Source organism: Leuresthes tenuis, unplaced genomic scaffold (assembly GCF_036924035.1).
Source record: "Leuresthes tenuis unplaced genomic scaffold, fLeuTen1.0.hap1 SCAF_13, whole genome shotgun sequence".
NCBI lineage: Eukaryota > Metazoa > Chordata > Actinopteri > Atheriniformes > Atherinopsidae > Leuresthes > Leuresthes tenuis.
In genome coordinates this window covers 32,485,361-32,773,718 of record NW_027325367.1, presented here as the reverse complement: position 1 = coordinate 32,773,718, position 288,358 = coordinate 32,485,361, and the positions used below count along the sequence as shown (strand labels likewise).

Here is a 288,358-nt window from a genome sequence, read left to right as displayed (position 1 = left end):
TGCCCAACAGCAATCTCCAATATAATCGTATTGACCGGAATTATTTATTTTTTCTTTTTTTGTTAAAACTGACTAAAACTAGACTAAAACTTTTTTGAGTTTTCATCAACTAAAACTGGACTAAAACTATCACATATAGAAGTGACTAAAACTAATAAGCATTTTAGTCCAAAAGACTAAGACAAAACAACAAAAAAACAACACTGACTCACACACACGTTGTTCATCACAGCCAAACAACATGACGAAGACGGTGGTTGGCCTGCTCATGTCACTAAAATCTGGCCAATTATAAATATAAATATGAAGTGTCTACGGATTTCAGGGCTCGGGCTGACGGATTTCCTGCGAGAGCTCTGTCACTCTGACTCCAGCAGTTACATGCTGCCATTCCGACATGGGTCTCCAACTTTTTTCCTCCTATGGTCGGAATGGCGGTATGTTTTTTTTTTTTTTTTTTTTAACATACCGCCATTCCGACAGTTCCTTTTAATAGCCTATTTTTTACCCAAAACATTTTGCACTAATGATATGCCGGTGCAAATACGCCCTAAAGTTTGGCGCATAAATTCTGCACATGCAGAGGCCACAGCCTCGCAAACAAACTTTAATAATCTATTTTCAAAATCCCCTGAATTTCAAATATAAAAATACAGATATTAATGTAACTCTGGCGAGACTGAAACTGATTAAGCAGAAATACAGTGTCAGTGAGCTGTCACAGCAGCCAGCTGGAGCGGAGCTCTCCATAGAGCCAATGCGTCTTTTGCACGCTCATCATATGCAAAAGTAATAATTGCAATTACAGATATCACGTCTACTACACAGGACACAGTTGCGAGCACTCTGCCTTGCCTTGCCAATAGGAGAAGAGAGAAATGACAGCATAGAACGTATAAAACACAACAAAATGCAGTAAAAACGTTTATTCATGTTATTCTCGTGATTTATGAATACTCGCTCCAATTATGGGAAGCGCGGATGGGCTTTGCGCATTTGGCACAAACACACAGCTGTTGCGCAAGGCTTTATACAGCCTGTTGATATCTTAAGGACCTAACTGGTCACACCTGGGAGTAAATGTCATGTAGAGATTGTTTTTACATGACATTACAGCTGAACATATAGCTTTCATCCACAAACCAACGTGGGAGAGCCCGAAGACGCATGTGCCAGACGCACATAGGCATGCGTAAAACCGATTTTGACCACTTCATGCTGTTTATTTGCTTTCTTTTAGTTAACTTTCGTTTCTTTTGGATTCTTGTGCGTGTTATGGAGCCGTTTCGGTCCATGTTTGTAAGCCTTTTTTTCCTGGATTAAATTTTCGGAAGTTGAAACAAGTGGCATTGGACTGCTTCTCCTACTCCAGTTGCCGAGACTTTGTGTTTTTAATAACGCTTGTCTGTAAACATGTGTTAAACATATAAATTGCATGAACAGAAAGAAGGAACTCACCTGTTGAGTAACGCACATTTCCTTATACGGAAAGCCTTGTCGGAATGGTGGGACGTTTGAATGTCGGAATAGCGGGATGTCGGAATGGTGGGATGTCGGAATGGTGGGACGTTTGCATGTCGGAATGGTGGGATGTTGGAATAGCGGGATGTCGGAATGGCGGGATTTCGGAATGGGTGTTGCCACCCGAGTCCAGCGCTGCCATACTTTACCTGTGACCACTAATAAATTCCAATGAAAGAAACGGTCAAACAACATCAATTTGGTGGACAGCAACATCGAGTTCACAGGGGAGGATGCAAAAGACCAGAAGCTCTCTTTTTTGGACTGTGCCATGCACATTGAAGAGGACGTAAATCTGAGGTTAAAAAGGTTTACAAGAAACCCACACATCAGCACTCCAAGAAAGCTCTTCAAACCTGTGGATATCCAAACTGGGTCTTCAAATCAGCAAAGACAAATTGACCAAACCACACTGGTAGAGACACTAAGAAGAACAGTTGCATATAAATTGTAAGTCTATATGTGGCAGGAGTAGTGCACCTACTCAGCAGTGCACCTACATCTCAAGGAAAAGGGACACTCTTTTTATAGTAATTTACACATTCTGGACAGAGGAGAAAGATGGTTTGGAGTCTGGGAAGCCATCTATGTTAAACTGGAAAAAACATCTTTGAACAGAGGACGTGGTCTCAGGTATCACCTTCCCAGCATCTACAATGCAGCATTGACCCTCCTCACCAAGCAGTTTCACAATTATTCACACCTTGGATCCTGCAACCAAAATTCGCCCTTTCAGGCAGGTAGTAAATTCAGGGGTGAAAATAACTCTATTGACATGCACATTGGTCAGGGGGTTCAGTGACACATGTGACTGTAATGACCCTCTCTGCTTATAAGCTGATGATCCCCACCATCAAGTTCAGAACTGAAGAAACCTTTCGGATAAGAGGTGAAGAGATCCACGAAGAAGTCCAGTTGCCCTTATTCTTAAGTCTTACTCTTAAGACTAGGGATGGGAATCGAGAACGAGTTTTCAAAGAGAGCAGGCTCCCAGTAGTTCGATTCCGTAGAATCGTTAATCCGCCTGCCTAATGATCCCGTTTATAGGTTCAACGTCTAACGTCTGACACATTTGCACGATGACGTCATGTTCACGCTTTGTATTTTGGCTCAGAATGTTTCCAACACGGAAACACTCCAAAGTTTGGTTATATTTCACCAAAAAGGACAATACTAGGGCCAGTCACACGAAACGTGATCACATCAAAGGGGGAAATACCTCCAACATGCTGAAACATTTGACCACACAGCATGCAATTACTTTTTCACGAATGTGAAGTCTTTGACACCCTGCTAAGCGATGGCACCGACTCTCACGGGGGAGCTTGCAGGACAGCGCTTTCTGTCTCAAAAGTCCCTGGTAACACAGAGCAAGTCTCACGCATTGAGCGTGACAGTCACGCTTTTTTTTACTTTTGCCACGCACTCCCACCACACATTGTATTTCTCACAATGAAAAAAAAATTAGAATATAAATTTCTACGGCGCGCCGCTATCACTATGGAAACGGCATGAAACAAGCATGTCTCCCATAAGTCTGAGCAGAGCAGTTTTAGCTTTAGCAGGAGGGATGTCACTCTTACCTGCATTTAAAACTTGAGAGCCCTGTAATGTAAAACTTCCAGGTCCTGTTGATTGTAATAATGTTAGCGACATACTGTATGAATAATTTCCATCTGATTTTAACATTTAGTTGACGAGGACTGCAAGAGTGAAGCAGGCTCAGAGGCAGGGTACCTGTAGCTACCCTTTTCATCGAGACAGGGAAAAGTAAAATGACAGAGGCGAAAATGGATAAAATGTTGGTGCATACTTGAAATTAAAGTGTTACTGCAACCAAAACCATTTGTACTATATACAACTGGATGAGAATCGATAAGAGAAACAATAAGGAACCGAATTGATAAGCGTAATTGATAATGGAACCAGAATTGCTAAATTTTTAACAATTTCCATCCCTACTTAAGACTGCATCTTTCTAGTATAAAAAGTACAGTTCATGCATTATACTAAAAGAGCACAATAAAGATAGCAAGTGACACGTTGAATATGTCGAACGTAATTGATATGATCAGTTAATATTCAGATTGATTTTACAATTTGCCCCATATAAACATGGCCCTTTGCAAAGTAGAAAAAGCTTTTATAATTCAGCTCATGCTCTTAACACAGATCTTTGTCACCATATGTACAGTAAATTTTGACTGCTATCTAATCACAGAGGGTCCTGCAGGCAAATCTTCAGATACCTATTTGTTAGCTGACGCAGGAGCCAACTGGACGGGAAGCTGGCATATTGGTTGGTTAATATGAGGTAAGCAATGAGGCAAAGGAAGAAAAAGTGGGACTTTGTGATTAAAGGCAGGAGCTCCTGACATGCATGATAGCCCTGTGACCTGGCCCAGGAAAGATGAAGTGATGGCTTCTCTTCTTCCCTTCTGTTGCATCCTCAGCTGCAGTTGTAATTCACCATCCTCTTGTGATATCTGTTAACAGCTTTCCTGCAGTCTCTGCACTTCATCCCAGCTTCATCATTCAACTTACTGGACAAGTGTGCATGATGCAATATGTAAAACATATGTAAAAACAAAAAAGTATATTATGATGGATGCCTTCACTGAGGAGAGCGAAGCAATCGGGGTCTGTTTGAGCTGTGCTCCTAACAGAAGAATTGAAATCAAATAAGGAGTTCATTATGTTCCGAAAACAATTGTGTTCCCTCCTGTTCAGATTTTTACCTGGAAATACAACTGTTTATGCATTCAACTCTTTCACACAAGAAGGTTTACTGTGTGCAAAGTAACAACTCATGCATATCTTTCAAGGCTTGTCCTCAATTCAGATGCAGTTCAGGAAATGAATCGCACTGTAAATGTTGTTCAACATGAACAGTCACTACCTCAGAGGGACCATCAGTAAGCCATTTATTATTGAATCCACTAGCCCACTCCACTTATCAGATCTTTGCATCATTACTGCTCTGCAGTTGAATTGAGGACCTAAGTACTGGCAGTGTGCTATTTAATACAGTGTGTATACTGTTAAATATTAAGTCATTTTGACCTTACATCTGTTTAATTAATTCGGGTACACAAATAAGGAATTCTGACAACACTAATATCAGTTTAGTTTAAATCTGAGAATGATAGCCTTGCTTTACGATATGTTGCATTTGTACACTGCAAAAGCTAAAAATTTTAAATAAATTGTAAAAATGGTAAATTGACTGTACTCATATAATACTTTTCTTTTGCTTTTTTCTCACACACTGATGGACGCATTGGAGGCAATGTAGGGTTCAGTGTCTTGCCCAAGGACACTGACATGTGGTCACGGGATGCCAGGACTCGTGCCACTGACCTTCCGGCTGGCAGACAACTGATCTTCCTCCCACAGTAAAGTACAGTTACAAACAATTTTTTTCCAATTCTTTTTAAATATATATATAATATATAAATATATTATATTTATTGCCTGTTACACTGCTACCATTATTTATGGATGTTCTCCTATGTATTCTTTGGTGTCCAAGGCTTGATTTCAGTTTAAGTGACAGAACAGAAATAAAAAAAAAACTTTGTTAGAGGGGAGAGAGAAAGCCCCACCAAAGTCCATCGTTTTCTTGGAAATCATGGCATGAACATGTGAAAATGGATCACACCACTGGTTTTTGCTCTTTAGAGAAGCATTTAGCACAATGTTAGTAACACAATCATCTTGTTCTTGTGTTCTTTATGCAGGAGACATTTATTTTGGAAATTAAATTAAAGTGGGTTGATTAATCACAAGATGCAGTTAAAGCTCATACATACCCTTAATTCCTCACCTGGTGCCAGGAACTTCCTGCCACACCCTATCAGTTTGGCTATTGAATAGCCTTTGACCGATTAGGGGAAAATCGAAGGAAAAACATCAGTAATGGTATTTTGATTAGTCAAAGCTGTTGGTTGCATTGTCTCTCCCCAACTAACCCCACCATCATTCCTCTGTATGTGGCAGTTATAAATGAGAGCCTGACCAAGCCTGGATATGACCTACACTAGGGAATAGCACATCTGTAACAACTGACAGGATAATAAAAGCCCAATGTCCAATTATCAGCAGCAGTAAAGGAAGCGTGAGGAAAATAGTGATGGAAGTGTCAGACGAGGCAGTAAAGTCCAGTCAGTGGATTTGGATTAGAAGAAGCAATAATAGCTGGGGGCCCAGCAGGGGGAGCACTTAGGGTAAACAGAGTTCTGGAAGAAACAAGGAAGAAATCCAGGATATATTCAAGTGGAGGGTGTGGCCCATGTCAAATTCCAAGTCAAATGTATTTGTATAGCACATTTCATGTACAAAACAATTCAAAGTGCTTTACATAAAATAAAATATTACATTAAAAATATGTAAAAGAATATAAATAGAAATAAATAAAATAATTAAAATGAATATGAGCCTTTTGAAACCAGGCGGCCATTTTAGGTGAGTTGGCCCGTATGGCCTTAGTTTTGCTGGCATTTTTAGTGACTGTAGGACTGTTTAGGTGAGTTTGTCTGCTAAATCTGCTAGTGTGTCTTGTCCTGCCTCCACCTCTGGCACCCTCTATACTTTCATTACCCCCTACCCAAATCATGGTTTAAATCCCATTCCTACTTATCTTTACCTCTTCTATTTCTACCCCCTACCCAAACCAGGGTTTGTATTCCCACCCCGCTATGACTGGTGTGTAGTTGGTGAGAGGCTGGGGTAGCTTGTGGTTAGAGAAAAAAAAGATGGTTGTTGTGATGAAAGGAGGTTCCGACTTGACGACCCCAATGAAATGTTGGTCAGCTCTGCTCACTTGTCTATACAGGGATTATAGGGATTATTCACTGAGTCTGGTCCATTTTCTTTTGTAGCACAAGTTTCTTGTGTTTACTTTGAATACCAATGACTATATTATGAACATTATCAGAAGATCCCATTATATATCAGAGAAATCAGGAGCAAAGAGCAGCAATCAGCAGCAAAAAAATGCACCATGAAATTATTATTAGTCTTTCTCTTCTGTAGTGATGTCCTATCATTTATAGAGCAGTAGGTGTGAGAGCCACATATTGTTTAGGGTCAGGGTGTTCTCTGGTAAGGTCAGTAACAGAAGAGGTTTGTGGAAATGTAAGACACAGTGACATAGAGATTGGGTTTTGGCCATGTACACACAGAACATTATCAGAAAGCATAAGAGAATACCACAATGTACTGTCTTTGGGAATTCCATGTATGCTGCCATGTAATATGTTTCTATGCTGTTCCTGTTAATAAATTCCCCATTAGAGGCTGCCAAGGTGACTCTGACTACTCTGGTCTTTTCTCCACAACATAGATAACAAAATGCTATGACGGTGGAGATTTCAAGTACCATACTTAAATATGAAAATGAGAGATGTAAATCAAGAATCAACAAAGAAATTATTCAGCACCACTAAAGAAAACAATTTTCTGCACTATACTGAAATCATCCCCATACATTTCCATAATTTTTGGTTCTTTGTTTATTTCTGCAATCTGGTTGGGATATCTGTAGATTTGGTAAGAATTGCCCATCTTTTTATGTTTATGTTATGTTTATGCATTTAGCAGACACTTTTATCCAAAGCGACTTACAAATGAGGATACAACATTACAGCTAAAATCAAAGCTAACAATAAGCTACATAGAAGGAAACCAATAGTCGGACTCTGTCAGAGGCAACAGGGGTGACAGTGTGTAGATAGAGTGCCGGCATAGAGGGAAGTACAGAAAGATAAAGTGCAATAGAGGAAGTAGGGAAGTGACTGTAGGAGCAATGGATTGGAGTAGATTAGTGGGAACAGGGTCCAGTGGGCATGTAGTAGGACAGCTACATGTGAGAAGTTTAGATACACAGCTCTCAGTGAGAGAGGTGAATGAAGAAAATGATGCAGTAGGACTTCTGCTTGCCGATTTTTGTGGTACAAGGTTCGGGTGTGGGCAGTTCGGTAAACTGTTTGCTCATAGCTGCTACTTTCAATAAAGAATGAGGCAAAGGTGTCTGCCGTCAGTAAATCTTGTTTTCTTTGTATGATTTATGCTTGGACTTTAACAACAATATTATACAGTACAAATTACAAAGTTATGAAGAATTTTGTGAATTTTGTTCTCAAATTTGTGGTTTAAGCTTTTTAGTTGGAAAAAGCCCATCATGTTTGTATTTGATCACTGTCATCAACAGCCAGGCTTTCTCATTTATAGACAAACCTTCTTTGACGGAATAGAGCTGTATAGAAAAATTGTGAAAATCCCCATATCTTGATGTGGTTTAAACTAAACTATGATTTGCTTTATAATTACAGTGAAAAAATTAGGATGGTTGTGGCTTTAAAACTAATCCAGTAGGCCATTAAAAAAAAAAAAAAACAACAGAAAGTAGAAAAATTAATCAAGGTAACACTAAGGGAGAGAAATAGGCTCATAATCTCTTCTGAAATAGACTCCAGGTCACCTTGGTGGTCTCTCACTACACACAGAATTGCCTAGATCTGCAAGAGTGCTCTTTCACAGGTGGTACAGATCTGTTATGGTTCTGTTATGATGAGAAACTAGCCTTGAGGAGAAGGTCACTTGGAGTGGATTCTTTGGGTAGTAATGCTAAAATAATATTACAGAGGACATTAAATTGAACTGGATTGAAATTAAGACTCTATTAATGAAGAAAATCATATTTAGAATCAAAATAGTTATTAGTTATTGGCTTAGAGTGCACAATCCAAACACAGACTGAACACAGAGCACAATCATGAACTGGAGTGTAGCATGCCACAATAATTGTATTAGATCTGCTGTTCCAGCCTTGAGTCCTCCTGCCATAGTTCCTTCTGTCGCTCCTGATCTTTCTGGGATTCCTCCTTGCTATCATAACTTGGCTGAGGTATTTAGCAAACATCAAGCTCTCTCTCTCCCACCACACCGTCCCTATGACTGCCACATAGATTTATTGCCTGGGTCCCCTCTCCCCTCCAGCCGTCTTTACAACCTCTCCCGTCCTGAGAGAGAGACTATGGAGAGGTATGTACAGGAGTCATTGGCAACAGGTATCATTCGCCCCTCTTCCTCCCCTGTAGGTGCAGGGGTTTATTTGTGGCAAAGAAAGACAAGACCTTGCGCCCCTGCATTGACTATCGTGGTTTGAACACTATCACTGTCAAGAATAAATATCCCCTGCCACTATTGGATTCAACTTTCCACTCCCTTCACCAAGCCACTGTCTTTTCTAAGCTAGATCTTCGGAATACATACATACATTCAACACACCTCTTGGCCATTTCGAGTACTTGGTCATGCCTTTTGGGTTAACTAATGCACCGGCAGTTTTTCAATCCTTAGTTAATGATGTACTCCGTGACATGCTCAACCGTTTTGTTTTTGTTTATCTGGACGACATTTTAGTTTTTTCTCGCACACTTGAGGAACATAGCAAGCATGTCAGACTAGTTCTCCAAAGGTTGCTTGAGAACAGACTATTTGTCAAGGCTGAGAAGTGTGAATTTTGTGTCCAGTCAATCTCTTTATTTGGGCTTTGTCATTGAAAAGGGACAGATTCATTCTGATCCAGCCAAGGTAAGGGCGGTGATGAATGGCCAGTACCTGAAAACCGCAAGAAACTTCAGCGTTTCCTTGGTTTTTACTGGCGCTTTATTAGGAATTTTAGTAAGGTAGCTGCACCACTCACCCAACTTACCTCCACCTCCAGCCCTTTTACCTGGACTTCTGAAGCTGCTCAGGCAATCTTAACACTTAAAGAGCTGTTTTCCTCTGCACCCGTTCTCATCCACCCTGATGCCTCTAAGCAGTTCATAGTGGAGGTGGATACCTCTGACAGTGGTGTGGGAGCGGTGCTCTCGCAAAACTCAAAACAGAAATTGCATCCTTGTGCTTATTTTTCTCGCCGGCTGTCTCCAGCTGAACGCAACTATGGAGGTAACTGGGAGCTTTTAGCAGTCGTTCTGGCATTAGAAGAGTGGAGACACTGGCTGGAAGGGGCAGACCTGGTTCCCATAATTTAAAGCCTGATGCCCTTTCCCGCCAGACAGAGAGACAGCCATTGACTGATCCATCTGAGTCTGTGCTCCCTCCAAGCTGTTTTGTGGGGGCAGCCCATTGGGAGGTTGAGCAGAGGGTTAAAAGGGCCCTCTCCTGTTGTCCCTGTCCAGAGATCAGACCACCTAACTGTTTGTTCGTTCCCGAGGATGTTAGATTTCAGGTGCTGCAGTGGGGGCACTCCTCCAAATTGGCCTGCCATCCTGGGGCAGCACGCACACTTGAGCTTATTCGACAGTGGTTCTGGTGGCCCATGCTGGTCTATGACACCAATCAGTTTGTGGCAGCTTGCTCCGCTTTCGCCCGAGGGAAGGCCTCTCGCCAATGGCCCGCTGGCTTACTGAACCCTCTCCCCATCCCCTCAAGACCTTGGTCTCACATCGTGATGGATTTTGTCTCTGGTCTGCCTCCTTCTGCAGGTAACTCTGTCATCCTTACTATTATTGATCGTTTTTCTAAGGCTGTGCATTTTGTACCATTGTCGAAGCTCTTGTCTGCTCTGGAGACTGCTGAGCTCTTAGGTCTCCATGGTATCCCCATGGACATAGTTTCTGATCGGGGACCCCAGTTTTCTTCCCAGGATTGGCGAGCATTCTGTGGAGCATTGGGGGCGAGGGTTAGTTTATCGTCTGTGTACCATCCTCAGTCTAACGGCCAGACAGAACGAATAGACAAACCAGGAACTGGAGGCCGCTTTAAGATGTGTGTGTGCACGTAACCCATCCTCCTGGAGTGTTCAGTTACCGTGGGTGGAGTATGCTCATAACAGTCTCTCCACATCTGCTACTTGTATGTCGCCATTCATGGTAATGTATGGTTTTCAACCCCCTTTGTTCCCTTCCCAGGAGGATGATGTGGCCATTTCCTCTATACAGGAACACTTGCGACGGGTTCACAGAGTGTGGTGGGAGGCTCGGGCTGCTTTAGTTAGGTCCGCTGCCAGGAACCAACGGTTGGCTGACCGTCAGAGTTCACCCGCTCTTAATTATCAGCCTGGATAGATGGTGTGGGTATTCACCAGGGACCTGCCTTTGCAGGTAGACTCCCGTAAGCTGGCTCCTCGTTTCATTGGTCCTTTCCCAGTGGTCAGAATCATTAATCCCTCGGCTGTACGTCTTAAGCTCCCTGACTCCCTTAAGGTACAGCCCACTTTTCATGTATCCCTCTTAAAGCCAGTCACCTCTTGTGCACTTGGCCCTCCAGCTGAACCTCCTCCCTCCTCCTTGTGGATGGCTATCCTGCTTCTCTGCCATTCTTCGCTCGTGTGTTAATGTTTTGTTATGCCGGTTTGGTTTATAACCTGGATCTTGACCTTTAATGTTTTTTTGGATTATTTTCAGTTCTTGGAGTACCTTGGTTTTTTGTTCTGATCCTGCTGGCCGACTTCTCTGCTCACCAGGCCAGGTTTTTCTCTGTGTGAGAGTTTCTGTTCTCCAATAAACTTTTGTTTGAACTAAGAGTTTTGTTTCTCCTGACTCTGTGGCCGCACCGGGGTCCGCACTTTATTAGGGTGTGACATAAAAGCAGGTAATTCTGGGTCTTCATATATTATCCAAGTCTTCTGGAAATGTTATGGCCAAATCAATGAGTCAAAGGTTCCTACTTAGAAAAAATATTTTATGTGATCCATCCATCACCACCATCTCTAATCAAAGTAATAAGACCAAGTCCAATATTGTTTCTTAAATGAAGAACTAATTAAAAGAAAAACTACCATCAACCTTGATGTTCGCCATTGTGGTCATGATTCCTGCCTCAGAATAAAGCTTTCTAAGAGTAATTCTTCAGGTGATGTGAATTACAGTACTGAGTTAGTCAATCTACTGTTTCAGTGAAGATACTGTTAGTCCAGCTTTAAAAATTATTGCCCATTATATGCAAATCCAGCAAAGTCCAAGACTATACTGAATTACTACTGTTCACTGTATTACATATTACCAGCAATTACACAAGATTAAACCGGAATGTAAATACAAAGATCTATGCACAAACATAAATGTGTGAAAAAGGGGTAATAAAATTAAATGAAAAATAAAAATCCACAGAGATACATTTGAAATTAAAAAGAGGATGAGTGAAACAGAAAGCATCATTTAAATGTAAAGTAAAAATCACGTAGGGGATCACTACTACATGGATTTGTTGAGAAAAGGTAAAAAGGTTTTTTTCCTCTTAAAAAATTATTGATGCTTATGTTAAATAACAGTTCTAATTACAGTTTTACAATTTGAACATTTGACTATCACCACTGCGAGCAAAAACCTTGTTTCATTATACATCTCTGAATGCAAAAAGTAAGGGAAAACATATAATTTTGAGGGGGTCCAGTCAATGGAAATGAAATGATAGAAGGCATAGTGCACTACAGCACTCAAACTCCTGAATCACTGTATCCATCCATTACTGTCTGCTCATCTTCCAGTTAGGTTGCAGAGGCAACAGGTCCAAGAGGGAAACCCAGACATCCCTCTCCCCAGTGACCCTCTCCAGTTCCTCCTGGGGGATCAAAAGATGTTTCCAGGCCAGAAGGGATGCATTCAGCGTCTTCTGGGTCTGTCCTGGGGCCTCCTACCAGTAACATGTGGCTGAAAAACCTCCACAGGGAAGCAACCAGGAGGTATGCAAACAGATGCCTGAACTACCTCAGCTGACTCCTTTCAATGCACAAGACCAGCAGCTCTACTCCGAGCTCCCTCCCGATGGTCAAGCTCCCAACCCTTTTCCTAAAGCTGAGCCTCGCCATCTTTAGAGGGAAAATAATTTCAGTCACTTGTATCCACATCATCTTGAGCCACTCTTCATTTCATTGAACACTACTGTTAAGAAAATTGTAATTAGGTTCAGCAATCTATTGAAAGATGCACATAAATGTAATAAATTCGGTAGATAGGGCAAACAGAGTTTGTACAATTCTAATGAGCTTGAAAGTCAATATTTGGTCTAAGTACCTTTATTCTTCAGCACAGCCTGAACTCTCAAGCTTTCTGTCATTTCTTTGAGTAGTCTTCAGGAATAGTTCTCCAGGCTTCTTGAAGGACATCCCAAAGCTCTTCTTTGGATGTGGGCTGCCTTTTGTTCCGTTCTCTGTCAGATGATCCCACACTGCTTCAATAATGTTGAGGTCCGGGCTCTGGGGAGGATTCATCCCTCCATAAGACCTGTTGCCACTGATTTTCAGTCCACTTCTTGTGTCATTTGGCACAGCTCAGCCTTTTCTCCCTGTTTGCCTTCCTTAAGGGCTTCTTGACAGCCACCCTTCCATGGAGACCATTTCTGATGAGGCTTGGGCCAACAGTAGATGGTCCAGATGCATCTCTCAGGTCCTGTGTCACGTCTTTGCTGGATTTTTTCCTCTTTCATGTTCAGATACTGTAGATATATATATATTTTTTGGCATAACACTTCTTCTTTTGTCCTCCACTTGTCCAGCTTCCTCAAATGTTTTAAGGACACACTGCACACCATGCTGATATATGCCAAAAATTTAGGCTAACAGCTCTTTTGGAATTGCTGCATAAATACTATATTATGTCTGTTTAACTGTGTCATTTTTCTGGAAACCAATTTTTTTAATATTTTTTTCAAAGCACTGCTAGTAACAAAGTGCACTAATATTGAGTTTTTGTACATCTCTGCATAGCACCAACACAGACTGAAAATGGTATGTGTTGGGACCCTAATCTAGACTCATTTCATGAGAAAAGAAAGAAAAAATGTCAAGTCATTATTCAAACTGTTATAATTGTCATGGCCTGGTAACTAGCTGTCTGAAAATATGAACTCAAGAGCAGACAGAATGAGTCAAGGTAAAATAATTTATCAGTCATCAGTGTAGGTGGAAAGTTAAGGGCTGAATCCAGGCTGACTAGGAACTCTGCAGGGGGAGGGAGAAGGTTAGAGGGTACTTCCAGGATTGTGGAATTATCCAAAATAGGTTGGCTTGTCCTTACTTGTCCAGAGGGGATCCAAGTTGGAGGGGAGAGTGCTTGCTGTGTTGCTTGGTTCCAAGTTGGCAGCGGGACGAGCAGGCAGGTAAGTGATACAGGCGGAAGAAGGAATCCAACCATGGATGGCAAAACAGGCATGAGGAAACCAGGGCACGGAGAGTGGACGAGGGAGACGAGCACTGGAGGAGACAGGTTAAGGTAAGATTTTCACAGAAGGTAAACTCGCAATGGAATCACTTGAGTCAGCTGTCAGTACCAGAGAGGGATTCAGGATGCAGATGCAGGGTCGTGGTTTCAAAAGGGTTTTATTATAATAAACACAGGACAGATGACGGCACTGCAGGGCGATCTCCCGCAGCGCAAACGAAAAGGGCTATAAAACGCCTAAGCGCTCTCCTCTGTTAATTTTCATAGCCGCGCTCCTCCTCCCCTTTAGTTACAAACGTAAAATCTCTCCACAACGGGAGGAAAACCAAAAGCTATGAACACTTAACAAAGCAAAGTCACGCTCTCAAAATGAGGCGGATAAAACAAAGGCGCACTCTTTCAAAACAGAGGCTCTATGAAACTTTAAGTTAAACGCTCTCCTTTAACGGAGGCGACCATGACAAGAAACAACGAAAAATCACTCCGTGAAAATGGAGGAAAAACAAAGCTATGAAACTTACCGTTCAATAAATAGACTAAGACTATGGACGTAGAATAAATTACACAAGGCAAGGTGCGCTGCAGGAGAGTCGCTCACTGCAGGCTCCTGGGATCATGGAGACAAGACAAGGTGGCTGGTAGTGACGCTCACGCTGAGACAACATACTGGCACAAGACAAGGGAAACGCAGACTATTTGAGCACACGAGGGACCAAGGGGAACAGGTGAAAACACTTGGAATCAGGGAAGACAATCAGACTCTTGACACGGGAGGAAGGGCAAGTCACCTGAAACGAGAGGACAAAATTAGTGCTTTTTCAAAATAAAACAGGAAATGACGAGACAAGACATGGAACGGAAAATAAACCGTGACATCAGCTTAATTATCACAATGAATGTGAGACAATCTGGCAAAGACTGGTTGCTCTCGCATCTCCAATACAGGTGTCCTGATGAGGACAGATGAAGAGCAGATGTGATGGCAGGAGAAATCCAGTCTCCGCCCAAGACTCATAGGAAACCTTCTCAGCCCTGCCTAAGAAACAGAAACCAAAACAACAACAACAACAGCCAACATGATCGTGACAATAATGTCACCGTATCACATTCTGTCATCACAGAGGAAAGTTTTATGAACTATTTCATTAATCAAGACAGTCTAAATACAGTCATTATAAAACACAACAGGTTACATTTAAATTCTGACCTAACTGCTACAGACTGCAGTTGCATGCACATGACTTTCCAATGCAGTGGGAGATTATTTGTGACTTTTCAGCTGAGTTATCTATCCTATGGTGGTTTGAATAATCTGGCTGGACGGCTGGCTTGTTTACAACCTCCAGACTGACTGCTTGGCTTTCTGGCCCTGAAACTACAGAAATGTTTGCAGTCAGTACATCATTGACTCTAGCTGCACTGACAGAAGGGACCAAACTACAGAAATAAGACCAACATTATAAAACAAAATCTCCCAATAACAAGAATTCTTCCCACAGCCTCTTAAAGCTTAAGATTCCCACATTAGTTGTAAGATGTGCTGTGCTGAAAGTGTATAGAAATGAAAAAATGATAATTGCAGCTTTGACCAGGCCAATGCAGGTGACAGATGATTGTGTTGTTGGCTATAACCTAGTTTCACTTCTGTATGAAACAATTCCGTTTTATAACTGTGTTTTAGCTGTGGAGAGTTCCACATCATAGCTTTTGTCATAACAGGGTTAGAAGCAGTAAATTTGCACATATATTCAAGTCGCACTCTTAGAGAATGGGAACAGGTGATGAGAAGAGGAAAGCCACAGCAGTAAGTTTGTCTTGTCTGTCAGCAAGGTTCTACCCAGGCAGGATCCCCCCAAAACGCCTTCTTCCCCCTTTCATATCCTTTATCTTATCCTCTCTTGGCTTTTTGCCATCAGAATGCTTTGCTTCTGGCCAGCCCTCCATATTTGACCTCCCTACCAGCTTATCAGCCCCCTGCTCTCCAGACCATCTAATTGTGCACAACAGAAGAAGCAAGTGGGAAGCTTGAGATGTGTGTGAACAGGAGGTTGCGATATCTGAAGTCTCTAGACACAGAGTGTTGTTTATTAATGACAAGTCTTTTTTGTGTTTAGCCAAAAGAGCTTTGCTGCAGGTTTCTCTTGTCATTGTTCTTAACCTTTCAAATTATTTCTACATGTGTTTCTTCCGTATAATCTGCTCATAGTTAAAAAGACTGACTTTGAATCAAAATGTGCTCTTAACTGTTAAAAGGAGGAGATATTTTGACATATTTGAGAATTAGACACAGCAAACCCTCTTGACCTAATTGATTGCACAATTAACAGAGACATAAACTGATGTAATTTTTAGCTGTAAAAATCGTACATTTTAGTAAAGTGCCACTATGCCAAATATGTTAATTGCATTTGGGGGATCATGATTAAAGATTATTATTGGCATTAAATGACACTTCCTCTATAGCTCTCACAAAATGTGTAACCTTGCCATTATAAAATTCAATTACATTGAAAAGAATAGCAGAAAAATAGTTTCCGTAACATGCAACCTAAGTTCTGGCTTGATCCATTTTTTTCTTTTGTTAAGAGCTAGATGTCTGCAGGAGGCGGTTGAATTGAAAAATTTATCAAAAGCTTAATCTTGTGTGTAAATCTGCCACATTGTGCACGCTGATTACTAGGTACAAGAATTATGTTGTAAACGTTGTAAAAGTAATGGAAGTGAAGCGTTAAATCAGAATTCTGCAAGAGAAAACCACAGAGAAAATAAAATAAAAATATGTCGGAAAAGAAGACATTCAGAAATCCGATATGTAGCTACTATATGTGTAAAGAGCAGGAAAACAGCTTGAATCATACCAATTCCAGCCCATTTTCACTTAGATGCTGTGACATATTGCTTACTCTACGTCCTGAAAATGATATGAAAACACACCTCAGGTCCCATTCACCGTCAGTGTAAATATTAAACATTTTAAATTTGGGAATGTATGTCCTGTCAGATTCAAATGACCAAAGAACCAGCACAGTCATTTGAAAAAGATTTTTGGCATCATATATTTTCTCAATGTATACATGCATATAGTCTCAGCATTTCTTAATCAAAACAGTATGTTTTCACTCCCAACTTGTCAAATATCAAATCTCTTTCAGGACCCTTGGTCTATCACTTGGCATGTTTTGGATACCAAATGGTGTTATTTATCTAAATGAGAAAAAAATCATCTTTAATCTCTCTTTGAACAATGATATCTGACAGAACTTAAAATAAACTAGAATGGATGTTCCTGCAAAACAGCTGTGTGAATGCTGATAAATGAATGCAACTGAGTTTGCAGAAAACAGAAATGTTTAAAATTCTTCATGTGGGTAAAAAAGCTTTTTTAAGGCAACAAGAGAAAAAAGATGTTACATTTACAGATGTAGTGGCATTTACCCTGCCATTTACATGGCTACACAGTGATCCTACACATTTACAGAGATTTGAGGCCTCTCACATTCAAATGCATTAGCCACCATTAGCCACCTGCTTAAACAGGTGAGCTACACAGTCTGCCTCTAGAAGAATTCATTCTGAAGTTTTCATCCCATCATTCTACTGTTTTACAACAAATATAAGTGAGCCTTATAATTAAACAAGTAAAAGCATTCAGAATGTATCACAGCATCCCACTTTATATAATGTTTAGGGGCAAACTACAAATTGCTTTTACATTAGTATCTTAAGAAAGATTGTTAATATGCCTGGCTTATTCTGCAATAAACTTTCAGGGACACATAAACAAGGTGCAAAAAGTCTCCACCCACAAATCAAGTCCAATCATTTTAATGCTTCATAATAAAAGCAAAACCTGCACCCCCGTAGAGAAATGAGGAAATGAAGAAACTGTAGGAGTGCTGAAAGGAGATGGAGAAAATCAAAACTAACCATTCACAACCAAATCTTACGCCAACAACTCAAAACTTACAATAATACAATCAAACAGGCAAGAATTTCCCATTTCAAAAAACTAATCTCTGACTATAAAAACAATACCAAATTCCTCTTCTCCACCTTTGATATTTTAACGAACAGTCATTTTAGCAGATTCTCTGTGATGACTTTGCAGACCACTTCAGAAGTAAAACTTATGACATCAGATCCAGTCTATTATCTCAACAGCTTTTAGCCGTCACCATGCCTGGATCATTGCTTTTACCTGAGGAAACACTGGAGAGTTTTGCCCTGGTTGATGCGAGGACATTTGGTCGAGTCTTCTCCCAGGTAAACCTTGGAACAAAAACATCGTTTTTAAAAAAATTTTATGGATTCTTTGAGGAACAGCTTTTAAACATTGTGAATTGCTCTCTCCAGACGGGTGTCTTCCCCACCTCTTTTAAAACAGCAGAGGTGAAGCCCCTTCTGAAGAAGAGCAATTCATACCCAAACACTCTTAACAATTATCCAAGTATCCAACTTACCATTTTTAAGTAAAATATTGGAAAAACTGGTTTTTAACCAAGTAAATGATTTTTTTAAACATGAACAACATTTTAGAGAAGTATCAGTCTGGTTTCAGGATGAACCACAATACTGAGACAGCCCTTATGAAGATTTTAAATGATACCAGGTGTAACTTAGATAATCAGAAACTCACAGTCCTGGTACAACTGGATCTTACAGATCCTGCGATACAGTAGACCATCACATTTTATTAAACAGACTAAGGAACCTGGTCGACCTCTCTGGTACTGTTTTTAACTGATTTGCTTCCTACCTCACAGATCGACACTTCTTTGTAAGTATGTATACATGTTCTTCAGGAACCCATGAGATTAAGTGTGGGGCTCCCCAGGGGTCAATTTTAGGTCCAATTCTTATCTTTACATCTTATCTTCAGTCTTTACATGCTTCCCCTCGGGGATGTCATCAAGAGGCACGGCATCAGCTTTCATAGTTATGCTGACGATACGCAACTGTACATTGCCGTGTCTCCTGATGACACAGGGCCGCTTGATGCCCTTTTTAACCGCATTTTAGATATCAAGTAATGGATGGCAGCAAAATTCCTACAGCTCAACCAGGACAAAACCGAGGTTTTAGTCATTGGACATGAAGGCCAGAGAGAGAAACTTTTAACAAATTTACAAGATCTTAAACCATCACAAACTGTAAAAAATCTAGGCGTGATTTTTGACTTTGAGCTTAGTTTTATTCCACATGTCAAAAACATAACAAAGTTAGGTTTTTACCATCTTAAGAATATAGCCAGAGTCCGCCCGTTTCTCTCTCAGGCCAGCACGAAGGTGCTGATGCATGCTTTTATCTCGTCATTTAGACTATTGTAATGCCCTGCTCTCTGGTCTTCCAAAAAAGAGTATCTGTTCAGCGGCACGAGTGCTGACCAGAGCTGACCAACCCTCAAGGACCCTGAAGTCTTCCGGCACTGGCCTTTTAACCAAACCATGTGTTCGATTGAAAAGACACGTGGAGGCGGCTTTTAGTTATTATGGCCCCCGACTGTGGAACAGCCTGCTGGAGAACCTCAGGGCTGCAGAGACTGTTGATGTTTTTAAAAAGAGGCTCAAGACTCACCTTTTTATAAGGTTTTAATTAAACTTTTTATATTTAATTTGTGTTCTATATCATTTTAATTATGTTTTAAACTCCATGTTTAGTTAGACAATTTAACTATATGAGCTGAAAAGCATTTTATCTATTTTTATCTTATTTTACTGTTTTAGTCTTTCAGTTTTTAGCTCCAGTGTTTCCTCATGGGGGGCCTATCACACTGGGAGCTGCTTTTGGTCCACTGACGGGGGTGCTGTTCTGTGGACTGCTCTGGCCCGGGTGGCTGCAGGACTCTGCACCTTGGTGTGGGGTCTCTTGTCTGCCCGGGTCGGGACTGTCTCTGTGGCGGCGCTCCCTGTGGTCGTGGGCCAGGAGCCCTCTCAGTGTGGTCGGACCACAAGGGTGTTTTTTTTCTTGCCCTAGGTCTTGGTGCCCGGCCATGTCTCTGTCTGATAGGTGCAGTGGGTCTGAGCTTGTGCGTGTGTGTGTCTATTTGTCTCTGTGTCTCTGGGTATTTATGGGGGTGGGGGGGTGGCTTGGTATGCTCTATCATTGTTGTTTTTAGCCTCTGTGAGGCACTTTGTGTTGCATGAAAGGTTCCATATAAATAAAATTTGATTTGATTTTATTTGTAGCCCCGCCCATTGAAGCTGAAAGCAAACCAGAATAAACTTTCTGGGTGAAGTGGAACACTAAAGAAGGCGTCTGAAAGGTCGACCACTGAAAATAATTTTGCATTATTTGGAACCTGAGACAAGATGGTATAAGGGTTTGTAACATTTGGGGCTCTGGGTTGGACTGCTGCCTTAACTGCTGGCAGATCCTGAACAAAACGGCATACTGTTGGTTGATCTTTATCTCAGATTTTTTTGAAAGGGAACAAAGGCATGTGTACTGGGGAATCATTACAGGGAACAATTACTCCTGTTGTCTTAAGAGACTCTAAGACTGGTGTTATACCATTGATGGCTTCTTGTTTAAATGGATATTGAGCCTTGCAAGGTCTATAGTTAGATTTTGGAGTGATGACAACAGTTTTACAATCTTTGATGAAGCCAACATCCTCCTTTATCGACAGTCTTAGGGATTTCCTGTAGGGCTGTGATAGGTGCACTTTGTTCTTTGGACAAACAAGAAAACGTTTTAGGAGTGCTTTTGGGTATTTTTTGAGTAGTGCTGCACTGTAGGTGAAAAAATAATAGATCGATCAGATGTTTCTTGCCAATCAGGTGTGCGCTTACATGATATTCTTCAGATGAAAATGTATGAAAATGAAAATGAAGATGAAAATTCTATCCGATGTGTGTTTTGCGAGTGGGATGTGTGGCACTGAAGGTCCATGGTGTACATGTCACATTGAGCTGGCGTGAGAGAGACTGACACAGCACATTTCTGTTGTGTCCAATAAATGTGTGTCAATGTGAGTTTGTCAAACCTCTTCCTTAACCAACCTTCTTCGTGTGATTTGTCAGTTTCCTGCAACACATGACACATTGCAGGAAACTGTTGCCATGAAGTCTGCTGTAGCTGCTTTTGCTGAAACAAACTCAGGAAAAGTTGTTAATGGTTGCAATTGCCACTCAGTGGGTTTACATGATGAGATTAACTGTCTGTCAACTCTCTCCCTGAACCAACCTTCCTCATATGGCTCATCAGGTCCCGGTGACACCTGAGAGGTGCAATGCAGGTCCTCTGGTGCCATGAAGTCTTTTGCAGCTGTTGAAATTGTTTTCCTAGCTGAAACAAACTCAGGAAAGGTTGTTGATGGTTGAAATTACCATTGATATGCATATGTCAGGTTCAGGGTGTGGAAAATCTGGTGCCAGATCAGATAATCTGAGAATTTTGACATCTTTGACATTGAGATTAGATAAAGGCCTAATTTACACATCAAGTCCCTGCCCATCAGGTTAATGGGACATACTTCAGAGGGAAAGAAGCCCTCTACTCCTACTTAATTCCTACTCCCCATTCCAAATGTGTAGGTCGTCACAACTATTCAATACAGACGTCTCTGCAAGGATCACTTTTTTCAAATGCTAAGTAATAAAAGCAGACCACTTCGTTTAAAGGCTACAAGTAGTGGAAAAAAGCAGACTACTTTGTTTAAATGTAAGTAGTAAAAAGCTGGCCAACTGTGGAGATCATGACTGCTGGGATAGGCTCCAGCCCACCCGCTACCCGACCGACGGATTGACGGTATAGAAAATGGATGGATGGATGGATGTTTTGTTTGCTATCAGAGAACATCAGCCTCATCCTAAATGATTTGCAAATGAGTTACAATGAGAAACTGGAGAATGAATTTCATCAAGTCATGGATTAGGAATAAAAAGGAATGAATTGTCCTGGGACAGAGGGATAATATATACAAATGCTTCGTATTTCCTTCAGTATTTAAATTAGATACCCAAGCCCTATTATACTATCATGTTGATGATAGTGTCTAATCTGCTAATCTCTTGTTAAGGAAAACCAGCTTTTGAACACATTTCAATTATAATCTTACACAATACTTCAGTTATCCTGCATTATACATCTGACTTTTAAAACGTATGCAGTTCTGTTATAGTCTCTTCCTTTTATAGTACCTGCTCTCCCTCTATCACTGCTCCTCTTCTTGCTGCTTGGCCCAAAGATGAGCTTGGTTTGGCTCAGCCTTTTCCTCCCTATCCTGTTTTCCCTTTACTGAAGAATATAAAAAAATGGACTATCTCACTCACCTGCACCTTAATGCTAACCTCAATAATATTGTTAATATTGTAAATTTTTACACTTATATTTAATTACCCTACACTCAACACTTTTTTACTGAAGCATTTTTCTTATTTTGTGTGGAATTATTGTGCCATGGTTTTTTGTATTTGACATATTAATATTTAAATTCTTATCCTTAATTCTTGGTAGCAGGTAAAAAGAAAATTTCACTGCACATTGTACTATGTATGATTATGTATGTGACAAATAAAACTCTTGAATCTATAAACACAGTCAAATACTAAACTGATAGAAATTAAAACAAGACGCCATTTCAACATCATATTTTCAGATTTGTCAGAAATCTTAAAAAACCTTGAGGATGAAATTTTTTTATTTGAGGTAAAAATGGGGCATTCTGAGGCTTTTTGAAGGACCATTATGTTGACTCATGAAGTAAGGGCAAGTTACTACAGAAAATTATTTATTATTATTTTGAAAATTAACCGGTGTTTTATTTTGTTTCTGCGCAGGACTTCCTGTCCCGTAGGATCTGCTCTGTGCCGTGTTTCTGGGTTGTGCTCCGGCATCCGGCAGAAATATATAACAGGTTCAGCATCCAACATTGAGAAATCAACACTGAACCGGTGGAAATTGATTGATGACCGGTACTGACGGAGTTAAACAAAATTAAACTTTGATTCATGTTTCCTTCTATCTGAGTAGTACGCTGGGCTGCAATAAAAATATCTCCACATTAAAATGCATTTTCTTCTAACAGTCATCTACCACTTAAACTGCTCTCCACCTGCATTTTTAGCTTGATGTGCTCCTCTTCCAGTGACTGGTGTGACTGACTGACTCACGCGCAGCACGTATGCCCAAACTGAGCCACTGTTTTATTAAACTGTCGTGCTACTCTTGGCTCTTCAAATATAAAATCACAATTTAAGCAAAAAATAAATAAATACAGAGGACACGACCTCGGTGTCCTCTATGGTAGTTACGGCCTTGTTCGCATTCCTCGAACCACAGGCAGAGGAGGAGGAGTGGCAGCTATCTTCAGATCATTGTTTGTGTATTCATTTTGTGTTTGCAAATCACACATATGTCCACCGCCATTCATTGGAATCAACTGTTCGGAGTGCGACCTTTGATACTGAGTGAGTGATTAAGCAGTCGCCAGGTGGAGATGGGGCCATAGGAGAATTTTCCCGTAGATACAACAAATGGGTTTTTCGCTCCTATGCACTGCGAACAGTGGAAAATTTCAATGTTAATGATTTAAAATGATTCAATGTTAATTGTACAAGATGCAGAGTTTTTTGGTGTTTAATCCCTTTTTCCTCATAGCATAAACAGGAGGGAAATTATTTAGTTATACTATGAGAAAAGCTGCCAGAATAAGATAACATATTTTTTTTCTGTTGATCATTGTTGATTCATTGTTTTGAGATACCATGGATTTTTGAGCAGTTTTGCACTTCAGCAAGAGGTTTGCAGGTGTAACTTGGTGGTCCACAACAGAATTCTATATTCTTGCCAATAAAAACGGCCACTGCTTTCATTTTCTAATGCAGAGATAGGCTCCGCGCACCCAGAAACTCAATAACAGATGACAGTGTCCAGTTTCCAGTCATGTGGAAAATTAAGGCTGCCTGTAGAAGTGAGAAGAATCCGCTGGCTGTCCCCTGAGTGCATTGTGCTGGGTAGGGACTGGAGGGTGTTGTTACTGTTGCGCCTGAGCATTTGCATAGCGACAGGTTCCTCTTCAGTTCTGCCTCTCTAGCTGTCTCCTCTCTGTCTGTCAGTCTGAGACTGCCTTCTGAGACTGCAAGTCAAGGCCTCCCCCAAGGGCACAAGTAAGAAGATGGACTTGACAGACATTGATGGTTTATATTTTTTTATTTTTGCAGATTTTGAAATGTTTCCAAGATGCATGGTCCTGCCAGCTGCTGTGATTGAGAGAGGACACCATTTCTTCCCCTCGGTATAATAAGCTGAATTTATTTCTGAACAGGCCTGACTTGTGTGTAATTTCAAAGATCGATAAGCAAGTGACCCCTTTCACAAACTCTTTTTGGAAGAGAGGAAAGAATGTCGCTGAAGGGAAGGTCAAACATGCTCCCCCATCTTGTCTGTTTTTTTCCATCCTTCCGATGTCTGGGATGGCTGCAGTGTCCTTGCATGATGGAGTAATGGACTCACAGAAGTAAGTGGAGGATTTATCAGTAGGTAGCTGTTTGGTACTGCCTGCTGTACTCTGATATTCATCTCATGGAGACAGTAATGCTGTCTTGATCCTACATCAAATAACATACAAATAATTTTAAGATCAAAGGAAAAATGAAAAGACACAATCGCAGCAAGAGACAAGACTTTAAAGATGACTACAAAATGTCAATAATAATAGTAATAAAGTCCTTAATTTTGCACAAAGACTAAAAATGACAAAATATAAGCATTTCTAACTGAGTTAGATCAACTACAAAGACAAATGTTCTACAAATCAACCCAACGTGCATAAAGACTGCCCACAAAAAACTAAAGAGATTAAATAACAACAAAGTGACAAAATCCTGCTGCTGGCAGGAAATGTCTCCATTACCATTCTGTGTTACATTAGAGCTGAAGAAGCTTCTGAATGGACACACTCCACAGTTTGTTCAGTTTATTTGAGTCTCTGGCTCCGATGTTGCTACCCCAGCAGACTGCACACACTGAAGGACCTAGGTTTGCTTAAGGAATACAGTCTGTTCTGTCTCCTGTCTGTTGTAAAGGTGAACTCCAAGATATCTGTAGTCCTCCACCACCTCTACCTGCTCTCCCAAGATGGAAAAAATCCTGGTCCTTCTATGATCCATAATCATCTCTTTGTTTTTGTTCTTGTCCATTTGCATAGGATAAATCCAGCTTTTTATTTCCTCTGGTAGAGCAGTGGACAAACTGTTAAAAGTTAGGATGTGTAGCATTAAGGGAGACGTGGTTAAAACTGCCATCAATGTTTTGGGATGGTGAGTTTGTAGCCTTGCAACAGCTGAGCTTATGATGTCAGAGACTCTGTTGGATGCGGCACTAGGTAATATATACACTGCTATCAGAATAACACTGGGGGACTGCTTCGGTAGATAATATGAGGGTAAACCCACAGCTAGTAGTTTAATGTCGCAGCTACAGATCATCTCCTTCACAGTAACATATCCAGGACTATACCATCTCTTGTTAACAAGCACTGCAATACCTCTACTTTTGTTTTTGCCACTGCTCCTGATGTCTTTGGCGGTCCATATCATCTGAAAGCTTGGTGAAGTGACATTGAAGTCCAATATATGCTCCTGCAGTCATGTCTCAGTGAAATACATTTCCTACATGTGCTAATGAATGCTCCAGGATCTCCATTTTATTTAATAGTGATTTGACATTTTGCATCAGTATAAAGGGAACACGTGGTTCAAACTTCCTCCACCTATTTCTGCATCTTGCTTCTGCCAGACATCCAGTGTTTCATCTGTGTTTTTTCTGGCTTTGGTTTGCATTTGGATAGTTCAATAACCTTCTTCCATTTCTAAACAACTCTCCCGTTAACATGGTAACATAGCTTAATGGATGTTGAAAAGCATCAGACATATGTGGAAAATCTACTCATGCAACAGAGCTTACAAACCAGAGCATAAAAATCTCTCAAAAATCAATGGTTTGTGAAAAAAAAAATACACACATTATGGCAATTTCCTGGAACTATGGTGTGATACATTCTAGAGCATTTGTGTCTATACCCAGGATCAACTGTTCAATAATGTCTATAGGATTATGATTAATTTTACCGTCATGCAGACCATCAACACGGTGGCCTCCTCGCTCTCCATATTAGCTTCTTGGTGGTGTTGTTTTGTTTTCTCCTTACTTATCACGAGTTTTGTTTTGTTTTGTTGTTGAGTGGCGCTAAAGTAACACGTCACTATTGCAGACGGTTGCATCCCTGTCACGGTCCCTGACTCATGTGTGAATGCAAAATTAAACAGTTCCCCTGGGGAAGGGCAGTGCTTATAACTAAATTCGAGGTGGACAGTTCTTAGAACTGCGTTCTTAGAACGTCTCTGTCCGAATGCGACAAATGACAGTGTTTCTCTCTGGGAAGTTTACTGGCTTTAAATCTTTCTTTTTTTAAATTTATTTTGACATTGTAAATGCATGGTTCAGATATTAAGTGAATCCAGCTGATATCTGCTGTTAAATTAATGTCAGCAGTTTTCAGGTAACATTACCCACTGTAATAGCTTACCAAGTAGCTGTTACTTCACTGCAAATGAAGAAATCATTCACTTTGTTCCTTTTCCACAGACAATGTATTGTCCATATTGTGGGACTAGTGGGTGTTTTAGGAGGTTTTGCGGCTCCTGTGGCAGCAACATTGAATGTTTGGCTTCCTTTCTCGAAGATGGTAAGTTCCTCTGTAAAAGTCAAGAATTTCACCAGTGCTTAAGCATTAATGTCTTAATTGTGTATGATTTGGTGACATTTTAATGTATGGAATACACATATTATTGTCAGTCATGGGAATTTCTACATTATGTAGCTATATATATGTAACTACTGATAAAAAAATCAGGTGAAATACCAAAGTTAGCCAATTATGTGCTCCCTCATGTGCTGGGAGTTGAGCCTTCTGATGCGTTTATGCACAAATAAAGGGTACCTTTTTGTTGGCTACCTCTAGATGGATATGCATTTTAATCCTTACCAATTATGTAAGCATCCCAATATTTGGTATGCACATTTCTGTGGTTTTTGAATCATCATATAACCTCCTCTCCTTTGCCTGCTTATTTCTCTTTTTTTTCTTTTTTTTTCATTTTTCATCCTAGACCTCATCTTTGTCTTAAAAAGGCAATCTTACCTGCCAGTATTATTCTTTTTCAGTCAGTTTTTATTTTTGCTCCTCATGTCTGGAGTTGTTCACACATTGAGCATACGGAAAACATACACGTATGCATCAAACAGTTCAGGTATTTTCCTCATCACTAATACATTTTAATTTTTTTTCTGCGTAGGGTTTTTCTTATTAGGTTTCATTCCTAATGACACTTGTCTTTTCCCTTCAGTCCCAGAATCTGATGAAGGAATTGAGGCAGGTCTCATCCACAAGTATTTCACGGAGGTACTCACTTATGAAGTAATACTTGATTTTCTGGAAAAAAGACAACATTTTTCTTAGTTTGAGGACCTTAAAGATGAGGCTACAGAAAACAGGCCTAACAAGGAGGACAGACTATACTCTCATTGGCACTGTGCACCAAACTGTTGCACATGAGCTGAGAGGCTCGGTTGGGCTATTGGGTTACAGAGCTGTGTGGCAGACCTTGAAACAAAAGTATCACCTGACAGTAAAAAGGGAGGATGTTAGAAAAGGCAATTTCCAGACTGGATCCATCTGGTGTTCAATTTCGTTCCAGGTACTATATAGGTGCCATATGTCAAAGCAGGACCAAACGAAGTGTGGCACGCTGATGGATATGACAAACTGAAACCCTTTAGTATTGCCATCAGTGGCTGCATTGACGGCTTTTCAAGGAAAGTTATGTGGCTCAGGAGTGACAGCACTAATAACGATCCGGGCAGCATTACCTGCAGTGAATCAGAGTTTGGACTACTTCCAGTCCGCCTTCGCACTGACTGTGGAACTGAAAACTGCACTATGGCAGCCATTAACTGCACATTACAATCTCAACACATGATTTTGCAGGAGCCCTAAGTCACATGTATGGTACCTCAACTGAAAATCAGCATATCAAGAGTTGGTGTTCTTTCTTCAGCAAGCAAAGGCATAACCTTTAAGTTCAGGTCCAAGAATGTATGTGTGTGTGTATAGTACAGAGGAGCCCAAATACTTTAAAATTATCCAGATGTAGGGCTGCGGGCCAAACAAAAAAAAAGTAGTTTATGTGAAATTACATTAGAGCTGTACAATAACATTTTTCCAAGGGACTTTATGTGCTTCCAAATTAAAAATTTTAGAAGCGCACCAAGAAATTTACATTTCTAGAAATTTTGTGACTTTTTACTTGAAGTTGTCTTTTTTTTCATGAAATACAATAGTTTTTTTCATTCCATCATTAGGTTTCAGTTCTGGATCAACCTCTTCAGTGACCTTAGAGAGAGGCACATTTTCAACAGGAGTCATGAGAACAAGTGTCTGCTGCGATATGTGTGTTTTGGGCATCTTACAAAAGACCTCTGAGTACAGACAGCTGTGGAACCTAATACTTTAGGACAGCTGCTGTTAAGAGTGACTTCATAATCCTCCTTGTCATCTGAAACTGGTCATCTTCATGACCTTACAGAAGATTTTTGGATCATTCTCCATTACAAATTACAAATTTATACAAAACATTTATATTTTTTTATTTTCCATTGATCCGTCATCAGCCGCTTCTCTGGGGATCGGGTCGCAGTGGCAACAGTTTGAGCAGAAAAACCCAGACGTCCCTGCCCCGGCCACTTCCTCCAGCTCTTCCGGGGGGACCCCAAGGAGTTCCCAGGCCAGCCAAGAGACAGTCTCTCCAACGTGTCCTGGGTCTTCCCCGGGGTCTCCTCCCAGTGGGACGTGGCTGGAAAACCAGGGAGGCATCCAAGAGGCATCCTAACCAATTCAATTCAATTCAATTCAATTTTATTTATATAGCGCCAGATTACAACAATTGTCATCTCAAGGCACTTAAGTAATATAGTCCAATTCAAGCCAATTGGAATTCAATTCATTGTAATCATGATCCAATTAATTCTTATAGAGCCAATTCAAAAAATTTATATCCTAGCTAAGGAAACCAACAGATTGCACCGAAACGTGTCTTCAGTCCAATCTCCTGTCCTGAGCGTGCCTGTGGCGACTGTGGAAAGGAACGACTCCCTTTTAACAGGAAGAAACCTCTGGCAGAACCAGACTCAGGAAGGGTGGCCATCCGCCTCGACCAGCTGGGGTTTGAGAAGACAGAAAAGAGGGAAAAGAGGGGGGAAAAACACCATAACTCCATAACTCCATAACCATAACTCCTCCACTTGGGGAAGGATCTCATTCCCAACCCGGAGAAGGCATTTCACCCTTTTTCGGATTTGGAGGTGCTGTTTCCTACCCAGCTGCTTCACACTCAGCTGCGAACTGCTCCTGTGAGAGCTGAAGGTCACAGCCCGACGACGCTAACAGAACCACATCATCCGCAAAAAGCAGAGACCCGATTCTGAGGTTGTCAGACCCACTTAACGCTCTGGCTGCATCTAAAAATTCTGACCATAAACATGAACAGAATCGGTGACACAGGGCAGCCCTGACGGAGTCTAACCCTCACCAGAAACACATCCGACTTACTCCCGGAAATGCGGACCAAACTTTGACACTGGTTATACAGAGACCGAACGGCCCCTATCAAAGGGTCCGTTTGTCCGGCACTCCATACTCCCGGAGCATCCCCCACCTGACTCCCTGAGGGACACGGTCGGATGCCCTCTCCAAGTCCACAAAACACATGTTGACCGGTTGGGTGAACTCCCATGCACCCTCCAGGACCCTTCTCAGGGTGTGGAGCTGGTCCACTGTTTCACGGCCAGGACGAAAACCACACTGCACCTCCTTTTATTTTTTTGAGGAAAAAAGTTTTTTTTTTAAATGTGAAAACAGTGTAAAAATGTCAGCACAATGTCAAATGTATTTATTTGGATGACACTATTATGTACAGTGGGCATTGTTTACCTACTCAGGTGTTTTCCTTATGAAGAGGCTCCTCACCCTGACATGGATGGCTATGTAGGAATAAATATAATGGAAAGTAGTCAGAGGAAATCACGATAAAGGCATCAATATGGTGTTTTAGGGACCAGTTTTATTCAAAATATCTGAACACAGCTTCAGTCAAACTTTAAGTAAGAGATAGGGTTAGAAAAACAGTATTTGTATTTAAATGCGTGGTTGTACACTCTCCTTTCGTATCTCCTTGTAATTGAATAATGGATAATTAAGTGAATGTGGTCTTAGGACTTGATTTTGGAAAGTTGAAAATGTGGTTTGAGATAGATCACAGATTTTGATGGGAAAAGATATTTAGGCAATTACAATTGAACAAGTAATTGATTTGAGTCGTATCCATGTCTTAGAAACAAAGCATACTTTTGACCCAACATTGTAATACCAAACAAGGCATTAGCACAAATCAGACCGGGGCAAAGTCCTGACCTCTTGCTTCACTGTGAAGATGTGTTGAAAGCCAATGTACTGGTTACTCTATCACCACAGAATTGATACATAATGTACTACCAAAAAGGGTGAAATGGAATAAGGCACAATCACCCTATAGTGTAATTTGTGTTTGGACTGTTCTAATCAGATGTTTTTTCAATATTCTCTCATGTGCTTTTTGTCCTGTGAAATCGTGTGCAGCTTGGGACTGTTTGTTTTAATGATGTGTAAAGAAAGACAAAGATGGAAAAAAATCTAGTTTGTTACTGCTTTCTTTGTAATTCTCTCAAGTAGAGTAAATAAGTATACCTTGTAGGCAATCTGCATTTCTCTCCTTAAGTGATGAATCATACCATGAAAGACTCTCCTTTCACTGTTAATAGCCAGTGAGATATGACTAAGGAGAATGAGAATTTTATTTATTCCTGTTTTATTGTCTGTGTCTGTCCTTTGCACTGCTTCTGAATGGGGCTTGTAAGAAAGGCTTTTCAAGCAGAACAAAGCTGTGCATTAATCATTCAGAAATGGCTTTTGGTGTCCTTAGGGATCCAATGGAGCTTGATGCAAAAATTGTTAAAAGAAATGGCTTTTGAGACTCTACCAAAGGTCGAACAGATGGATTAAGAGATAAAAATCTGATGAGACACAGTGACGATATATCTGGTGTGGAGGCCTTAATTATTCTTGACCTTTATGTAGTCCCTCTAGAAAATACAATTCAGTGGGAATTTACCAAAATATTATTGTAACTATTTTTTGCTTATCAGTCAGAGACTAGATTATCTCGTAATTACATTTACTAATTTAGATTATGCTTCTATTCCAAAGCAACATTTAAATATTCAAGCTACAATACCCTAGTACTATTCAAAAGAACCATTTACATATAGAAAAACTAAAGATGTGTTAATGTGAGTATCTAAAATATTTAAAGCTGCTTTTGGACAACAACTTTTCTAGAGATTCATGAAAGATTGAGAAATAGCTAATATATGATAGTTTACTATACCATCCTGAAAAGGCCAATGAGAACAATCTACACCAAGAGACACCCTGTGTAGGCAAGGCAGTTCCAGACAATCTTCCTTATAGGAATACAGTGGTCAAGAAGGGCAACAAGCTGTTTGACTGAGTTGAAGTAGCTGGGTACAGATTCAGATATCACTCAATAAAATAGCTTAAATGCCTTTAAGTCAAGGGTTAGTAGAGTGAAATGGTCCATTACATTATACATTGCCGTTTTATTTTAAACCATCTGTAGGGGTAGACTTTGTTTACAGCCTGTATTTTCTGTTGTAAAATTCTTTGTGCCATGACCAAGTGCAACAGAATATGGCAACAGAAGGTTGCTTATAATCTTGGTTGTTGACAGAGATGATGAGGTATTTTCATATTACTGGATGAACTGATTGGTTGAGATTAAAGATAGTTCAGTCTCTGAGAGTTTTAACTCAAAGTGGCATTCGTTCATCCATGTGGATATATCTGGGAAAAAGAATCAGGGTTAGGGTTGGAAATCAGCTGTGAAACAAGCTGTGCAAGCAGATTTCCATAAGATGGGACCCCAACATCAAGTCTTGGGGCACACCTCTAGAGAGGTAATAAAATGTGGATGTTTGTCCTTGCCATGAAACAATAAAATAAAGCCCAATGAGGTAAGATTCAAACCAGTAATGGCGTTGTCCTAGATGTCCATGTCACAGTACAGGTCATTGGATCTGGTGGTATAGCGTGTGAAAAGCTGATAATAAGGCTTGCATGATGATTAGAAATTAAGATTTTGCTGGAACTCTAGCTGCTTTTAGGGCCTTTGTCATGTGCATTATGGTTGTTTCAACTTTTTGCAGCAATTCCTAAGGCTAGACTAATTTGAATCAAGGAGGTCATTCGATATGTGGATATCTCAGCCCTGTTTGGAAACTACTCTTTTGATAGCCTTAGAGAGGAATGGAAGTAGCGAGATAAGCCTCTATGATTCAGCAGCTTAATTTGGTGGGGGATTTGAGTGTCACTGCTGATGACTATACCTCCCAAGATCACAAAGGTATCCCTCAAGTGAAAAGTGGAGCTGTAAACTGATCACCACCTGGTGTCTGCATTAAAGGAAGGGAAGGACAGCCTTGGTGCACCCAAGTGCCTTAAAAGGCACCAGTCTAGGAGATTCTCCACTCCCATCTCTTCTCCAGCTTTGCGAGGGTGGCTAGGATTATTAAGACCAAGTAGGATGTGTTCCTAGCTGCATATGCTGATTTGACTGCGTGGAGCTGCAGTCAGTCTACTCTTATTTATTTTGTTTTTACTGTTCTCATTATCGCTTATTGCCTTTTTGATGGCTGCCAATTTTATTGAGTGCACTTTGGACAAGTGTTTTAAGTGTTGCTTTGCCAAAACAGTTGCATTACATTGGCAAAGGGGTGTTAATGAGCTCAACCGACTATATAGTCCAGCAGTGAAGGGAATGCTTTAAGGATACACCCTATGTTATGGAAAGAAGGCGTTTAAGATGAGACTAGGGCAGAGGTCATTGAGGTAGTTAAACAATTCCATGGTGGCAGGTCTCCAAGATTAGATAAGATTGGCCCTGAGTTCCTTAAGGTATTGACTGCATCAAGTGGAAGTTGAGAAAATATCATTTGCATTGGAAAAGAGGGGTGGTCCCAAACCAAGGCTCAGAAATCAAAATAGTGATGATTTGATGAATTCCAGGATGACAAGCAAACTTAGCGGTATGAGTCCAATGGATGACAGTGGAGCAGTCTGCTGAGGGTATGAACTGACAACAAGGGGGTCCATTGCCAGGATCTGGGTCTGCGGCTAACTCCTGGTGGTTCTGGTTCTCAATCTGTAATGAGACCCCATCCATTTGACAGGTCGAGGGAAGAATCCAGTCTGGTTCTTCTGACTCTTCTTCGGATGTGAACTGTCAGGACATCTGGTTTGACATAACGAGTGTCTGGGTGGTAGGTAATGAAGAAGGCGAATCGTCCAAAAAACTAAGACCAACTGTATTGACGGGAGATTAGCCTCTTTTAGAGGTAAGTGAGATTCTTATGGTCAGTCCACATAATAAATGGCTGTTTAGCTCCTTCCAACTCGTGCCTCCATTCCTCCAAAGCAAGTTTAATGGCTAATAGCTCCCGGTTACCAACATCATAATTTGGTTTCACTGCTGACAATTGCCGAGAGAAAAATACACAGGGGTATAGCTTACCCTCAGAATCTGATCTCTGCAATAATACTGCCCCCACACCTGAGTCCGAAGCATCCACTTTCAGTTGTTGGAACGCTAGGTCAGCTTCAGGGGCCCATTGAAAGAGGGTTTTCACAGAGGTTAGTTTGGTTAGTGAAGATGCAACAATGCTGTAGTTACAGAGTCAAAGATAAAAATTCATAAAAACAAGAAACCTTTGGAGTTGCTTACGATTTGACGAAGTTGGCTAGTCTGCCACAGCCTAAACCTTGTCTGGGCCCGTCTTCACCTGTATGCCCTGACAGATATAACCGAGGAGGATTACAGAGGATGCGTGGAACTCATACTCATACAAAATAATTGTTTTAACCTCCTGTTTCTTTATTATCATCAAGACTGCATCGAACATTTAAATTTTTTTCATGGTTGGCCAGCTTTTTGCCACTTGTAGCGTTGAGACGAAGTGGCCACGTTTTTATTACTTGTAGCAATTAAAACTTTTATAATTTTTTTTAGTAATTTTTACAGTGCTTGGCTAAACAGGTAACGGGGCTTCTTATTATTACAAACACGTAATAATTAATTCTACTGCTTGTATCCTTTGAACAAAGAAAAAAAAAGAAGTGTTTTTTTACTGCTTGTAGCCTAAATACGAAGCAGTTAGCTTTGGTGACTTTGCATTTGAAAAAAGCACCCAGGAGCAGAGATGCATGGACTGGATTTGTCGTACAGCCTCCCCATTCGGCATGGGGAGTAGATTTTCTGTTGAGGTGGTTGAGCCTCCGAAGGAGCCCATCGTGGAAATCAAGAAAAACAAATATGGGGATAAGAGTCTAAATTATTTAAATATATGGATAAATGAGCTCGGATTCCCAATAGGGGGATCCTTTAGTTTAGAGAATATAGAAATGCAAAAAGAACAAGAAATGAGAAGAAAAAAATTTCTGTCAAGAAATTAGAAATTATGGAAGGTCAAAAGGAATGTTTAGAGATATGGAAAGCAGAAGCAGAGACACAAAGTAAAAGATCAATGCAGAAACAACTTCCCTTTGCATGCAAAACACTGGAGGCGTGATTGTCACAGAAACATCAGAAGCCAAACCACCTTAATGATAAGGAAAGAGGTGCTGTTCTTTTCAAATGTGTAAACAGGTTCAAATATGCATTTTGCTCTCTAAAATCTGTCCCAGTAACCTGACGAGCAGGAACTGGATGTGCAAATTAAGCCTTTGTCTAATCCTTACCCCAGAAGGTGCCACAGTTCTGACGACCTGACCTGGCACCAAATTCTTCAGTCCTTTGTCTTCCACACCTCGAACATGACATATGCATATCAGTCAGTGCGGTTACATGCATGCAATCGGATCGGAATAATGGCTAAATTACAATAAGATTGAGTTATTCAGCTCATGTAACAAGCTTAATCCGACAAGAAATCGAATCGGATCGGGTTACTTGTGATCGAATTAAGACCCCGGTATAACGATTGAGCGTTCTGCGCATGCTCACGATTTTTTCCCGCGATCGTCACTCAGAAGTCGAAGGAGACGATATTACTGTTGCTTCATCTCGCTCTGCGTCCGCCATCTTTCTGAATGCCTGAGTTTGTTGTTGTTGTTGGTGAAGACATCAACAGGAAGTGGCTCTATTAGCAATAGTTGAAATGGGTACAGCGCCACTTATCTACTGTGGTATTGCATGCTTTGTGCTAGTGATTCGATTAATTCACCACTATGTAACAAAGGATAATTACCCTCAGATAAAGAGCATAACCCAACTATAGCTATAATGCAGTTAATCTCATCATGTAAACCCACTGAGTGGCAATTGCAACCATTAACAACTTTTCCTGAGTTTGTTTCAGCAAAAGCAGCTACAGCAGACTTCATGGCAACAGTTTCCTGCAATGTGTCATGTGTTGCAGGAAACTGACAAATCACACGAAGAAGGTTGGTTAAGGAAGAGGTTTGACAAACTCACATTGACACACATTTATTGGACACAACATAAATGTGCTGTGTCAGTGTCTTTCACACCAGCTCAATGGAACATGTACATCATAGACTATTCAGTGCCACACATCCCACTAGCAAAACACACATCCGATAGCTGGGAACATTTGAGCCCAGTTATGAAATCATGTAAGCGGGTGGCAGAAAGGCAACAAACATCTGATAGATCTATTATTTTTTCACCTTCACTGCAGTGCAACTCAAAAAAGGTGACATCTTTTGTGCTCACACAAAGAACAGTCCAGCTGGTACCTAAAAGCACTTTTAAAACTTTTTGTTATTTGTCCAAAGAACACACTGTGTCTGTCACAGCCTTACAGGAAAGCCCTAAGACACTGTGGGCTGTTGCTAAATATGATGTTTACTTTGTCAAAGATTGTGAAAATGTTGTCATCACTCCAAAATCAGACTTTAAACCTTGCAAGGCTCAATATTCACTTAAACAAAAAGCCATTGATAGTATACCACCATTCTTTGAGTCTCTTAAGGCAGCGGGAGTAATTGTTCCATGTAATGATTCTCCAAAATGCACGCCTTTGTTTCCTGTCAAAAAATAAATAAATCAGAGGCAAAGATCAACCAACAGAATGGCGTTTTATTCAGGATCTGCAAGCAGGTAATGCAAAATTCTTTTCAGTAGTCAAACTTTTAGACACCTTCAGCATTCCAGGTCACCCAGGAAGCTAATTCTGGTTTGCTTTCAACTTCAATAGGAGGGGCTACAGATTCACACGTCTGTGCAAAGGATACTGTGAAAGTCCCACCATTTGCATTGAAGCTTTCAGACAGTCTTGAATTCCTTGTGCTCTCCCCAGGCACTGCTTTGTTACAGTATGTTGATGACCTCATGATCTGCAGTCCGACCAATGAGCAGCCAACACAGTCAAACCCTTGAAACATCTGCCTAAAACTGGTCACAAAGCCAGCTTGTCTAAACTTAAATTTGTCCAGGGAAAAGTTGTCTTCTTAGGTCATGTCATCACTTCTGAAAGGAAGACTACATTAGGTCACCAAAAGGAGTTGATGCAATTCAAAACCTTTCAAAACCCATCACAATTTTCTTGGTATGTGCTCTTACTGTAGACAGTTAATTTCTAACTATGCCATTCTTGAAGCTCTGTTCGCCTCCCTCATTCATGGCAAAGGCCTGCAAGCAAAACATAAGATCACATGGATTCTTGAAGCGGAACAATCTTTCACTGAACTAAAACTTGCCTTACAAAGCACTCCAACTTTGGGCCTGTCTGACCCTACCAGACCGTTCACTCAAACAGTAGATGGAAAACATGGATGCATGACTTCTGTTTTGTTGCAGAACCATGGAAATAAGCTGCGCCCTATAGCTTATTTTTCTTCAAAACTGGATTCCGTGGCTTCAGGTCTGCCAAGATATATTCAGATCTGTGGCGGCAGCTGAAAAGGCAGTTATGGCCTCCAGAGATATTGAGGCATATTATGATCCAACTCTCCTGGTCCCACATGCTGTGTCCACGATTTTACTTGAACAAAAGACTTCTCACCAGCACGATGGCTATGATACAACACAATACTTTTAGAAATGTCTAACATCACTGTCAAACACCCTGTGTTAAAACCTGCCACCCTCCTCCCCACACCAAATGACGGAACACAACATAACTGTGTTGCTGTCCTCCAACAGGTTTGCTCGCCAAGACCTTCAAGAAACAGCATTAACAAACCCTGATTTGGTTCTCTTTGCAGATGGATCAGCTTCACGTGACCCACAAACGGGTCACAACAGAGTTGGTTTTGCTGTTGTCACTAATCATGAAACTCTTCTCTCCAGTTCACTCCCCCCTCACTATTCTGTACAGGCGGCAGAACTGATAGCTTTGACAGAGGCATGCATACTAGCTAACAACAAAGCAGTAACCATCTACACTGATTCCAGATATGCTTTTGGTGTTGTACATGATTTTGGCACTCTGTGGAAACACAGACAATTCCTAAAATCTAACAGCAAACAAAGTCGCTGCTCTTCTCGATGCCATTTTACTCCCAAAGTCAATTTCTGTTCATAAATGCTTTGTTCACACTAACAACACAGATCATGTCTCTCTAACGAATGCAAGCATGGATGCCACTGAAACAGAAGCTACACTCCAACCCACTATAACTGATCCTTTGTTTGTATCAATTTCTGTCACTATTCCCACCTCGCTTACAGCAGTACAGTCCTTTGCCACACCACAAGAAAAGGCACTGTGGAGATGCTGCAGTGCCACACTAAAGGAAGCTACATAATGTCGAAGACCCATCTCTGAGAACAAAAATCTGTAAACAGGTCACTCCCCTCCACTGGCCTATGTGAGGATAAAATGCTACAATATTGCAAAAACTTATTCTCTCTCTCTCTGCAGACTTCCAACCTGGGTGGTGAGAAATGACTTCAGAAGGAAGCACTGGAATTCCAAACGGTGACGACGTCCATTCTGACGACGTATACCATTGCGAAGATAGCCAAGAGGGCAACATTGGTTCACGCCATCCACTGCCAGAAGATCCCCGAGCCAACGGAGGATTCGAGTTGCCAACCTGATCGACACGAGGACGGACGGTGCGAGGACGAACAGAGGCCAAGAAGGATAGTGACGGACGACACAAGGACGAGCAGAGGCCAAGGAGGATAGTGACGGACGACACAAAGGACGAGCAGAGGCCAAAGAGGACGGTGCAAGGACGCACACACACCAAAGAGGATGGTGCACGGATGCACAGACACCAAAGAGGACGACGCGAGGACACAACAACACGAGGGCGCAGACGCCAAAGAGGACGACACATGGAATTAGCCCTGTGGATTCAACAGGACTGTCACTTTGACAGAAAGACAAAGTGCAACATTCACCTGCCTCGTTTACCCTGAAAATTGGCGATCAGGACGGGTTCAGGTGTGTTATGCCAGATATGACAAGTACCTATGCAGAGACCCCTGCGGCCCACATGATTGGCACTTGATCGTTGCTACCACTGACAAATCCATTGCTCCAAACAGAAATCCCCGCTTCACAATAACAAAACTTCCAAATTCCAACGGAGCCCAGATCACCATCTCTGATGTCAAACTCAATGATGCAGGCACGTATTGGTGTGGAATTGAATATCCAAGCTCTGATATGTACAGACAACTCACAGTCATAGTCAATGGGCCACCAGACCCACATAACGCCCTACTTAACATGCCGTCAGATGTTAACAATGTCACGTTGACCACTGGAATTGAAGACAACCACTCCGACGAATATGAGAACATTACCAAAATTAATTAAACATATGCAAGATGCCATTCAACTCCCTCCTGTAATAAATGACTCAAGGTTCTCTTGGCTGAAATCTTTGGGCCAAGGATGACCAGCATGGTTTTTAACAATAATAATCCCATATGTAATGATTTTGTTTTTCTTCTGCACCTTAATTCCATGTGTATTGAAATGGCTGTCTAATGTGCTTATGAAAAAGATGATTCATTCCTCCATATATGTTCAGGTGAACGCCAATAATGCTGATCAAAATTCAACTTCTCTTCACATTCCTGACCCCGATCATTACCCCAGCTCAGACTCTGACTCTGATGATGACATTTTGCAAATGTTTTTATTTTTGTTTTGTTTTTTATGTTGTTTTTCATTGTTTCATTTTAGGTTGATTACTTGACTACGTCCCCCCCCCCCTTTAATTTAGTTTTCTTCATTTATTTTCTGTTAGTAATTAATTAATAATCAAAAGGGAGAATTGTGATGGTAAATTTTATGTCTCAGAACTAACAAACTCTCCAATCCACATTAACCATTTGTCTCACCCAGACACCTCAAATTAGACACCTGCAAACAAGCAAAAAAAAAAAAGGGGGGGACAATCTGAAAAATAAATACAAGGTAATCTTGTTAATTAAGTTATCTTATTCTGTCTACAGAATCTTCATCTGATTTGGCATCAAATCTGACTTCCACGTCAGGTGGCACAGTCACTACCCTGGCCTCATCATATGTATGCTTTCTGGGTGGAGCCCAAGTGCAACATATGAAGTCTGGGGTAGATTGGTTAATGTATGTGGGAGTTATAAGCTTCTTTGTTTTTCATGGCGAGCAATGGCCAGTCATCGAACTTTGAGGTTTCGCCACGGCCACACCCTATAAGGTTTGAGAAAGATTTCCATAACTTTTAGTCGCCCATGGCTGAAGAGTAACATGGCCAAATTTGAAGCTTGTAGCATGAAATGTGTAGGAGGAATTCAATCAAATGCGAGGTGTGGAAACGGGCAAAAAATGGCACCAAAAGGCAATTTCCACTCAAAATGGCTGACTTCCTGTGGACCTGGCACCATGGTGTCCATAGGTGTTTTTTTTTTTTTTTTTGCGTCTGGGTATGACAAAGGTGTGTACCGAGTTTCGTCAGGGTACGGCAAAATGACCCCATTTGTCTGGCGTAATTGCAATGTTGTAGGTGGCACTACAGAGCCATTTTGCACCGCCAATGTTTGCAAACGCCACACATGCACGTGTTTGCCTCAGAAGTTCCTAACAGTAGGTGGCCTCCAGGCTTCATGATTTGGCTCATTAGTTCCCACTTGTCATTGTTTACGGGGACATTCTAACGCAAATGTGGGGTTGTTGATGCAAAGCGGTGAGGGCCTGTTAGACGCTATTCAACACGAGAGTGACTGAAGCGCATCAATAGACTTGTTATTTTGGTTATGACGGGTGTACGATAATTTCCCTCAAAATACGATAATTTTATGTCTCTGGTACGATAATACTACATTTCCCACCTGGCAACACTGTCGGGATGTAGCCTATGTCAATAAATGATGTGGAAAGGAAGCTCAAATAAGGACTTTACAGCACAAAGACAAAGCAAAGCAAGTCTGACATTTGGACACGTTTCTCAATTGTCCATGAATCTCTTTATTAATAACCTATAAAATGACGTGTTTTTTCCTGCGGGACGGGAGAAGACACAAAATCAATGCATTTCTATTATTGTGCGGGCATAAATGCTCAAACTTTTGCTGGAGCGGGCGGGAGTGTAACACACATGTTGTGGGTGCGGGCGGTAATGGTCAGAAATTCAGCGGGAGCAGGTGGGAGCGGGATGACGAAAACAGTACAGCGCAGGGTACTTTACATTGAAACACACAGGCTGCTCTGCAGAGGCAGAAACTTGGGCTGCAAGCCTGACTCGGAAGAAACTGCCTGCCACGTGCTGGTGACCAGCATCTTCATTTGGATCCTCCCCTCCATCATCATCGCCTTGGTCCTCCTCAACCTCCACTTCTGGCTGGTGACCAGCATCTTCATTTGGATCCTCCCTCCATAATCATCGCCTTGGTCCTCCTCAACCTCCACTTCTGGCTGGTGACCAGCATCTTCATTTGGATCCTCCCCTCCATCATCATCGCCTTGGCCCTCCTCATCCTCCACTTCTGGATCCCAGATGTCATCTGCTGCTACACAGATGTTATGGAGGATGCAACAGGCTACTACAACCTTTGGAACAAAGATGGGCCGAATCGCTAGCGCACGAAGGAAAATGGATCTCCAGCTTGTCTTTAGCATGCCAAAGGTGCGCTCAATGTTGTTTCTGGCCTTAGCATGGGATCTGTTGAACCTTTCCTCCACTTGTCATAAATGTAAAAAAAATAAGTTGAATATATCTGAGTCACAATAATCAATGTAGCAGTATCTTGTGTGTGATTGGAGGCAAAATGACCACTTACTTGCTACAGGCCTTCGGTGTGGGGTGATGACACAGACAGGATGCTGTAAGCAGGGGTATCCACCGTCTCCCAGCAGAAAGAATCCAGATGGTGGATAAAGGGCCTTTTTGTACTTGGGCGATCGTCGTAGGACAATTGCATCACTGAGCCTGGGTTGCCGATGTACACATCAAGAAGGGTTCCTTTAGCATCACACACACACACTGCATTATTATGTAGGGGAAAAGCTTTCTGTTTATGTAGCTTTTCTTTTGTGGCTCTGCAGGAGAAACAATTCTGATGTGACATCCATCAATGGCACCAACAGCACGGCAGAACCACTCATGGCCAGCAAGGCTTGAAAATCCTGCACCCACTTCCTCCAGCTCTTATGGTTTGGGAAAATGAATGACTCTGTGGTGGATAGTCACCATTTCTTCCACAACATTGTGGACAATCCAGCAGACAGTGGCAGTTGACATAGAAAAAATTTCTGCCATTACCCTGTAGGAGGCCCCACCGGCAAGTCAGTAAATGGTGACCAAGACCTCAATCTCATTGCTCCATCCATGCATTTTTTGTTCGGGGCAACATTTGGACCAACATATTAATGCTGGTCCTAGATAACCTAAAAGCTGGCTTTAGGTCAGCGCCAAAAAAAAAAAAAAAACAGGTCCAGGACTGGCACATTGCTATTCAGACTGTGAAGGGTCTTGCTCCTGTTGGAAGGAAAAAATTGAGAGACTTAGAATAATACTAATTTTATAACTAAAAGATTAATTTATTTAATTTAATATTTTTTACAATATTTTTTCTGCTAGCTGATGTGATATGTGTTCATGTATTCATGTTTGTGTATTAAATAATTTAGTTTAAATGTCGAGCTTGTTCATTATTATCCTGAGATGTAAAGTTGTAAAAGTATACAAACAGTACAAAAAGTACTTGATTTCTACTGTTTGTATAATTATTAAATAGTAAAAAAGAGATGTGGGGGTGGGAAACGTACCATAGTTGACAGGTATGCTATCTCTAGCTTAGCATGGCTACCAGTTCTCTTCCTCTATCTCCTGATTTCACCTGCTCCGTGTGTCAGATGTTTAGTTACTCCTCTGCCTCCTTTAGTGGTAATGGTACATGTAACAAATGTAGTCTTTTTGTAGTTTTGGAGGCAAGGTTATCTGAATTGGAAGCTCGGCTCTGCACTGTTGAAAACCATCTGATAGCGAGCCAGGCCCCTTTAGTCAGTGCGGAGCCACCTAGCGTAGCTAGCTCTGTTAGTCGTCCCCGAGCAGATCCCGAGCAGCCGGGACTTAAGAGTGGCTGGGTGACTGTCAGGAAGAGGAGTCATAGTCCTAAAGTCAAGCCCGTGGTTCACCATCAACCTGTCCACGTTTCAAATAGATTTTCCCCACTCAGCGACACACCCGCTGAGGAGAAAACCCTGGTAATTGGCAGCTCTATAGTCAGAAACGTGGCATTAGCGACACCAGCGACCACAGTCAAATGTATTCCAGGGGCCAGAGCGGGCGACATAGAATCCTATTTAAAACTGCTGGCTAAGGATAAACGTAAATACGGTAAAATAGTTATTCACGTCGGCGGTAATGACACCCGGTTACGCCAATCGGAGGTCACTAAAATTAATGTTGCATCGGTGTGTAATTTTGCCAAAACAATGTCGGACACCGTAGTTTTCTCTGGACCCCTGCCAAATCTGACCAGTGATGACATGTTTAGCCGCATGTCCTCATTCAATCGCTGGTTGTCTAGATGGTGTATTAGATCTCTCCCTTTGAAGTCTCTGTTAGTGAATGATTTGATTTGTGATCATTATATTGATATATTTTGTCTTACAGAAACCTGGCTGCAGCAGGAGGATCATGTTAGCATTAATGAATCAACTCCCTCTGACTATTTAAATGTTCACGTTCCTCGAACCACAAGTAGAGGAGGAGGAGTGGCAGCTATCTTCAGATCAGGGTTACTAATCAGTCCTAGACCCAAGATTAGTTTTAGCTCCTTTGAATCTCTGATTCTCAGTTTTTCCCAAAGTGGAAATCACAAAAACCTCTTGTGTTTGTTGTTGTGTATCGTCCACCTGGCCCTTATTCTGAGTTTCTATCTGAATTCTCAGAGTTTTTATCCCAGTTAGTGCTGAGTACAGATAAAGTCATTGTAGTGGGTGACTTTAATATTCATGTAGATGTTGAAAATGACAGCCTAAATATTAACTTTAATTCTATATTAGACTCTATTGGATTTTCTCAAAGTGTTCACAGACCTACTCACTGCCTTAATCATACCCTTGACCTTGTGCTGACTTATGGCATTGAGAGTGAACAGTTAACAGTGTTCCCTCATAACCCTGTCTTGTCTGACCATTTTTTAATAACTTTTGAATTTACATTACTTGACTACACGGTTTCTGAGAAGAATTCTACATATAGAAGGTATCTATCAGAGAATGCTGTAACCAGATTTAAAGAGTTGATTTCATCATCCTTTTCTTCACTGCCATGTGCTGATATGACAGAGGACGGCTACCTAAATTTTACTCCAGTAGAACTTGACTCTCTTGTTGACAGCACTATAGCTTCAATGCGTACAACACTGGACAATGTTGCCCCTCTGAAAAGGAAGGTAATCAGTCAGAAGAGGTTGGCTCCTTGGTATAATTCACAGCTGCGTGTGTTAAAGCAGACTGCAAGAAAGCTGGAGAGACAGTGGCGTTCCTCTAATTTAGAAGAGTCTCAATTAGTCTGGAAAGATAGTTTAATAACGTATAAGAAAGCACTTCGTAAAGCTAGAACTGCTTATTATTCATCATTGATAGAAGAGAATAAGAATAATCCCAGGTTTCTTTTCAGCACTGTTGCCAGGCTGACAAAGAGTCCGAGCTCTGTTGAGCCATGTATTCCTTTAACTCTCAGCAGTGATGATTTCATGAGATTCTTCATCAATAAAATTGTTTCTATCAGAGAGAAGATTAATGGAATCCTTCCCATTATTATCACTGATGTATCATCAAGTAGAGCAGCTTTAGAAGTATCTTTCGAACCTGAATTGTATTTAGACAGCTTCTGTCCAGTTGATCTTTCTGAGCTAACAACAGCAATAGTCTCTTCTAAACCATCAACTTGTATGTTAGACCCAATCCCAACCAGACTGTTCAAGGAGGTTTTCCCCTTAATTGACACTTCCATATTGGATTTGATCAATCTGTCTTTGTTGAAAGGATATGTACCTCAGACTTTTAAGGTTGCTGTAATTAAACCTTTACTTAAAAAACCTACTCTTGATTCAGAAGTGTTGGCTAATTATCGACCTATATCCAATCTCCCTTTTTTGTCTAAAGTTCTTGAAAAAATAGTTGCAGTTCAACTTTGTGATCATTTACATAGAAATAATCTGTTTGAAGAGTTTCAGTCAGGATTCAGAGTGCATCATAGCACAGAAACGGCACTGGTGAAAGTTACCAATGATCTCCTGTTAGCTTCTGATAGCGGACTTGTTTCTGTGCTTGTCCTGTTGGATCTCAGTGCTGCATTTGATACGATCGATCACAGCATTCTGTTACAGAGACTTGAACATGTTATTGGGATTAAAGGAACTGCATTAGGCTGGTTTAAGTCATATTTATCTGATAGATTCCAGTTTGTTCTTGTAAATGAAGAATCTTCCTCACACGTTGGAGTCATGGAGTTCCTCAGGGTTCTGTGCTTGGACCGATTCTTTTTACTTTATACATGCTTCCATTAGGTAACATTATCAGACAGCATGGCATAAATTTCCATTGTTATGCTGATGATACTCAGCTGTACTTATCTATGAAACCAGATGAAACCAATAGGTTGGTCAGACTACAAGCCTGTCTTAAAGACATAAAGACCTGGATGACTCAGAACTGTCTGCTTTTAAATTCAGACAAAACTGAAGTTGTTCTCTTTGGAACTGAGCGCTTCAGGGAGAAATTGTCTAGTTATATAGTTACTCTAGATGGTATTTCCTTGGCTTCTAGTTCTACAGTGAGGAACCTTGGAGTTATTTTTGACCAGAATTTATCATTTGACGCACATATAAAACTGGTTTCTAGGACTGCCTTCTTTCACCTTCGTAATATTGCTAAAATCAGGAACATCCTGTCTCAGGGTGATGCAGAGAAACTAGTTCATGCATTTGTTACTTCAAGATTGGACTACTGTAATTCCTTATCATTGGGCTGTCCCACATATTCTCTGAAAAGCCTCCAGCTGATCCAAAATGCTGCAGCCAGAGTTCTGATGAGAACTAACAGGAGAGATCATGTTTCTCCAGTTTTAGCTTCTCTTCATTGGCTCCCTGTTAAATTCAGAATAGAATCTAAGATTCTTCTTCTCACATATAAAGTTCTTAATGACCGAGCTCCATCATATCTTAAAGATTTAATTGTAAGGTATTTTCCTAACAGAGCACTTCGCTCCCAAACTGCAGGTTTACTTGTTGTTCCCAGAGTTTCTAAAAGTAGAATGGGAGGTAGAGCCTTCAGTTATCAGGCCCCTCTCTAGTGGAATAAGCTGCCAGTAAATGTCCGGGAAGCAGACACCCTTTCCACTTTTAAGTTAGGCTTAAAACTTTCCTTTTCGATAAAGCTTATAGTTAGGGATGGCTCAGGTAATCCTGAAACATCCCATAGTTAAGCTGCTATAGGCTTAGACTGCTGGGGGATCTCATCTGTCACACCTTTCCTCACTTTGCTATCTTTTTCCCCCTGTTTAATTTCACAATTGATTTTATGTACATGTGACATTATTGTGGTTATTAACATATGTTTCCCTGTTCCAACAGATATCCTTTGAATGGCGTTATGGTGTTTTTTCCCCTTCTTTTCTGTCTTCTCAAACCCCAGCTGGTCAAGGCGGATGGCCACCCTTCCTGAGTCTGGTTCTGCCAGAGGTTTCTTCCTGTTAAAAGGGAGTCGTTCCTTTCCACAGTCGCCACAGGCACGCTCAGGACGGGAGACTGGACTGAAGACAAGTTTCGGTGCAATCTGTTGGTATCCTTAGCTAGGATATTAATTTTTTGAATTGGCTCTATATGAATTAATTAGATTATGATTACAATGAATTGAATTCCAATTGGCTTGAATTGGACTATATTACTTAAGTGCCTTGAGATGACAATTGTTGTAATCTGGCGCTATATAAATAAAATTGAATTGAATTGAATTGAATTAGCCTCCTGCTCCTCCGCATCCTGGCTCTTTGCTCCCGTATCTCCCGTATCTCCCTCCTCAGCCTCACCGCTTCCTCTTCAGCTTTAAAATAAAAAAAAAAAAAGCATTCCAACAGCAACTGCAAATTCAAGCACAACTTGGTCCATTTTCAATATATCCTCAATGTTTTGAGTTTTCTTTGCTGTTGCGCTGTTGCTGAATTTTGGACCGATTTCCAAACATGTTGATTTGTTAAAATGGTCACACGTAGCTATGATACAGGGTGCTTGGATATTTTAAATGGTTTTCTTCCAGTGGACATGCCTCAGCATTTCCCTGAAGCTGAACCTCATTCTTATATTTTTGTATTTGCATATAATTGTAGCGCCCGTGCACTCTATGAAGGATCTGCCCGAGAATGGTGGGTGCTTGGGTTCCTTTAGACAGGTGGATACCACACAGGTGCACCCGAGTTGATGAAAACTGTACCAACCTATTACCTCGGTGAATCATTGGTTTAAAAAAAAAAAATAGTATTTAGACCCAGAGATGGTATTTAGCTTAGGCCACACTACCACCAGCCTTATTTAGTCAATGAACAGGGATATAAATGAACAACCACAGTTTGAGTACCGGTTTCTGAATACATTGAGAGCATAATACCCTCCAAACCTCACAGTGGAAAAATAACAACTCTTATCAACAAATATCAAACAAAATAACGTGCTAACAATATCATAGTCTTAGCCATCTCTAAACACCACGGCCGTGGTGATGGTGGGCCTACTCACTCAAGCACGCGCCACACCCACAGTACTCACATGTCCAAAGCTCAAGGCCTGTTTGGTCGCTCAAAAACATTGAGTTGCAATAAGGTGCAAAACATTGAGTGCGTTGCAATGGGTTACATGCGGCTGTAGGTCAGGAGGAAGAACAGTCGCCCACCAATCGGAAGGTCGGTGGTTCGACTATGGCTTCCCCAGGATACATGTCGAAGCGTCCTTGGGCAAGACACTGAACCCCACGTTGCCCCCCCAGTGTATCTTTGGGGGTATGAATGTGTGTGAATGATTAGAAAGCACGTAGTTATGTGTATCTTAAGACGTGCGGATTTATGAATACTCGCTCCAATTATGGGAAGCGCGGATGGGCTTTGCGCATTTGGCACAAACACACAGCCGTTGCGCAAGGCTTTATACAGCCTGTTGATATCTTAAGGACCTAACTGGTCACACCTGGGAGTAAATGTCATGTAGAGATTGTTTTTACATGACATTACAGCTGAACATATAGCTTTCATCCACAAACCAACGTGGGGGAGCCCGAAGACGCATGTGCCAGACGCACATAGGCATGCGTAAAACCAATTTTGACCACTTTATTTGCTTTCTTTTAGTTAACTTTCGTTTCTTTTGGATTCTTGTGCGTGTTATGGAGCAGTTTCGGTCCATGTTTGTAAGCCTTTTTTTCCTGGATTAAATTTTCGGAAGTTGAATAGGAATAGCGGGATGTCGGAATGGTGGGATGTCGGAATGGTGGGATGTCGGAATAGCGGGATGTCGGAATGGCGGGATTTCGGAATGGGTGTTGCCACTCGTTGCAATGTCACGGCCCAGAAGCTGGTGAGCGTTGCCCAGAAGATGGCCTTAGCTCAGCCACCGCCGGCACGTGCAGCTAGTCGCACGCTCTCGTCCACGGTTCCTCTCCCGATCCGTCTTTTCTTTCGGCCTTGAAACTTCAAACGGCCAGTCCCTCACGGAGTTTCCGTCAATTTTCCCCAAGCCTCTTACTGGGGTTCTTCCAACTGACTTGGTCCTGTTGTCGCTTTGTCTCCGTTCCTACGGCCTATTTTCTCCGCTTCCCCACCACATCTCTCCTTCCTCCTCACCCCCAGGTCAAGCGCAAAAAAAACCCCTTCCGCCCAAACTACCAATCATAATCAGTAGTTGTGGAATATTACATACTGTCCAATAAAATTAAGGAGCACAGCGGAAAATAATAGCCCAAACACTGAAGGATAATTATTTAGGATAAATAAACTATTCTCTGCATAATCCTTAAAATTTTACCAGAAAAGAAACTTGAGTGAAATACACTTAAATCACAAAATACTTATTCCCATCTAGTAATCAGAAATACATACTTAATTAAAAGGAAAACTTTACTTTTGATGTGATAACCCAATTTACCATCGCGCTACAACATATTTTTCAAACACGAGAGCATCATGAGAACTGGAGGGTGTAGGTTAAAAAGTGATAATGGACACCCAGGAAAGACATTCTGATCAAATTGCCTGATGACTGATCTAAATTATTGCACTGGCTCAAACGCTAGTTGGCAACAGAGACTCAACATTACTTCACAGTTTATTTATCACGGCAAGACAGACAAAAATATGAGTGATTCTTTCATTTATTTTAACTTATTTGGTGAACTTTGAAGTCTGAATGTCTTCGTGGCGTTCTTCTCGTTTTGTCAATGTCTGTCTGTCTGTCTGACGTTTGACAAACTCACCTCGTGAAAGTAGCTTTACAACTGAGTGTGTCAAAACACCATTCCTCCATAGATGTAATGTAGGAGCGAGTGACACTGTACCAAGATGACCAACCTGTAGGTACGCCTCTCTAGTGAGTGGCAGCAGTCAATATGTCTATGTATATATGTCTAGATTGGTGTAAACAGAGAGTGGTGACACTCCCATAGACTTCTATAGAAAGAAAAGAATGCAGAATAATAATAATAATCAGCTTGCAAGGCACTAATCTCTGCAGTCAGCCTTGAAGGCAGCTGACTGAATATTGAAAAAATATGGCGCTCAATGGGTGCCGGTAAGCTGATTGATTGTGCTGTAGCTCGCGATCTGATTGGTTATTGTTGGGTGCTTGTGCAGCCTCCCAGGCTAAGCAGCCTTACCAAACTTCTGGTCAAAACCCGACCAATTATATATTAAAATGAAATTCTGTCCTGGTGCCGTTTTTCCATTTCATATTTTTGATCTGAGCCTAAAAGTGAAATATGAAAAACCAGGCATCTTTTCGTTTTTGGTGTTATATTGAAAAACAAAGTAACCAGTCAATTTTTTCATTATTTGATTTTTGATTGGCAACTAAAAATGGAAAGAACGAATGATACCCTGAGCCTTGTGAGTGTTCTCCTAAAGAGAGGGAAATTGATATAAATTTAATTTCATTCATATTTTTATTTAATTTTTCCATTTACAATCAAAACTAATTTCTTCATTAAGTAAATAATTGAGAATTAACTTTCTAAAAACCTGAGTCCTCTGCTTTCATTATACTTACTTGCTAACAACGAATAATTTAATTCTAAAAGGACAATACAGATATGCTTGGTTAAAGATCTTAATTAAAACTTTAAATGGTAAGTTTATTGTATGTAGGTGTGACAGTAAAAAACAGAGATCCAAGCTGATACTTAAAACTGAGTTAATCAGGGTTAAAACATACATAATAAATACATTGAAAGAACCCAATAGTCTGCCTTTATTAATATGACTACTGAGGAGAGGACTACAATAAGTTAATCTATCTGGTTTTCTTAAAAAATCTGACCTTTGTTTCCGTCATCACATTTTTTTTGTGAAGCAGACAGACATTTTTGACAGAATATCAAAAATACATCCATCCTTGGTTAATGCAGTGCTTCATTATTTTGACAATGGGTCTGCACTTGGGTCCACTTCTTCCATAAATCCTGACAACTCACCTTCACGACATATATAGAAATCTGTTATCGTGACAAAATGAGTTTTGGTTTCTTAGTACTCAGGGTGATTCTGCTGATCTGTGTTAACACCCATTGCTAATTATTGCTGTCACGACAGTTGATTGGCTGTTGGCTATTACATTACATTAAGTCAAGGCATGCACTTGTAATTCTGTTTTGTGCAGTTTAATAAATGTCTGCTCACGAACCCAGACAGTAGTGTCTCTGGGCTCAGATTCTAATCATCTCAGTATGCTGCAGCCAGTAACTGGTCTTCAGGTGATCTCACTGTTTGCAGTGATGGGAAAACAAACTTGACTGAGCCAAATGAAGAAGATATATAAATCCATTGCCTCGAGAAAACGAGCCTTGTCATCTTGAAATAATGACAAAATTAACCTGTTATCACTATGAATCCAGTTTCATTATCTCGAGGTAATGAGTTATTTAACTCAATGTCACTGCTTCTCTCTGCATCTCTACCTTTGGTGCCAATAGAAAATGTTTTTGGATCAATGACATTGAATTTAAATCATAGATCCATGGTCTGTACAACTATCTTTTGACTTCTGTTTGCTTTGTAATTGTGATTCTATTTGGATAAAGCGTTTTAATGGCCCTACCTATCCCCTACCCTTCCCTCTTAATGAATGCTTTCCATAAGGAATGGGCTGTCTAGCAATAAATTCATGGGCCATTTTTCTTCCATACACCAGGAACCAGTATTACATTTAGGGGTTAGAAATGACTCTGATAGTTTATTGAACATCATTTCTTCACCCTTCTTTGAAGAAACAGTGCTACATTCAACTATTTCCTGCACAACCCAAGCTATGATAAGGCAGGATTATCAGATATGATTCAGCGAGCAATACTGTCATATTTTGAGAAACAGCTCAAACAAGTTGAAGTACAGTATATTCACTGTGAAAAAAGCATTTCTGCAAGTTTGCAGTGACCTTGCCTTGTCTGTTTTCCAGTTTGTCATCTGAAATGGGCTTTACATAGATCATTAAGAAGCTTATACTGTTTTTAATGGTCTTCTTTGCAAAAAAAGTTTTTCCATGTGATTTACACTGTTCCCGTTCAATTTGTCTGGGTCTGGAATTTAACAAAACACTCCCGGACTCATTTTACAGTGTGTTCATGCATGAGCATGAGACAATGACTCTCTAGAGTCTCCTGTTTCCCACTCATGTCTGCTAATTAATACCGTTGGAATCACGCGCTCTAATGGAATTACACTTTTATGATGTTTGCTGTTTTTATGACGGTAATTAATTAGATCAGTGTAATCTCTTCCAAAATCCCTCTCACACAAAAACCATAAGCACTGAATGGTGTGACTTCCTCCAAAGCATATCATAAACTGTAATGAAGCCATTTCTCTGAATAAAGCTCCCTTTCTAAATGAAGTCAGAACAGAAATGCATAGAGCAGCTCACAAATCATCTGCTTTGGATGTTCATTCATTTAGTGCCTGACTTTTATCTATCCATACTTGTACCCCCCTTCACACTCACAGCTGCGGTCAATTTAGACTGAACTATTAACCTCACCCACACGTTTATGATTTATGAATCATGAGAGGAAACTGAAGAAGCCAAGATTTGGGGTGGGGAACTTTTTGATGTGCTCAAAGGTTATGATTGACTAACCTAAAAGCAAGATACAGCAATGTCCTTAACTGTACTATTTGAATTTTCAGACACATAAGTAATGATGAGCTATATAATGGTGGCAACCCATGCCCTCTAGAGTGTGTAAGTAGCACATCTGTCTGATTACATAGGTACCAAAGACTATTTTACTCCAACAAGCTGGCTTTATAGAGTTGTTGGCCTTTTGTGTATATTGACAAATGTTGTGTGTGCGCTTTTCTTGAGACACTTGAAGATCATATGTGAACTTTGGCCAAGATAGTCTGCTCAGCAGAACAAAGAACCATGTTGTTGTACTTTAGAAATCTTTGTTTTAATTTTTGCTTTGGCTGTTTGTTATTATGCATTTGTGTTATTGTACAAAGGCATTGTATATATTTCTGTGTCAGAGCAATTGGAATGATTGTATTTGTTGTTGTTGAATTGAAGAAATATTACTTTCATAGTTTGATTAATAATTGATTCTCATGGTTTGTTCTTGTAGGAGGAGCTACCAGTATATAAGCGCTGGGAAAGGGGTCCTCTAAAAGCTAATTTCAGAGTTGTACATGGATGAAGTTGTAGTAGTAACAAGTTGTCCCCTTTCAGTACATACTTGTGCTAGCATTTGTTTACCCACTGAACAAATCACCCCTGGTTGATTTTGCTTTAATTTCCTGCATTGCTAACTTTTCATTTATTTCCATCAATATTGCCTTCATTATCACAGATGCAAAGATGAGTAACTTGGCTGTGTTGCTCCCATCACAGTTATTGTTTAAAGCCAAAGAGAATTAGTAAAAATAATCCACTCAGTTTCTTTAAAATTTGTTTTAGTGGTGAGGCGGCTTTTAGTTATTATGGCCCCCGATTGTGGAACAGCCTGCCGGTGAACCTCAGGGCCGCAGAGACTGTTGATGTTTTTAAAAAGAGGCTCAAGACTCACCTTTTTAATCAGGCTTTTATTCGATTTTATTGATTTTCTTTATTCCTTTTAATCAAACTTTTTATCAAATTCAATTTTTGTTCTATATTATTTTAATTATGTTCTAAAGTCCATGTTTTAGACGTTTTAACTATATGAGCTGAAAAGCTTTTTATCTATTTTGTTCATTTTACACCTTTTTATCTTATTTTACTGTTTTAGTCTTTCAGTTTTTAGCTCCAGTGTTTCCTCATGGGGGACCTACCACACTGGGAGCTGCTTTTTGTCCACTGATGGGGGGCTGTTCTGTGGACTCCGGGTGGCTGGAGGACTCTACACCTTGGTGTGGGGTCTCTTGTCTGCCCGGGTCGGGACTGTCTCTGTGGCGGCGCTCCCTGTGGTCGTGGGCCAGGAGCCCTCTCAGTGTGGTCGGTCCCCCCCCCCAAGGTGGCTTTTCCCCTGCCTCAGGTCTGGGTGCCCGGCCATGTCTCTCTGAAGTAGGTGCAGTGGGTCTGAGCTTGTGCATGTGTGTGGGTCTGTCTGTTTGTCTCTGTTTCTCTCTGGGTATTCATGGGGGTGGGTGGGTTGGTATGTTCTATCATTGTTGTTTTTAGCCTCTGTGAGGCACTTTGTGTTGCTTTTAAAGTATGAAAGGTGCCATATAATTAAAATTTGATTTGATTCCATAAGCAGTTTTGTAGCCAGGTGATTGCTCCAGCTATCACTACTAAACTTCTTCTGCAGTTTGGTGACCATCATATCCAGTTGGTTCGCCATCCCCAGTTTATGAGACTCTCTCTGTCAGCACCATTGGATCAAATCTCTGTCATTCTCCACCCCCTTTGGAGTTATCTCCACTTTGACTTTGGGACTTTCAATCCATAAATAGTACAGGTGTTACTGTACATTATTTCAGCCACTTGGTGATAGCACTCTATATGTTCTGTACCTGCCTGCATCTTATCTTGTACTGGACTGTCTCAGAGGGCTCCTTGCACAGCCAACACCTGGGGTCCCGTCTGGTGTGGTAGACCCTGGCTTCTTTTGCAATTGTGCTCAATGCCGTGTGCTTCCATGATTGGTGCCTCCATGCTCTTTCTCAAGCTGTTCTTTTCTAGCCACTGATAGGACTTCTCAACATCAGTCACCCCTCTTTTTTCTCCCCCCATATTGGTGGTATATGCTGCACAGGAGCTTATCCTTCCAGGACATCTCCTCCTTTTTCGTCTCCCGTTTGCTGTGTTAAGCTGCTTGAGGCACTCACTTAGTTCTTCATCACTGGGGACCATCTTCTAGATGTAGTCTTGGAACTTTCTTGTTTCGACCTTGATCATGGCTCTGATGCTCTCTATCCCCTGGCCACTCTCCTTTTGCTTATTATACAGTCCAGTCCCATGGTGTGGGACTTGGGGTGAAACCAATGCATTGTGGGGAGTTTTGTTCTGTTGATATTGTAGATTTTCAAGCATTCAGTTATCCATGTGTAAGGCATTAAGTTATAGGCTTTCTTGTCATCAATCCAGGCTGTACAAAGATTCAGATGTCTTAAAGTCTCAGGTGACGGTTCTGTCAATCAGTTGCTGGTGTTCGGCTCTTCTATTGTCACTAGGGCGGCTAGTCGCCCACCAATCGGAAGGTCGGTGGTTCGAGTCTGGCTTCCCCGGCCTACATGTCAAAGCGTCTTTGGGCAAGACACTGAATCCCACGTTGCCTCCCAGTGTATCACTGGGGTACTGTGTGAATGATTAGAAAGCACGTAGTTACGGATTAAGACATACTGTATGGGGTGAATGTGGCATGTAGTGAAGCTTACCATTTACTCAAAATTCCCCTCGGCCCAAACATGTATTGAGCAATGTGTCTACTCATCTTTACAGCTATGATGCATGACAAGAGCTTGCTTGTTGTACAGCAAATTGTAATTGGCTTTAGTCACCCCCTTCTGGGGATCTTTCATGATTAAGACCGTTTGACCTTGGGTTGAACTGTATGGGTGGGTCCATATGCTATCCATATATTGCTGATTCATTTGTTCTGCTCAAAATTCATGGAGTGCAGTTTATTTATCTTGGTGTATCGTGGTATTTGTTCTTGTTTTGGAAGATTGCTGTAGTCCGCTCTCAAACCCACTTGCCATTGAGGGTTTGTGTTTTGTGATGTCTCTTTGCTCATCCCAGTAATGTTCAGTCTCAGTCCAGGGTGGGTCTAGTTTCCACTTTGGATGGCTCAGTGGAGGACATTTTAGTTCCTCTCTTGCATTCTGCTTCTCAAGGTGTGTAGTCAGCGATATGAGTCTTATATTGGCAGTTTCCAAGCCACTGGTATGGACAGTTTGGTGTCTTTCTTACGGGGTTCTTTATTCATTGCACCTTTGTGCTGCTCCAATGACTGGCTAACCTCTCTTTGTTTTGCCTTGATCTTGGCCTTCAACTTTGTTCTCCATGGGGGATACTGCTCCTTTACGGTAATTTTGCCCAATGGTCTCAGCTAGTCGATAGAGTATGTAGTGCATCATTCATATCTTATATTAGACCTTCAGAAAGGTGTTATATGTGATATTATGGTTAAGAATATCACATCGTTGGAATGCAACTATACAAACCCAGAGTAAGGTGACTTACAGAGAGGATGTGGGACCAATGGTCGCCAAATATGTTGTTCCAGTCTCCAATTTTTCTCAGTCTGTCCTGGTCCACCAACATCTGATGCGGACCTAGTTATACATGTTAATTCTGAGGTTGCTGGATCTAATCTTTTGTTCTGTTCTGAATATAACTTGTATAAAACTACCACTTCTCATGGCAGGAAATGTGTTGTTTTTCACCTTTGTTTGGTCAGGTTTTACACTTTAATTTCTTGATACTTACTTTCTTTGAATTTGTGTTGGTTTGCTTCAGTCTTCAAGCAGAGCACCCTGAGGTTCCTATCAGCTTTCCAGATCATAATTAAGAGGCTTCTGTTAAGTCACTGAAATCAAACCATATCCGCCTTTATCCCCAAGCATGGCAAGACAACAAGAGCATAAGGGTCTATAAATATTACATTATACTGCAGGCCTGTTCTGAAAGAGAAAAACACTGAGCAATTGGTGGTAAACAGATATCGGTACATCTTAAATCTGTAATTTACCTCAAATTCACCCTAATATTCCTAGTTTCAGTCCTATCAGATGAGATTATGAGATCTACTGGTAGCGCATCTTTTCTGTGCAGAGAAAGTTTTGCTTCATTCAGACAAGAGCAACAACCTTGTCGTCCTGCTGTTCATTCATTTCTCCTGTTAAAACAGGTTATTGTAATCTGCCCACTTGTCTTTTCACCTGGGACCTGCAACACTCTTTAGGAGCTGAATTTCCATGATACACATTTTTTTTCAATACTTTCACGAATACCTGAGTTGTAGCTGACAATTACTAACTCCTGAAAGGTGTTCAAACAAACTACAGGACTTGATCACTCCAGCCACATACTAATAATTGCCCCTCCTACATGCAAAACCGTTTTGAGGATAGTTGATTGAAGCATGCCTTAAAGATGAAATATGTTTGGGAGGAAAAAAAGATAGAGTTACACCTCTCTCCAGCAAGGAGTTGCTGTTGTTTTTGTCTTGATCCACCCAAGTGGCACTTTTGTGTCTTCGCTTGTCTGTCTCGGTACTTGGACATCAAAGCAATGAAGTCCAAGATCCCTGGCAAATGGCCAAGCCTATTAAGTGCAGGACATTAGTATAGCTAGGGTGAGCAGTCAGTCTGGTGACATGTAAACAGGACAGCGAGCAGTTAACCTGACATCAAAACAGACAGGCAGATGATCCGTGGGCTTTAAAACTGCAGCTGTAGGAAACTGTAATGCTGAAACTCGAGAGGAGGCTCCCTGGACAACCTCGAAGACTGGGAAAGGTTTCGGTGAGACGTGTCAAGGCTGTGGTGGACCTCTGCGGGAGATGAAATGAGTGCCAACTGTAGGGTTGCTGAAGGCCCTCCATGGGATGCGAACTGGAGAGGCATCCTATGGAGTGACTGTGAGTGAATGGGTGTATGTGGTATTACCCTCCTGACTTAGGGGTGTCAGGGAGGGTCTCGATAGCCTTTGCTGCGATGTCCGTAAGCTGTATGTAAATACAAAAAGGCAGGGCGATATCGGCCTTTATACAGCAGGATGGCAGGATTTATTCTGCAGAATCCAACAATGCACATTAGTAATTATTACAAACCGTGCATAAATGTGACTCTTCTGTCCGTCACCACAACAAAACAACACAAAACAAACCTTTGCTCCGTACAATCCCACATAAGATCTTTACTCCCATACAGCAGGCCTACCTGTGTTACTTAAGGTCAGGGAAGCAGAAATTTTAATTTTCTTGCTCCTCTTTTGTGGAACCAGCTGCAGGTTTAGCTAACATTGTTCAGGTTCCTCACTGCTTGTGTCAGGATACAATACAATTCTTGTTCAGGTTCCTCATTGATTGGTTAAGAGTGTTCCTCCCACTGTACTTGCAGCAGTTTCTTTTTTTTTTTTTTTAAATAAATGGCATTAACAAACTAACCCCCGACCTGCCATCTGCAGTCCTTACAATGTGGTGGTGGGTGAAAAGGGAAGTGTGGGAAGAGATCCATTGTGTATAGTTCCAGTTCAAGATAGCTTGTAACTTTAATTCTGGTCAGATTATAACATAATTAGGCTCACTGACTATTTGAAATAGATAATATTGTGCTGAACAGGGTCAGATGATGGGGTGCTAACAACAGACATCTGTTATGTACACAACATGCAGCTGAGCAATGTCATTACAGTGTTGCCTGACTCAACGCCTCATTTCTGTATGAGGTCAGAAATTATTTCATGCTTCCTGTGACTAAGCTTCATATCCATTATTTGTAGGCACTTTTCAATTCCCAGTTTTGTGTATTTTGGTTATAATAAGACCCGTAGTTAACAAGCACTTGCTGCATGATGGGTAACCTTTGTTATGTTGTGTGATGAGCATAGCCATGTGATAGTACGTTATGCCGCGTAAATAAACCTTTAATATTACATCATGGTCCGAGAAATGATTGCTATATGGAGTAACAGAAAGATGAAAGATATAACACCCAGTCTTCCATGAAATGTATAGTCACACTCATGTTGGGAATTGGGAATCATTTAAAGAGATTATTGTAGCACTAATCCTGATCATTAAAAAAAATTAAAAAATTCTCATCATTTGCTCCATCTCAGTGCCACAGGAGAACAGATGTGCTTACCACTGTGTTATCATTCTGGAAGGAAATCATAAAGCATGGTGTGGAAGGAAGCAGCAGGAATATTCCAAAAGTCAAATAATTAATTTGATCCATCCCGAGCCATTTGTCTCTGTCAGAGTTTATACGATCATTCCAAACACTTTTCCTAGCTTCCCAACTTCCCTGTCTCCCATCCTTGAAAGCCAAATCAGTCAAGCTTCCTCATGTAGGAAAGGGCTGAAATAAAGAGACAATGTAGTGGAATGAGCGAAGGCAGGATTGATAGTATTAAGTGAATTTGGGACAGCTTGAGAGAAACTTTTGGGCAACAGTCTTCTTTGGGTCAAGTCGCACATTCCAGTTCACTCTGCTGAATAGGGAATAAGTAGATAAATGGAGTCAAAGCAAAGTAATCATATGTGCTGGCTTTGGGAAGCAACTGCATGCTCTGCCCTGATGGATGAGTACCTATTTTCATTTCGAGGTGCTTGAAAGACAAAGGTCTGCTGCATAATGTAATCAATCATTTTTCTCAGTGCTTTCAGGGTGAGTCAGAGATGCTGACTAGCTCAGAATACATATTGTCAATTGTCATTTTCTTAATCATGCTTTGGGTGAAGATTACTTGGAATGTATGTGTTTAAGCTTTTAATAAAGCAGACAGAGTTGAAAAGCTGTCAGAACAAGATTTCATCTCTAATACCGTGTTCATCACTCAAATGTAAGCACATATTCAATGACGTTCTTCCTGTTCCTGTTAGGCTCTTCTAAGCAGAAGGTAGTGGTGGGGGTCCAAGTTTAGGGGCAAGCACTTGGACCCATGGCAGAGCAGAAAATCTAAGTGCTTTCTTGGCCAGCATCAGCAGTGGTCACACTCATTAAACAACATTTGATGGACTTGGACATTTGGACAAATGTCAACAAGTACTTGGCAAAGTAGATACTTTATTGTTCAGAGGTGAGAAGGGAAATTTCTGGCTGTTGTTCAGGCATTTTAGTTCTGTGAGAAACACAAGCATCTGTTGTCAAGCTCGTTTTTCAAATTGGTTGAAACAGAATAGCACTGCAGAGAGCCAGAGCATCTAAAGCTCCAGCAGGCTTACTCTGTTTGGCTAAAATATATTTACATGGGCATTATTTACATGGGTTAATGATCATGGTGATGTTAGCCATAAAGAAAAGATCTTTAATAGATATTATGTCACTCTATTTTCTTCACTTTTGAGCACAATCTGGTTCACTGACTAAACAAAGTTTGGCTAATCTTAGTCTGTTTTCTGCACTGCAGAAATTGACTTCTGTTTGCAAAACTTTTGCCTTTTGCTCTCCAGTAGTTAGCAGTAGACTGCTCCTCAGCATTAGCCTCTGACAAAGGTGAAGCTCATGGTCACTTAGTGGGATTCAAGGTAATTCACTCCCCTTCACAACGATCTCTCTGTATGTGAATGAAGCCCAGAAATAATAGGTGAGAACTCTGCGCTGAACCCAAACAACTTCTTACATTGTTATTACTGACTAAGACAGCTAAGCTACAACACAATGGATGCAGTTTGTTGAACCCTGTGACAGTACTTTTATATACAGTTTAAACTTGAACAAAGCCCATACTATGTAAAAGTGTTTTGCCAGCTGACCGGCAGGCAGAGTGACCTGAGTGCTGTGGTGTTGGAGACAGGCAGGCAGGTGAGACAGTGACTCTTCCAGGGCGTCAAGAGCCTGACAGGCGAAGCAGGAGCAGTTCAGGAGGTCAGTCAGCAGGGACATATGATCCATTAGGACTGGACAACAGGCAAACCTGAGATCCCTTCAGGGTTCATGGGACAGGCAGGGTGTCCTCTGAAACAAGTTCTGGCTGTAGAGCCACATCTGCAGAGCCCTGGGCAGGAGCTGGCAGCAGGGCGATGTCAGTTCATTAGGCTTAGTATGCTCAGATAGTGAGGTCTCTGATGGCTGAGGTGAAGGTGTCGAGAAAAAGCTTCTTGGAGCCTTGCTTCCTTCTGGAGCAGCTGCCAGTGGACCGCATTAGGACTGGCTCCAACTGAGACTGGTGGAGCTGGTCTCTCTCCGACCTAACTGCCTGTGTGTAGACAAGATCAAACAGGTTGACTTCTCTCCTTGTCAGCCTCAGAATGTGGTTCCAGAGAATGGTGACCCATTGTGAATAATATATTGAAATTTAAACTGTTTAAACAACTGGTTGAGGGCATCACACCAGACCTCTTCGGAAAATGTGACACAGAACAGCGCCAAGACTGAGCCATGCTCAAGATTGAAGATGACGGCTAAAGTTACACTATGCTCTGCCTTAGCTTCTCCTAATATATCTGCCACGTCTGGAGATCAGAAAAGAAAAGGCGTCGCATATCCAAAAGCTTGCCTACTACCCTAAATTTTGCCCATGGTCCAGAGTGTTTAGTCACACAGTTCACAAAAGCCCTAACGGCCAAATGTACCTTGATAAATTCCTCCAGGGAAAGCAGGGCCACTGGGCTCTGACTTAGGTGGTTCAAACGGTTGTGATCCGTGGTCAAAAAGATGAAGGTGAACCCAAATGCAGACTGACTGGAGGCAAACTAACGATGAAACAAAGTCTTTATCAATTAAACCAAGGGCACTGCAGAACAGCAAAATCCAAATGAATGAAAACTATAATTGACTGAAAAAGCTAAGCACAAAGAAAATAAGTAACTGGAAAACCATGGAGAAAGTGACAATGATGAACTAGCAAATGAGAGAGGGAACTGCAGAGCTATAAGTACTACGAGGTAGGACTGGGCGATGTATCGAGTTTTTAAGAAATGTCGATATATTTGTTTTATATGAGATATAAGATAAGACAGTATCATTTATATCAATATAGTCTATGTTGACTCTCTCTCCCTCACAAAACTCCGTACAGGCAGCGACAGCATGAACATGACTAAAGACACGAAATAAGCTAACGGGAGCTGGTTTATAAAAAGAAAAATGACTTTGTTATTTGGAGAAGGTTCGGATTCAAAGTATCAGATGAGCAGCAGAATAATGTATTCTGCAGAGAATGCCGTAGACAAGTTACGACAAAAAGTTAGAGCACTACTAATCTTTTCCACCATTTACAACAGCGTCATAAAGTGCAATATGAAGAATGTGTGAAACTGCATGCTGCAGCCCAGATCGTGAGGCTTTCCCAGATAAAGACAAACCCCATTAAAATACTCATATACCTGTGCTGTACTTTATGACAGAAAAAGTGAGAAGTGGGGTGCCATTACTAAAGCAGTGGCATATCATATCACTAAAAACATGGTCCCCATCTAAACTGTAGAACAAGGGCTTTATGCAACTGCTAAAAACCCTTGACCGAAGATACAAGTTACCTAGTCGGAATTACTTTGAGAGAAGTACTGCCAAATGTGTATACAGAAGTTAGAGAGAGTCTCGCCTCCTGACTTGCCAAAGTGTCTCACTTCGCATTGACTACCGATATGTGGTCCAGCAGGACCAGCGAGGCATACATGAGTGTGACTATACATTTCATGGAAGACTGGGTGTTATATCTTTCATCTTTCTGTTACTCCATATTGCAATCATTTCTCGGACCATGATGTAATATTAAAGGTTTATTTACGCGGCATAACGTACTATCACATGGCTATGCTCATCACACAACATAACAAAGGTTACCCATCATGCAGCAAGTGCTTGTCAACTACGGGTCTTATTATAACCAAAATACACAAAACTGGGAATTGAAAAGTGCCTGTCTCCAGACCAACTACTTTCCCCAGGACCACGCATATATCCGAAGCTCTGCTGGATGCACGCACAAGCTGAGAGCTCAACCCGAAGGGACTGGTTGCTATAACTATTGACAACAGGGCTAATGTCGTCAAGTCGGTGCAACTGAACAGGTGGCTGAGGATGCAGTGTTTTGGATAGATTTCATCTGGCCATTGGTGAGTGAAATATTCAATCAGTTGATTGTAGATAATAACAAAATACGCTCGGATGGATCCTGTTAACTAAAACGTTTATAGTATCACTTACAGATACTATATTTATATATATTTCGATATATTGTATTAGGCTGATAGTGACATTGAATGAGGACACCAGATGAGAAAAAACAGATGAATTTTAAAGTGTTTGAGATTGAAAAGAGCTAAAAAATATCTATATTGGTTTCACTCATTTGCTGGTGATTTCACCAAGATAATTTAACTAAAACCATTTTAGGTTATATGTTACACAATGTAGTTTACAAATGTAGTTAAATTATGCATCCTTACTAAACATATGAATGTTAATTTAATGACTTCCGTCTTTTGTATAAAAATTTACTTTTATATAAGTGATTTTTATAAAAGGTTTTTCTTTTGTGTGTTACAGGTAGGGATGTATCGATACCACTTTTTTTTTTTTTTAAACCGAGTACAAGTACTTACCTTTTAGTACTTGCCGATACGAGTACTAATCAGGACCATTACAGTTCTTACAATTAAACACATTTTATTTTCTTTAGGCATATTCAACCCAACTACAGCTGCACTTTGTGGATTTTGGTAATATAAAACTACTCTTAGTGCAACATATTGTTTGAACATTTTAACTTGCAAACACATTGCAGGAAAATTAAGCTCCTGTCACACTGGTATCGGTTCTGTAGTATCGGAACACTTTAATGAATACTGAGTACGAGTACACGCACATGGTATCGATATCGGTGCATCCCTAGTCACAGGACATGGTATGGATGATGCCCACATCACCCGGGCCATTTCTCTTTGTAATATGCTGCTCGGTCTTCCAAGTCACCAGCTCATCACAGAAACAACCACTCGCTGGGGATCAAGGCTGCTAATGATAGAGAGGGTTCGGGTGCAGGAAAGAGCACTTTCCAAAGTCCTGTGTGTTGATGTGAAAACCAGGCCTCTTGTCCTTACCTGGCAGGACATAAAGGTCCTGGAGGCACTTCAGAAAGCTCTGAAACTCCTTCAGGACTTCACTGATGCTCTTTCGGGAGGAGAGTATGTGACCTTGTCCTATGTTAGACCTCTTCTACACCTGTTTAATACTAGTCTTTAATAATAGTCTCTTGACACCTGGAGAAGAGGATACTGAGCTGTGGAAATCCATCAAGACCAAAACTGTGGATTACCTCAACAATAAATATACAGACCCATCCACCAGTCACTTGTTGGACATAGCTTCTTTTGTGGCTCCATGGTTCAGGGCCAAATACACCCTGAGTGAGAGAATGGATTCGCTAAAACATAAAGTCATCTTGGAGGTGTAGTCTCTGCTCAGGACAGATGTTTGTCTGATCTGCCTGAGTCTGCAGACCAAGAAGAAGTAGCAGTGGCACACACAGCTAAAAAGAACAGATCACTAGCAAGCTTCTTCCAGCATAGCACAGCCACCAGCACTGCTTTGAGACAGAGGGAGGCAATAGAAAATTAACTTTCTAGCTATCTGTTGTCAGTTTGTGTGGAGAGTGATGCTGATCCTCTCAAATGGTGGAAGGAACATGAAGTTGCCTATCCAGCACAAAGCTGCCTGGCCAAGAAATACCTTTGTGTGCCAAACACCAGCTCCACTTCTGAAAGGATTTTCAGTTGCAGTGGAAACATTGTCACCTGCCACAGGGTATCCTTGAAGCCTGACAATGTTGACCAACTAGTTTTCCGTGCACAAAATCTTTAAGATGTGTAGTAGTTGGCCTGGCTTGTTGTTGTGTTCTCATTAGGTGAGAGTGGGGTAAGTAGTGCCCATTTTTTACTTAAAGTGCCCTTAAAGCAAGGGGATAACAGTAATGCCTCCAACTAAGATATGTATATATAGTTTAGGATGTTGTACATCCCTGGGAACAATTACTTTGGATCTTAAACAAACTGTTTGAGAAATATAGATTTTGGAAAAAAAAGTGGTCTTGTGGCACAACTTGCCCCCGGTACGGGATAAGTTAACGTTTATTTAAAGTTTTAATAACATCAAAGGCCACTTTTCTATAACAAGGTCTATACCGTCACTTGAACACCTAATTGACTCTTCGGACTACTACTGAACATCCCAATTGTCAATGCTACAGGGGAATGTGAATTTATGGCTGTAGCCTACAAAAGTTTTTGTGGTGTAGGTAGTTTCTTGAGCACATCACCTCTAGGGATGACTCCATCTTTCTCTCTAAATGTGAAGATGGGCTTTCCATCAACAGACCTCTTACAGCTTTGCTTCAGAAACTTTGCACTGATCTTGTCACCTTAAACATTCTCCACGAATCCAACATAGTTATAGGATTTGGATTTTTTACCTACAAACTTCACAATAACTTTCACTGCTTATTCCTACTCCTCAAGAGGAGTTGAAACCCTGTCTGTCTTCCATTTGTATTTACGTGGCATGATGGTCTAAAATAAGAACATCACATAGGTTTAGTGATCAAATGGAAGAATACAATGTACAATAACAATAAAATACAATAAAGTAACATATAGTAAAAAATCATAAGTGCCAGTGGTACAACTTAACCCAGGCCCACCATTTAGAAAAAAAAAAAAAGCATCCCCCTGCTGTTTTGAGCTGGCATCATGCTAACTGTATAGACTGTGTAGACTCATGCTGTAGCTTCTTGAAGCACTAAAACATGTTTAAAAATGTTTTAAAATGTTCAAACACGGCAATAAAAAAAACCTTGATCATAGAAATGTTACTTTTGAGGACAAAAGTTTTGGTTTTTTTTACTTAAATGTGCTTACCTCTCTATCCATTTGTCTCCCTTCTTTGCAGGATGAGTGCAATGGATGCCCCTTCAAAAATATGTGGTCACATGACTAACTTCTTCTATGGTTTTCTAGATTACAGGGGTGCCACTACTTGCCCCTTGGCACAAATTACCCCACTCTCCCCTATACCTTTATTTTTATTTGAGATTTTCATAAAAGAGGCACTAACGGAAGGATGGAATGTTGATTTCATTCAGTCTGTTATTTTGTTATTTGCACAAAGTACCAGATGTACAGGAGTACACACAGGATGAAGCACTTCACTTGAAATTTACTTTTTAAAGAACAAGTCAGCCTTTTGCCATTTTTACTCTGTATCTTTTCTGTTTAAATTTTAATAGCACAGTTGTGAGTCTTTTGTTATGCAGGAAAAGAACATTATTTTATTTGAGGAGCATTATTTTTCATAAATGTCAGCAGTTTATTTTTAAGCAATTTCTCATGTACCTCTACAGTCAACTGTTAATAAAAGTGTCTGTGTGACATTTGGGACATGTAGCTTTGACTCTGAAGTGCCTTTTTGTTATTACCTTTATGGGAAGAAATAATATTGAAAAAATATCACCTAAAATTTAGCAAAAAAATATTAAGATATTAGTTTTAGTCCATATCGCCTAGCCCTACTAGGAGGGTTCATAAGTAGAGAGACAACAGGCTAGTTATTAACAGAAAATGTGAATTGAGAAAAAGCGACAAGACCAAGACAACTGAGAACATCTAGGAGTAATGACAGGAATGGGAAACTTAAATTAAACCAATGACTGAAAGGAACTAGAAACTAAATAAAGCCTAGATGGAGTACAAACTCAAGTAAAACATAAACGTGTACAAAAACAAACTAACAGCAACGTCTTCCGGCGGAGGCCGGTTCCGCAGATGCCAGGATTCAGGGAGATCTGGGAGATGGCGAGAAGGGTCCACTGGGCGGCAATGGTGGACACTTTTGGCACAGAATCTGCCGAGGTATCGGCTGTGCTCCTCTGTACCCTCATCTTTCCTTTTACCTCCCCAGTGCCGTCGTTTCCAGTGTTGCCGTCCCCACAGCCTGCTGACAAGCCACAGCCTGCTGCCAAGCCACAGCCTGCCGCCTCATCAATCCTTGCTCCCTCCCACCCTGATTTGGGGATGTCTGGGAGCCATTCCTCGAGGGGGGGACTGGGGCCTTCGCCAGGGGGCACTGGGCAGGTTCGCCTCTCTACTTGCCTTCGCCTTTGCCAGTGGAAGCCCGGACAGGCTCGTCGCTGCCTTCGTCCTCTCCTTTGCCAGTGTGTGCCTGGGCGGGCTCATCACTGCCTTCGTTTCTCTCCGCTGCTGCTCTGGAGGGGGCCCGGTCAGATGGACGGCTTCCACATCGCCAGAAGTCTGGCCGTACGCCAGACAGACTCCAGCCACATCGTCGGACGTCTGGCCATCCACCAGACAGGATCCGGTCCTAAGCCCTTTCAGAGTCCCTCCCTCCCTTCCCTCTGGAAGCCATCCTTGAGGCATTCCGTCACGTCACATTTTGAGTTCTGTTTTGTTTTGTTTCCAGGTTTTAGGTTCAGTACTGGTCATGTTTTTTTTCCCTGTCACGTTAGTTTCACTCAAGTCACTTGTTTTTGTTCACAGCTGCACTCCATCTCCAATCACCTCCCCACAGTATTTAGTTTCCAGGTTTCTCTCTGTTCAATGCTGAATCCTTACCTCACCTTCCATGGTTCACGGTCATGTTTGTCAGGTCAGGTTATTGCCTCTGAGTTTTCATAGTCTCATCTTGTTTTGTCACAGTTTAAGATTGATTATTGGTTGATCCGGCTCAGCCGTGCCTTTTGTTCTTGCCTTTTTGTTTGTTTTGTAATAAATCAAGTTTTGCTTGAAGTTCTGCATCAGGGTCCTCCCTCCCACACCACACGCCATGACACATAGACAGCCTATAACACCACACAGACAAACAGCTGTAAACAATAGACTCTGAATAGGTTGGTCTAAATGACATTTAGATTTTTTAGGGGACCAGTTGTTTAAAATATTCAAATGTCAAGATATTATTCACAATGGACTTAATATAATGCCATCTGACACATTTTTGAGCCCAGTTTGAAATGCTATTATAATAAGCTCTTCCTCCTGGAGTTGTATTTTTTTCTAGGTCAGTCTCATTGCAAGCAAATTAAGGTGCTGTTTGTAGAAACAAATTTTCAAAAACAGGTACTACTGCTACCTGCCAAGTTGGAAAAAGCAGCAGCATCTATGACATAATAGAAAAATAATGGGTAGCTTGTGTTGCAAACAAACTGTTGCTGACAGAGATGAGGAGAAAAGACCAACATTTACAGTCATGGCATTATTACCTTCAACAGCAACCCCTCACATAAATCTAAAGACTTAAATCATTTGATTTTAATTTAAACTTTGATCTTTGAGGATGTTTTGTGAAAGGAACATAAGTGTCATATGCTTAGAGTGAGATTTTGTGGATAAGAGGACTTCAGGAAAAAAAAAAACTTGAAAGCTTCTGGAAAGTGTAGTTTTTTTTTTAATGCTAGGTTTTACATTAGAAAGCATATATGTAATTATTGAGTGGTAATTGGGCTCAAAGATAACTGACAGAGGAGGTGAGTTCAAAAACGTTTATTGGTGCTGGTAGGTGGCAGGTGAGGGGGTCCCAATACTGGGGAGCCAAAGTTCCTTTAGCCAAAAAAAAAAAGAAAGCACATGAGTCCAATTCCACACTGAATTGGAGAAAATTAACCAGTTCAGGGAGCAAACAAGAATCAAAATCCAGGTCCAGTCTGAGGTCAGGTCCAAAGTTTCCATAAAAATCCAAACATGCAATCCAAGAGGTATAATCCAAAAGGCAAAAATCTGAGAGGCAGAAAAAAAAAAGTCAAGACAGGGCAGACAGGTCAAAAAATTAACAGCCGATCAGGGGTTCATGCAGAGATCAGGGTTAAAAATAGCTCCAGGGTCTGGTACACCAGATAGTAAGACAGGTTAACGCTAGAGAGTGAATTTGCAAGAAGTTGGCACAACCTGGAAACAGGCAAGAGCTGTAGATCTGTATATGAATTGGAGAGGACAGGTGAAAATGAATAGCGATTGCTAAAAAGTATCCCCCATGACAGCACCCCCAGGTTGACCTGGGTGTCGGCGATGGAAGTCAGTAATCAGAGTGGGGTCCACAATGAACTGGGAGGGAATCCACGAGCGCGACTCAGGCCCATACCCCTCCGAGTCAACCAGGTACCAGAGCCAATGGCCACAAAGATGGGAATGAAGCCGTCGACGAACAGAATAGGCCGGCCCACCATCCACAATCCGGGGGGGGGGGGGGGTACATTTGCAGCATGTACGTGCTGCAAATGCTCAGTCTCAGCTCAGGATTAGGTCATCCAGATATATACAAACACAAATTTCTTCAGCATATCTCCCAAAACATCATTGACTAGGTTCTGGAACACAGCAAGGGCATTGGTTAAACCAACGCCATGACTAGATATTCAAAATGGGTGTGTTGAAGGCAGTTTTCCACTGATCGCTCGCTCTGATTCTGACTAAATGATATGCGTTACGGAGATCAAGTTTAGTAAAAATGATTGAACCTTGTACCAAATCACAGGCGGAGGAGATGAGTGGAAGTGGGTGTTGGGTTTTTTTTCTTTATAGTAATGCTGTTCAAACCCCTATAATCAATACATGGGCAGAGACCACCATCCTTATTCACAAAGAAAAACCCTGCTCCTGCTGGTGAAGAGGGGCAGATCAGACCAGTAGCCAGGGCTTCATCCAAATACTTCTTCATGGCCTCTCTCAGGAGCTGACAGAGAGTAGAGCTGACCATGTGGGGGGAGTCATTCCTCTGGGAACAGGTCAATACCACAATTACATGGTCTGTGATGAGGTAGCGAAATGGCCCTGGTCTCACTAAAATATATATATATATATATATATATATATATATATCCACATATTGCTGGAACTCTAGTGAGATCTGGATTTTCATCCTCTTGTTTGACAGTGGCATCTGTGGGCAGAGAAGAGGCAACACGGAGATAGGTGATTAACCACCTGCACCCCCCTTACTAGCGGAAGCGAGGGGAGGCGGAAACAGGAACAGGCTCGACCGGCTGAGCTCCCTCTGAAGCAGGATCAGGAACAAAAGGCGGGCTATCCTGGGCTCCTCTGGAGTAGGAACAAGAGGAAGCCAGCCCGGCTGGGCAACCTCAGAAGCCGGCGCAGGAAGAGGTGAGTCCGACTGGGCACCCTCTGTAGTGGAACCAGGAACTGGAGGCAATTTTGGCTGGACAACCTAAGAAGCCGGTGCAGGAAGAGGAGAGCGGCCAGGGCACAGGAGGCTGAGGCGCTGGAGGTAGCACGAGGACAAGCAGACTGGAGAGGCAAACGGTGAGACAAAGATGAAAGCATACATTGCGGCAACCTGTGCAGGCGCCAACCCAAATATCTCCACTGTGGCTGCATGGTGCACCACTTTAGCTCCCTCCCACAGCTCTGTCAAACCAGGAAACACGACTGGCTTCACCTGGAACGTGTCCAGCAATTCCCTTGCCACTCACAGTCTCACCCAAGGGCCGGCCTTCTCCGCCAAGCAGTCATGAAAATTCTTTACTGTCTTTTGGACTGCCTGAAAGTGTGCTGGGTCCATGGTCTGGCCAGATTGTACTGTCACAAATTTGAGGCAGAGCTCAGGCAGGATGAGGACCTAAATGCACAACTTGCAGGACAACAATAAAAGTTCAGAGTATTTAATAAACAAGAGGTGTCCACAGGAGTAACTAAAAATCACAGCGATGCTGGGAAAACTGATTGGCAAAGAAACAGAAAAACACTGCACAGTGGCAGGGAAAAAAAAAAACAAAAGTAACAAGTAAACTTACACAAAACTGTCAGAGTTCAATGGTGCAGGAGAAGGGAGGATCCAGATGCAGACTTCCAAAGTAACAAGGTTTATTAACAAAAGCAAAAAGCACAGGGCAAGAACAACAGGCCGGATATGTGTATAAGCCGGATATAAAAAAATAAAAAAACTAACTGTGAGAACAAGACACGACTACGAAGCAAGACTATGACTAAATGAGACTGTGAAACAAACAAGACTATGAAGTTCTATGGGCCACAAACCTAAATTGACAATCATGCCATGAACATGGAAGGTTAAGTGAGAATTTCGCAATGAATGATGGAAACCTGGAAGCTATATACTGTGGGGAGGTGATTTGTGATGAGGTGCAGCTGACAAAACAGATGACAGGGTAAAAAACATGACCTGGAAACCTAGAAACATAACAAAGAACCTGAAAACAAGATAATCAAAACATAAAATGTGACAGAGTTAAGTTCAATAAAATCCATGTGTATTTCTTGGAAAGGATACTTTGGTTTAGGAAATTGACCTCTTCGTAGTCTCGTGTTTCCCTGTAGATTATGTTTTCTGCAAATCTGACATTGTGCACAAAAAATAAGTAGTTAGTATAAGTAGTAGTTTTTGAATAAGTAGTAAAACCATAATGTGTATCATGTTGTTCTATTATACTGCTCATCCCTCCTGTTGACACATGGCAAGGCCCATGTGCCACAATTGCTGCCCATTTATACATGGACTTTGGCAGGATCAGTTTTCCTGGTGGTCAAGTGTAGATGTCATCTTTCAAAACTGCTCTTTTGTTGCACCACATAGTTCTTTCGCCATCTGGTGCTTGTTGTTGCATGTCTTTTAAAACATAATTTTGCACATCATAGTTAAAAACATGTGACATTGCAGCTTATTGCAGCTTTATCTACAAAATATTGCTTTTATAAAATCTTGTAGCAGTTCTTTGTGAGTTACTGGCTTTCCAGTGGAGGTTTGGTTGCCTCTATTTTTCCATTGTTGACAATATTCGTGTACTGTAGCAAAAGCATATTGACTATCTGTATATATTGTGACCTCTTTTCCTTTATACAGCTTACATGCCTCAGTCAATGCAATCAGTTCAGCTGCTTGTGCTGAAAGGTGTCCAGGTAGCGGGCCAACTTTTACCAGTTTTGAGTCTGTGGTTACAGCATAACCCACACAATTTTTTTTCCTTTTTCATCAATTTTAGCTGACCCATCTACAAATAAAACTTCTCCTTCTAAGGCTACATCTTTTAGGTCAGGTCTAGGTTTGTAAACCTTTTCTGCCTCTGCTATACAGTTATGGGGTGTGCCATCTTTTGTCAGTTGATATCAGAGTGGAGGGATTTAAACAAGTACAGCGTTCAACCGTCAGGTCATGTTGTCATGAAATACTTTGGGAGTCTTTGGGATAGGGATGATGGTAACTGATTTCAGGCACTAGGGCAGTGGTTCCCAACCGTTTTTGGCTTGTGACCCCATTTTGGCATGATAAATTTCTGGCGACCCCAGAAACAATTTTTTTTCTATAATTAGTTCTTTATCATGTTTGTTATTCTGTGTTGCAAATACAAAGTAGCCAGATTAGTGCACAAAGTGACATTTCATTTTCCCTGATCAGGAAATATATGTATAACATATGTATAACAGTTAATTACAAAGCTTAAAATTAATAATAAACAAACAAACTCTCAAACAAGGAATTATGGAAATAGAACTACTGCCACATGTTAAACTGGCCACAGTAAAGCTTTGAAATAATACTCACCACATTTAATGGGATGACTGAGCTTGCACACATCACTGCAGCCTTTCAAAGTCAGGTGCTGTAGTAGACAGGGCGCATCTCATCTCTGACGTAACATCCAATCGGGAACGGTACTTTGACTTCATACACACAAGGGCGCTAAATCCAGCTTCACACAGATATGTGCTTCCAAAAGGAACCCTCACCCGGGAATGTAACACTAACGTTGCGGGGGCGGGCGGTAATGGTCAGAAATTCAGCGGGAGCGGGATGAAGAAAACAGTCCCGCGCAGGGCTCTACTCTGTAGCCCCTGCCACACCAGCCATCGTTCTTAACGAGATGTCCACCTTCCTCTTATGAGCCGCCTTAGCAGCTCTGATGCCTCTCCGCAGCTCTGTTCTCGCCACACTGTACTGTTCTGTCATCTGACTTGAAGGCAGAATTTCGGGTTCTAAGGAGTGTCCGGACATCCGTTGTCATCCATGGTTTTTGATTGGGATAGATCTGTATGCGCTTCTCCACTGTAACACTGTCAGTGCAGTTCTTTATGTGGAACAGAACAGTCTCGGTGTGCCCCTGTAGGTCAAGAGGTTCAAATATGCTTCACTCAGTGCACTCAAAGCAATCTTGAGGCTGGGAGAGTGCTCCTTCAGGCCAGGTTTTAATGTTCTTTGTGACAGGTTCTGATTTCTTTCTGATAATTTCCCGGGCAATTACAATGCAGTTAGCCCTAGGCTGTTCAGAGTCAACTTTACCTGAATGAGTTTTTTGATGTACTCATATAGAGCAGATAAGGTGTTGATCCACATGCTGTATGTTGAATTCATGCCTACTGAAGCATTATTGTTCTTGTGTCTATTACTACTTGTGATTTCTGCCAGAATACAATGATGGAATACGAGAATGAGAGATACATGTTCAGTGTATTGTCTGTAAATTGTCTGTCATGTCACTCAAAGTAAATAAGTGCACAGTTTCTGAAGGTGATTATTACATTAGAAGATGCTCAGCTGTTCTTTATGATGCTCATCTTTGACAGTGAATGTAAAAAAACCTTCTGGCTCAATGATCTGGTAAAAGCTAGATGATTGTCTCCTGTTCCGCAATGTATTTCAGTGTACTGGTCCACTATGATGTGCACGCATACAACAATACTAACACTGATCAGCCACAACAATGCACTGACAGATAAAGTGAGTAACACTTTGCCTAGCCTCCAAACTCGTTTGATCCAAATCTGATGGGATTGGTGAGTGAAGAGCCCAGTCCACAAAGACTCTAAAAGTCTTTGTGGACTGGGCTTGAGAATTTATTGAGCTTAAAATTATCATTGATATGCAGGTTATAAAATGATGATATCAAAACATGTCAATTAATAATCCTTTTTATTGAATAATATAGGCTGTATCAAATTAAATGAGGGCCAACCACATCAATTCTAAAATAAATATTGCACAAGCCTGCGCTCATAGCCTACATAAAGAACATAAAGAATCTGAAGGCCTATTCTCAGATACAACAATTTGCAAACATAAAACACATCTGGACTGGCTCATTTCATTATAACGCGGCGTGCTGGCAACTTGATATATTAATAATAAAAAGTCTGCTGCTTTGCAATAAAAACTCTACAAACAAACTGAAAAAAAAACTTTTTTCTTTTACTTTTTACGTATTTTCGCGTATGTGAAATGTGCTGCAGATGTTTTAAAATCAAATGTGTGCAGTGTCTCCGTGCAGCTTGAAATGCGCATCAGTCGTGTTACGTTGCTCTCCCCCAGGCGACTTTGCTGTGCAGTTTTGTTGCGATTCCACAGAGAGAAGCCTTGCCATGTTTCTCACTGGAGACGGGGATCACGGAGGCTATCTATAGATGTCACTGAAATCTCTGAGAACTTCCCTGGCTCTTGAGAAGTTTAAGCCTCCATAACCGCAGAGCGCTGTCATTACAGCAATGGCGCCTCCTTGAACACTTTTGTGGCATTGATGAGCGGGGCAGTAGCTGCAGCCAACTCGTTCTCGCTTGTATATTGTATATTCATAAAAAATAAGATTCAGTTTTGCTTTGTGTGTGTGCGTGTTTTTTAAAAATTAATTAAAACATTTTTTTTCATAAAATTCAAATTGTGCTCGGACTCTGAGGGAATTTTGACCGATTAGAAAATACCGGACCTCAGTAGAGTGCCTGTGTAGAAATCCCTCCGTTAGCTCTCCTATAGCCGCAAGTAGCCACATAACAGCACCTATGACCTAACAGAGCTATAGTACACGTTCATTCATTCATTCTTCAAGTATTGGTGAAATAAAGACAGATAATGCCTTATTTAGAGGCTGCATCGTCCCTGCCCTGTTCCCTCCGTTATATGGATATATGCCGATCGCGAGTTATCTAAATATCTTCCGAAGGACGCCGACTTTCACCAAACTGTTCTCGGTGAGTAGATGAAAGTATTCCATGCCAGAAATAAGGTCTAGGTTTAAAAATACCGGAGTTCCCTTTAAAAATACTGGCGTTCCCCTTTAAAACCCCAAGTGTTTTTTATGGTAAATAGACATAAAACTAATAATGTCAGGCTTACGCTTGACCTTATTGATTATGCTGATTTTTGCAATAATAACATTCCTTTTTTTTGTGAGATAATAGTGAATACCCTTTACAGAGAATGCTGTAACCAGATTTAAAGAGTTCCATCATCATTTTCTTCTCTGCCATGTGCAAATATTACAGAGGACAGCCATCTAGATTTTACACAGTGCATACAACACTGGACAATGTTGCCCCTCTGAAAAGGAAGGTAATCAGTCAGAAGAGGTTGGGTCCTTGGTATAATCCACAGCTGCTTTAAAGCAGACTGCAAGAAAGCTGGAGAGACAGTGGCGTTCCTCTAATTTAATTAGAGGAAATCTAAATTAGTCTGGAAAGATAGTTTTAATAACATAAGAAAGCAATTTATGAAGCTAGAACTGCATTTTATTCATCATTGATAGAGAATAATAAGAATAAGAACAATCCCAGGTTTCTTTTCAGCACTGTTGCCAGGCTGACAAAGAGTCTGAGCTCTGTTGAGCCATTTATTCCTTTAACTCTCAGCAGTGATGTTTTCATGAGATTCTTTATCAATAAAATTGTTTCTATCAGAGAGAAGATTAATGGAATCCTTCCCACTATTATCACTGATGTATCATCAAGTAGAACAGCTTTAGAAGTATCTTTAGAACCTGATTTGTATTTAGACGGCTTCTGTCCAGTTGATCTCTCTGATTTAGCAATCTTGTCTCGTCTTGTCTCGTCTATCCTATAACCCCCGGAGGGTCGTTGGGGCACCACAGATGATCTGTTGACCAGCTGTCTCCATCCCTCTCTGTCCTCGGCGTCTCTCATTGCCTCACTGAGTTTCAAGTGAGTCCATTCTCCGATGTTATCTTCCCATCTTTTCTTTTGTCATCTCCTGCCACCTTTTACGGTTCCTTGTAGGATGGTCTTCGCAAGGCCTGAGGATCTGGTGATGTGTCTGTACCACCTCAGTTTCCGCTTAATAACAGTGCTAAGCAGATCATCTTCTGCCGGACTTCCGTGTTTGTGACATGTTGAGTGTAGGAGATATCCATGAGTCTTCTGTAGCATCTCATCTCCATTCTCTGTATTCTTTCCTGTAAGGGTCAGCTGTAAGGGTCCAAGTTTCACAAGCATATAGAAAGATTGAGATGACAAGTGATCGCAGCAGTCTCAGTCTCGGGAAGTGGCATCAAGCCTTTCAACTAGGCCGGCAAGTTTGCTTTCATCTCCAGCTAGCCCGTCAATGTCATCCGCAAAACGGAGGTTTGTAATTGGTCTGCCTCCTATACTGACGGTTCCTTCATGGTGTGCCAGGGCATCCGTCATGATACGCTCCAAAAAAGATGTTAAAGAGAATAGGGGAGAGAAGGCATCCTTGGTGCACTCCAATTGTTGTCCTGAACCAGTCTCCGATAGCTCCATTGTAGAGAAGTGCACTGGTGGCTTTGTTGTACAGGTGTTGAATCACTCTGACAAGGTTAGGGCTACTGTTGTACTTCCTCATAGTTGCCCATAGTGCAGCATGCCATACCTGGTCGAAGGCTTTCTTGAAGTCTACAAACACGTGGTAAAGGTGTTGTTGATGCTGCAGGTATCTCTTACAGATGATTCTTAAGTTGAAAATCTGTCCTGTGGTGCTCTACCCCGCCCTAAATCCGGCCTGTTCTTCAGCTATGATCAGTTCATCTTAAGGTTTTAACCTGTTCAGTGTTGTTTTCAGAAGGACTTTGCTGGGATGGCTGATAAGACTGATGCTGCGGTGGTCTTGGCACAGTTGGAGATTGCCTTTTTCCGGAAGTGTGATGATGAGTGACTGGGTCCATGATATGGGCTACTCACCACTCTGCCAGATTTTATTGCACAGGATGGTGAGAGTGTCGATCATGGCTTCTCCCCCTGCTTTGTACGAGCTCTGCTGTGATGTTGTCCACTCCAGCTGTTTTTCCTTTTTTCAGTGCTCGGAATGCTGTCTCAACTTCTTCACGGAGGATGGGGAGCTTGTCCTCTTCCTCAATGACTTCAGGACATGTCAGGACTGATGGATCAAACTTCACTCTAGTGCACTTAGAGCTTTTGATCTTCTTTAAGCATAGGCAATAAGACATCGGGACAAGGTCGTGGTCGCTCCCAATGTCCTCACTGCGTGTCCTCCAAGTGTTAACGCTTGAGTGAAAGCTCTTCTTAACCATGATGTAATCGATCTGATAGTGATACTCTCCACTGGGGCTGTGCCAGGTCCATCGCCTGGAGGCCTTATAGGGGCCAAGTGTGCTCACCAGCAGCAGGTTGTTGTAACTGGCAAACTCCAACAGCCTTAGGCCTCTGTCGTTGGTCTCGGTGTTGCCGTATGGACAACATGTGTAGGCATCCTCTCCAATCTTTGCATTCTAGTCTCCTTGTACCATCATTATGTCTTTCTTTGGAGTTTGATCTAGGACTGCTTGTAGTTGGTCATAAAAATCTTCCACCTCACTGTCCTCATACGTGGATGTTGGGGCATAGACCTGGATGATGTTGATGTTAAATGAGGTTGCTTTCAAGGAGGTTTTCCCCTTAATCAATACTTCCATATTGGATTTGATCAATCTGTCTATGTTGACAGAATATGTACCTCTGACTTTTAAGGTTACTGTAATTAAGCCTTTACTTAAAAAAAACCTACTCTTGATTCAGAAGCGTTAGCTAATTATCGACCTATATCCAATTTCCCTTTTTTCAGCTCAACTTTGTGATCATTTACACAGAAATACTCTGTTTTAAGAGTTTCAGTCAGGATTCAGAGTGCATCATAGCACAGAAACAGCACTGGTGAAAGTTACCAATGATCTCCTCTTAGCCTCTGATAGCGGACTTGTTTCTGTGCTTGTCCTGTTGGATCTCAGTGCTGCATTTGATACGATCGATCACAGCATTCTGTTACAGAGACTTGAACATGTTGTTGGGATTAAAGGAACTACATTAGGCTGGTTTAAGTCATATTTATCTGATAGATTCCCATTTGTTCTTGTAAATGAAGAATCTTCCTTACACATCTGAGTAAGTCATGGAGTTCCTCAGGGTTCTGTGCTTGGACCGATTCTTTTTACTATATACATACTTCCATTGGGTAACATTATTAGACAGCATGGCATAAATTTCCATTGCTATGCTGATGATACTCAGCTGTACTTATCTATGAAACCAGATGAAACCAATAGGTTGGTCAGACTACAAGCCTGTCTTAATTCAATTCAATTCAATTCAATTTTATTTATATAGCGCCAGATTACAACAATTGTCATCTCAAGGCACTTAAGTAATATAGTCCAATTCAAGCCAATTGGAATTCAATTCATTGTAATCATAATCCAATTAATTCATATAGAGCTAATTAAAAAAATTAATATCCTAGCTAAGGAAACCAACAGATTGCACCGAAATGTGTCTTCAGTCCAATCTCCCGTCCTGAGCGTGCCTGTGGCAACTGTGGAAAGGAACGACTCCCTTTTAACAGGAAGAAACCTCTGGCAGAACCAGACTCAGGAAGGGTGGCCATCCGCCTCGACCAGCTGGGGTTTGAGAAGACAGAAAAGAGGGAAAAGAGGGGGGAAAAACACCATAACGCCATTCAAAGGATATCTGTTGGAACAGGGAAACATAGGTTAATAACCACAATAATGTCACATGTACATAAAATCAATTTTGAAATTAAACAGGGGGAAAAAGAGAGCAAAGTGAGGAAAGGTGTGACAGATGAGGTCCCCCAGCAGTCTAAGCCTATAGCAGCTTAACTATGGGATGTTTCAGGATTACCTGAGCCATCCCTAACTATAAGCTTTATCGAAAAGAAAAGTTTTAAGCCTAATCTTAAAAGTGGAAAGGGTGTCTGCTTCCCGGACATTTACTGGCAGCTTATTCCACAAGAGAGGGGCCTGATAACTGAAGGCTCTACCTCCCATTCTACTTTTAGAAACTCTGGGAACAACAAGTAAACCTGCAGTTTGGGAGCGAAGTGCTCTGTTAGGAAAATATTGTACAATGAGATCTTTAAGATATGATGGAGTTCGGTCAGTAAGAGCTTTATATGTGAGGAGAAGAATCTTAAATTCTATTCTGAATTTAACAGGGAGCCAATGAAGAGAAGCTAAAACTGGAGAAACATGATCTCTCCTGTTAGTTCTCATCAGAACTCTGGCTGCAGCATTTTGGATCAGCTGGAGGCTTTTCAGAGAATATGTGGGACAGCCCAATAATAAGGAATTACAGTAGTCCAATCTTGAAGTAACAAATGCATGAACTAGTTTCTCTGCATCACCTTGAGACAGGATGTTCCTGATTTTGGCAATATTACGAAGGTGAAAGAAGGCAGTCCTAGAAACCAGTTTTATATGTGCGTCAAATGATAAATTCTGGTCAAAAATAACTCCAAGGTTCCTCACTGTAGAACTAGAAGCCAAGGAAATACCATCTAGAGTAACTATATAACTAGACAATTTCTCCCTGAAGCGCTCAGGTCCAAAGAGAACAACTTCAGTTTTGTCTGAATTTAAAAGCAGACAGTTCTGAGTCATCCAGGTCTTTATGTCTTTAAGACAGGCTTGTAGCCTGACCAACCTGTAGGTTTCATCTGGTTTCATAGATAAGTACAGCTGAGTATCATCAGCATAACAATGGAAATTTATGCCATGCTGTCTGATAATGTTACCTAATGGAAGCATGTATAAAGTAAAAAGAATCGGTCCAAGCACAGAACCCTGAGGAACTCCATGACTTACTCCAACGTGTGAGGAAGATTCCTCATTTACAAGAACAAACTGGAATCTATCAGATAAATATGACTTAAACCAGCCTAATGCAGTTCCTTTAATCCCAATAACATGTTCAAGTCTCTGTAACAGAATGCTGTGATCGATCGTATCAAATGCAGCACTGAGATCCAACAGGACAAGCACAGAAACAAGTCCGCTATCAGAAGCTAACAGGAGATCATTGGTAACTTTCACCAGTGCCGTTTCTGTGCTATGATGCACTCTGAATCCTGACTGAAACTCTTCAAACAGATTATTTCTATGTAAATGATCACAAAGTTGAACTGCAACTATTTTTTCAAGAACTTTGGACAAAAAAGGGAGATTGGATATAGGTCGATAATTAGCCAACACTTAAAGACATAAAGACCTGGATGACTCAGAACGGTCTGCTTCTAAGTTCAGACAAACTGAGGTTGATATCTTTGGACCTGAGCGCTTCAGGAAGAAATTGTCTAGTTATATAGTTACTCTAGTTGTATTTCCTTGGCTTCTGGTCCTACAGTGGAGAACCTTGGAGTTATTCAGAATTTATCATTTGATGCACATATAAAACTGGTTTCTAGGACTGCCTTCTTTCACCTTCGTAATATTGTTAAAATCAGGAACATCCTGTCTCATAGTGATGCAGAAAAACTCCTCCATGGATTTGTTACTTCAGGATTGTACTAATCTACTGTACTGTATTACTGTACTAAACTAGTTAGGGATGGCTCAGGTGAGCCTGAAACATCCCACAGTTATGCTGCTAGACTGCTGGGGGGCCTCTTATGTCGCACCTTTCCTAATTTTGCTCTCTTTTTTCCCCATTTATTTTCTCAAATTACATTATGTACATTTTGCATTAACTTGTGTTTCCCTGTTCCAACAGGTATCCTTTGAATGGTGTTATGGTGTTTCCCCCCCCTCTTTTCCTTCTTTTCTGTCTTCTCAAACCCCAGCTGGTCGAGATGGATGGCCACCCTTCCTGAGTCTGGTTCTGCCAGAGGTTTCTCTCCATTTCTCTCATTTCTCTCCACAGTCGCCTCAAGCGTGCTCAGGACGGCAGATTGGAACGAAGAGAACTTTCGCTGCAATCTGTTGAATTTGAATTTAATTTAATTGAATTTTTACGATTCCGTTAGTGGTAACTGTAGCCTTTGGTGAATTATTAAATTCTAATTTAAAATTTTAATTCAATCAATAAATATATTTCCAAAACCAAATTTATGAAGAGCAGCAAAAAGGAAGGACCAGCTCATTTTGTCCAAGGCTTTTTCTGCGTCAAGTGACATTACTATTGCTTTTGTGTTGCAACGCTGTGGCCGGCTAATGAGATTAAGTAGCCTTCTAACATTGTTGGCAGAATTTCAGATTTAGGAAGGGAGAACTGTTTCTAATCTTGGTGCGAGTGCTTTAGCAATCATTTTTATGTCGGTATAAATCAATGGCAGAGGCCAATAACTAGATGGAAGAGTAGGGTCTTCATCTGGTTTAAATAATAGTTTTATTATTGCTGGTTTCGGGATGCTGAGGGCATTTCCCATCTGACCTATGCAGCCTCGTCTCTTGCTGTGAATAAACAGGTCGCTGGTTCCATTGATAACATGCTTTATAAATTTGTGAGGAAGAATGGGATGTATTAAATTAGGAAATCAATTTTAATGAACTCTCATGAACATGGTGGCCTGAATTTTCTTGATTTATTGAACAATACATTTAAAATAAATTGGATTAAACAGTTCAATCTGGAACTTTGTCATCAGTTACTTGAATTACTTTGCAGTTATCTAATTTCCATAAAGAAATGCTTATTTCCTGGTCTGTAATCTATAAACACAATGCCAGATGGATATTTATGTAAGCTGCTCATTTTGGAAACAATCTGCAGAAGATCTGTCCTGCGTCTACTTCAGATGCAGATGTGTTGTTTGGTTCTCTTTCTTTTGCCCCCAACAGATCAGGTCAATATTACAACAACCTTAAATTTAAATTCTCTAGTCCCAAACCTTTTTTAATTTTTGAAAAGGAAATTACACATAATACAACACTTGGGAACAGGAAAGCCATCAACACCACTGAACATTTATTTATAATAATTTATCATGCTGCTGTCTGAGCCCCTGGCATTATTTGTTATTCATTTGTTCATATATTCTTCTCCTTTGTACGGACCAACATTCAGATAAAGTTTTTCATGATTAAAATAATGCCCCCCCTTAAAGACCTCGCTCCCTCTCCTGTTGCCTGTTATTAACCTAGCTGTCCACAGTTCTTTCCTCTGGCTCTTCATGTCACCACCTGTATGTCATTTTTCACTTCCTGTCCCAACCACCCCTCCCAGTTTATTTCCTTCCTGGTTTCTGTTCCTCTCCAGATCCTGGTTAGAACATTAGAATTTTTCTTTTGGATAATTCTTGGATTTTTGTGCCCTGCAGAGCTTTACTCCTTTATTTTGGAAATCCCTTTGTTCTTCACATCTGACTGCCTCCTGCCTCAGTTTGTTTTGGTCCTTCACCTTTTCCAACATGACAGTTTTTATATTATGATCGGGAATCACAGCAGAAAAATTCTACAGTATTCACTTTCAATAGATGAATTAATGTTGGGGAAAATTACAGATTGACTTTTGGATTGCAGTTTCATGCGTTCCAGCTGCACTGTTCAGCTTTATTGTGCTTCCAACATAACGGCACCAGCGCCACATCAAGCAGCATGTCACTCAATGCCACGCTCCAAGTGGTGGATTAAGAGACTACAACATAGACGATGGAAACTTCTCACAAAAAACTAGCTGGTTGTGAAATGACACCATCAGTGGTGCAACGGAAACAGAGCAGTTTTCAGCAGGGACGGACCTGTGCTCACCCTCCTCTCTGTCCGACATGGGCTGATGGCAAACATTTCACAGTCTGAAGCTGAGCCACCTTCGATGTCACTGCGTCAAGGAAACACTTCCATAAATTGCAGGCTGGAGGAAAATATCAGGAGGTCATGGGCAGGAGTGTCAGCACCACCGTGTGGCTACATTGTCAAATTACAACAGAGACTAAATGACAAACAGCTGACAGCAGTTATATTTTCACTAAAACAAACATTCAATGAAGGACAGTAGCAGAAGAGTTGTGCAACAAATGCTTCTGGAATCACACCGTTGACAGTAATGTGTTACATCTCTGAACCACACCAGGAAATCTGACAGCAATATCTCTGAGATTCAGAAAAAGTTTCTGCAATTTCTGCAACAATGTTGGAAAAAAACAAAAAAAAAAACATACAAAGAATAAAGAAAGTAGCTACATCTCTTACAGTACAGACAGACAAGCCATTGGTGTAAACACAGAAGACAGAATAAGAGCTGGCAGTGAATTACAATCAAAGGAATAACAGATAAAGTGCATACATGAGGAGACTGGAGAAGCGCTGGCATTGCAGTGACATCAGAAACGCTGCTAAAAACCCAGGTGCATAGCTAAAAGGACTCAACAGAGCACTTCAGTCATGAAGTGGGTTTAATTCAAAGCAGCTGAGCTCCAAATCAAACTAACCAAACCATGTCACACTATAGTTTTCATTTAATCATGTTAAGCATAAAGGATAATTAACTTTAAATTCAAAAGACTTTCATGGTTATATTGTACAAATAAGAATGTGTTAATGACATTAAAAACATTAGCTCATGAGATAAAACCATCAGGTTCAACTAGTCAGACATCTGACCACAGATCTGAGAGCAGCCTGCCTAGAATTCACATAAAAGAAGCCACGGAGTCATGGTCAACATTGTTCAGTCATTAGGTCATTATTCTGTAGGAAGATGGAAAGAATAAGAAGAAAAATAGCAAAGAGCCGCAAGTATGCTTTAACTTTAGACAGTGCTGCTTGGGGTGGGTCATTTAGGGGCTGTAGAGATGACAGTGAGGGGGGGCCAAGGCCTGGCAAATCTGCCAAGCAGGTGTCAAACAGAAAAACAAAACCCTGCATGCAAATTAATCGTCTTCATATTCCCTGCAGAGCCACAACTTCTGGGACACCTGACATCTTTGATTTCATTTGTCTACTGTGCCAAAAATCTAACCAAACTGTACAGAAGTAGCTCATTTTGTATAGTATTAACATTCTGTGCGGCTTGAAAGCCACTTTGAGCTGAAACTAGGTAAATGAGTCTAATAATTGCCGTGTAGGTCACTTCATGACAGTGAAGCACAAATAGAGTCCCTGAGCAACAACATCTGATGCTTGCTAGAATTTCTTACAATATCTTTGAGGCATCAACACCTGTGTGAAGCTATTACATCTTCTACAAGCACATTCTGTGCACCTTTAGCAGTTTGACATGAATCAGTGATTCTGGTGTAAACTGAATTCATTTGCTTGCACAGACTGTTTTTGGTTAGATTCATTTTTCCTCAGTTTGTGAGTAGCAGCTGTCATAGATGTCCAAAACAAAAAAAAAAAAAAACATTGGCCACCGTCTTCAGCATTATTGACTTCAGCTTAAAATTATGACCACTTCTGAGCCTGCTGGCCACTTCAAGAAACAAAACTGTTATCAAAGTAGACTGAGCTTTTGATGTCAACATGACTCAAATCTTCTCAGGTGCCGTCTGGTTGGAGCTCAAAAGGTAGTCAGTGGAAAGAATGTGCGCTATGCTTGGATCAAGCACAACCGGTTGCTCAAGACTGACATAACTCTGCTGAAAGAAGCCTCTCAGTCTCGTGTGCTTTCAGTAATTAGGTGTGACACACAAGCTGCCTGTCTGAAAGTGCATTCAGTTGTCTAAGAGTTCAAGACCAGGAGTGTTGCCATCATAAAGCCTCTCTCTGCTAGTCGGTTACGGTCAACATTTTACATACTTCATTTGATCACAATAAGTGGAAAATCTGAACTACATTTGAATTTGTTGTAAATTCAAGTGATTCTGATTTGGTTTAAAGAAGTTTTTTTGGTTTCTAATCACAGCCGGCTGTTCTAATACCGGGCAGCATCATCGTAGGAGCTCACATCCTCCTCGAAGAAATCCTCCAGCTTCCACTGCAGGGTCTCAAATGTGGGCCGGTCCTGTTCGTTTTCCTTCCAACAGTCCATCATAATGCCATATAAGACTTTGGGGCAGTTGGGGGGGCACGCCATCCTGTAGCCCTGCGGAACCTGGTGGATCACCTGATAGTTTGTCATGGCTGGAAGAATCACAGGAAGACATGATTACTGATCCAACAGAAAACATTCTGAGCCAAACTATTTGTCTGGGTGGTTTACATCTATCTCACCTGGGTAGGGCATCTGGCCAAATGTCATGATTTCATACAGTAAAATTCCAAAGGACCAAACATCAGATTTGCTAGTGAACTTATTGTTGTGGATGGCCTCTGGAGCAGTCCACTTCACAGGGAATTTAGTTCCTTCTTTGGCCTCGTACACATTTTCATTTTCCCTCTAAAAACAAAAGATTTTCCCTGTCAGTCTGTCATTGTTGCTGGAAACATTAAACAGATGCTTTTCTGACACGGTTCACACTAATATGGACTGCAGAGGGCAACCGGACACATTTGGGCGTCACTGTTGTTAATAATACCCACAGTGAAACCAATTCTGTTGCCTTGGGGAGTATTACGACTCTACCTTTGAATTAACACAACTCATTTAATTAGCTGAGAATGCAGCCTTGTTCTAGACTCATTTATAGGCAGCAGTACAAAGCACTGATGTGCTGTTAAAGAAGAAGTTAATAGTGAAAAGAGTTGACTTTTTGCATACAACTTAAAAATGCCAAACCCACCATGAAAACCCTGGCAAGGCCAAAATCTGCCACCTTGCAGATGTTGTTCTCACCCACAAGGACATTCCTGGCTGCCAGGTCTCTGTGGATGTAGTTCTGAATCTCCAGGAAAGACATGCCTGCTGCCACCTGGGCAGCCATCTCAATCTGGTCCTTGATGCGCAAAGTTCTGCCTTTATCCTCTGTAATCCAATTATAAATGTACATATCAGTCAAAGTCTCACTGTTTGAAGTTTCATGTTTAGCCTAGCAATTATTAAGCCTTTTTAATTTCAACCAAGCCTGAGCCATCCCACCAGCTCTTTGTGAGCAGTGGATGGACTTAACCAGTCACAATCATGGGCGACACCAAGTCTAACCAGAAAACATGAAAGAACATCACTGTTCAACTGAAACAGTCACAAATATCCTTCTTGATCTTTTAAACTAGTCACCAATAGCCGGCTTCTATGACAAATACCACATATCCATCTCAAGAGTCAAATTAGTTGAAGGAAACTTAACGATTTAAATTCAGTTAGTTTGTTGGATTTCTAATTTACTTCATTAAAAACATCCATCCATCCATCATCTACCGGTTATCTGGGGGTCGGGTCGCGGGGGCAGCAGCTTGAGCAGAGAAACCCAGGCGTCCCTGTCCCCGGCCACTTCCTCCAGCTCTTCCGGGGGGACCCCGAGGCGTTCCCAGGCCAGCCGAGAGACATAGTCTCTCCAACGTGTCCTGGGTCTCCCCCGGGGTCTCCTCCCAGTGGGACGGGCCCGGAACACCTCCACCGGGAGGCGTCCAGGGGGCATCCTAACCAGATGCCACCTCATCTGACTCCTCTCAATGCGGAGGAGCAGCGGTTCTACTCCGAGCCCCTCCCGGATCACTGAGCTTCTCACCCTACCTCTGAGGGAGGCCCAGACACCCTGCGGAGGAAGCCCATTTCGGCCGCTTGTATTCACGATCTCAATTAAAAATATATAAACCAATATTGCAGAAGACATGCAGTGTAACTGCGTTGTAGTATCCAGTTAGTCATCTTTAAAGAACCTTCTTTAAGTACGTTTGCTGACACAGGACCTGAAAAACAGAACAAGTACAGCTGGTTTCCGTCCACACCCATCTGCCCACAGTAGCAGTCATGCTAACGAACAGAGCAGCATAGAGCTGAGAAAGAGTCTGGCTTTAGCTCAAACTCATGTCAGAAGCGCTTTCTTAACATTTCCTAAGCCTGGAGAGGACTGTTGGACGATAAGAGTCGTGCTTTTTCTGCCTGTGTTCAGGAGCAGTTTGACTTTAATAACAGGATTCCAACTAATTCACAATAGATTCACGGACTGAAAACATGCCTGATGATCTGATAAGAACCCTCTCGCATTTTCAAACTAGGCTTTAATGTCATCTGTTAAAACCATCTTGTGTGACTTTGAACACACCTCACTTACTCACTGACCATCTCACGCCTGTAGAGATGAATTCCACACACGCCCCTGAAAGTGACCACCAGCCTCAAACTGCAGCCAAGTCATTTGACAGATCCTGATAAAGCAAAAGCAACATTTCACAGCATATTTGTATTCCAGGAGTTTCTGAACTTCTTGACCTCAGACAGTAGAGACTTGACTCGGGTCTCTCAGAGGTCTGTCTTTAAACACATTCTACATGTAGGAAAATAACTGCTGAATTCATGCGAGAAGACTGAAGTATGTTCTCCTGAACTGTGAAGTTAGATTTGTTAAACTGTGTTCTAAACTGCCTGCTTCAGTACCTCTGGACATATGCCTTTCTGTGTTTTTCATTTTGAAAAACCTTTTCAAACATCTGCTCTGCTAGTGGAATGATTTCTGCTGGTAATTCTTGTGCTTTTTAACATCAGTTGTGATGCATTAGCATAACAGTGGGAAAACTGTTTACATGAGGGAGGCAGCTGATTGAGCGTTTCAAACAACTAATGCCTGGACTAAAAATCTCAAATGGATATAAACCGAAGAGCAGACATCTAGGATGTAGGGCAGGAGGAGGTGTAAACCTTTTATTCTCTTGATTGTCACTGTGAATGAGAGATTAATAGCAGATAAAATTAATTAATTAGTTTGGAACACCACCAAGAACAGAGAATCCATGCTTTCCTGATATTCCTGCTTTTGTAGGTTTATATATTTTAAGCCTCAAAGGAAAATTGGAAAAAAGGATTGATCCTCAAAGTGGAAAAAAAAAAAACAACAACTTTGCTTTGATCAGTTGTTAGAACAAAAGCCAGGTAGCGCGTCATGGCAGGGGCCACAATGCCCAGTGGTACAACTAAACCTTTTACACTAAAAGACTAATCTGCTGTGGATTACAACACGTTTACGTCCATCATACAATACAGGGCGGCTGTAGCTCAGGAGGAAGAGCAGTCGCCCACCAATCGGAAGGTCGGTGGTTTGACTCTGGCTTCCCCGGCAAGACACTGAACCCCACGTTGCCCCCCCAGTGTATCATTGGGGGTATGAATGTGTGTGAATGACTAGAAAAAGCACGTAGTTATGTCCTAAGACATGCTGTGTGAATGTGTGTGAATGATTAGATGATTAGAAAGCACGTAGTTATGTGTATCTTAAGACGTGCTGTGTGAATGTGTGTGAGTGGGGTGAATGCGGCATGTAGTGAAGCGCTTTGAGTGGTCAGCTAGACTAGAAAAGCGCTATACAAGTACAAGTCCATTTACCATTTACAGGCTTGCTCCCATCTTATCAGGCTAAAACCAGCTCAGCTGACTCCTTTTATTGCAGACGAAGGTCATTTTAGCTGCAAACTCATGACCATATGTGAGGCTTGCAGAAAAGATGGCCTAATAAATCAAAAGCTTTGCCTTTAGGTTCAGCTCCCCGTTTACAACAGACCACTCTCCTTCATCTTCTTATTAACATCCAAAGACAGAGATAATGGGCCATACTGGTCAAATAAAATGGAACAGTGGCATTGAACTCTGACCCTTCAGTACAGTAATGGTCAGGTGTGTATGAAGAAAAGAGTGGCAGTTTTACTCTGGAGATACTCGAGCAGGCTGCCATTCTTCATCAGCTCTGTGATGATGTAGATGGGTTCCTCCATGGTGCAGACAGCGTACAACTGGATCAGCTTAGGGTGCCGCAGTCGCTTCATGAGCTGAGCCTCTCTCAGGAAGTCTTGGGGGTCCATTGTTCCTAGGAGAGAACATAAGATTATTTGGATTTCATATTAAATATACAATCTGTTGATTCATTCTTGTGCATTTGTTTTTCTTAAATGGGTAAAATCTGTTTATCTGAGGTTGGGTCACGCAGACAGCAGGTCCAGGAGGGAAACCCAGATATCCCCCTCTACAGCAACACTCTCCAGCTCTTCCTGGGGGATCCTGGGACATTCCCAGACAAGATGGGACATGTATGTTCTGGGTCTCTTCCCGGCACCTCCTCCCAGTTGGACGTACCCTAAAAACCTTCAAAGGAAGGTTGGAGGCAGGAGGCATCCTAACCAGAGGAACCACCTCAGCTGACTCCTTTCATTGTGGAGGAGCAGCGGCTCTACTCCGAGCTCCCTCTGGATGAGCCCAGCCCCCCCCTGAAGGAAACTCATTTCAGCCGCTTGTATCCATGACCTCATTCTTTGGGTCAGAACCCAGATCTGTGAGCACAGGTGAGGGTTGGAACAACGATAACCCTAACCCTTTGTTCAAAACTGTGATAAATTAGCCCATAATGACTACTATGAGCCGTTTCCAAGTGCTCTGTAAACCACTTCCACTTGTGTATCAGTGCAGCATAAAATGCAACACAAGCTCAGATATTTCCTAAGACAGGTAGTCGTATGTAGGAAAGATTATCACATCTGAAGTTCCTTATTGTGTGCATGTGATAACACCCTTCCATAAAAACTGAACAAAGTCCATTACATTGATTTATTTGAATATTCATGCTTCCTTTTAAAAGGGATTTTTATGATTTCTTTCTGGAAATCTTTATGACGCTATAGTTATATAGTATATATATATATATAGTGACATTATACACTCAAATCCAGGAATCAACTCTGTCAGAGCATTTGGAACAAACATTTCAATAAACAAAAACTTGAATCCATGTACCAGTATTTTTGACATTACACCACTGTAATTTCATGTTGAGAAAAATACTATATTTATGTGTACCAGGTTTGAGGGTCTTCACTGCTACTGATGTCGTGTCATTCCACAGTCCCTCAAACACTTCGCCAAACTGTCCAGCTCCCAGCTTCCTCTGTAGTTTGATGGTTGTGCGATCAATTTCCCATTGGTCCACTGTGTTGTAGGACAGACCATAGGTCTGTGGAACCTCCATCTGCATTTAAAAGAAGAGTCACAGTTCAAATAAATGGTAATAATAGAATTTAGAAAACAAACCGAATTTGTTCCAGTTAGTGTGCTTAGTTGCACTTTACCTTTCTGCATGGCTGACCCAGACGCACACAGAGACCATCAGACTGTCTGGAGTAATACTCAACCAACTCCTTCAGTGTTGGAAAGGATCTGGTTTTCGACACGAAGTAGTGACCAGTCTCATTTTTTTTTAGCTTGTAATGCTTCACCTTCCCATTGTCCAGCACTGAAAGACAGAACAGAACAGAACAGAATGATATTTCCATTAATCTTCCAAAGGGAAATTATATTGTTGCACTTAGAATGAAAATGAATACACTTTTAAAAAAAAAAACAGATATCCTATTGAATCTCAGAGCTGCATTTGATACGATCGATCACAGCATTCAGTTACAGAGACTTGAACATGTTGTTGGGATTAAAGGAACTGCATTAGGCTGGTTTAAGTCATATTTATCTGATAGATTCCAGTTTGTTCTTGTAAATGAAGAATCTTCCTCACACATTCGAGTAAGTCATGGAGTTCCTCAGGGTTCTGTGCTTGGACCGATTCTTTTTACTTTATACATGCTTCCATTAGGTAACATTATTAGACAGCATGGCATAAATTTCCATTGTTATGCTGATGATACTCAGCTGTACTTATCTATGAAACCAGATGAAACCAATAGGTTGGTCAGACTACAAGCCTGTCTTAAAGACATAAAGACCTGGATGACTCAGAACTTTCTGCTTCTAAAATCAGACAAAACTGAAGTTGTTCTCTTTGGACCTGAGCGCTTCAGGGAGAAATTGTCTAGTTATATAGTTACTCTAGATGGTATTTCCTTGGCTTCTAGTTCTACAGTGAGGAACCTTGGAGTTATTTTTGACCAGAATTTATCATTTGACTCACATATAAAACTGGTTTCTAGGACTGCCTTCTTTCACCTTCGTAACATTGCTAAAATCAGGAACATCCTGTCTCAGGGTGATGCAGAGAAACTAGTTCATGCATTTGTTACTTCAAGATTGGACTACTGTAATTCCTTATTATTGGGCTGTCCCACATATTCTCTGCCAGAGTTCTGATGAGAACTAACAGGAGAGATCATGTTTCTCCAGTTTTAGCTTCTCTTCATTGGCTCCCTGGTAAATTCAGAATAGAATTTAAGATTCTTCTCCTCACATATAAAGCTCTTAATGACTGAGTTCCATCATATCTTAAAGATCTCATTGTAAGATATTTTCCTAACAGAGCACTTTGCTCTCAGTCTGCAGATTTACTTATGGTTCCTTTCAGCTTTTGCCTGCTGGAGCCCATGAAGCAGACACAGATTTATTTTGAAACAGTTTTGTCAGGACAGTCAAAAAGTTAACCAGTGAGTTAACCAATTTAAATTCTGGAGGTTTTTGAGCTTGTTTATCAAACAAGCTTCCAATAAAGTCCTCCACCTTTTTGCTCTCCTGTAACATTCAGTCATTATTGTTGAAGCAGCATGTTGGATGTGTTTTTTTTTCTCTTCTTTTTTTAGTGACTGTTGGGAAATTCAGCAAGATTGACATTTTACTTTCTCGATGGGCTATAGTTAATAGGTTGGCAAAAAAAGGGGAGTTATTCATTTGAAGTCATGTTTCTTAGCAATACCAATCTCGTATTCTTTCAAATTTAATAATAACCAGCAATTTTGTAAAATATCTGACAGATATTCTTTTTTGCCACACAAATGTGTGACCCAACCAGAAGCCAGTGGCTGTGAAATTAACTCGGTCATGAGCTGGTTTTAATAAATGAGCCACAAGAGACTTTAACAAATGGACAGATTAGAACAGAGAGAGATAAACTTATCACAGCTTTTCTGGGTGAAAAAGCCTGGATTTATTCACCTTGATGACCTCCAAACTATCAGTCACTGAAATCAATGCCAGTGAACAAAGCCAGAGGGGCAGATTTTTCCGTGTCATGAGGGTGGTTCTGTTAATCTGGCTTGATTTGCATGGTAACCTAGACTCAACTAAAAACTTGTTCGGGAGCAATTGATGGTCAAAGTTTTGGACAAAAGTATCTCAACTTTCACACATCTTTCAGTATCTAATCTATAAAACATACATTTAAATCATAAACATTTTAACATCTTGTCTGATTTGCCAACAAACGCATTCAATACAGTCTTGATGGTGTTTGAGGTCACACAAACTATGAAATAAAAGAGTCTCGGCCTACATATTGAAGTCTGATTAGGTCAATGACTTGTGTGATTTCCACGTAAATGACACGCTGTCAGAGCTAAAAAGCAGCTGTCATGACACAAACAGCAGGCTGGTAGCGTTCCTGCCATGTCTTAATAGCAACTGTGTTTTTCCTACGATTTTAAAACATCCAGAACGCTCACAGAGCCCGACGGAGTGTCCGAGTTAAAGAGAGATCACAGTCTCTGAGTGAAGTGCACAGGCAGCATGACTCACTGAAAAAGCGATATCATTATGGTGGAATTACACAACCAAAGTCTACTGGCTGCGTCATTATTTGTGGAGAAGGTTCTTTAGTCGTTACATGCTAATAATTATTCAGCTATATAATTCAGTGTTTTCCTTTAATTCGGTTTTAGAGGAACAAACTAAATTCAGTCCTTGTTTTGTTAAATTCATTCCTACAATGCATGAACTCCTCCCTGCACTTCTTCCAGTCTGGGTGCATTTTTGTGCTAAACATTCAAGCTTCCTCAGCAGAGCCTGGGATAAAACGTAGTTCCTTCCAAATGACTTGTGTGGAGCAATGACGAACATAATCTCTGAAAAAGGTTGGTAACAAAGGTATCATTTCCTCTAATTTACAACTTCTTTCAACAACCGGTGTGATCCGTTCATTCAGCTTTGCATCGTCAGGTACTGCCTCATCTTGAGCTGGGGACGAGTGTTTAGTGTTTGCAAACCGTCACCAAAGATGACTGCTTCATGGACCTGAGAGCCTGTATGCTCAAACTAAATGTGTCGATATTGCTCATGAAATCAAACTATCAGTGTGGGGTATGAGGTTGACTTTATGGGTTTGGTTTCAGAAATAAGTATCTGCAGCTGCTTCTTCTTACTTTACTGACCTGAAAGAGAACGCTCCCCCCTCTGACTTTCACAGTTTCTGATGAGGAAAGCACCTTGCTGGTTCCCGTCGGCCAGCAGCATCTTCTCTGCATCCAACCTCTTTGTGTCTGGGAAATACCATCTGTGAAAACACAATGAACAAACCTCAGTCTTAGACACAAACTAACCACAATCGTCTTGGCCAATTCAAATTAAACTCAAATAACTGGCAGGACACAAATGCATACATTTTTGTTTTAATAGATAATTTAACTTTGTGATCATAAAAAATAAATCAATTTAAAAAACCTGACAAATAACAGCTTCAGGGCCTCTTCACTCCGTCAGTGACAGCTTTGGTAACGCCTTCATTACGCCATGTGTGAAGTATGAAAGAAGATTATACACACAATTATAAAAAGGGCTGCTTTTTCTAATGCTTTCAGTTTTGTCAACACCAATAAATATTAGAATATAAATATTAGGGTTGGTTTAAAGCAAACACCCAACGCACTGATGGTAAAATTGGTCGATCATGAAATACTCTGGCATCATCTTCATCTCCTCCTGTTGAGCTGCCAGCTGCAACCACTGAGTCTTTGCAAAAGTACCAGTACAAAAAGATGCAAGTCAATCGAACTCCATTTATTTTCTTTAATCCTTATAATACATCTAATGAAACACTACAAGTGAGCAAATGCGTGTACACACCAATCTTGAGTGACAGTAGGTAGAGCCCATCTTACAGTCAACCTGACACAGGATGAGCAGGTCGTCATGTGTTGTGTGGTACACAACTAACTGTAGCTCTCCCTTCCCTCGGCCCTAACAAGTACGCATCAGAAACAATAAATACATTCTTAACATGACTTTTCTGACAGTCCTAAATCAATAAGGAGGATAATATGTGGAATCGGCAGGCAGGTACAGTCTCCTTATGAGAACACGTCAGTTTAAAAGGAAAAGATCTGATCAGCATTTGCTGGAACAGCCAGTTTTACAGACTCAACCACAATCTTTAAACATGAGTGTGTTGTCACTCACCAGCGCAACAACAGAAGAAGAGACTGCAGAAACGAATGCCGTCTGCAGCAGAGACTGAACTGACGTTAACATTCAGCCCATCCACCTCTATACTGAAGAAAGAGCTGCTATGCACCACATGAAGAAGTTTACGTGACAGTCTGACTGGTGTGCATGTTTCAGTCAAATAACTATAAGATTTCTATTTATGGTCAAAAATGTTCTGTCTATTCATTTTCTACACCCACTGAATTCTGTACAAGGTTGCAGGGGTCTGGAGCCTATCCTAAACCTCCAATGAGTCTACCAGTCCATCACAGGGCCAGCACAGAGACTTACTACCATGAAGCCAAATTAGAATCACAGATCAACCTAACGTGCATATTTTGGACTGTGGGACAATGCTGGAGAAGCCAGAGAGAAGCCATCCATGCGCAGGGAGAACATGCAAAGTCCACATCAAAAGGTGCCTGCAGAGATTGGAGTCCAGAACCTTCCTGCTGTGAGGTGACACTGCTAACCAGCGTGTAACTTGCCAAATCATTAAGCAGTAATGCAATCAGGCGTAAAAAGAAAACATGACAGCGTTGGACTGAAGTTGATTAAGAGATGCTCATTTTGTTCGTTTGATCAAATTGGGCACGTATCTGCATGGTCACAATCTTAAACAGCTTATTACAAATGAGGGGAATCTGATGTATGGATGCATTTATGTTGTCAATTCAACACAACAGGAAACGTTCAAATCCTAAGATGATGAAAAACTTCAGCCTTTAACATTCCATGAGTCACTGATGGAATGCGAAACTGTTGACGTGCAGCATAACTCATGAAAAAAAGCCCATCTACCAGCTTTGTAACTTGGTGACACAAATGATGCCCAAAGTGAATGAGGAAACACTGAGCTATTCATTCTTAAAGACAAGTCAGGAAAAACTGGATTACAGCTGAGAGGACACAGGCGGGACTTTTCTTTGAGGTTTTTTTTCCTCCACACTTCAACTACAAGAGGCAATAAAAGGAAACGTTACACCTCCGGATAGATTAATAACCACACTACGTCATCTAAAAGATTAATCACCTGCATCTAAATGAACATTTGTTGAAACACTGTCTTTATTCACAGAGATATGGTGAAATAGTATTTGTAGATTGTAAATATCCAAAAACAAAAAAAATGATGCAGAACTCTCGTTTTCGTGTGTTAGGCCTTCCATGGGAATGATTAACCTGAAAGAAAAGCCACACTTCCTGGTCTCAGATAATGGTTAACAGAGTTCAAGACAAGAGTTCAGACAGATTTCTGACCTAAAGCTCGGAAAACATGAGCCCTTATCACACTTTCACGCCCTGTGTGCTGAAGCCGAGGTAACATGGCTGAGACCTGCCAGTGACAACAGTAAAAACTGAAATCACAGACTTTAACGTGAAATTAAGTTCATTTTTCAAAGAAAATAAACCATCAGCTTCCTTTTTCTAGAAACAACTTCAGTACCATCCCTTCACCAGAAAGTTGTGAGAACATTAACTTTGTAATTTTAAATGTTTGCTGCTGCGAAAGTAAAAAAAAAAAAAAAAAAAAAACCAACAACATTCCATAAGACTTGTGGAAGTCTTTTTGTTTCCTTTAATATAGACTACACTTTTCAGGAGGCACTTTTCTCACAACCACAACAAAGATGGCCGCCTGCGGGCGAGCTGCACGGAGGACCGTCAGGTGGACAGAACACTGCCTGCGTCAGCCTGGCGTATCAGGAAAGCCGTTCAGGGGTCTTGATATCTCTGAGGTTCTCTAACATCCCCGTAAGTTCTCTTTAGAAAACAAATGGTGAGCACTGATAATATGGTGAAAAGAAAAATCTCTTGGAAATCCTAATTCTTTTTTAAAAAACGGGTTACCGCAAACAGAAACTATACTTACGGCTGTGCATCGATGCTCTCCACAAGTGCCACATAGTTAGCGGGAATATATCCCTGTTTGAAGGCCGAAACCCCGGTCAGGGCTTTTGCAATCCACCAATCAGTGCTTTTGTCAAGCGCCTCTAAAGTGTCGCCGGTATTGAAGCTCAGGTCCTCCTCGGTTCGGGCAGAGTAGTCGTACAGGGCAACGTAAATCTCCCTGTTTGGACTCACTGGTGGCGGCGGTAAAGGCTTCTTTGGAGCTGAGCCAGGTTCGGAACTTTCTCTAGCGAAGGGGTTTTCAATAACCGTAGTGGGCTTGTCCCCAGACTTGGTCTCGCCTCCGGACTGGTCAGATTTCTTAACACACGCCAAACAACTCTGCCAACACGAAGAAAACCTCTTTTGGATCTCCATGGTTTCGCTGGTCAGTCACCACTACTCATTCTGTGCTAAGACAGATGTGGAAATCTTTCATCCTCTTGCTCTACATGCCAGAAAATACAAATCAACTTTAAAAGTCCCTGTATGGGACATCAACATCAGTGAGAGACTGTAGTTTAAATGAGGTGTTTCCTGGTAGCAGAGCAGGTTCATAGTTCAGGTTGAATCACATGCACCTGCTGAGGAATGAGGAGCGGCTCGCGCTCAGCACCTTGTTGACGTCATACAACCGCTGAGTCTCAATCTGGGTTAATTACGTAACTTCCTTTTGACTTAGACAGAATGGAACCATAACATCAAGGTGGAAAATGTCCATATGTTTTTTTTTTTTATTCAGAGAACATCGATATGGAGGCCTTAGTGTGCTTCCACATAAGATAACATTATGAGGAAAGTGTGTTCACTTTAAGCAGTGAGACAAACAGGCTACTTCATGTCAAACAACCATTCTTTTTTTTTGTTTCTTTTTGTTCTTTTTCTTCTAGTGAAAGTTGAAACTCTTAATATCATGAATACATGAGGATTATTTACTAAGTGTGTGTGAAATTACCATTTTTTAAAAATGAAATTGAATGAGCAACAGGGATTTATAAAATCAATGCAGTCATTTTGCTAAACTACAAGTGTACAGGGTAACATATGGAAATCAATGTGAAACTTCCACAGTTGATTTCTAACGTTAAAACAAAAATTCTGATCGTGTCAAAGAAAAGTAAAATAAACAGTAATATGTATTTAAAACACAATCACTGTAAGCTGTGCATGCTTACTGCTTCTGGTAGGAATGAGTAGGCAGTGTTGCTCAATATGTTCATCAACTTGTGCAGAGTTCTTCTTTCTGTAATTAAGTCATTCTATTTGGCTTATTCTTGGTCCACCTAAAATCAACAGTCATCTCTTGTTTCCTTCACGTTTAAGCTGGTTTCCACACTATTCCACAAAGTTCCCTGTACTCAGCCTCTCGTCCATCGCTGACACCCAACAACTGCAGAGTCATCAGAATATTCCCAGAGATGAGCTATACAAGAAGTCTGAGGTGTACAGACTGAAGAGAAATGGTGAGAGTACAGTGCTCCTGTGACCACCCTCTCAGACACACAACCCTTAGGTCCCAAAACTGTGGTATGTTTGTTAGATGCCAATAATCCAACAGCCCCTGGCTCCACCCCTTTTAAAAATCAATAAAAATGTTGATCACAAAAGGAAAAACAAAACAGGTGATTGTGGAAGCATCCACTTGGATTTTCTGTAACATTCTCATATAACAGTGCCAATTCTTAAATGTGTGATGTTTAAAATGTGCAGAAGAGATCTTACTCTCTCCAGTTCTTAAATCCTGACGTGAATAATTAGAACAAATAAATATGGTAATAATGCAAATAGATGCCATATGCTCAGTGAAATGGTAGCTGGACTGTAGTTGATTTGTCATTTTCAAAGTTAGTTGATCACTCACAGTGCTTTTACACTTCAAGCCACATTCATCCATTAACACACACTCATATATCACAGCTACAGTGCTTATTTCTCCATCACACACATTCATATGGACACAGCTGTAGGCAATGTAGGGTTCAGTGCTTTGCCCAAGGACGGTTTGACATTCGACATGGGAAGCCAGGAGTCATATCGCCAAACGACTGATTCTGACATACAGCTGCTTCTCCCCCCAAAACAACAACAAAAAAAAAGAGTCACTGGAGAGGAGACGGGAGAAAATTCTGTTTATTTTTAGGATGGCTCTGCAGAAACACAATAAATTGGAGAAGTTAAAGAAAGTTGGTTTCATATTTCAGGGCTATAGACTGTTTGAGACCTATATCCATTCATTTCTTAATTGTGACCTGTTGCCTAATTTTGTGCTTTTGATCATGTAAGCAGCAGTTCTTATTTGACCACGCAGATCTGATTTTTTTTATTTTTTTACCGACTTTAACACTGAATGCGCAGACCAACTTGACCCTGCGCGGCCCCCATACTTTAAGTGTTACGGTTTCGTCATCCGGAGGCTGAACGCTGTCGTCTCTTTGCCGCCATCTTCTGGTACACGACTTTAACTTCTGCTTCCAACTGGGGAAGTTACCGACGTTAAGCGTTCAGCGAGCAGCCGTTGGTGTTCCGGGTGAACAGGCTGCCACATTTGTTTTGGTGGTACTCTTCACTCTTCTTCACAGAGGTCGAGCGGAGCGGCTCCAGAGCCCGTCGCGCGCTGGCTATCACTGTCGCAGAAGGAGTGCTGTGTTTCCGCGCTTCTCCCCGCACTTCACCCGGCCTCAGCCACGATGAGCGAATATTTCAGCCTATCGGACTGTGATGTTATCGGCTTCGACCTGGACCACACACTCTGTCGGTATCATCTGAAGGAGACCTCCAGGGTGAGTGTCTCCAGCGCGTGCAGCTTTGCTCTCATACATAACAGTACGGTGGCCGTGACGCTTCGATCAGCTTCACGTTTGGATCAAAAATGGCTCGAAGAGGCAAACGCGCTCAGTGGTCAGTAGTTTGTTCTGCACCCCCCTTTGAAAATGTGTGCCAGTGCAGCTGGTGGTTGGATCTGGCGTAGAGATGTGTGCACGGTGAAGCGATGCTGCATCACTCTGCATGACTCACAGGTTGAACGTCGGCGGCGACGCTCGTGCACACTCATCTTTCAGTCCCCTCTGCGCCCAGCTGACGGTCACATACTGTCGTCGTTGTGAAGCTGTGGTGGATTTGCTGGTGCTTGGGGGCAGACTCGCGTGGTCTTCCTTGCTTCTGTTACTCTCCGGATAAGTCAAACCCTGCTGCTCTGTATGGGCTGCAGTTTACCAGGCCTGAGCTTCAGCTATGTCTTCCCTTGTCCCACCAATGCTTCACCATCAGGCAAAAAACGGATGCGAGGCAGATATTCTCAGTGCAGAAACAGTGTTAATGACAACACTGACACGGTTAACATCTTAACTAAGAATTCAAAACTAAACCGGAAGAAGAATGAATAATAGAATTAGATTTCTGTGAACAACAAGTAGATTGAAGCTATAGGTAAACGTTTTTAAGATATTACTGATATAAAGACGATGAAAACACGTTCTGTTTGAAGATGGCATACATAGCTGCATTTTGATTCATATCAGCCCACTTTGTGATGTTTACAGCTCATCTATGAGAGTTTTACCAGGTATCTGGTGGAGCATAAGGGATATGACAAAGACCTGCTGGATCTGACTCCTGCAACATGGGATTTCTGGTGAGTCTGCAACAGCATATTTCAACCTTTGAGGGAAACTGTCACTGAAACACATATAATTAATACCTTATGAGCCTTCAGAGCTTTCATGACTTTATTAATCTAATAGAGCAGGTAAAGTGGATGTCATGCGCCAGCTTGTTTGAATGCCATATTGTTTTCTAGCTTGCTCTGATGCTGTCTTTTGCTGCACAGACCTTGAATTTTAACTTCAGAATAGTATTTCTATGTCTCATGTCTCCGTTAATCTCTAATCCTCTTCACCAAATGTTAAACATTACTAGACACAGCAAGTTGGAAAAAAACAGATCAAATTAGTTTCAACATGAGAGCTCCTCTTTATTCACAATATAAAGACTCAGCAGTCTGCTGCACATGACTCCATAGAATTAACATATGACTGAATGAATTTGGTAATAGTATAATTGGTTTACTTGGATGAAGTAGCCAAAAAACGGGTCAGATTTTGGCACAATAACGGTGTGTTAATTAGCAGATCTTGCATAATGCAGTGCACTTCTAGTACTAATGGTAAGATCCATCTTTTTCCTCCTTTTTCATTCCCATCTCTTCTCTTGGTCATCTTTAGCCAAACAAAATGAAATATAATCAGGCAACAATGATCTTTGCAATGGTAACAGGAGACTACTCATCTTTAGATGGTGCTAACGTCCCAGCATGTAACACTTTCTCTTTGTCAGTGTTCACAGTGAAATCTTTGTGTACAAGCCACACTTCATCAGTCACACAGTCACAGTACAGATATGTTGGTTCCTTTGCCTTGTCTTAAGTTAGTGGCCACAGGTAGAATTAGTATTCACATTCTGATGTCACCGTACATCCCAGACTTGACTTTTTTTAGGCATCTAAAGTTAAAAAGGAGAATGGAGGAAGACTTTGGCCATTGATACACAAATGACTACATTCATATATATATATATATATATATATATAGTCATACCAGAAAGGCCCTAGTTTGCTAACTCAACCAGAACTTTTTGTTCGTCTTAGTTATTTTTTTTCTTTTTGCGGTATTGAAAACAGTTTTGATTATTGAGTACTTTTCCAGGTATTGCTATCAAATTTTAATTTCAATTATCTTGACAACCTATAGTGTAGCGTACAATGTAATGGAACTATCTGTTTAAACTTATCAAAGTTTCTGAGTTTTTCCAAATGTTCATTTTTCACTTTGTTGTTGGTGTGTGAAAACGTGCAGCACTTGCCTCCAAACTACACTTTAAACTAAGCTGAAATGACTGTTAATGTCCCTCCAATTAAATCATGTGCTGAACTAAATTTTCATCACATGGTGAACAGATCTTTTTTTAGTTAAAAAAAAAAGATCTGCAGTGGCCCAGACACAACGTGTTATTGGTTTATAGTCGTTTTACAACACCCTGACTTTTGTGTCCAGTTTTAAAGGGTTAGTTGTGGATCTGGAGGATGGAAACCTTGTGAAGTTAGCTGAGGATGGAACTGTCTTACGGTAAGCTTTTTCCTCTCAAAAACTTTGAGGTCACAGATCTTGAAAAAGTAATCATACATTGATTATGTTTTATTCTTTCCTTAACTAGAGCGACACATGGAACCAATGACCTTAGTACAGAAGAAATCATCAAACACTATGGCCCAAAACGGGAGTGGAAGCACTTCAACAGCCTCAGTACCTCCTTCACAAGATCTGGTATGGTGTTAACATCCATGTGTATTACCTAAGAATGGTATGCTGTTGGTTGTTATTTGCAATTATGTGTATTTTTTAGGATTTTCCACCTTCACCTTTAAATGTGTTTAATTGCTTTATTGTTTTCTTTTGACAGCAAAATACTATTTCTATGACAATTACTTTGATCTACCAGGGGCTCTGCTCTGTGGAAGAGTTGTGGATATGTTGCACAAGGTGATGGATTTCTTTTGGCTTTCATATTGATTGTTTATGTTTTCTACAGGAGAACTGAAATTATGACACATTACCTTTTTTTTTTTTTTCGACAGCGAGGGAATGAAGTGAATTCTGATTTTTGGAAAGACATGGTGGCTGCCATCGACCACAATTACAATACATCTGCATTTAAAGGTATATATTTCCCTCCAAACACACACTTTTAAATGTTTTGTCTTTTATTGAAGAGCAAAATAAACTTCACAGGCCAAAACATTTTTTCAAAGTCAAACTTTTATTCCATGTTATGGTCAGTAAGTGGTACATAACTTAACACATCCAAAGGGACATAGTTAAAAAAAAAAAAACATTTTTAATTTCTCATAATATCGTTTTTTTTTGCTTGTCAAAGTGCTTTTGAAAATGTGTTGATCTCTTAATATATTACAACAGTTATGCCTATCTTTTGTATGTATATTACAGGAACATCCTTTAAGAACAGACATTTTATAAAAACACAAATAGAAAAAAATCATGCTGTAAATGTTCCAGGCAGTTGTAGAGCACCACTTAAGATATCTTCCATTATGTTTCCATGTAGGTTAAAATTGCTATGACACAAGGTGAACAGGGGACAGGTATTAATGTGAGCCCAAAAAATTTTGGCATCACATACATGTCAGTTAATCGAGTAATTTGTTAGCAAATTGAGGACCTTTGAAGATTTTAATGAGGCATTTAAACTTTTAAAAGTTGTAAAAAGCCAATTTACAATCCTAATTAAGAATGTTGAAAACTTATCTATTCCTCTGAGTTGTTCAATGTTTTTTATGGTTTTGAGATTTATTGGGATTTCCAAAATCACGTTGAGGCAATTAAGAACCCAGAGAAAGCACAGTGCACATTATCTGCAGCAAATATACCGTTGCTCTCCTCATCAGGGACCTGGACGAAGACACGGTCACCTGCATGCAGCATAAGAACAGCACTGCCTGACATCTGATCCAGGAAACCCTGGTTGTACTCATCATAGATGAAAACAACTGGTGCCTCATTTTTATATAGGGCCACCAAAGCATTGGCACCGTTCACATGCATATGAAAGCTGAAATAGTAAATGCCTGGGATTTGGCAGGTAAACACACCAGTGTGGGGGTCATAATGTTGCTCCCCATTGTACAGAACCTGGCTGAACTGAATAGGGGTTCCGGCTGGGGGATAGGCCACAGTCAGCACAGCACTAAAGGCAGACACAGGGGCCTTCATCATCTCATGAGGCATCATAACCTCATGGGACTTGATTGGCATGCTCTTCTCATGGTGGTAGACCACCTGTCCTGGTGGACCTGGTTGACCAGGTGGACCAGCCGGACCAGGGAGACCATCTTGGCCTCTCTCACCTGGAAATCCAGGGGGACCTTGAGGACCAGAAATTCCTTTGCTTGTCTGGCCAGCTGGACCTGGTGGACCAGGAAGACCTGGGTGGCCCTTGAGTCCAGCGGGTCCTGATTGACCAGGGGGACCAACTGGTCCCATAGGTCCTGGCATTCCAGATTCACCACTTTTACCTGGTGCTCCAGGAGAACCTGTGTGTCCTTTTAGTCCAGGGGCACCATTTGCACCAGGAGAGCCTGGGGCACCAGCATTGCCTTGTGAACCTTTTGGACCTTGAGCACCATTATGACCTGGTATTCCTGGAGGACCTACTGCCCCAGGAGTACCTGGTTTTCCAGAGGAACCGTGAGCTCCCTGCTCACCCTTGGATCCTCTTGGGCCTGGTGCACCTACCATACCAATATCACCTTTGGGTCCCACTGGACCTGGCTCACCCTGAAATCCTCTTGCACCCTGTGGACCAGCTGGGCCAATAGGACCAGAAGCACCCGGCTGACCAGTAAATCCAGTTGGGCCCGGCTCTCCTTTTTGACCAGTTGTTCCTGGAGTACCAGGGGCTCCCCTGCCTCCTGGTATTCCTGGTTCACCAGTTTTGCCAACACCTGGCATGCCAGGGGAGCCTGGCTGACCAGCAGGACCCTGGGGACCTTTGGCACCCATTGGTCCAGGCGTACCTGGGGTACCATTCTGGCCTGCTTTCCCTGGTGCTCCTACGCCGGGAGATCCAGTGTGACCCTTATGTCCTGGCAGACCCATTGGCCCTGGAGATCCATCTCTTCCCGGCATGCCAGCCTTACCAGGTTCCCCAGGATATCCGTTGGCACCAGGCTTGCCAACCCCTGGTTTACCTGGCATACCAGCTGGGCCCATTGCTCCAGTTGGGCCTTGTGGTCCTTGGGCCCCAGGAGCTCCAATGCCTCTTTCTCCCTTGGGACCAGGGAGACCGGGGATACCAGGATGCCCCTTCAAACCAGCCTCTCCTCTTGGACCCATTGCACCATGGATCCCAGCTGGTCCAGGTTTTCCTACAGCAGAATGTCCAGCAGGTCCAGGGGTTCCAGGTGTACCAGGTGCACCTCTAGGACCCATTGGTCCACTTGCACCAGGTGAACCTCTCTCCCCAGGAAGCCCCGAGCTACCTGGTTTTCCGGGGCTACCTGGGGTACCAGGTTTACCCATTTGAGAGTGGCCTGGGGTTCCTGGAGGTCCTGGAGGGCCCCGTGGTCCTGTGTGTCCAAAACCCTTTTCTCCAGGAGGTCCAGGTGGTCCCATTGGTCCTTGCTCACCTGGAGGACCCGCAGGACCTGGCTGCCCTGCAACAGCTAGGGAATAAAAAATGCAGTATGTGATGGAATTATTCAGGTAAAATTGTACACGTCATATTGTCAAATGTATCTCATTTAGTTATCCTTACTTCAGTTTGATGTCTAGAATTGGAATTATTGAACTGTTAGGCTGATGTTCTATGTCACAATGTGTAATGCAAAAATGCTGCATCATGAGTTCTGGCCAAGGTATTAACAAACTGAAACTATGTTGTTTTCTAGAAGTAACTTCATTTCAATCAGCTCATGACTTTTCAGTGTAATATGTAAAATGCTTGATCCTTGAATAACCCGAGCTTTGGTGTTGAACTCCATCACAACCTGACTTAAAACACTGCTCTCTATGATTGTGGTGTGGGTTTTGCTGATAGCAGTTGTGTTTTTTCTGCCTTAGTCTTCTCAGGAATTGTGATCTGAAGTGACATTCTCACCAAACGGATGTGTGCTGGTACAGTAACCAGCACACCAGTTAACGTGCCTTCTTTCCTGCTGTGCGGTGAATGTATAGTTAGTACTTTCCACCATCAACATCACCTTGATGCATTTATTTCCTTATTGTGTAGTGTATAAGGGAAAGGTTACATTAGTACATGTATATGCACTGGAGTGACATATAATATTAGTTTATCTTTCTGGAGGGTATTGTGTACTAATGTGTACTTTTCACAAAGTAAGAATAAAGATGAACATTTCCTATCAAACAAATGTAAGAATGAATGCTCGCTGTCCTCTGCTATATTGAAAATGTTCATCCCTGTATAGCATTTGGCAGTAATGCAGATGAGGAGCCTAATAGATGGGGAATGATGAAAAATAATGTCCCCTGTAAACCATAGTTCATGAGGGTATCCAAGTGTTTTTACCCTTGATTTTTTTATTTTATTTAGATTTTTCTTTGTTTGATTTAATCAGTGAGGGGTTTCTCACAAACTGAACATTTATATTGCCACTTGATGTATTGGACTACTTTGTAACTGGTTAGTTTAAAACTAGTATAGCTTTGCCTATAAATGTGTAAAATTGAACTATAGTTTAAGTTTTGAGTTGGCTCTAATGCTAAAATGGGATTAAGCATCTAGAAATCTCCTCATTTTTGGATTAAACGAGAACAGCTGTAATACTACATTTCTGTGAAACTGCTGGAAGGGAAGAAGGACTCATAAGTCAGGCACAACAGGACTTGCCTCTCTTTTGAAATGTGTTGAAACCACTCTAACAAAGCTGTCATTTTCCTGCCACATAAGGGCTGAGCCTGCATCCCACAGAGGATGTTTGCGCCAGAACCGGACCTTTTGGCAGGCAGTAACACCACAAAGTGAAGGTGACGATGACCTTGGACCTGAACTTTATGAATATGCATTCAGTGTTAAGTTGCTTGAGTAAACAGCCCCACTGTCTGAGTGTTGATTTGTAATTTAGTCACAGATTGTTATTCTTTTAGTTTTACAGTGGAAAGTCTGTTCTGCAGAGTGAGGCTCCAGTAAATGTGCTGTGGCTTCTTTGTTAGATTCACTGTTTGAACTTGTGAGAGCATTTTTCTGCAGCTTCTGTTAAGTTCAGGGTTAAGTGGTGGGATTTTGGTGCCACATAGCAGTTGGTGAGGATGTGCCTGCAACATGGTACCAGCATCTGTTTTGGATATTAGTCAGTTATGAGCTCCCATTGTTTTTATGTGCGTTCTAAATTCATATAGAGGGATGAAGGCATCAGAACCTCTTCAATACGAAAAAGAAAAATTCTTTACAGCTGAATGCAAAAAATCAGTCATTTCCTATTTGGAGTATAACATGAAATGTTGATATATTCTCCTTGCAGTAACATCATGACCACTTCTTTGATACTTTTTGTTATTATGACTCATGCGGTACCGATGGCTTTCAGGATCAACTGTTATTTATCCACTACACAAGAACTCTTCTACAGCTACACCCCAACTCAACCCCTCCAATGCACAATTCTACACATACACAGCAGTTCAGTGTACCTGCTTGATAGCACTTAATTAAGGAGGGTGGTGCTCTACAGCTTTCACTTACTGACACGTAAGAGCCAGTGGTTCAACTGGGTGTGTGACAGGGGATATTACCTAGTGGTTAGGGTAATGATGATAATAATGTTGGGTTAATGATCTGAATTTTCAGCTATTTGAGAAGTTTACAGTCTGTAAAAAAATCAACAAAAAAACAGCTGTTTTCAGGCTTCATGCAGGTTATCAGGATTAAGGATTTAACATTATGGTTTTATTTTGCAGCAATAATCCAGCACAGTGACTTTCTCCTAGTTTCTCAGCAAATTTAAGGTCCACTGTAGACTGTCCATATGATTTAATCTGTGTTCGATGTTTTATGCCTTTAGTCGGCAGCATAAGTGGAGAGAAGCAACCTCACAACACCCCAGCAACTTTAATTTGACATCCTCAAAACTACTCGCTCTATTTTTTGACCACTTCCATTTTCTGTTAAAAAGGCAAAAACATGCAACAAATGCCAGCACATCACCGAGCCTTAGCTGTGGTTTTCTACCAGTATAATTAGTTTGAGCTGTTAAAAAAACAAACCTCATGGAGTGTGGAGTTGATGCAGTTTTGCAGCACAGCTCACAGTCATTTGAAATGACAATAAGCTGGACTTATTTTCATAGTTCGACTAAAGATGAAAATATTGGTCTTATTTTAGCCGTCTTGCTGATTGCAGCATAGCCTCCCACACAACCACTACACTGTAATAACTGATGTGAAAAGAAGCGGACTCACCGTGGCTCTTGACGGGGTAGGGAACCTTGGTCACTTTTGGTGCATAGTACCTCTCAGGGGTCGCCTCAGCCAACGCCAGGAGGACGAGTAGAAGGCTTGTTACCCTCAAGTCCATCTTGTGAAGCTAAACCTTCAAAAAAGATGATTAATGAGAAGAAGGTATGATATTATTATCAATCACATGTAGTATAAGATCTTTGACTTGTGTCACTCCACAAGCGCTCATGACTGAAAATTTTGGAACTATTCAAAAGTTCTAAAGTAGCGACCAAAGTGTTTTATTTCCTAAACTTCATGAATGTAGATTTTTTTGTTTTAAAATTCTCTCACAATGAGGACAACCTGCTTTTTAAGTGTATTTCTTCGGGTAAACAGTCACAGGCACAACTTCTCTCCCAGAGTAACCTCAGCTTTTGTATATGGACCACAACACTTGTTATACCTGCAACCCCCGACTCCCCCCCTCCCCTTCGTTCAGAGCCAGACTGCAGTCTGGAGTTTCCCCTCATGTACTTCACTGAAAACAGGCAACAACCAACTTACCGTGAAGGTTTACGCTCCAAAGAAACAGTAAGGGGAGTCGGGAGGCTGCTGTCCCAGTACGGTGCTCGTATATCCTTAGTTGTTGAGTCTATCTGCCTATCTGAGTGGCAGCTGCTGCTTCACAGGGCACTGGGCTTAAGGTATTTATACTGAGCTGGTCTCCAGCATCATGGAGGATCTACGTTGCATGAAGGCCCTCCCTGCTCTGATGTCATCTTTAATGATGGGTGCTATGTCCCAGGGACGCCTGTCTCTTCAGAGTGATGGTCCTCCCTTCTCTCCTTGTCTCCCCTTTCTCCATCTGGTTCTCTCTGTCTGTGTGGAGCAGCAGGGAGGGGATTCCTGCCACTCCCTCTCCTTCTGGATGACATTTTCACTGATTGTGTGTTGATTAGTCTCATTGGGGGGGGGTCAGGAGATAGTGACTGTGCAGATCAGAAACAGCTTTCATTTGTTTCTTGTGCTACATGTCATTTGTCTGTTTGTGCTTTTTTTCCCCTAAGGATGACTGGTAAACTCCCAACATCAGTTTCCTGATTCTTAATAGCAAATGTGGGTGTTTTTAGTTTTTATGTATTAAAATGTCAAGTTATTGACCATGTGGCTTGTTACAGGATGTTTTTCTGGAACAGTAATGACTGTAAGTTTGACAGTATTTTCCTCATGTAAGAAGACTCTGTGCAGTGCAAAGCTACTATATTCAGTCAGCTTTGGATAAATCTAAAATTGATATGTTTTCTTTTTAAACTTTAATTTATATGCTTTAAATGTCTTTCAGGCAGCATGCACTACTTTGGATGCATTACCAGTCTGATGTTGATTTGTGTGTGGGTTTTAAATTCACCACTGTTAAGCCTGTCAGGGTGTGTATTGTCCTGGTGTTTGTAAAGTGTTCTGAGGTGAGATCTACTATGCAGCTTTCAGACACCAGGGGGCAGAAGTGAGATTTTGTTCTCAGCTGCTTCATCCTGTGAGAATCCTGTTGGAACACTACATGATTTAATTTCAAACACACATCTATCTATCGATCTATCGATCAATATATATATATATATATATATACACACTCACCAGCCACTTTATTAGGTACCTTGCTAGTAAAACGTATACCATTGGAGTACAGTGAACCCATTGGCCAAGAAACCAGTTTGAGATGATATGAGCTTTGTGGCATGATGCATTATCCTGCTAGCCATTAGAAGATGATACACTGTGGTCATAAAGGGTCAGCAACAATACGCAGGTAGGCTGTGGCATTTAAACGATACTCAATTGGTACTAAGGGGCCCAAAGTGTGCCAAGAAAATATCGCCCACACCATTCCACCACCACCACCAGCCTGGACCGTTGATACAAGGCAGGATGGATCCATGCTTTCATGTTGTTTACACCAAATTCTGACCCGACCATCTGAATATCTGCTATTGTCCAATTTTGGTGAGCCTGTGCGAATTGTAGTCTCAGTTTCCTGAAGTTTAATATGATATTGGCCCACCCTTTGCAGCTATAACAGCTTCAACTCTCCTGGGAAAGCTTTCCACAAGGTTTAGGAGTGTGTTTATGGGAGTTTTTGACCATTCTTCCAGAAGCACATTCGTGAGGTCAGACACTGATGTTGGACAGAAGGCTCTCAGTCTGCTCTAATTCATCCCAAAGGTGTTCTATCGGGTTGAGGTCAGGACTCTGTGCAGGCCAGTCAGGTTCTTCCTCAACAAACTGGCTCATCCATGTCTTTATGGACCTTGCTTTGGATCATGTTGGAACAGGAAGGGTCCATCCCCAAACTGTTTCCACAAAGTTGGGAGCATGAAATTGTCCAAAATCTCTTGGTATGCTGAAGCATTCAGAGTTCCTTTCACTGGAACTAACGGGCCAAGCCCAGCTCCTGAAAAACAACCCCACACCATAATCCCCCCTCCACCAAACTTTACACTTGGCACAATGCAGTCAGACAAGTACCGTTCCCCTGGCAACCGCCAAACCCAGATGCAGCTGCTCAGCCATGGTAACCCATTCCATTAATCTCTCTACGCTCTGTTCTTGAGCCAATCTGAAGGCCACATAAAGTTTGGATGGACTCTGCAGAAAGTTGGCCACCTCTGCGTACTATGTGCCTCAGCATCCGCTGACCCCACTCTGTCATTTTACGTGGCCGACCACTCTGTTATAATACCACTGACAGCTGACTGTGGAATATTTAGCAGCGAGGACATTTCACGACTGGACTTGTTGCACAGGTGGCATCCTGTCACGGTACCACGCTGGAATCCACTGAGCTCCTGAGAGCGAGCCATTCTTTCACAGATGTTTGTAGAAGCAGTCTGCATGCCTAGGTGCTTGAATTTCTACACCTGTGGCCATGGAAGTGATTGGAACACCTGAATTAAATTATTTGGATGGGTGAGTGAATACTTTTGGCAATATAGTGTCTCTCTCTCTCTCATATAGAGAGAGTATATATAGAGAAATGTATGTAACTGATAGATAGATAGATACTTTATTAATCCCGAAGGAAATTCAAAGTTGTGTGTAAGAGCCCTGAGTGGTCCAGCCACTGTGTAGACCGTCTTCTGACCGTCTCATTTAAACTACCAACATCCCAGCAGCAGCAGATGAGCGCTCTGTGAGCCGTAGGCATCCGTGGTAAACTCCTTGAATGAAATGACAGAGTAGTGTGGGCGTGGAGTCGACCTTTAACAACTTTCTACGCTGCAGATATGGCAGTGCATCTCACCATGAAAGTGGCTTTGACCACAGGCTGCTTTTTGTTTCAATGGGATCTTTTTTTGATCGTGTGTCAGAATTATTACCTCTGAATCTAAATCTGTTCTGTGTGAGGTTTAATGTAAAGGAATACTTAGATCCACATGCTGTTTTTGGGTAAATTCACACGTTGCATGGTAGAAGTTAGTCACTGAACATAAACATGCAATTATGAGGTAAGTTGAACTGTATGGAAAGGACTTCTGACACAGATCTTATGCTCCTGATAGGGGGGTGGGAAGGGTCTGCTGTACCCATTGTTTTGCCCCTCGAAACAGCTTCACACCAGACATGACTTCATGTTGCTTCAGTGACTTTGAATAAACTAATGATGACAGAACTCCTACATGCTCCAACACAACTTTCCACATTGTCTGCTGATAATTGTTTTCTGCACATTTCTGAAGAAACAGTTTGCACTGTTGTCATCTGGGTAAAGCTGAACTAATACCCCTAAGAGTATTTATCCTACCATGCAAACCTTTTTATTGTTTTTTACAGCTTGTGCCAGTTTTTGAAGTTCATATTGCAAGTGAGTGCTTTTATATCTTCTATTCCTGAAGATTAGAGCTGACCAGGTGTTTATCCTGTTTTCGGGTTTCATTGTGTTGTTGTTTTAAGCAAATACCTAAATAAAGCTGCTCTATGCATTCTACAATTACAACTATTTAACTATCTACTACAATTCTACTATTCTAGAAGACACGCTTAGAAATTCAAACAGTGAGGAACACATTGGTGCCACTTCAGGTTCAATGTGAAAGAAACAACACTCTCAAATGGCACATACAGCATGCACTGGATTAATTAATGACTTTTACTGAGCTTAAAAAATATCAGCAATATTTCAGCTGGCATTCATTTTGCGTTTTTATTTTTGCCTTTTGTTTCCCAGTAAATTTGCAAATTTGGTCAATTTTTCAAATGACAAAAATTTTGATACAGATTCTTTATGAAGGAATTTGTTCATTTATTTTACGTTTATCTATGATGTAGCACCCTCTGAAGCAGAAAAAATAGGTCCACAAAGAAGTGCGTGTCTCTTCCAGGTGAATCCTGGAGGAGACACGGATCTCCACAGACTCTCCCCATCCCCAAATGTCTTTGCTCAGGACAGCTAAACTGACTGTAAAGTTTTATGTAACACACCCATTTAAGTTGTCTTCTGACTAAAAGTTATGTACTATCAAGTTTATAATCATGAATGAAGTTATTTTCCTTGCATGTCACTTTTGCCCCTATAAGCAAAAGACAGCAATGGTGGGTTCACCATGCCGTCGTGGCAGCTGTCTGTGTTCAGATAAAGTGAATGATAGAGACCAGGGTCCATCTGGAGCTTTTAATATGGTGGACAAACAGTCCAGCAGAGATGCATGTTAGCATTTCTGTTCTGCACTTTCCTCTTACCTGCAGGCTGAAATACAATTATGGGATTTCTCAGTATTGGACTTACATTGGCATATTTGTTAGCCAGGCTTTTTATCAGTTTAATTTCATAGCGGTACACAATAATGACTCCCTTGGCCTTTCGGTCATATTCATTTGTGGAACATCCCCCACGCAAAGTTTCTTAGATTGGACAAAGCTGTGCGAGCTGGGGCAAAGATGATCTTTAAAGTAATTTAAGTTCCAAGTTGGAGCTGCTGTAGTTCAGTCTTGGTCCAACACATCAGCCCAGCACACTGTGGCTGCTCCATAGTTTTTCCTTCCTCGGATCACCACTGGTGCGTGCAGCACTGTTATTGGTGCCTGGAAGCCTTTGACTGTAGCAGATGCTCCAACACAGTTGGCCTTTGTGGGCCATCACTTGTTCTGATGACACAGCATATGAAAGGAACACCTACGATACCCTCCATGATGTTAGGACTTTAGTCACGTTGTTCTTTGAGTTCCCCCTCTGCTCCTGAGTGTAAAATTCTAAATCAGAGAATGTGATGTGATTAAAGTGCACATTTCATTCCATTTTCATACTATTCAGTTCCACCGTGTAGAAATGACACACTTTTTATACATTACATCATCTTATCTGGTTTAACAATTGTGTAATTATTGAATTTGATGGTTTTTTTTTGTATTTTTCTGTCTCTGGGATGTGTTTCCTCCTTCTGGCCCCAGAGATTTAAGGACGTCGGACCCTGAGAAAAAGGAAATAATTGTAGGTTGATGAGCACAAATCAGCAAAGAAGAGTGGAAAGTAGATGCTAAATATAGAGTGAATTTGTAAGTGGCAAAGGCTTATATTTAACATTTTAATAAACCAGATATGCCACTAAGAGGCACTTGGAGCTTTATGAATGAAGACACAGAACCTGGACCTCCTGGTTGCGTGTTGGCCGCAGTTACAGGGATCCAAAGACAAAAACTCATGGTTGGAAGTTTGACCAGCCTGTGGAGAAGTGTAATTCAGAGTAGCAACCAAAAGCCTTCACTGCAATTTTTAGAATTTTCTTGGTTTTTTTGGAGTCATTATGAAATTATGGAAAAGCTTGTCTCGTCTGAGAGATGAACGAAAGCCAGAGATGCTGAGCTCCTCGCCAAATCAGATTTTTCCCTCATTTTAGGATTTACTTTAGGAGCAGGTAATGACTTACTTTAAAGCTAATTATCTCGTTCAAAGCTTTTCATTTTTACTCTAGCCCCCCCTTTCCTCAGATTCAGCAGTTTTTAAAGTGGTTATGTTGCAATTGCTCAGTATTTTACATCATTAACCAAGCAAGTCGACAGTGTATATGAAAACTGATTCCACCTCTTTGTTAAATGATGACAGTTTACTGTCCAAGTAAATATGAAACTTTTCATCAAATAAGGTTTTTCGTTTCCTACCATTTTGATAAAGATTTATTAAAACTTTATTTATGTAACACTCCTGACAATTTCCCCCCAAACTACAGTGCAGTTTCTGCTTTTTAAGGAAGTATGAAGACGTCAAAGAACAAAAGGCTTGTTAGGCGTAGTTTCTGTGAAGCTGTTTTTTGCATGATGGCTAACTTTGCCTTGGTTCGTTTGAACAGGCAGAGAAAACAGTTAATTTTCCACTGTGGTCCAACATGTATTTGTGCAGTTTTACAACAAGAGGTGCCATGCTCACAAACTGAGGGGCTGTTGTATGCTGTTGGCTTGGCCGAAGACTGGGAACTAGTCTGTGTTCTACATGCCACACCTTCTGTAAATGGCCACCAGAAAGAATGTGTTTCCATAGTTCCACACTGGTAACTATAACCAGGATTTCCTCCAGATGGAGCATGTCTGGCAGGCAACCTCACCAAAGAGAGCCCCCCCCCCTCTGATTTAAATAAATCGATCTTTTAAACGCCAAAAATAACGCCAAACTGAAATAAATGTCCACCTCATTTCTACAGTTCCATACTTGATTAAAGGCCAGGGAAAAGTTGTTTCTGTGACAGGGATTCAGACATTTCTCTGAAACTCCTGTTGTGTCTGTTGCATCAGAAGTTCATAGTTATTACAGCCTGCCCTCCCCTGCATCCTTCTGGTCGTCAGTGTCTCTGGGATGCACAGCAGAGTGAGTCTGCTGCCAACTCACTATGGAGGTGGTGTTAGTGGTGAGAAAAGGTGTTGGAGGCCAAACCCAGTGTCTTAAACAGTTCCAGCGCTATTATGTGTGTGTTTTTGTGGAAGGAGCGCTAGTGTTTACCAAATTACGCAGGGCTCGAAATAATTATGGTCCACAAAGACAAAAATAGAAAGAGCGACGACAGCTGGCAGGTCCTGCAAACTTCACAAGCAAACATGTCGAAGAGCTATCTCTGTTTCTAAAATGGATTTAGAGACACTGTGAATGAGAAAAATGATGGAATCCAAAGTCTGGGTGTGGGGTGGAGCCACAGTGACCCATCAATGAACAGGCATACGGAACGTTTCCTTGATTCAGTTGACCTAATCTGATTCTGCATTCTCCAAACATCCATGAAGTTTCTATACCTGCTGAATCCAACTCAGGGTCACGGGGGGCTGCAGCCGTTCCCGGCTGTCATTGGGCGAGAGAATCATTCTTCAAATATGTCATTGAATTTATAAAGAGCAAAATTGTTGGCTGTGTTCGGAGTTCATCAATTCATGAGTACGGATTAAAAAAGAAAATATTTATGTTTCATATTCTATTTCTATCATTTTCAGTGCTCAGAATGTGTTGGTCTGCAGGATTACTTCACTTAGAAGAGCTGCTTCTGAGTGAAATGACTGTCACGGGAGAAGTGCAGCAGTAACATCTGAGCATGCAGAAGGCCATGAGCTTAAGCATTCCATTGTAAGGTTTACGGGTGATTGTTGCTGAGTAACAAATGCTCTCCTCTCACATCTCGACATGCAGGTAAATATGGATCAAACAAGCTGATTATTGCAGTTTCTCTTGTAGTTTAATAAACAACTTTGATCAATAAATTTCAACCCCTACAAAAAACCCATTGAGAATGTGTCCAAACACTATTCCATCAACAGAAATGATCAGCAGCCGGTAGCTTGTGCTGTTCACATGCAGGGAGGATTACCTTGAAAAGGTGTAGGACTGGAACTTCACCAGGGTCCAATGAGAAACGGGTTTCAGAAATCTGTTGATTCTGGAATATGGAAAGCAAAGCTGGTGCCTGGCTGCTGGCTGTTTACTCCCTGTAATTCCCTTTCGGAGGCCTAAGTGCTTTTAATGTAATGTTTATTACAATGTGTGCTAGATACTGTGGAATCTGTGTGGAGTTCCCTCTGCAGGCCACTCTCAGAGCTCACGTTTGTTGTTTTTGTCGGTTTAAGTTTTATTTTAGGTGTTGGGCAGGGAAGAATCCTTGAGAACCATTCTTAGCGCAGTGGGAAGAATGCAAAGACCAAGCACTGGGTTCTCTCTTTTTTCTCCTCTCAAATCCAGAGAAACCAAGCATCCCTCAGCACAAATGAATAAGGAGCAGGTCACGAATAGCAGTTATATAAATGATAAATATAAATATCTCTGGTTTGATTTTCACCACAGCTGATGAATAGATAGTGCAAAGTGATGTGAATTTGGATGTAGTGAAAGCTATTATAGCCATTAGTGAGGTTAGCTTAGTAGTGTTTTTCTTTTTATTTGAGTTTCTACATCACTGGAGAGCCAACATCTGGATTTAGCAAGCGTCAGATGTCTATCTGCTTTATCAAAACTGTTCCAAATAGTGCCATATTCCATTTGACTACAGACAATTAACCTTTTCAAAAAATGTGAAAAACATGAAAGTATATGTTGTTTACAGGGGTGCCTGAGAAAAACTGCGCTGAGGCTGTGGAGGAATGATGGAAAGCTCAGGCACCGCAGTCATTAAGCTGTGCTGAGGCGTGTAAACACAGACGGAAGGTTGCTCCTCTTCCCAAAACCTACGGTAGTTAACACGAGTGCTTTCATTTACCTGGCACACTTTGGTGCACATTTGAAAGATTAAACAGGGATGGATGGACAGACTGAAAAGAGTAAACCTCCTGAGACAGAACCTGCAGCCTTAAGTATGCTTCAAATAGCTTTAGTGTCCATCAACGTCAGAGAGCCACAGTACAAGTTGGGTGACTTCATGGTGCCCCCCTGGTCCCACCACACTGCCTGCCTGATCTGTCGTCCACAACTTTGCTTTTCATTCATGTCTTTTGTTGTTTAAGAGATTCATATGTGGTGATAAGGCTCACACTTGCAGATCTTCTTTTCTTTTAAGCTTCTTAGCTTTACTCTTGGTTGTTGGATTTTTAAAGAGATCGTGGAAGTAGTCATGTGAAGACTGAAAATGAGAAAATGAGAGCTTCACAGTGAAGTTCAGATCTGAGCATTCTGTGTGCCAGTTGATGCGCCCCAGTTATTAGCAAACTGAAGTCTTAGGGGCTTGTTGAAGGAATGAGTAGAACTAAAGCTGAATTTATGGCAGCACAGACCAGTGGTGACACACTCCCTCAGCATTGGGTCTCTCTGTGAAACAGCCATCTATTTCTGTTTGGTTTGAATATTTTTTAATGTCGGTTTATCAAAGCTCATCTGTGGTGCAGATGTCAGGTGTTTGTGCATTAACAGGTGCAGTTACCATGAATTTGGCTTAACTCTTTAGCCTACCTGCTACAGTAACTTGGATAAGTGCCGTAACCAGCAGTTATAAGCCAGCTCGTTTGTCGGTTTCCATGCTACCACAGTGCATCAAGAACTCGCCCAACAAGTAGTGAGCATATTTTCCATAACAACACCTTGCAGTTCTGATAAAGTCTTTAATAGTTTCTTCAGTTCATATGTGGAACATCCTGTTAAAAAGCTATGGCTGGATGGTTGGATGAACAGTTGGTCAGTCTCATCAAGGCTTTTATTTGCTCCCATCTGTCAGCCTTCCTCCTCACCATGACTGATACTGACTCAGTCAGACCCTTTACTTTTTTAGATATGCAGAGCTGCATTGCTTTCTCAGTGAAACAGGGGACAGCCTTGGTGAAGGGACATGTGTGTTTTATGGTAATCCAGCAAATCAAAAATAAACCTGCTTTTAAGTCAGCAATTTCATTTCAAACATGGCATTAAGCTGCAAAAATACCAAAATACTCTCATCAAATCCACCACGTCTCTGACCACTCATTCACCTCAGCGTCCTCTGCTCAATTAACTGCTGACTTTGTGGAGCTCCTCCCTGTTTCTGATAGCCTGGCTGCGTCTTGGATGTGCAGACTGCTTTAACCATAAAACTGTGCTTTATTGTTGGACTCTGCACGCACAGTAGAATCCCACTGCTGTTGGCAAACATCGTTCCTCAGGTCCCTGCTCTAAAGGCCTCTGGCTGTTACAGTTACAGCGTTACCAGTCTGCGGTGTGCACAGGAGCCTAATGTTGTAACAGTACCTACAATAGTTTGGGCTTTATTGCTTTTTGGTTGTCATGATTTTGTTACTATACATCGAATACCTGGCGTCTACTTTTGGCCTCGTCAAAAAGTGAGCATGTGCAGTACAAGTGCTACTTTATGTTGACATAGCAACTGTAGCCATGCTTTTACAGCATTATAAAGATTTAAAATAGACAATGAAGTCATCCATGCCACTTGCAGTTGGCTTAAATTAGACTACAAAGTAGCAAATTGAGTTAAATTGAGGTCTTTGTTTGCAGTTCAAATGTACCCACAGCTCTGCCTTTGAAATATAATAAACACTGTCTGTATTTCTGAGCGAATCTCACATCCTACATCTGGGCACAATCTAGTCTTACTTCATGTGTTAAAATCTATTTTGTAAACAGTTTTTTTTGTTGTCATAGCTGCCATAGAAAACCTTGCGGTGATAGATTTAAGAACTTTAAGATAAAAACTATAGAAGGAGGAAAAGTTCAGCTGTTTGAAACGTAATCTGTGGATGATTTAGGGCTGGACAAAGGCACTGACATATGCATTCAGTTCAATCTCACTTCCCAAGTCCAGAACTCACTTGTTTCTGTTCATTTCAGTTAGTTTTTTTGTGTTTCGATTAATTCAAATACATTTCAGTGTTACAGAAACCACATTAGTTTTATTTCTGGAAATGTCTTTTTCTTCTAGACTCACCAAATAAGCAACACTGCTCTGGATTTCCACAGCTTCATATCTTATAGCTAAAGGTAAAACATGCAATCTGTAGTGCAAGAATCCACCGCCTTTGGTTCATCTCATATTAAACCAGATTGTTGTAAGTCTAAGCAGCTAACATAGTGAACAATTCTCAATGTTACTATTCATCTTAAAATGACTGTAATAAGTTGATTTCCACTCTGCAGGTCACGCAGCCCTTAATGACCCACTCCACATACCCTGTTGTGCAGATTTTACTGAGAACAATCCAAAGACCGATCTTACATTTAAACCTTTAGAAAGCTTCAACGTGTTGCTCACTATCATGCCAGCATTGCAAACCATTTGTCAGTTTCATAAATTTCGAGACATTATGGAAGTAGATGCACAGTATTTATGTTTATGTGTGTGTGTTTCGGAAAGGCATCATTTACCTTCACCCCTCCTGTCTCGGTCTCGAAGGAAACAACCACATGTAAACATTCTGACTCTGCAACTGACACAGAGAAGTCAGTTTTCCTCTGTTAGGGTCAGTAGCAGCTGGTTGGCATTTGCATCTCTCTGTCATTCTATCTCAGCTTTGCAAAGGATGTATACATTTGTTCCACAGTAAGACGTCACCCATCAGGGTGGGGATGTACACTGTTATGTCTGACTTGCAAAATGATTTTGTAGCGACGCCTGTGCTTTGATCTGGCCTGTGATTGCACTCAGATAAGCTAAATATGTGTTTAGCATGCAACATTAACAGTTAAAGCACATTCTGAACAGTAACAAACAACCCATTCCTGATGAATTGGTATGCCGGCTTTGATCAGCTTTCCCTCTGAAGATGAATGGAGCTGTCATATCAAACAAGGATTAACCCATGTACCTCTTTGATAATTATTTGGCTCAATATTAGAGCTTTATCAGCAGTTTTCAGTCTTCAGGACTCAACGATATACTGCAGGTGCAGAACTGCTAATTTGCCATTCATTGTAATGCAGCGAATCCTGATCCAAGTTTATTACTGCAAAGACCTAATGGGTGACCTGACTACAACCTTTAAAGCTTGTCTCCCTTTTAGAGAGAAAAAACGTATTTGTACAGTGATACTTGGAGTCTGATGGACGCTGCTCCCACAGCTATATTTATTTTATGTTCTTAAGATCTCAGGAGAAAATAGTTGCAGTCAGTTTAATAACCTTTCATGGCCAGTCACACAGTTTGTAAAGAGGACAATGGATATGTGTTGATCTGGGTTTGGTAAACTAGAACACTGCAGCATGGTGCTTAAAGACATGTCTTTAAACTCCTTCCACAGAGACATGAGCTGAAATGTTACCACCAGCCACAGATAAAGCAAATAATGGTGATTATTTCATAGCTGTAACTCATGTAAAAGTCTGGCACTTACTAAACAGTAGGAACAGTCTGTTCTTCCAGTCAGCATGTTGGATCCACAGGAAATGCAGAGGTGTGAGGACCTGACTTACTTTAACAACAACCTGATCATGGACAGACATGTGGTTTCACATCTTAGAAATGCTCCCAGTCAGCGGTGATGAGTACACATCAGCTGTGCTGATATCACAGGACACCTTAAGACGTCTTGTCCAGACGTTCACAGTCACAATAGATTTTCCTCAAGCGAAGCTCACTTTTAAGTTGGTATAGCTTTTGGTAAATCTTTCTGGATATTAGGGATTGCACTCCTCTCACAACCCACTCCCCTGTGGTTTCATTGGACTTTTGACCATGTTCCAAATCAGAATTAGCAGTGTGAAAACATGTAAAACGGGATGTGAGAACAGTTTTTTTTTGCCTCTTTATATGGATTCATCTATCAGACCAGTAACAAGAGGTTCCACAAGCCGTTGTCAGCGCTGCTTGGAGAAATTAGCCATAAAGTGGAGCTTTACAGTTTCATTCTCTTTGTGTCACATCCAGGAGCAGTGGATATAAGTCCCGGTAAAACTGATTGGAGACAGTGGTCCTCACTGAATCTACACCCAAATGTATCTACACCTGGAAACCCATCATGTTACCCCACCCCCACATGTATTAAGTGTACACATAATTCACTTTTCTACGGTTATCAGAAGGTTTATATCACCTCTGATCTGATTGAGCAGATTAGTTCGGTCTGGTTTGATTGAGGTGTTTAGATGAGACATTTTAATTCTGATACTTTTAATGTCCATCCATCATCTACCGGTTATCTGGGGGTCGGGTCGCTGGGGCAGCAGCTTGAGCAGAGAAACCCAGGCGTCCCTGTCCCCGGCCACTTCCTCCAGCTCCTCCGGGGGACCCCGAGGCGTTCCCAGGCCAGCCGAGAGACATGGTCTCTCAAACGTGTCCTGGGTCTCCCCCGGGGTCTCCTCCCAGTGGGACGGGCCCGGAACACCTCCCCAGGGAGGCGTCCAGGGGGCATCCTAACCAGATGCCACCTCATCTGACTCCTCTCAATGCGGAGGAGCAGCGGTTCTACTCCGAGCCCCTCCCGGATCACTGAGCTTCTCACCCTACCTCTGAGGGAGAGCCCAGATACTTTTAATGTGACATCTTAAAATATTTTGATAAGTTTGAGCCAGGTTGGTATTCAGAGCTTGGTTTGCAATGGTTGTATGAAACCCTCCTCCTCTAAGAGGTTCCAAAACCTCTTTCAGAAAACTTTGTCCAGCAGTTTAAAAACAACTCAATATTTAGATTATCATGAAAGTTCCAGTTTTTGATTAATACAGAAGTCAAACTTTTGTTTTGTGGTTCAAAAGATGTCAGTAAGGTGGGGCTAAATGTGGAGATGTGCAGTAGATTATTTCCATGTCCATATAAGTGATCTTAAATATATAACATTGAGATCACATACCTCCATGGTAAAGCCAGTACTAATGCGTTTAAAGTTTCTCTAAATCACTCCACATTGAGCATGTAAGAGCATTCCCTCCACTGTATCACATGTCCTACAGTGACCCCAGACTGCAGTAATATACTACGTCACACTGAAACTTGGCCACTGTGACAATATGAAGGCTTATATTGAACATCTGGACTGGATATGGATGTGTTCCTTTTGATTGTAGGCAGCAGCTTCTGTGTGACTGAAAACAAAAGTAAGAAGCAGGACTGATGGAAAAAGGCAGAATAGGGAACAATTAAGCTTTGATTGATGTATTTTGGTTTAGGTGATTTTTATTATCATATATACTTATGCAGCTTTCCTAAGAACAACAGTATCTTACAGTTGGAAGTACAAATGTCAGATTCTGTACTGCATGTCTTTCAACAGCCCTGTACAAAGATGATTCCTGGCATGCCCTTTTGGGCCTGAGGGTGAGCTATTGTTTGTGGAGATTGCACCTTGAGATGGGACGATCATTCATCTCTGAGAGTGCCATAAACTCCCTATGATTAAAAAAAAAACCTGACTGGACTTATTCAGGCTTTTACACATTTTGCTTTCTGAGCTTTTTTTTAATCAGTCAGCAGAACTGTGACTACGCTTAATATTTTTCAATTAAAGGCAGTTTGACTTGTCTATTTACCTTTTGTTTGAAATTCACGAATCTGCCTCTTCCCTGTATATTTAGGATTCTTCTGCACCTATTAAAGTATTTCAGGATGATCGTCCCGAGTTCAGACTTTGAAGCATGAATCCTCACAGTTTTCTTAAGATAGCTTTGACTAAATATAGATCTGGTTTAGCATAATGACAGATTGCAATGTCCCTCACGTTTGCTCTGAGGGGAGAGAGACTATGCAACTGGCGTCACTGTCCCCCACAGTGATCTGCACAAGACTGTCCAAAAACCGCTGTCTTTTTTTTCTTGCCATTGTTCTTTATGTTGCCATTTATCTCCATCTCAGGAGCACTTCTGAACATTTTCAGACAGGACTCGGCCTGTCTCTTCTTAGGGTCTCTCATCATGTTCCATGTGCATCATGATGAACACCCAGTGCAGTACAACAGCTCACAGAGACACCACATGGGACCATTTCAGTGCTTTGGTAAAGGTACTGTATGTGTGTGCTAATCTGTTAGCCTAGCTGGTTTAAATGTACGTAGTTGTGGTGGGTCGTTGGTTGGTTTATGTTTATGAATTTGGCAGATGCTTTCGTCCAGAGCGACTTACAAATGAGGATATAACATTACAGCTAACAATAAGCTGCATAGAAGGAAAACCAATAGTCAGGCTCTGTCGAGGTGACAGTAGAGTGCAGGCATAAAGGGAAGTACAGAAAGATAAAGTGCAGTAGAGGGGGTAGGGAACTACAGTGTAAGTGTTAGGATAGGAGATGCTCTCTGAAGAGCTGAGTTTTCAACAGTTTCTTGAAGACAGACAGGGCACCCCTGTTCTGGTGGCGCTCGGTTAGTCATTCCACCATTGTGGATGAAAAGAGTCTGGATTGTCTTGAGCGTGGTGTAGACACTGCTTGATGACAGTGCTTTGACGACCGGAGTGGCCGAGTTGTGACATAAACCTTTGCAAGAGCATTCAAATAGCTTGGAGCTGTTCCATTAAGCACTTTGTAGCTAACATCAGTGACGTGAATTTGATGTGGGCGGCTAAGGGCAGCCAGTTGAGCTCAATGAACAGAGGGGAGACGTGTGCTCTTTTAGGCTGATCGAAGACCAGATGCACCAGCGCGTTCTGGACCATCTGCAGAGGATTCACAGCACAGGCTGGGAGACCAGTTAGGAGACCAGTTAGGAGACCAGTTAGGAAACCAGTTAGGAAACCAGTTAGGAGAGCATTGCAGTAGTCAAGGCGGGAGATGACCATAGACTGCATCAGGAGCTGGGTGGCGTGTTGGGTTAGGTATGGTCTGATCTTTCTTATGTTTAGTAATGCGAAGCGGCACGATCGAGCGACGGAGGCAACATGATCTATAAAGGTCAGCTAGTCATCAATCATGACACCCAAGTTTCTAGCTACTGTTGATGGAGCAAGAGATACGGATTCAGTTTGGATGCAGATGCTGTGGTATATGGCTGGTTTGGCTGGGAAGACCAGCAGTTCAGTTTTAGTGAGATTTAGTTGGAATTGATGAGAGACAGTCCCGAGATTAGTGCTGAGACCGTGTGGTTGTTAGGTGGGAATAACAGATAGAGCTGGGTATGGTCAGCATAACATTGGTATGAGAAGCCATGTGATCGGATGATCTGGCCCAGTGAGGTAATGTATATGGCAAAGAGAAGAGGTCCCAATACTGAACCTTGGGGGACCCCTTTGGCGAGGTGGTGCAGTGCAGAAGTGTGACCAAGCCAGGATACTTTGAATGACCGACCAGTGAGGTATGTTTCAAACCAGGAGTGTGCTCTCCCTGTGATGCCCATGCTAGACAGTATGGACAAAAGGATACAATGGTTGACAGTGTCAACCATTAGTATAGGTACCTATAGTCGGAGAACACGTCCATCGCTGTCTCTCCGATGTGCAGGGGAGGGGGGAGGGGTCTGCCCCTTCTGAAGTCCACGATCATCTCCTTGGTCTTCTTCACGTTGATGCAGAGGTTGTTCTCTCTGCACCATCTCCTGCCTGTAATCGGACTCATCATTATTGATGATGCATCCAAACACAGCAGTGTCGTCCGCAAAGTTCACAATCAGACGGCTCAGATGTTTCACTGTGCAGTCGTGTGTGAAGGGTGAACAGGAGGGGGCTCAACACACAGCCCTAGGGGGAGCCGGTGCTGAGGGTGATGGGGGAGAAGGAGACATCATGGATTCTCACAGACTGTGACTTGTCTGTTAAAAGTCCAGAACCCAGTTGCAAATGGTGGAGCTTAGTTTGAGTGTGTTGAGTTTTTGAATCAGGGTCTGTGATATGATTGTATTGAATGCTGATGTAAAGTCCACAAAGAGCAGCCAAACATAAGAGTCCATAAGAGTGGGTGAGGGCTGTGTGGATCACAGAAGATATGGCGTCCTCTGTGGATCGGTTCTTCCTGTCAGGACCAGCAGCTTTGCGAGGGTTAATCCCCTGGACGGTCCTCCTCACTTCTGCTGGAGCTCCTCTTCTGGTGAAGGGGTGAGTCTGGCGCTGTGCTTGGGTCCTCAAATTGGGCGTAAAAGTTGTTGAGTGCGTCGGGCAGAGAGGGGTCATTGGGGCTTTGTCCATCCTTGATGTTGTAGTCTGCAACTCTGTAGTCTGGTTTCTGTAGGACTTTTGCATGCTGAGTTATTGGCACACATGATTAGGGAAGGTTTGGGTGTGGGCAGTTTGGTGAACTGTTTGCTTATAGCTGCCACTTTGTCAGTAAAAAATTAGGCAAAGGTGTCTGCCGTCAAATTGGTAGCAGGTGATGGAAGGTTAAGTAGAGTTTTGAAGGTGGAAAATAGTTTCCGGGTGTCAGTAGTACTGTGAATCTTGTCTGTTTCTGTTTATGTATTTAGCAGACGCTTTTATCCAAAGTGACTTACAAATGAAGATATAACAAGCTATATAATATAGTATATAGAAAGCCTTTTTTGCATCATTGACACTGGCTGAGAATGATGACTGTCGTGACTGGAATTTGGTTAGATCTGCAGGATCTTTTGATTTGTGCCATTTCCTTTCTGCAGCTCTGAGGTTGGTGTGCAGCTAAATGGGTATCATTATGCCAAGGGTGGGACTGGGAGGATCGAACGGGTTTGGTGGGCAGTTGGCGAGGCCGGAGCGACATATGGCAAGTAGGACAGGTTTAGTTTAGAGGCCTTGCTCAGTGGACACGCACAGGTAGACACGCGAGTCTTTACCCAAGAATGTCTTCACACGAGAATGGCTGAACAAGAGGACTGACGCTTCAGCCGTAACCCCATATTTTATGCTGTGCTCACAATTGGACGCGACAGTTCACGTGTTAGCTGATTACACTTGGCTGAGACCGCCCACCGAGAGTTCACCAAGGAGTGGTGAACTAGCTGTTCACAGCCGCCGATTACTCTGACTGATTTCTGAAGGTCCAACCGAGGCTACTAGAAAACCGGTTTCACCCATCGATAGGTTTAAGTCACTTTCTCAACAGCAGATATTAAATGAATAAAAAAGCTAAGAAAAACTTACACTAGCATTACGGTCTCTGATCCTAGTAGATCCTATGTTTGAGTTTGAGTGCTTCGCTTGTTTTGTATCCTGTCTAAACAGAAGTTTGATGAGAGGGCTAGTATCAAACTTATATATGCATCAATCCACCAACTATCATGCAGGGGGAAAAAGTTTGAGTGGATGGATTATTGTTGTTATTATTGTTATTATTATTATCATTATTAGCAGCAGTTTTGCTTAGCAGATCCATCGCTAAAGCACATTCTCAGGCCTATTTCATTATATTGACTATCCCACAGTGACAATTGGACAGTCTGACTATAGAAAATATTCCATCAAGTAAGTCCGTCATCTTTGCAATGCTGAGTCTCCATCCCAATTTCATCCCTACCATGGACAGTCAGACCTGTGACACCTGATAACAGTACAGCTCAGAGGAGAGGCAGCACGGGGCTTCTAAAGCTTTGTTAGCTGTTGATGGACAGTAAATGCAGACAGAGGCAAATATGACATGTTATCCATAATTTAAGTCTATGGTGGACTGACAGTGTCTGCTTTTTGACAGGTCTACTATAGCTACTCTGCATTTGTCTTATGATCAGTGTTATTTTAAGATTTTGTCCTCTGTGACTCACCAAAGACATGAAAAAAAACTGTGCACCATGAGGGACATGATGCAGCAATTTGTGGTCTACTAAAAATGGAAAGTACACAGACAAAATGGCCTGGCCAGTGTTTTCCACGTGGTTCAGACAGGTGCTGGGAAACACTGTATGTCTGGATGCTGCACAAGACAAAGCACTGCAGATTACAGCCTCCTCTCAGAGACTGTACCCTTGTGTTTTATACACTATATACAGAGATTGATGCTTATTATGTATAATAAGGAAATGCGAAATGCACATTTTTCTGTATTTATTTTTCTAACTTTCATCTTCCCTGTTGATTTACAAGGATACCAAGAAAATAAATGTCCCATCACTTTTGGTGTGGCTCTCGACCCTATTTTGCACTGTAACTGTTGAGTTGTGTATCCTGTCAGGCTACTTTGATGTGTGAAAGAGATTGAGCTGCTGCCTGTAGTGGTTCCCTCTCTGAAGCCGGGCAGTGGTCCGGGTTTGGCACCAGGCCTGAACTGTGGTGCCCAGCCACAGGCCTGCGGGCCCTTAGGGCACATCGGTCCTAGATTCACAGCCAGGGCTGCACTCATGCACACACACACACACACACACACACACACACAAGCATGTTTGATCACATGCTTCTGTACAGTACTGTTTTAGCCGGAGTGCTTCATCAGTCAAAAATAAAAAAGAGAGATAACAGATGACCTGGCAGCATTCTTTCAGGAAGGAAGTTCCTTTCAAAGTTTATACTGAGACTTTATGTCTGGAGTCACCCAAATAAAAAAATGCAATCTGAGAAGCCCACCTGCTGCAGTCTGACGATACATCAGGGGGGCAAATAAGTGAGAACAGATATCAGGACCCAGACTTCCTGTCCTTGTGCTGGGTGTTAGAGAAAAGAATGAATAAATCTGAAATCTGAATTCTTCAAACAAAAGCCACTTATTTCTACATTTCATTTTTTGCAAACATGTTTGCAACTTATGTGCTTTCATTCAAACCCTGATCAGACAACATTGGTGAGTAATTTTCAGAATTCAAGAGGGATGCAGGGAAACTGGCAGCTGTTTCAACAGCCTCGTTTCCCATTTCAACATGCGGTGAAAGTTTTCACTTTTCAGAGGTTTTAGACAGTAATACAGATTGGCCTGTTGAATTAACTGGCCACTCTTTTGTACTAAAATCTGTAAGATGTGTAAGTGGGTGGTAAATTCCTACTGCAGAACTGAAGTGCTCCTGTTGCGTCTCTTCATAATGGCATTTAATCAAATGTAAGACAGACTAGAGGGGTGAGGTCTGTTTTTGTTTACCCTCTCACACACTGTGATATGGGATTTAGTGGTAGAAGATTTGTTATCCTCCCTCAGCTGACCTCCCTGGCTGTGGGTAATGAGGCAGGTCCTGCTCTCTGTTGCAGCATCTCAGAGAAGGGGCAGCTCTCATCCTGCGGCTCAAACGTTGTTCAGCCCTTCTTCTGCTTCACTGACGGGGTAATGATCCAAGGGCACAATTAAGACTTCAGAGGAAATGTATTCATCATCAGATATTTACATCTGAAATGTTTTCAGAAGTGTGAATTTTATTTCTGATGGCAGTCTTGACCTTTTGTGAATTTTGACCGATTTGTGAATCAATCAGTCTTAATTTATAAAGCACTTTTTCAGCAAGGATAAGAAAATTTAAATAATGACCACAATTAACCATAACTAAATGTGATATTGCAATGAAAACTGAAATAATAATAGTGCTCAGAGGTTTTGTGAGTTAAACAAAGTTTGTAATTCGACTTCTGCTCCACAGACTGCTTCCACAGGAGAGGAGCCTGAAAAGTCAACGCTCTGATTGTTGTAATGTTACGCAACTGAAAAATACATTAAGTTTGTCGTCATCTTGTGGTTGCAACCCTGTACTGATGTTTGTCTTTTCCATCTTCAAAGTATTATCATATTCTACCTCTGGAGGGCAGCATGTGCAAACATTTCAAACTAAGACAATCAATCAAGCTTTCTTTCTGAGAAAGTGAGATGCAGCAAAGATCTTGCTTGTTTTTTGCTTGTCAGAGGAGGCCACCATCCAAAGTGCAGTGTTCTACATACTCTGAACAATCCCAAACTTTAGAGTTCTTTCAAGAAAATAAGTGTTTGTATGTTTGCTTATGTACTATTTTAAATCATTTTTTTATAACGGTAATAACCTAGAGAAATATGAATGAAAGAGAAATGTCATGTTTGTTTTCTTAATAGAAAAGCTTCCAAAGGTCGTTTCGCTGAGTCAGGACCTCTGCCAGATTAGTTTTGAACTTTTAATGGTTTAATGGCCATCATTGTTCTGTTGTACGGAAGCCAAGAATGGCCATGGATTTTTAAAATTTTTTATGCACCGTTATCTCGTTATTTTAATGACTTGTTATTTCGTTATCTCGATATAACAAAGATCGTTATCACGAGATAACGGTGCATAGAAGAATCCATGGCCGTTCCCGGCTACCTTACTGTTGAAAGACAGAATAACTTCCTACAATACTTTCCACACCAGACTTATCAGGATTCGTCAGTCACTTGATTGCAGTTAATTTTTCACAGGTTTTTGAAACAACACCAAAAACAATTTGATGTGAATATTGATCCTACACAGAGGATAATTCCCACTTACAGTCACACAAGCCTGCTCAGGATGTCATAGCATTTACCAAACATGTTTCAGCTCTTGTGAGATTGGATGTTTACCGACCTGTACCTAGTGACCCAGGTGGTCACTCCTCTTGTACCACCACCATAAAAAGTTTTTTGCTTTTCTTCAATTCACTTCTACGCTTCATGTTTTTGTTACTTAGATGACGCTCAAACTTCTCATGAAACAGCCACTGATTCATTCACTTTTTCTTTTGTCGTGCTCTCTGCATGGTCTTTTATGGTAGTAATAGGACTATGGCACAATAAAAGGGGCAAATATAAGAGCATTGACTACTCGGCATACGCTATATACTTAAAGCAGGAGGCTACATTCCTGCAGAAGACAGCTACTGATCCGTCAGTGATGAGCTGGCACTGGTAACTGAGTAGCTGGCACTGGTAAATCAGAGGGTGACCTCGGCGGTAAATCATTGAAACAAAGCTACTCATTGGATCATGCCTAGCTAAGGAAGTCTCATGCAGTGGGTCACCAGCTCAGAGATGCTAGTCATTAGCCTTTCCAAGCTAACGCACATTCAAGACAATAGATGATCCACTAATTACCTTTGTAGCCACTGCCAGGTGCTCAGTTATCTTTATTTGGCTCTTTCACTCCCATAATATGACCATACTCCTGCTGCTGCTGCAAAAAGCAACAACTTATTTCGCAAAGTGGCTTGATACTAATAGAAACATAATTTTTGATAATGTATTGAATTTCTTATTCCCATATTTCTTTGCTATTAGTCTTTGTTACACACTGCAACTTTAATGTGAACATAAACGTGAACGTAAACTGAAAACTACAGATTTATGGGTCTGCGAAGCCTCAAAATGGTACTGTTGCCACTTATTCATGTGTGGCAGATTGGAATAGTAAGCAGGCAGTTTCATGGAGCTTTTTGCTGTTCACACAGATAATAAAACAAAAGAAGTATGTCCTGTCGGAAGAGGACAATTTGTATCACAGTGTGAACATAATCTACGGCACTCCGAGTTGCCAGTGATGCTCCTGAAGAGCTGCCACTCTCTGCCGGGGTAAACTGCACACCTCATGATTACCTGCCACTGACCCCCCATATCCTAACCTCGGTTTTCTCCTGCTTGCAAAACTTCTCACTCTTTTGGTACCTCTTTGAACTTGAGAGAAAATACCACATTAAGGTCATGAAATGTTTGAATAAAAACAATAATAATGATAATGAAGCCTTGTTTCCTGTTCTGTAAACCCCTTCAGATACAATTTTATCACATTTCCCTTCTCTTCACAATGAAAAAAGATGAATACAGTTGAAGACTCATCCTTAGCACCACTGTTGGTCATGTTAACGCTTGGAGGTGAGGATTTTTGTTGTGGTTTTTCACTTGTGTTTGCCATGAGACCATGGTTCTCAGTTAGAAGTGCCTGATTACCCACTTTGGGTTTGGGATGGGTTGCATCCTCACATGGTATTGTTGTGAAAAATGAAGTAATTTCTAAGGTTTTACCTTAAACAAATTTGAAAATGATCTGCTCCTTGCCAGGTCATAAAATGAGGTAAATGCAAGCCTACACATTCAGTCATTTCTTTTTCCACTATTCTGCTGTAGATTTCTAGCTCTGCTTGGTCTTATTTTACTGTTGCTTGAACCAGTTTTGGCCAAGTTTAGCTGTCAGAAAGATGGCCTAAGGTTTGATTCTAGAATATGTTTTTATACATACATACTGTACAAAGCCAGTCAGGCAGGAGGATAGAGAGACTCTCTGGGCGCATAGAACGCACGGAAACCAACTGACAGCAGTTCAATGTCTGGACAGCATATTCTCTCCTTAACGGTCACATCGTGGGGGTTAACCAATCTTTGATTAAAAATCAGGATAATACCCCCACCTTTCCGCTTACCGCTCGTACTCCGGTCACGATCTGCCTGTACGGCTGTGAAGCCGGGTATCCACACATGAGTCTGGTGTGTTGTCGTTCAGCCAGGACTGCCAACAGTTCTTCTCTTTTGTACACCGCTCTGGTACTGGCAGCAGTGCACATTGTCAAAATGAATACAAATAAAAATAAAAGGAAATGTAAGTAAAAAGCAGATCACTAAAAAAGTTTAGATAGAAACTAAAAATTACATAGAATTACATAAACAATGAACAAAATTGAGAGCTACACAGACTTGCTGCCGATAAGGCCGGCACATCACAACTGATTGATCTATTGATGATCAATTAATCCGAGCACTGATCAGCAGCACCTGGCTGCTGCTTACCCCCTTAGTTTCCTGGGCTTTTTTTCACACACTGCTTCTGTGTTTTGGCTTATTTTTTGTTGAAAGAGGAAGTGTATTATGTCATGTCATATTGTTTTCTGTATTTGAATTGATGTCTTTTTAAGACCTGTTGAAGACAAAAGGAATTTTTGATGAGAAATTTTTTACGTCATACGCTCTTTGTATATGCCCTTATAACTGGACTTCTGATTGGTACTGGAGGGTTCTCTCTCCTACAGAGGATAATACTGTAAAGACAACTTGCACTTCATTATTGGTAATATAAGCAAAAGCTTTGTTTACATATCATTCATTTGTCTAATTGTGTGTGTGTGTCGCTATGCAGACGATGCAGGGACATACTTCCCCAGTGTGAAGAAGGATCCTGGCCGGTATTTGCAGCCTTGCTCGGACTCAATGAAAACATGGCTGCGCAGCATGAAAAATGCCGGGAAAGTTCTTCTCCTCATCACCAGCTCTCACAGCGACTATTGTAGGCTCATCTGTGAACATATATTAGGGTAAGACTCTCCATACATGGACCACAGTTTACCTCCCCCATAACATGTGAACCTGATCTTCAGCGCTCACTTACCTCAAAAGAAATGTGTAATCCGTAAGTGTCAGCTCAGTCCATACCAGCTGTTTTTGCTCTTTTTACTCTACTTACAGCACACTTATAGCTCTTACATTCAGTACTTATACAGTGTACTTGCGCACATTAAGATTGGAGCTCATAAAACAATATTTTATTCACAATATAACATAGAAAACGTCAAACTGAAATTAAAACCCTAAAACACCTCCTGAGATTTGAACCATTTATTTGTTTATATGTCACAAGTCATATCATCATCACAATGTTTTCCTGGTATATGTTTTTTGGTGCATTAGAGTCGTTCACCACTGTTCCAAATAATCAAGGAAGCAAAAGAAAAAGAAAAAAGAAAGATTGGGGGAAAAAAAGAAAAATTCCACAACTACCTGCTTACCACAAAGTTAGGATCCATGGGGTGAAAAGTGGAATTACCAGCAGCTAAAGGTACAGTAAGCTGACTCAAATTGAATGCTAATGTTGTTTTCCATCTCTTGTTTAAAGGGGTTATTGACACAAATGAACTTAGCTCTGTGATAATATGTCATGTTGTAATGACAAATAAATTCCAGACTATAGAGCCCACCTTAATATAAGCTGCACCCTCTAATTTAAAAAAAAAATTCCATTTTGTATTTGTAAAGACTGCACCGGATTATAAGCCGCAGGTGTGCACATTGTAATATGAGATATTTACACATATTTAAACTTTTAATTAAACGCAACATAATGGTAACATAACATAAACAAATACATGCCGCAAATGCTTTTTTTTCTAACAGTGCCTGTAACACCGATAGTTTTAGCTTAAATACGTGGCGTAAATGCTTTTTGTTCTAACAGTGCCTGTAACACCGATGGTTTTAACTTAAATACCTATCAGTAACGCACAAATACGTGGCGTAAATGCTTTTTTCCCCGAACAGTGCCTGTAACACTGATGGTTTTAGCTTAAATACCTATTGGTAACACACAAATACGTGGCGTAAATGCTTTTTTTCTTACAGTGCCTGTAACACTGATGGTTTTAGCTTAAATACCTATCAGTAACGCACAAATATGTGGCGTAAATGCTTTTTTTTCGAACAGTGCCTGTAACACCGATGGTTTTAGCTTAAATACGTGGCGTAAATGCTTTTTGTTCTAACAGTGCCTGTAACACCGATGGTTTTAACTTAAATACCTATCAGTAACGCACAAATACGTGGCGTAAATGCTTTTTTTTCTAACAGTGCCTGTAACATTGATGGTTTTTGCTTCAATACCTATCAGTAACGCACAAATACGTGGCGTAAATGCTTATTTCCCCGAACAGTGCCTGTAACACTGATGGTTTTAGTTTAAATACCTATCAGTAACGCACAAATACGTGGCGTAAATGCTTTTTTTTCTAACAGTGCCTGTAATACTGATGGTTTTAACTTAAATACCTATCGCTAACGCACAAATACGTGGCATAAATGCTTTTTTTCCCCGAACAGTGCCTGTAAGACTGATGGTTTTAACTTAAATACCTATGAGTAACGCACAAATATGTGGCGTAAATGCTTTTTTTCGAACAGTGCCTGTAACAACAATGGTTTTAGCTTAAATACCTATCGCTATACACAAATACATGGCGTAAATGCTTTTTTTTTAACAGTGCCTGTAACACTGATGGTTTTAGCTTAAATACCTATCAGTAACGCACAAATACGTGGCGTAAATGCTTTTTTTTCTAACAGTGCCTGTAACACCGATAGTTTTAGCTTAAATACGTGGCGTAAATGCTTTTTGTTCTAACAGTGCCTGTAACACCGATGGTTTTAACTTAAATACCTATCAGTAACGCACAAATACGTGGCGTAAATGCTTTTTTCCCCGAACAGTGCCTGTAACACTGATGGTTTTAGCTTAAATACCTATCAGTAACGCACAAATATGTGGCGTAAATGCTTTTTTTTCGAACAGTGCCTGTAACACCGATGGTTTTAGCTTAAATACGTGGCGTAAATGCTTTTTGTTCTAACAGTGCCTGTAACACCGATGGTTTTAACTTAAATGCCTATTGGTAACACACAAATACGTGGCGTAAATGCTTTTTTTCTTACAGTGCCTGTAACACTGATAGTTTTAGCTTAAATACCTATCAGTAACGCACAAATACGTGGCGTAAATGCTTTTTTTTCTAACAGTGCCTGTAACACCGATGGTTTTAACTTAAATACCTATCGCTAACGCACAAATACGTAGCGTAAATGCTTTTTTTCCCCGAACAGTGCCTGTAACACTGATTGTTTTAGCTTAAATACCTATCAGTAACGCACAAATACGTGGCGTAAATGCTTTTTTTCCCCGAACAGTGCCTGTAACACTGATTGTTTTAGCTTAAATACCTATCAGTAACGCACAAATACGTGGCGTAAATGCTTTTTTTCTTACAGTGCCTGTAACACTGATGGTTTTAGCTTAAATACCTATGAGTAACGCACAAATATGTGGCGTAAATGCTTTTTTTTCGAACAGTGCCTGTAACACCGATAGTTTTAGCTTAAATACGTGGCGTAAATGCTTTTTGTTCTAACAGTGCCTGTAACACTGATGGTTTTAGCTTAAATACCTATCAGTAACGCACAAATACGTAGCGTAAATGCTTTTTTTCCCCGAACAGTGCCTGTAACACTGATTGTTTTAGCTTAAATACCTATCAGTAACGCACAAATACGTGGCGTAAATGCTTTTTTTCCCCGAACAGTGCCTGTAACACCGATGGTTTTAGCTTAAATACCTATCAGTAACGCACAAATACGTGGCGTAAATGCTTTTTTTTCTAACAGTGCCTGTAACACAGATGGTTTTAACTTAAATACCTATGAGTAACGCGCAAATACGTGGCGTCAATGCTTCTTTTCGCTGGACAGTGCCTGTAATACTGATGGTTTTAACTTAAATACCTATCGGTAACGCACAAATATGTGGCGTAAATGCTTTTTTTCGAACAGTGCCTGTAACACTGATGGTTTTAGCTTAAATACCTATCAGTAACGCACAAATACGTGGCGTAAATGCTTTTTTTTCTAACAGTGCCTGTAACACCGATGGTTTTAACTTAAATACCTATCAGTAACGCACAAATATGTGGCGTAAATGCTTCTTTTCGCTGGACAGTGCCTGTAATACTGATAGTTTTAACTAAAATACCTATGAGTAACGCACAAATATGTGGCGTAAATGCTTTTTTCCCCGAACAGTGCCTGTAACACTGATGGTTTTAGCTTAAATACCTATCAGTAACGCACAAATACGTGGCGTAAATGCTTTTTTTTCTAACAGTGCCTGTAATACTGATGGTTTTAACTTAAATACCTATCGCTAACGCACAAATACGTAGCATAAATGCTTTTTTTCCACGAACAGTGCCTGTAATACTGATGGTTTTAACTTAAATACCTATGAGTAACGCACAAATATGTGGCGTAAATGCTTTTTTTCGAACAGTGCCTGTAACACCGATGGTTTTAGCTTAAATACCTATCGCTAACGCACAAATACGTGGCATAAATGCTTTTTTTTCTAACAGTGCCTGTAACATTGATGGCTTTAGCTTAAATACCTATCAGTAACGCACAAATACGTGGCGTAAATGCTTTTTTTTCTAACAGTGCCTGTAACACCGATGGTTTTAACTTAAATACCTATCGCTAACGCACAAATACGTAGCGTAAATGCTTTTTTTCCCCGAACAGTGCCTGTAACACTGATTGTTTTAGCTTAAATACCTATCAGTAACGCACAAATACGTGGCGTAAATGCTTTTTTTCTTACAGTGCCTGTAACACTGATGGTTTTAGCTTAAATACCTATGAGTAACGCACAAATACGTGGCGTAAATGCTTTTTTTTCTAACAGTGCCTGTAACACCGATGGTTTTAACTTAAATACCTATCGCTAACGCACAAATACGTGGCGTAAATGCTTTTTTTCCCCGAACAGTGCCTGTAACACTGATTGTTTTAGCTTAAATACCTATCAGTAACGCACAAATACGTGGCGTAAATGCTTTTTTTCTTACAGTGCCTGTAACACTGATGGTTTTAGCTTAAATACCTATGAGTAACGCACAAATATGTGGCGTAAATGCTTTTTTTTCGAACAGTGCCTGTAACACCGATAGTTTTAGCTTAAATACGTGGCGTAAATGCTTTTTGTTCTAACAGTGCCTGTAACACCGATGGTTTTAACTTAAATGCCTATTGGTAACACACAAATACGTGGCGTAAATGCTTTTTTTCTTACAGTGCCTGTAACACTGATGGTTTTAGCTTAAATACCTATCAGTAACGCACAAATACGTGGCGTAAATGCTTTTTTTTCTAACAGTGCCTGTAACACCGATGGTTTTAACTTAAATACCTATCAGTAACGCACAAGTACGTGGCATAAATGCTTTTTTTCCCCGAACAGTGCCTGTAAGACTGATGGTTTTAACTTAAATACCTATGAGTAACGCACAAATATGTGGCGTAAATGCTTTTTTTCGAACAGTGCCTGTAACAACAATGGTTTTAGCTTAAATACCTATCGCTATACACAAATACATGGCGTAAATGCCTTTTTTTTAACAGTGCCTGTAACACTGATGGTTTTAGCTTAAATACCTATCAGTAACGCACAAATACGTGGCGTAAATGCTTTTTTTTCTAACAGTGCCTGTAACACCGATAGTTTTAGCTTAAATACGTGGCGTAAATGCTTTTTGTTCTAACAGTGCCTGTAACACCGATGGTTTTAACTTAAATACCTATCAGTAACGCACAAATACGTGGCGTAAATGCTTTTTTCCCCGAACAGTGCCTGTAACACTGATGGTTTTAGCTTAAATACCTATCAGTAACGCACAAATATGTGGCGTAAATGCTTTTTTTTCGAACAGTGCCTGTAACACCGATGGTTTTAGCTTAAATACGTGGCGTAAATGCTTTTTGTTCTAACAGTGCCTGTAACACCGATGGTTTTAACTTAAATGCCTATTGGTAACACACAAATACGTGGCGTAAATGCTTTTTTTCTTACAGTGCCTGTAACACTGATGGTTTTAGCTTAAATACCTATCAGTAACGCACAAATACGTGGCGTAAATGCTTTTTTTTCTAACAGTGCCTGTAACACCGATGGTTTTAACTTAAATACCTATCGCTAACGCACAAATACGTAGCGTAAATGCTTTTTTTCCCCGAACAGTGCCTGTAACACTGATTGTTTTAGCTTAAATACCTATCAGTAACGCACAAATACGTGGCGTAAATGCTTTTTTTCCCCGAACAGTGCCTGTAACACTGATTGTTTTAGCTTAAATACCTATCAGTAACGCACAAATACGTGGCGTAAATGCTTTTTTTCTTACAGTGCCTGTAACACTGATGGTTTTAGCTTAAATACCTATGAGTAACGCACAAATATGTGGCGTAAATGCTTTTTTTTCGAACAGTGCCTGTAACACCGATAGTTTTAGCTTAAATACGTGGCGTAAATGCTTTTTGTTCTAACAGTGCCTGTAACACTGATGGTTTTAGCTTAAATACCTATCAGTAACGCACAAATACGTAGCGTAAATGCTTTTTTTCCCCGAACAGTGCCTGTAACACTGATTGTTTTAGCTTAAATACCTATCAGTAACGCACAAATACGTGGCGTAAATGCTTTTTTTCCCCGAACAGTGCCTGTAACACCGATGGTTTTAGCTTAAATACCTATCAGTAACGCACAAATACGTGGCGTAAATGCTTTTTTTTCTAACAGTGCCTGTAACACAGATGGTTTTAACTTAAATACCTATGAGTAACGCGCAAATACGTGGCGTCAATGCTTCTTTTCGCTGGACAGTGCCTGTAATACTGATGGTTTTAACTTAAATACCTATCGGTAACGCACAAATATGTGGCGTAAATGCTTTTTTTCGAACAGTGCCTGTAACACTGATGGTTTTAGCTTAAATACCTATCAGTAACGCACAAATACGTGGCGTAAATGCTTTTTTTTCTAACAGTGCCTGTAACACCGATGGTTTTAACTTAAATACCTATCAGTAACGCACAAATATGTGGCGTAAATGCTTCTTTTCGCTGGACAGTGCCTGTAATACTGATAGTTTTAACTAAAATACCTATGAGTAACGCACAAATATGTGGCGTAAATGCTTTTTTCCCCGAACAGTGCCTGTAACACTGATGGTTTTAGCTTAAATACCTATCAGTAACGCACAAATACGTGGCGTAAATGCTTTTTTTTCTAACAGTGCCTGTAATACTGATGGTTTTAACTTAAATACCTATCGCTAACGCACAAATACGTAGCATAAATGCTTTTTTTCCACGAACAGTGCCTGTAATACTGATGGTTTTAACTTAAATACCTATGAGTAACGCACAAATATGTGGCGTAAATGCTTTTTTTCGAACAGTGCCTGTAACACCGATGGTTTTAGCTTAAATACCTATCGCTAACGCACAAATACGTGGCATAAATGCTTTTTTTTCTAACAGTGCCTGTAACATTGATGGCTTTAGCTTAAATACCTATCAGTAACGCACAAATACGTGGCGTAAATGCTTTTTTTTCTAACAGTGCCTGTAACACCGATGGTTTTAACTTAAATACCTATCGCTAACGCACAAATACGTAGCGTAAATGCTTTTTTTCCCCGAACAGTGCCTGTAACACTGATTGTTTTAGCTTAAATACCTATCAGTAACGCACAAATACGTGGCGTAAATGCTTTTTTTCTTACAGTGCCTGTAACACTGATGGTTTTAGCTTAAATACCTATGAGTAACGCACAAATACGTGGCGTAAATGCTTTTTTTTCTAACAGTGCCTGTAACACCGATGGTTTTAACTTAAATACCTATCGCTAACGCACAAATACGTGGCGTAAATGCTTTTTTTCCCCGAACAGTGCCTGTAACACTGATTGTTTTAGCTTAAATACCTATCAGTAACGCACAAATACGTGGCGTAAATGCTTTTTTTCTTACAGTGCCTGTAACACTGATGGTTTTAGCTTAAATACCTATGAGTAACGCACAAATATGTGGCGTAAATGCTTTTTTTTCGAACAGTGCCTGTAACACCGATAGTTTTAGCTTAAATACGTGGCGTAAATGCTTTTTGTTCTAACAGTGCCTGTAACACCGATGGTTTTAACTTAAATACCTATCAGTAACGCACAAATACGTGGCGTAAATGCTTTTTTCCCCGAACAGTGCCTGTAACACTGATGGTTTTAGCTTAAATACCTATTGGTAACACACAAATACGTGGCGTAAATGCTTTTTTTCTTACAGTGCCTGTAACACTGATGGTTTTAGCTTAAATACCTATCAGTAACGCACAAATATGTGGCGTAAATGCTTTTTTTTCGAACAGTGCCTGTAACACCGATGGTTTTAGCTTAAATACGTGGCGTAAATGCTTTTTGTTCTAACAGTGCCTGTAACACCGATGGTTTTAACTTAAATGCCTATTGGTAACACACAAATACGTGGCGTAAATGCTTTTTTTCTTACAGTGCCTGTAACACTGATGGTTTTAGCTTAAATACCTATCAGTAACGCACAAATACGTGGCGTAAATGCTTTTTTTTCTAACAGTGCCTGTAACATTGATTGTTTTTGCTTCAATACCTATCAGTAACGCACAAATACGTGGCGTAAATGCTTTTTTCCCCGAACAGTGCCTGTAACACTGATGGTTTTAGTTTAAATACCTTTCAGTAACGCACAAATACGTGGCGTAAATGCTTTTTTTTCTAACAGTGCCTGTAACACCGATGGTTTTAACTTAAATACCTATCAGTAACGCACAAGTACGTGGCATAAATGCTTTTTTTCCCCGAACAGTGCCTGTAATACTGATGGTTTTAACTTAAATACCTATGAGTAACGCACAAATATGTGGCGTAAATGCTTTTTTTCGAACAGTGCCTGTAACAACAATGGTTTTAGCTTAAATACCTATCGCTATACACAAATACATGGCGTAAATGCTTTTTTTTTAACAGTGCCTGTAACACTGATGGTTTTAGCTTAAATACCTATCAGTAACGCACAAATACGTGGCGTAAATGCTTTTTTTCTTACAGTGCCTGTAACACTGATTGTTTTAGCTTAAATACCTATCAGTAACGCACAAATACGTGGCGTAAATGCTTTTTTTCTTACAGTGCCTGTAACACTGATGGTTTTAGCTTAAATACCTATGAGTTACGCACAAATACGTGGCGTAAATGCTTTTTTTTCTAACAGTGCCTGTAACACCGATGGTTTTAACTTAAATACCTATCGCTAACGCACAAATACGTGGCGTAAATGCTTTTTTTCCCCGAACAGTGCCTGTAACACTGATTGTTTTAGCTTAAATACCTATCAGTAACGCACAAATACGTGGCGTAAATGCTTTTTTTCTTACAGTGCCTGTAACACTGATGGTTTTAGCTTAAATACCTATGAGTAACGCACAAATATGTGGCGTAAATGCTTTTTTTTCGAACAGTGCCTGTAACACCGATAGTTTTAGCATAAATACGTGGCGTAAATGCTTTTTGTTCTAACAGTGCCTGTAACACCGATGGTTTTAACTTAAATACCTATCAGTAACGCACAAATACGTGGCGTAAATGCTTTTTTCCCCGAACAGTGCCTGTAACACTGATGGTTTTAGCTTAAATACCTATTGGTAACACACAAATACGTGGCGTAAATGCTTTTTTTCTTACAGTGCCTGTAACACTGATGGTTTTAGCTTAAATACCTATCAGTAACGCACAAATATGTGGCGTAAATGCTTTTTTTTCGAACAGTGCCTGTAACACCGATGGTTTTAGCTTAAATACGTGGCGTAAATGCTTTTTGTTCTAACAGTGCCTGTAACACCGATGGTTTTAACTTAAATGCCTATTGGTAACACACAAATACGTGGCGTAAATGCTTTTTTTCTTACAGTGCCTGTAACACTGATGGTTTTAGCTTAAATACCTATCAGTAACGCACAAATACGTGGCGTAAATGCTTTTTTTTCTAACAGTGCCTGTAACATTGATTGTTTTTGCTTCAATACCTATCAGTAACGCACAAATACGTGGCGTAAATGCTTTTTTCCCCGAACAGTGCCTGTAACACTGATGGTTTTAGTTTAAATACCTATCAGTAATGCACAAATACGTGGCGTAAATGCTTTTTTTTCTAACAGTGCCTGTAACACCGATGGTTTTAACTTAAATACCTATCAGTAACGCACAAGTACGTGGCATAAATGCTTTTTTTCCCCGAACAGTGCCTGTAATACTGATGGTTTTAACTTAAATACCTATGAGTAACGCACAAATATGTGGCGTAAATGCTTTTTTTCGAACAGTGCCTGTAACAACAATGGTTTTAGCTTAAATACCTATCGCTATACACAAATACATGGCGTAAATGCTTTTTTTTTAACAGTGCCTGTAACACTGATGGTTTTAGCTTAAATACCTATCAGTAACGCACAAATACGTGGCGTAAATGCTTTTTTTTCTAACAGTGCCTGTAACACCAATGGTTTTAACTTAAATACCTATCGCTAATGCACAAATACGTAGCGTAAATGCTTTTTTTCCCCGAACAGTGCCTGTAACACTGATTGTTTTAGCTTAAATACCTATCAGTAACGCACAAATACGTGGCGTAAATGCTTTTTTTCCCCGAACAGTGCCTGTAACACCGATGGTTTTAGCTTAAATACCTATCAGTAACGCACAAATACGTGGCGTAAATGCTTTTTTTTCTAACAGTGCCTGTAACACAGATGGTTTTAACTTAAATACCTATGAGTAACGCGCAAATACGTGGCGTCAATGCTTCTTTTCGCCGGACAGTGCCTGTAATACTGATGGTTTTAACTTAAATACCTATCGGTAACGCACAAATATGTGGCGTAAATGCTTTTTTTCGAACAGTGCCTGTAACACTGATGGTTTTAGCTTAAATACCTATCAGTAACGCACAAATACGTGGCGTAAATGCTTTTTTTTCTAACAGTGCCTGTAACACCGATGGTTTTAACTTAAATACCTATCAGTAACGCACAAATATGTGGCGTAAATGCTTTTTTTTCTAACAGTGCCTTTAACACTGATGGTTTTAACTTAAATACCTATCAGTAATGCACAAATACGTGGCGTCAATGCTTCTTTTCGCCGGACAGTGCCTGTAATACTGATGGTTTTAACTTAAATACCTATCGGTAACGCACAAATATGTGGCGTAAATGCTTTTTTTTCTAACAGTGCCTGTAACACTGACGTTTTTAGCTTAAATACCTATCAGTAACGCACAAATACGTGGCGTAAATGCTTTTTTTTCTAACAGTGCCTGTAACACCGATGGTTTTAACTTAAATACCTATCAGTAACGCACAAATATGTGGCGTAAATGCTTTTTTTTCTAACAGTGCCTTTAACACTGATGGTTTTAACTTAAATACCTATCAGTAACGCACAAATACGTGGCGTCAATGCTTCTTTTCGCCGGACAGTGCCTGTAATACTGATAGTTTTAACTAAAATACCTATGAGTAACGCACAAATATGTGGCGTAAATGCTTTTTTCCCCGAACAGTGCCTGTAACACTGATGGTTTTAGCTTAAATACCTATCAGTAACGCACAAATACGTGGCGTAAATGCTTTTTTTTCTAACAGTGCCTGTAACACCGATGGTTTTAACTTAAATACCTATCAGTAACGCACAAATACGTGGCGTAAATGCTTTTTTTTCTAACAGTGCCTGTAATACTGATGGTTTTAACTTAAATACCTATCGCTAACGCACAAATACGTGGCGTAAATGCTTTTTTTCTTACAGTGCCTGTAACACTGATTGTTTTAGCTTAAATACCTATCAGTAACGCACAAATACGTGGCGTAAATGCTTTTTTTCTTACAGTGCCTGTAACCCTGATGGTTTTAGCTTAAATACCTATGAGTTACGCACAAATACGTGGCGTAAATGCTTTTTTTTCTAACAGTGCCTGTAACACCGATGGTTTTAACTTAAATACCTATCGCTAACGCACAAATACGTGGCGTAAATGCTTTTTTTCCCCAAACAGTGCCTGTAACACTGATTGTTTTAGCTTAAATACCTATCAGTAACGCACAAATACGTGGCGTAAATGCTTTTTTTCTTACAGTGCCTGTAACACTGATGGTTTTAGCTTAAATACCTATGAGTAACGCACAAATATGTGGCGTAAATGCTTTTTTTTCGAACAGTGCCTGTAACACCGATAGTTTTAGCTTAAATACGTGGCGTAAATGCTTTTTGTTCTAACAGTGCCTGTAACACCGATGGTTTTAACTTAAATACCTATCAGTAACGCACAAATACGTGGCGTAAATGCTTTTTTCCCCGAACAGTGCCTGTAACACTGATGGTTTTAGCTTAAATACCTATTGGTAACACACAAATACGTGGCGTAAATGCTTTTTTTCTTACAGTGCCTGTAACACTGATGGTTTTAGCTTAAATACCTATCAGTAACGCACAAATATGTGGCGTAAATGCTTTTTTTTCGAACAGTGCCTGTAACACCGATGGTTTTAGCTTAAATACGTGGCGTAAATGCTTTTTGTTCTAACAGTGCCTGTAACACCGATGGTTTTAACTTAAATGCCTATTGGTAACACACAAATACGTGGCGTAAATGCTTTTTTTCTTACAGTGCCTGTAACACTGATGGTTTTAGCTTAAATACCTATCAGTAACGCACAAATACGTGGCGTAAATGCTTTTTTTTCTAACAGTGCCTGTAACATTGATTGTTTTTGCTTCAATACCTATCAGTAACGCACAAATACGTGGCGTAAATGCTTTTTTCCCCGAACAGTGCCTGTAACACTGATGGTTTTAGTTTAAATACCTATCAGTAACGCACAAATACGTGGCGTAAATGCTTTTTTTTCTAACAGTGCCTGTAACACCGATGGTTTTAACTTAAATACCTATCAGTAACGCACAAGTACGTGGCATAAATGCTTTTTTTCCCCGAACAGTGCCTGTAATACTGATGGTTTTAACTTAAATACCTATGAGTAACGCACAAATATGTGGCGTAAATGCTTTTTCTCGAACAGTGCCTGTAACAACAATGGTTTTAGCTTAAATACCTATCGCTACACACAAATACATGGCGTAAATGCTTTTTTTTTAACAGTGCCTGTAACACTGATGGTTTTAGCTTAAATACCTATCAGTAACGCACAAATACGTGGCGTAAATGCTTTTTTTTCTAACAGTGCCTGTAACACCAATGGTTTTAACTTAAATACCTATCGCTAATGCACAAATACGTAGCGTAAATGCTTTTTTTCCCCGAACAGTGCCTGTAACACTGATTGTTTTAGCTTAAATACCTATCAGTAACGCACAAATACGTGGCGTAAATGCTTTTTTTCCCCGAACAGTGCCTGTAACACCGATGGTTTTAGCTTAAATACCTATCAGTAACGCACAAATACGTGGCGTAAATGCTTTTTTTTCTAACAGTGCCTGTAACACAGATGGTTTTAACTTAAATACCTATGAGTAACGCGCAAATACGTGGCGTCAATGCTTCTTTTCGCCGGACAGTGCCTGTAATACTGATGGTTTTAACTTAAATACCTATCGGTAACGCACAAATATGTGGCGTAAATGCTTTTTTTCGAACAGTGCCTGTAACACTGATGGTTTTAGCTTAAATACCTATCAGTAACGCACAAATACGTGGCGTAAATGCTTTTTTTTCTAACAGTGCCTGTAACACCGATGGTTTTAACTTAAATACCTATCAGTAACGCACAAATATGTGGCGTAAATGCTTTTTTTTCTAACAGTGCCTTTAACACTGATGGTTTTAACTTAAATACCTATCAGTAATGCACAAATACGTGGCGTCAATGCTTCTTTTCGCCGGACAGTGCCTGTAATACTGATGGTTTTAACTTAAATACCTATCGGTAACGCACAAATATGTGGCGTAAATGCTTTTTTTCGAACAGTGCCTGTAACACTGACGTTTTTAGCTTAAATACCTATCAGTAACGCACAAATACGTGGCGTAAATGCTTTTTTTTCTAACAGTGCCTGTAACACCGATGGTTTTAACTTAAATACCTATCAGTAACGCACAAATATGTGGCGTAAATGCTTTTTTTTCTAACAGTGCCTTTAACACTGATGGTTTTAACTTAAATACCTATCAGTAATGCACAAATACGTGGCGTCAATGCTTCTTTTCGCCGGACAGTGCCTGTAATACTGATAGTTTTAACTAAAATACCTATGAGTAACGCACAAATATGTGGCGTAAATGCTTTTTTCCCCGAACAGTGCCTGTAACACTGATGGTTTTAGCTTAAATACCTATCAGTAACGCACAAATACGTGGCGTAAATGCTTTTTTTTCTAACAGTGCCTGTAACACCGATGGTTTTAACTTAAATACCTATCAGTAACGCACAAATACGTGGCGTAAATGCTTTTTTTTCTAACAGTGCCTGTAATACTGATGGTTTTAACTTAAATACCTATCGCTAACGCACAAATACGTAGCATAAATGCTTTTTTTCCCCGAACAGTGCCTGTAATACTGATGGTTTTAACTTAAATACCTATGAGTAACGCACAAATATGTGGCGTAAATGCTTTTTTTCGAACAGTGCCTGTAACACCGATGGTTTTAGCTTAAATACCTATCGCTAACGCACAAATACGTGGCATAAATGCTTTTTTTTCTAACAGTGCCTGTAACATTGATGGCTTTAGCTTAAATACCTATCAGTAACGCACAAATACGTGGCATAAATGCTTTTTATCCCCGAACAGTGCCTGTAATACTGATGGTTTTAACTTAAATACCTATGAGTATTGCACAAATATGTGGCGTAAATGCTTTTTTTCGAACAGTGCCTGTAACACCAATGGTTTTAGCTTAAATACCTATCAGTAACACACAAATACGTGGCGTAAATGCTTTTTTTTTAACAGTGCCTGTAACACTGATGGTTTTAGCTTAAATACCTATCAGTAACGCACAAATACGTGGCGTAAATGCTTTTTTCCCCGAACAGTGCCTGTAACACTGATGGTTTTAGTTTAAATACCTATCAGTAACGCACAAATACGTGGCGTAAATGCTTTTTTTTCTAACAGTGCCTGTAACACCGATGGTTTTAACTTAAATACCTATCGCTAACGCACAAATACGTGGCGTCAATGATTTTTTTCGCCGGACAGTGCCTGTAACACTGATGGTTTTAACTTAAATACCTATCAGTAACGCACAAATACGTGGCGTAAATGCTTTTTTTTCTAACAGTGCCTGTAACACAGATGGTTTTAACTTAAATACCTATGAGTAGCGCACAAATACGTGGCGTAAATGCTTTTTTTATCTAACAGTGCCTGTAATACTGATGGTTTTAACTTAAATACCTATCGCTAACGCACAAATACGTGGCGTAAATGCATTTTTTTGCCGAACAGTGCCTGTAACACTGATGGATTTAACTTAAATACCTATCAGTAACGCACAAATATGTGGCGTAAATGCTTTTTTTTCCCCCGAACAGTGCCTGTAACACCGATGGTTTTAGCTTGAATACCTATCAGTAACGCACAAATACGTGGCGTAAATGCTCTTTTCCCCGAACAGTGCCTGTAACACTGATGGTTTTAGCTTAAATACCTATCAGTAACGCACAAATACGTGGCGTAAATGCTTTTTTTTTCCGAACAGTGCCTGTAACACCGATGGTTTTAACTTAAATACCTATCAGTAACGCACAAATACGTGGCGTAAATGCTTTTTTCCCCGAACAGTGCCTGTAACACTGATGGTTTTAGCTTAAATACCTATCAGTAACGCACAAATACGTGGCGTAAATGCTTTTTTTTTCCCAAACAGTGCATGTAACATTGATGGTTTTAACTTCAATACCTATCAGTAATGCACAAATACGTGGCGTAAATTCTTTTTTCCCCGAACAGTGCCTGTAACACTGATGGTTTTAGCTTAAATACCTATCAGTAACGCACAAATACGTGACGTAAATGCTTTTTTTTTCCCCAAACAGTGCATGTAATACCAATGGTTTTAGCTTAAATACCTATGAGTAACGCACAAATACGTGGCGTAAATGCTTTTTTTTCTAATAGTGCCTGTAACACCGATGGTTTTAACTTAAATACCTATCAGTAACGCACAAATACGTGGCGTAAATGCTTTTTTTTCTAACAGTGCCTGTAATACTGATGGTTTTAACTTAAATACCTATCGCTAACGCACAAATACGTGGCATAAATGCTTTTTTTCCCCGAACAGTGCCTGTAATACTGATGGTTTTAACTTAAATACCTATGAGTAACGCACAAATATGTGGCGTAAATGCTTTTTTTCGAACAGTGCCTGTAACACCGATGGTTTTAGCTTAAATACCTATCGCTAACGCACAAATACGTGGCATAAATGCTTTTTTTCCCCGAACAGTGCCTGTAATACTGATGGTTTTAACTTCAATACCTATCAGTAATGCACAAATACGTGGCGTAAATTCTTTTTTCCCCGAACAGTGCCTGTAACACTGATGGTTTTAGCTTAAATACCTATCAGTAACGCACAAATACGTGACGTAAATGCTTTTTTTTTCCCCAAACAGTGCATGTAATACCAATGGTTTTAGCTTAAATACCTATGAGTAACGCACAAATACGTGGCGTAAATGCTTTTTTTTCTAACAGTGCCTGTAACACCGATGGTTTTAACTTAAATACCTATCAGTAACGCACAAATACGTGGCGTAAATGCTTTTTTTTCTAACAGTGCCTGTAATACTGATGGTTTTAACTTAAATACCTATCGCTAACGCACAAATACGTGGCATAAATGCTTTTTTTCCCCGAACAGTGCCTGTAATACTGATGGTTTTAACTTAAATACCTATGAGTAACGCACAAATATGTGGCGTAAATGCTTTTTTTCGAACAGTGCCTGTAACACCGATGGTTTTAGCTTAAATACCTATCGCTAACGCACAAATACGTGGCATAAATGCTTTTTTTCCCCGAACAGTGCCTGTAATACTGATGGTTTTAACTTAAATACCTATGAGTAACGCACAAATATGTGGCGTAAATGCTTTTTTTCGAACAGTGCCTGTAACAACAATGGTTTTAGCTTAAATACCTATCGCTATACACAAATACATGGCGTAAATGCTTTTTTTTTAACAGTGCCTGTAACACTGATGGTTTTAGCTTAAATACCTATCAGTAACGCACAAATACGTGGCGTAAATGCTTTTTTTTCTAACAGTGCCTGTAACACCAATGGTTTTAACTTAAATACCTATCGCTAATGCACAAATACGTAGCGTAAATGCTTTTTTTTCTAACAGTGCCTGTAACACAGATGGTTTTAACTTAAATACCTATGAGTAACGCGCAAATACGTGGCGTCAATGCTTCTTTTCGCCGGACAGTGCCTGTAATACTGATGGTTTTAACTTAAATACCTATCGGTAACGCACAAATATGTGGCGTAAATGCTTTTTTTCTAACAGTGCCTGTAACACCGATGGTTTTAACTTAAATACCTATCAGTAACGCACAAATATGTGGCGTAAATGCTTTTTTTTCCCCGAACAGTGCCTGTAACATTGATGGTTTTAACTTCAATACCTATCAGTAACGCACAAATACGTGGCGTAAATGCTTTTTTTTCCCCAAACAGTGCATGTAATACCAATGGTTTTAGCTTAAATACCTATCAGTAACGCACAAATACGTGGCGTAAATGCTTTTTTTTCTATCAGTGCCTGTAATACTGATGGTTTTAACTTAAATATCTATCGCTAACGCACAAATACGTGGCATAAATGCTTTTTTTCCCCGAACAGTGCCTGTAATACTGATAGTTTTAACTTAAATACCTATGAGTAATGCACAAATATGTGGCGTAAATGCTTTTTTTCGAACAGTGCCTGTAACACCGATGGTTTTAGCTTAAATACCTATCGCTAACGCACAAATACGTGGCGTAAATGCTTTTTTTTCTAACAGTGCCTGTAACATTGATGGTTTTTGCTTCAATACCTATCAGTAACGCACAAATACGTGGCGTAAATGCTTTTTTCCCCGAACAGTGCCTGTAACACTGATGGTTTTAGTTTAAATACCTATCAGTAACGCACAAATACGTGGCGTAAATGCTTTTTTTTCTAACAGTGCCTGTAACACAGATGGTTTTAACTTAAATACCTATCAGTAATGCACAAATACGTGGCGTCAATGCTTCTTTTCGCCGGACAGTGCCTGTAATACTGATGGTTTTAACTTAAATACCTATCGGTAACGCACAAATATGTGGCGTAAATGCTTTTTTTCGAACAGTGCCTGTAACACTGACGTTTTTAGCTTAAATACCTATCAGTAACGCACAAATACGTGGCGTAAATGCTTTTTTTTCTAACAGTGCCTGTAACACCGATGGTTTTAACTTAAATACCTATCAGTAACGCACAAATATGTGGCGTAAATGCTTTTTTTTCTAACAGTGCCTTTAACACTGATGGTTTTAACTTAAATACCTATCAGTAACGCACAAATACGTGGCGTCAATGCTTCTTTTCGCCGGACAGTGCCTGTAATACTGATAGTTTTAACTAAAATACCTATGAGTAACGCACAAATATGTGGCGTAAATGCTTTTTTCCCCGAACAGTGCCTGTAACACTGATGGTTTTAGCTTAAATACCTATCAGTAACGCACAAATACGTGGCGTAAATGCTTTTTTTTCTAACAGTGCCTGTAACACCGATGGTTTTAACTTAAATACCTATCAGTAACGCACAAATACGTGGCGTAAATGCTTTTTTTTCTAACAGTGCCTGTAATACTGATGGTTTTAACTTAAATACCTATCGCTAACGCACAAATACGTGGCGTAAATGCTTTTTTTCTTACAGTGCCTGTAACACTGATTGTTTTAGCTTAAATACCTATCAGTAACGCACAAATACGTGGCGTAAATGCTTTTTTTCCCCGAACAGTGCCTGTAACACTGATTGTTTTAGCTTAAATACCTATCAGTAACGCACAAATACGTGGCGTAAATGCTTTTTTTCTTACAGTGCCTGTAACACTGATGGTTTTAGCTTAAATACCTATGAGTAACGCACAAATATGTGGCGTAAATGCTTTTTTTTCGAACAGTGCCTGTAACACCGATAGTTTTAGCTTAAATACGTGGCGTAAATGCTTTTTGTTCTAACAGTGCCTGTAACACCGATGGTTTTAACTTAAATACCTATCGCTAACGCACAAATACGTGGCGTAAATGCTTTTTTTCCCCGAACAGTGCCTGTAACACTGATTGTTTTAGCTTAAATACCTATCAGTAACGCACAAATACGTGGCGTAAATGCTTTTTTTCTTACAGTGCCTGTAACACTGATGGTTTTAGCTTAAATACCTATGAGTAACGCACAAATATGTGGCGTAAATGCTTTTTTTTCGAACAGTGCCTGTAACACCGATAGTTTTAGCTTAAATACGTGGCGTAAATGCTTTTTGTTCTAACAGTGCCTGTAACACCGATGGTTTTAACTTAAATACCTATCAGTAACGCACAAATACGTGGCGTAAATGCTTTTTTCCCCGAACAGTGCCTGTAACACTGATGGTTTTAGCTTAAATACCTATTGGTAACACACAAATACGTGGCGTAAATGCTTTTTTTCTTACAGTGCCTGTAACACTGATGGTTTTAGCTTAAATACCTATCAGTAACGCACAAATATGTGGCGTAAATGCTTTTTTTTCGAACAGTGCCTGTAACACCGATGGTTTTAGCTTAAATACGTGGCGTAAATGCTTTTTGTTCTAACAGTGCCTGTAACACCGATGGTTTTAACTTAAATGCCTATTGGTAACACACAAATACGTGGCGTAAATGCTTTTTTTCTTACAGTGCCTGTAACACTGATGGTTTTAGCTTAAATACCTATCAGTAACGCACAAATACGTGGCGTAAATGCTTTTTTTTCTAACAGTGCCTGTAACATTGATTGTTTTTGCTTCAATACCTATCAGTAACGCACAAATACGTGGCGTAAATGCTTTTTTCCCCGAACAGTGCCTGTAACACTGATGGTTTTAGTTTAAATACCTATCAGTAACGCACAAATACGTGGCGTAAATGCTTTTTTTTCTAACAGTGCCTGTAACACCGATGGTTTTAACTTAAATACCTATCAGTAACGCACAAGTACGTGGCATAAATGCTTTTTTTCCCCGAACAGTGCCTGTAATACTGATGGTTTTAACTTAAATACCTATGAGTAACGCACAAATATGTGGCGTAAATGCTTTTTCTCGAACAGTGCCTGTAACAACAATGGTTTTAGCTTAAATACCTATCGCTATACACAAATACATGGCGTAAATGCTTTTTTTTTAACAGTGCCTGTAACACTGATGGTTTTAGCTTAAATACCTATCAGTAACGCACAAATACGTGGCGTAAATGCTTTTTTTTCTAACAGTGCCTGTAACACCAATGGTTTTAACTTAAATACCTATCGCTAATGCACAAATACGTAGCGTAAATGCTTTTTTTCCCCGAACAGTGCCTGTAACACTGATTGTTTTAGCTTAAATACCTATCAGTAACGCACAAATACGTGGCGTAAATGCTTTTTTTCCCCGAACAGTGCCTGTAACACCGATGGTTTTAGCTTAAATACCTATCAGTAACGCACAAATACGTGGCGTAAATGCTTTTTTTTCTAACAGTGCCTGTAACACAGATGGTTTTAACTTAAATACCTATGAGTAACGCGCAAATACGTGGCGTCAATGCTTCTTTTCGCCGGACAGTGCCTGTAATACTGATGGTTTTAACTTAAATACCTATCGGTAACGCACAAATATGTGGCGTAAATGCTTTTTTTCGAACAGTGCCTGTAACACTGATGGTTTTAGCTTAAATACCTATCAGTAACGCACAAATACGTGGCGTAAATGCTTTTTTTTCTAACAGTGCCTGTAACACCGATGGTTTTAACTTAAATACCTATCAGTAACGCACAAATATGTGGCGTAAATGCTTTTTTTTCTAACAGTGCCTTTAACACTGATGGTTTTAACTTAAATACCTATCAGTAATGCACAAATACGTGGCGTCAATGCTTCTTTTCGCCGGACAGTGCCTGTAATACTGATGGTTTTAACTTAAATACCTATCGGTAACGCACAAATATGTGGCGTAAATGCTTTTTTTCGAACAGTGCCTGTAACACTGACGTTTTTAGCTTAAATACCTATCAGTAACGCACAAATACGTGGCGTAAATTCTTTTTTTTCTAACAGTGCCTGTAACACCGATGGTTTTAACTTAAATACCTATCAGTAACGCACAAATATGTGGCGTAAATGCTTTTTTTTCTAACAGTGCCTTTAACACTGATGGTTTTAACTTAAATACCTATCAGTAATGCACAAATACGTGGCGTCAATGCTTCTTTTCGCCGGACAGTGCCTGTAATACTGATAGTTTTAACTAAAATACCTATGAGTAACGCACAAATATGTGGCGTAAATGCTTTTTTCCCCGAACAGTGCCTGTAACACTGATGGTTTTAGCTTAAATACCTATCAGTAACGCACAAATACGTGGCGTAAATGCTTTTTTTTCTAACAGTGCCTGTAACACCGATGGTTTTAACTTAAATACCTATCAGTAACGCACAAATACGTGGCGTAAATGCTTTTTTTTCTAACAGTGCCTGTAATACTGATGGTTTTAACTTAAATACCTATCGCTAACGCACAAATACGTAGCATAAATGCTTTTTTTCCCCGAACAGTGCCTGTAATACTGATGGTTTTAACTTAAATACCTATGAGTAACGCACAAATATGTGGCGTAAATGCTTTTTTTCGAACAGTGCCTGTAACACCGATGGTTTTAGCTTAAATACCTATCGCTAACGCACAAATACGTGGCATAAATGCTTTTTTTTCTAACAGTGCCTGTAACATTGATGGCTTTAGCTTAAATACCTATCAGTAACGCACAAATACGTGGCATAAATGCTTTTTATCCCCGAACAGTGCCTGTAATACTGATGGTTTTAACTTAAATACCTATGAGTATTGCACAAATATGTGGCGTAAATGCTTTTTTTCGAACAGTGCCTGTAACACCAATGGTTTTAGCTTAAATACCTATCAGTAACACACAAATACGTGGCGTAAATGCTTTTTTTTTAACAGTGCCTGTAACACTGATGGTTTTAGCTTAAATACCTATCAGTAACGCACAAATACGTGGCGTAAATGCTTTTTTCCCCGAACAGTGCCTGTAACACTGATGGTTTTAGTTTAAATACCTATCAGTAACGCACAAATACGTGGCGTAAATGCTTTTTTTTCTAACAGTGCCTGTAACACCGATGGTTTTAACTTAAATACCTATCGCTAACGCACAAATACGTGGCGTCAATGATTTTTTTCGCCGGACAGTGCCTGTAACACTGATGGTTTTAACTTAAATACCTATCAGTAACGCACAAATACGTGGCGTAAATGCTTTTTTTTCTAACAGTGCCTGTAACACAGATGGTTTTAACTTAAATACCTATGAGTAGCGCACAAATACGTGGCGTAAATGCTTTTTTTATCTAACAGTGCCTGTAATACTGATTGTTTTAACTTAAATACCTATCGCTAACGCACAAATACGTGGCGTAAATGCATTTTTTTGCCGAACAGTGCCTGTAACACTGATGGATTTAACTTAAATACCTATCAGTAACGCACAAATATGTGGCGTAAATGCTTTTTTTTCCCCCGAACAGTGCCTGTAACACCGATGGTTTTAGCTTGAATACCTATCAGTAACGCACAAATACGTGGCGTAAATGCTCTTTTCCCCGAACAGTGCCTGTAACACTGATGGTTTTAGCTTAAATACCTATCAGTAACGCACAAATACGTGGCGTAAATGCTTTTTTTTTCCGAACAGTGCCTGTAACACCGATGGTTTTAACTTAAATACCTATCAGTAACGCACAAATACGTGGCGTAAATGCTTTTTTCCCCGAACAGTGCCTGTAACACTGATGGTTTTAGCTTAAATACCTATCAGTAACGCACAAATACGTGGCGTAAATGCTTTTTTTTTCCCAAACAGTGCATGTAACATTGATGGTTTTAACTTCAATACCTATCAGTAATGCACAAATACGTGGCGTAAATTCTTTTTTCCCCGAACAGTGCCTGTAACACTGATGGTTTTAGCTTAAATACCTATCAGTAACGCACAAATACGTGACGTAAATGCTTTTTTTTTCCCCAAACAGTGCATGTAATACCAATGGTTTTAGCTTAAATACCTATGAGTAACGCACAAATACGTGGCGTAAATGCTTTTTTTTCTAATAGTGCCTGTAACACCGATGGTTTTAACTTAAATACCTATCAGTAACGCACAAATACGTGGCGTAAATGCTTTTTTTTCTAACAGTGCCTGTAATACTGATGGTTTTAACTTAAATACCTATCGCTAACGCACAAATACGTGGCATAAATGCTTTTTTTCCCCGAACAGTGCCTGTAATACTGATGGTTTTAACTTAAATACCTATGAGTAACGCACAAATATGTGGCGTAAATGCTTTTTTTCGAACAGTGCCTGTAACACCGATGGTTTTAGCTTAAATACCTATCGCTAACGCACAAATACGTGGCATAAATGCTTTTTTTCCCCGAACAGTGCCTGTAATACTGATGGTTTTAACTTCAATACCTATCAGTAATGCACAAATACGTGGCGTAAATTCTTTTTTCCCCGAACAGTGCCTGTAACACTGATGGTTTTAGCTTAAATACCTATCAGTAACGCACAAATACGTGACGTAAATGCTTTTTTTTTCCCCAAACAGTGCATGTAATACCAATGGTTTTAGCTTAAATACCTATGAGTAACGCACAAATACGTGGCGTAAATGCTTTTTTTTCTAACAGTGCCTGTAACACCGATGGTTTTAACTTAAATACCTATCAGTAACGCACAAATACGTGGCGTAAATGCTTTTTTTTCTAACAGTGCCTGTAATACTGATGGTTTTAACTTAAATACCTATCGCTAACGCACAAATACGTGGCATAAATGCTTTTTTTCCCCGAACAGTGCCTGTAATACTGATGGTTTTAACTTAAATACCTATGAGTAACGCACAAATATGTGGCGTAAATGCTTTTTTTCGAACAGTGCCTGTAACACCGATGGTTTTAGCTTAAATACCTATCGCTAACGCACAAATACGTGGCATAAATGCTTTTTTTCCCCGAACAGTGCCTGTAATACTGATGGTTTTAACTTAAATACCTATGAGTAACGCACAAATATGTGGCGTAAATGCTTTTTTTCGAACAGTGCCTGTAACAACAATGGTTTTAGCTTAAATACCTATCGCTATACACAAATACATGGCGTAAATGCTTTTTTTTTAACAGTGCCTGTAACACTGATGGTTTTAGCTTAAATACCTATCAGTAACGTACAAATACGTGGCGTAAATGCTTTTTTTCCCCGAACAGTGCCTGTAACACCGATGGTTTTAGCTTAAATACCTATCAGTAACGCACAAATACGTGGCGTAAATGCTTTTTTTTCTAACAGTGCCTGTAACACAGATGGTTTTAACTTAAATACCTATGAGTAACGCGCAAATACGTGGCGTCAATGCTTCTTTTCGCCGGACAGTGCCTGTAATACTGATGGTTTTAACTTAAATACCTATCGGTAACGCACAAATATGTGGCGTAAATGCTTTTTTTCTAACAGTGCCTGTAACACCGATGGTTTTAACTTAAATACCTATCAGTAACGCACAAATATGTGGCGTAAATGCTTTTTTTTCCCCGAACAGTGCCTGTAACATTGATGGTTTTAACTTCAATACCTATCAGTAACGCACAAATACGTGGCGTAAATGCTTTTTTTTCCCCAAACAGTGCATGTAATACCAATGGTTTTAGCTTAAATACCTATCAGTAACGCACAAATACGTGGCGTAAATGCTTTTTTTTCTATCAGTGCCTGTAATACTGATGGTTTTAACTTAAATATCTATCGCTAACGCACAAATACGTGGCATAAATGCTTTTTTTCCCCGAACAGTGCCTGTAATACTGATAGTTTTAACTTAAATACCTATGAGTAATGCACAAATATGTGGCGTAAATGCTTTTTTTCGAACAGTGCCTGTAACACCGATGGTTTTAGCTTAAATACCTATCGCTAACGCACAAATACGTGGCGTAAATGCTTTTTTTTCTAACAGTGCCTGTAACATTGATGGTTTTTGCTTCAATACCTATCAGTAACGCACAAATACGTGGCGTAAATGCTTTTTTCCCCGAACAGTGCCTGTAACACTGATGGTTTTAGTTTAAATACCTATCAGTAACGCACAAATACGTGGCGTAAATGCTTTTTTTTCTAACAGTGCCTGTAACACCGATGGTTTTAACTTAAATACCTATCAGTAACGCACAAATACGTGGCGTAAATGCTTTTTTCCCCGAACAGTGCCTGTAATACTGATGGTTTTAACTTAAATACCTATCGCTAACGCACAAATAAGTGGCATAAATGCTTTTTTTCCCCGAACAGTGCCTGTAATACTGATGGTTTTAACTTAAATACCTATGAGTAACGCACAAATATGTGGCGTAAATGCTTTTTTTCGAACAGTGCCTGTAACACCAATGATTTTAGCTTAAATACCTATCGCTATACACAAATACATGGCGTAAATGCTTTTTTTTTAACAGTGCCTGTAACACTGATAGTTTTAGCTTGAATACCTATGAGTAACGCACAAATACGTGGCGTAAATGCTTTTTTTTCTAACAGTGCCTGTAACACCGATGGTTTTAACTTAAATACCTATCGCTAACGCACAAATACGTAGCGTAAATGCTTTTTTTTCCCCGAACAGTGCCTGTAACACTGATGGTTTTAACTTAAATACCTATCAGTAACGCACAAATACGTGGCGTAAATGCTTTTTTTTCTAACAGTGCCTGTAACACTGATGGATTTAGCTTAAATACCTATCAGTAACGCACAAATACGTGGTGTAAATGATTTTTTTTCTAACAGTGCCTGTAACACCGATGGTTTTAACTTAAATACCTATCAGTAACGCACAAATATGTGGCGTAAATGCTTTTTTTTCCCCGAACAGTGCCTGTAACACCGATGGTTTTAGCTTGAATACCTATCAGTAACGCACAAATACGTGGCGTAAATGCTCTTTTCCCCGAACAGTGCCTGTAACACTGATGGTTTTAACTTAAATACCTATGAGTAACGCATAAATATGTGGCGTAAATGCTTTTTTTCGAACAGTGCCTGTAACACTGATGGATTTAACTTAAATACCTATCAGTAACGCACAAATATGTGGCGTAAATGCTTTTTTTTCCCCGAACAGTGCCTGTAACACTGATGGTTTTAGCTTGAATACCTATCAGTAACGCACAAATACGTGGCGTAAATACTCTTTTCCCCGAACAGTGCCTGTAACACTGATGGTTTTAGCTTAAATACCTATCAGTAACGTACAAATACGTGGCGTAAATGCTTTTTTTTCTAACAGTGCCTGTAACACCGATGGTTTTAACTTAAATACCTATCAGTAACGCACAAATACGTGGCGTAAATGCTTTTTTTTCTATCAGTGCCTGTAATACTGATGGTTTTAACTTAAATATCTATCGCTAACGCACAAATACGTGGCATAAATGCTTTTTTTCCCCGAACAGTGCCTGTAATACTGATGGTTTTAACTTAAATACCTATGCGTAATGCACAAATATGTGGCGTAAATGCTTTTTTTCGAACAGTGCCTGTAACACCGATGGTTTTAGCCTAAATACCTATCGCTAACGCACAAATACGTGGCGTATATTCTTTTTTATCTAACAGTGCCTGTAACATTGATGGTTTTTGCTTCAATACCTATCAGTAACGCACAAATACGTGGCGTAAATGCTTTTTTCCCCGAACAGTGCCTGTAACACTGATGGTTTTAGTTTAAATACCTATCAGTAACGCACAAATACGTGGCGTAAATGCTTTTTTTTCTAACAGTGCCTGTAACACCGATGGTTTTAACTTAAATACCTATCAGTAACGCACAAATACGTGGCGTAAATGCTTTTTTCCCCGAACAGTGCCTGTAATACTGATGGTTTTAACTTAAATACCTATCGGTAACGCACAAATACGTGGCGTAAATGCTCTTTTCCCCGAACAGTGCCTGTAACACTGATGGTTTTAGCTTAAATACCTATCAGTAACGCACAAATACGTGGCGTAAATGCTTTTTTTTTCCGAACAGTGCCTGTAACACCGATGGTTTTAACTTAAATACCTATCAGTAACGCACAAATACGTGGCGTAAATGCTTTTTTCCCCGAACAGTGCCTGTAACACTGATGGTTTTAGCTTAAATACCTATCAGTAACGCACAAATACGTGGCGTAAATGCTTTTTTTTTCCCAAACAGTGCATGTAACATTGATGGTTTTAACTTCAATACCTATCAGTAATGCACAAATACGTGGCGTAAATTCTTTTTTCCCCGAACAGTGCCTGTAACACTGATGGTTTTAGCTTAAATACCTATCAGTAACGCACAAATACGTGACGTAAATGCTTTTTTTTTCCCCAAACAGTGCATGTAATACCAATGGTTTTAGCTTAAATACCTATGAGTAACGCACAAATACGTGGCGTAAATGCTTTTTTTTCTAACAGTGCCTGTAACACCGATGGTTTTAACTTAAATACCTATCAGTAACGCACAAATACGTGGCGTAAATGCTTTTTTTTCTAACAGTGCCTGTAATACTGATGGTTTTAACTTAAATACCTATCGCTAACGCACAAATACGTGGCATAAATGCTTTTTTTCCCCGAACAGTGCCTGTAATACTGATGGTTTTAACTTAAATACCTATGAGTAACGCACAAATATGTGGCGTAAATGCTTTTTTTCGAACAGTGCCTGTAACACCGATGGTTTTAGCTTAAATACCTATCGCTAACGCACAAATACGTGGCATAAATGCTTTTTTTCCCCGAACAGTGCCTGTAATACTGATGGTTTTAACTTAAATACCTATGAGTAACGCACAAATATGTGGCGTAAATGCTTTTTTTCGAACAGTGCCTGTAACAACAATGGTTTTAGCTTAAATACCTATCGCTATACACAAATACATGGCGTAAATGCTTTTTTTTTAACAGTGCCTGTAACACTGATGGTTTTAGCTTAAATACCTATCAGTAACGCACAAATACGTGGCGTAAATGCTTTTTTCCCCGAACAGTGCCTGTAACACTGATGGTTTTAGTTTAAATACCTATCAGTAACGCACAAATACGTGGCGTAAATGCTTTTTTTTCTAACAGTGCCTGTAACACCGATGGTTTTAACTTAAATACCTATCAGTAACGCACAAATACGTGGCGTAAATGCTTTTTTCCCCGAACAGTGCCTGTAATACTGATGGTTTTAACTTAAATACCTATCGCTAACGCACAAATAAGTGGCATAAATGCTTTTTTTCCCCGAACAGTGCCTGTAATACTGATGGTTTTAACTTAAATACCTATGAGTAACGCACAAATATGTGGCGTAAATGCTTTTTTTCGAACAGTGCCTGTAACACCAATGATTTTAGCTTAAATACCTATCGCTATACACAAATACATGGCGTAAATGCTTTTTTTTTAACAGTGCCTGTAACACTGATAGTTTTAGCTTGAATACCTATGAGTAACGCACAAATACGTGGCGTAAATGCTTTTTTTTCTAACAGTGCCTGTAACACCGATGGTTTTAACTTAAATACCTATCGCTAACGCACAAATACGTAGCGTAAATGCTTTTTTTTCCCCGAACAGTGCCTGTAATACTGATGGTTTTAACTTAAATATCTATCGCTAACGCACAAATACGTGGCATAAATGCTTTTTTTCCCCGAACAGTGCCTGTAATACTGATGGTTTTAACTTAAATACCTATGAGTAACGCACAAATATGTGGCGTAAATGCTTTTTCTCGAACAGTGCCTGTAACAACAATGGTTTTAGCTTAAATACCTATCGCTATACACAAATACATGGCGTAAATGCTTTTTTTTTAACAGTGCCTGTAACACTGATGGTTTTAGCTTAAATACCTATCAGTAACGCACAAATACGTGGCGTAAATGCTTTTTTTTCTAACAGTGCCTGTAACACCAATGGTTTTAACTTAAATACCTATCGCTAATGCACAAATACGTAGCGTAAATGCTTTTTTTCCCCGAACAGTGCCTGTAACACTGATTGTTTTAGCTTAAATACCTATCAGTAACGCACAAATACGTGGCGTAAATGCTTTTTTTCCCCGAACAGTGCCTGTAACACCGATGGTTTTAGCTTAAATACCTATCAGTAACGCACAAATACGTGGCGTAAATGCTTTTTTTTCTAACAGTGCCTGTAACACAGATGGTTTTAACTTAAATACCTATGAGTAACGCGCAAATACGTGGCGTCAATGCTTCTTTTCGCCGGACAGTGCCTGTAATACTGATGGTTTTAACTTAAATACCTATCGGTAACGCACAAATATGTGGCGTAAATGCTTTTTTTCGAACAGTGCCTGTAACACTGATGGTTTTAGCTTAAATACCTATCAGTAACGCACAAATACGTGGCGTAAATGCTTTTTTTTCTAACAGTGCCTGTAACACCGATGGTTTTAACTTAAATACCTATCAGTAACGCACAAATATGTGGCGTAAATGCTTTTTTTTCTAACAGTGCCTTTAACACTGATGGTTTTAACTTAAATACCTATCAGTAATGCACAAATACGTGGCGTCAATGCTTCTTTTCGCCGGACAGTGCCTGTAATACTGATGGTTTTAACTTAAATACCTATCGGTAACGCACAAATATGTGGCGTAAATGCTTTTTTTCGAACAGTGCCTGTAACACTGACGTTTTTAGCTTAAATACCTATCAGTAACGCACAAATACGTGGCGTAAATTCTTTTTTTTCTAACAGTGCCTGTAACACCGATGGTTTTAACTTAAATACCTATCAGTAACGCACAAATATGTGGCGTAAATGCTTTTTTTTCTAACAGTGCCTTTAACACTGATGGTTTTAACTTAAATACCTATCAGTAATGCACAAATACGTGGCGTCAATGCTTCTTTTCGCCGGACAGTGCCTGTAATACTGATAGTTTTAACTAAAATACCTATGAGTAACGCACAAATATGTGGCGTAAATGCTTTTTTCCCCGAACAGTGCCTGTAACACTGATGGTTTTAGCTTAAATACCTATCAGTAACGCACAAATACGTGGCGTAAATGCTTTTTTTTCTAACAGTGCCTGTAACACCGATGGTTTTAACTTAAATACCTATCAGTAACGCACAAATACGTGGCGTAAATGCTTTTTTTTCTAACAGTGCCTGTAATACTGATGGTTTTAACTTAAATACCTATCGCTAACGCACAAATACGTAGCATAAATGCTTTTTTTCCCCGAACAGTGCCTGTAATACTGATGGTTTTAACTTAAATACCTATGAGTAACGCACAAATATGTGGCGTAAATGCTTTTTTTCGAACAGTGCCTGTAACACCGATGGTTTTAGCTTAAATACCTATCGCTAACGCACAAATACGTGGCATAAATGCTTTTTTTTCTAACAGTGCCTGTAACATTGATGGCTTTAGCTTAAATACCTATCAGTAACGCACAAATACGTGGCATAAATGCTTTTTATCCCCGAACAGTGCCTGTAATACTGATGGTTTTAACTTAAATACCTATGAGTATTGCACAAATATGTGGCGTAAATGCTTTTTTTCGAACAGTGCCTGTAACACCAATGGTTTTAGCTTAAATACCTATCAGTAACACACAAATACGTGGCGTAAATGCTTTTTTTTTAACAGTGCCTGTAACACTGATGGTTTTAGCTTAAATACCTATCAGTAACGCACAAATACGTGGCGTAAATGCTTTTTTCCCCGAACAGTGCCTGTAACACTGATGGTTTTAGTTTAAATACCTATCAGTAATGCACAAATACGTGGCGTAAATGCTTTTTTTTCTAACAGTGCCTGTAACACCGATGGTTTTAACTTAAATACCTATCGCTAACGCACAAATACGTGGCGTCAATGATTTTTTTCGCCGGACAGTGCCTGTAACACTGATGGTTTTAACTTAAATACCTATCAGTAACGCACAAATACGTGGCGTAAATGCTTTTTTTTCTAACAGTGCCTGTAACACAGATGGTTTTAACTTAAATACCTATGAGTAGCGCACAAATACGTGGCGTAAATGCTTTTTTTATCTAACAGTGCCTGTAATACTGATTGTTTTAACTTAAATACCTATCGCTAACGCACAAATACGTGGCGTAAATGCATTTTTTTGCCGAACAGTGCCTGTAACACTGATGGATTTAACTTAAATACCTATCAGTAACGCACAAATATGTGGCGTAAATGCTTTTTTTTCCCCCGAACAGTGCCTGTAACACCGATGGTTTTAGCTTGAATACCTATCAGTAACGCACAAATACGTGGCGTAAATGCTCTTTTCCCCGAACAGTGCCTGTAACACTGATGGTTTTAGCTTAAATACCTATCAGTAACGCACAAATACGTGGCGTAAATGCTTTTTTTTTCCGAACAGTGCCTGTAACACCGATGGTTTTAACTTAAATACCTATCAGTAACGCACAAATACGTGGCGTAAATGCTTTTTTCCCCGAACAGTGCCTGTAACACTGATGGTTTTAGCTTAAATACCTATCAGTAACGCACAAATACGTGGCGTAAATGCTTTTTTTTTCCCAAACAGTGCATGTAACATTGATGGTTTTAACTTCAATACCTATCAGTAATGCACAAATACGTGGCGTAAATTCTTTTTTCCCCGAACAGTGCCTGTAACACTGATGGTTTTAGCTTAAATACCTATCAGTAACGCACAAATACGTGACGTAAATGCTTTTTTTTTTCCCAAACAGTGCATGTAATACCAATGGTTTTAGCTTAAATACCTATGAGTAACGCACAAATACGTGGCGTAAATGCTTTTTTTTCTAATAGTGCCTGTAACACCGATGGTTTTAACTTAAATACCTATCAGTAACGCACAAATACGTGGCGTAAATGCTTTTTTTTCTAACAGTGCCTGTAATACTGATGGTTTTAACTTAAATACCTATCGCTAACGCACAAATACGTGGCATAAATGCTTTTTTTCCCCGAACAGTGCCTGTAATACTGATGGTTTTAACTTAAATACCTATGAGTAACGCACAAATATGTGGCGTAAATGCTTTTTTTCGAACAGTGCCTGTAACACCGATGGTTTTAGCTTAAATACCTATCGCTAACGCACAAATACGTGGCATAAATGCTTTTTTTCCCCGAACAGTGCCTGTAATACTGATGGTTTTAACTTCAATACCTATCAGTAATGCACAAATACGTGGCGTAAATTCTTTTTTCCCCGAACAGTGCCTGTAACACTGATGGTTTTAGCTTAAATACCTATCAGTAACGCACAAATACGTGACGTAAATGCTTTTTTTTTCCCCAAACAGTGCATGTAATACCAATGGTTTTAGCTTAAATACCTATGAGTAACGCACAAATACGTGGCGTAAATGCTTTTTTTTCTAACAGTGCCTGTAACACCGATGGTTTTAACTTAAATACCTATCAGTAACGCACAAATACGTGGCGTAAATGCTTTTTTTTCTAACAGTGCCTGTAATACTGATGGTTTTAACTTAAATACCTATCGCTAACGCACAAATACGTGGCATAAATGCTTTTTTTCCCCGAACAGTGCCTGTAATACTGATGGTTTTAACTTAAATACCTATGAGTAACGCACAAATATGTGGCGTAAATGCTTTTTTTCGAACAGTGCCTGTAACACCGATGGTTTTAGCTTAAATACCTATCGCTAACGCACAAATACGTGGCATAAATGCTTTTTTTCCCCGAACAGTGCCTGTAATACTGATGGTTTTAACTTAAATACCTATGAGTAACGCACAAATATGTGGCGTAAATGCTTTTTTTCGAACAGTGCCTGTAACAACAATGGTTTTAGCTTAAATACCTATCGCTATACACAAATACATGGCGTAAATGCTTTTTTTTTAACAGTGCCTGTAACACTGATGGTTTTAGCTTAAATACCTATCAGTAACGTACAAATACGTGGCGTAAATGCTTTTTTTCCCCGAACAGTGCCTGTAACACCGATGGTTTTAGCTTAAATACCTATCAGTAACGCACAAATACGTGGCGTAAATGCTTTTTTTTCTAACAGTGCCTGTAACACAGATGGTTTTAACTTAAATACCTATGAGTAACGCGCAAATACGTGGCGTCAATGCTTCTTTTCGCCGGACAGTGCCTGTAATACTGATGGTTTTAACTTAAATACCTATCGGTAACGCACAAATATGTGGCGTAAATGCTTTTTTTCTAACAGTGCCTGTAACACCGATGGTTTTAACTTAAATACCTATCAGTAACGCACAAATATGTGGCGTAAATGCTTTTTTTTCCCCGAACAGTGCCTGTAACATTGATGGTTTTAACTTCAATACCTATCAGTAACGCACAAATACGTGGCGTAAATGCTTTTTTTTCCCCAAACAGTGCATGTAATACCAATGGTTTTAGCTTAAATACCTATCAGTAACGCACAAATATGTGGCGTAAATGCTTTTTTCCCCGAACAGTGCCTGTAACACTGATGGTTTTAGCTTAAATACCTATCAGTAACGCACAAATACGTGGCGTAAATGCTTTTTTTTCTAACAGTGCCTGTAACACCGATGGTTTTAACTTAAATACCTATCAGTAACGCACAAATACGTGGCGTAAATGCTTTTTTTTCTAACAGTGCCTGTAATACTGATGGTTTTAACTTAAATACCTATCGCTAACGCACAAATACGTAGCATAAATGCTTTTTTTCCCCGAACAGTGCCTGTAATACTGATGGTTTTAACTTAAATACCTATGAGTAACGCACAAATATGTGGCGTAAATGCTTTTTTTCGAACAGTGCCTGTAACACCGATGGTTTTAGCTTAAATACCTATCGCTAACGCACAAATACGTGGCATAAATGCTTTTTTTTCTAACAGTGCCTGTAACATTGATGGCTTTAGCTTAAATACCTATCAGTAACGCACAAATACGTGGCATAAATGCTTTTTATCCCCGAACAGTGCCTGTAATACTGATGGTTTTAACTTAAATACCTATGAGTATTGCACAAATATGTGGCGTAAATGCTTTTTTTCGAACAGTGCCTGTAACACCAATGGTTTTAGCTTAAATACCTATCAGTAACACACAAATACGTGGCGTAAATGCTTTTTTTTTAACAGTGCCTGTAACACTGATGGTTTTAGCTTAAATACCTATCAGTAACGCACAAATACGTGGCGTAAATGCTTTTTTCCCCGAACAGTGCCTGTAACACTGATGGTTTTAGTTTAAATACCTATCAGTAACGCACAAATACGTGGCGTAAATGCTTTTTTTTCTAACAGTGCCTGTAACACCGATGGTTTTAACTTAAATACCTATCGCTAACGCACAAATACGTGGCGTCAATGATTTTTTTCGCCGGACAGTGCCTGTAACACTGATGGTTTTAACTTAAATACCTATCAGTAACGCACAAATACGTGGCGTAAATGCTTTTTTTTCTAACAGTGCCTGTAACACAGATGGTTTTAACTTAAATACCTATGAGTAGCGCACAAATACGTGGCGTAAATGCTTTTTTTATCTAACAGTGCCTGTAATACTGATTGTTTTAACTTAAATACCTATCGCTAACGCACAAATACGTGGCGTAAATGCATTTTTTTGCCGAACAGTGCCTGTAACACTGATGGATTTAACTTAAATACCTATCAGTAACGCACAAATATGTGGCGTAAATGCTTTTTTTTCCCCCGAACAGTGCCTGTAACACCGATGGTTTTAGCTTGAATACCTATCAGTAACGCACAAATACGTGGCGTAAATGCTCTTTTCCCCGAACAGTGCCTGTAACACTGATGGTTTTAGCTTAAATACCTATCAGTAACGCACAAATACGTGGCGTAAATGCTTTTTTTTTCCGAACAGTGCCTGTAACACCGATGGTTTTAACTTAAATACCTATCAGTAACGCACAAATACGTGGCGTAAATGCTTTTTTCCCCGAACAGTGCCTGTAACACTGATGGTTTTAGCTTAAATACCTATCAGTAACGCACAAATACGTGGCGTAAATGCTTTTTTTTTCCCAAACAGTGCATGTAACATTGATGGTTTTAACTTCAATACCTATCAGTAATGCACAAATACGTGGCGTAAATTCTTTTTTCCCCGAACAGTGCCTGTAACACTGATGGTTTTAGCTTAAATACCTATCAGTAACGCACAAATACGTGACGTAAATGCTTTTTTTTTCCCCAAACAGTGCATGTAATACCAATGGTTTTAGCTTAAATACCTATGAGTAACGCACAAATACGTGGCGTAAATGCTTTTTTTTCTAATAGTGCCTGTAACACCGATGGTTTTAACTTAAATACCTATCAGTAACGCACAAATACGTGGCGTAAATGCTTTTTTTTCTAACAGTGCCTGTAATACTGATGGTTTTAACTTAAATACCTATCGCTAACGCACAAATACGTGGCATAAATGCTTTTTTTCCCCGAACAGTGCCTGTAATACTGATGGTTTTAACTTAAATACCTATGAGTAACGCACAAATATGTGGCGTAAATGCTTTTTTTCGAACAGTGCCTGTAACACCGATGGTTTTAGCTTAAATACCTATCGCTAACGCACAAATACGTGGCATAAATGCTTTTTTTCCCCGAACAGTGCCTGTAATACTGATGGTTTTAACTTCAATACCTATCAGTAATGCACAAATACGTGGCGTAAATTCTTTTTTCCCCGAACAGTGCCTGTAACACTGATGGTTTTAGCTTAAATACCTATCAGTAACGCACAAATACGTGACGTAAATGCTTTTTTTTTCCCCAAACAGTGCATGTAATACCAATGGTTTTAGCTTAAATACCTATGAGTAACGCACAAATACGTGGCGTAAATGCTTTTTTTTCTAACAGTGCCTGTAACACCGATGGTTTTAACTTAAATACCTATCAGTAACGCACAAATACGTGGCGTAAATGCTTTTTTTTCTAACAGTGCCTGTAATACTGATGGTTTTAACTTAAATACCTATCGCTAACGCACAAATACGTGGCATAAATGCTTTTTTTCCCCGAACAGTGCCTGTAATACTGATGGTTTTAACTTAAATACCTATGAGTAACGCACAAATATGTGGCGTAAATGCTTTTTTTCGAACAGTGCCTGTAACACCGATGGTTTTAGCTTAAATACCTATCGCTAACGCACAAATACGTGGCATAAATGCTTTTTTTCCCCGAACAGTGCCTGTAATACTGATGGTTTTAACTTAAATACCTATGAGTAACGCACAAATATGTGGCGTAAATGCTTTTTTTCGAACAGTGCCTGTAACAACAATGGTTTTAGCTTAAATACCTATCGCTATACACAAATACATGGCGTAAATGCTTTTTTTTTAACAGTGCCTGTAACACTGATGGTTTTAGCTTAAATACCTATCAGTAACGTACAAATACGTGGCGTAAATGCTTTTTTTCCCCGAACAGTGCCTGTAACACCGATGGTTTTAGCTTAAATACCTATCAGTAACGCACAAATACGTGGCGTAAATGCTTTTTTTTCTAACAGTGCCTGTAACACAGATGGTTTTAACTTAAATACCTATGAGTAACGCGCAAATACGTGGCGTCAATGCTTCTTTTCGCCGGACAGTGCCTGTAATACTGATGGTTTTAACTTAAATACCTATCGGTAACGCACAAATATGTGGCGTAAATGCTTTTTTTCTAACAGTGCCTGTAACACCGATGGTTTTAACTTAAATACCTATCAGTAACGCACAAATATGTGGCGTAAATGCTTTTTTTTCCCCGAACAGTGCCTGTAACATTGATGGTTTTAACTTCAATACCTATCAGTAACGCACAAATACGTGGCGTAAATGCTTTTTTTTCCCCAAACAGTGCATGTAATACCAATGGTTTTAGCTTAAATACCTATCAGTAACGCACAAATACGTGGCGTAAATGCTTTTTTTTCTATCAGTGCCTGTAATACTGATGGTTTTAACTTAAATATCTATCGCTAACGCACAAATACGTGGCATAAATGCTTTTTTTCCCCGAACAGTGCCTGTAATACTGATAGTTTTAACTTAAATACCTATGAGTAATGCACAAATATGTGGCGTAAATGCTTTTTTTCGAACAGTGCCTGTAACACCGATGGTTTTAGCTTAAATACCTATCGCTAACGCACAAATACGTGGCGTAAATGCTTTTTTTTCTAACAGTGCCTGTAACATTGATGGTTTTTGCTTCAATACCTATCAGTAACGCACAAATACGTGGCGTAAATGCTTTTTTCCCCGAACAGTGCCTGTAACACTGATGGTTTTAGTTTAAATACCTATCAGTAACGCACAAATACGTGGCGTAAATGCTTTTTTTTCTAACAGTGCCTGTAACACCGATGGTTTTAACTTAAATACCTATCAGTAACGCACAAATATGTGGCGTAAATGCTTTTTTTTCCCCGAACAGTGCCTGTAACACCGATGGTTTTAGCTTGAATACCTATCGCTAACGCACAAATAAGTGGCATAAATGCTTTTTTTCCCCGAACAGTGCCTGTAATACTGATGGTTTTAACTTAAATACCTATGAGTAACGCACAAATATGTGGCGTAAATGCTTTTTTTCGAACAGTGCCTGTAACACCAATGATTTTAGCTTAAATACCTATCGCTATACACAAATACATGGCGTAAATGCTTTTTTTTTAACAGTGCCTGTAACACTGATAGTTTTAGCTTGAATACCTATGAGTAACGCACAAATACGTGGCGTAAATGCTTTTTTTTCTAACAGTGCCTGTAACACCGATGGTTTTAACTTAAATACCTATCGCTAACGCACAAATACGTAGCGTAAATGCTTTTTTTTCCCCGAACAGTGCCTGTAACACTGATGGTTTTAACTTAAATACCTATCAGTAACGCACAAATACGTGGCGTAAATGCTTTTTTTTCTAACAGTGCCTGTAACACTGATGGATTTAGCTTAAATACCTATCAGTAACGCACAAATACGTGGTGTAAATGATTTTTTTTCTAACAGTGCCTGTAACACCGATGGTTTTAACTTAAATACCTATCAGTAACGCACAAATATGTGGCGTAAATGCTTTTTTTTCCCCGAACAGTGCCTGTAACACCGATGGTTTTAGCTTGAATACCTATCAGTAACGCACAAATACGTGGCGTAAATGCTCTTTTCCCCGAACAGTGCCTGTAACACTGATGGTTTTAACTTAAATACCTATGAGTAACGCATAAATATGTGGCGTAAATGCTTTTTTTCGAACAGTGCCTGTAACACTGATGGATTTAACTTAAATACCTATCAGTAACGCACAAATATGTGGCGTAAATGCTTTTTTTTCCCCGAACAGTGCCTGTAACACTGATGGTTTTAGCTTGAATACCTATCAGTAACGCACAAATACGTGGCGTAAATACTCTTTTCCCCGAACAGTGCCTGTAACACTGATGGTTTTAGCTTAAATACCTATCAGTAACGTACAAATACGTGGCGTAAATGCTTTTTTTTCTAACAGTGCCTGTAACACCGATGGTTTTAACTTAAATACCTATCAGTAACGCACAAATACGTGGCGTAAATGCTTTTTTTTCTATCAGTGCCTGTAATACTGATGGTTTTAACTTAAATATCTATCGCTAACGCACAAATACGTGGCATAAATGCTTTTTTTCCCCGAACAGTGCCTGTAATACTGATGGTTTTAACTTAAATACCTATGCGTAATGCACAAATATGTGGCGTAAATGCTTTTTTTCGAACAGTGCCTGTAACACCGATGGTTTTAGCCTAAATACCTATCGCTAACGCACAAATACGTGGCGTATATTCTTTTTTATCTAACAGTGCCTGTAACATTGATGGTTTTTGCTTCAATACCTATCAGTAACGCACAAATACGTGGCGTAAATGCTTTTTTCCCCGAACAGTGCCTGTAACACTGATGGTTTTAGTTTAAATACCTATCAGTAACGCACAAATACGTGGCGTAAATGCTTTTTTTTCTAACAGTGCCTGTAACACCGATGGTTTTAACTTAAATACCTATCAGTAACGCACAAATACGTGGCGTAAATGCTTTTTTCCCCGAACAGTGCCTGTAATACTGATGGTTTTAACTTAAATACCTATCGGTAACGCACAAATACGTGGCGTAAATGCTCTTTTCCCCGAACAGTGCCTGTAACACTGATGGTTTTAGCTTAAATACCTATCAGTAACGCACAAATACGTGGCGTAAATGCTTTTTTTTTCCGAACAGTGCCTGTAACACCGATGGTTTTAACTTAAATACCTATCAGTAACGCACAAATACGTGGCGTAAATGCTTTTTTCCCCGAACAGTGCCTGTAACACTGATGGTTTTAGCTTAAATACCTATCAGTAACGCACAAATACGTGGCGTAAATGCTTTTTTTTTCCCAAACAGTGCATGTAACATTGATGGTTTTAACTTCAATACCTATCAGTAATGCACAAATACGTGGCGTAAATTCTTTTTTCCCCGAACAGTGCCTGTAACACTGATGGTTTTAGCTTAAATACCTATCAGTAACGCACAAATACGTGACGTAAATGCTTTTTTTTTCCCCAAACAGTGCATGTAATACCAATGGTTTTAGCTTAAATACCTATGAGTAACGCACAAATACGTGGCGTAAATGCTTTTTTTTCTAACAGTGCCTGTAACACCGATGGTTTTAACTTAAATACCTATCAGTAACGCACAAATACGTGGCGTAAATGCTTTTTTTTCTAACAGTGCCTGTAATACTGATGGTTTTAACTTAAATACCTATCGCTAACGCACAAATACGTGGCATAAATGCTTTTTTTCCCCGAACAGTGCCTGTAATACTGATGGTTTTAACTTAAATACTTATGAGTAACGCACAAATATGTGGCGTAAATGCTTTTTTTCGAACAGTGCCTGTAACACCGATGGTTTTAGCTTAAATACCTATCGCTAACGCACAAATACGTGGCATAAATGCTTTTTTTCCCCGAACAGTGCCTGTAATACTGATGGTTTTAACTTAAATACCTATGAGTAACGCACAAATATGTGGCGTAAATGCTTTTTTTCGAACAGTGCCTGTAACAACAATGGTTTTAGCTTAAATACCTATCGCTATACACAAATACATGGCGTAAATGCTTTTTTTTTAACAGTGCCTGTAACACTGATGGTTTTAGCTTAAATACCTATCAGTAACGCACAAATACGTGGCGTAAATGCTTTTTTCCCCGAACAGTGCCTGTAACACTGATGGTTTTAGTTTAAATACCTATCAGTAACGCACAAATACGTGGCGTAAATGCTTTTTTTTCTAACAGTGCCTGTAACACCGATGGTTTTAACTTAAATACCTATCAGTAACGCACAAATACGTGGCGTAAATGCTTTTTTCCCCGAACAGTGCCTGTAATACTGATGGTTTTAACTTAAATACCTATCGCTAACGCACAAATAAGTGGCATAAATGCTTTTTTTCCCCGAACAGTGCCTGTAATACTGATGGTTTTAACTTAAATACCTATGAGTAACGCACAAATATGTGGCGTAAATGCTTTTTTTCGAACAGTGCCTGTAACACCAATGATTTTAGCTTAAATACCTATCGCTATACACAAATACATGGCGTAAATGCTTTTTTTTTAACAGTGCCTGTAACACTGATAGTTTTAGCTTGAATACCTATGAGTAACGCACAAATACGTGGCGTAAATGCTTTTTTTTCTAACAGTGCCTGTAACACCGATGGTTTTAACTTAAATACCTATCGCTAACGCACAAATACGTAGCGTAAATGCTTTTTTTTCCCCGAACAGTGCCTGTAATACTGATGGTTTTAACTTAAATATCTATCGCTAACGCACAAATACGTGGCATAAATGCTTTTTTTCCCCGAACAGTGCCTGTAATACTGATGGTTTTAACTTAAATACCTATGAGTAATGCACAAATATGTGGCGTAAATGCTTTTTTTCGAACAGTGCCTGTAACACCGATGGTTTTAGCTTAAATACCTATCGCTAACGCACAAATACGTGGCGTAAATGCTTTTTTTTCTAACAGTGCCTGTAACATTGATGGTTTTTGCTTCAATACCTATCAGTAACGCACAAATACGTGGCGTAAATGCTTTTTTCCCCGAACAGTGCCTGTAACACTGATGGTTTTAGTTTAAATACCTATCAGTAACGCACAAATACGTGGCGTAAATGCTTTTTTTTCTAACAGTGCCTGTAACACCGATGGTTTTAACTTAAATACCTATCAGTAACGCACAAATACGTGGCGTAAATGCTTTTTTCCCCGAACAGTGCCTGTAATACTGATGGTTTTAACTTAAATACCTATCGCTAACGCACAAATAAGTGGCATAAATGCTTTTTTTCCCCGAACAGTGCCTGTAATACTGATGGTTTTAACTTAAATACCTATGAGTAACGCACAAATATGTGGCGTAAATGCTTTTTTTCGAACAGTGCCTGTAACACCAATGATTTTAGCTTAAATACCTATCGCTATACACAAATACATGGCGTAAATGCTTTTTTTTTAACAGTGCCTGTAACACTGATAGTTTTAGCTTGAATACCTATGAGTAACGCACAAATACGTGGCGTAAATGCTTTTTTTTCTAACAGTGCCTGTAACACCGATGGTTTTAACTTAAATACCTATCGCTAACGCACAAATACGTAGCGTAAATGCTTTTTTTTCCCCGAACAGTGCCTGTAACACTGATGGTTTTAACTTAAATACCTATCAGTAACGCACAAATACGTGGCGTAAATGCTTTTTTTTCTAACAGTGCCTGTAACACTGATGGATTTAGCTTAAATACCTATCAGTAACGCACAAATACGTGGTGTAAATGATTTTTTTTCTAACAGTGCCTGTAACACCGATGGTTTTAACTTAAATACCTATCAGTAACGCACAAATATGTGGCGTAAATGCTTTTTTTTCCCCGAACAGTGCCTGTAACACCGATGGTTTTAGCTTGAATACCTATCAGTAACGCACAAATACGTGGCGTAAATGCTCTTTTCCCCGAACAGTGCCTGTAACACTGATGGTTTTAACTTAAATACCTATGAGTAACGCATAAATATGTGGCGTAAATGCTTTTTTTCGAACAGTGCCTGTAACACTGATGGATTTAACTTAAATACCTATCAGTAACGCACAAATATGTGGCGTAAATGCTTTTTTTTCCCCGAACAGTGCCTGTAACACTGATGGTTTTAGCTTGAATACCTATCAGTAACGCACAAATACGTGGCGTAAATACTCTTTTCCCCGAACAGTGCCTGTAACACTGATGGTTTTAGCTTAAATACCTATCAGTAACGTACAAATACGTGGCGTAAATGCTTTTTTTTCTAACAGTGCCTGTAACACCGATGGTTTTAACTTAAATACCTATCAGTAACGCACAAATACGTGGCGTAAATGCTTTTTTTTCTATCAGTGCCTGTAATACTGATGGTTTTAACTTAAATATCTATCGCTAACGCACAAATACGTGGCATAAATGCTTTTTTTCCCCGAACAGTGCCTGTAATACTGATGGTTTTAACTTAAATACCTATGAGTAATGCACAAATATGTGGCGTAAATGCTTTTTTTCGAACAGTGCCTGTAACACCGATGGTTTTAGCCTAAATACCTATCGCTAACGCACAAATACGTGGCGTATATTCTTTTTTATCTAACAGTGCCTGTAACATTGATGGTTTTTGCTTCAATACCTATCAGTAACGCACAAATACGTGGCGTAAATGCTTTTTTCCCCGAACAGTGCCTGTAACACTGATGGTTTTAGTTTAAATACCTATCAGTAACGCACAAATACGTGGCGTAAATGCTTTTTTTTCTAACAGTGCCTGTAACACCGATGGTTTTAACTTAAATACCTATCAGTAACGCACAAATACGTGGCGTAAATGCTTTTTTCCCCGAACAGTGCCTGTAATACTGATGGTTTTAACTTAAATACCTATCGGTAACGCACAAATACGTGGCGTAAATGCTCTTTTCCCCGAACAGTGCCTGTAACACTGATGGTTTTAGCTTAAATACCTATCAGTAACGCACAAATACGTGGCGTAAATGCTTTTTTTTTCCGAACAGTGCCTGTAACACCGATGGTTTTAACTTAAATACCTATCAGTAACGCACAAATACGTGGCGTAAATGCTTTTTTCCCCGAACAGTGCCTGTAACACTGATGGTTTTAGCTTAAATACCTATCAGTAACGCACAAATACGTGGCGTAAATGCTTTTTTTTTCCCAAACAGTGCATGTAACATTGATGGTTTTAACTTCAATACCTATCAGTAATGCACAAATACGTGGCGTAAATTCTTTTTTCCCCGAACAGTGCCTGTAACACTGATGGTTTTAGCTTAAATACCTATCAGTAACGCACAAATACGTGACGTAAATGCTTTTTTTTTCCCCAAACAGTGCATGTAATACCAATGGTTTTAGCTTAAATACCTATGAGTAACGCACAAATACGTGGCGTAAATGCTTTTTTTTCTAACAGTGCCTGTAACACCGATGGTTTTAACTTAAATACCTATCAGTAACGCACAAATACGTGGCGTAAATGCTTTTTTTTCTAACAGTGCCTGTAATACTGATGGTTTTAACTTAAATACCTATCGCTAACGCACAAATACGTGGCATAAATGCTTTTTTTCCCCGAACAGTGCCTGTAATACTGATGGTTTTAACTTAAATACCTATGAGTAACGCACAAATATGTGGCGTAAATGCTTTTTTTCGAACAGTGCCTGTAACACCGATGGTTTTAGCTTAAATACCTATCGCTAACGCACAAATACGTGGCATAAATGCTTTTTTTCCCCGAACAGTGCCTGTAATACTGATGGTTTTAACTTAAATACCTATGAGTAACGCACAAATATGTGGCGTAAATGCTTTTTTTCGAACAGTGCCTGTAACAACAATGGTTTTAGCTTAAATACCTATCGCTATACACAAATACATGGCGTAAATGCTTTTTTTTTAACAGTGCCTGTAACACTGATGGTTTTAGCTTAAATACCTATCAGTAACGCACAAATACGTGGCGTAAATGCTTTTTTCCCCGAACAGTGCCTGTAACACTGATGGTTTTAGTTTAAATACCTATCAGTAACGCACAAATACGTGGCGTAAATGCTTTTTTTTCTAACAGTGCCTGTAACACCGATGGTTTTAACTTAAATACCTATCAGTAACGCACAAATACGTGGCGTAAATGCTTTTTTCCCCGAACAGTGCCTGTAATACTGATGGTTTTAACTTAAATACCTATCGCTAACGCACAAATAAGTGGCATAAATGCTTTTTTTCCCCGAACAGTGCCTGTAATACTGATGGTTTTAACTTAAATACCTATGAGTAACGCACAAATATGTGGCGTAAATGCTTTTTTTCGAACAGTGCCTGTAACACCAATGATTTTAGCTTAAATACCTATCGCTATACACAAATACATGGCGTAAATGCTTTTTTTTTAACAGTGCCTGTAACACTGATAGTTTTAGCTTGAATACCTATGAGTAACGCACAAATACGTGGCGTAAATGCTTTTTTTTCTAACAGTGCCTGTAACACCGATGGTTTTAACTTAAATACCTATCGCTAACGCACAAATACGTAGCGTAAATGCTTTTTTTTCCCCGAACAGTGCCTGTAACACTGATGGTTTTAACTTAAATACCTATCAGTAACGCACAAATACGTGGCGTAAATGCTTTTTTTTCTAACAGTGCCTGTAACACTGATGGATTTAGCTTAAATACCTATCAGTAACGCACAAATACGTGGTGTAAATGATTTTTTTTCTAACAGTGCCTGTAACACCGATGGTTTTAACTTAAATACCTATCAGTAACGCACAAATATGTGGCGTAAATGCTTTTTTTTCCCCGAACAGTGCCTGTAACACCGATGGTTTTAGCTTGAATACCTATCAGTAACGCACAAATACGTGGCGTAAATGCTCTTTTCCCCGAACAGTGCCTGTAACACTGATGGTTTTAACTTAAATACCTATGAGTAACGCATAAATATGTGGCGTAAATGCTTTTTTTCGAACAGTGCCTGTAACACTGATGGATTTAACTTAAATACCTATCAGTAACGCACAAATATGTGGCGTAAATGCTTTTTTTTCCCCGAACAGTGCCTGTAACACTGATGGTTTTAGCTTGAATACCTATCAGTAACGCACAAATACGTGGCGTAAATACTCTTTTCCCCGAACAGTGCCTGTAACACTGATGGTTTTAGCTTAAATACCTATCAGTAACGCACAAATACGTGGCGTAAATGCTTTTTTTCGCCGAACAGTGCTTGTAACATTGATGGTTTTAGCTTAAATACCTATCAGTAACGCACAAATACGCGGCATAAATGCTTTTTTTTCTCCGAACAGTGCCTGTAACACCGATGGTTTTAACTTAAATACCTATCAGTAACGCACAAATACGTGGCGTAAATGCTTTTTTCCCCGAACAATGCCTGTAACACTGATGGTTTTAGCTTAAATACCTATCAGTAACGCACAAATACGTGGCGTAAATGCTTTTTTTTCCCCAAACAGTGCCTGTAACACTGATGGTTTTAACTTAAATACCTATCAGTAACGCACAAATACGTGGCGTAAATGCTTTTTTTTCTAACAGTGCCTGTAACACAGATGGTTTTAACTTAAATACCTATGAGTAGCGCACAAATACGTGGCGTAAATGCTTTTTTTTATCTAACAGTGCCTGTAATACTGATGGTTTTAACTTAAATACCTATCGCTAATGCACAAATACGTGGCGTAAATGCATTTTTTTGCCGAACAGTGCCTGTAACACTGATGGATTTAGCTTAAATACCTATCAGTAACGCACAAATACGTGGTGTAAATGATTTTTTTTCTAACAGTGCCTGTAACACTGATGGTTTTAACTTAAATACCTATGAGTAACGCATAAATATGTGGCGTAAATGCTTTTTTTCGAACAGTGCCTGTAACACTGATGGATTTAACTTAAATACCTATCAGTAACGCACAAATATGTGGCGCAAATGCTTTTTTTTCCCCGAACAGTGCCTGTAACACCGATGGTTTTAGCTTGAATACCTATCAGTAACGCACAAATACGTGGCGTAAATGCTCTTTTCCCCGAACAGTGCCTGTAACACTGATGGTTTTAACTTCAATACCTATCAGTAATGCACAAATACGTGGCGTAAATGCTTTTTTCCCCGAACAGTGCCTGTAACACTGATGGTTTTAGCTTAAATACCTATCAGTAACGCACATATACGCGGCATAAATGCTTTTTTTTCTCCGAACAGTGCCTGTAACACCGATGGTTTTAACTTAAATACCTATCAGTAACGCACAAATACGTGGCGTAAATGCTTTTTTCCCCGAACAGTGCCTGTAACACTGATGGTTTTAGCTTAAATACCTATCAGTAACGCACAAATACGTGGCGTAAATGCTTTTTTTTCTAACAGTGCCTGTAACACCGATGGTTTTAGCTTAGATACCTATCAGTAATGCACAAATACGTGGCGTAAATGCTTTTTTTTCTAACAGTGCCTGTAACACCGATGGTTTTAACTTAAATACCTATCAGTAACGCACAAATACGTGGCGTAAATGCTTTTTTTTCCCCAAACAGTGCATGTAACATTGATGGTTTTAACTTCAATACCTATCAGTAATGCACAAATACGTGGCGTAAATGCTTTTTTCCCCGAACAGTGCCTGTAACACTGATGGTTTTAGTTTAAATACCTATCAGTAACGCACAAATACGTGGCGTAAATGCTTTTTTTTCTAACAGTGCCTGTAACACTGATGGTTTTAACTTAAATACCTATCAGTAACGCACAAATACGTGGCGTAAATGCTTTTTTTTCTAACAGTGCCTGTAACACTGATGGATTTAGCTTAAATACCTATCAGTAACGCACAAATACGTGGCATAAATGATTTTTTTCCCCGAACAGTGCCTGTAATACTGATGGTTTTAACTTAAATACCTATGAGTAACGCACAAATATGTGGCGTAAATGCTTTTTTTCGAACAGTGCCTGTAACAACAATGGTTTTAGCTTAAATACCTATCGCTATACACAAATACATGGCGTAAATGCTTTTTTTTTAACAGTGCCTGTAACACTGATGGTTTTAGCTTAAATACCTATCAGTAACGCACAAATACGTGGCGTAAATGCTTTTTTTTCTAACAGTGCCTGTAACACCGATGGTTTTAACTTAAATACCTATCGCTAACGCACAAATACGTAGCGTAAATGCTTTTTTTCCCTGAACAGTGCCTGTAACACTGATTGTTTTAGCTTAAATACCTATCAGTAACGCACAAATACGTGGCGTAAATGCTTTTTTTCCCCGAACAGTGCCTGTAACACCGATGGTTTTAGCTTAAATACCTATCAGTAACGCACAAATACGTGGCGTAAATGCTTTTTTTTCTAACAGTGCCTGTAACACAGATGGTTTTAACTTAAATACCTATGAGTAACGCGCAAATACGTGGCGTCAATGCTTCTTTTCGCCGGACAGTGCCTGTAATACTGATGGTTTTAACTTAAATACCTATCGGTAACGCACAAATATGTGGCGTAAATGCTTTTTTTCGAACAGTGCCTGTAACACTGATGGTTTTAGCTTAAATACCTATGAGTAACGCACAAATATGTGGCGTAAATGCTTTTTTTTCTAACAGTGCCTGTAACACCGATGGTTTTAACTTAAATACCTATCAGTAACGCACAAATACGTGGCGTAAATTCTTTTTTTTCCCCAAACAGTGCATGTAATACCAATGGTTTTAGCTTAAATACCTATGAGTAACGCACAAATACGTGGCGTAAATGCTTTTTTTTCTAACAGTGCCTGTAACACCGATGGTTTTAACTTAAATACCTATCAGTAACGCACAAATACGTGGCGTAAATTCTTTTTTTTCCCCAAACAGTGCATGTAATACCAATGGTTTTAGCTTAAATACCTATGAGTAACGCACAAATACGTGGCGTAAATGCTTTTTTTTCTAACAGTGCCTGTAACACCGATGGTTTTAACTTAAATACCTATCAGTAACGCACAAATACGTGGCGTAAATGCTTTTTTTTCTATCAGTGCCTGTAATACTGATGGTTTTAACTTAAATACCTATGAGTAATGCACAAATATGTGGCGTAAATGCTTTTTTTCGAACAGTGCCTGTAACACCGATGGTTTTAGCCTAAATACCTATCGCTAACGCACAAATACGTGGCGTATATTCTTTTTTATCTAACAGTGCCTGTAACATTGATGGTTTTTGCTTCAATACCTATCAGTAACGCACAAATACGTGGCGTAAATGCTTTTTTTTCTAACAGTGCCTGTAACACAGATGGTTTTAACTTAAATACCTATGAGTAACGCGCAAATACGTGGCGTCAATGCTTCTTTTCGCCGGACAGTGCCTGTAATACTGATGGTTTTAACTTAAATACCTATCGGTAACGCACAAATATGTGGCGTAAATGCTTTTTTTCGAACAGTGCCTGTAACACTGATGGTTTTAGCTTAAATACATATCAGTAACGCACAAATACGTGGCGTAAATGCTTTTTTTTCTAACAGTGCCTGTAACACAGATGGTTTTAACTTAAATACCTATCAGTAACGCACAAATATGTGGCGTAAATGCTTTTTTTTCTAACAGTGCCTTTAACACTGATGGTTTTAACTTAAATACCTATCAGTAACGCACAAATACGTGGCGTCAATGCTTCTTTTCGCCGGACAGTGCCTGTAATACTGATAGTTTTAACTAAAATACCTATGAGTAACGCACAAATATGTGGCGTAAATGCTTTTTTCCCCGAACAGTGCCTGTAACACTGATGGTTTTAGCTTAAATACCTATCAGTAACGCACAAATACGGGGCGTAAATGCTTTTTTTTCTAACAGTGCCTGTAACACCGATGGTTTTAACTTAAATACCTATCAGTAACGCACAAATACGTGGCGTAAATGCTTTTTTTTCTAACAGTGCCTGTAATACTGATGGTTTTAACTTAAATACCTATCGCTAACGCACAAATACGTAGCATAAATGCTTTTTTTCCCCGAACAGTGCCTGTAATACTGATGGTTTTAACTTAAATACCTATGAGTAACGCACAAATATGTGGCGTAAATGCTTTTTTTCGAACAGTGCCTGTAACACCGATGGTTTTAGCTTAAATACCTATCGCTAACGCACAAATACGTGGCATAAATGCTTTTTTTTCTAACAGTGCCTGTAACATTGATGGCTTTAACTTAAATACCTATCAGTAACGCACAAATACGTGGCGTAAATGCTTTTTTCCCCGAACAGTGCCTGTAACACTGATGGTTTTAGTTTAAATACCTATCAGTAACGCACAAATACGTGGCGTAAATGCTTTTTTTTCTAACAGTGCCTGTAACACCGATGGTTTTAACTTAAATACCTATCAGTAACGCACAAATACGTGGCATAAATGCTTTTTTTCCCCGAACAGTGCCTGTAATACTGATGGTTTTAACTTAAATACCTATGAGTATTGCACAAATATGTGGCGTAAATGCTTTTTTTCGAACAGTGCCTGTAACACCGAGGGTTTTAGCTTAAATACCTATCGCTATACACAAATACATGGCGTAAATGCTTTTTTTTTAACAGTGCCTGTAACACTGATGGTTTTAGCTTAAATACCTATCAGTAACACACAAATACGTGGCGTAAATGCTTTTTTCCCCGAACAGTGCCTGTAACACTGATGGTTTTAGTTTAAATACCTATCAGTAACGCACAAATACGTGGCGTAAATGCTTTTTTTTCTAACAGTGCCTGTAACACCGATGGTTTTAACTTCAATACCTATCGCTAACGCAAAAATACGTGGCGTCAATGATTTTTTTCGCCGGACAGTGCCTGTAACACTGATGGTTTTAACTTAAATACCTATCAGTAACGCACAAATACGTGGCGTAAATGCTTTTTTTTCTAACAGTGCCTGTAACACAGATGGTTTTAACTTAAATACCTATGAGTAGCGCACAAATACGTGGCGTAAATGCTTTTTTTATCTAACAGTGCCTGTAATACTGATGGTTTTAACTTAAATACCTATCGCTAACGCACAAATACGTGGCGTAAATGCATTTTTTTGCCGAACAGTGCCTGTAACACTGATGGATTTAACATAAATACCTATCAGTAACGCACAAATATGTGGCGTAAATGCTTTTTTTTCCCCCGAACAGTGCCTGTAACACCGATGGTTTTAGCTTGAATACCTATCAGTAACGCACAAATACGTGGCGTAAATGCTCTTTTCCCCGAACAGTGCCTGTAACACTGATGGTTTTAGCTTAAATACCTATCAGTAACGCACAAATACGTGGCGTAAATGCTTTTTTTCGCCGAACAGTGCTTGTAACATTGATGGTTTTAACTTCAATACCTATCAGTAATGCACAAATACGTGGCGTAAATGCTTTTTTCCCCGAACAGTGCCTGTAACACTGATGGTTTTAGCTTAAATACCTATCAGTAACGCACAAATACGTGGCGTAAATGCTTTTTTCCCCGAACAGTGCCTGTAACACTGATGGTTTTAGCTTAAATACCTATCAGTAACGCACAAATACGTGGCGTAAATGCTTTTTTTTCTAACAGTGCCTGTAACACCGATGGTTTTAGCTTAAATACCTATCAGTAATGCACAAATACGTGGCGTAAATGCTTTTTTTTCTAACAGTGCCTATAACACCGATGCTTTTTAACTTAAATACCTATCAGTAACGCACAAATACGTGGCGTAAATGCTTTTTTTTCCCCAAACAGTGCATGTAACATTGATGGTTTTAACTTCAATACCTATCAGTAATGCACAAATACATGGCGTAAATGCTTTTTTCCCCGAACAGTGCCTGTAACACTGATGGTTTTAGCTTAAATACCTATCAGTAACGCACAAATACGTGGCGTAAATGCTTTTTTTTCCCCAAACAGTGCATGTAATGCCAATGGTTTTAGCTTAAATACCTATGAGTAACGCACAAATACGTGGCGTAAATGCTTTTTTTTCCTAACAGTGCCTGTAACACCGATGGTTTTAACTTAAATACCTATCAGTAACGCACAAATACGTGGCGTAAATGCTTTTTTTTCTAACAGTGCCTGTAATACTGATGGTTTTAACTTAAATACCTATCGCTAACGCACAAATACGTGGCATAAATGCTTTTTTTCCCCGAACAGTGCCTGTAATACTGATGGTTTTAACTTAAATACCTATGAGTAACGCACAAATATGTGGCGTAAATGCTTTTTTTCGAACAGTGCCTGTAACACCGATGGTTTTAGCTTAAATACCTATCGCTAACGCACAAATACGTGGCATAAATGCTTTTTTTCCCCGAACAGTGCCTGTAATACTGATGGTTTTAACTTAAATACCTATGAGTAACGCACAAATATGTGGCGTAAATGCTTTTTTCGAACAGTGCCTGTAACAACAATGGTTTTAGCTTAAATACCTATCGCTATACACAAATACATGGCGTAAATGCTTTTTTTTTAACAGTGCCTGTAACACTGATGGTTTTAGCTTAAATACCTATCAGTAACGCACAAATACGTGGCGTAAATGCTTTTTTTTCTAACAGTGCCTGTAACACCGATGGTTTTAACTTAAATACCTATCGCTAACGCACAAATACGTAGCGTAAATGCTTTTTTTCCCCGAACAGTGCCTGTAACATTGATTGTTTTAGCTTAAATACCTATCAGTAACGCACAAATACGTGGCGTAAATGCTTTTTTTCCCCGAACTGTGCCTGTAACACCGATGGTTTTAGCTTAAATACCTATCAGTAACGCACAAATACGTGGCGTAAATGCTTTTTTTTCTAACAGTGCCTGTAACACAGATGGTTTTAACTTAAATACCTATGAGTAACGCCCAAATACGTGGCATCAATGCTTCTTTTCGCCGGACAGTGCCTGTAATACTGATGGTTTTAACTTAAATACCTATCGGTAACGCACAAATATGTGGCGTAAATGCTTTTTTTCCCCGAACAGTGCCTGTAACACTGATGGTTTTAGCTTAAATACCTATGAGTAACGCACAAATATGTGGCGTAAATGCTTTTTTTTCTAACAGTGCCTGTAACACCGATGGTTTTAACTTAAATACCTATCAGTAACGCACAAATATGTGGCGTAAATGCTTTTTTTTCCCCGAACAGTGCCTGTAACATTGATGGTTTTAACTTCAATACCTATCAGTAACGCACAAATACGTGGCGTAAATGCTTTTTTTTCCCCAAACAGTGCATGTAATACCAATGGTTTTAGCTTAAATACCTATGAGTAACGCACAAATACGTGGCGTAAATGCTTTTTTTTCTAACAGTGCCTGTAACACCGATGGTTTTAACTTAAATACCTATCAGTAACGCACAAATACGTGGCGTAAATGCTTTTTTTTCTATCAGTGCCTGTAATACTGATGGTTTTAACTTAAATATCTATCGCTAACGCACAAATACGTGGCATAAATGCTTTTTTTCCCCGAACAGTGCCTGTAATACTGATGGTTTTAACTTAAATACCTATGAGTAATGCACAAATATGTGGCGTAAATGCTTTTTTTCGAACAGTGCCTGTAACACCGATGGTTTTAGCTTAAATACCTATCGCTAACGCACAAATACGTGGCGTAAATGCTTTTTTTTCTAACAGTGCCTGTAACATTGATGGTTTTTGCTTCAATACCTATCAGTAACGCACAAATACGTGGCGTAAATGCTTTTTTCCCCAAACAGTGCCTGTAACACTGATGGTTTTAGTTTAAATACCTATCAGTAACGCACAAATACGTGGCGTAAATGCTTTTTTTTCTAACAGTGCCTGTAACACCGATGGTTTTAACTTAAATACCTATCAGTAACGCACAAATACGTGGCGTAAATGCTTTTTTCCCCGAACAGTGCCTGTAATACTGATGGTTTTAACTTAAATACCTATCGCTAACGCACAAATAAGTGGCATAAATGCTTTTTTTCCCCGAACAGTGCCTGTAATACTGATGGTTTTAACTTAAATACCTATGAGTAACGCACAAATATGTGGCGTAAATGCTTTTTTTCGAACAGTGCCTGTAACACCAATGATTTTAGCTTAAATACCTATCGCTATACACAAATACATGGCGTAAATGCTTTTTTTTTAACAGTGCCTGTAACACTGATAGTTTTAGCTTGAATACCTATGAGTAACGCACAAATACGTGGCGTAAATGCTTTTTTTTCTAACAGTGCCTGTAACACCGATGGTTTTAACTTAAATACCTATCGCTAACGCACAAATACGTAGCGTAAATGCTTTTTTTTCCCCGAACAGTGCCTGTAACACTGATGGTTTTAACTTAAATACCTATCAGTAATGCACAAATACGTGGCGTAAATGCTTTTTTTTCTAACAGTGCCTGTAACACAGATGGTTTTAACTTAAATACCTATGAGTAGCGCACAAATACGTGGCGTAAATGCTTTTTTTTATCTAACAGTGCCTGTAATACTGATGGTTTTAACTTAAATACCTATCGCTAACGCACAAATACGTGGCGTAAATGATTTTTTTTCTAACAGTGCCTGTAACACCGATGGTTTTAACTTAAATACCTATCAGTAACGCACAAATATGTGGCGTAAATGCTTTTTTTTCCCCGAACAGTGCCTGTAACACCGATGGTTTTAGCTTGAATACCTATCAGTAACGCACAAATACGTGGCGTAAATGCTCTTTTTCCCGAACAGTGCCTGTAACACTGATGGTTTTAGCTTAAATACCTATCAGTAACGCACAAATACATGGCGTAAATGCTTTTTTTTCTAACAGTGCCTGTAACACCGATGGTTTTAACTTAAATACCTATCAGTAACGCACAAATATGTGGCGTAAATGCTTTTTTTTCCCCGAACAGTGCCTGTAACATTGATGGTTTTAACTTCAATACCTATCAGTAACGCACAAATACGTGGCGTAAATGCTTTTTTTTCCCCAAACAGTGCATGTAATACCAATGGTTTTAGCTTAAATACCTATGAGTAACGCACAAATACGTGGCGTAAATGCTTTTTTTTCTAACAGTGCCTGTAACACCGATGGTTTTAACTTAAATACCTATCAGTAACGCACAAATACGTGGCGTAAATGCTTTTTTTTCTATCAGTGCCTGTAATACTGATGGTTTTAACTTAAATATCTATCGCTAACGCACAAATACGTGGCATAAATGCTTTTTTTCCCCGAACAGTGCCTGTAATACTGATGGTTTTAACTTAAATACCTATGAGTAATGCACAAATATGTGGCGTAAATGCTTTTTTTCGAACAGTGCCTGTAACACCGATGGTTTTAGCTTAAATACCTATCGCTAACGCACAAATACGTGGCGTAAATGCTTTTTTTTCTAACAGTGCCTGTAACATTGATGGTTTTTGCTTCAATACCTATCAGTAACGCACAAATACGTGGCGTAAATGCTTTTTTCCCCAAACAGTGCCTGTAACACTGATGGTTTTAGTTTAAATACCTATCAGTAACGCACAAATACGTGGCGTAAATGCTTTTTTTTCTAACAGTGCCTGTAACACCGATGGTTTTAACTTAAATACCTATCAGTAACGCACAAATACGTGGCGTAAATGCTTTTTTTTCTATCAGTGCCTGTAATACTGATGGTTTTAACTTAAATATCTATCGCTAACGCACAAATACGTGGCATAAATGCTTTTTTTCCCCGAACAGTGCCTGTAATACTGATGGTTTTAACTTAAATACCTATGAGTAATGCACAAATATGTGGCGTAAATGCTTTTTTTCGAACAGTGCCTGTAACACCGATGGTTTTAGCTTAAATACCTATCGCTAACGCACAAATACGTGGCGTAAATGCTTTTTTTTCTAACAGTGCCTGTAACATTGATGGTTTTTGCTTCAATACCTATCAGTAACGCACAAATACGTGGCGTAAATGCTTTTTTCCCCAAACAGTGCCTGTAACACTGATGGTTTTAGTTTAAATACCTATCAGTAACGCACAAATACGTGGCGTAAATGCTTTTTTTTCTAACAGTGCCTGTAACACCGATGGTTTTAACTTAAATACCTATCAGTAACGCACAAATACGTGGCGTAAATGCTTTTTTCCCCGAACAGTGCCTGTAATACTGATGGTTTTAACTTAAATACCTATCGCTAACGCACAAATAAGTGGCATAAATGCTTTTTTTCCCCGAACAGTGCCTCTAATACTGATGGTTTTAACTTAAATACCTATGAGTAACGCACAAATATGTGGCGTAAATGCTTTTTTTCGAACAGTGCCTGTAACACCAATGATTTTAGCTTAAATACCTATCGCTATACACAAATACATGGCGTAAATGCTTTTTTTTTAACAGTGCCTGTAACACTGATAGTTTTAGCTTGAATACCTATGAGTAACGCACAAATACGTGGCGTAAATGCTTTTTTTTCTAACAGTGCCTGTAACACCGATGGTTTTAACTTAAATACCTATCGCTAACGCACAAATACGTAGCGTAAATGCTTTTTTTTCCCCGAACAGTGCCTGTAACACTGATGGTTTTAACTTAAATACCTATCAGTAACGCACAAATACGTGGCGTAAATGCTTTTTTTTCTAACAGTGCCTGTAACACAGATGGTTTTAACTTAAATACCTATGAGTAGCGCACAAATACGTGGCATAAATGCTTTTTTTTATCTAACAGTGCCTGTAATACTGATGGTTTTAACTTAAATACCTATCGCTAACGCACAAATACGTGGCGTAAATGATTTTTTTTCTAACAGTGCCTGTAACACCGATGGTTTTAACTTAAATACCTATCAGTAACGCACAAATATGTGGCGTAAATGCTTTTTTTTCCCCGAACAGTGCCTGTAACACCGATGGTTTTAGCTTGAATACCTATCAGTAACGCACAAATACGTGGCGTAAATGCTCTTTTCCCCGAACAGTGCCTGTAACACTGATGGTTTTAGCTTAAATACCTATCAGTAACGCACAAATACGTGGCGTAAATGCTTTTTTTCGCTGAACAGTGCTTGTAACATTGATGGTTTTAACTTCAATACCTATCAGTAACGCACAAATACGTGGCGTAAATGCTTTTTTCCCCGAACAGTGCCTGTAACACTGATGGTTTTAGCTTAAATACCTATCAGTAACGCACAAATACGCGGCGTAAATGCTTTTTTTCCCCGAACAGTGCCTGTAACACCGATGGTTTTAACTTAAATACCTATCAGTAATGCACAAATACGTGAGGTAAATGCTTTTTTTCCCCGAACAGTGCCTGTAACACTGATGGTTTCAACTTAAATACTTATCGGTAACGCACAAATGCGTGACGTAATACTATAATTTAGTAGTGTGAGTGTGTGTGTGATTTATCGTACAATTTCATTGGACCACTGTGAACTATTCGTTCAATTTATTGGTCTAATGTTATGAGGCAAAATGTTTTTGGCGTTATGAAAAAAAAAAAAGAAAAAAGCATATATTAGCCGCACCGTGTTATAAGCTGCCGTGCTCAAAGCGGGTGGCAACACTCATTCTGAAATCCCGCCATTCCGACATCCCACCATTCCGACATCCCACCATTCCGACATCCCGCTATTCCGACATGCAAATGTCCCACCATTCCGACAAGGCTTTCCGTATAAGGAAAGGTGCGTTACTCAACAGGCGAGTCCCTTCTTTCTGTTCATGCAATTTATATGTTTAACACGTTTACAGATAAGCGTTATTAAAAACACAAAGTCTCGGCAACTGGAGGAGGAGAAGCAGACCGCGGTGGTTTTCAATCACACACTCCAATGCCACTTGTTTCAACTTCCGAAAATTTAATCCAGGAAAAAAAGGCTTACAAACATGGACCGAAACGGCTCCATAACACGCACAAGAATCCAAAAGAAACGAAAGTTAACTAAAAGAAAGCAAATAAACAGCATGAAGTGGTCAAAATTGGTTTTACGCATGCCTATGTGCGTCTGGCACATGCGTCTTCGGGCTCCCCCACGTTGGTTTGTGGATGAAAGCTATATGTTCAGCTGTAATGTCATGTAAAAACAATCTCTACATGACATTTACTCCCAGGAGTGACCAGTTAGGTCCTTAAGATATCAACAGGCTGTATAAAGCCTTGGGCAACAGCTGTGTGTTTGTGCCAAATGCGCAAAGCCCATCCGCGCTTCCCATAATTGGAGCGAGTACTCATAAATCACGTGAATAACATGAATAAACGTTTTTACTGCATTTTGTTGTATTTTATACGTTCTATGCTGTCATTTTTCTCTTCTCCTATTGGCAAGGCAGAGTGCTCGCAACTGTGTCCTGTGCAGTAGCCGTGATATCTGTAATTGCAATTATTACTTTTGCATATGATGACAGCATGCAAAAGACGCATGGGCTCTGTGGAGAGCTCCGCTCCAGCTGGCTGCTGTGACAGGTCACTGACACTGTATTTCTGCTTAATCAGTTTCAGTCTCGCCAGAGTTACATTAATCTCTGTATTTTTATATGTGAAATTTCAGGGGATTTTGATAATAGATTATTAAAGTTTGTTTGTGAGGCTGTGGCCTCTGTATGTGCAGGGTTTGTGCGCCAAACTTTAGGGCGTATTTGCACCGGCATATCATTAGTGCAAAATGTTTTGGGTAAAACTACATGTCTTTTAAAGCTATTAAAAGGAACTGTCGGAATGGCGGTATGTTAAAAAAAAAAAAACATACTGCCATTCCGACCATTGGAGACCCATGTCGGAATGTAACCGCTCAAAGCCTGGGAAAAAAGAAGCGATTTATAGTCTGGAATTTAAGGTAATTATCCCCAGGTAGCCAAACATTTATTTTTAAGGTGTAAAAAGTAGGTTGCATCTTCCTGTTTACTTTAGTTATCATTGTTTCCATCAGATTTTTTATTTTCATCCAGATTTGTTTCTTTTCATGCCCTGATTCCCAAAACAGGGGCCCTTACACCTGACTAATGATTCCTAAAGAGGAAATCACAGATGTGCCGTGTCAACCTTGAGCAGCTACAGTCACATGCTGATGAAGCTCAAAACAGCAAACAATGTACTTCAAATGGTCATTTGAACAAGAGCAAAAGTAAATAAATTGTAATGTGTCATCAGATAACTGTCCTAACTTCTTGTTAGCACTAAAAGGTAACAGTTTTGTTTTGTGCAAAGTTAATGAATTAAATGTTTTTGGTTTCTCCTGTCGGTATAAAAAAACTAATGCAAGTGTTTGGGTGGATTGGGTTGGGTTTTGTTTGTTAATCCAACCTGTCAATCATACTGTTGGCCCAAGCCTCATCAGAAATGGTCTCCATGGAAGGGTGGCTGTCAAGAAGCCGTTCTTAAGGAAGGGAAACAGGGAGAAAAGGCTGAGCTGTGCCAAATGACACAAGAAGTGGACTGAAAATCAGTGGCAACAGGTCTTATGGAGGGATGAATCCTCCCCAGAGCCCGGACCTCAACATTATTGAAGCAGTGTGGGATCATCTGACAGAGAATGGAACAAAAGGCAGCCCACATCCAAAGAAGAGCTTTGGGATGTCCTTCAAGAAGCCTGGAGAACTATTCCTGAAGCCTCCTTAAAGAAATGACAGAAAGCTTGTCTCAGAGGGTTCAGGCTGTGTTGGAGAATAAAGGAGCTCAGACCAGAGATTCACTTTAAAGCTGCTGAGAACTCATAACTCTTTTTTTCCTGATACTTTATTTCCATTTATGTTTGCGCGTGTTTCAATAAAACACTGCACTTATTTTCTTGTGGAAGAAATCAGGGGTGGCTCAAACCTTTTCCACAGTACTGTATTTCTTACCAGCACTAATTTCATGGGTAATGCATGAATTTATCATATTGGGCAAGCAGCATAATGGAGTACTGTCCTAAGAGGCTTTTGTTGGTGAAACTGCCTTGGTTTACCACTGGCCTTGTCGGCACACTGTACACACTGTGTGGCTTGAGCTTATTTTTGTAGCCTAAGCCCTATTTTCCACTCGATGGAGCTGCTAGAGGCCTTTAGAAACACAGTGTCCAGCCCTCGATTGTCCTCATGACATGTTATCTTACATTTGTCTGCTTAGGACGGCTGCCCTTCACTAGTCATTCTCAGAGCTCAGGGTCAGTAGTCAGAGGAGAAAAGCAGGTGAACCTCTAATTAGCCCACCCCCCGTAAACTCTCACACACACACACACTGTTACCTGAAACAAAGCAAACATCCTTGCCATTCAGATTGGAGCTCACTGCTTTCTACCTTTTTACTGCTTGTCTCTCCCTGAACAGCTTGTGTCACCCCCCAGGGAGATGAGTGGGAGCCTCAGCTGTGTGTGTGTGTGTGTGTGTGTGTGCGCGCGCATGCGTGCGTGCTTGTCATCATGTTGAAATCACTTCCCTACACAGCAAATGGATGCAGATTTATGTGGTGATAACCACACAGGAAATTAGGCCAGCTTTATCTCGCTGGCAGTGGTTTATGGAGAAGTTTGCTGTTTAGAGATTGAGTCCTTCCTGTTTTCCCAGCTGTTGAAGTTTCTTAACTTACCTGTTTTTAAGAGATACACTTAATGTTCAGGGATCAAAGTGCAAGAAAGTGATGCCATCACTTCACTGTTGAGAAAACATTTTATTTTAAAAGAAAAAAGTGTCCTTGTTCCAGAGCTGCTGCAGTGTGACAGTCAGCTGTCCGAAATCACAAGGAGGCTACAGGCAAACGTCAAGCTGGCTGTCACCAGGCAGCACAACCAGATATGTTTTGTTGCTGTATTTCTCATAGATATGGTGGTTGTCTTTTGACCTTTGATGTTACCGCTTCTTTTTCACTTTGTAAAATTTGTTTCAGCATGTCTGCAGTTAGATTTTAAGAAAGACTTTTACTTTATTAGGGAAAATCACAAAAACGTTTGCAAACTATCTTCATTTCACTTTATTTAAATCCATGCAGAGCCAGTGCTTTCAGCCAAAACCCCCATCATCTCCTGGAATTTTCCAAGTTTAAAAAATGTCCCTCCTGCAAATTGAGATGTGCGTTTCCAAGGCCAAGCATGTGTAAATATAAAGTTCCAGGAACCACAACTGGAATTTGTGAAGATCTTATGTGCCAGATCATGGATGCAAAGTTTAAACAACAAGTCATGGATAGCAGCATGACCCTCCTCATCTGCATTATCAGATGGTGTACTTTAACTGGTTAAGTTGTTCATAACAATGAATCTATGGACCTTAACTCAGGCACAAAGACGAGTATCAGTTCCTTAAAATGATCCCATGTGGCTGACAGATGTAAAATGAAGGAGAATGAGGGAAGATAAGAATAGGAACTGAAATGCAGCAAAGTTCGTGGACACCCACAAACCAGGAGTTGAGGGTTTACGGTAGCTGCTTTTATCTGTATGCCACCAGCAAATCTTACTGCTCTGAACAGGGCTCCAACAAGGGGCTTGGTAGTGCCATTAAGATGGTGTCTGGCTAACTGACCTGAGCAGCATTAGCAGTATGCTCAGGCAGACTGAGAGTGTTTTATCATATGATTCAGAGCAAGAACACATGCTGTTACACCCTCACGAGCCACCTCATGTTAGACAGAGCCTGTGCTGGTCTGCAGTGTGTTGAAATACAGCAGTTGTAAAAATCATGTCTGAGGTTGCCATGGCGATTAGTTTTTTGATTGAAATATTTTGATGTAAACAGGTGGCCTGAGAATGCAGGGGTTTTTAAGATGACATAAACAGCCTCAAACGTGTTCAGTGTACACGCTTTCACACATCATCTGATTGGTTGACCAGGTTCCCATTAGGATACCATTCCATCTTCATTAGGCTGCAGTTTGCTTCACACCTTATAAGGAAGATTGTTCGTGAAAAAACAAAGACACTTCTAGAGGATTCCTCAGAGACACCATCCCACTCACAACATACTCAGCATTACTTATTGCCATGACAGCAGGCCAGTGCCACTGTTAGTCTACTACTTTCTCAGTGGAAGTATTCTTCCGCAGAGCTGTATGCACTCCTTGTTTATTGCTCCTGTTTCCCATCATCACTACAGACTGTTTATCTTTCCTGAGCCTAGCTGTATGTGCTTGTGTAACTAAGTGAATTTGGATGCTGTCCAGACATTGTCCATTGCACAGTGGCCAGATGGCTGTCACTTCAGCTGATGTTTATCTGGTTGTTAACAGGAAGGATTTTGAGGAGCTGTTTGATGTCATCATCACAAACGCCCTGAAACCTGGCTTCTTCTCCTTGGTGCCGCATCAGAGACCTTTTAGAACCCTTGGTAAGTCTTCCTGCACTTTATCAAAAATGGTAACTTTATTGGTATTTCATTGACAGCAGTTGGCATATGAGGGCAATTAAACACAAGTTATATTCTAAGACTCTACTGGCTGAGTTTAGACCAAAAAATGTCTGACTTTCTGTGGGTTGTTCCCTTGGTAATGCTCTTCTGTACCACCGCCGTGCTCTGCAACGTGAGCACTTCACTGCATATCAGAGTGTAAACCAGTTTGTGACTGTAACAAAGCTGTTATCCTCTCTGTCTCTCTGAGTATAAACTATTCATCTACCAGCTTCTAATTTCAACCTGGTTCTGACTGATAAAAATGTCAAACTTGGCTGACTAATTAACAGTAACTTTGAGAGTAGTTTGAGTTAAACGTCCCTGCTGCCTGTGGACAGCTGCTGTCTGTCTCTGTTTTGGATAGCTTTTTGATCTAACTGGAAATTGCACCATAGATGTGCAGTTATGTTGCACAGTGAGGCCCAAAAGTTTGAAAACACATTTGAAATATTTGTCATTATGAAAGTTGAAATAAGCAGAAAGTCTGAGCATTTAGAAACCTTTAAAACACATGAAATCCTAATATCTAAAATGAAGATGAAATATTTCGGATTATGCAACATTTCTAGTCCAGCAATTGAATTCAAGTAAAATAAAGCTTCAAGCTGTACTGATCAGGGTCCAAGACGACCTCAGGTATTTTAGCTGTTAGCATTAGTTGACCTCAGTGTGCGCTGAAAACACTGCTTCAGCTGACAAGTAGAGCTTGGCTCCCTGTGGATTCAGACCTTGGACCTTTGCATCATAAATGAGACCCTGGGTCTCAATGAGATTTTACCTGTATAAAGGTTAATAAAAAATAAATAAATAAAATCACCAGAGAAGGTGACTTGCAGACCCCAAAGGAGACACATTCTGATTTTCATTTCTAAGTCATTCCACCTCCTCTGCTAAGCCCCGCCCACTCACATCCACCCTGCTGGACGGATGAAGCCAGCTTCTGGTGGAAATGTTCTGCTGTCAGCTGTACTGAGGAGCATGCATCTTCCATCCAGCAGCAGCCTCAGAGGATATAAGAGCCCAGTGGATAAACTATATCTGAGGCTAATGTTCCAGCAGAGTTAGCTAAAGACTGTGAATGTGCAGCAGCCACTTTTCATCCCACTGTTTTAACAACTTGTTCCAGTTCAACGCTGGACTGAAGGAACTGAGCCACAAAGAGGATCAGTTCCAACTCTCAGAGCCTGAACTTCAGAGCACGGAAATGGAAGCATCTGAGAAATAACTCCTCATGGTTTATTTATTGATTTATTTCTTCCTTTAGCAGCAGCTAACGCTAACAGCTTAGCTAATGTGGTAGACCCCAGCCTCTTTTCTTCTTGTGGTCAGGACCTGTTGTGATTAGTGCTTTTGTACCTTATCTTATCCTAGATCTCATCTAATATATATGAGGTCCCACATCCGGGAGCACTTTGTTGACTTCAGCTCAGCATTCAGCACAGTCTTAACCATGAAACTGGTCAGCAAACTGAGCTCTCTGGGTTTCAGTACCCCACTCTGCAGATGGACATGGATTTCTTCAGAAACAGACCTCAGCCTGTTTGGATTTGCAGTTGTACCTCTTCACTCAAGTACTCCACACTGGGTGTCCTTCTGTTCACTCTGTACCACATAACTGTACCCCTGGACAGGAATGTACTGTGTTGTTGAATTAACGGAGAACATCACTGTCATAGGTTGGATGATGAGGAGACTTCACATTGGCGAGGCCCATGCCATGTGGTGCTTACTTAACATCAAGAAACCCTGGAGCTGGCTGATCCTTAAAGAAATGTCTGTACTCCTCAGCCAAGTTCTTGCAAGCTTGTATAGAGAAACAGTGGAGAACATCTTCGCTTGGAACATCCCAAACTGACATGGGATGTTCCAAGCGGGTGATTAAAACTGCCTGTACTAAATCAGTGAAACACATGAGGTGATGTGTCTCTGCAGAGGCCAAAGGACACTAAAAAAAAAGGACGTTTATCCTGCTACTGTCAGGAAATGAGTACAGAGGCTCCCCCTGCTACACCAGCTGGAACAGTTATTTATGTTATGAACCTAACAGTTTGTTCATCGATAACTTTTTTCATTATTGTGAAAATCATAAACGGAACTGCACCTTTGATTTTTTTTTATTTATCCTCGTTTTACAGTGAAATCAACATAGAATCATCATTCACCTTTTAAGATGCATTTCTTTTCTTGGTACATTCAGTTAAAACTTGCAAGTATTTTTGTTGTCATTTTAGGGAACTAACCCTGGAATAAAGCAGTGATTTTTTTCTTTTAGGGAATAGAGAATGTGAGGTTTGTCCATCTTCAGTCTCAGTTTAAAGTGAAGATTTCAAAACACCCATTGGTGTGATCAATATCAGCTTCTGACATTTCCCCAGCTCAGATCCTAATCGTCTGATCCTGGACGCTGGTGGTGAAGGTGTGCCCTGGCGCAGGGCAAGCTTTTATTTAGGAGCCTTTATTTAGATTAATATGACTCCGGTGGTTAAAAACTGATCAAGCAAGTTCAGCTCAATGTCATGATTTGTAAATAATATATACAGACTATTATCACCTCATGAATGATTCATTTCTCGACAGCTTCCACTTGTTATTAATCTGTCACGTGCGGCCTTTGTAACAGTAATTCTCCGTTTATGTGGACTTCTGCAAAAACATGCAGATAAGGTGTTGTAATTTGTCAGGTGGGACACAGTGATGAGCAGAGACAAAAGGTAAAGGTCCTCTGCAAAAAAAATAACGTGGTTAATTCCAGGATGGCAACTTAATTTGGACGAGCGTCCCGATGGAATGGCCCGTGAGGACAAACACACTGCTGGGGGACCCAGAACAGGCTTGTTCACCAGGACCTGTCTAACCCTTTCCTCAATGTCCCAGGTGAGGAGGAAGGGAGTATGTTTCAGGCTCCGCGACTTCTGTACAGGCTAACTGTCTGGAAAGTGCATCAGGTTTTGTGAGACTGGGCTCAGACAAAAGGAGGACTCAAATGCACGACCCGCAGGCAGAACTCTTTATTAACAAAAAATAAATAAAATTACTTGATGGGGAAACAGAAAATCACAGACTGGAAATAAAACTGAGCAACAAAGTATCAAAATAAGCCGCTGCATAAAAGAGCCGGAAAACCTCAAATAAGCTCACTGAAGACAAGCAAGGAGCACGAGGAGGTAAAAGCAACCAGGAGACACACGGAGGAGCTGAGGTTACAATCTGGCAGCAAAGGAATGAAAGCCGGGAGAATAAATCCCCCCCCCCCCCACGTGCATAGCACGCTTATGATGCAAAGCAGCAGTAAATACTGTGCTCTTATGATTTCAGAGCGTTTACAGAGGTGTTAAAACATTTTAGACTAAATGTTTGTCGTTTAAAACATAAATGAATTATGTCAAAGGTTTTCAAAAATATATCTTTACAACTTAAACACAATAACAACAAATGACATACGTAAGTTTGGACGTACATACGTTATCACCACAGATTCAACTGCAGCAGCCAGTGGCTGTCATGAACAGTGTTGTGTCATCTCTCCTAACCACAGTAAGAAATAACTCAATGAACGCTGATAACACAACGTCCCACTGACATCAGACTAATGTGTTCTATCACGTCAGTAAGCTGCTGCTTATCTCCTCTGCACCGTTTTCAGTTTTCTAAGCTGTCGACCTCATACCAATCATTCCTGTGCCTCTCAAAGTCCAGCATCGTCCCACCTGTCAGTGGGAGTGTGTGTGTGTGTGTGTGTGTGTGTGTGTGTGTGTGTGTGCGGATGTCAAGGCTCCAACACACACAGGTGCTGATCTCTGTTCTTTCGCTCTCTCCTGCCACAATATTTATTGCATATTTAACCTCAGTGTGAACCCAGCGTGTCTGTACTCTGGTGGTCTTAAGCAGCACTGAGTCAGCTTCCAGAGCTGCCTGTGCAGAGGGTCTTGTATTGATTCCTCAAGGAAAGGATACCACTCATTCATTAGTCTAAGTTAAGATTCATCTTATACAGTTGTACATTGTTTTTACACATATTAATCCATAACTTGAGTAAAAATTTGTTTAAACTTTTTGTAAAAATACACACATTTGAAAGTATTCACATGGTTGGAGAAACGTTGCTCGAGTGCATCCTGTTTACTTTGATTACTGGACTAACTGAGACTTTTCTGAAATTTGAAGGGAGCCCACTTGTGCCAAATGAAACACACTGGGCCTGGTTAAGGAAGGTGTGTAAAAGTCTCACCCCTGGCTGCATGTCAGGCCTGAAGTCCAATGAACTCTCTGCAGTAAGACCACAGCAGGACTTAGAGAAGATCAGGACAAAGCTGTGGAAATATACCTGCCCACTTCTAAAACTTCTACAGATCTCAGGAGCACAGTGGCTTCAATAACTGTGAAATCAACTTTAAAAGCAGCAAGAAAACTCTTCACAGAATTGCAAGTGACAGACCAAACAGAACCAGCTGGTGGAAGGATGACCATTAGAATTTAATCAGTTATGAGAAGGTGGCTGGAAGGTTGCCACTAGAGTAACTAACCGAGTTTCTTCCAGTCTGCGCAGAGACAGAACTTTAAGCAGCATCCTTCTGCGCAGCAGGGACAGTTAGATCAGATCTGACGGAAAAATTATGTTGTCAAACACAGAGATCTGCTCTGGAATTCAGTGACTGGAATAAGAGTCTCAGGGTAACCAGTCAGCTTAATGGTGGCAAGAAACGGACACTGGAGTGGTTTCAGGACAGGTGACTGGCAGTCACAACTGGGATTATATGTTGGGAGAACTAAAGATTGCCGTTCATAGATGCCATTAATTCAGTCTGAAAAAACTGGGCAGAATCTGTTGGGAAGAAGAGGATACACTGCTCAAAAGCTGCTGAGTAAAACCAGGACAGACTTTAAGCTTGAACAAATGCCACATGCAAGTCTCTGTCAGGCATCTGAGTACAGGGTCCGGACCCATTAAAAGGGAGAATAAAAGTAGCTTTACATACATTCGCTGTAGGGACTTTAAAGCATGTTTTTACGTTGTCATTAGTCAGTATGGACAGATGTTATATATGTTGTATTATACATTTAGTGAATAAAGTATTTTCTGTTCTATGTGCACAAAAATAATATTGGCAGTTTAATATACAACCCAGTTGGAGAGTTGTGTGTGCTTCTGAGCACTCCCTCAAAGTGTTATTATTGGCTTTATGATGGACTTCATTCATTTTGTCTCCGTAATGAAAATGCTGTTAGTTTTTATTTAGTAGGCTTGCATACAACCAAGCATCTCTTGAAATCAAAACCTCTTTTTGGACAGAGTTCCAAAAACTCCAATGACAAGTGAGACGGGGCAAAACAAAAGACTTTTCAGCATAATGATCATAGTTGTTACAGGAAACAGTCAAAACTGAATCAATGAAATCTTCCGAAATGTTCTAACTTTTGAATAGATTGTATTTGAAATAGTAAAGACTCATATCTTTTAATCTGCAAAGCAGCAGTTTGTAACAGAATTTATATCACTGTGGCATTAGCACGAGTTGTTTCATCAGCTGTGAAAAAACATCTACAAATGATATTAACAGATCCCCCGTGGAGCAACAGGACAGGACAGGAAGCCATAAAGACTGAGCTTCTCTTACAGCTCAGAAAAGTAACAAGCAAAACTTTGTTTACAGAATCTGTAGTAATTCAAGTAAATGCATGCCACAATATCCAGTTTGTGTCTTAGAGTTCAAATCAGCTTAGTCTAGATGAAGAATTCCTGCAAACATGTCTGTGCCAGCCTCATCAATCACTCCTTTACATTCCTGTGTGTCACCTCCTCCACCAGAAGGAAACATCATTCTGTGCTGTCTCAGTGCAGCAGTTAGTTTATGTTGAGTCTTTGCTTTTAAACTGATGAGCCGCTCACTTTCAGCATTCTACCGTAACCACCAAGTTGAGTATCCCAAACAGAATTGTTTACAAGAAGAACTGTGGAATAAGGTCCAAAGTATGCAAGTGCACACTCTCTGTGTGCTTGTTGTGCAGACCATCTGCCTAATTTACAGCAACACACACAGAAATTCAAACACACACATTTCAGAAAGAAATGATAAATTGCACCATTTTCTCTCATTTCCAGCCCTCTGGTACAAATTGTTTTTCCTTTTTCTAAAACATTCTGCGGTGTCTGTACATCTGACAATGCCAGCTTGGTGTTTCAGTATCCGCATGGTAAGAATATAGGCGGTACACATCACAATAACATCCAGCCAGACCTCATGTTGGGACAGTACATTCTACTTGATTTGAACAGATATAGGATATTTTATCCACACTTGCAAACTAATTGCATTGTTTTTTTGGAAATGTATTAAACATGAACGGGGCAGATTTTTTTTGTAGCTTTGCTAAATGACAACATTTTCTTCAACTGTCCTTTGTGTTTAGTCACAAATGTAATAATGGTAATCCTGTAAGGAGGCAACCGAGTAAAAAATGTAAGGGTGCTCCAATCAATTAAGCATTCATTGTTATCGGCCAATATTCAGTCTAAATAATGTTATTGGTGGTCCCCAAAAGGGTCAATCTGAAGGGGCAGTTGTTATTATTATTTTATGAATGAATGAATAGAGGAGCTGCACCATCCCAAACTAATCCTGTTAGAAGGCACACCGAGTGTGCACAACTGGAGCTAGGTCAAGTAAACATTATTTACTTTGAGCTATTGAGACTTCATATCTAGGTCAGATCACACAAATAAACAAAAAACCTTGTGCTGAACCAATAATGTCAGCAGTACAGTGAAGATAAATTCACTGGTGATGACCTGTGTTGTCCCTGCGTTACCCAGTGTTGTTCCTGCGTTACCCAGTGCTGTCCCTGCGTTACCCAGTGTTGTCCCTGCGTTACCCAGTGTTGTCCCTGCGTTACCCAGTGTTGTCCCTGCGTTACCCAGTGTTGTCCCTGCGTTACCCAGTGCTGTCCCTGTGTTACCCAGTGTTGTCCCTGCGTTACCCAGTGTTGTCCCTGCGTTACCCAGTGCTGTCCCAGTGTTACCCAGTGCTGTCCCAGTGTTACCCAGTGTTGTCCCTGCGTTACCCAGTGCTGTCCCAGTGTTACCCAGTGTTGTCCCTGCGTTACCCAGTGTTACCTAGTGTTGTCCCTGCGTTACCCAGTGTTGTCCCTGCGTTACCCAGTGTTGTCCCTGCGTTACCCAGTGTTGTCCCTGCGTTACCCAGTGTTGTCCCTGTGTTACCCAGTGTTGTCCCTGCGTTACCCAGTGTTGTCCCTGCGTTACCCAGTGTTGTCCCTGCGTTACCCAGTGTTGTCCCTGCGTTACCCAGTGTTGTCCCTGCGTTACCCAGTGCTGTCCCTGTGTTACCCAGTGTTGTCCCTGCGTTACCCAGTGTTGTCCCTGCGTTACCCAGTGCTGTCCCAGTGTTACCCAGTGCTGTCCCAGTGTTACCCAGTGTTGTCCCTGCGTTACCCAGTGCTGTCCCAGTGTTACCCAGTGTTGTCCCTGCGTTACCCAGTGTTACCCAGTGTTGTCCCTGCGTTACCCAGTGTTGTCCCTGCGTTACCCAGTGTTACCCAGTGTTGTCCCTGCGTTACCCAGTGTTACCCAGTGTTGTCCCTGCGTTACCCAGTGTTACCCAGTGTTGTTCCTGCGTTACCCAGTGTTGTCCCTGCGTTACCCAGTGTTGTCCCTGCGTTACCCAGTGTTACCCAGTGTTGTCCCTGCGTTACCCAGTGCTGTCCCAGTGTTACCCAGTGTTGTCCCTGCGTTACCCAGTGTTGTCCCTGTGTTACCCAGTGTTGTCCCTGCGTTACCCAGTGTTGTCCCTGTGTTACCCAGTGTTGTCCCTGCGTTACCCAGTGTTACCCAGTGTTGTCCCTGCATTACCCAGTGTTGTCCCTGTGTTACCTAGTGTTGTCCCTGCGTTACCCAGTGCTGTCCCAGTGTTGTCCCTGCGTTACCCAGTGTTGTCCCTGTGTTACCCAGTGTTGTCCCAGTGTTGTCCCAGTGTTACCCAGTGTTGTCCCTGCGTTACCCAGTGTTGTCCCTGCGTTACCCAGTGTTGTCCCTGCGTTACCCAGTGTTACCCAGTGTTGTCCCTGCGTTACCCAGTGTTACCCAGTGTTGTCCCTGCGTTACCCAGTGTTGTCCCTGCGTTACCCAGTGTTGTCCCTGCGTTACCCAGTGCTGTCCCAGTGTTACCCAGTGTTGTCCCTGTGTTACTCAGTGTTACCCAGTGCTGTCCCTGCGTTACCCAGTGCTGTCCCTGCGTTACCCAGTGTTGTCCCTGCGTTACCCAGTGCTGTCCCAGTGTTACCCAGTGTTGTCCCTGTGTTACTCAGTGTTACCCAGTGTTACCCAGTGTTGTCCCAGTGTTACCCAGTGTTGTCCCAGTGTTGGCTTAGTGTTACCCAGTGTTGTCCCTGCGTTACCCAGTGTTGTCCCTGCGTTACCCAGTGTTGTCCCTGTGTCACTCAGTGTTACCCAGTGTTGTCCCAGTGTTACCCAGTGTTGTCCCAGTGTTGTCCCAGTGTTACCCAATGTTGTCCCAGTGTTATCCAGTGTTACCCAGTGTTACCCAGTGTTGTCCCAGTGTTACCCAATGTTATCCAGTGTTGGCCCAGTGTTGTCCCAGTGTTACCCAATGTTGTCCCAGTGTTGGCCCAGTGTTATCTAGTGTTGTCCCAGTGTTATTCAGTGTTACCCAGTGTTGTCCCAGTGTTGTCCCAGTGTTACCCAGTGTTGTCCCAGTGTTGTCCCAGTGTTACCCAGTGTTACCTAGTGTTGTCCCAGTGTTACCCAGTGTTACCCAGTGTTACCCAGTGTTGTCCCAGTGTTACCCAGTGTTACCTAGTGTTGTCCCAGTGTTATCCAGTGTTACCCAGTGTTGTCCCAGTGTTGTCCCAGTGTTGTCCCAGTGTTACCCAGTGTTACCCAGTGTTACCTAGTGTTGTCCCAGTGTTACCTAGTGTTGTCCCAGTGTTATCCAGTGTTACCCAGTGTTGTCCAAGTGTTACCCAGTGTTGTCCCAGTGTTACTCAGTGTTACCTAGTGTTGTCCCAGTGTTACCCAGTGCTGTCCCAGTGTTACCCAATGTTGTCCCTGTGTTACCCAGTGTTACCCAGTGCTGTCCCAGTGTTACCCAGTGCTGTCCCAGTGTTACCCAGTGTTGTCCCAGTGTTACCCAGTGCTGTCCCAGTGTTACCCAATGTTACCCAGTGTTTTCCCTGTGTTACCCAGTGTTGTCCCTGTGTTACCCAGTGTTGTCCCTGTGTTACCCAGTGTTACCCAGTGCTGTCCCAGTGTTACCCAGTGCTGTCCCAGTGTTACCCAGTGCTGTCCCAGTGTTACCCAGTGTTGTCCCAGTGTTACCCAGTGCTGTCCCAGTGTTACCCAATGTTACCCAGTGTTTTCCCTGTGTTACCCAGTGTTGTCCCTGTGTTACTCAGTGTTACCCAATGTTACCCAGTGTTGTCTCTGTGTTACTCAGTGTTACCCAGTGTTACCCAGTGTTGTCCCAGTGTTACCCAGTGTTGTCCCAGTGTTACCCAGTGTTGTCCCAGTGTTACCCAGTGTTGTCCCAGTGTTAATATCACTGGTGTCCTCACGGTACCATGAAGAGAGCAGAGGCAATGACAGAACATCATGTTTCAGTGAAAAGGTGACAAACAAGGCTGCATTCAGTGTTATTATAGAACAGTCACAGAACTAATAGATATATCTATGCATGCCAGTCACCCCGTCTTTACTTCACCACTCAATTATTGCGTTATATGTTGACACAGACTAACTAATAAATGAAGGTTTGATTACACGAATCAAAGACTACACTGTAGAAACTTAATAAACGTGTTACATACATTCTTTCAGCTGCTTTTGTTACAGTTGTTGTGTTGCTCTACTTTCTGTCTTCTGTTGCTTTAAGTGACAGGCCCATACAGGTCAAAGTTTTCCCGGTTTTTCCTCCCCTGCTTATGTAAACTGGGAGCCAGCTTATCAGTAGTTTGGTATATCCACAAACATTCATGGTGATATCTATGACTGTTATCTCCCCAGCACTCTTTCCATTCATGTAGGCCCATGTTATCACATTCCATCATGCATGCTTCATCCCTGTGGTAATCCTGGTCAGGTTCGTGACAAACATATGTATCTTATTCTGAACAGACCAATGAATATCATCCCATGTGTTCTTAACAGTTCTGTCCATATACTTCACCAAATCTTGTAACTTAGCTCATTCATTGTTCTTTTACACCAGGGTGGCGGCTTTTGCCTGCTTATTGCACTTTTGTCAATCTTCTCATAACCTCGATCCCCTGCGTGAACCAGTCGTGAGCTTCAGTAGGAATACTGTTCAGAGTGTCACTGTCTAACTGATGTTTCCTTGTGGGTCTGTGGATGAGTGCTGTGGTGGTGAGATCTGGATGACTGGAGGCTGTGTCATTGTGTCTGCTCCTGCAGCAGCTGTCTCCTTCACCACACTGTGGCGACCAAGTTGTCTTATTCTGCTTTTGCTCCTGCAGTGAATGATGTGGAGGAGAGCGAGGGGCTGCCGTCGATGGACAAACCCGGCTGGTACTCCCAGGGTAACTGGCCACACCTCCAGGAGCTGCTCAAGAACATGACAGGGAAACCAGAGCCCAAGGTACACCAGTCCCCATGAACATAACGGGAGTAGGCAGCCAAACCTCTGGTTGAAGGGCATCTGTAGCTCACTTTGAGGCTGACTCCAATTTCAGTTTTTGGCAGAGGCTGAAAGAGATGAGGGTTTCATGATAAATCAACTCAGGGAGATTCACACTGGTGTGATGGAGAGGAAGAACACGGCTCTTGGCGTGACTAACGACAGGGCAGCTGTGTGCCAGCATGCTGGGACTTACCTGATAAAGCATGTACAGTACAGCTCATTCGTAGTCAGTTCTCACACACATCAGACTTTTTCCCTCTCATACGTGGCAGACTCACTCTCTCATCCACTTTTATTGGAGCCCCATGTGGCAGTGTTGCATAAAAGTAATATTCTGACACAGAATGTCCTGAGTAAAATAAGCGTAAACTAATATTTGTGAGGAGGCCTGGAATAAAATAACAGAAACCAAGAAGGTTCCTTCATGCAACAGCTTGCTGCGTGTGAAATTCATTCAATCCTAATTGCACGTGACCTATTTAAAATTTTCAGGAAAGCTTGGTATGTCTTGTGTCAAAATGCATTATTTCTTTATTTCCAATGACACAACCCAGATTAGTCGTCTCATTAATCACTTTTTGTGTTTTAATGCAGCCTTCTTACTAAATGCAAAGTTTCACTGTTTTTTGGGTTAACTCTATTTTGACAGATGAGACATTTTAAGCATTTTGTGAGAGTTCCTTCTGTTTCTGTACAATCTAAAGCCTTTGGAAGTCATGGGCCCTTTTTTTGTTCCCTAGCAGCCTCCACAGCAGCTAAAGGCCAATGTTCTCAAGTGGAGTGTGTTTTTTAAAGAGATTTTGTTGTTTCCCCAGTCGGAAACATTGCCTTGCATCCTTATTTTTGGCAGTAAGATGTAAGCAGTTGAGATTTTTCATGAGACAGTTTGTAAAACCTAAAGCGTAAAACAAGTCATTCTAAACTGCTACTCAAATGTGGCCTAATCAATCATACACAAACGTAATCTGACTTAAAAGCGTACTCATGAATAGTTGTTCCTGTGGATAGCAGTGGTTTCCATCACGGTGTGGGAATAATGGCCATATCATTTGATCACGCTGGACAGATTTCTCCTGGTGTTTTACCGTCATCCTGGGATTTCTGTAAGACACCACAGGGACACTTTCTTCAAGTTCCGACATATCAGCTTCCTCACATTGTTGACATAATAACATCTTGTGCCACAGAAATTCCGTTTCACCTTCCTCAGCATGTTTATACTTTCTTTTACGTCGTTTTTACGATCGTTTTGTGAAAGCTGTTGGGATCAGGGCAAGTTTGAATTTACTGGGGGTTCTCTGAGATAAACACATTAAACATGGAATTATTGGCACATGCTGCCATCAACAAGCTTCTGATTGAATATCTTACTTTTCTTCTTGAAACTGGTGTCACGGCTTGAGCCCAAGCCGTCAGGAATAGAGACTCCAAAGCAGACCAGAAGGAAATCGAGGTAAAATATTTATTAAACAGAAGAATGCTTAGTGGTGGAGACTTCCAGGCACGGGAGGACTCTGCAGAGGGGAGGAGCTGGTTAGAGCGGTCCTTTGTGAGGTGAGATGAATAATCCAAGCAGGAGTAAATAGTCTTTATGTGGTGAGAGTTGGAGTCCGTGGTGGAGGAGAAGGTGCTGGCTGTGTCGGATAGAAGTCCGAGCAGAGGCTAGGGGCGCAGGCAGGGGTGGATATGTGGCTGTTCTATCGGTTTCTCTCACCACTTGTAGCTGCGTACTGTAGTTGATGCTTTTATGTTCTGCTGAAGAATGCTGAGGTAGTCTTTTCTCTGTCAGTTCCATTGGCAGCCAAACAGCCCAAAAGCATGACACCGCCTCAACCACAGCTGACAGAGGTGCAGTCTCATGGGTATGAGCCTGCCTCTTGCAGTCCTCATCAACTAAATGGTAATATCAGATGGATATTATTCATACAGTACATCGCTAACATTATTACAGTCAACAGGACCTGGAAGTTTTACCTGGAAGGGCTCTCAAGTTTTGAATGCAGGCAAGAGTGACATTTTCTTCTAGATGCGCTGGCTGATGGAAACGCACCTACAGAGAATTTACTGCCCCTGCCGCTGTCAAACAGGATCTCTAACGGGAAGTAAAGATGCTTTGACAATGACACTTTAAAAGAGTTGACATATTCTGATAATCTAAGAAGGCGCATGGGTATTTTTGTTTTCCATTTTGTTGAACGTACAAAATCAATGTTGTATTTAAAAAAAAGTATGTTATACCGTCAGTCTGTCCTGACTACGTTTTTGGGAAAGCAAAGCAGAAATGTTCCCAATGTCACGGACCACAGGACACAGATGCAGGGTCGTTTCAAGGTAAGAGTGTTTATTCTCAAGAAATAAGTCGAGGATCTCCAAACAGAGCAAAACAAAGGCCTGTGAAATTCCTGAGGCGCTCTCCTCAAGAACTATGTTTGAGGAGGGTGCAGCTATGAAAATGTTCAAAAGCAAAACTCTCTCCACTCCGGGAGGAAAACAGAGCAGGCTACGAACGATTACAAATAACTCTCACGCTCTCCTTATGAGGCGGACTGAAACAGAGGACGCTCTCCCGATAAGTGGGGCACAAACATGATAGAACATAAATCGCTCCACGAAGGGAGGTACTGTAAACCTTAACCATTAACTATCAGCACTCCTTTAACACAGGCACAACTGGATCTCTGAAAATCAAAACACAAAGTCACTCCACTAGCAGAGGACTATGAAACTTAAACAATTGCACGACGCAAAGCTCCTCTAACGGAGGTTTCTATGAAACGCTTACAAATCAAAATCACTCCAAAAGGGAGGAACAAAACAGACTATGAAAGCTTACCGAGGCTAAACTAGATCTATGGAATAAATTACAAATAAAAGAATGCTCTGTAGGAGGAGCGCTCAGCTACAGTCTCGTGGATACAAGACTGTGGATTTCTGTGGGACAAGGCGCTAGAGTGAGGAGCGTGACAAGTTACATCACACTGGCACAAGACAAGGGAGACGCAGGCTATTTGAGCTCATGAGGAGCCAAGGGGAACAAGTGGAAACTTTTTGGAATCAGGGGAGACAATCAGACGTTTGACACAAGAGGAAGGGCATAACACCTGAAACGGGAGGGAAGCTAGTGTTTCAAAATAAAACAGGAAATGATGAAACAAACCTTAAACGTGACAGCCAAAGCGTTTTTTTTCTTGCTTGTATGTCATTATTAGAGGTTACAGCTGTTTTGATTAATAGTCTCTGACTAAACAAATGAAATAATCTCCCAATCATAATTACAATCCAGATTTGGACTGTGGTTATTAGTGGAATGCTGGTATTACTGTAACTCTGCTCATGTTTTTTGCTGAAGGCCACTAAAAACAGAAATAGAGAAATAAAAACAGTCTTGGAGCCACTAACACAGATTTCACAGAGTCTGGATTCTTAAACATTAGAATACTTCACAAGTTGGATAGAGGTTTTGCTTTTATTACTTTAACTCTCCATGGTTTATGCCAAGGGAGCAGGCATCATGTCTGGTAACATTATATGAAATAAACACATTTTCATGCTGCTTCTATCTAACAGAAGAACAGAATAAAACAATGACAACTGTTAAAAACTGACATGGCAAATCATGCTCAGTCAGAGGTGTATCAGCCAAGCCCAAATCTAGCTGGCAGTGCTCGTCATCATCCACATCATCTCCCCCCAACCCCAGTCCCACTCTGCTCGATGCCCCCTCTGTTGCCCAACCAAACATGGAGAAGATCTAGTGTTAACCTGCACTTCTAGCTCCAGGGTGACCCCAGTCCTCTCCACTTTCACCTGACAGGACTTAAAACAGGTGGGCTGAGGAGAGGCATTCAGGGAAGATTACAGTTCGCTGTAAACACAGTGCTGAGAAAGACGAGGCTGACAGGACATGATTCCGAATCAGGCTAGTTCCTCCAATCTGTGCTGTTATTATTATTGAAAGAGTTATTAGCAAATGGCTGGCTTAATACTAACAGTGGAAGTGTACTTATTCATCATACAGTGAATAGCTCTGCAGAACAAACCGTCTCTCCCGGCGTATTCTGTCAACACTCTTACTTCATGCTTCTTCTGGAGGGATACAGTTACAGACATTCACACATGCTGCTGTCTGGTCGGTCTTCATCTTAAACACTGCTGAAGGTACAGCATATCTTACCAGGAAACCTTCTGAAAATCTGTGCTGCTGCTCTGTATCCAGATGATCCCAGCCTGCTAACCCAAGCTAACCTTGGCCAATATATTTGTTTGCACAGTTTCTGTCTGACTCGAGGTTACTCACTTTATTGAGCACTCACTAACAAAGTGTTTGCATGAGCATCATAGTTTCCTTCAGCAGGACTTCCACTTTTAGTGGAACCGCTCCGTTCCATGTCTTGTCTCGTCATTTCCTGTTTTATTTTGAAAGAGCGTCTGATTGTCTTCCCTGATTCCAAGTGTTTTCACCTGTTCCCCTTGGTCCCTCATGTGTTCAAATAGTCTGCGTTTCCCTTGTCTTGTGCCAGTATGTTGTCTCTGTTCGAGCTTCATTACCAGCCACTGTCCTTGTCTTGTCAAGAACCCACAGTTTCCAGGAGCCTGCAGCGAACGACTCTCCTGCAGTGCGGTCTTGTGTTGTAATTTATCCTTGTACCATAGCTTTAGTTATTTATTGAACGGTAAGTTTCATAGCTTTGTTTTCCCTCCATTTTCACGGAGTGATTTTTCGTTGTTTCTTGTCATGTTCGCCTCCGTTAAAGGAGAGCGTTTAACTTAAAGTTTCATAGAGCCTCTGTTTTGAAAGAGTGCGCCTTTGTTTTATCCGCCTCATTTTGAGAGCGTGACTTTGCTTTGTTAAGTGTTCATAGCTTTTGGTTTTCCTCCCGTTGTGGAGAGATTTTACGTTTGTTAATTTTCATAGCCGCGCTCCTCCTCCCCTTTAGTTACAGAGGAGAGGCTCAGGCGTTTTATAGCCTGTTTCGTTCGCACTGCCGGGAGAGCGCCCTGCAGTGCCGCGATCTTGTCTTGTGTTTATTAAATAAAACCATCTTGAAACCACGACCCTGCGTCCTGAATCCCTCTCTGGTACTTGACAACCGCATTGAAAAGTGTTTCGATGTAATTCTATTGGTGGAAAGAGGGGTACATTTGTAGACTGAACATGAGGGTGTATGACACCTCCATGTTTCAGATGTTTCCCTGCTTCAACGCATCTGGCTCATATTAATGGATCATTGAGAGGTTTGTTCAAAACTTGAAGACAAGTTGTTGAGGAGAGCTGTTTCATTTCAGTCAAGTTAGAACAGGGAAGCATCCAAAACATGCAGGACAGTGGCCCCCCAGGGCCGGGGTTGAGGAATGCTGCCAAAGGGCATAGTTGCTGTGTCTCTGTGGCCCACACACTGAGCAACACAATGCATGCAGCTCTGTTTGCCTGGGCCCAGCGTTACCTTAAAGTTGAGCTGACAACAGATGGAGTAGCTCAAACTCACTCTGCATTTCATCATAAACCTGCAGTAATCTGTATCTCTCAGTGAGAAACTTTGAATGTTGTGCCAAATGTCTTTTAAGCTGCTGTTCAAAATGCAGAAAGAGTGACTGGTGTTGCGTGTTTTATTGGATGATGCTGCGTCATGATGTCGTAGCTTAGTGCCAGAAGATGAAACTTCCATGACTGATAAAAGTGGTCATGGCTACCAGTTGTGGTTCAAAACAAGCATTTTGTAGCTGTTCATCCTTTGGGTTCATGCTTTTTAATCTCAGGGTAGTTTGATTGATCACTGTTGACAGACATGTTCTATTATTACCCAGGCACAATATGTATTTCACTATGATCTTGTTTTTAATCATCCATCCATCCATTTTCTATACCGTCAATCCGTCAGTCGGGTCGCGGGGGGGGGGCTGGAGCCTTTCCCAGCAGTCATCGGGCGAAAGGCGGGGTACACCCTGGACAGGTCGCCAGTCCATCACAGGGCCACTCAGAGACAAACAACCATGCACGCTGTTTTTAATCATTCATTTTCAAAATAATACATGAAATTTCATGATGCAAACGCTGTTCGCTGTGCCATCTCACCACCTTCTGAGGAGCAGGTTCAAACACATCCAGACTTTCTTTCCGTCTCTTTGCTCGTTTTGCAGAAACAACATGTGCAGGTTACTGTGTGAAATGTGAACATTAACAGACTACTTATTTGAAAACAAAACAAACTAGTTACTGATTACTTGAATTGTGAGACTAGTGTGTCCTGTTCCTAGTTACAACATCTGAGTACTGGAATGCATGGCTTCATAGCAGGGTTAGGGTAACATGAACTGACCTCTTCACAGTAAAAGCATCATTCACCTGCTGACACACACTAATACAGCACTTCTTATACTATACAGTGTTAAAAGCGATGCGGTGCTTTTTCTTTATCACACACACATTCCCAACAAGGGACTCATAGGAGGAAGCGTGGCCTTGAGGGTTTTATGCACTTTGACATGTGGTCTGGGGAAGCCAGAAATTGAACCACCGACCTTCCAACTGGCAGGTGACAGCCCCAGATGCCCCAACAACACTCAGTAACACTAAGTGTCAGAATGTGGTGTGTTTAGGGGACATCTGTGAATTTGAACAGCAGTGGATAACACGGTTTACTCTGCCACAGTTTTCCCAGTTTTGTAAAAATGAAAACCGATGTAACTATATTTGGTAAATGGTCTTGATTAGTCAGTCTTTGTATTGGCAAGTATTCAGGTCAGGCTGCATTGTGGGACCACAAGCCTTTTTCAGGTTTAAAGGTTGGATTTCAAAGCGGTAAACAGCTTTGGGTTCAGCTTCCCATCTGATTCTCTTCATGGCTCAGTCTGGTTTGTGCTTTCTATCCATCAACAATGACTCTCGTCGACCAGCTGTGGCCAGTTTTGGGAAAGTTCAGTGAGATTGGGACTGCAGTGTTGCCCCTAAGGCTCCAGTTTTCTGTCTGTTTGTTTACATGCAGAAGGGCCTGAGACACAGCACATCTCTGTGGGGGGGGGGAATGAGACACAGCTACTGGAATGTCTTACATCCTCTTTATGGCCCTCTGTCTCCTGCTGGGAGGTTTGATATTGTTACATCTCACAAGCACATACGTACACTACAGACATGTGTCGTCTCTGCTTTTGATGGCTAAAAGAGTTTTTCATGGTTGAATGTGGACTGGAACTAAATGGTGCAGTTTGAGGCAGCAGGAGATAATATTTTGAACAAATATTGCTACACTAATGAGCTTTAAGCTGCAGCTGGAAATGATCAGAAGTCATCTCCTCGGTTACTCTCAATTTATCCCATTTGGAATTTAAAGCAACACTGACAGATAGAAGTATGTGAACCTTAAAACTATGTGCTTCTGATTAATTTTCAAGTACAAACATTTTTTGATGCACATTCCTGGGCCTGAAACTGCCTTAGTGTCACGTCTGTGGGTTTTGTGTTTTTCATTTTTCGAGGTTTTTTTATGTTCGGTTTCTATTAAGCTTTACCATCATTTTCCCCAGTCATTAGGTTGTTTTGTTCTGCTGCACTCCATCACCAATCACCTCCCCTCAGTGTTTAGTTTGCAGGTTCCCTCATGTCAGTGCGAAATCCTCACCGTCATTAATGTCACCGTCTTTACTGCCACAGACGCTCATGTTATGTCTTGTCGGGTTTTGCCTCGTTTTTTCACAGCCACAGCCTAAGTTTTGCTTTGTTCGTTTTTTTCCTCATAGTCTTAGTTGTGTTTTTGTTTCTGTCTTTTACTTTTAAAAGCTTTTACTTCCACCACGCCACGCACCAACCTCACCGGTTGTGACACTTGGATTACCCACAATCCAAGGCACAACTTTGGTTTCCAGCCCTGAACCCACCATTTTTCTTTAGATGTAGCTTAACATAGATGTGCGCTGTTAGTGGCATCTGAGTGGCCTCTTCAACATAATAATAGTACATTTTATTTGTATTGCACTTTATATTTAAAAATCTCAGTGGTATATAAAAGATATTTTATTAGTAAGCTTTCTTAAAAAGGTTTTAGTCAGAATAGTTTTAGAGTTTTAGGTCACATTCATGACAACAAATGAATGTGTATAGTTGTATATTTGCACAGCTCACACATAAAACTGTTTGTATGACAGTAGTGTTAGATCCCACAACTGTAGGAGGAGCCCAAACTTATTCGTGAAGGAGCCTTCTGAATGCACATGAATGTGACTTGGTTTAGTAGTTTACGGTGCTGACTAATTTGGGTGTAATAGGTGTAGGTTCCTCAACTTAACAAAAACCCTTCTTCTATCCGTAAATGATACTAAACATTTCACAAATGTGTTTCTTATACTTTCTAATGTACTCTGAAAAAGTAACTTATCAAAGTGTCAGGCTGCAATCGCTAATGTACAGTATGTTCCAGTATTTGTAAAATGACATCGAAAGGTGAATTAATTTCTCTACATTGTATAAATAAAGTCAGTATTCATGTGAACTGGGGCCTTATGTATAAAAGACTACATAGTTTTCATTGAAAGAGGTCACATCCACCAAATCTAAAAAGTATGTATGCGTAGAAATATTCAGAACCGTGCGCACGCCTTATCCTGCACCTGCCTGAACTTTATTGAATCTCAATTAATTCAATTTGCGTGTCAATTGAACACGCATGCACAAGGCATTCACCATGGTTCCTCGTATAAATTACATGCTTTACAAAGTACTAAACTACACATCTGCTGGTACCTATTGTCAAATCAGCAGTTTCAAATCCTGCTACAAAGAAGACGATGACACAGAGGTGGAAGCCAGACAAATGTTGTGTTTGGTTGTTTATCAGTGGTCTGAAATTTAAGTGGCTGGCAGAGAGTGACAGCGCATCTGAGAGTGAGGCTGCCACAGGAGGTGGTGCAGAAAAGCTGGAGCTGCTGTTGTGGGAGATACGGTGGCCCTGAAGTGCAAATCAAAACGCTGTTGGGTTTTTCCGCTTTTGCTGTTGTCTTTTTATTTTGTTGTTGTGTTTTTTGTTTATCTGTTGTGTTTTTGTTTATCTGTTGTGTTTTTTGTTTATCTGTTGTGTTTTTGTTTATCTGTTGTGTTTTTGTTTTGCCGTTGTGTTTTTTGTTTATCCGTTGTGTTTTTTGTTTAACCTTTGTGTTTTTTGTTTATCCGTTGTGTTTTTTGTTTAACCTTTGTGTTTTTTGTTTAACCTTTGTGTTTTTTGTTTAACCTTTGTGTTTCTGTTTAACCTTTGTGTTTATGGTCGGGTCTTCACAAACATTGTGTTGAAGGTAAATGTTAAAAAAGTTTTTCATTTACATTCCGTGTATTCCGTTCAAACATTGCCATACAGCAGCTGCATTTGTCAGGGTTTTCCACTCTGGAGAGATGAATCTGTGCGCCTTGCCTTCTTTGCATCATTAGTGCCTCTGCTACCTGCTCACTGTGCAGTCCCTGACATAAGATGTCTGGTGAGTGAGATGAAAGCTCAGCTATTTTCAGTGCACACACTGGAGCAGGGTTCCTGTAAATGATGACAGCAGGAGAGTTTTGGCCTGTCTAACTGTTAACTTAATGCTCGTACATGATTAAACTTACTGTGTATCTGTTTACAAAATCATGATCCTTCATAGACATATCTCAGTAACTGGAGTCGAAATGAGATTTCTGTAAAGAGAGATTTCTTTGTAATTTGGCCACAGGGTGTTCTGATGAGGAAAGCTTTTATTTCCCCAAGCAGGGCATTTTATTAACTTCAGAGATGTGTCTATTTTCTGTGTGATTGTGCTTTCATGTTGGATTTACTAAACATGTTTGAAAAAAAGATGAAATGTAAATGAATTTGAAGACAGATTTGGTCAGAAGCTTGACTGTCTTCACATTTCCACGACTGCTTTCAATTTTGCGCCTCTACCCACAGATTCTGACAGCACAATCATTTTTATACATCCCAAAGTGTGTGACAAACAGTATAACATGTAGCCTTTCTGTATGTGTGCATGGTCAGTACATGTGACCCCTGGTCCCTTTTCTTTTCTTTTTGTCAGTATATCAGCACATCTCTGTTCATGTCACTTTACTTTCCAGCAGCGTTTAATTTCCTCTGCCATTTGAGACAAATAGAAAGGACTGGCTGTTCAAATGGGATTTAAAGCTTTGAGAGTTGAGCGCCTGCACTTCAGTTTTGGAATGTGGCTGAGCAAAGCCTGCCTTGGCTCACTTTTCTTTATAAACATGGAAGGCAGTAGAGATGTTATGGTCAAGGAGGTCTTGATGATTTTTGCAGACTCATCCAGTTGGGTCTGGGTCACTCTGGGGGGGTCATCTTTACTGACTTGAACTGTTGGGAGAGTAAAGTAAGCAAGATGTGTTTTCAGTCACTTTTTCCCTCTCACCCTGCAGGTAGTATATTTTGGTGACAGCCTGAGGTCGGACATGTTCCCCGCCACCAGCTTTGGGAAGTGGGAGACAGTGATGATAGTGGAGGAAATGGAGGGGGAGGGTGTCCTGAGAAGCGATGCAGCAATGTTCAATGAGGGTCAAGTGGAGCCGCTGGAGAAAAGGGGAAAGTTTGAGGTAAGTTTACTGTAGCAGCTGTTTCCGTTAAGCAGCCATTCCTCTCCCCATTCCCCTCATGCTCACCCCAGCTCTGGCGTGCTGCCACCACATACCCTGTAATAGTTGATATGTGCAGAGAGGCCATTTTAACATTTCTGGTTTCTTTATACACAATTCACTGATCAGCCAAAAAACACTGCCAAAAACCCTTGCCTTAAAATGTCCTGGAATACAAAATATGTATTTAGCTGCTGTACCAGTTGATGAGTTAAGAGAAAAAATGGTTGTATTGACACGCAAGAACTAAATTCAGAGTTTAGTCCAATAATGGCAGAAAACCTTTGCTAAGACTTACGTTTATAGATTTGCTAAAAGACACTTTACATAGTCTCCACTTTAAACAGTCAGCAAACTCTGTGATGTAATGCAGCCCTGACACAGCAGAGGAGGATATTAAGCATCAGGATGTTGTGATCAAAAAGTGAGAGGTCAGCACATCTTTTGGCAAGAAACAACAGGAGCAGAACTGAACTTCCTCTTTCTCTGAAAGACTGTTGACTGTGATACTGTGGCACATGAATACAGATGAAACAAGTAGTCCACGTACACCCTACACACTGATCTGACTAGCTTCACATTTAGTGTTTATATGTACAGCGTGCACCCAAAACTTGGGATGTTTTATGGGATACAACAAAAACTAAACTTCATTTTTCAATTAACTGACCAACTTCCTTGTATTTAGACAACTCAGACATCTAGAATTTGAGTCATAAAAGTTGGGATAGAGTCATGTTTACTAATGTGTTCAGCTTCCTTTTAACCTCTTCAACCACCCCGGTACCAGGGGCGGGAGGGGAACATCCGGCTCGATCTGGCTCTGATGAAGTCTTACAAGTGTTAGCTTTATTTTGATACGAAGATGTTTTACCCAGAGTTTGTAATTGGAATTCATTTTGGGCATGTAATTTTCAAGCAGGAACCCCAGAAAGACTCCTGCGGCCGAACAGGTTAATGACACCTTTTAATCCTTTGAGAACTGAGGATACTAAATGTAGCAGTTTTTATAGAGGAAATATGTCCATTCTTGCTGAATAAAAGATTTCATCTGCTCAGCAGTCTGTGGTTGTTTTGTCTGATTCTCCTCTTTGTGATGCTCATGCTTTGTGATCAGTTTCAGTAGGAGTCAGATCTGGACTGCAGGCAGGTCCATCAAGCAAACTTACTCATAGGGAATGTGAGATTGTTGGAAATAATTGGAGGAGCTTGGAGTGCTCACAAAGACACAGCAGGGATATTGAGAATGCAGTGTTACGTGTTTCACTGAGACATGGCTGCAGATTTACCAGATTCCAACGGTTCTCTACTCAGCTGTTAGACTGTATGGGCACACAGACATCAAAAAGAGGACTGAAACAAAAAAGACAAAGCTTTTGCGGTGCTTGTTTAAAAAATCGTGGAATGAAGCACCCAAAAAGCCATGAGATTCTCGAACACTGAGATTCCATTCATGATATCCATAGAGAGATTTAATCTTTCTTATTTTAGCTGTGCTGTATATCCCAGCCTGCACTACTGCTTATGCTGCCTGTGATGTCTTCAGCTCAGTTGTTGCCAGCCAACAAACTCATGAGGAACATGTGGTCAGGGATGAAAAAGATCCCAGGCTTTGGGTGAATGAGTATCTGACCAATGGAAGTCTGGACAGAGCCACTGAGCTGGTCATGTTTTTCAACAGCTTCTGTTTAAGGTTGAAATGACACATCGTCATTCTGGGAAAATCTATTGCATTTAAAACAAACTTTGTTAACTCAATGAAAACTCCGTAAAGGCTAGCAAATTGGCTGGTATTTGCAAGTTGAAAGCAGTATGTTTATGCGAAGGGCGATTCATTAATTTGACATTTTATTAACAATTACAGCCTCCAATGATTATGTAAACATAATCTACATAAAAGGATTATTTTTGTTGTATCCCATCTCATAGCAATGCTCCCATTTTGCACTCCCATTCAGCCCCAGGGTCATGAAGGTCTGTGCGGAAAAGCTATGTGAGATTCTACAGCACCTCTTCCACCTTGGCCTGAGTCAGGAGAAAGTTCCAGTGCTGGATACAATCTTAGAGTGAAAAAGGGAAAGCAGAGCCCTGCAAAAGAATGGGAACCCCAGGAGAAGTCAGCTCTCAGATAACTGACCAAGGTGTCAAACCTTAATTAGCCTGTTTAGGTCATGGCTTGTTCACAATCATTGTTAGGAAAGGCCAGGTATTGCAAATTTCAAAGCTTTATAAATACCCAGACTCCTCTAACCTCGTCCCAACAATCAGCAGCCATGGGTTCCTCTAAACAGTTGCCTAGCGCTCTGAAAATGACAGTGATTGGCTGGCTAAGTAAAGTATTTATAAGTTGTGATAGTTGCTAAAGGCGGTGCTAATAGGTACTAACGATGCAGGGTGCCCAAACATTTGCTGCGGGCCCTTTTCTTTTTCTGTCATTTTGAAAATGTTAAAGATGAAAATAAAGTTCAGTGTAAAGGGAGTGTAAGATCTGTAACTTTATGCTTTTTGGAGATCATTTCATCTTCCACTTGCTTAACTGTTCACATTAACAGAAACGTTTGCATGCCACTGTATGTCTAAGCTTACATACATTCCTCGGTACCTTCACACTTATTCAAGTCACCCATGCCATGGACACTGATGCCCCCCATATAGTAACAGGTGCTGGCTTTTGCACTTTATCTTTCGTAACAGCCAGGATGGTCTTTCTCACCTTTGTCACATGTCAGTTTTTCTGAAACAGGGATTTTCTTGTGTCCAAGCTCGTCAACTGTGAGCACACAGCTGGGAAATTAACAAAATATTTAAGGAAACCACTCGTTCCAGACACAGAGCCAGAAGATAGACGGCTCTGTTACTGTAAAAAAAAATACAGAATGTTGCTGTAAAAAAAAGACACAGCAACATTATGATTTACCTTTTGTTTACATTAATTTAATTTCATATAAGACATTTTCCTTAAGTCATACAGTTTAAGGTTATATTTATGGATATCATCTGAAAAAAGTGAAGAAGTAATCATAAGCCGACTGCCACTGGACTATATCCCCAGTTTAGGTGCACAATATCCCACCCCCACCACCTCTGGCCCATAATGACCCATTCGGTCTCCGTGTCTCTGGTCTTCATCAGGATGTCAGAGAAAATTTGCTGGAAATGGAAGTTGAGGTTTTCCTGGACAGGGGCCTCTCATAAACCTAACCAGTACACCCACACTTGAGGGCACCAAGCCTGTTCAGCATCCTCCCCTGCCACCTGATTCAATTCACCACCAGGTAGTGATCAGTTGACAGCTCAGCTCCATTCTTCATCTGAGAGTCCAAGACACGTTGTCACAGATCAGATGATGTGATTACAAATTCAATCATCAATCTGCGACATAGGGTGTCCTAGTGCACTTGTGAACACTCCTATGCTCAAATTTGTTTTTTGACAACAAGCATCGACTTAAACAGAAGTTCAACAACAAAACACTACTCTGGTTCAGATTGGGCAGGCTATTCTTCCCAGTCATACCCTCTAGGTTAAATTGTCATTGCCCACATGAGCATTGAAGTCCTCCAGCAGGACAATGGAGTCCACAAGTGGTGCAACCTCCAGCACTCTAGCCAGATACTCCAAGAATGCTAAGTACTCTCAACTGCGGTTAGTAGCATAAGGAAAACAACAGTTAGAGCTCTCTTCCCAACCCAGGAGTGCTGGGAAGACAATTGATCGCCAAGAGAGGGGTAAGCTCACCACCTCTTACCATCTCTCACCCATAGGAACTCCAGAGTGGTATAAATTTCAGACCCTCTCAAGGAGATTGGTTCCAGAACCTTTGTTGTTCGTTGAGGTGAGCCTGAGTACATCTAGCTGGTATCTCTTAACATCTGACATAAACTTGGGCTCCTTCTCCACAATGAGGTGATGTTTCCATGTCCCTTTTGCCAGTATCAGCACACAGAGATTGGACCACCAATGCCTCTGCTTCTAATCTTCATGCAGTCTAGCTTTGCATCCTGCAGGCGTTGAGTACATAAGAGTGTGGTCCTGTGTCATTTAGGCAGCGCTTCGTCAAACATTACGGCTAAAGGCCCAGCCATGTCGACAAGCCTCTTCACCTGCTCTGGCTCAAGGGGAGGCCCCCCTCATTCTATAACTCAGGAGAGCTATATTGGCCCCTTGATTTGTTATTCATAAAGGTAATTGAATTACATCTGTTGGTCAATTCATCCAGAGCCAATTTTCTTGGGAAACTCTACCTGGGGCGAACTTCCCCCAATAGCGTAGCACCTGGGATACCCGGGGCACTCAAACCCCTCCTCCAATGCAATCTTGCATCTAGAATAGTTTTTTTTTTTACTGATCAAACCATTTCTGTGATAGATCATTGTTTGAGCTACATCCCATATTTGCTTGGAAAGACTAAGCCTTTTGTCAATGCTTGTTTTAAACCCAAGGAGGGGTAACATGGCTGTGGTACATGCTGCTAGTTTTGGTCATTTTCTGGGGAAATACAGCTCAATAGTCTGTTGACAGCACTTAGAAATGGATTGGGACACAATAATGTCAGATTGTTGGTTAAAGTGCCCTATTAAAACATGCAACTCCCATGAACATTCCCTGTTGGCACGAGTTGACAAATTTATCAAATAAATCACGGAAAATGCTGCGAGAACACAGCTGCAGGTCTTTGGTCTTTGCTCCTTCTGTTATCCAGATAAACTGTGATTAGCTTAACATTTTTATAATTGAAATGATACTGTGGGCTAGTAAAAGTTTGGAATGGTAACTGTCGAACTTGGACATTATATGTCATTATTCAGTCAGAATTCATGGTGCAGGTAAGGAAATGGCAGCCACTGTCATTCAAATGATGTGACGAACTGTGTTGAATTAGAAATAATTTAGATATTGCAGGTATTTTAACAATATATTTAAGAGAGGGTAATTAGGGTATATTAAGATTTATAAGTCTTATTTTGTCTGTGTTCCTTTTAAGACAGGATTTGCAACGAGACATTTTTCCCTATGGAATCTCAGTAGGTTTACATTACCATGAGATAACCATGCCCTAACCTAGGTCATGCCAGTTCAACACCGCAGGAAAGTTTGTATAGCTCAAGAGTAACAGTTCCACAGATAGGAAAGACACAAAATCATTTGCATTGGGTTTGCTTGTTTAGGCCTACAGCTTGTGTCAGCATCTGCAGATATGCTGTACATCTGTTTTTTTCACAGTGCATCACATCTGGTACACAGAATTTAGTTTTTAGCTTATGTTGGTGTGATGGAGTCCGATAATACAAGTGAAACCTCAGCGGTGATGATGAACTGCCTCTTTTGTGTCCTTAGTCTTCAGAAAATAACTCCAATGCTATTTTGCTCTCTTTCTTAATTCCTCTTTAGCTATTCTATTGTGTATTATAGTGTTTGAGACTTGTCTCCAAAGCAACAGACCTTTTTTTGTTCTTGATCTTCCCTTGTCTGTATTTTGCAACAGTTCCATATTACTTTCACTGTTACTATAAAAAAGTGGTGACGTGTGCGCTATGACATCCCGCTGTCATTATTATCACCGCTCATCAGTTCCCTGTTCCAGTAAAATGTTCATGATGCTGCATGAGTTATCATAACAAAGCAGGGGATTTCTCCGAAATAATGATTCAGTGCAGTTCTGAAAATAACCCTCAGCATCCTGAGATGAAGACACTTTGAAATCTTGCTTCATTCCCTTTAATTCCCACTTCCTTTATTCAGGTCTGTACTTGTTTAAAAAGTACACAAAGCTACATAGATTGGTTTTTCTCAACTGACTCCACAGGAGCAGGGCATGAAGTCACCCTCAGCCGTGTCCAATCAGTGGGGCTCCTACTTCGTTGACGTACACAAAAGTGGAGGAGGGGATGAGGATTGCCAGAAACTGACATGGTGCTGCCACTGCATCCACAAATACAGCACCATGGCCATACCTAGTGTGGAGCACATAGCAGGTATGTGGAATGGATCAAGCTTAGAAAGTGAACACTTATAAGCATAAGTGCAAAATGTGGTTTTAAAAGTTAAGGACTGTAAAAAGTAGAACACAAAACAGTAGTTTTCTAAGGCTAGGCGGAAAGTCAGTTTAATATGAACCAAATCAAACTGAACCAAACGCAGGTGTGAGACCTGAACGAGTTCCAAGCACCCACCTCTGTGCTGCAGAGCAAACTGCTCAAACCAGGTTAAATTCTTACTCTTACCCATTAATCATTTTTATCTGATTTAGTCCAGCATTAACATATTTATGTGGCTTCATTTTTATTGTAAATGTTGTTATCAATGTTATTGTGCACTGGTTGTGGTGGATGTGTTTAACACAGTTTAGTTTTTATGTGAACCATAAAGATGGCAGTAAATGATCGGTCGATTACTTATATTATTACTCTTTTTTTTCATTTTGAGCCCAGATACTGATGATGTATAGCACAAGAACGATTGGATTTCATGAGGCTTTAGGATGATGATCAACAATCCACTACAAATACTTGAAAAGTATTGAGGCTTTTATTGAGATTCCTGGTCTGCTGCTGGTTATGGAACTTGCTCTACCTCACCCCAGTGTAGGTTTTAAATGCTTCTGATAAGACATTTGGCTGAAGAATGTCCGTTTGCATTACAAATAAATGCAGCTGAGGAAATATCGTCTGAGTGTGTTGTGATCCTGACTTTTCCAGTCATGCTGTCTTCTTACAGAACACTGATTTTTGACACCGGCTATGATTAAACAATGTCATAAAAAATTTGTAAATATTTTGTCCTTACCTCTTTTGAGCAGAATTTAGCCCTGTCCTAAAAGACTTCTGTTTGACACTTTTTTCATTCCTCTTCAGTTTGCAGGCCTGAAAGTTACTATTTCATCACAAAATTGTCTCTTTGTGAAGTAAAGTGTCAAACAAAACTCCAACATTCTTTGAGCCAAGTGATTACTGCCTGCTACATAGAACAAAGTGTGCTATCCCACTGAATACCGAAGTGTTGCTCACTAAGCTGCCATGGGGCATTAAACGTCCAGGCAGTCTGCACTCAGTCACCTTTTTTTCGGCTTTATGTTACTCTGTGTAGGTCTCCCTCTGGATTACAAGTTCCCCAGGTTTTCCCCTGATAAACCCTGTACTACCGGCTACTATCCAAGGCCTCCGGATTCTTTGCTGAAGAGGTGCGACAATCTGTCTTAAAATGGGGGGAAAAGGAAAAAAGGGAAAAGAAAAAATTCCTCTCTAACCCCTCTGCCTCAGGAGAGGAATGTGCCTCCATTTTGCCAGTAATTTCCCACCTGACCCCACCATCATCTGCAGAGCACAGGAAGCGTACACTCCTCTCACCTTCAAAATAATCTTGTGAATGTAAGCCACAGTATCTCTCTGTTACAATTGGAAGTTATTTTGTGGTTTGGTGTATTGTATATGTGGAAATTCAAGAAAATAAGTGTGTGTGCACAGAAATAATATAATATTCCCATTGACTTCTTTGTGTGTGTGTGTCAGGCCCTCTGTTGATTAAAAAAAAAAAAGTTGAATCTGTCAAACTTCTCTGAAATAAAGTGAACATTTAACTGTCTTTTAGTGATTACCTCCAGAACAAAATCTACTGTAAACAGAACTCGTCCCTTCAGACCCTGGAATCAATGTGTCAGTATTTCTGTACAAGCCCGTCATTGTGGACTCCCGTTTCTTTAGACACAGTTTAATTGTGTGCATTTTAGTAACCTGAACATGAGCTTTAAGATCGACTCTTTGCCCGGTGTCATTTCTGTGGAAGGTGCCCCAGGATTGGCACAATACTGTCCTTTGTGTCTGCTTTCACAGAAAACACAACTTTGGGAAACAATAATAATGAAGATGATGATGAAGACTATGCTAGATATTCTGTGTATTACTTTTGGTGGAACTGTGACACGTGCTCTTTGAGTGATTGTGTAAAAATGTGGACCACTTGTGCTTCATTCATATGCAGATTGAAGATATGCTTTAACCGACTCCTGAATGGTTATTTTGTCGGTGTATATAGAAAAGTTGTGCCATGATATTCTGGAAACACTCTGTGGAAGTTTGCACATTGCTGTCAAAGAAGATTGGTTTATTAGTTTTATCTTTGTGCATTTAGCAAAGGTAAGCACTGAGACTGAACAACAAAGTGGACAAATACATCTGCCAGTAACTCCATTCAAGATCAACAGGCTGATCCAGCATCATCTGGTTCTGGTTAAACTAATCCAGTTTGTTTGTTTGACTCATTGAACTCGTGAGAATCCATTTTGTACAGCTAGGTTCAACAATCTGAGGTGTTTGTGCATTCTGATGGTCACTAACACGGCAGTCTATCATTGCTCTGTTATTACACAGTGACCAGCTGAATCCAGATATTGCCTAGTTTGAAAGAGTAAATTGACTGATTTGGTCAAAGTAAACTTGAGTTGATACTTGGATCTGTTCAAATCTGACAGCTGTAGGATTACGTTTGATCTCCTATCTTGGGGTTTGCTGCTTGCTTTCTTGGACTGGGCCCAAGATTCTGCTGTAAATCTGGCAAGTAGCCAGGGACAGACATGTGAAACTACGCACTACAGCAAGTTACAAGAAAAAACAATTACTTTAATCATTAGAAAAGAAGTCAGTAAAGAGCTTTACTTTCAGTTGTTTGTGTCAAATCTAAAATATCCTAAATGTTACCTCTGAGATGGTGCCATTGTATTTATGATGCATCCAATAATCCAGTGAGCTACTTTACTGACTGGATTCTGTCTTTGTCACATCCCAGACCTGTCTCTGCGCTAACCAAACAAAGATGACACTTGTTAAAATCTTCATATTTTGCTCTCAGTAAATTATTAAACAAGAGGATTCCCCAAATGTTGAAGTGTTCCTATAAAGTGACCATCATCTCACAAGGAGGAAGACTATATTTAGATGATAAGCAGCATACAGCTGGCAGCATGTAAGGGAGATTGGTCATCCCAAGTGAATTAATACTTGTGCTGTGTGTGCAGTTTTTTCATACATACAGCTTCATCGATTGTACTCATTTGACCTGAAAAGATTAACATGCATATTTGCCTTATGTTGGATTCATTTGTGGTCTTAAGTTCTTGAAAACACAGGGAAATGTCAAGTTTGTGTTCAAGTGTTGAGGTACTGTCAATAAAATAAAATGTTCTATGATTTTCTCAAACAACGCTGTCTCGTTTGGATTTCTTTGTGGAAACACCAGTCTTTCGTACACTGATAACGTTTGAACTGGTATAAAAAGGAACACATGCAGCAAAGCTGATTCACTCTCACCAGCTTAACAGCTCCGGTCATCTACCTGATCAACAATGTCTTTATGAGAAAGGAGAAGCCTGCAGGATCAAAGCTCCGTCTTACTTTTGCTCTCATTGGTAGTTAACATTATGATACCACAGCTAAACATAACTTTCTGAATAATGGTGACAGTTTTTTTCATTCACACCTGACAAATACAATATCTTATTGATGTAGTGTTGAAAATATTCTGTCTGCTCCACTTTAAGGCCAACACTTGGATGTCTTGGCTGCAGTGCTGTGATTAGCAGAGCCTTCTGACGTCTTATTATTGTTGAAGGTATACCTGTGCTTGGTTAAAACTGTCTCTTTGCCACAGTAAAGAGGGCGTCAGACTCAACAATAAGTTACTTTTAATTGCTTTATTATGGCTGGTTAGGAAAAACAGGTTACTGGTGCTTTACCACAGGCAGCTCTACTGTAGAATCACTGATATTTGTGAAGAATAATTGATCAAATTATCTAAGAATTTTATGAGCTCAGAAATTCTCATTGTGGAACAATATGTGTGTGTGCAGAGCTGATTCAATTTAAAAATGCTTTTTTTTCTACACCAGATAATTTTTCAAACATAAATCATTAATATAATTTTCTTTGTGTCACAGTTTCTGCTCTGTCCCAGTTTATGTTAGGTTCTCATGTTTCCAGGTTCTGTTCTGGTCATGTTTGTCCCCTGCCACCTAGTTTCACTCACGTCACCTGCTTCATTGTTCACAGCTGCACCTCATTCACTGATCACTCCTCCACAGTATTTAGTCTCCTGGTTTCCTTTCATTCACTGCAGAATCCTCACTATCCCTTCATGCCTTGCCACAGAGAGAGAAGTCTGGTTATGCCTCATAGTCACGGTCCTTTGTTTAGTCATAGTCATTGCTCATAGTATTTATTCCATAGTCTTGTTACCATAGTCATGTCACAGTTAATGATAGTCCTGTTTTGCTTGTCATAGTCTTGGTTTGTCAATGTTTACGTACTTTTGAATCCGGCTCTGCCGCGCCTTTTGTTCTTGCCTTTTGCTCCCTGCTTCTGGCATAAACCTTTTGTTGAACATAAAGAGCTGCATCTGGGTCCTACCTCACCACAGTTCCTGACACTTTGATCTTTGAATTTCCCCCACAGGGGATGAATAAAGTATTTTCTATTCTAATCATTAAGATATTGTTTTAGATACTTAAACAAAAATGTTTTGTATCTAGAATTGTCTGAAATATTTTTCTATGCTGGTTTAACTTCTGCTGGTAACAATTTCTCTTATGATTTTATGTTATGATGCATAACCATGACAACAGAAAAGTTGTTATCCTCTTGGAGCAGGTAACTGAGCTTTCCAAAGCCCAAGTGCTACCTGGAATAAGCTCCCAAATCCAGATGAGTTGAAGAGGAGACATCTTGGATGCAGAGCAGGGATGGTGTGGAGAAGAAGGTAAAAGTGGGTTAAACCATTTCTTCCCTTGCTCATTATGGGAAGGTTGAGATCACTGGCAAATAAAAGCCCTGATGAGGGCACAGCAGCAACATCAGGAGGGCAATACTATTTTTTTTCATTGAGACCTGGCAGCAGGAACAACTCTAACAGCTCTCTGCTCAGCTTTAAGACTATACAAGCAGACAGAGCAGTAACAGTAAAGGAGGAGGATTACAGAGCTGGTTAACAATAGATGGTGTAACACCCCAACCCACTGATGGAGACCTCTGAAGACTTCTACCATTCCTTCCTGTCTGCTACATTTAAACTTTCTACATGTTTCTCATCTGATTTCATATTGTTATCTATGTATAGCATATCCTTAATAATAATCAATTCTGCAGAAATGTAATGTCTCTTTAGGGATTAATAAAGTATTATTGAACTGAATTTATGTGAAAACATTTCATGTTATAAAATGCAAGTTATTAAGTGCAAAAAGACTAAGAATTCTCGTTCACTAAGAGGGTATCTTATGACCTAGAGGCCAGCAGGCTGCTGCAGCAGCTCTGGACATACTGTGACTTTCTTTGCTTTTTTTTTTTTGAGACTTTCAACTGAACTTTTTTCTGGAAGCGTGAGTTTCTGAAAGCATTTTTCTATGCAGGTTTGGAAGCTCTGCTGCTGGATTGACTTCTGCTGGTAACAACTGCTATGAAGCATAACCATGGCAACAAGAAAGCTAAGTGAGCTTTCTAAGGCCCCACTAATGCCTGGAATAAGACCCCGAATCAAGATGAGTTGAAGATGAACCGTTGTAGATGAGGAGCAGGAACAGAGTGGAGTGAAAGGTGAACCATTTTCTCACTTGATCGGTGTATTGGGAGATGTGGGATCTCTGGTGGATGGAATGAACAAACTCCCTATCAGACCCCCGATAAGGACCGAGCAGGTATATCAGACAGTCGAAATATTATTTTTTTATTGAGACCTAGCTGCAGGAACAACTCAGGTGCCTCTCTCTGGGCTGTGGGACTGTGCGGGTAGGAAGAGACTACAGACAGAGAGATGTTGAGCTTTTGGCCTTGAGTACGTGTCCATGTTGTCTACAGAGTGTTCGCCTGTCAAGCTACAAAAACACCCCAACTCATTGATGGCAACCTCTGATTTCTACCACACCTTCCTCTCTGCTACAATTCTACTTTCTACATGTTTGTCAGCTGATTTATTTTTTATTTTAATCTATACCAATCATATATCTTTAGAACTGTCCTTCAGGGATTAATAAGAATTTTACAGTGCCATGAAAGATGAACACATATTGAGGCTATCATGTGCAATTTAAAAGCTGTGCCAGCTTCAATTCAATTCAATTCAGTTTTATTTATATAGCGCCAAATTACAACAATTGTCATCTCAAGGCACTTAAATAATAAAGTCCAATTCAATTCATTGTAATCATAATCCAATGAAATCCAATTAAATCATTTCAAAATAATCCAATTCAGTCATATAGAGCCAATTCGAAAACAATTTCCTACCTAAGGAAACCAACAGATTGCACCGAAACTTGTCTTCAGTCCAATCTCCCGTCCTGAGCGTGCCTGTGGCGACTGTGGAAAGGAACGACTCCCTTTTAACAGGAAGAAACCTCTGGTAGAACCAGAACCAGGAAGAAACCTCTGGCAGAACCAGAACCAGGAAGAAACCTCTGGCAGAACCAGACTCAGGATGGGTGGCCATCCGCCTCGACCAGCTGGGGTTTGAGAAGACAGAAAAGAGGGAAAAGAGGGGGGGGAAACACCATAACGGCATTCAAAGGATACCTGTTGGAACAGGGAAACACAAGTTAATAACCACAATAATGTCACATGTACATGATATCATTTGAGAAATTAAACAGGGGAAAAAAAGAGAGCAAAGTGAGGAAAGGTGTGACAGATGAGGTCCCCCAACAGTCTAAGCCTATAGCAGCTTAACTATGGGATATTTCAGGATTACCTGAGCCATCCCTAACTGTAAGCTTTATCAAAAAGGAAAGTTATAAGCCTAATCTTAAAAGTGGAAAGGGTGTCTGCTTCCCGGACATTTACTGGCAGCTTATTCCACAAGAGAGGGGCCTGATAACTGAAGGCTCTGCCTCCCATTCTACTTTTAGAAACTCTGGGAACAACAAGTAAACCTGCAGTTTGGGAGCGAAGTGCTCTGTTAGGAAAATATCTTAAAATGAGATCTTTAAGATATGATGGAGCTCGGTCATTAAGAGCTTTATATGTGAGGAGAAGAATCCTAAATTCTATTCTGAATTTAACAGGGAGCCAATGAAGAGAAGCTAAAACTGGAGAAACATGATCTCTCCTGTTAGTTCCAATCAGAACTCTGGCTGCAGCATTTTGGATCAGCTGGAGGCTTTTCAGAGAATATGTGGGACAGCCCAATAATAAGGAATTACAGTAGTCCAATCTTGAAGTAACAAATGCATGAACTAGTTTCTTTGCATCACCATGTGACAGGATGTTCCTGATTTTAGCAATATTACAAAGGTGAAAGAAGGCAGTCCTAGAAACCAGTTTTACATGTGCGTCAAATGATGAATTCTGGTCAAAAATAACTCCAGTGTTCCTCACTGTAGAACTAGAAGCCAAGGAAATACCATCTAGAGTAACTATATAACTAGACAATTTCTCCCTGAAGCGCTCAGGTCCAAAGATAATGACTTCAGTTTTGTCTGAATTTAGAAGCAGACAGTTCTGAGTCATCCAGGTCTTTATGTCTTTAAGACATGCTTGTAGTCTGACCAACCCATTGGTTTAATAGATAAGTACAGCTGAGTATCATCAGCATAACAATGGAAATTTATGCCATGCTGTCTAATAATGTTACCAAATGGAAGCATGTATCAAGTCAAAAGAATTGGTCCAAGCACAGAACCCTGAGGAACTCCATGACTTACTCTGGTGTGTTAGGAAGATTCTTCATTTACAAGAACAAACTGGAATCTATCAGATAAATATGACTTAAACCAGCCTAATGCAATCCCAATAACATGTTATTATCAAGTCTCTGTAACAGAATGCTGTGATCGATCGTACCAAATGCAGCACTGAGATCCAACAGGACAAGCACAGAAACAAGTCCGCTATCAGAGGCTAAGAGGAGATCATTGGTAACTTTCACCAGTGCTGTTTCTGTGCTATGATGCACTCTGAATCCTGACTGAAACTCTTAAAACAGATTATTTCTATGTAAATGATCACAAAGTTGAGCTGCAACTATTTTTTCAAGAACTTTAGACAAAAAGGGAGATTGGATATAGGTAGATAATTATCCAACACTTCTGAATCAAGAGTAGGTTTTTTAAGTAAAGGTTTAATTACAGCAACCTTAAAAGTCTGAGGTACATATCCTATCAACAAAGACCGATTGATCAAATCCAATATGGAAGTGTCAATTAAACCTCCTTGAACAGTCTGGTTGGGATTGGGTCTAAAATACAAGTTGATGGTTTAGAAGAGACTATTGCTGTTGTTAGCTCAGAGAGATCAACTGGACAGAAGCTGTCTAAATACAAATCAGGTTCTAAAGATACTTCTAAAGCTGCTCTACTTGATGATACATCAGTGATAACAGTGGGAAGGATTCCATCAATCTTCTCTCTGATAGAAACAATTTTATTGATAAAGAATTTCATGAAATCATCACTGCTGAGAGTTAAAGGAATACATGGCTCAACAGAGCTCGGACTCTTTGTCAGCCTGGCAACAGTGCTGAAAAGAAACCTGGGATTATTCTTATTCTCTTCTATCAATAATGAATAATAAGCAGTTCTAGCTTTACGAAGGGCTTTCTTATACGTTATTAAACTATCTTTCCAGACTAATTGAGACTCTTCTAAATTAGAGGAACGCCACTGTCTCTCCAGCTTTCTTGCAGTCTGCTTTAACGCACGCAGCTGTGAATTATACCAAGGAGCCAACCTCTTCTGACTGATTACCTTCCTTTTCAGAGGGGCAACATTGTCCAGTGTTGTACGCATTGAAGCTGTAGTGCTGTCAACAAGAGAGTCAAGTTCTACTGGAGTAAAATTTAGGTAGCCGTCCTCTGTCATATCAACACATGGCAGTGAAGAAAAGGATGTGTGTGGGGTATAATTGTCACTGGGATGGTTGCTGTGACCTATGCCCTCTTGTTTGGACTGTTTTGCTATCTGTTTTCTGAATACAATGAAGGATTCGTTTCTAGGACACCACCTAGAGGTATCCAAACTACCATGGAGGCAACTTTGACATTTAGAAGAACCTTTAGCCTCCAGGTCTTCAGAGTAGTTTTATACGGCCCTTTTCCTGCACTATAATTTCCTCAACATACCAAAATAAGCCTTGCTTGCCTAGCTTACCTACAGGGAACATAGCCATCATTCATATCATTAGTGACATCTTAGGAGGGTACTACAAAGCAAGATTAATGACTATTTATCAAGCTATGTTGAGCTGAAGGTCTGAGTTTTCAGTGTCACAAAGATGGCTCTTATTTAACCTGACTAGATCACCAGGGTAACTTAGACTGAGCTCTGAAATATCTGAAAAAAACCTGACAAATTGGAAAATGATTGTATTGCAATGGGGGCTGCCTGGTGGTTAGCACGGTTGCTTCACAGCGAGAGGGTTCCAGGTTTGATCCCCAGCTGGTTCTTTCTGTGTGGAGTCTGCATGTTCTCCCCGTGTATGCGTGGGTTCTCTCCGGGTACTCCAGCTTCCTCCCACCGTCCAAAAGCACGCATGTTAGGTTAACTGGTGACTCTAAAATTGTCACTAGAAGTGAGTGTGAGCCCTGTGTGGCCTCTGTGGTTTCTCTGTGTGGCTCTGTGATGGACTGGCGACCTGTCCAGGGTGTACCCCGCCTCTCGCCCAATGAATGAGGTGCACAGTAACACTGTAAAGGTAGGTTATTTTTTATATACCTGACCACACACCCCTCAGTTTGTTGTCCTTAACTTTGTTTCTCAGCTATTTCTGTCCACTTCCAAACTTTCTCTCATCATCTTTTTGATTTGTTTCTGTACACTCCATAACAGCTTCCTGTCTCCTTCACAGTTTTCACGTTCAGTGGTTTCTCAGGTTACTGGTAATCCATGTCTTATTATTGGGGAAGCAACTCATTGTCTTTGTAGGTATGATAGTTTCCACATATAAGTTGACACAACCTGTCACATTCACATTCACAATCCTCAAAGCACCACTTCAGAGTTTGGTCTGCTTCCTAAGACCACCTCTTTAAACTTTTTTGATCACAGGTTTCCATTTAACAACGGAGAACCAGATTATGGTCCAGTTGTCCTAATGGAGGATGGGTGGAGGAGCTGTATGCATCTGGCATATTTTGTGCTGCAGAGGTATCAAATAACACATAAAACGTTAATTTCTTGTAATTGCACACAGAGCCTAAAGAGAAAAGCCAGAGTTGACAAATGAAGATCATAATCACTGTTGTAGCAGAGTTGACTCAGTTTTTGTTGAGCCAGCTGACATTCAGAAAGCCTGGTTGTATTGAACTCGATTTGACTTCTCCTGCTTTGACAAACAAAAACTCTGTGTTTTACAGATGATGTGGTATGCTTTGGATCATGAGCTCTTCCACACCTTCTCCATACTTGTTCCTTGCCATCATTCTGGTAGTGGTTGATGTTGGTTTCATCCGTCCAAAGAATGTTTTTCCAGAACTGTACTGTTTTTTTTTGTTGTTGTTTTTTTAGAGGCTTATGAGTGACTTGCACCTTGCAGTGAACCCTCTGTAGTTACTTTCATGCAGTCTTCTCTTTATGGCAGACTTGGATATCGATACACCTATCTCCTGGAGAGTGTTGTTCACTTGGTTGGCTGTTGAAGGGGTTTGTCTTCACCACAGAAAGGATTCTCGGACCATCCACCACTGTTGTCTTCTGTGAACGTCCAGGTCTTTTTGTGTTAGTGAGTTCACCAGTGCTTCCTTTCTTTCTTTCTCAGGATGTACCAAACTTTTAGCCACTCCTAATATTGTTTCAATTTCTCGGATGCGATTTTCTGTTTTTGCAGCTTAAGGATGGCTTGTTTCATCTACAGCATTTAACCGCATGTTGTCTGTTCACAGTAAAATCTTCCAAATGCAAGCTCCACACCTCAAATCTACAACAGGCTTTTTATTTGCTTAATTGATAATGACATAATGAAGGAATTGCCCACATCTGCCCATGAAATAGCCTTTGAGTCAATTGTCCAGTTACTTTTGGTCCCTTTAAAAAGAGGATGGCGAATGTTAAGGAGCTGAAACTCTTAAACCCTCCATCCAATTTGAATGTGGATACCCCCAAATGGCAGCTGAGAGTACACATTATGTCTCTGTCCATTATATAACTATAATTGGAATATGTTTCAGTAAACAGATAAAAAAGTGCCCAAATATATATGGACCAAACTGTATGTAAAACTTTTGAAATGACAAATCTATCTGAAAACAAGGTTGACAATTTTTTATTCTCACTTTAAAATTGATGCAAAAGAGCATGAACCCACTGGTGTTTCCAGGTGTCGTGTTTTCCTGCTTAATTTGTATATGTCTTAGTTTACTAGTCACTATAATCATAACTACCAATGACAACTAAATTATTATTATCTGAAAAGACAGATTTATTATCTGTCTACTGTAGTTAGCTCCCATAGCCTCCTCATGTTTCAAATGTTCAGCTGAAGTCGGTAGACCTATGACACAGTTGGAAGAAAAAGAGAAGAAGCTAACTCATTTACTGTGCTGTGTCGGTCTTAGTTCTGAGCCTTTCTTTCGCTAACAGCAAGAAAGTGGGAGGAGAACTGCTACTTTCTTCATTAGGTCCCCTTTAAGCCTCTCTCTCTCTGCCCCTCCTCATTCACTAGAATGACGCTCCCTCCACTCTCTCACACGTTCTCCTCCTCTGTCTAACTTTGTTTCTTTAAACATTAAATTGAAATAATAAAAAAGACAAATTCATCTTTCAAAGGACTAAACTGTAAGGGTGAGACATGACGGCTGCATATGGATTTGTGAGCAGCGCCTCTGACAGGTAACTACTTTTTGTCCCTCACTATTCGCGGAGTCTCTTCGTGGTCGATAGGAACAAGGTTTCTTCTGTGCCTGGATTATCAATACCATCGATAACTGATCAAGTAAAAGTGGCAGCAGTTTGCTGGAGTGGACTTCTTTAAAGTTAAAAGGCGCGGATGTGTAACATTGTAAAGAGAATAAAGACCCAGTGTGAAAACTGTTGAAGGGGAAAGTTAGAAAAAGGAAAAGTAACATGTTAAAGGCACGAAGCCGGAGCGGCAGCAGCCAGCGGAGGGAGGGAGGGAGGGACGCCTTCTGTGGCTGTTTGAGGGTGAAACCTCAGCTCTTCCAACTTGTTTTAACTCTGGAACAACGTTGAGTGGCAATTGTTCACAACTATTTATTTCAACAGCTCTTAGCTCTTGTAAACGAGTGTCTTGGCTGGGTCGGGACAAGGCAACGTGCAAGTCATGATTTTAATGTCGGCTTAATTAAACTAGAATTATAACTAAATGAGTAAACTACCGGAGGCTTGTAAATGAAGAAAAATAAGCTTTTTTTAAGGAGAGTCCTAAGGGGAAGTACGTAAATGTGACTAATTCTTCCACCCAGAGAGGCTCTCTTAAAGGCCCGAGGCCATGTCTGGTATGTGGGAGCCTACAACTGAGCTCTTCTTCTGGAAGTTTAATGCCAGAGCCGGTGAACGTTAAAACGTGGCTGCTGGCTCTTCCAGACATGTAAAACATTTAGCACTTCTCTGCTTTGTGGAGTTGGCATACAGTGATTCACTGATAATAGGACCCTGTGCTAATGAAAAAGGGAGGCAGAGTTTATACATCAGAGTCATACAAAGTCACTCCTGTGTGGCTCGGACCTGAAGAAAATGTCTTAATTCAGGCATTCTCCACGAGGCCTCACAGTCACAGCTTCACTGTGATAGATTGGACCAAAGCTGTCCTGATGGTTTGCTCTTCCTTCCTCATGCAGAGGAATGTAACGCCTCATAAGGTCAAATGTCAGATTAACTTCAGGAGGAAAACCACTTTTACGTCTCAGCGTCAGTTTCCCAAACACAATGCAAATCCAGACGTCCTTTAAGTCCCAACCAAAAGCCTTTCCACCACGCCTTTGCAGAGAGCTCCAATAAGGTCATGGAATTTACGCTCATGTTCAGAGCAGCGACACATGTGTGAAGCACAGCCCTGCGGTTTAAAGCTGCTTTCAGTTGACTCGCAGAATGGGCCACTTATGACCTCTAGTCCTGCTCGTCTGGGTCTGCATGGCTGTACTCGCCTAAATCAGACAAAGATTTGGGGGAATGAACACAGCGTGTAGAGGCATAAAAGCTCCTGATCTGTAAAAGGAGATTGAATTGTATCATTATATTCATGGTTACCAGGAGAAATGTGAGCCCTCTGCCTACCAGGCAGCACTGATCACTTCCTAAGTGTGCAGTTCAATAATGGCCTGTATCAGTATGGAAAACCTGCAGCATCAGGCCAACAGCTGGATCTGATTATTCCAGGAATGTAGGGCTTTTGTTAGAAAAGGCTGTGCAGAGTCTGGGCCGGCTTTCTCAAATCCATCTTCCCCCACTTTCCTCTTTTCTCCCTCTCAGATGAGCTCCTTCAGAAATGCCACGGTCCCATCTCTGATGAGACGATGAGAACCCACACCCGTGGGGCTCCCACAGTCTTCTTCATAAGCCTTCTGTGGCCCCTGCTTACTCCAACACCCACAGCAGAAGTGGACCTCCGTGGAAGGATCCCGTTTATGGGAGGCAACTACGATGGTCATCCTATGCTGTACTTCAGTCATGGGGATGTGGAGGAGCTGCAGTACGCAGCTGCAGGGACTCACCGGGAAATGGCCAGGAGGATCCGCGAAGCGGGAGAAACCATGCTGGAGCAGCCAGAGAAGTACCTGCCCCCCTGGAGTCCGGCTGAGTTCAGTGCCCGCTGGAACGAGGTGTACGGAAACAACCTGGGCGTGCTGTCCATGTTCTGCCTGCTGTACCCACACAGGGCCGGGGCCCTTGACCTGGCCAAGGACTACATGGAGAGGATGGCCGCTCAGCCTAGTTGGTAGATTTTCTCTCTTTTATTATTTGATCAATTGATTTGCTGAGAAATGAGATTCAAGGCCATGCTTAAAAGTCTGCTGGATGTGGAAATGAAAGCTTTTATGCCTTTGTTGTTGAATTTATGGTCCAATGGAATCAGTCAGAATGTGCAGATGGGTGAGTCTTTTTTTCATTTCCATGTGGTGACCATCATTTCATGAACAGTAATTCCTCCTTTTCAGCCAATCCCACCTCCAGAGTGTTTTCATCTTTCCCGGGAGCAGAACTCTGGTAGAGATGCATTGTGGTCTGATAAGTCTGTCGTCCAGGAAATATGTTTTGCAGCTGTTCGTTGAACATACCCTCCCCCACCCCCCTGGGGAGAGGAAATGAAACATTCACATGTGAGCTGGATCGTTCAGGCCCGGGTTAAAACTGCCGCTCAGGATCCAGGTGACCAGACGAGAACTGACTCCAGAGTAGTTTGTGCACAGTAAACACAGACATGATAACCAGCTGAGTGGGATGAGAAGCTTTGTCAAAATGCTTTGCACATAAACAGGAAATATGTGCTTCCACCAAAGGCTGGATTCAGTTTTCACATGTGTGAGTAACTCTTTGTGAGACACAAGGCCACGCCATCTCTGTGCAGCCGGAGTGTGGACTGAGCGAGGACCGATTCACTGTTCGAGCTACACAAACCGGTTCCATGTCAGGGAGTCATTTTCCTTCTGCTGCGTAACAGAATTTAGAACGAGATAAGCTTTGTTTATCAAGGCTGGGACTGTGTGTGCTTAGCTCACTGAAGTCAAGACAGCTCACATCCATGCTTCAAAGAATAAATCAGCCACAAAACCAGGAAAGGATTTATTTAGCGCTGGATGCAAACGGTATCAAATAAGGTTCTAAATCCACTCCTGAGCAGCCTACAGGCCTGCAGCTGACTGCTGAGAGAATCTCAGAAAAGTTAAAGGTCCTTTTTAACATTTACTCCAAAGCAGGTGCTGTGAGACCTGCTGAAAGGTGGAGTAAAGCAGTCGCAGCCCTCCTCACATTTCAGCGTCACATGCTTTACAGCCCATGGCTCTCTCTGCATCTCTAATGCTCTGTTCTTCAGTTTGAATTAATTTTCTTGAATGTCTCAATTTTCATGTATGTTGTGCCTTCAAAGTAGAAAACGTGATGATCAAATGACACAAAGCCACCAAAACTCCAAGTTGTAAGGCAACAAAATAGGAAAGATACCAAAGAAAGTAAATGTTGGGGTTCTTACTTTATCATTATTGTGGTGCACAGTACTTTATCTGATGCAGATCTGATGTTCCAGTGGAGTTAAAGCAGAGATAGCTTCACTGAATCAGACGCATTTTTTTTTTATCCCTGTCAGTGAACCACTCAAACGGAGGAAGGGGCTTTCCAGCAGCTCATTTTGGGGAGGGGTTTAGACTGAGCGGCATTCGTGCAATTTACAAGGCATTTTTCATAATATTGGTGCAGTAACTAAAAAGCCACTGAGCATGTGTTTTCACATCTCGAGAGCACACTGTGAGTTTTCTCCTTGGCCGCACTTTTATTATGGTCACTGAACCTCTTATGGCTTCTACAGAGTGGCTCCAGGATCAGTCAGCTGTGGTATTCACAAGCCTCAATTATGTCTGCAACAACTCCAGAACCATGTTCCAATGAAGAGCTTCTGTTTCATGCCAGGCCTTTTTCTTTTTTTGAAAGCACGAGCAAACATATAGAGGGGAATTCCAGCAGTTGAACAGTGACTTTTTTTGGTTTTCCGTTTATACAAACTGACATATGAAGAAGCTTTAAATAAATCTTCTCCACCTCTCAACCTGTTCGAGGTCTAGTATGGAATGAAATCATCCAGCTGCTGCCAGGTACACAGCTGCTGGAGAGGATGGGAGCTTTGGGGCGGGGGTTGTTAGGGGTGGGCATACTGTTGGCACACACCATGTGTTTGACATCCCTTTCTGATGGAATCTGTTGGAAAGTAATCCAGTCCATGCCTCAGATGCTCTCTTGCTAACATTCCAGAAACAGACGTTCAAGGACACCTTTGAAGACTGAACACTGGTCTGAGTTTGTCCCCCACAAATGCACATGTACAGCATCTCTGTGGCACTTTGGAGCGTTCTCTGATCAGTGGGCTGCTGTTGCTGCTGCTTCTCTGCTGCAGGAAACAAGTCTCATGTGCTAAGGATGACTACGGATTCAGAAGCATTGGTTTTCCCTCCTCTGTTCCCATCCACACAGCTCACAGCTTTTAATGACAACAGTCACTTAACTTTTTCAAGGTTGTAAAGATTTGAGGTTTCAATCCGACATGCTGGTGCAGATATGAATTCATCTAAATATGTAGACAGATTTCCCTTTTTCCTAAACTTCTCTGAAAGAAAGCCTTCGTGTACAGCAGTCGAGACTGGAGATGATGTCATGCTCTTGTACATCTCAACAGAACCTTTGTGTAGGTCCTGGTTTGATCGACCGGCTCATTTAATGGCTGTTTATATACGCTCCTTGGTTTCATCACCACATCAGATGTTCGTTTCTTTTTCATTAATCTGAGCAGAATGATTGCAAAACACCTCATTTTCCTCTTAAAGCATTCTCTCCAGAAAGTCCCATAAGTCATCAGTGTTGGAGCTTCGCATGTGTTGAGCAGCAGAAGTCTGCTCCATGCTTAATGTCTCTTTATGTGGGACTTTATTGGCGCAGCGGTAATTGTGGTGTAAGATTCTTATTTTTGACTCTTACTGCTGTGTTAATCAAAGGAAAGGTTTCCCACCCATGACGAGCTATTTGCCGACCCTTGTTTAGCGCTGAATGTCTTTGTTTTCTGCACCATGCCTTCTCTTCAGCTCTGTCCTGTGCATGTATTGCAGGTTGGTCAAAGACGCCCCCTGGGATGAAGTTCCTCTGGCACACTCTTTGGTTGGGTTTGCCACAGCCTATGACTTCTTGTATGAGTACTTGAACAAGGGGCAACAGGAGCGGTTCCTGCAGGTGATAGGCAATGCATCGCGCTTGATGTATGAGAAGTCCTACGTCCGAGGCTGGGGGTTCCAGTACCTGCACAACCATCAGCCCACCAACTGTGTGGCTCTGCTCACAGGAAGTCTGGTTTACATGACCCAAGGTGAGTTCCTGGTCCTGGCTGTAGAGACACTCCATGATAATGTTGGTCTCTGGATGTCCGCCCCTTTGATCCAGATGAAAAGAGTTTTCACAGCCATTGGCCCCACAGCATTTGAATTCCTGTGTTCTTCTTTTGGTGATTTCTTAGATCAGGAACATTTTTCATAGTGCTTGTAGGTATTGGAGAAAGTACACCTTCTTTGTGTTGGGATAGATCCGCTGCTGGCCTAAAACTCGTCATTTTGCATGACGCTTAACGCAGTCCCAGAACACTTTCAGTTATACCCAATGTCTCACTCTCAAGAGATATTACACATTTGTTCAATGTGGGATGTTTCCCACACGGCAAAATGATCACTGTGTGGAAATATTTGACCTCAAACAGTGTGTGGGTCCGAGTTACAGCCTACAAAGATGCCAAAATGCTGCCCGATAAAAGGAATTTCATCAGCTCATCATCACTGCAGAGCTTTAATCTTGTCTGGGGAGATCAAATCATCAGTCATTGTCAACATGGAAGCAATATTTCAAGAGATTTATGTCTGCTGTTAATATTCATCTGCCTTCAAGATGCTTTCATACAAGGTGTGGCAGCTTTTTTGGTGCACTGCTGCAGACAGAGCAATCTGGAAATGGGTTTTTGTAATTGAATTATTCAGCATCAACCATGATGCATCCTGTTGAGCTGCCCCCACTGAACATCCTTTTTCTCATGCATAATGTAGGAGAAAAATGCAAAGAAAAGTTTGATCAATAAAGGTATAAATGTTCCACATTTCTAAAACTCAGTAGGAACAAGCTTGAGAGTAACGACTTTGACTAACACACTTCTAATAAAATGCTTCTGAGTGATGGTCAGACTGTCTTTGGCTCCAGTCATAGTTGGATAGAGAGCCTCTTACTGTTCCTGCACTGATTTTCTGATGCTCAGGTGCTTTTGTTTGTTATGATCTCTAAAGCTGAAAATGTGGAGCTGAACCTGAAGTTACCTCGTACGCCACTAATCCCTGGCCTATGATATTATATGTTATATGACATTCTTCTCCCAGACAGATGACAGACAACATGCCATCAGGAACACCGTGTGTGGGACACACCGACCCTACTCTCAGCAGTTTGTACCGGCGGTGGGTGTGTAGTAGATAACAGAATTTGTATGGAATGCAAATGATGTGATATATGTTGTGCATGTCAGTGTAGCTAACGGGCTTGACCTTTTATCCACACCTGTTCCATCAGGGAAGTCCACAAGTGGAACATTATCTGATGAAATCTGAATTGCTCTCAGTAAGTTGTCTTTTGAACAGCTGGTGTTTGACTATTCTTTAGAATTATTTTGTGACGTGTACATTTAAACAGTTTAATGTTTGAATAGAACACATAGTTGTCTGAAAAATGCAGCTGGCATCCAAGGTTAAAGTACATATTCATTCAGGATTTTTCCTGTGTAGTTGTTTAAACCAGCAACAAAACAGTAGAATCGGCTGCAGTGGTTCTCAGTGCCGTCCTGATGGAGCCGTTTGCTTGTAGGTGACTTGAAGCTGAATGTCAAACTAAGCTGTTTACCCACAGTTGATCTGCTCCAGCACATTTGGCAGAGCCTTCATATTGACCACCCACACTGCAGTGTCTGCCAGAGCGATGCGTGCATGGTTTGGGCTTTGATGTTAATCATAAAACAGTTGGGAATGCTGTGAAGAAATTAGGAATTGTGAATAAAGAGTGGAATGTTGTGCTCTGCCTTGTTATTTAGCTAAAGTCTGTGTGCTGAGGCTCTCAGTGAGGAGAAGCAGTGCTTCATACATTTCCTGATTGCCCTGAAAAACAATGGCTGATTATTTATTTATTTTTTATGACGTTATGTTTTCAGGAGCAAGCTCATTTTACCACCACATAGAAGGGCAGTGTCTGTCTGTCTGTCTTACTTTCTTTCTTTCTCAGTTAGTCTTTGTCTGTCTATCTACGCATGCGTGTGAGATTGAGCCGAGTGCTGTGAGTGACTGATTCTCTAACTTTATATTTTTTTGTTGTGTCCTTGTGACAATATTTTCTTTGTTTGTTTTGAGGATAGTTGTGGTGTTTGTTTGACTTTTTGCGGCGGTGCGCTCCAGCGTTTGCTGGGAGGCCGGCACCCCGTGGGAGAACAATGGATTTTGAAAGTTTGACATGACGCCATGGCATCAAGGTGGTTTCTGATGTCAGTATAGAGGAGTGCAGTCTAGCTGTTGGGGAAATCGTGGGGCATGAGCATGTAGTCTCTGCCTCGTGGATCTTAGTTCTGTTGAGAAAGCAAACGAGGCCACTCAACATGGTATTATTATTAAGGGCTCCTTGACACCTGTTCTCCCTTTGAGTAGTCCCTCACGGAAGATAATTTTGTCAAATGCACATTTGTCAAAATATCCCCTGTTGGCTTCTCTGATCATAGTGCAGTAATTTGTAGTGTAATTATGGAGCCGATCAAGCCTAAAAGTGCCTACTGGCATTTCAACGTGTCTTTGTTAGATGATAAGGATTTTTTGGACATTTTTCCCTTTTTTTTTGGGAAACTTTTTGGAAGGAAAGGAGAACGTATTCCTCCCTGCAGCAATGGTGGGACAGCGGAAAAGTACAAATTAAACAGCTTGCCAGCAGTATACACTGAATGTAACAAAAGAAATGGCTCAAACGATGACAGCCCTGGAGAATGAAATCCTTGATCTGCAAGGGCTAGTAGCTGCCACTGAATATGAAGAACATTCTACAGTACTTAAGCGTAAACAGAACATATTGTCTGATTTGTTAGGTACAAGAGCCCAGGGAGCCCTGGTGCGTTCTAGGTTTCAATGCCTCAACCAGATGGATCCACCCTCCAAGTTTTTCTTTAATCTGGAGAGGAAGAATGGGCAGGATAGACTTATCCGCTGCCTGCTCTCAGACACTGGGCATGAGCTCACCGATCTTACTGATATTCGTAAGCACGCTTTAGGTTTTTATGCTGGTCTGTATAAATGCGAGCTTGCTAATGCAGAAGATATAGCCAGTGATTTTTACGATGGGTTACCCAAAATATAAAAATCAGCCACTACTGCTTTGGATGAACCTCTGTCCCTTCATGAACTCCACTCTGCACTTATGAGTATGGACAATGGTAAAGCGCCAGGAATTGATGGTTTATCATCTTGTTGGGTGTCCTGCTTGATAGTTTTAAAAAAAGGCCTACTACCACAAAGTTGCAGAAGAGCTGCTATCACCTTACTACCCAAGAAGGGTGACTTACGAAATATAGCAAACTGGCGTCCTGTTTCTCTCCTGTGTGTGGATTTTGAAATAGCTTCCAAGGCCTTGGCCACAAGGATGCGTGGGGTAATTGAACAAGTTGTACACATCGATCAGACTTACTGTATACCACAGAGGTAAATTTTGGATAATATTGCTCTGGTTCGCGATCTTCTGGATCTCTCTCACAAAAAGGGCATTAAAGCTGGCTTGGTTTCATTAGACCAACAAAAAGCTTTTAACAGGGTCGAACATGTGTATCTTTGGCAAACACTGGATGCATTTGGCTTTAGGGCCATGATAAAAATCATGTGCAGAGACATTGAGAGTGTGCTTAAGGTCAATGGTGGTTTGAGCGCTCCTTTTAAGGTCTGTAGGGGTGTTAGGCAGGGTTGTGCTATGTCAGGGATGCTTTATTCCTTGGCTATAGAACCATTGCTTCACAAACTGCGATCTGAATTGAATGGTCTGACATTTCCTGACTGTAACAGTTGCTTTTATTTGTCTGCTTATGCTGATGATGTAACAGTTTTTGAATGTATTGTGGAAGTTTTTAACAGTTTCTCATCTGCAACAGTTAACTGGGGGAAGAGTGAAGCGTTATTGATGGGAAACTGGAACGGGCTGCCCTCCAGCTTGCCTGGTGGGTTGATCTGGAAAAGGGATGGTTTTAAGTACCATGGGGTTTTTTGGGTCATGACACTTTTCTTAAGAAGAACTGGGAGGGCACTTTGGATCGGGTCAAGGGTCATCTGGAAAGGTGGAAATGGATTCTGCCCCATTTGTCCTATAGGGGGCGAACCTTAGTGATTAACAACTTGGTCGCTTCTTCGCTGTGGCACAGGTTAGCCTGTGATGAACCACCTGCTGGACTCTTGGCCCAAATCCAAAGACTCATGGTTGACTTTTTCTGGGACAAGCAACATTGGGTCCCTCAGAGTGTGCTCTTCCTGGCCAAGGATGAGGGCGGGCAGGGCCTCATCAACTTGATAAGCAGGAAGGCCACCTTCCACCTACAGTTCATCCAGAAGCTTTTGCTGGGGACAGAAAGTATGGTTTGCCGCCCCATGTCGCTTGCTATTCTGCGGGAGGTGGACACGCTGAGAATGGATTGTGCCTTGTTCCGAGTGGATCATAAGAAACTTTCTTTAAGTGGACTGTCACCCTTCTATCAGAGTTGCTTCAAGGTCTGGGGCCTGATCAAGCACCACTGGCTGAATCCAGTGGTTTCTCTCCATTGGTTGATTGAAGAACCGGTTTTCTTGGGGGCTCGTGTTGACTTATGTGGGGATGACACCCCAGGACTGAAGAATGTATTGTCTGCGTGTAACTGATTTAAATTGCGACATGTCTTTGAGGAAGCTGGGAACGGTTTACAGGATGCAGAGGCCTTTGCCTCTTCTTTGGGACTGAGGTCTGTGATGTATGCTCATAGGCTTTTAGAAAAATGGCTGCACTTTTGAATGATGGGGACAGGGCCCTCTTAGAGGGGTACAGTTCAGGTAACCTTCAGCCCAATGATGAAGATCCTTTTCCTGACATTGGTTTTAGTCCTGGTTTCCGTGAGTCCAGCTACACAAGTCCACTGCTGGACCTAGGGATCCATGGCAACCTTAACCTGCATTCAGCTGATGGGAAAGCAATGTATAAAGTGATGGTGAAGATTCTGAATGAGAAACAAGTAAAAGATAAATCCGATACAGTGTGGAGAGAGAGAAGTTGCAGATTTATGAAAAGATTAAGCCCTCTAGTGAGTTCTGTGTCTGCCCTGGGGTCTCCTCCCAAATGGATGTGCCCAAAAAAACCTCCAAGGGAGGAATTTTAATCAGATGCCTGAACCACCTCAGCTGACTCCTTCTGTTGCAGAGGAGCAGTGGCTCTACTCTGGGCTCCTCCTGGATGCACAAGACCAGCAACCCTCCAGAGGAAAGTCTTATTCTTTCAGTTATTACCCAAATCTACTGATCATAAATCAGGTTTGGAGCAAAGATGGATCAGTAAATCAAAAGCTTTACCTTCACTTCAGTTCTCTTTTCACCACTGTTGCTGCTGACAAGCCCCAGTATATCCATCCATATGTCACTCCATTCTACACTCGTGAACAAGACCCTAAGGTACTTGAACTCCTCAGCTTGTGGCTATGACCCTTCCTCATCCCTTCAGGGAGCACTCCACCCATTTCCTGGTGAGAACCATGGCCTCAGATTAAGAGGGGCTGATGTTCACCCCAGCTGCTTCACTCTGGGCTGTGAACTGCTGTGTGCTGAAAGTCATTGCTTGAAGAGGCCGACAGAACAAAGTCATCTGCAAAGTGCAGAGATGTGATCCTGAGGTTCCTAAACCAGACCCTCCTGTCCCCACCTAAATGGTTAATTGACTGTACTTATACAGCACTCTTCTAGTGTAGCTACCCACTCAAAGCTCTTTTACACTACAAGCCACATTCAGCCATTCACACACACACACACACACACTATGTCTTATTCTATACCGTGTTACAGGCTACACTGCTATTTTCTCTGTCACACGCATTCACGTCAATGGATGCATCAGAGGCAACATGGGTTTCGGTGTCTTGTCCAAGGACACTTCAACACATGGGGAAGCAAAACTCAAACTGTAGAGTCTTGTCAAATGAGTTATCTTCCTCCTACAGCTGACTAGGACTGACTAGGACTTGAGACCCTGTCTGTTAAAACCACTATCAGTGACAAGGGGCAACCCTAGCAGAGTGCAACATGTGCTGTAAACAAGCTTGACTTTCTACTTAGGATGGAGACACAGCTTATACTTTGATTATAGTGACCTAATAACCCGCAATAGCAACTTCAGTATCCTGTGCACTCATGCAGCTCTCACACACAATCCATAATCCATTGAGGAACATGGGTGTGAAAAAAAAGGATTGTGGGCTGTAGTACGTAAGCACCGGTGACCCTCCGTTCTTGTAAATGTGGTCTTTGTGCCTGCACAGAGTTCATGTTCGATGGTAAATAACCGCTCTGTTCAGGCCTGCGGTCCCTAAACCAAACACTGCTGGGGACGGCTCCAGTGGGAGGGCCGGGGCGCCCACTGAAGGCTCCGGGATTCCTTAATGAACTGTGGCCAAAGTGTTCATGTAGCTACTTGTTCTCATAGTAAACTCTGTGTGTGTATATATGGTGCAGTGTGGAACAGTGGTGACATGCTTTCCATAGCCACAGCAGCAAGTTTGTCAAAGTGTGGAAGGTCTCTGTAGGTAACACATAAAGAAGATGCTTTTTTTCCTGCAATGCTATATTTTCTAAAACTATGAAGTAACATCACACACATATTTATATACTTTAAATCTCAAGTTCTCAATCTCCATTATCAGGCTTGAACAGTGTAAATGAAAAACTGGAAATGATATGAACATTTATTGTATTAAGTGTCATTCTTCTCATTCAGTCAGTTATAATTGTAAAAATGTTCTAAGACTTGTTGTGTAGAACATATGAGAATTGAAAAATGAAAAATGAGTAAATTAAAACACAAACCAAACAAACAGAAAAACCAGATAAAACATTTCCATTTCCTGCTGCTGCTGGCTCATTTTAACTCCAACTTTAGTTTAACTAAGCCCTGAAAACAAGTGAAAGTAGATTTGATGTCCACTGAGACAGAGAGAGATTCAAGTTTCTACAAATTCACCATGATAAGCACTAATATGCAATATAAAATTATCTCTTGCCATCTATTCAACTGTCTCAAATTGCTGTGTTCTAGGTTACCTTCAGGAGGCCTACCTGTGGACCAAGCAGGCCCTATCCATCATGGAGAAGTCCATGATCCTCTTGCAAGATGTGACAGATGGCTCCCTCTATGAGGGAGTGGCCTATGGGAGTTACACCACCCGCTCTTTGTTCCAGTACATGTTCCTGGTGCAGCGTCACTTTGCCATCAGCCACTTCAACCACCCCTGGCTGCTTAAACACTTCGCCTTCCTCTACAGGACCATCCTGCCTGGTAACTATCGTCTCACTCTCTGTGACATGCTTTCAAAGCTGTGCTAAAATTTGTAAGAAGCTGAGGTTCCCTGAAAGTTTTTCTGTCGCTAACACTTTAAAATGGGCCTTTTCTGTTGAAGATAAACTTGCACTTTAGACAGTGTTTAAATCAGAGTAAAGTCAATTCAGAGATTTGCATGGAAACAAATGATTTGGGTTTGCTGAAAACATGTTAAAATAGTTCTCTAAAATGTTCAGCTCTTTAACTGAATATTCAGAGATTATTCACCAATGACCTGCAACAAGTTAAAAGGAGATGTGGAGAATCATGGCCTTTAAGTTATCACCCCGTTGAAATAACACTCCTCAAATCAGCCTGTTTTAGGGCTGGGGAGTGGAGAAGTGAGCAGCCTCTCACTCTGTCTCCTACTGCGAGTGAGTAAAGATTATTTACATAGCTATTATTACAGGTCAAAAGTGTTTTACAATAGTCAAAGAACAAAATGAAAGCAACAAATAAAAACAGTCACATATAAAAACTCAAGAGCACAGGAGATAAGAGATAAGAGAGAGGTGGGATAAGAGCAAGCACGACATGAAAACGTAAAACCTTGTCTCAATAAAAGCCTGCATAATCTGACGGGTGTTTAGCTGCTTTTTAAAAGTTTAAACAGAATCAAGGCAGAATAAAGATGCCAGCAAAGCGTTCCACAGTCTGAGGAACGCTGCATTAAAAGCCCTGTCCCCTCAAGACTTAAAATGGGTCCATGGAAGCACTCGCAGTCTTTAACCAGCTGACCTCAGACTGCGAGGTGGATAGCTAAGAGATCAGCAATGTATGCCGGGGCTTGACTAGATAGGTCTCTAAACTTGAGAACTGAACTTTTAAAATTGATTCTAAAATGCACCCGTAGCCAGTGCAAAGAAGCCAAGACAGAAGTCATATGATGTCTCTTTCTTGTGTTGGTTAAAAGCCCAGCAGCAGCGTAAACTGCCTGAAGACGGCCAAACTCCTTCCTATTAAAACAGGCAAAAAGGCTGTTACAGTAGTCTAAATGAGATCAAATAAAAGCATGGATAATCATCTCCAGCTCACTTTTAGACAGAAGTCTTTGGGGTTTGGAGATATTTCTCAACTGAAAGAAGCACTTCCTAATGAATTCCTTTGAATGGTGCTCCAAAGACAGAGCTGAGTCAAAGATAACGCCAAGGTTTCTGAGGCTTGGCTGAACAGACAAGCCTAATTCACCAAGGGATGCAGCTGTCAGGGGCAACAGTTAGGGTTTCTGTTTTTTCTGCATTTAGCTGTAAATAGTTGTTACATAGTTTAATGCTTGCTAAGCATTTCATCAGAGCTTGTGATAGTCACTAGGCTTTAAAGAGCTCTATGCCCTCATCCCGAAGGGGATGTGTCTCTGTTGAGACTGACAGCTTCTCCCTACCATGAGAAAGAACGTTTGCACACTCGTGTACAACCAACTGCAACTGACTTGAATTTATATCAAACAGTATGCTACCTGTTATGAAAATCTGGGCTTCTGGGGTGCAATTACTGAAAAAAATGCAATCAAAATTACCTTGTTTTTCCATTCACACCAATACTCCTCAATACCTCTCACTTTATATAAATACAGTTACTTTGTTGATTGTACAAAGGAAACTGTTTGGTACTCTAAGATGTAAGTACCAGGATCTGCAAGCAATGTCAGCAACGCTAATGCACCGAGCAACTTGTAATAACACCTTTTATTCCTGCTTTTAAACATGTTGTGTATATTACCGTCATGAAATGATTGTACTTGTAGATCTATATTTTGTTTAAAACCATGCCAACAAACTACACATGCAACGTTAACACACCTACAGCTGTATATGGTGTTCAGTGCCGTGGATAGATTGACCAGAGGATTGGGTTAAGGTAACATCATCCAGAGTTGTTGAAATGGTGAGAGCCTGGTAATTCATCTTATCTGCATATCTGCAGACTGTCCCAGTCAAAGACAGTAACTGTTCAAGCTGTCAAGTGATCACCGCCTGGTGGAGAGTTGGATCTGGTGGAAGGGAAGACTGCTGAACAGACATGGTTAACCTAAACGCATACTGATGAACTGGGAACATCTGGTGGAGGCCTCCTTCCAGGAAATCTTCAGTTCCCTCTGGCCTGCAGTGAGAGAAGCCGTCGAGCTGAAGAAGGAGGCCTTTCGGGCCTGTTGAGGGAGTAAGGGGTACTGGATTCGCTTTTGGTCTCTGTATAACCAAAAAAAAGAGAATCTGCGTTCTTGGCACAAAGTTGGGAATGTTGTACTCTGCCAAGGCTGCCCCTGTCTGTAGTCGGGGAAAGGAGGATTTCTAGTGTGAAAGCCTCAGGGTTGCATCTCTGCTCCATGTTGATGATGTGGTTTTGTTGGCTTTCTCTGGGATTGACCCTCAGCAAGCACTGACGGGGTTTGTAGAGTGTGAAGTGGTCAGGTCAGCTCCTAAAAGTCTCAGGCCATGGTTCTCAGCCAGGAAAGGGTGGAGTGCTCCCTCCCCATTGGAGATGGGTCCTTGCCTTAAGTGGAGGAGTTTAAGCATCTTGGGATCTTGTTCAGAGAGAAGGTGCTGCCGTCCGTCGTGGTGAAGAAGGAGTTGAGCTGGAAGGCAAAGGTTTCAGTTTATTTGTCCGTCTTTGTCTCAACCCTCACTGATGGTCATAAGATGTGGGTAGTGACTGAAACAAGTGTTGAACTGTTTTTCCCTATTCCAGTAATGATTCAGCAGTTCATCAAATTGCCCAGGTGTTGTATTGAATGGATATACATACAATAACTGCTCTTTCTCTTCAGCAGTTGAACAACAAGTTACTGAAACTGCTTCAAATCCAGGCATGGGTACTAACTATCAAATAATGTAAACTGTTACCCAGCCTGCCAGTGACAGGGGGTATTATTCTACTACAGAGCTAATACTTCAACTTCAGTACTTAAATTGTTACATTTTGTGTTTAGTTGGAACATGTCAAACTCAGGCCTACTGTCAAATCTGTTCCCCTCCTCTGTTGGCGTTCATTAGCCACTTCATGCTACCAGTCGCATTGGGCCAAAAATGTTCAAACGAAAGATGGAAAACAGGAGCTTTCTAGACAGGTGGGAAGCAGAATATCTGTTTTATTATTACTGTTAGCCAAGAGCAAGTTGTCAGATCAGTTTGGATTTTACTAAAAGTCTTATTAAATGTGAAGAAAAGGCATTTTACACAGAGAAGTAGAAAATCTAAAGCAATTAGATTGAATATGCTGAAGTTAAGGTTCAAAAGGGGCGATGTATACCTGATAGAGGACATGCATTTTTATTTTGTTGAGATTGCATGAGATTATAAATTGCTCTGAGGCTGTATATATCAGTCAATGTAAGAATCATTAAGCACAAAATGTCAGCATTACAACATGTCAGTGAGTGAATGAGTGATACAGTGAGCAGGAAATGACAGTGAAAGTGTTAAGAAGTGAAGTAAAGAGAAGTGTTCCCACCAGCACAGCCGCTACAGCTAAAGAAATCTCTGAAAATATCATCAAACAGATGACATGCAAACACAAAAACCCAGAATCCTAAACACACGAGAGTAAAAAACCAGCAGGAGATAGTTATTTGGGTTGTTGTTAAAAAAACAATACAGTGGCAGAACAGAGCTGTGCTGTTACCTACGGTAGCTCAGCATTTCAAATAAGCATCAGTCCAGATGATCCATTTCGATAACATTTACACAACCTTCTGGGAAGTGATACAATAGAATCTGGACAGAAGTATTTGGAATTGTTCAGGGAAGTACAAGTACTCAGTGAGGTGAGCCACAGTCCTGTTTTGAAGTGTAAGCACTGAGAGAGCTGAAGGGGCTTTTAGGGGGTTTAGTTCACGGTTTTGCTAAGCATTTCATAAGCACTTTCATTTGACAAATGATTGAGTCTGATTACAAGCTGTAGTTACTCTAACCCGTTTCTAAGAACCCTCTCAGCACCTGAATGCAAGGTTTTTCTTATGTAATTACAGACTACAGAACAGTGTGAATAATTTGCACTTGTGACCACAGGCCATATACTTTGTAAAGAGCCCTGTTTAGTACACTATCGTGATTCACAAAGAATTCACATGTTATTTAAAGAGGCATTTATATGCACTGCAAACTTCTTCATACCCCTGTACATCAGCATTTTAGAATGCTTGCTCTAAGTTGTCTTCACTGTGTTTTCACCATATCAGGATTTCAGTGGACTGTAGCCATTGCAGATTCCAACTACAACTGGTTCTATGGGCCAGAGAGCCAGCTAGTCTTCTTGGACCGCTATGTGTTGCGTAATGGCAGTGGAAACTGGCTGGCAGATCTGATTCATCAAAACAGGGTGATGGAAGGCCCAGGCCAGGCTGGAAAAGGTCAGCGATGGTGCACTCTCCACACAGAGTTCATCTGGTAAGTGGCTGATTTATTATTTTTTTAGCTCAAAATAAGAACAGTAGTGTTTGATGAGTGACATACCCAGCATTTTTGTTGTTTCTGTTTGTGATCTACTTTCCCTAAACACTGAACGTGTTATGGTAATGTGTCTACAATATACATACATGTGTGTGTATATATATTTATCAGGGTCGGGACTTTAACGCATTAATTAAGATTAATTCATTCCACAAAAATGAATGCGTTGCACCGTGGAACTTTTGTCACTGGATGAGTTTCAGGCATACCGACTATACTGGAGCGCCAACTAACGTTCATGACTTCAGACACAGGCGGCGCCAGGGTAGGGCTTGGTGGGCTATAGTGTGGGGCGGCTGTAGCTCAGGAGGAAGAGCGGTCGCCCACCAATCGGAAGGTCGGTGGTTAGACTCTGGCTTCCCCAGAATGTCGAAGCAATGTCGACAATGTCGAAGCGTCCTTGGGCAAGACACTGAACCCCATGAATGAGGTCAGTTAGACTAGAAAAGCGCTATACAAGTACAAGTACAAGTCCATTTACCATCTACTATAGCCTCACCAAGAATTGTGTTAGCCTTGCCATTAGCCCCACCATAAAACCAAGAGAAGTGCGGAGTCCAACGTCAGGCAGAATTCAATTGAATTGAATTGGCTTAAATTGGACTATATTATTTAAGTGCCTTGAGATGACAATTGTTGCAATTTGGTGCTATATAAATCAAATTGAATTGAATTGAATTGAGTGCACGCTGTCACAAAACCCAGTGGATTGTATTAATTTGAAAAACTCAACCTGGTGAGTTTTAATATTGTTTTTGGAAACTTTGCTGACTTTGTCATTGCGTGTTGCCCGTTTCATGCTCTTCCTTGCTGCGGTCTTGTTGCAAATTAGCATACTTAATCAGTCCAGGCTGTGTTTTGACTCTTGGCTGTTGTGTGGTCGACTACATATGGCTTTAGGACAACTTAACTATTAACTACACTGTCTCTCTCTGTGTGTTTCTAGCTGTGAGAGGGTGTAGTTTTATTGAATATATATTCACATTGAAATTATGGCATTGATTTGAGCCCCACCGCTGTGTGGGTTAGCCTCACCGCTGTGTGGGGTTAGCCTCACCGCTGTGTGGGTTAGCCTCACCGCTGTGTGGGGTTAGCCTCACCGCTGTGTGGGTTAGCCTCACCGCTGTGTGTGGTTAGCCTCACCGCTGTGTGGGGCTGTGTGGGTTAGCCTCACCGCTGTGTGGGTTAGCCTCACCGCTGTGTGGGGTTAGCCTCACCGCTGTGTGGGTTAGCCCCACCGCTGTGTGGGTTAGCCTCACCGCTGTGTGGGTTAGCCCCACCGCTGTGTGGGTTAGCCCCACCGCTGTGTGGGTTAGCCCCACCGCTGTGTGGGGCTGTGTGGGTTAGCCCCACCGCTGTGTGGGTTAGCCCCACCGCTGTGTGGGTTAGCCCCACCGCTGTGTGGGTTAGCCTCACCGCTGTGTGGGGCTGTGTGGGTTAGCCCCACCGCTGTGTGGGTTAGCCTCACCGCTGTGTGGGGTTAGCCTCACCGCTGTGTGGGGTTAGCCTCACCGCTGTGTGGGGTTAGCCCCACCGCTGTGTGGGTTAGCCCCACCGCTGTGTGGGTTAGCCTCACCGCTGTGTGGGGTTAGCCCCACCGCTGTGTGGGTTAGCCCCACCGCTGTGTGGGTTAGCCTCACCGCTGTGTGGGTTAGCCCCACCGCTGTGTGGGTTAGCCTCACCGCTGTGTGGGTTAGCCCCACCGCTGTGTGGGTTAGCCTCACCGCTGTGTGGGTTAGCCCCACCGTAGTTGAACCATAAAAAATCCTCTGGCGCCGCCACTGCTTCAGACAACAACAAACTACAGTGAACAATAGTCAAACTTGAACGAAAAAGCTGATGAGACCGCTTTGGTTGGCCCCGGATGGGATGGTCGGTAGCGTAGTGGTGGGTTGTGCAGGCGCACCAGGTATATAGGCTACAGTCTTCGCTGCAGGCCTTTTACTGCGAGCCATTCCCCTCTCTCTGCTTTCTGTCTCTTTTTATCTGTCCTGTCCATTAAAAGGCATAAACAAAATAACGGACGGATCGATTAAAGCGTTGATAAGAGCACGGTTGGTTAAGTACCACCTTGAAAAAAATAAACTTATGTATTCAGTCATTATTCAATGATATACTAAAATCCATGTGAAAAAAATTGCTTCTGACTGTTTTCAGGTCAAATATTTATATGTGATTAAAATGTGATTAATATCAATTAATTAATTACAAAACATGTAATGATTATATTAATTTTTAAAATAATATAATATTAAAGACAGATAATGCCTTATTTAGAGGCTGCATCGTCCCTGCCCTGTTCACTCCGTTATATGGATATACACCGATCGTGAGTTTTCTAAATAGCTTCCAAAGGACGCCGACTTTCGCCAAACTGTTCTCGGTGAGTAGATGAACGTATTTCATGCCGGAAATAAGGTCCAGGTTTTAAAAAACTGGAGTCCCCTTTAAGTAGAAGTGGAGATTTTTACATCTCCCTAGCTTGTGGGTATTTCACAGCCCTTCCTGGGTATATGAACCTAAGACTGAGAGCTAAAGAGGTTGTAGGGTTGATTATGGTGCTTGTTGTGACATTTTTAAGAAATTTTCAGTGTACAGAAGCATTATAACTCACCGTATATTTTCACAGGCCATTAGCCAATGCTCTGGAAATTTTCAGCGCATTCACCAAACAATAGTCCAAGCCTTGTCCGAGCTTAATGAAGGGAACTGGGGTGCTACTTTGGTTTGGTTTATGCTAGTATTTTTTCCATCTGACATCTGCTTCTCACTGTCCTGCAGGTATGACCCAGGCCTGATCCCCAAACCACCATCAGATTTTGGAACACCTCAGCTCCACTACTTTGAGGACTGGGGAGTGGTCACACATGGTAGTGCTTTACCTGCACACACCAACCATTCCTTTCTTTCCTTCAAGTCTGGGAAACTAGGGGGACGTGCCATCTTTGACATCGTTCACAAGAACAAGTACAAAGAGTGGATTAAAGGGTGGAAGAACTTTAACGCTGGTCACGAGCACCCTGATCAGAACACTTTCACCTTTGCACCCAACGGTGTCCCGTTCATCACGGAGGCCCTGTACGGACCCAAATACACTTTGTTGAATAATGCGGTGTTGTTTGGTTCAGATCTCTCAGGGAGTTGCTTTAAGCCTTGGACTGGACAGGTTACAGAGTCCTGCGACTCCAAGTGGTTGAGGTACAAGGTGGGGCTTGCAGCTGATGCCCAAGGCCGAGTTGAAGCTGCTATGAAGAGGGAGGGAATGGTCTTTATTCGAGGAGAGGGACATTCTGCCTATAATCCCGAACTGAAGATTAGGAACTTTCAGAGAAATCTGCTCCTTCTGCACCCAGAGCTCCTGCTCCTGGTGGATCACTTCCACCTGGAGCCCGACAGTCCAGCCCGGGCCATGAGTGCCTTCTTTCACAACACGGAGCTTCCATTCCAGGGAACAAAGGTAGATGGTGTTCATGGAGCCTTTGTATCCCATGGAGAGGACAAATATAAGATGTTCTGGATGGATGACACAGGCTACAGTAGCAAAGGAGTGGCAGGATACTGGAGTTACCCCCGGGGGTACCCATATAATGGCTCAAACTATGTGAATGTCACAGTGCCATTAAGGTACCCTCACACGAGGGTGGCCTATATTTTCTTTGGACCAGGCATGGATGTACAGAGCTTCAGCTTGCGAGGGGACGATCAGAGAGTGGATATTTACCTGTCCACTAAACACCACACCTACACCATCTACCTGCTGACCGGAGAGGTCATGAGCAAGCGTCTTTTCGCCATGGTGCTGCTGGACCACAAGAAGATTGTGTTTGAGAGGGCAGCAGCTGTGAAAGACAGCTCACCCGACGAGGTGGAAGAATACGTCAATGTGGTGGAGGACAACCTCCAGCATGTCAAGCCTGTCTTCCAGCAGATGGAGAGACACATCCTGGGACGGGTCCTCAACACCGCCAGCTTCCGTAAGACTGCGGAGCGCCTCCTCCAGTTCGCCGACAAGAAGAAGACGGAGGAGGTCATCGAGAAGATGTTCGCTATGTCCAAGAAACAGAGCAAGGGGAAAGCGGGGAAGAGGGTGAACATTGGGGAGAAGCTTTCTGAGAGTATGCCTGACATTTTTGCACAAATTGAGGTGAATGAAAAGAAAGAGAGACAGAGGACTTTAAAGCGTACATATGAGGACAGCCCAGAGGAAGGAGATGCAGATTCACGGGCCTTCATAGATTATGCAGATGCCCGCAAGAACAAAAAGGGCGGCTTAGTCAAGGGACGCAAATTCAAGGAGGTTCACATGTTGGCCACAGCAGGGAGTGAGGGTCTCTCCAGCACAGCCTCCTACATTCGACTGTTCCTCCTCCTCAACACTGCCACCTTCTTCTTGCTGCTGGCCGTCCTGCTGACTCGCTTTCAGAGGGCTCGCAGTCTGCAGACGCAGAGGTGCTTCTACACCATCCTTCTGATGGACTGCTTCATCCTGCTGTACCTCTACTCCTCCTGCTCTCAGACACAGTGCTGACACCACGAGCATCAGCATGTCACGCTCACTCTGAGCAGGTCTGATGGCAGAAACACTTTAGGGCCACTGTTCGAAAACATCTTTGAGATTTTGAGGAACAAAATTGGATTATATTGAGTTCTTAAAAGGTAATAAATACAAGTAAATTGGAACACTTTTTATTCCATAACTGAGCAGCGATGGTATTTTAAGTCGTGATGCTTTCGATGCTCAGTCTCTGGTCTCTGTGGTAACGTACGCTTCTCCTCACGGACGCAGCTTGTTCTTGTCACATGTCACACTACAAAGTCATTGGGAAGTGAAAACGTAAGTCCAAATCCAGTGAAACAGGATATTTGATTTATTTCTGCTTATATTAATATTCTATTCTGATATGACCTTCATCATGTTATTACTACTAATTGTCATAAAATAACAGCTCTTCTATAAAACCACGATTATTTTTCCAACCATTTGTTTTTCTGAAGATAACACTTTAATATGTAGTAAAATCAGAACTTTTATTCTCATCGTGTCAGGACTTTCATGTTTGAGCCTCTTTGTATCATGACATCATTACAGAATACGAGCTTTTATTCTTAAACTATTAGAACTTTAAAGCTTGTAATATAATAACACTGTTGTGTTATATTACCAACCCTACACTATTACAGCCTCTGTTATCATCAGGAAATGATAAGATTAGGCCTATTCCTCTTAAGACTGCATATTTGTAGAGTTCTACATTTTATTTTCCATATAAGGGATTTTATTCCGTTTGATGTTTAAAACTTTATTTTCTGAATTGTCAAACATTGTAGAATAATATTCCAATTTTTTTTCTTGAATTCCAGCTTGTAATATCGCCACCTTTTTTCATGCACTTTTCTATAGTGGTTTTAGCTTTTTCCTTTTCATGTCAGATTGTTTCTGTCCCAACTCACTGATTTGCCTCAGTTGGCTTAAGGCTGCTGATGTATGAGTAAGTAGGTGTAATGACCTCTTGTAATTAGACTGCGTTCTTGAAATCTCGAACATTTTCTTAAACAGTGGCCTTAAATTTGAGGACCTGTTAAATGAGGAGAAACAACTGATTCCATGTAGGAATTGATGAATAGCTGTGTTGAAATCAGACAACCAGAAGCTTCTGTGGAGCTCTGGAGTTCTGTCTGTGTTTGCAGTGCTCAGCGGTCCTACCTTCATCACTGATCCAAAGTGTTGCCACTCTGCTGTCGTCACCACATCTGATGACTCCTGGCCTTCTAATTCATAGTGACACATTTAAATGTATATAGGTTAAAGATATATATTTTTTGTCTCTTTTTTACCTTTTGTAAATAAAGTTACGACATGTGCATTTATGATGTTTTGTGTCTGGTGAATGTGTGAGGTCAAAGGTCAGTTGGATGGAACACATTTCAATGAGTCTCACACAAGCAAACGGCAAGTCACTGCAAGCCCAAGACAATGAAACCTCTGATGTGTGACATGAAGTGCAGACAGCTCGGCGAACGGCTGAGTTCCATTAAAATGCTGCCAGAGACACGTTCATCATCAGTTTGTCGGCTCTCAATAATGAACAAGCAAACCTGACAGGTACTGTGGTTGTTTCCAAAGAGCCTCAACACTGATGTGACACTCTATCTGTTAAAGGATAATACATTAGAGCCTAGACAACCTGAGTATTTATGTCTAAGTGCATCATACGTTGGAGTCCAGTAGGCTGTGACCGCTTGAGTTGCAGGGGTTCATCACTGTGTTCCAGTGTGATGACGGAACATTTGGCTCTCTTAGTTCCCCAGTGCTCACAGAAGTGTTCAGCAGTATGGGGTCATGCGACTGTGGAGGTGAGTCCATGGCATTCACCGCTCCTCAAAGCTTACATGTGCGTTTGACCTCGTAGTCCTGCATTTAGAACCTGAGACTGCAGCATTTCTCAAAGGAATGCTGCAGAAAGCTGTTAAACTTAAATCTAATGACAGTGCTGAATGGCTCTGAGGTGATTGCACCTCTATAACATGGAAGAACGAGGTGGTTCATGCTATATCCTGCGGAGTGGAGGGCTGGAGTTATTCACTGACAGTCAATGCGGTCTCATCCCCCAGTTCTCTCATGCACTAACATGCCTTACTTGACTGTGCATGGTAAATATTAGGCGATAGAAAAGATAAACAGTCATTGGATGTCGTCACAGGCAGAGACGCCATCAGGCATCAGTTTTCTATTTAATCACCAGTGGAATTAGGTTGTTTTTGTTTAAAAAAAAAACTCATGTTAGTTAATCTCATTCCTCTGAGCTGAGGGTCCTTTTATGACTGAGCAGTTAAACGCTTCCAGATGTGTCCCTGAGTCTTCCCTTAGACAAATACTTGCTTCTGTCGGCTTTTGTTGTTGCTTTTGTCAACTCATCCATTAACTTTGCTTCACCAACAGATGAAACCTCACAATCCAAAATGGTTGGTTAATTTGGTTTTGTCCGAAACAATTCTGATAAAACATTTATCTCAAGAGGAGACCAGCAGCTTCCTCATAATGATGGCTCTTAGAAGAAGACCATCAAAGGCTGCCATCTGCTGGTCACGTTCCTCCCAGGCGTCTGAAAGTAAGACACTCTGCTTTCTTTATTTTTCCTTCCTTTATTCCCCGTTGCTTTTGCTATTTCCTTTTGGCCGTTGTTATTTGCCAGTTGTATACTTTCCCTAGCTCCAAATAGATGTTGCTGTTATCCTTCTGTGACCTGAAAGTTGTCAGATTCTTGTCTCAAACTTCCACCACTAACTTCTAAGTCAGTAAAGCTAACTACTACACAACACCTACCACATGTTAATTAGACCCAGGGTAAATTTTAAATCCAAGTGCAAATGAGTCTCTTCTCTGGCCAGAAGGTAGCTACAGGCTATAGCTGGAGCTGGAGCTTTTCAATATGGCTACAACAAATGCTGCTGGAATCATCGTGTGGGATCACAAGACTGTGTAACCGCTTCCAATGTTGTACTTGCACATATAATACTGTGTTGTGTCCATCCTGTACGCCAGTCTTCCAAATTTTAGCCAGAAGAACGATGACGACACTCATCATGGAGCAAATAATGAGGCAGTATGGTCGAATGGATAGCCTCACTGACTTTAAAGTTAGGGGTTTCAAGAAGCTTGCAGCTGCGTTTTAATTTTCAAGAGCAGACCCATAGTGAGGAAAAGCAAAAACAGCTGACGAATACCAGAGCAAAAGGTCAAATCAGTGGGGGGCAGTAAAAGCAAAAACTATTGTTGGGAGAAGTGTTTACAAAAGCTATCTGGAAAAGATTGATTTATTTTTCATCTATATCTATATTCTCACATTTTTTAAATTCCACATTATTATTTATTAGTCCCTCTTCGTGTTTCCTTTTCATGTTTTACTATTCTGGTTAGGAAAGTTAGGATCTGTCCAGTGGAAGTAGGATGTAGAGGATTTGTTGCAAAGTCTGTTGTCTCATTGTTGAGGGACGAGGGTGTAGGTGGACAGAGTGTGAGGAAAATAGTGATGGAAGTGTCAGATGAGGCTGTAAAGTCCAATCAGTGGATTTGGATTAGAAGAAGCAGTAGTAGCTAGGGGCCCAGCAGGGGGAGCACTCAGGGTAAACAGAGTCTTGGAAGAAACAAGGAAGAAATCCAGGATATATTTAAGTGGAGGGTGTGGCCCATGTGAGGCTTTTGAAACCAGGCGGCCATTTTAGGTAAGTTGGCCCGTATGGCCTTAGTTTTGCTGGCATTTTTAGTGACTGTAGGACTGTTTAGGTGAGTTTGTCTGCTGAATCTGCTGGTGTGTCTTGTCCTGCCTCCACCTCTGGCACCCTCTATACTTTCATTAGCCCCTACCTGAACCAGGGTTTGAATCCCATTCCTACTTATCTTTACCTCTTCTATTTCTACTCCCTACCCAACCCAGGGTTTGTATCCCCACCCCGCTATGACTAGTGTGCAGTTGGTGAGAGGCTGAGGTAGCTTGTACTTGTGGAGAAAACAAGATGGTTGTTTTGTTGTGTGGAGCAGTAATGTCTGGCATTAGGGGGGGGTGACTCTGGGACGCCAGTGATCACTGTCTCGCCTCCTGGAGGTGTCGTAGGTCCAACTAGATGAAACACTGATGAAAGGAGGTTCCCACCTGATGACCCCAATGACATGTTGGCCGGTGCTGGTCTAAAGGGATTATAGGGAATTATTCACTGAGTCTGGTCCATTTTTTTTTCTCTAGCACAAGTTTCTTGTGTTTACCTTGAATTCTTTCACAGATTTGTCTCGTGGCAGTCTTCTCATTCTATAAAGCACAAACAGTGGGAATGCAGTGGCCTCAGAACACAGCTGGGATACGGTAAAGCTTGAGTTTGATTGTTTGCATGAATGTGATGCAGTCGTGTCTACATGGAGCTGAGTCTCCAACAACCGCTTTTCAAACATCTTGTGGAATGTATGAAATTATTCTACTTTACTGCATCACATTTATCTGACAGTAAAACAATAATTCCACCTGTTGCTCCAAAGTTTTTCTCACCTTCTCATGTTTCATTAATCCCAGTTATTTTCATTTGAATGACCCCTCTTTGTCCAAAGGAGCAAGCCAGATAGAAACATACAGCGTTTTTATTGCCTGCATTAGCTTTCATTTCATAATTTTCAAGCCCATTATTATGTGAAAAGGTAACAAACATCTCAACAAAGCAACACAATAACCATGTACATCATTGAGGACATTTTTTCAGTCTGAACACTTTACTGAACACTGAATAAAGAACTCTGAGTTTTACTTTTGTATGTCTCAAAGCATTTTTTCCACTGTCTGCATATATATCAATGGTTGGTGCCAAGGTCTGGCAAGAAACAATTTTTCTCATGTGCAATTTAATCTTGCAATTTTTCTTGTGCATAGGTGCAAGTGATTGTGTCCTTCACCAGCCCTCTTTGACCATCTATTCTAACAAGCTTTATTGATTTTTAAAAAAAACCTTGATTTAGTCAGAGAGGACTAGAAACGCTGACAGTGGAACAGAAAACGACAGATGAAAACAATAGACAGAAAACAGACAATGACAGGTGTGTGTAAGGTGTACTGTGGTGCGTATATATCAGGGATGTCCAAATCCAGTTCTCGAGGGCGCTGTCCTGCAGGTTTTAGACGGTTCCCTGCTTCATCACACCTGATTTAGATCAAGGCATCATTAGCAGGCCTGTGCAAAACTTGACAATCTTTTGAAGAGATCCATTTCATCTGAATCAGGTGTGTTGAAGCAGGGAAACATCTGAAACCTGCAGGATAGTGGCCATGGAGGCCCGACTTTGGACATCCCTGGTATAGATGAATGTGTGGAAGTTTGTGTTGTGATCTGTAAGTAATCCCCGTATCCACCAGAAATAAAGCCGTCCAGCAGTCAGACATAAAGCAGTGATCTTGAACTTCAACTTGGGATGTCACGAGAACCGATACTTCAGTACCAAGTCGATGCCACAATTCTTAAAAACATGACAGTACTCATTTTTCTATAGTACCGTTGGTACTGGGGCTGAAATTCCTCCGGACGTAATGTGGACACCATATATACCTACAAGTGTTCTCATGTACCGTTAAATGCCAAAGGAACATGGAAGATTCCAGCTGCAGCGACAGCTCCGCCTCCAGTCGTCAAAAAAGAAATATAGCAAGAGTTGTCTGGAAGGTCTTTGCGTTTGAGCCGGATGATCAGGGATTTATAATAGATTTGCAAAAACCTACATGCAAACGGCGCCAAAGAGCTTTTCAGACGAAAGGAGGAAACGCTTCCAATTTAGCGAAGCACCTCACAGACAGACATCCAGATTTATTCACAGAATTCAAGGGGAGTGAGTTTCAAGTCATGTTAACGTTCACTTTGCGGGCAAATTCACCCCCACTGTTCTCCGTTGAACAATCTCCCCATCGCATAGATATGAAACGCATATCCCAAAAAACAGTGGAAACAGAGCTTTGCAAAGAGTATCTGCACATACATACATGAAGATAACAAACAAACAGAACAAAGTTATCTTTGCAAAGTACGGCTGAATAAGTTGGTTACTGGATAACTCGCGTTGTCACAGAGAAACAAGGAATACTTTTGGAAAGGGTACGTTCTGCTGTTTCTTTTTGATATACAGTGTATTGTGGCAGATTTGGATGCTTTGACTGATATTGGGGACTCCCATTTAATGCACTGTGGCTCAATGTCAACCATTTTTACAGTCGTGATGGATGACGGAGTTCCATCCAGAGCCAATGTGTTCCTGGTCTTGGTTTTATTGAGCCCCACCATGGAAAAACTCTCTCTGCATCAGCATTTGAGTGTGGCAGAACTAATACCAGTTTGGCAATTGTAGACAGCCTTGGGAATCTGCTCATACCAGTCGCCTCTGGGGAAAAAAAAAAAAAGAACCACGGAAGCCTAATTACACTCCTACATATTTTTCATTAAGTTGCTCATGTCAAAGGGTGTGTGCTGAATATTTATTACCCTGTTCTTCAGTGAGGTCATATTCCCCCAGAAAGCCTCAATGTCAAATGTGGTTAGGTCTTGTGGCATAGGGATGTCCATCAAATGGTAGTCCAGGAACTCCTCACTCAGCTGATCATGCTCTTGGAATCCATGGTATGGAAGCAGTTCAGGAAACCTAAAGAACACAATGTGTACTGAACGAGGAGAAATAAAGGGGTTTTCAATTTTCACAATATATTCAGAATGGTAATCTTACCTTACCACAAAGTATGCAACATCATCCACCTCACACTCCTGTTTCCCTTGCTGTCTCAATCACTGCCTCTTTCACCAGCACCTCATCTGATCTGGAAAACCTTTTAGGATGGCTGAGCCTTTGCTGCTCAGTACAAAAAAATACTTTTTTGTTTCTTCCCTAGCATGTTTGAATCTGAAAAACAACACAAACGGTAAAAAAAAAGAACAGACAAATGTTCCTCTGTTCATCCTTTTTAGGCCTATTACTCCAACGAACACTTTAATCTGCAAGTATTGGTCTTTTACAAAGAGTAGGAAAACTATAGTAACTAATAAAAGATTAGAATAAATGAAGATATTACCTGATGATGATCCTGATGGTTTTCTTCCACCTCCAGCTCCTACTACTTGTGCACGCATTCAGGGCATAGGTTATGTGCGCTGTGCATTCATGGAGCGCGGTGCTTGAAGCTGAAAGCTATTTCAGGCCTCACCCGGCAACAAGAAATTCTGTTTTCTGATTGGCTGAGAAATTCTATTTTGTGATTTGACTATGGGTCGCTAAATCAAGACTGTTGTACAAGGTCACGGTAACCAGCCATTGACTCCTTCATAGTATAAGTCATTAGAATTTCTGTGCGACGAAGTTAATCGTTTCTCATGAATAATGCCATGTGGGAGAATGTGAACTTGTTGAAATGCGTGTTTCTCACGCTCATTGCGTGAGACTTGAGTGCCTTGCTGACCTGATTATGTTTCTGTATTTATCAGACGCTTTTATCCAAAGCGACTTACAAATGAAGATTTAACAAGCTATATAAAGCTAACAATAAACTACATAGAAGGAACCCAGGAGTCCGACTCTGTCAGAGGGGACAGAGTAGAGATAGGGTGCAGGTATAGAAGGAAGTGCAGAAAGATAAAGTGCAGAGATAGAGGGGGTAGGGAAGTACAAGGTAAGTACTAGGATAGGAGATGCTCTCTGAAGAGCTGGGTTTTCAAGAACTTCTTGAAGATAGACAGGGACGCCCCTGTTCTGGTAGCGCTCGGTAGGTCATTCCACCATCGTGGGACGACACATGAACAGAGTTTGGATTGTCTTCGGCGTGGTGTAGGAGCTGCTAGACGACAATCCTGGGACCAATGGAGGGACCCAGTTGAGACATAAGCCTTTGCAAGAGCATTCAAGTAGATGGGAGCTGTTCCATTAAGCACTTTGTAGGCTAACATCAGTGACTTGAATTTGATTAAGGCCTTTTTATTCTGATTGCACTGATAATTTGATTAAGAGTGCTTTGTGTTTTGGGATGGTGGAAGAAAGTACTTTGAGAGAACCTATGCATACACAGGGACAACATGCAAATTCCACACAGACAGAACCCAGTTGGGATTCAGACCAGGAACCATCTTGCTGTGAGACGGCAGTGCTAACCATCACACCAAGAAAGGACCCTGAAAGAAGAATGACATAATTCTTTTTCCTGTTAAATCATCAAATAAGGGATAGCAGTGTAGATGATTGGGTTATGTTATTGTTTTTTGGGTTGTCTGTGTGCGTGTCCTATTAAATCCACATGACAGAATCTGTCATGTATCATCTAATCTGTCATCATGTAATGACAGAATCTGTAATCTGTCAACGTCTACATTAAATACAGAATTAAAGAGAAATGGAACTGTAGAAATACAGAATAAAATGTGGATTTAGCAAAAATCAATAGTGTGTTTTTTGTTGTTTCATTACCAGAATGTATTGTCTATCTAATTATTAATGCATCTGTTTACCACACTTGAGTCACTTTCGGTCATTTGAAAATAAAGTTAAATGATAAAAGTCCTCCCACCACATGGTGTCGCTGCTAACTCATCTGTTCGCTATCTGATAGGAACGTTCTTGCTCGCCGTCGACCGTTTAAAGGAACTTTATTGACAGCAGCTTTTGCAAACATATCTACCATGGGGGCACGGGTTGCGCGAATGTTCCGAAATTTTAACATAGAAAACCGGGCGCTTCGAGAGATTTCAAAGGAGAAGCCGAGTACGGCGCCCCGACATGCGGCCAATGTCCCGCCGCCCACCGTCAGCTCCGACGGTAAGAGTCCGAAAGCTTAGCCGACTTGTGTAACTGATCACCTCGGGGTCATTGCAGGCTGGCTACTAAGTCTCTCAGAGACACACTGGGGACTCAATCCTTTTTGAAAAGCCTGTGTTGTGTGTTCCAGTGTCGGATTCTGTGAAGCAGAAGAACGACCCGCTGCTGGCCCACCTCAGGTCCGTGTACGTGGAGTCCAGAGATCCAGAGGAAGCTGCGGCAGAGGTCAGACTGAACCGCCGCCTGTCTCTGTGATGAGTGCGATAGAATGAACGGTGTCGTTCATTCAGTTTTATACAAAGATCTTTGTTCATTATTGAATTATAGCTCGATGGTTTTCTTGTTTATTGTGTAGGTTATAGATAGCTTTTGTGTTCCTGCCCTTTTTACTTTAATTCTGTAGTCTATACAACACTTTCTTTCATGCTGCTGTAACAAGTAAATTCCCCGTGTGGGATGAATAAAGTATAAATCTAATCTAATCTAATCAGTGTGGGTAGCCTCCTCCCAAAGAGTAAATCTGTCTGTCCATGATGAAATATTTCAACGTTTTGTTCGTCATGGTCTGATGAAGCTGAAGCTTTCCCGTCAGGTGTGTACCGCCTAATGTTTAAGAAATGACACGTGCGTGTAAGCTATCCTGCACCTATATCTGAAATTTGAACAATATTAGATGGTTGACCCCAAAATCTGTTTCAGCGCTGCGGGTCAACCATGAGTTCAAAAGTAAACTAAGAGTATAAGCAGTTATAATTTCAATTATTGTCACACAGGCAAATATCTTGTTCTCCAACTTATCCAAAACAACCCGGTCACAGCGCACGTTTCATTCTGCCTGTGCTCTGATGGAAGATCTCCATCATTTTCAGATGCTTTCAAGTAATGTACTCATTCTCTGTTGCTTGATCTTCTTCCAGACTTTGAAGGAAGTGGCTGTGAGCAGAGACACTGAGCGGAGGCCCCTCAAGGTCAGCTTTCCAGGAAGCATGTTTGGTCTGATGGAGCTCACAGATGTTCCCAAAGGCAAACTGACCATTACTGAGGCCCTTAAGGCCCTCGGCAGTTACCAGCACCAGCCTCAGATGTGGACACCGGAAAAGATTGCTCAGGAGTATTCTCTGGACTTGAAAGACACAAAAGCTATTCTAGAGTTCTTCATTCCTTTCAAGGTTGAGATCATACCCCCCAAGACTAGAACTGCCAAACAGATAAAAGCTTCTTAGACCTGGAGGCTTAGTGACTGTCAAAGAAGAAACTATTACCTCATTATTTTATGTACTTCAGTGTCTTGCTTTGGGAGAGTGCGTTCTTCCCCGTGTTCAGTGAACCTCACAAGCTTGGATGGTGTGAGGTTCACTGACATTTAGATGGAAAGATGGGAGAGTTCTAAAATTCACACAAAGAAAGTAACCACAGAGCTCTAAGAAGAAAACACAAGTCACACTCAGATTAGTCAAATGTGCCCCCCCCCCCCCCCCCCCCAAAAAAAAAAAAAAACAAAGAAAAAAAAAAGTAGTGTGTGTTCTGTGACCAGCTGACGACCTGAGTGTGCCCAGGTTGGTACCCAGGATTGTCCCCCTGACTGAGCCCACAGGATCCAGACCTTCTCCCCACTGAGAATCTTTGGCTTGTGCTGAAGAAGACTTCATGCTGAACTCTCCCATCATCAGTATGATGGTGAAAAATGAATGTTGTCATGCTGCATTAGCTTATCAAATGAATGCCACAGCAACTGAGTGCAGTGATCAACGGTGAAGGTGGTCCATAACGTTATGGCGGGCGAGGCACTGTACTTCCTTGCTTTCCTTCTGGAGGTGAGCTGTTCAGATGGGTGTGAGCAAAATTTGAAAGCTCACCGCCACTCTTTGTCCTCGCCTCTCAGACCAGCGTACAGCAACGGCGTGCAGTGGCTTCAGCTCTGCCGTGGGGAAAATGGAGCCCGTACAGCAGTTAGTCCAGCTGCTGTCACTCCGCTCTGCCCAACTGATCTGCATGTAGAGGGTTAGGGTTCGTGCAAGGTGCAGTGCAGATGATGAAAACGCATTTTAGCAGTAAACCGTCTAACAGTGCAGCCACACACATCACATTTTCAAACCAGCTGTCTCTATGCTAAGTTGTTGGCTCGCTCCACCTCTGTGCTCACTTCACTGAAATAAAGAGGAGTTTGTGGAGTCCTCTCCGTCCACACAACACACAGGAGTGAGAACTGTGATCTCCCTGTGGGAGACGGCGCCATGTGGAAGTCTTCCTTCAGACTTAGAAACTCGTTAGGTTCAAAACAGAAAATGCTATCTATGAGAGAAGAAAACTTGTACAGTAAGGCGATCGTTTCCTTCCATCAGAGCTTACTGAGCACTCAGGGTCCTGCCACATTGTCCCACTGTGGATTTCACATGTTGGCCTTACTACGGCTTCCACAGGAATAGATGCAGTGGGTCCACCCTGCTGCCAGAAATGCATCAGCTGCAGACGTCTGCTGTGAAGTCGCAGCGTCATGTTGGGAAAATGATGTGTGAAGCTGCATTGTTTGAATATTCTCTCAACAAATATGAAACGTGCGCAGGCTTTTTTGGCTGTGGAGCCCTCCCTCACCTCAGGATCATGACTGGGCTGAGCTCTCAGCTTTACTCAGCAGATGACATTACTCATGGCAGCAGTGCAGATGTTGCTTTCCAACGTGATTCATGTCCAAACAGCATGAAGTATATTTCTGAATGACTTGTGGCACGAGGCGCTGCGTATACGCACACTTTCTCAACATGAAACTTTCTGTGTTCTTTTGTTTTATTTGACTAAATTAAAAGCCCCCAACATGCACGTGTCTTCAAATAAAAAGTGTTGAGTTCTGATGCAGTTGTTACTCTAATTATGTTCAGTTTCAGAGCCAACACCAAACATGGTAAATAATATTCAGCTGGTGGAAGAGTACTAAGTGTTAATGCAACGTACACGGAAGCATTATCAGCAAATAATGGAAGTAAATGAAGTCATCACAACCCAAACTGTGCAGGTAGTGAAACTGCCTCACACAGCTGCTTTCTCTCTACAGACTGCCAGGTAGCCCACAGTTGATTGTTCTGCATTATTCTTCCATCAGCAGAGGCTTCTGTCCCATAAATACTGAGAAAACGGAACCAGCTCTAAAACCATCTCTAAAATGCTGTAGAATCACAACGGAAAGCAGCAGAAAGTTGTAAAATTGAGGACACCACCATTGGGTCTGCTTTAATAAATGAACCACGCTGCGGACAACACTGGCTCGTTTTGCATGAACAGACTTCATGAGCCGGCTTTCCCACCCGTTGCACGCACCCGCGCGTGCCCAAAAGAAGCAGTTCCTTTGAAACACGACACACCTGTTAGCAGAGCTGCTTTTCTATTGGACAACGTTTGGCTTCAGGGCTGTCGGTTACCACTCAGTACAGACGGACCAAGTTAACCGCAGAGCAGGGATGCAGCCGGAAGTTGTGTCGCTGTGCCTTCAGAATAAAATGAATTACACAAGAGAAAATGTTCATTCAATATTTAAAATGAACTGTAGGCGGTTTTATGTGTGTGAGAGACCCTTTGGGACCAGGTAAGCCTCTTAATATTGTTAGTATTTCAGCATTTCAAATCATTGTATCACTTTCTCTTAAATATATTAAGCTCCAGGAGCAGAATGAAAACTGACATCGGTTCAGATTCCACATATGTCCACATATCCACAGGCGGCTGACGTCACCTGGTGTGTCCTTACAGTAAATGCCCTCCTTTTACACGGGCAGGTGGACCTCAGCAGCTGAGTTATTACCTGCAGCCAGTGAGCTGATGAGATGATAAAAGTCACAGCTTCAGTGGCACATCTGAGCCCACGCTGACTGTCTGATGGGACTGAAATGACCAATCTGCACAAGTTCTGTCACAAGGGCTGATGTTACAAATTCAACGATCGCCACTAACATTTTCTCTCCCACATGATGTTCGTTTCATTTACAGACACACTGTCCTCTGGAATAAAAGCAGAGTTGATCATTGGGACGATCAGGGCATTTAGAAAATACGAAGCTGTAGATGGGGACATAAAGTGGAGTCAAACAGGGCAAGATATGGGCTTTACTTCTTTTCGTGTTCATAGCCTGGCAAAGCTGCGTTGAAGAAGAGAAAAAGTACTTTTCACGGTCCATTATTTTGAAACTCTCGGCAGGAAGCGGTGCATGTGTGCTGGTTGTGATGCAGGCTGCAGCTGTGAGAATAGTTTGTAACAGTGTAATAACTTAGGCTGGAACAGCAGCCGCTGCTAAACGCTGATACTCCCACAGCTGTCTGGTGAAGAAAAACCACGAAGAAGAACTCCGCAGGAACGTGACGAACAGCTGCTGATGGAAACAAAGCCACAGAATGCGGGCACGGATTCCACATCGCCGTGTGTGTAGGTGGTGGCGCCGTCAGCGGCTGCCGCGCTGCTGATGGAGCAGGTTCGGAATCACCAACGCGATTTTTTTGGGCCACAACTTCAGGTTTCTGTCTTTTTCTGCGCGGCCGAGGAGGAAGAAGCTGAATTCAGGGGACTGAGCTTCAACACCAACATGGGAGACTGAGGCAGGTAAAATGTGCGGAAACACGCGAAATGTTGGTGTTTTCTGAAAGTGAATGCAAGCTGTTTCAGGCTGTCCACCTACTCAACCATTTTACTGCAACATCCCAACAGAAACAGTCCGAATGAGCGAGCATTATCACGCTTTTCTTCCCTAAATGAAGGGTAAAACTGCGGGCCTTTCCAGCTCTGAGCTGGGTTCTGGTTGGATGGATGAGGTGAATCTGTTCCGATGGTGTGTGATCCAACATCCGGTTCATTTTCCAGCCTGAAAGCTGCAACATTCACCTTGTGTTAACAAGTCCAACCCTAATACAAAACGGGACTAAAACATTTTATTCATAAAGAGTGAATATCAATCAAAATGGGATTCTCACCAGTTCAAGTTAAAATTATTATTATTTTATAGAATTACCAATATTACTAAAGTTCTAGCCTCATTCCAGGAAGAACAGAAGCCAAACGGTCAAATGAGCAACTCAAAAGACTTGTTTATGTCAACCATGAGAAGGAAGAGTGTTTTCCACCTTCTTTAACACAGAGAATGACCAGAAATGGTTTCCTGGGCACCCTGCTGTGGCGAAGGTGCAGGCCACAGGCTGCACAGCCATGTGAAGACAAAAGAATAATCTGGTCCTAACCTGGTCAGACAGAATGCAGACGGGGTCTGGACTCTGACTGGACCATTGCAACACCTTGATTCTTTTCTTTTTCCCACATTCTGCTGTAGATCTGCTGCTGTGTTTGGGATCTTTGTCCTGTTGATGAGCCAGTTTCAGCCCAGCTTTAGCTGTGGGACAGATGGCCTCACATCTGACTCTAGAATACTTTGGTATCCAGAGGAGTTCATGGTGGACTCAATGACTGCAAGGTGCCCAGGTCCTGTGGCTGCAGAACCAGCCCAGATCATCAGCCCTCCACCACCGTGCTTGACAGCTGGTATGAGGTGTTTGTGCTGATATGCTGTGTTTGGTTTCCTCCAAACGTGCTGCTGTGCATTAGGACCAAACATCTCCACTTTGCTCTGGTCTGTCCAAAGGACATTGTTCCAGAAGTCTTGGGCTTTGTTCAGATGCAGCTTTGCAAACCTAAGCTGTGCTGCCATGTTCTTTTTAGAGAGAAGAGGCTTTCTCCTGCAGCCCTTCCAAACAAGCCATCCTTGTTCAGTCTTTTTCTAACTGTGCTGCCATGACCTTTAACCTTTAACATGCTAACTGAGGCCTGTAGAGTCTGAGATGTAGCTGTGTTAACACCTGAATGCTGCAGAGCAGCAAACTGACAGAACTTCTGCTTTTATAGATTTAAAATGATCAATTTAAAATGGCTTCTTTGCTAAGTTGTCTGTTCTGTGAACACTGGTTCATCCCTTGAGTTAGGAGCCTTTTTTCTGCCTGAATGGTTCATAGGTCAGAGTTAAGTGGCTGAACAAAGAAAAAACACATTCCTCTGAAAATGCTCAGGTACAAGGACTGAAGATGAGTCAAAAGGCAGAAAATGTCCAAAGAAAAACTCTGAAAAACCTTCAGAAAGCTCAAAGAGCTTTGACTGAAGACCACTTTAAAAGATTACAGGAACGCGTGGCTGCCTGGAAGCAACATGTGAACAAATATTGAGTGTCTTAAGACCTTTACACAGTACTGTGGAACACTTTAGTAATGGTCCTATTGTCAGAATTGTGACAGACATACACTGAAGTAGCACTCATCATGCCATCCCTAAAACTTACTTTAAACACTATGACACATTCACACAGTTACTATAACAATTCATTTTCACTTTCTTTATCTGGTTGAGTTTGCCTGAAAAAAAGAGACATTCATAGTTTAAAAATGAAGCTGTCAGTTTTAATCATAAAAGCCTTTTTATTATGACTCCTTGGCTTTCATATTTCTGTTGTCTAAAATGGTCTGCAGCGAGGCCACCAAAGCCCTAGTTAGCAGTCAAAGCCATTGAATTTTGTATTCATGTTCCTCTAAGGCATTTGAGCCAACCAGGTCCAATCAAAATTGTCGTAGTTAGATTTCTCAGCTTGTCTGGCTTCAGGGAACATTGTGTCTTTGACGTCCAGGCATATATTCAGCATTACACCAGTCCTCTATATCTTACAGCTGTTTCGGTTTTTATTGATGAATTAATCTTCATGTTTTCCCACAGATGATCTGTTAGATAATTCGAGAAAATGTTAATTTATCTAAATGTTACATAGACAAATTTGTCATTTATGTCCTTTTATCCAACAATTTTTTTTTCCATTAATCCTGTCGACAGCTGGGAAAAAAATAGAGAAATCTGAGTGTTTCCCCTCAGTGCATTTTAATGAACACATCTGTGAACTGCTACAAGGTAACAGGACTATTGAAGACAGAGTCGGGTCGGCCAGTTTCCTTCTTTGACTGGACAGCTCAAGTCAGACCTGCACACACCGAAATGATGGGTGGGACGTGAGCTGCCAGCTGCCTTTAGACTCAGAATAGAAATCTAGCATATCTCTCTGTTGCTTCTTAAATTTCAGAGCATCCACATGAACATGCATCTTTATACATCTGGATTATTTGTTATATACCAGATCTTTGTGAGCGTTAGTGGGTTATTAGCTCAAAGTGGAGGAAGCTTCATAGAGAGGGTATTCCTCACAGACGCATCAGCAGTCTTTAACAGTGTCACCTGAAATAAACCTGGTGGTCAGGAACTTCTTTCCCTCAAAGACAGTTCATTTTCAGGTTTTTCATGACATAATAGCATATGCAGGCTGAAGAAGCTATAGACTGCTACATGTCCCGGTGACTCGACAACACTGCTGGACTGCTACATGTCCCGGTGACTCGACAACACTGTTGGACTGCTACATGTCCCGGTGACTCGACAACACTGTTGGACTGTTACATGTCCCGGTGACGTGACAACACCGTTGGACTGCTACATGTCCCGGTGACTCGACAACACTGCTGGACTGCTACATGTCCCGGTGACTCGACAACACTGTTGGACTGCTACATATCCCGGTGACTCGACAACACTGTTGGACTGCTACATGTCCCGGTGACTCGACAGCACCGTTGGACTGCTACATGTCCCGGTAACTCAGCAACACTGTTAGACTGTTACATGTCCCGGTGACGTGACAACACCGTTGGACTGTTACATGTCCCGGTGACGTGACAACACCGTTGGACTGTTACATGTCCCGGTGACGTGACAACACTGTTGGACTGCTACATGTCCCGGTGACTCGACAACACTGTTGGACTGCTACATGTCCCGGTGACTCGACAACACTGTTGGACTGCTACATGTCCCTGTGACTCGACAACACTGTTGGACGGTTACATGTCCCGGTGACTCGAAAACACTGTTGGACTGTTACATGTCCCGGTGACGTGACAACACCGTTGGACTGCTACATGTCCCGGTGACTCGACAACACTGTTGGACTGCTACATGTCCCGGTGACTCGACAGCACCGTTGGACTGCAACGTGTCCGGATGAATCGACAAAACCTTTGGACTGTTACATGTCCCGGTGACGTGACAACACCGTTGGACTGCTACATGTCCCGGTGACTCGACAACACTGTTGGACTGCTACATATCCCGGTGACTCGACAACACTGTTGGACTGCTACATGTCCCGGTGACTCGACAGCACCGTTGGACTGCTACATGTCCCGGTAACTCAGCAACACTGTTAGACTGTTACATGTCCCTGTGACGTGACAACACCGTTGGACTGCTACATGTCCCGGTGACGTGACAACACCGTTAGACTGCTACATGTCCCGGTGACGTGACAACACCGTTGGACTGCTACATGTCCCGGTGACGTGACAACACCCTTGGACTGCTACATGTCCCGGTGACGTGACAACACCGTTAGACTGCTACATGTCCCGGTGACTCAGCAACACTGTTGGACTATTACATGTCCCGGTGACGTGACAACACCGTTGGACTGCTACATGTCCCGGTGAGGTGACAACACCGTTAGACTGCTACATGTCCCGGTGACTCGACAACACTGTTGGACTGCTACATGTCCCGGTGACTCGACAGCACCGTTGGACTGCAATGTGTCCGGATGACTCGACAAAACCTTTGGACTGTTACATGTCCCGGTGACGTGACAACACCGTTAGACTGCTACATGTCCCGGTGACGTGACAACACCGTTGGACTGCTACATGTCCCTGTGACGTGACAACACCGTTAGACTGTTACATGTCCCGGTGACGTGACAGCACCGTTAGACTGCTACATGTCCCGGTGACGTGACAACACCGTTGGACTGCTACATGTCCCTGTGACGTGACAACACCGTTAGACTGTTACATGTCCCTGTGACGTGACAACACCGTTGGACTGCTACATGTCCCGGTGACGTGACAACACTGTTGGACTGCTACATGTCCCTGTGACATGACAACACCGTTAGACTGCTACATGTCCCGGTGACGTGACAACACCGTTGGACTGCTACATGTCCCTGTGACGTGACAACACCGTTAGACTGCTACATGTCCCGGTGACGTGACAACACGGTTAGACTGCTACATGTCCCATTGACGTGACAGTACCGTTGGACTGCTACATGTTCCGGTGACTCGACAGCACCGTTGGACTGCAACGTGTCTGGATGACTCGACAACACCGTTAGACTGTTACATGTCCCGGTGACGTGACAGCACCGTTAGACTGTTACATGTCCCGGTGACTCCACAAGTCTGTTAGACTGCTACATCTCCCGGTGACGTGACAACACCGTTGGTTTGCTACATGTCCCGGTGACGTGACAACACCGTTAGACTGCTACATGTCCCGGTAACTCAGCAACACTGTTAGACTGTTACATGTCCCTGTGACGTGACAACACCGTTGGACTGCTACATGTCCCGGTGACGTGACAACACCGTTAGACTGCTACATGTCCCGGTGACGTGACAACACCGTTGGACTGCTACATATCCCGGTGACGCGACAACACCGTTAGACTGCTACATGTCCCGGTGACGCGACAACACCGTTAGACTGCTACATGTCCCGGTGACGCGACTACACCGTTGTTCTGGAACATGTCCCTACATGTCTTTGAGTCATCAGTTCTCGCAATAGTTGTCAGTATTCTATTGTATGAACCTGCATTAACATACAAAGTAATGAAAAGTTGTTATTATTTATTTATTTTCTACAAATGGACTATATCTGTTGCATAAGCTGCTGTAACATTACCCGGCAGTCAGAAATAAGAGGCCCAATGTTTAAACAAGTGATAAGAGCCTTTATGGCAGTGTTTGTCTTTCCCAGTCGAGCACCGGATATTGTTTACTGGCAGCAGCAAAAGAGATTTAACAAGATTTCAGGAACACAGACTGTATTTTTATTTCCTTTTGGAGTGAGATTTTCCACATGCACTTATTAGTTACTGTATATTTATTTCCAGCAGTTTGGGAGGAACAAAGTTGCTGTAACTGGTGACAAACTCAAATTTGTCATTTTTGTCAATGATGAATATATAAAACTGTTTTTTGACAAATTAAGAACATTTTGATGTTTACCTCTGCTTTTATCTGTCTTTTACTACCACAAGAATAACATGGTAGTTTGGTTTGAAAAGGTGTATAAGAGAAGGAACTGTTTTCATATTATCTTTTGACTTGCTGTCTTGGATTTACTTGGTATTCACAAACATCTTTGTTTATGTTTTAGGACTTCACCCTCCTGAAAATGGCGCTGTGGTGAGATGACAATATCTACATCCACGGCATCATGTTTAGTGTGAGCTCTCCAGTGACGATGTATGTTCAACCTCCACACAGAATGTTTCCATTTCGGAAGCAGGGTAACTTAACAGCAGCTGCCATGTCACAGGGCTTCTGAAAACATCCAGGAGGCTGCTGATGGAGAATATCTCCATGCCAAACGTTTCCCTGGTCTCCAGGTCTCCACCAGAGCTGGTCACCCCAACGGCACATGCCCCAGAGATCCCTCAAGGTGTCAGCCTACCTCTGCAGATCTTCTTCAGCTGTGTCATGGTTGCTATAGTGCTGGTGGCCCTCGCGGGAAATGTGGTGGTGTGCCTGATGGTGTACCAGCGCTGTGCAATGCGCTCAGCCATCAACATTCTCCTGGCGAGCCTGGCGTTTGCAGACATGATGCTGGCCATCCTGAACATGCCATTTGCTCTGGTTACCGTTGTGACCACCAGCTGGATTTTTGGAGATGTTTTCTGTCGTGTTTCAGCCATGCTCTTTTGGTTCTTTGTGATGGAGGGAGTGGCTATACTGCTAATAATAAGCATAGATCGTTTTCTCATTATTGTCCAGAAACAAGACAAGCTCAGCCCACAAAGAGCAAAATTGCTCATAGTGGTCACCTGGGGACTCTCTTTTATTTTTTCCTTTCCTCTGGCTGTGGGCTCCCCTCCCCTGCAGATTCCTCCCAGGGCCCCTCAGTGTGTGTTTGGTTACAGCACTGAGCCTGGTTACCATGCATATGTGTTGATCATCATGCTAGTCTTCTTCTTCATACCTTTCATGGTCATGCTGTACACATTCATGGGGATCTTGAACACCATTCGCCATAACGCCATCCGCATCCACAGCCACCCAGACAGCATGTGTCTGAGTCAGGCCAGCAAACTGGGCCTGCTGAGCCTCCAGAGGCCCTTCCAAATGAACATAGACATGAGCTTCAAGACACGTGCCTTCACCACCATTCTCATCCTCTTCTCCGTGTTTACAGTATGCTGGGCACCCTTCACTGCCTTCAGCCTGGTAACTACCTTCAGCAACGGGTTCTATCACAAAGACAGCTTTTTCCAGATCAGCACATGGGTCCTGTGGTTGTGCTACCTCAAGTCAGCCCTCAACCCTCTTATTTACTACTGGCGGATCAAGAAGTTCCGCGATGCCTGCCTTGATCTGATGCCCAAATACTTCAAGTTTCTTCCTCAGCTGCCTGGCAACACAAAGAGACGCATACAGCCGAGCGCTGTGTATGTGTGTGGAGAACATCGCTCTGTGGTTTAAAGACAAAGCCCATTGTTACAAACTAATGCACTTTGCATCAGTGGGTCTGTTTTGTTGTTGTGTTTTATATTTGTCAAAGTAGGCGCTCAGGCTGAAAGTAGCACTGCACCGAACAGGCAGGGGGCTGAGCTGCTGTGGGCTATGGCTACAGGCACTGGTTTGTAAATCCACTCCAGAGGGTCCAGTTTGGTGCAGCCAAGCATGATTTTTGTTGGTACACACCAGGAAACACCATGCACTACCTTGGATTTTACAACAAGGAATAAGGGCAGGGGATTATTTAGAGTTTGTACTAGTTCCAATATCAGATATTAGTTTCTGTACCAAAACAGTACTTTTTGATACTTTACTGGAACAAACTGAAGTTTTCCTCCAAAAGAAAAGATGCTAAATACATTATTAAGTTGTGACAAAATAAAATAACAACATTATGATTTCCCTTTGGGATTGATAAACCATTTTTTCCCCAATTTATTTTAGAATAGATCTATTTGAAGCATTGCCTAAATACACTTAGAGATGCAAACAACTTGCTTTTCTGGGAATGTCACCACAGTTTGGATTCATTTACTCACAGTAGCACACTAAAACGTAAGCTCTCCCACCTTTAGATGCAATTTCAGTAGACCGTAACATGGTTGTAACTGTGAATAAACCATCTGGATTACATAAATCCATCCAGCTCATGTTGACGTGGGTCTGCTCATGCATGCTAGAAAACTTATTGATGCAGATGTGGTGTTTGCCTTTTTTTGGCCTGATCAGACATGTGTTTGCGTGTAATATATTGGAACACCAGTAAAGTTTCAGACTCTTACTCAGGTAGAATAGCCTTCACTCAAGATTCACATCCTCTCTTTGGGGGGCGTTTGACTATATGGCACATTTTTCAGCTAAAGTGGAACTAGCTCTGGTGCTGTAAGAAAACAGCGTGCCACATGACATTATCATTACTGGATCTGTTCAGGCTTTGGACTACGACTGAAAATTCCAGTGAAGCGTGGGTCAGAATATTTAACCATAAGAATGTGTTCTCCATGCTAATTTTGATTAAACACTGAAAATAATGTCATAACATTGCGAGCCTGGAGTTGTTGACAACAGTTCAACCGCCCATTACAGTCAGAGCCAAACTCTGTGATCCCAGCAGCAACATTTCTCCTCTATTTACAGTTCTCAATGAGTAATTACCGCTATGTGCTACATCTAATTAAGAAGCGCACTGCGTTGCTGTATGTTTCACTGCAGCCGAACCCCCACAGTGTTGTAACTCAGTGTCCATGTCAGTCTGACTTACTACTTTGAACAGTCAGGGTGTTTCTGAAGATTGTCAGCAAGCGATGATCGAGCAGGTCGAGGCTAGCTGGACTCATCATGTGAAGCCATCAGCCCAGATGATAATATGGTAGAAAGTACACTTTTCAATTGTCTTGTTGTGGTCTGGTAGTGCTTAATATGTATTTATTGAAAAAGTTTTCCTATGTAGAAGAGAGAAGATTGCTGCAGAGCATTCTGTCACGCTCAGGAGTTTCAGCAGGTGATGCAGAATGTCTTCTCCTATCTGTGGGGCTCTGAATCGGAATGACTGATTGTGCCCACAGATTGTTTCTAAAAATGGAGGACGTGCCACCACAGTCTGTGCAATGTGGACTGAGGGTGAGGAAGTGATAACGAGACCTCGGAATAACGTTTTATCTGAGAGATCCACATTTCCACCATATCATTTATTTGACAAAAGGAGTTTTAACTGGTGAATAAATCACTTTCTGCATAGATAGGTTGTACAGCGTCTAACCCTGATGGTGAAGTTGAGGTGTCCCCAGGCTGCAGCTCTTGTTGTCGAGTTGATAATAACTGCAATTATTTATTGTGTGAAAGGTAAACGAGAAGCCAGTTTTTCTGTTTTACAACATCAAATGTCAGAGGATGTGCCTGACATGAGGAAGATCTTTCCTCGTGTCTGAAGACACGTAATGGCGTCCATCTTTACAGATGATCTGTGCTGCAGTTAGTATCTTCTGAATCCGTTGGGTCCCAGTTGATGGTTTTCAGATGAATCTTGAAAGGTGTTCATATTGTTGATCACACTGGAATTCCAGTTGCCTTCAAGCCATCAGAAACCAACAATCACCAAACGAGTCAGCTGATGTTGCTGTTTGGTTCCAGTCTCCTCTGACAGACCAATCTACAGAGACTTTGTCTTTCACTGAGTAGACAAATAGCTGTTCATGTAGAAGCAGTACAGACTCTCCTCTCCACCTGCTGCAGCTTCTGTGATGTTAGAGCTGAGTATTAAAAAAAAACTTTACACTACAATGAGTCCAAGTTGATTCTAGGTGCAAATATACTTCTTTGTACCAAAGTTTTCTGTCTTATCCAAACACCACAAGCCATGTGAGATTTCAGACTAAATTCAGTCAAAGTTGGTAAAAATGTCCCTAAAACCAGAAATGTTTGTTTCTTTGAATTTAAATTTGAAACCTTATATAGTTGACCAGAAGATATTTCCAACAACATCTACAGCTTGGACTAAACCAGCTGTGACAGAACATTATCACAGCAGCTACTTTCTCAGCCTGCAGGACACAGTTTTATCTCTGAAGAAAATATACTCATTAGGCATTTGGTGGTCTAAAACCTTTAAATGAAGTAGTTGTCTGAAGGAAACCATACAGAGACACTGAAACACTTTACAATCCTGAAATGCACTGAATGGCACATACTGTGTGAGAATGGGTGATTTGTTAGTTTGGACAGTGGACTTGACCTCATATATTTTCTTGTCACTGGAACTGCAAGTCATGAGAAAAGGACTGTGTTTCACAGTGTAGATCTTTTTCCTTTTTTAACAGGCATGTAAATGAACTGCTTAAGTGATCAGATTGTGAAGAGAAAGTGGCCATGTCACATTTAAAGTGTGAACTTTTATTTAAATGTTTTGATTGTGCCTATAAATTAGTCTATTTGCTAGTCAGAATGCTGCTATATCTGGTGAAAATGTGCAATTTCAGTGTACTGTACCGTTGAATGTAATAAAGAACTAGACATTTCTTAACTTGGTAGCCTGTAAGTGGAGTTATTGTATGTATATGGGGTTATGTATCAGTCAGTCTTGTTTACCTGTCTTTGGTCTATAAAGTAGCTTTCAGTAATCTTTTTCCAAACAAACATTTTTTTCTTTTCATTTTTGTCTTCTCTGCCTTTTAACAAATGTGCTTTTGAATTACAAAAATGCAGTGGCCTTCAGAGCTAAGCACAATGTTCCTGAAAAAAGGCAAACTAAGAAAACTTCTTCACCAATCCAACGAGAGCAGCTTTCAGGGGAAAAAAATAGAAATTTGCTGCAAATACATGGATATAGTTGTTGTTTCCATGGTGACTTGAAACCATGGCCAGGTAAGGGACTATTTGACATTGCTGCTTAAAATGGAAATGCAAACATTGTGATCACATGGGTCAGATCTCATTACAGCATTTCTATATAAAGACAGGTTTATCCCATGAAGATTGAGCTTTTTTGGCATCTTTACATCAGCAAACATCAGACAATCTGTGTCACAACTGCAAGGAAATTAGCCTTTTCAGTAATTTCTTCAGGTAAAATAGTAGTAGATGTTATATTCTTTAGATTCAAGAAGATTTATTTATCCTGAGCGAAATTGCTGTGCAACAGTTATGGAACAAGGGGGAAAGTACTGAATAAAATAAAAATAACATAAGTAACTGAGTACAATATGTGCAGTGTGCAAATTAGCAGCCTCAATGAAAAAAACAAGTGATTAAAAGAAGTGGCATTGGGTAAAGTGACATTGGTATGGTACAGTCTGATGGCCACAGGCAGAAAGGACTTCCTCTGGCGTTCAGTCCTACAAAGGGGTGTAATGAGTCTGTGGCTGAAGGTGCTTCTGTGGGAGGTAACCACCTGCTGGAGAGGGTGAGTGTTATTGTCCAGGATACTGTGCAGTTTACACAGCATTTTCCTCTCAGACACCACCAACAAAGAGTCCAGCTGGACCCCCAGGAAGGAGCCAGCCTTCCTGATGATGTTGTTGATCTTGTTGGCATCTGCTGCCCCAGCACACCAAACCAAAGAAGATGGCACTGGCTACTAGGACTGCCGCAAACGATTATTTTAATAGTCGACTAATCACTGATTTAAACTTTTTTTTTTCCGATTAGTCGACTAATTGGATCATACGTGTATTGAATGTAAAACATGCAGCTTATCGCACCAGGATGCAGCTGCTCTTATATAACCATCATTATATTTCAGCTTGGAGTGTTTAAGGTATGTACTAACTAAAAAAAGACAATTAATATCATAGTTCATTAACCCTTTAATGAAATATGCACCTTGTTGCAACAAACGATTATTTAACTGTGTAACAAACACAAAAATAAATACTTAAGGCTTTTTAGATTTTTCTTTCCTTCATTTGTCTCTGGCATCAAATATAGCTGCATTTAAATCAAATGAGGGAGGCACCTGAAACTCAGGAATTATTCACAAAAGGTTTTGGTCTCACTGACTCAAATATAACACCAACATGTTCAGTTTGGACTCAGTCAGGACATTTGCTTGCTGAGGTGTGCCTGTAGCTAGCTTTGTAACAAAGCCGTCCATTGAAGATGAACATACCTTTTTACCACTGAAACGTAACGTTAGAAAACATGAGCGTTCATATTCAAACACATCAGTGTTATAACGTTACAGAAAACACATGAAATATGTGTGCTAAGGCTAATTAATCAAATCGTCATAGCTAATGTTAACGTTTACAGCTATCAATATGAGTAAGCAGCAAGTTAACTCTCTGTTTACGCTAATTTTAGCAGCTAACTAGCCAGTTAGCTTACCAAGATGACCTGCCCTGTATTTGCAGCATGTTTCAGTTTGGTCTTGCCTTCTCAACACTGGTACGATTTAAAAATATTTTGTTTTTTTAATTGGTTATTCCTGTATTGAAAATTATATGTTGGCTATCTTAACAAGGCGACTTTTGATGAATTAGGATGACATAAATACAATAATAATTGTCACGGCGGGGCAAGCTGTGGTGTGGCTTTGCAAGAGTTAGGACCCAGATGCAGATATTTATAAAGCAAAACTTGATTTATTTTTAAGCACAAACAAAGAGCGCGGCTTAGCCTGAATTCCAAAAAAAAAGACCTGACATGAACTATGAAAAAACATGACTATGATTCCAAAATTAACAATGACTCGACATGACCAACCTGACAACATGAACAATAGTGAACGGTGGTAAGGTGATAAGGATCTGGCACTGTGACTGGGGAAACCTGGAAACTAAATACTAAGGGAGCTGTGAAAACAAAGGCAGGTGAAATAGATGAACCTAATGATGTGCAAGAGTGACTGGGGAAAACATGGCAAGAAACTAAATACTAAACAGAAACCTGAAACATGAAAAACCTAAAGTCATAACAGAGAAATAAAAAAACGTAAAAAAAAAAAACCACAGACGTGACAATAATGAACTAAGTAGAATTTTCTCTTTAAATTAACTGACTTCTAAAATTACCATTGTTGTAATCTGGCATTACAGAAATTGACTGAACTGAATTGGACCTCTGTTGAGCCATGTATTCCTTTAACTCTCAGCAGTGATGATTTCATGAGATTCTTTATCAATAAAATTGTTTCTATCAGAGAGAAGATTGATGGAATCCTTCCCACTATTATCACTGATGTATCATCAAGTAGAGCAGCTTTAGAAGTATCTTTAGAACCTGATTTGTATTTAGACAGCTTCTGTCCAGTTGATCTTTCTGAGCTAACAACAGCAATAGTCTCTTCTAAACCATCAACTTGTATGTTAGACCCAATCCCAACCAGACTGTTCAAGGAGGTTTTCCCCTTAATTGACACTATCATATTGGATTTGATCAATCGGTCTTTGTTGACAGGATATGTACCTCAGACTTTTAAGGTTGCTGTAATTAAACTTAACTTAATTTACTTAAAAACCTACTCTTGACCATATCCAATCTCCCTTTTTTGTCTAAAGTTCTTGAAAAAACGTTTATGTTTCTGTATTTAGCAGACGTTTTTATCCAAAGCGACTTACAAATGAAGATATAACAAGCTATATAAAAAGCTAACAATAAACTACATAGAAGGAACCCACGAGTCCGACTCTGTCAGAGGTGACAGCGTAGAGACAGAGTGCAGGTATAGAAGGAAGTGCAGAGATAGAGGGGGTAGGGAAGTACAAGGTAAGTGCTAGGATAGGAGATGCTCTCTGAAGAGCTGGGTTTTCAAGAGTTTCTTGAAGATAGACAGGGACGCCCCTGTTCTGGTAGTGCTCGGTAGGTCATTCCACCATCGTGGAACGACACATGAAAAGAGTTTGGATTGTCTTAGGCGTGGTGTAGGAGCTGCTAGACGACAATCCTGGGACCAACGGAGGGACCGAGTTGTGACATAAGCCTTTGCAAGAGCATTCAATTAGATGGGAGCTGTTTCATTAAGCACTTTGTAGGCTAACATCAGTGACTTGAACCTGATGCGGGCGGCTAAGGGCAGCCAGTGGAGTTCAATGAACAGAGAGGTGATGTGTGCTCTTTTAGGCTGATCGAAGACAAGACGCGCCACCGCGTTCTGGACCATCTGCAGAGGTTTCACAGCACAGGCTGGGAGACCAGTTAGGAGACCAGTTAGGAGAGCATTGCAGTAGTCAAGGTGGGAGATGACCATGGCCTGCACCAGGAGCTGGGTGGCATGTTGGGTTAGGTATGGTCTGATCTTTCTTATATTTAGTAATGCAAAGCGACATGAATGAGCAACCGAGGTAACGTGATCTTTGAAGGTTAATTGATCATCAATCAAAATAGTTGTAGCTCAACTTTGTGATCATTTACATAGAAATAATCTGTTTGAAGAGTTTCAGTCAGGATTCAGAATGCATCATAGCACAGAAACAGCACTGGTGAAAGTTACCAATGATCTCCTCTTAGCCTCTGATAGCGGACTTGTTTCTGTGCTTGTCCTGTTGGATCTCGGTGCTGCATTTGATACGATCGATCACAGCATTCTGTTATGGAGACTTGAACATGTTATTGGGATTAAAGGAACTGCATTAGGCTGGTTTAAGTCATATTTATCTATAGATTCCAGTTTGTTCTTGTAAATGAAGAATCTTCCTCACACATCGGAGTAAGTCATGGAGTTCCTCAGGGTTCTGTGCTTGGACCGATTCTTTTGACTTTATACATGCTTCCATTAGGTAACATTATTATTCAGATTCAGAACGATAGGGGAGAGTGATGCTGTAGTGTCGCGAGATTGTGTGAGACTATCGGCAGATTCATACAAGGCGCGCCTCTAATAGAGCAAACAATATAGTAAGATTATAATTACGCCAATAACTTCTGTTTAAATAAATATATTATCGGGTGAAACAAAAACTAAACACTGGAGTACAGTGAAGAAAGCCTGGAGAGCCTCACGGATTACATCAACGAGTGTTTTGACAGGATAGTCATGGGGAAAACTAACCAAACCCCATCTGTCAGCAGCAAGGCTTCAAACTCCAAAAGAAGTCATAATGAAGAGTCACCCGGAGCGACGTCTCCAGCTGGTAATGATTCTACGGACATTTTGACATCAATCGATAGGAAATAATCCAGCTTCGACGCCCGTATGTCTCTGTTAGAAATTCTGTTAGAGAGTTCCAGGCATTACGGGAGTCGTTGGAGTTCAGCCAGCAACAGGTGCAGACACTGGCTGCAGAAAACGCAGCCCTCAGAGGATCGGTGAAATCACTCACCGAAGGAATGAGCCGGATCTCTGATGAGAACAAGAGGATGAAAGAATCAATTATTGATCTCCAGGCGCGTAGTATGAAGGACAACCTGGAATCCCGGAGCAGGCAGATGAAACTCACAGTAAAAAACTTTAACCAAAATCAGCTGAAACTTCCAGGAGATTTAGTGAAAAACATCACTTTTCACCGAGTCCACCGCCTGGGAGGGAAGAGACCCGATGCCCGCCGACCGAGACCGATTGTGGCCAAGTTCGAGCATTACCAACAGAAGGTCCAAGTAAGGGGCCGCGGCAGGGAGCTGAGAGGAACGGACTTCAGCGTCAACGACCAGTTTCCCAAAGAAATCCTGGAAAGACGCAGGGTTCTGTTCCCCATCCGGAGAAAGTTCATGGAAAGAGGCTCCCGAGCTGTCAGTGCGGTAGATAAATTATTCATCAACGGGCAGCTGTACCGCAACCAGGACAACACTCCTTGGCTCTTCTAAACCCCAAGTGATCTGAATTCGTTAACCTCTATAAATCATATCACTGTAGATGGTATATAAGTAACTCTGAAACAGTCTATCCAATTCACAGTTATCTGTCAAGGCAAAATATATAGCTCACTGCCAGTCTCACCAGCATAGGATATATGCAGCTCATATTTGTTTATTTGGGTATGTTTTTTTGTTTTTGTTTTTCCTTTTTCTATCTCACACTTCCACTCTTTTGCACTGTTTTTCTATTCTGTCTTTCTTCCCCAACCCGCTGCGTTTCCACCTTAATAAGTAATGTTAACAAGCATGGCGTACATAGAGATTTGAGCAGAGCACGCAATCAAATACCACTCAGCATTGACAGCGCATATACATATCGTAGCAAGCCCATACTGACAACTGAAACACCAACAATGGCATTTTCTAGCAAGCATCCAGCACTCACTGCGTTAGTCTGAGCATGTCGATGCTGAGGTTTATTTCATGGAATGTGCATGGAGCTGGGTCCAGGGAGAAGAGATTAAAAATCTCCAATAAATTGAAGGATCTACAGGCAGACATTGTTTTATTACAGGAGATTCATTTATCATAGACTGCAGCTGATGTTCTCACCACAGCACAGTTTCCTCATGTGTACTCAGCCTGTTACAACTCCAGACAAAGAGGTGTAGCCATTCTGATAAATAGAAGAGTAAATTTCACGGTAAACAACACAGTTATAGATCCAGAAGGTAGATTTCTGATAGTTAATTTATCTATTCAAAATATGAATTTATGCATTACAAATATATATGTTCCAAATGTTGGTGACCCCTCATTTTTTCACTCCTTTTTCACTTCACTCTCTGATCACTCAGATAACACACTCATCATAGGAGGGGACTTTAACATGATTTCTGACTCAGAAGGAGACAGACTCAGTACTTCAGGAAGTCAGCGGAACTGGCAGTCCACAAATATTGTTAAACAGTACATGAAAGATTTTGGTCTTTGTGATGCTTGGCGCTCCCACCACCCCACTCTTAGAGAATACACCTTCTTCTCACCGGTACACCACTCACACACAGAGTTATACCACCAGCTAGTAATTGGAGATTTAATACATCATTACTAAAAGACCCTGATTTTATTAATTATTTCAAAATGGAATGGTCGTATATTTAGAAAATAATGACCTGCCAGGAATGTCAGCTTGTACTCTCTGGGAAGCCGGAAAAGCAGTTATGAGAGGCAAAATAATCTCTTTTTCATCAAATAAGAAAAAGAGGGAAAGTTCAAGGATATCAGATTTAGAACAAATCATTAGAAGTTGTCTACAGTACCTCCAAAGAGGAACACACACTGAATGAACTAAGAAAAGCTAAACTTGAATTAAACAAAATTATTAACAAACAAACACAGTTTCTGATACAAAGACTTCGCTTGGAGAACTTTGAGCATGGCAATAAATCTGGAAGGTTCCTAGCTAATCAACTAGAGAGAAACAAAGAGAAAACAACAATCACTTCTGTTAAAGACTCAAAAGGAAATGTCACCCATGACCCCAATGTAATCAACAATGCTTTTAGGGACTTCTATAAAACCTTATATTCATCACAAAATGATCCATCAGACAGTAACATAGATCAGTTTCTTAGTAATATCAACCTTCCAAAATTACCAACCGAACAGGCAATGGCTCTGGATTCAATTCAATTCAATTCAATTCAATTTTATTTATATAGCGCCAGATTACAACAATTGTCATCTCAAGGCACTTAAGTAATATAGTCCAATTCAAGCCAATTGGAATTCAATTAATTGTAATCATAATCCAATTAATTCATATAGAGCCAATTCAAAAAATTAATATCCTAGCTAAGGAAACCAACAGATTGCACCGAAACGTGTCTTCAGTCCAATCTCCCGTCCTGAGCGTGCCTGTGGCGACTGTGGAAAGGAACGACTCCCTTTTAACAGGAAGAAACCTCTGGCAGAACCAGACTCAGGAAGGGTGGCCATCCGCCTCGACCAGCTGGGGTTTGAGAAGACAGAAAAGAGGGAAAAGAGGGGGGGGAAACACCATAACGCCATTCAAAGGATATCTGTTGGAACAGGGAAACATAGATTAATAATCACAATAATGTCACATGTACATAAAATCAATTGTGAAATTAAACAGGGGGAAAAAGAGAGCAAAGTGAGGAAAGGTGTGACAGATGAGGTCCCCCAGCAGTCTAAGCCTATAGCAGCTTAACTATGGGATGTTTCAGGATTACCTGAGCCATCCCTAACTATAAGCTTTATCGAAAAGAAAAGTTTTAAGCCTAATCTTAAAAGTGGAAAGGGTGTCTGCTTCCCGGACATTTACTGGCAGCTTATTCCACAAGAGAGGGGCCTGATAACTGAAGGCCATTCTACTTTTAGAAACTCTGGGAACAACAAGTAAACCTGCAGTTTGGGAGTGAAGTGCTCTGTTAGGAAAATATCTTACAATTAAATCTTTAAGATATGATGGAGCTCGGTCATTAAGAACTTTATATGTGAGAAGAAGAATCTTAAATTCTATTCTGAATTTAACAGGGAGCCAATGAAGAGAAGCTAAAACTGGAGAAACATGATCTCTCCTGTTAGTTCTCATCAGAACTCTGGCTGCAGCATTTTGGATCAGCTGGAGGCTTTTCAGAGAATATGTGGGACAGCCCAATAATAAGGAATTACAGTAGTCCAATCTTGAAGTAACAAATGCATGGACTAGTTTCTCTGCATCACCCTGAGACAGGATGTTCCTGATTTTAGCAATATTACGAAGGTGAAAGAAGGCAGTCCTAGAAACCAGTTTTATATGTGCGTCAAATGATAAATTCTGGTCAAAAATAACTCCAAGGTTCCTCACTGTAGAACTAGAAGCCAAGGAAATACCATCTAGAGTAACTATATAACTAGACAATTTCTCCCTGAAGCGCTCAGGTCCAAAGAGAACAACTTCAGTTTTGTCTGAATTTAAAAGCAGACAGTTCTGAGTCATCCAGGTCTTTATGTCTTTAAGACAGGCTTGTAGTCTGACCAACCTGTAGGTTTCATCTGGTTTCATAGATAAGTACAGCTGAGTATCATCAGCATAACAATGGAAATTTATGCCATGCTGTCTGATAATGTTACCTAATGGAAGCATGTATAAAGTAAAAAGAATCGGTCCAAGCACAGAACCCTGAGGAACTCCATGACTTACTCCAACGTGTGAGGAAGATTCTTCATTTACAAGAACAAACTGGAATCTATCAGATAAATATGACTTAAACCAGCCTAATGCAGTTCCTTTAATCCCAATAACATGTTCAAGTCTCTGTAACAGAATGCTGTGATCGATCGTATCAAATGCAGCACTGAGATCCAACAGGACAAGCACAGAAACAAGTCCGCTATCAGAAGCTAACAGGAGATCATTGGTAACTTTCACCAGTGCCGTTTCTGTGCTATGATGCACTCTGAATCCTGACTGAAACTCTTCAAACAGATTATTTCTATGTAAATGATCACAAAGTTGAACTGCAACTATTTTTTCAAGAACTTTGGACAAAAAAGGGAGATTGGATATAGGTCGATAATTAGCCAACACTTCTGAATCAAGAGTAGGTTTTTTAAGTAAAGGTTTAATTACAGCAACCTTAAAAGTCTGAGGTACATATCCTATCAACAAAGACCGATTGATCAAATCCAAAATGGAAGTGTCAATTAAGGGGAAAACCTCCTTGAACAGTCTGGTTGGGATTGGGTCTAACATACAAGTTGATGGTTTAGAAGAGACTATTGCTGTTGTTAGCTCAGAAAGATCAACTGGACAGAAGCTGTCTAAATACAATTCAGGTTCGAAAGATACTTCTAAAGCTGCTCTACTTGATGATACATCAGTGATAATAATGGGAAGGATTCTATTAATCTTCTCTCTGATAGAAACAATTTTATTGATGAAGAATCTCATGAAATCATCACTGCTGAGAGTTAAAGGAATACATGGCTCAACAGAGCTCGGACTCTTTGTCAGCCTGGCAACAGTGCTGAAAAGAAACCTGGGATTATTCTTATTCTCTTCTATCAATAATGAATAATAAGCAGTTCTAGCTTTACGAAGTGCTTTCTTATACGTTATTAAACTATCTTTCCAGACTAATTGAGACTCTTCTAAATTAGAGGAACGCCACTGTCTCTCTAGCTTTCTTGTCGTCTGCTTTAACGCACGCAGCTGTGAATTATACCAAGGAGCCAACCTCTTCTGACTGATTACCTTCCTTTTCAGAGGGGCAACATTGTCCAGTGTTGTACGCATTGAAGCTGTAGTGCTGTCAACAAGAGAGTCAAGTTCTACTGGAGTAAAATTTAGGTAGCCGTCCTCTGTCATATTTGCACATGGCAGTGAAGAAAAGGATGATGAAATCAACTCTTTAAATCTTGTTACAGCATTCTCTGACAGACACCTTCTATATGTAGAATTCTTCTCAGAAACCGTGTAGTCAAGTAATGTAAATTCAAAAGTTATTAAAAAATGGTCAGACAAGACAGGGTTATGAGGGAACACTGTTAACTGTTCACTCTCAATGCCATAAGTCAGCACAAGGTCAAGGGTATGATTAAGGCAGTGAGTAGGTCTGTGAACACTTTGAGAAAATCCAATAGAGTCTAATATAGAATTAAAGTTAATATTTAGGCTGTCATTTTCAACATCTACATGAATATTAAAGTCACCCACTACAATGACTTTATCTGTACTCAGCACTAACTGGGATAAAAACTCTGAGAATTCAGATAGAAACTCAGAATAAGCCAGGTGGACGATACACAACGACAAACACAAGAGGTTTTTGTGATTTCCACTTTGGGTGGGAAAAACTGAGAATCAGAGATTCAAAAGAGCTAAAACTAATCTTGGGTCTAGGACTGATTAGTAACCCTGATCTGAAGATAGCTGCCACTCCTCCTCCTCTGCCTGTGGTTCTAGGAACATGAACATTTAAATAGTCAGAGGGAGTTGATTCATTAATGCTAACATGATCCTCCTGCTGCAGCCAGGTTTCTGTAAAACAAAATATATCAATATGATGATCACAAATCAAATCATTCACTAAAGGAGACTTCAAAGGGAGAGATCTAATATTCAGCAAACCACATTTAATAGTTAATAGTTTAATAGTTGTTTTTGTTCAGTTAAAGTTTTTGTTTTAAATTTTTTTTGCACAAGAGGATTTGCTCCTTTTGTGTTTTTTGATTGGGGGGGGGGGGCAGCATCAGGTGGGAAGCCGCAGAGAAGTGTGTAAGACTACAACTCTGCATCCTGGTCTCAACCCTGAGTTGTCATGTTTTTGGATGACTAATAAATTCATCCATATTTCTAGAAATTAGAAGAGCTCCTTCCAAAGTGGGATGGATGCCGTCTCTCCTCATCAGACCAGGTTTTCTCCAGAAAGATTGCCAATTATCTATGTAGCCCACGTTGTTTGCTGGACACCATCTAGACAACCAGCGATTGAATGAGGACATGCGGCTGAACATGTCATCACTGGTCAGATTTGGCAGGGGTCCAGAGAAAACTACGGAGTCCGACATTGTTTTGGCAAAATTACACACCGATGCAACATTAATTTTAGTGACCTCCGATTGGCGTAACCGGGTGTCATTACCGCCGACGTGAATAACTATTTTACCGTATTTACGCTTATCCTTAGCCAGCAGTTTTAAATAGGATTCTATGTCGCCCGCTCTGGCCCCTGGAATGCATTTGACTATGGTCGCTGGTGTCTCTAATGCCACGTTTCTGACTATAGAGCTGCCAATTACCAGGGTTTTGTCCTCAGCGGGTGTGTCGCTGAGTGGGGGAAATCTATTAGAAACGTGGACAGGTTGATGGTGAAACACGGGCTTGACTTTAGGACTATGACTCCTCTTCCTGACAGTCACCCAGCCACTCTTAAGTCCCGGCTGCTCGGGATCTGCTCGGGGACGACTAACAGAGCTAGCTACGCTAGGTGGCTCCGCACTGACTAAAGGGGCCTGGCTCGCTATCGGGTGGTTTTCAACAGTGCAGAGCCGAGCTTCCAATTCAGATAACCTTGCCTCCAAAACTACAAAAAGACTACATTTGTTACATGTACCATTACCACTAAAGGAGGCAGAGGAGTAACTAAACATCTGACACACGGAGCAGGTGAAAGCAGGAGATAGAGGAAGAGAACTGGTAGCCATGCTAAGCTAGAGAACCAGATACACCGCTAAAAAGTGAAAAATAAAAACTAAAGATCTGTAAGAGTGAGCGTTAGAATATAACAAGTATGGGATAGAGTTAACTATGCAAGATGTGTAAATTATAGGGAGAAATAAGGTGATGATTCACCTCTCTCAATAGGAGAACTCCATGAGGCCCTTTAACATATGCCTAGTAACAAAGCCCCAGGACCAGATGGTTTTCCAGCAGAGTTCTACAAATAATTTTGGACTGTTTTGGTACCTGCATTTCACAAAATGGTATTACAAGTTAAGCAGAATGGCAGATTATCCCCACACATGAACTCTGCTAACATTATCTTGCTACAGAAACCAGGAAAAGACCCCATACTTCCATCCAGCTACCGCCCAATATCTCTAATAAATGCAGACCTCAAAATAATTTGTAAAGCCCTCGTCAAAAGAATATAAAAAATAACTCCACTTATAATACATCCTGACCAGACAGGTTTCATAAAGGGTAGACACTCATCCACTAACACTCGCAGGCTAATTAATCTCATAGACTATTCTAACATCAACAACCTGGAAACCACAATAGTCTCTCTAGATGCAGAAAAAGCATTTGATCGAGTGAACTGGAAAATTTTATTCGCAGCATTAAACAAATTCGGGATTGGGTCACACTTCATCAACTGGGTAAGGATATTATATAGCTCCCCAAATGCATGTGTCAGGACAAATGATCAAACCTCTCCAAGCTTCAGTCTGCAGAGAGGTACAAGACAGGGTTGCCCACTTCCTCTCTCACTTTTTGCTATTTTCATCAAACCTTTAGCAGCTGCTATCAGACAAGATAGAAATATTAAAGGCCAAATATAGGCCCAAAATATTGAGCATAAAATAAGTCTTTATGCTGATGATGTTTTACTTTTCCTTCAGAACTCACAGACGTCTCTCACTCACACGATCACACTCATAAATAAATTCTCAGCACTTTCTGACTACTCTATCAATTGGTCTAAGACCACAGTTCTGCCCATTAACTGTAGGGTCCAGAATATACCTGCGATCACTTTACAGTCAGGAAATATTAGATATTTAGGCATAAACATTTTCTCCAGGCTCTCAGAGCTAACAAAGCTAAATTATGTGCAATGATTAAAGACAGTAGAGGACGATCTCTCTCGTTGGAAGTCCTTACCTATATCACTTATGGGGAGAGTTACAACCATTAAATGATGATACTACCAAAAGTTAACTATTTGTTCTCAATGATCCCCATAAAACCATCTTCTACTTGGTTTAAGTCACTAGATTTATGCATCTCCAAATTTCTGTGGAAAAACAAACCACCACGTATTAGTTTAAAAACACACACAGAAAACCAAGGAAAGTGGTGGATTAGATTTAATTTTCAGCACTATTCCTTAGCCAATAGGTTACAGTATATATCAAAATGGTTTAAACCTAGCCCAATAGATGAACCATGGATAAATATAGAACAAGCATTGTGTGATAATCTGGAAATCTCTGACCCGCCACTTATTAGTCAAAACGTAAAAAATCACAAATGTTTCAAAATAATTATCATCAGCACCTCTCTGACATCCTGGTGGGAATTTCTTAAAATAACAAAGTTTTCACTTGTCCTGTGTAAGCTTACACCCATCTGGAACAATCCTGATATCCTGCAAAACAAAAAAATGCTAAACTTTACTCTGTGGAAGATCAAAGGAATCAAACATACGGAACATATAATCCAAAATGGAAATTTTATTTAATTTGATGAGCTCATATCACAACATGAGATAGGCAGCAATAAATTCCTAGAATATCAACAACTTAAGTCTATAATAACAAAGAAATATATCCTCCACCAACCAGACTTACAACTCCCGACTAGGGTAGCAGAATTTCTAAGCATCTGCACCCCAAAACTACTATCAAAAATATATAAATTATTGTCTAAGATAGATGACACAATGTCTCTACCATCCTCAAAATGGGAGGCAGATTTATCCATCAGTTCTAGTCATACCTTCTGGCCACAAATATGTTTGAACACCTTCAGAATGACTCGAAATCCTAATTTACAGCTCATACAATACAAAATCCTTCATACTACACACTATACAGGACAAAGGATGTTCAGGATGGGTCTAACACACTCAAACATCTGCTCACATTGCACAGATAACACACCTGATGATTATGCACACGCTTTGTGGTTCTGTGCGCCTGTCCAGAAGTTCTGGCTGGAAGTCTGTGAGGACCTATCAACATGGCTAAAGTGTAGCATCCCTGCATGCCCCACACTGTGCATACTGGGTGACTTA

The 288,358-nt window shown here is 41.1% G+C and overlaps 6 protein-coding genes and 1 long non-coding RNA gene across 9 annotated transcripts; 4 read left to right on the top strand and 3 right to left on the bottom strand.

Moving 5' to 3' along the window:
- Nucleotides 1-81,564: 81,564 nt before the first annotated feature.
- On the bottom strand, nucleotides 81,565-95,197 carry frk (fyn-related Src family tyrosine kinase). Its single transcript, XM_072362797.1, has 8 exons — nucleotides 94,651-95,197; nucleotides 91,727-91,848; nucleotides 88,712-88,875; nucleotides 88,443-88,611; nucleotides 87,301-87,459; nucleotides 84,286-84,467; nucleotides 83,777-83,942; nucleotides 81,565-83,686 (listed from the first exon to the last, which is right to left on the bottom strand). The coding sequence occupies exons 1-8, from the start codon at nucleotides 95,043-95,045 to the stop codon at nucleotides 83,478-83,480; spliced, it is 1,566 nt and encodes a 521-aa protein (XP_072218898.1). The 5' UTR covers nucleotides 95,046-95,197; the 3' UTR covers nucleotides 81,565-83,477.
- A 1,877-nt stretch (nucleotides 95,198-97,074) lies between these two features.
- On the top strand, nucleotides 97,075-221,119 carry nt5dc1 (5'-nucleotidase domain containing 1). Its single transcript, XM_072362796.1, has 12 exons — nucleotides 97,075-97,447; nucleotides 98,207-98,298; nucleotides 99,716-99,787; nucleotides 99,876-99,985; nucleotides 100,122-100,201; nucleotides 100,297-100,378; nucleotides 129,407-129,581; nucleotides 190,494-190,591; nucleotides 201,158-201,279; nucleotides 211,712-211,885; nucleotides 217,731-217,899; nucleotides 219,011-221,119. Exons 1-12 carry the CDS (start codon nucleotides 97,355-97,357, stop codon nucleotides 219,121-219,123), a joined length of 1,380 nt encoding a protein of 459 aa, XP_072218897.1. The 5' UTR covers nucleotides 97,075-97,354; the 3' UTR covers nucleotides 219,124-221,119.
- col10a1b (collagen, type X, alpha 1b) lies at nucleotides 100,460-106,331 on the bottom strand. The gene is made up of 3 exons (XM_072362795.1): nucleotides 106,199-106,331; nucleotides 105,656-105,785; nucleotides 100,460-102,900 (listed from the first exon to the last, which is right to left on the bottom strand). The coding sequence occupies exons 2-3, from the start codon at nucleotides 105,768-105,770 to the stop codon at nucleotides 101,045-101,047; spliced, it is 1,971 nt and encodes a 656-aa protein (XP_072218896.1). The 5' UTR covers nucleotides 105,771-105,785; nucleotides 106,199-106,331; the 3' UTR covers nucleotides 100,460-101,044.
- Nucleotides 221,120-229,550: 8,431 nt separating the features above from the next.
- On the top strand, nucleotides 229,551-252,560 carry dse (dermatan sulfate epimerase). 3 transcript variants are annotated; one of them, XM_072362792.1, is made up of 6 exons: nucleotides 229,551-229,724; nucleotides 231,324-231,789; nucleotides 234,662-234,915; nucleotides 241,920-242,159; nucleotides 246,376-246,583; nucleotides 249,428-252,560. In XM_072362792.1, the coding sequence occupies exons 2-6, from the start codon at nucleotides 231,368-231,370 to the stop codon at nucleotides 251,172-251,174; spliced, it is 2,871 nt and encodes a 956-aa protein (XP_072218893.1). In that variant the 5' UTR covers nucleotides 229,551-229,724; nucleotides 231,324-231,367; the 3' UTR covers nucleotides 251,175-252,560. The 3 variants fall into 3 exon arrangements, with proteins under 3 accessions (XP_072218893.1, XP_072218895.1, XP_072218894.1); XM_072362794.1 differs by lacking the exon at nucleotides 229,551-229,724 and having other exon boundaries at nucleotides 231,700-231,785; nucleotides 249,428-252,558; XM_072362793.1 differs by lacking the exons at nucleotides 229,551-229,724; nucleotides 231,324-231,789 and adding an exon at nucleotides 232,082-232,220 and having other exon boundaries at nucleotides 249,428-252,558.
- A 5,041-nt stretch (nucleotides 252,561-257,601) lies between these two features.
- Nucleotides 257,602-258,268, bottom strand: LOC140267156 (uncharacterized). The gene is made up of 2 exons (XR_011907194.1): nucleotides 258,140-258,268; nucleotides 257,602-257,659 (listed from the first exon to the last, which is right to left on the bottom strand). It is a non-coding gene; the product is annotated as an uncharacterized lncRNA (long non-coding RNA).
- Nucleotides 258,269-259,780: 1,512 nt separating this feature from the next.
- ndufaf4 (NADH:ubiquinone oxidoreductase complex assembly factor 4) lies at nucleotides 259,781-261,437 on the top strand. Its single transcript, XM_072362112.1, has 3 exons — nucleotides 259,781-259,964; nucleotides 260,095-260,189; nucleotides 260,882-261,437. Exons 1-3 carry the CDS (start codon nucleotides 259,829-259,831, stop codon nucleotides 261,185-261,187), a joined length of 537 nt encoding a protein of 178 aa, XP_072218213.1. The 5' UTR covers nucleotides 259,781-259,828; the 3' UTR covers nucleotides 261,188-261,437.
- Nucleotides 261,438-264,176: 2,739 nt separating this feature from the next.
- Nucleotides 264,177-274,622, top strand: gpr63 (G protein-coupled receptor 63). The gene is made up of 2 exons (XM_072362791.1): nucleotides 264,177-264,549; nucleotides 270,241-274,622. The coding sequence occupies exon 2, from the start codon at nucleotides 270,432-270,434 to the stop codon at nucleotides 271,560-271,562; it is 1,131 nt and encodes a 376-aa protein (XP_072218892.1). The 5' UTR covers nucleotides 264,177-264,549; nucleotides 270,241-270,431; the 3' UTR covers nucleotides 271,563-274,622.
- The last annotated feature ends 13,736 nt before the right edge of the window (nucleotides 274,623-288,358 follow it).

What these genes read in the sequence shown, in the direction of transcription:
- dse (XM_072362792.1), top strand. Translation starts at nt 231,368, where the DNA reads ATGAGAACCCACACCCGTGGGGCTCCCACAGTCTTCTTCATAAGCCTT. An exon ending in TCTGGTTTACATGACCCAAG is followed by an intron (nt 234,916 to 241,919) that starts GTGAGTTCCTGG and finishes GCTGTGTTCTAG; the next exon opens with GTTACCTTCAGGAGGCCTAC. An exon ending in CTCCACACAGAGTTCATCTG is followed by an intron (nt 246,584 to 249,427) that starts GTAAGTGGCTGA and finishes ACTGTCCTGCAG; the next exon opens with GTATGACCCAGGCCTGATCC.
- ndufaf4 (XM_072362112.1), top strand. Translation starts at nt 259,829, where the DNA reads ATGGGGGCACGGGTTGCGCGAATGTTCCGAAATTTTAACATAGAAAAC. An exon ending in GCCCACCGTCAGCTCCGACG is followed by an intron (nt 259,965 to 260,094) that starts GTAAGAGTCCGA and finishes TGTGTGTTCCAG; the next exon opens with TGTCGGATTCTGTGAAGCAG. An exon ending in CAGAGGAAGCTGCGGCAGAG is followed by an intron (nt 260,190 to 260,881) that starts GTCAGACTGAAC and finishes ATCTTCTTCCAG; the next exon opens with ACTTTGAAGGAAGTGGCTGT.
- nt5dc1 (XM_072362796.1), top strand. Translation starts at nt 97,355, where the DNA reads ATGAGCGAATATTTCAGCCTATCGGACTGTGATGTTATCGGCTTCGAC. An exon ending in CAATACATCTGCATTTAAAG is followed by an intron (nt 100,379 to 129,406) that starts GTATATATTTCC and finishes GTCGCTATGCAG; the next exon opens with ACGATGCAGGGACATACTTC. An exon ending in AGAAAAGGGGAAAGTTTGAG is followed by an intron (nt 211,886 to 217,730) that starts GTAAGTTTACTG and finishes CTGACTCCACAG; the next exon opens with GAGCAGGGCATGAAGTCACC.
- col10a1b (XM_072362795.1), bottom strand. Translation starts at nt 105,770, where the DNA reads ATGGACTTGAGGGTAACAAGCCTTCTACTCGTCCTCCTGGCGTTGGCT. An exon ending in CTACCCCGTCAAGAGCCACG is followed by an intron (nt 102,901 to 105,655) that starts GTGAGTCCGCTT and finishes TTTATTCCCTAG; the next exon opens with CTGTTGCAGGGCAGCCAGGT.
- gpr63 (XM_072362791.1), top strand. Translation starts at nt 270,432, where the DNA reads ATGGAGAATATCTCCATGCCAAACGTTTCCCTGGTCTCCAGGTCTCCA.
- frk (XM_072362797.1), bottom strand. Translation starts at nt 95,045, where the DNA reads ATGGAGATCCAAAAGAGGTTTTCTTCGTGTTGGCAGAGTTGTTTGGCG. An exon ending in GGGGGAGCGTTCTCTTTCAG is followed by an intron (nt 88,876 to 91,726) that starts GTCAGTAAAGTA and finishes TCTGTCTTTCAG; the next exon opens with TGCTGGACAATGGGAAGGTG. An exon ending in CCTGCTCGAGTATCTCCAGA is followed by an intron (nt 84,468 to 87,300) that starts GTAAAACTGCCA and finishes ATTGGATTACAG; the next exon opens with AGGATAAAGGCAGAACTTTG.